Source organism: Artemia franciscana, chromosome 1, assembly GCF_032884065.1.
Source record: "Artemia franciscana chromosome 1, ASM3288406v1, whole genome shotgun sequence".
In the NCBI taxonomy this organism is placed as follows: Eukaryota; Metazoa; Arthropoda; class Branchiopoda; order Anostraca; family Artemiidae; genus Artemia; species Artemia franciscana.
In genome coordinates, this window is record NC_088863.1 from 69,553,095 (window position 1) to 69,759,111 (window position 206,017).

Consider the following 206,017-nt stretch of genomic DNA (forward strand, 5'->3'; position numbering starts at 1 on the left):
GAGTTGAGAGAAAGAGACAAACTTTAGCGCAAAGAGTAGGGCATTGAAGAGGGAACAACCCTTTCATATACGGGGTAATTTCTGTCCGTTTTAAGTTTTAATGTCGCTCCTTACTTTCAGGTAAAAAACTTGTTTTTTTTTTATTATACCAAAGAGTGACTCTTTCAAAGAGAGACTAGAATGTTAATCTAATATTGAGCTTGAATGAAAGGTTTCCATCAAGAACAATACCAAAAAATCTGACGTACCGATCATTGGGTCTACTGAGAGAGCCCCTTGAAAACTGGATATCAGTAACTTGACCTGGCAATATTTAGGGAGAGACAATTAGCATCATACCAAAGAGCGACTCTTTCAAAATGGTCAACTAATTTGGGAAGCATCTTAGACTCAGTTCCTGCTGCAGTACCAATGGTACTGTAATCAACGAAAGCAACGAGAGTTTCCTCATTCTGCGAAACAAGGAATTGCTTTTAACATTGAAAGTCTCAGGATGACATTGGCGACAACAGACTGTAGGTTTCTGTTTCTTAACCGTAACTATAAGGTCATTAACATAAATAAAAAACAGAAACGGTCCAAGGACAGAGCCTTGAGGAACACCAAAATCAACATCAGACGAAAAGTGGGAAGGAAACCTACGGAGATAGTTCTACCTGACAAATAGAAATCAAACCAAGCATAAGCCTGTACTCTTACACCTTTGTAAGATAGCTTATAGAGCAGAAATTTTAGAAATGTTTTCTTAAACAAATATAAACTAGATCCCTTGCAACCCTTCTCAGCACCCGGACTAACGTGGGTAGCTTTTCTCAAACACTCTAAAGGTAAAATTCCATTATTTTCTGACAAAAATATGTATACCTTTAGTGAAAAATGAATAAGAAGAAGTGTATCTCAGTGTATGAATAGATATGTTAAAGTGAATAATAAATATATGAAAAACTTTAATCAAATACAGTCTTCAAATTTATTAATGTATTTAGACGCTAATGATTTATATTGTTGGGCAATTCCACAAAATTTACCTGTATTGACTTTACTTTTATTAATATACCCCTCCATCTAAAAGAAAACAACACTTCAGAGTAATTCCAACAACCAATATATTACGTTCAGTCAGAAATGAATTAGGGTAAGGTAGGAGCCATTTACGAAGTTGATTTAGAATAACCAAGAGAGTTAAAAAATTTACATAAAGATACATCACTAGCTCCTGAATGTTTTAAATATAAATTAAGTACGGTTTTAAATAGTAAAATAAATTATGTTGAGAATTATAAGAATTTAGAATTCTATTTAATACATTCATTAGCATTTGAAAAAGTACATAGAATACTAGCATTTACTGAGTCACACTATTTAAAAGTATACATCAATCATAACACTAAATTACGACAAAAGGGAAAAAAAAATTCGAGAAAGACATTTTAAACTCTTGACTAATGCTTGCTTAGGAAAACTATGGAAAATGTTAGAGAAACAACTAGTATTGAAATAATCACTAATGACGAAAAAAGACAAAACATTTTTAAAAAACGTTACTTAAGATCGGAAATAATCTCTAGTGAGAATATCTTGGTAGCCAGAATAGCCAACTCAAAAATACATCTAGATAAACCTATTTATACTGGATTTGCTATATTAGATTTGTCTAAGCTACTGATGTATAAGTTTCATTATGAATACATGAAACCAAAATACAGTGAAACAATTGACTTGCAGATAGCTTTATTTTTGATATTTGAACAGAGGGTTTCTATAAAGACATTAAAGCTGACATCCAAGAAAAATTTGATACTTCAGATTATAAGAAAGATAATCCTTATAACTTCCCTGCAGTCAATATAAAAGTGATAGGTATGATGAAAACAAAATAACATTACAAAATTATAAAGATGTAAAAATTACTCAGGAAATTGGACAGCTTATCAGAAACTCAGTATATTTCAAGAGCAAACAAACATAGAATGTTCTTAGATAAAAGAAAATAAAAAGGCTCTAGACCTTAACGACACTAAAAGAAAGGTTTTGAAAAATAAAGTAAACGCGGTACCCTGGGTATTTAATCCCTTGAAGCTACAAGCTATAATCCATTACGTTCAGCTATATTCTATAAGCTTGAAAGCTAAAAGCTTCAAAGCTATACTTCAAATTTATAAGCTTAAAAGCTATAAGCTTCATAGTTAAATTTTACTCATCAAAAATTTTTAACATTTAAATAGATGGACAAGAACTTACTAAAGTATATGAATGTGGAAATAATAAAGTTCGTTTTAAAAATAAACATCTGCTAGCACCTCAATGGCTGTTTCGACTATTGATTTGTGGTAACTCCGGATATGGTAAAACCAATTTATTCTTGAACTTGACTTATGATTGCCAATACTTTCAAAAAATTTATCTGCATGCTAAAGAACTTGAAGAAGATAAATATAAAGATTTGATGATTCACAAGAATGTTTTGGAAGAAAAAACTGACACGGATCTTATTTTTGTGAGCAATGATAAAGTGATATCATTGATGATAATGACCTAGACCCCAAGGATCAGAAATTGGCTATCTTTGACGATTTTGTAGCAGAAAAAATATAGAAACAATTGAAGATTTATGTGTGAGAGGTAGAAAACGAAAAACATCAATAATCTATATTTCTCAGAGCTATTTTGATACACCTATAATTATACTATTAAACTGTAACTATTTTGCATTTTTCAAGATTTGTAATCCTAGAGAAATGGATAGAATCCGACAAAACCATCCATCTGAATTGACAAAAGCAAAAATTTTCAACTACTTTAATGAGACAATCGCAGATTTTTAATAATGGATTTGAAAACACATGACAAATCTCTGAAGTAAAAAAAACTTGGATATTCGCTTAATAAAATTTGCGTGCACTAAACGAACAAATTTGGAAGCTTAGGAATTAAATATCGGAAGTATACAAGTAACAAAAGCAGATTACTTGATGATGATGGCAATCTTGATTTACGACTGAAATGATTAAATAATCTAAGTGATTAAAAATCAGAGAAAGGTACTATGAATTTATAAAATTATTTTAAACGATTTCAAGCAATGAGTTGTTAACCAACAAATTCCTACAGATAAATATCTAAGAGAGAATAATAATAGATTAACTAAAATTTATCAATCACTAGACAATATATTGACTAGAGTTGATAACAAAGGATTATTAGTAAAAAAACACATTAAAAGTAACAAAAGAAGATTTTGAAGTAGAAAATAGAATTAGAAATGTTGTAAACCAATAAAATGGGGCTGCTGCAGCTAATTTTTCAATATTATTGGTATACACAAAGGGCTTCATGCAGTTATCCGAACATTTAGACAATTTTGACAATTTTATAATAAACTAGCTGTTGGGGTGGCGCTTCGCGCCACCCCAACACCTAGTTGGTGGGGGCGGTTCGCGCCCTCCCCCAAGCCCTCCCGCGCGCGTAAGTCGTTACGCGCCATATTAGTTACGCGCCATTGTAGTTGTGTCCCTATGTCCCACCTGTGAATATAGATATATATATCTATATATATATATATATATATATATATATATATATATATATATATATATATATATATATATATATATATATATATATATATATATATATATATATATATATATGTTTTTAACTAAGTAAAACTTGCGAATATACAACATTCTTTGCTGTCCCATTGTCTGTGCATATAAATAGACTGCCAGGTTTACCGATTCTTGAACATGCAACATATAATGGTCAATGGGAAAACAATCCGTATTCAGATCTATACCTCATGATTCTAATGATTGCCCTTGAGCTTTGTTGATGGTGATTGCTAATCGACCATTCCCTGAGTCGCCATCGTCATTTATATATCCCCCTGTGCACCCCGGCGTCCCCTTTGTAGTTATGTCCCTGTGTCCCGGTCGTCATTTATATTCCCTGTGTCCCGGTCGTCATTTGTGTCCCGGTGCCCCAGTCTCTGATTTCTCTTTGAGTGTCCCGGGCGTCATTTATATTCCTTGTGCCCCGAGTCCCGGTCGTCATTTATATCCCCCTGTGCCCCCCGGCGTCCCCGTTGTAGTTGTGTCATTTATATTCCCTGTGTCCCGGTCGTCATCCCGGTATACATTCGTTTTTGAATTGGTATATGATGAAATAAATTTGTAATTTTTTCCCTTTTTTTCCTTTTAGTTTTTTTTTATTGGTTTTGACCTTTTTTTAGGTTTTTTAGTTTTTTTCTTTTTTTCTTTTTAGTTGTTTTTGAAGTTTTATCTTTTTAGTTTTTTTATTTTTATTTATATTTTTTTAGTTTTCTTTTTCTCCTTTATTTTTCAGTTTTTTTCCTTTTTTTAGTTTTTTTTTTCTTTTTAGTTCTTTTAGTTTTTACCTTTTTTAGTTTTTTTTTAGTTTTTTAGATGAAAATTTTTTTAGTTTTATTCCTTTTTTTCTTTTCAGTTTTTTATTGGTTTTTACCTTTTTTTTTAGCTTTTTTAGTTTTTTTCGTTTTTTCTTTTTACTTTTTTTTTAGTTTTTATCTTTTTTATTTTTTTTAATTTTTATTCTTAATTTTTTTTTATTAGTTTTTAGTTTTTTGTAGTTTTTGCCTTTTTTAGTTTTTTCAGTTTTTTTTTTAGTTTTTAGATTTTTACCTTTTTTAGCCTAACCAGGATTTGAACCTGGGACCTTCATTCTCCGTTCTGACACCCTCTCTCACCGAGTGACTACTCCAGCATGTTCATTTTGAAATGGTATATTATTAACCAAATTAATGTGTTTTACAATATACTAAGCATCGTCATAACAAAAATGACGACAACTAATTTCATGACGTCAGTCAACACAGAAATTAAGTTCTGAAATTAAGTCATGAAATTAGTTGCCGTCATTTTTGCTTTGACGGTGATGTCATTCAAGTTATATAAGACATATGTTCACGTAGAAATCTATTAATGTTTAAGTTTACAATGACTGATGAAGATGCTCAAAGAGTCTATGCCAAAAAACTTGCTGCTGATAGAGAAAGTCAGAAAAGAAAGCGTGCCGAGGAACTATCAGCAGCAAGTTTTTTGGCATAGACTCTTTGAGCATCTTCATCAGTCATTGTAAACTTAAATATTAATAGATTTCTACGTGAACATATGTCTTATATAACTTGAATGACGTCACCATCAAAGCAAAAATGACGACAACTAATTTCATGACGTCAGCCGACACAGAAACATGACGTCACCTGACAACTAATTTCATGACGTCAGCCGAAACAGAAACATGACGTCACCTGATCCACAGATCCACAGACAGACAACTTATTTTTATATATATAGAAGATATACTTGAAAAAGATCCCAATGAAGCATTTCAAAAGAGAATGAAAGGAAGCTTGAATTAAAAATCAAGCCTATGAAGTTATTTTGAGAATCTATGAGAATCTATTATAAATATCCCAAAAAATTGTTAATTACGAAAGATTTACCTTGAAATTTTTTCAACAAATAATTTTTCTAATAAATGGAAGAGTATACAATTTATCAGAATTTCAAAAACAAAAAACTATAGCCTGTTTTCATTCAAAACCTAATATAAAATTCGAGTAACACATAGAAAAGGGGGATGAAAGAGAAACTGTTAAACTATTACTTCATAAGAGACAGGTAACTAAGATAGAAAAATATAAAATGAAAATAAAGGATATGTTACAGATCTATGCTTCAAGCAACTACTTCAAAATAGTCCAAAATTATCGTTCTATCTCTTCTTGATCGATTAGAAATCTATATAACAGCTGACTTTATTGAATACACAATTCATTTATCTGCCCTTCAAAAAGTAAATATAAGCAAATGTTTTAAGAAAAAAGAAAATTGCTGAATTCAAATAGAATATATTATTCTTTATTCTTTATTATGTTGGTAAAGAACCTGTGAAATTATCGTTTAAAAGAAAAAATTGAACAAATTGAGCAAGGAACAATAAACAATAAAGATATCTATATAATTATATCGTATCATTAACAAGTTCAAAATGGTGGCTTACATCCATTTTTAATACCTTTAGTAGCTGCAATAGGCAAAGCTGCTCTTCCAATTAGTGCAGCTACATTTGGTATATATGCTGGAAAGAAACTCGTTTATAAAATTACGGATTTTCCAAACGCTAAAGGTGAATGTTTAGCATTATTTTTAGGGGAAATCGCCAGAGTTTTGAGGTTTAAAATTACCAGGTACACACAAAGCTATTAAATCTGGATCGGAAGTGGTTGTTGAAACTCCTAAAAAACGTGGTAGACCAAGAAAATTTGCTGAAGCTGAGATTTCTCAATTCAAAGAATGGTCACTTATAAAAAAATGGGGAACGTCAAAAAGAATAAAAAATCGCATGAAACCGCCAAAAAATATTGATATATGGAATGAATTAGGTCTTATTCCTGGTTTTCGAGGTGTTTTGTCTCGAGATAACATCAGAAAAGAGAAAAAATAATGTAGTGCAATCAATTATGGCTGTATGGGATCACATGGACTTGGACTTGCCCAGTTCACGACAACGCATTGGACTTGTTATTTCAATGATCCTAAGTACTCATTTGTTGAATTTTATGATTCTTTTGGAATTCAACCTAGAAGGGAAATAGTCAACTATTTAAAGAAATCAAAAAAAGCAAAATGCCTATAATTCTGCCAAAGTCCAAAATATTAACGATATGAACTGTGGTCATTTGTGTGTTGATTTTATAAAAAGAAAATTTAAAGAAATGCATCCACGGAATTTTGTTTAAGGTTTATTTTCCAACATAAATGGAGGAAGAATTGGAAGATAGATGATTTATTTATCGTAAAAGTTTTAAATATTTGTAACTGTTAGTAATACTTTCTTAGTATCAAAATTTATATTTAGTGCATCAGGTTTATCTGCTTTTGCTTTGTTACTCCTTGCTTCCTTAAGTCTTGTGATAGCTCTTGTTAAAATACTTGAAAAATATCTAAGAATTGCAGAAAGAAAGGTTGAGAATAAAATTTCTTATTCTTTCTATTTAGAATTGCTTGCTATGCATAAATCAGGCGAATCGGTCAATGAGGAAACAATTAAACGAGAAAACGAATTACGGAAAACATTGCAGTTCTTCCTCGTAAAAAGGTAAAATTAATAAGTAAAGTGAAAGTAAAATTAAAGTAAAAGTAAAATTAATAAGTAAAATTACAGGGTTATAAATATATCGTGAAATATGTAGATTTTAACAACTGAATAAAATCCTTCTTACTGTCCACCCACTCATCATAATATATATTTACTCAGTAAAAATTCATTCTAAATAAAGCTAATACCCCCTTTGTATTTAAATTAGACTGAAGTAATTTTGTCTCCAGAGCCAAGTAGAAATTTTTCACGGGAACCTACACACAGCCATGTCACAGGTCTTATCTCATACTTCTGAGATAGGACTCGTAACTTTTGATGGGTTCGTTTAAACTTAATAAATTATAGATATTCAGAATCTTCATTAAAAGAACGTTCGTTTGATATTTATATTTAAGAAAATTACATCATCCCGACCAAATAAAACATGATGTGAAAATAAACAACAGCTAGTTTCTTTTCAGAGTACGAACAAAGATGGCACATATAGTATGCTTCTCTGAAACAAAAGGCCTGTAAAGTTCAAGGCATAAATAAAACCCTCTTTTCTTTAAAATCCCCCAACTTTAAAGTACAAACCATCCTTTATCAAAAACTGTACACGTGATACGTTACTCATATGCCATCTAACTAAATAACACGTCATTGCCTATAGTTTCTTTTTAAGCAGCTGAACATTCTTTTCAAATGAACAATTGTTAAACCAGCTTCTGAAATAGAGCTCCATTAAGCGAATCAAACACGATTGCGTAGAGATTTCTGACGCGTATTTGGGTTCCTTCCCAGAATTCTTTCACCGAATGAAAGATTCTTGGAAAGAAAGCCAAGGTCATCTAATAAAATGATCTCATAGCAAATGGAGAACCTTTTAAGCGAAATGAGAATGGAAATAAAACAATCGAACTATTAGGAAAAACGATCTAGACCTTTAAATAGAATACATGATTACAGGAATGAAATGTGTTCTAACGAAATATGACAATAAATCCGTTACCATTATTAATTTTGATGGTGAAATGGTTGATTTATTTGCTCCTAAACGCTTTGATTCTAAGGCAGCAGATCTTGAAATTTTTTTTTAAAATTAGATAAAGATATAATTTTAAGGTTTATTGAAAGAAAAGATAAAGATAAAATAAATTATTTAGATATTGATATCGAACTATACATAAGATAATTATTTTTTATTAGTAGTAGGGGAAAAATGGAATATAATTAAACCGTTATTTTACAAATGAATCAAATTCTTATTTCACAAGACCTGTTACGATATTAAAGCTCAGGATGGGAAACTATAAAACGTCTAAAATTTCCTTTAAAATGGTGTGAATCCAATTGAAAAGGGAGTAAATTGATGGGGGGATCTAGAACCCGTATTCACGAGTATAAAAATAAGAACAAATTTAATTTCGAAGTACCTGTTTTCTTGTTGAATGTAGGAATGAAAAATAGTATAAATGCTAGAAATTTTTGTTTAAACTAGTGCAAATTACATTGAAAAGGAGGTAAATTTAATTGATTTGATAAGTGGTCCAGAATGGGCAATCACTATACTACTAACAATTTTATTACAACAATGTTAGATACAATATTACACAATATTAATATCATTCAACAACTTTGAAAATTTTGAATAAATAAATTATTAGATTGTCTCTTAATAGTGTAGTGGTTCCTTTCTCTTAGTTCATGACCAGTAGAATAATCATTGAATCATTTTGAGTCATACACAATTTTTTACTGTGATGTCACCTACAGGTAGAAAACGCGTTTTGACACTGGTATTATTGGGTTCATTGACTCAGAACCCAATTTGGGTTCATATCTGCTCAGTGTATACGCTCAGTGGTGCTAATAATGTTCATATGCGCTTCGCTATTCATCGATTCGTCTATATACTCCTTGGTGATATTATCTGCCAATACCCTCTTTATTTTTCTTTCAATTTCATGGTCTATTACCACATTATTTTTACATAGCTTGTAGTTTTGGCTTGTAGACAAGATATTGTTTATCATATTACTAGAGGAATAAATCTTCTTCTGTCGTTTTTTGACCTTCTGTTGAGTGCTAATACCCGGAAAGTGACGATGGGTATACCAACAGGTAAAGTATTACCCTTACAATAAGAAATAAACTCGGAACTTTCCCCTCTTCATTAGCTAGTAGTTTCTGTCTTGTATTCTTTTTGAGAGGCATCATCTCTGGATATCTCCGTCTCGCATATCCAACATCAGAAATGTTGAATTTTTTCAATACTCCAAAGAAAGCTAATCTTTCACTGTCATGACACTGCACACATGCATTCCTAATAGTGTTACCACTAGTGCTTGTTTTATAGTTCAAATACTTTTAAAGCATGATGTTAGCATTTATCCTTTCAATGTACAAAAAATAATGATTAAAAACATAAAATAAAATAGGTAGTGTTGATGACCAGCCATAGAGTACCACGGGAGACAGCCGCATAATAAAATCCAAACGAAAACGTGATACTTTCAATGAGTTTTACGTTTAAAAGTCTAGATGGCGATATGTTTTCAATACTTCAAGTGCTGCCTTTTCGAGTTTAATTTTAGATACTAGCATAACTGAATTTTAAGCTATGTTACTTTGAGTTAACTACTTTCTAGTTAGGTTCTTTTAGGTTCACTTAGCGTACCGGCACGCCAAGTGAACCTAAACGACCTAATTTGAAAGCTGTTTTAGCGTGGTGGCAAAAAAAGATTTTCAAACATTTGGCAAAATTGTCATAATACCACTTGCGATTTTTCAAGCACCAAGCTAGATTTGAATAATATCAGACAAGTTTTGATTGTATTAGAAAATATTTTTTCAATATGAGGTAAGATTCTGATAATACCACGCAAGATTTGGTGATAATTGCCAAGGTTTTGCTAACAATAGGTATGGTTTTAAAATCACCATACTAGATTTCGATAATATCAGACAAGTTTTGATAATACAAGGAAATAAATTTTTAATATAAGGTAAGATTTTAATAAAAACACACGCAATTTTAGATTTTTGCTAGATTTTTGTAATGCCAAAGAGGATTCCATATTATACGACAAGATTTTCATAATACCACCCAAGATTTTGGTAATACTTGGCATGATTTTTCTAATACCAAAGAGGATTCTCGTAATAATTAATGAGATTTTGATAACACTACGGAAGACTATGGTAATATTTGGAAAAGATACTGACAATGCCACATACGATTTCGATAGTACCATGCTAGATTTGAATAATATCAGACAAGAATTTGATAATACCACGCAGGATTGTGGGAGTACTTGGCAAGAGCTTGACAATTACACAAAAATTGTGTTATTACCATGCAAAATCTTGATACTAACAAAGAGGATTTTCATATTATCTGACAAGATTTTTATAATACCATAAAAGGTTTTGGTATACATGGCAAATTTGGTAATACTTGTCAAAATTTTTATGATGCCAGACATAATTTACAGCACCATGCTTGATTCTTATAATATCAAACAACTTTTGGAAAAATTCCAGAATTTTTTTTTGTTAATATACCGTATGGTTTTGATATTTCTACGCAAAATTTTAGTAAAAACTCTCAAGGTTTTGATAATACCATATAAGATTTTATAATACCAAACAGGAATTTCATAATATCTGACAAGACTTTTATAATATTAGACAAGATTTGGCAAGATTTTGATAATGCCACACAAGATTTAGTAATGCTTGGCAAAATTTTGATATTAACACACACGATTATGATAGTATCATGCTAACTTTGGATGGTATCAGACAAGTTTTGATAGCACTACAAAATTCTTTTTAATATTAGGTAAGATTTTGATAATGTAATGCAAGATACTTGCAAGATACTCGCGATAATACTTGGCAAAGTTTTGATAATACCACTCAAGATTATGATAGCACCTTGCTACATTTGGATAGTATCAGGCAAGTTTTGATAGCACTAGAAAATGTTTTGTTAATATTAGGCAAGATTTTGTTAAGGCAAAGCCTATTTCGTCTTAGATGTGGCCCTGCAAAGAGAAAATCAATGCCATTCATGTAGAAAATGGCTCTTTCCCCCAGCTACGACACATGTGGAGTGCATGAAGATATACGTCACATCATCTTTAACTGTGGAAAGTATGAAAAAGAGAGAGAAGTACTATGAATTTGCTGTGAAAAGGCATTTAATGCATTCACAGTGCGTTCTATTCTTGGACACCACACGACTCCTCCATGGGCTAGATGACTATGCACAAACCTTTTAAGCAGGTTTGTTAAGACTACTGGTTTGGTTCATTCCCTATAAGTTTTTTTTCCACGTACATAATAGTGACTTTAGAATTATCCTATTTGTCATTTTAAATACATTCGATCTGCATTTGGTTTTATGAGAATGGTTATAATATGTAAAATGGTATTACTTATTATAATTGGGTTGCATATGTATTTTAATTGCTGTTTGACGATGCATAGTTGCAGTATTTGGACTCCTATTTTTCAACGCAGGCAGTTGCTGCAGGCAAATAACCCCCCTCTCTTAGCAAATAAAGTGATACTATTCTGGTTCAGTGAATACTGACTGAAGTGAAACCCAACCAAGCTAGTGATTATAGAAGGCACAAAACAACTGAATGATACAAACGCATATGACCTATTGGTCGAACGCCTCCAACCCTGAACCCCAAAAAGCAACAATGCAACGCAAAATGTTGTTATTACCTTGCAAGATTTAGGTAGTACCAAAGAAAATCATTGAAATATCTGATGAGATTTTAATAATACTGCACAGGATTGTGGTAATATTCGTCCCGATTTTGATAATATCATGCTGGAAAATATCAGAAAAGTTTTGTTAGTAGTAGAAAATATTTTGTTAACTTGAGGCAAGATTCTGATAGTACCATATAAAATTGTTATTACCTTGCAAGAGTTTGATGATACCAAATAGGATTCCCATAATATCTGACAAGATTTTGGTAATACCTCACAAAATTTGGCAATATTTGACAAACTTTTGATAATACCGGACAGAATTTTAATATCACTAGTTTTGATTCTGATAATACTAGACAAGTGTTGATAGTTCCAGAAAATATTTCGTTAATATTATTGAAGATTTTGATGTTTCCACGTGTGATTTTGTTAATAACTCGCATGATTTTGATAATCTATATATATAAATAAGTTGTCTGTGTGTCTGTGTGTCTAATGACGTCATGTTTGTGTATCGACTGGCGTCATGTTTGTCGACTGACGAAATTACAGACCGGGACATCGGGACACAAATGACGACCGGGACACCGGTACATCTATCTATCTATATATATAAAAATAAGTTGTCTGTGTGTCTGTGTGTCGAGTGACGTCATTTTTGTGTGTCGACTGACGTCATATTTGTCGACTGACGAAATTACAGACCGGGACATGGGACACAAATAACGACCGGGACACCGAGACATAGGGAATATAAATGACGACCGGGACACTCAAAGAGAAAGCGACCGGGACACAAGGAATGTTCGATTAGCAATCACCATCAACAAAGCACCGGGACACAAATGACGACCGGGACACCGGGACACAGGGAATATAAATGACAACCGCGACACTCGAAGATAAATTACAGACTGGGACACCGGGACACAAATGACGACCGGGACACAGGGAAACAACAACAACGGGGACGCCGGGGGCACAGGGGGATATATAAATGACGACGGGGACACATGGAATGTTCGATTTGCAATCACCATCAACAAAGCTCAAGGGCAATCATTAGAATAATGAGGTATAGATATGAATACAGATTGTTTTTCCCATGGACGATTATATGTTGCATGTTCAAGAGTCGGTAAACCTGACAATCAATTTATATGCACAGACAATGGGACAGCCAAGAATGGTATATATTCGCAAGTTTTACGTAGTTAAAAATATATATATATACATATATATATATATATATATATATATATATATATATATATATATATATATATATATAAAATTTATATATATATATATATATATATATAAAATATATATATATATATATATATATATATATATATATATATATATATATATATATATATATATATATATATATATATATATATATATATATATATATATATATATATATATATATATATATATATATATATATATACATCCATCTATCTATATTCACAGGTGGGACACAGGGACATAACTACAATGACGCGTAAATAATATGGCGCGTAACGACTTACGCGCGTGGGGGAGATTGGGGGCGCGAAGCGCAACCCCAACAGCTAATCTATCTATATATGTATAAATAAGTTGTATGTGTGTTATGTCTGTCGAGTGACGTCATTTTTGTGTGTCAACTGACGTCATGTTTGTCGACTGACGAAATTACAGACCGGGACATCGGGACACAAATGACAACCGGGAAACCGGGACATCGGGACACAAATGACAACCGGGAAACCGGGACATAGGGAATGTAAATGACAACCGGGGCACTCAAAGAGAAAGCGACCGGGACAAAAGGAATGTTCGATTAGCAATCACCATCAACAAAGCACCGGGACACAAATGACGACCGGACGCAGGGAATATAAATAACGACCGGGACACTCAAAGAGAAATTACAGACCGGGACACCGGAACACAAATGACGACCGGGACACAAATGACGACTGGGACACCGGGAATATAAGTGACGACCGCGACATTCAAAGAGAAATTACAGACTGGGACACCGGGACACAAATGACGACCGGAACACAGGGAATAAAAATGACGACCGGGACACAGGGACACAACTACAACGAGGACGCTGGGGGGCACAGGGGGATATGTAAATGACGACGGAGACACAGGGAATGTTCGATTAGCAATCACCAGCAACAAAGCTCAAGGGCAATCATTAGAATAATGAGGTATAGATCCGAATGCAGATTGTTTTTCCCATGGACAATTATATGTTGCATGTTCAAGAGTCGGTAAACCTGACAATCTATTTATATACACAGACAATGGGACAGCCAAGAATGTTGTATATTCGCAAGTTTTGCGTAGTTAAAAACATATACATATCTATCTATATTCACAGGTGGGAAACAGGGACACAACTACAATGGCGTGTAACTAATTTGGCGCGTAACGACTTACGCGCGCGGGGGGGCTTGGGGGGCGCGAAGCGCCCCCTCCAACTAGGTGTTGAGGTGGCACGAAGCGCCATCTCAACAGCTATTACCATATAAGATTTTGATGATACCAGAGAGGATTCTCATAAAACATGACAATATTTTGAAAATATTAGATAAGATTTGGAAATACCTGGCAAGACTTTGAAAATGCAATGCAAGATGTTTGATAATATCAGAGAAGATTTTGATAATAACACACAAGATTTTGGTAGTACTACGATTTTGGTAGACCACAATAGTACTACGACATGGTAGACCACATACGATTTTGATAATACCAGAGAGGATTCTGATAATATCTGACAAGATTTTGATAATACTAGACAAGATTCGGTAATACCAGACAATATTTTTGATAATGGAATGCAAGATGTTTGATAATATCAGACATTATTTTCATAATACCATACACGATTTTGGTAATACTTGGCAACATTTTGACAATATCATATAAGATTTTGATAGCATCATATTAGAATCGGATAATATATGACAAGTTTTGATAGTACTAGAAAATATTTTGTTAATATGAGGTAAGGTTTTGATAATACCACACAACATCTTATTATAACCTTGCAAGATTCGGGTAATACCAAAGTGGGCTCTTGTAATATCTGACAAGATTTTGATAAAACCGCGCAAGATTTTGGTAATATCACGCAAGATTTGGAAATACTTGGCTAAAATTTGTTATTACTATCACAACCTATTATCATATATCACCCTTCAAAAATAAAATCACTGGACAAAACCAGCTGCTAATAGTATAAGAATTTCCAGTCCAAAAAAATTCTAAGTCAAAGAAGAAAAAACTTGTGTCGCTACAAAGATTTTTTTCAAATTGAAAAATTCATGACTCACATACCTTTATCATCTTCATTTAGTACTTTGAAAATATGACAACTCAATTTTTTGGTTTAAGTATATTTTACGTCATTTTGAGAAATGGAAAAAGTTTAAAAATTGTAAAAAAATCAAAAAATTTAAAGTTAAAAAAAGTTCTAAGAAATAAAGTAAAAAAGGGGGTGCAAAAAGTTGGGGGAGAAGACATTGGTAGCGTTGAATGCTGGGTCATGGGTGACCAAGGTTGTCGTATCATTGCTTAATATATATATGACTTTATTAATTTCTACTTTATGCATACCCCAATCCTAGTCGATATTTTCAAAATACAAAAAAATTATTCATATAATTGTCATGGCTTGAACATTAAGTATTATAATAACTGGACGTTGAAACGTGTCCCGACAGGAACATGTAGGTCATTCACCCAAAAGTGTCGGATACCTACATTCAGGGAAGGTCCATTACCATATTTGGTTTCTAAGTAAACCTGTTATGCAAATTTTGCGCTAATTTGCTTATACTAAGGATGTATTCATGGGGTCTGAGCCCCAATACACTACTCATTAAAAATTCCCTGCCGCCGGAACACCAAAGATCAAAGGCACTTTTTCCCCTAGCTCTGATGTAATTTCAGTCCCCATACCTTTTTGTTCTTCCTTTCAATTATTCTGAGAAGAATTGGCAAATTGTGATTTTCTTTATATGTCTTGAGGATTAGAGGTGAGATGGGTAGCAAAGATTGAATTGGGAGGCTGGCTCTCTTTTGAACCCTCTAAACCAAGTTTCATTTTCAAACAGAACGAGTTCCCTTTGCTTCAACAACCCACATCTCCCCACAGGTACATCAATCTCTACTACAAGAACCTTTTAGCATTGCTTCTGCTTAAAATAACTATAATTCGTATTGCTATGAAAGTGCTTCGAAATCTTACTTTGCTTTGTTGGTTAAATTTAAGCGGTAAGGATTTATTGATTAAAAATATAATAATTTTCGGACCAGTATTATGTTTTTGAATGCCAGCAAAATATACATAAAGATTATCAAGGAAAATGGCGATGCAGAACGATTCCATGGGTGGCACAACTGAACTACGTGTGGCAGAGCTTGTCAAGAGCTGCAAACTGTAACAAGTGCTACAATATTGTCGAGGTGGTGCACCAGTGGAGCTATACGACGTATTGTTAGACCATGTCACTTGTGGCAGCACATATGGTGCTCTTAGATGGTCACAGGTACTAGTGCAAATTGGGGTTTCTCTCGGCTGTAGTATTATGCAACCTAAACTACTATGTTCATTTTCCTTCGAACAAAAGATATATTTCCAATTTTAGAAATCTTTAAACTTTAATTTTAACATCTTTAAACATGGGCACCGAATTAGAAAACCGATTTCCCAACTTCAGACCCAATGCGAACTGACCCGAGTGAGAAAGATCTAACTTTAGTTTTGTAATTAGTATTTGTAAAATTATTAAAAGAATTTGTCAAATTCAAAAGGAGCTTTTTGTATCCTATCTACTATTCCTATCTGCAAAATCTTCCGAATCAGTTTTAAACTCTGCTTTCTACAGAGTTAAAAACCACAAAAAGACAAAAGATAGCAAGAAATGTAGTTGTTTATCCCTGTAACACGGTCAAATCTGCCTTGTACCTTGTTCAACAAGCCCACCTATTTAAGAGCTTCAATTTTTCTGAGGTTTCTGAGCTTGTTTGTTAAAAGACTGAAATTCTCGATAAGGTAGCTCAAAAAAATGATTTGTTTCCCTTATTTTATAATTCTTAGCTTAAGTTTTCTTGTATTTAATATTTATTTTTGTATTTACTAAATTTTACTTCATTAATTAATTTATGTATTTTCTTCATGTTTTTTTTTTGTAGGATGGCTTCCCCTTTGAGCATATTTAAAAAAACAGCATCTAAAGAGTTGAGGGTTCAAACTTCTTCAAAGCAGTATAGCCTACAAGTTTTGAAGATAGAATATTGAGATTCTTTCATGCTTCTAACATGAAAAAAAAATCTTTAATAATTTTGCTGGAATTATTAATTTATGTATTATCCTCATGTTTTATTTCTAGGACGGATTCCCCTTTGAGCATACTTAAAAAAAAACATCTAAAAAGTCGAGGGTTCAAACATCTTCAAACAGTATACAAGTTTTGAAGGTGAAATATTGAGATTCTTTGATGGTTCTAACATGACAAAAATTTTGGCTTCAATTATTTTTGCTTCAATTATTAATTTATGTATTATCCTCGTATTTTATTTCTAGGACGGCTTCCCCTTTGAGCATACTTTAAAAAACAAGATCTGAAAAGTTGAGGGTTCAAACTTCTTCAAAGCAGTATACAAGTTTCGAAGCTTAAATATTGACATTATTTGATGCTTCTAACATGAAAAAAAATGAATTGTAATTTAGAAAATAGCTGTTTTGAACCCTTGTTTACTCTTGTGCACTGATAGATCAGTTTTTTCTTTCTTAGCTCAAACCCTGTTCCAGAGACACAAATATTCATGTCTTCCTTTTCCGAACTTTTCATTCAATCAATTTTACTTTTCTAAGAAATTAAACTTGTATTCGATATCTCCATTTCAAAAAGAAGTTTCAAGCCTCACATTAGCCTCTTCAAGGCCCAGAAATTAAAGATTTCAGAACCCTTATGCCCAATTCTTTCTAGGTTGTCTTTTTTGCCACATCTCGTGTAGGAACTTCGCATGAGTATGATCAGAATACCCCCTCAAAGAAGAGGAAGATACTATAAAATTCATTTAGGGATAGTCTATTGAGTATCTCTCCTCTGCTTGTCCTTCGACCTATATAAAACCTAGTTAATCCACTTTAATAAGGATATGATTACATTTTATGCATTTAATTGCCATCACATGTATTAATTGGAAATTTTTCCACCTGGAATTCACATTCTGGTTAAATTTTCCTGTGAAGTGCTCAATTAGCAGTTTAAAGGAAGAAAAAGAAACTTACTACTTTTGTTAACTGCTTTTTTCCAAATTTTATTGAGTTCTAAACTGATTGCTAAGATTGTATTGCTATTTCAGTTAAGCACTTTTCTATTTGCTTAAGGGAAAAAGGTCACAAGGAACCACGTAAAGTGAGGTTCGTGCTAAAGAGGCTAGAACATGTCCATGTCTAATTCACTTCCTTTGTTGACAGATATGATATTTTAACTTAATTGGTGATGACCAGTGGTACTTTTTTAAGTCGTGAAGTACTTTCTGAAGAGTATTGCTCTATGCTATTGTAGAGTCGTCTGCTTTGTTTTTTTAAAGTTGAAGTGGTAAAATACAACCTAGCTCATCATCTTAAGAGCTTCAAATAATGGTCGTTCAGATTTTTTTTTTAAGTCACCCACAGAAATCAAAATAATTTTCCAAAGGACAGGACTGCTACTTTAACATTGAATCCATGATAAATTTATAATATGATATGAATTCATTCATTGAATTCATACATTCATAACAAATTCATATACTTATAATATATTGAATTCATACATTTCAGACATTTATATTATAAATTTATACATGCATTCATACATTTTTGCATTTCATGCAATTCATACATTCATACATGAAGTCATACATTTATAATATGAATTCATACAGGTTTTTTTTTTGCGGGGGGATCAGAAGCAACACTCTAGCGTCTCTAGTGTCAGAACTCATACATTTATAATATGAATTCATACAGTTTTTTTTTGCGGGGGGGATCAGAAACAACACTCTAGCGTCACTTGTAATAAGAGTCAAAAGGCTTTAACGAATTTTATTAATTTATTTCAACATTGGTTCTTTTTCAGAGCCATTTCAAAGAAACTGGTGGTCGCCAAAACTTCCCACGGGGTCTATTCGATTGGAATTGAAATTTCTATCGCTTTTTTAAGAGTCAAAAATTATCGGAGTGTTAAATACCCCCGTTTCATGCCCTTTTAGCTGCACTCCTATAAAAGACATCTTATCGGAGTTTTAAAACAGCCATTTTGTCTAAAACTAGTCTAAAGGGCAGATAACTATGTTTTTGTGGATGATTTGAACCCACTTCTCCTGAGGTTAGGGGTGTAAACTATGAAAGTTGTCCACTGTTTACATTTGAGGAGTGTTATTGGGAAAGAAAACCGTATTTGATAATGCAAAATTAAAAAAATGATGAGGGACGTGTTGAACTGAATAAAAAAACAAAGCGAATCCAGGCTATGAAAGGAGCGTATCAACAATATCTTAGGAATGGACTTAGGCATTAACTTGAAAATTTTATGACCACTCCTTACCACTCCATTACCGTGACTGAAACTGCGATTACTTGCAACTACGACTACTTGTGACCGCAACTAACTGCAACTGTGACTAATATGCATTAGCAGTTTGACAATTACTGTTAGAGCATTTAGAGCAATACAATTACTACTCTTACTACAGCTAGTACTAGTACTACTACTACAACTACTACTACTACCTACTGCTGCTACTACTACTACTACTACTTCTAACAACTGCTACTAATAATGCTGCTACTACTAATACTGCTACTACTACTAATGCAACTGTTACGGCAACTACTACCATAACTGCAATTTAATTAAGTTGAAAGAGTTTAAGTTAATCCATATTTTCAAAAGGGCTTATCTGGAAAATCTCAGGAATGGCTAATGTAATTAAATTAAAACTAAAGAAAATGCTAGTGGAGATGTTGAACTAATTCTAAAGACTCAATACACATCCTGGACCTCATCAGGCCGCATCTGAAATATTATGGGAACTGCTAAGGGTAGGATATTAAGATAAAATTCCCAGAGAACTTTAAGGAGGATAATGTACTAAATAAAAAGACGCCACGGTCGGCCAGGTTTCAAAAACGGCGTATCTAAAAGTAGCATAATTGATCCCAGATCGGCTAAATTTATTCAATTAAATAGTTTCTGGGATAAGGGGGATAAAAACTTAAGACGAGCAGAGATAAAGTCCTACTATAATTTATATTTTAAACGACCAAAATTTATTATGAAAAAAAATAAATGGATCCCAAAATGAACAGAGATTAAAACGAATAATCTCATCAGAAATAAAAATAACCAATACTGTTATAGAATAATAATCAAATCCTGAACAAGCAAACAAAATTCAAAATCAATGCTCAGGTCAAGCTTAAAACTAGCAAAAACTACTCCAAATAGTAGTCTAGCTACTATTCTCTCCCCTAACCATAAGGCTTCTAAAGTCAAATGCGCTGTTTGTGCTTTACTGAAAACAAAATTTTACTTAATTTTTTTATATTATTATTGTAACACGGAAAATGAAAATAAAATACTGAATCAATGGGATTTCCAAAATTGAAACTGTTATAAATGAAGCATTCAGTTTTTTTTCAATAGTTCTTTCAGTCATCTCAATAATTATAGTGATTTTATTTTTCATTTTTCTACAATGCTCGAAAAATTTGTCAAGACTACCAAAATTATTATATTCTTAATTAAAATACAAATGAACCAATGAACTCTCGAAGTTTTATAGTTATGTGGCAAGGTCAAACACTAGTTTGAATTAGCTTCTGTGAGTTTTAAACTGTTCTTGGTAATGAAAAGTTATTAAGGAGCGACGTGGCTCAATAGTAGGCTAACCGAAAAACTAAAAAAATTGAATTTTGTTATCAATAGATATATGAAAAGAATTGGCTTATCATATTCATTCCATATTAGTGTTACCCATCAAAAGTCAAGAGCCAGAGAAAATTTACCTGATTTTCAAAAAGGGGGAGAAAAAACCCCTAAGAATCAAATAATCTTACTAAAAATCACATCATCCGATTTGGCGTATCAGAGAAATATTTCAAGCTCCTATTTGCAAAAATGAGGAATTTTGTATTTTTTCTCAAAAGAAGATCAAGAATGCGTAATTTGTTTGTTTGTTAGTTTTTCTTCCTAGGGGTGAACCAATGAACCAATAGCCCTAAATTATCGAGAAAGGGCTCAATCAAACGGGGATTAAATGTTCTAGTGTGGTTTTTGATTCACCAAAGAGATTGGAGAGTAGCCAGTCCCCATCTCACGCCACTTTTCGTTCAGAATCGTCCGATTAAAATTTTGAAATATCCATTTTGTTCAGCATAGCGGAAAAGTAAAAAGAAGTGGTTTTGGAGATAACATAATCCTCCGGAGCCCCTGGTGTAGGTCTTTAAATTATAAATGTGCCCGTTGTTTACGAGTAGTATTTGTTTAGAAAGTATACTGATATTGTTTTTTTAGGGGGGGGATTTTTTGCTTGGGGTGAATTCCACGAGCAAAATTTTTTTCGTTGGTAGGGATATTTCTGGGGATGAGCGTTCCAGGGGAAATTTTACGCTCAGGGGATTTGAAAGAATCCCTATACGAATATTTTTAATTGTCGTTTTTCTCTTTGCCAATTCAATTTTGCACGTGGAGGTGTTTCGGGGTAAATTTTCAGTGGGTTTGGATTTCTGGGAAAAATTTCTGGGGAAGGGGATATTTCTGGAATGATTGGGAAGACGATTAAAAATTAAAGTCCTTTTCAAATGAGAGTATGCTAAAGAGATTTTTTCAGTCTGAATAGCTCAAAAGAAATCTAAGGAAGGGCAGGGGAATTTTTAGTGAATATGAAAATAATCAAGGGAACTTTAAACGAGGAGTATTTTACATTGGAGGAACTTTGTACAGAGGAGTATCTCATGAGGGTAGGGAATTTTCATGGAGGGGAAAATTTAAGGAAGGATTATCCTTTAAAAAGCAATCAGAAATTACATGAGAAATGTAATTTCTTGTTTATTCACAAGATATTGAGGAGATGTGAATTACACTGAATAGACATCTACAATTATTTTAGCTTCCTTCAGTTTTTTGAAATCTGCATATAGGGCAATATTTTATATTTAACTGAATTTTGGATCTACAACTCCTTAAAGGCACCAAGCATAATATTCTTCATAGATTTTTTTTACATGACAAAATTGCATTTTTTAAAAGGTAAACGTTAAGAGAGATACAAGACAAAATATACATTGAGTGTCCTATTTTAAAGAAAATTCATATTGACTTCTATCGTTTCTTTGCCTAAGTTAATAAAATGAATGTAAATTAATTCTTAAAAATGAACTTAAAACGGACAAAAATTACTACTTTATAGTTTATACAACATATTTATAGCACTTGGTATCTACCAAGTGACGTACAGCGACCGTAAATTCTGTCGGTCGATCGGTCTGTTTGTCGGTCTGTCTGTCTGTCCCGGTTTTGCTAGTCTAGGCACTTCCAGGTAAGCTAGGACGATGCAACTTGGCAGGCGTATCAGAAACCAGACCAAATTAAATTGTAAATTGTTGGTTCCCAAATTCTATCATCTGGCGGGGGGGGGGGGGGGGGTAAATCAGAAAAATAAAAAAATGAGATATTTTCAACTTACGAACGGGTGATCAGATCTTAATGAAATTTGACATCTAGAAGGAACTTATACCTCAGACCTCTTATTTCAAATCACGACCATATCTTTTGACATGGGGGGGGGGGCTGGAAGCGGAAACCAAATATCTTAGAAAATGCTTAGAGTGGAGAGATTGGGATGAAACTTGGTGGGTAGAATAAGCAAATGTCATAGATACGTAATTGACGTAACTGGACTGGATCCGCTCTCTTTGGGGGAGTTAGGGAGTTGGGTTCAGTGCTTTGGTGAGTTTGGTGCTTCTGGACGTGCTAGGACGATCAAAATTGGTAGGCGTGTCAGGGAGCTGCAAAAATTGACTTGATAAGGCCGTTTTCCTCGATTCAACCATCTGGGGGCTGAAGAGAGAGGAAAAAATAGAAAAATTGAGATATTTTTAACTTACGAGTGGGTGATCGGATCTAAATGAATTTCGATATTTAGAAGGACCTCGTGACTCTGAGGTCTTATTTTAAATCCCGACTGGCATTAAGCCCCTGATTTTCCTTTCAAATAAATCTATTGATTCTTAGAATTTTTCTAGAGCTCATACCATATGAGCTTTTGGTCCTTGGCTCTTCGACCTTGTCAGAAGTGCCAAATAGAGCTCTTAGCTCTTGTTTTGGAAAGACATTACAAATCGACTGACTGCTGTTATTCCCCTAATTTTGTAGAATTCTGAGAAAATAACACTTTACTGAAAGTTAAGCTTGTTTGAGTTTATTAAAGAACTAAAATTTTACTGCAAAATTTGTTGTTTTAATCGCCGGTGAAAGGGTACTGAGGGATTTATGATTTATCCCTTTAATTTCTGCCTATTACTTAAGGATTTCTCTATTCCTAGTCCTGTTTTGTTGTGTCGGTTTTGTGTTGTGTATTTTCATGGAAAAGTTTTTTCTTGTTTTAATTTCAACTTCACTAACTTACTTCAATAAAAAAGCTTTATTCTTACAAAAGTAGGACAGACAAACATGTTTGGTCTTAGCTTAAGTTTGGCTTGAAGCTTTAAGAGATAGTTTCCTAAGATGAACAAACCTCAAATTTTTGGTGGTAGAAGGATGAGTGAAAGGGGTCCAAAGTTCTTAAAAACATATGATTTTGTTTTATTCGTTACAATTTATCTCCCTGACACCTTGAGCCCACAGGTCACTAAATGCACAAAAAAAACTGTACATTTGGAGCATGGGTTACCAAAACATCAGGTTATATCATAGACCCTAGAACTTTTCTTCAACTTAAAACTTGAATACCAATTCCATGGCCCAAGGAAATGGCCCAAGGCTTAAAACTTGAATACCCAATTCCAGGGCCCAAGGAAACCCCAAAACGCAAAAAAGTAGAAAAAACGTTGGTTTAGCTCCAAATAGGGTCTCAAAAATGGTCAAAACTTTTTTTCCACAAATGACTAAAAACGTGAACTGTTAGTCCCTGGGCCTAGGAATCTCCATTATACAAAATGAACTTTAGGTTGAGGAAACTATCTCTTTGGAAACAAGCCCAAAATCCTTGGTTTTTCAATTGCCTTGAAGCTAATAATCTTGAGTTCGAAGACCAAGGAAACATTAAAAAGGGCCAAACAACTTCTTGTCAAAACAACTTGAAACAAAATTTATTAGTCTCTTTATCAAAAGGGGTCTAATATGAAGGCTTATTCCCAGGGACCATGAAATCCCAGGGAACTAAGAGGGGCCTAAAAATTATAATTTATTGTTACCCTCTGTACACAACAAAAAGAACTAAAGAGGAGTGTAAGAAAATGAAAAGAAAAACAAAAGTGTACAGACAAAAAAAAAAAAAAAAAAAAAAACGCGCACAATTCTTGACAACTTTAACTTTCAAACACTTTTCAGCATCCAGTTCCAGTTCTAAGATTTGGTGTAAGGGTATATGACTACTTATTTAGTCCATTCCCCTCGTTGACTCCACAAAAATATCTTCAGGTAAAAATAAAATATCCTCCAATCACTTAACAATGGGTTCTCCTTATAAAATTACTTAAATCTAATGATGTGTTGTGGTAAGTGCGGGTACTTGACCTGCCTGTCCCCAGCAGTTTAAGGCTTATAATCCGGCCGGTACCTATACGGCTTTTGCCACTCACTTCCGCTCTCTTCTACATATCTCATAAACTTTAATGAATCACTCCTTTTTCTATAGATTTATGAATAAAAATTTAGGGAGCACTCTAAAGATTATTTTTTTTAGTGTAAGTAAAATGTCTTCTTTTGCTCTAGTATATGGGCCAAACACTGTAAGACTTCACAACTAGTGACGCTAGGCACTTGATAGAAGGCAGGTCAGTTGATTATCGATAATTCTGTTGCAGCGGTCAGCAAATCTACGTGACAGTTTGTCCATTTTTTGACAAATCTCAGAAACACCGTACCGTCGTGAAATATAACTATTACGAGTCCAAATGGGGATACTAAGAAAATACTCGCAGAACCTAAAGAACAGCGATCAGATTTGCTTTTCATCAGATGTAGAGAAAAATTTGGGGCTGAGGACTGTGTAGGAGGGGTTGTCATCCTCAAAGACATAATATCCGGACCTTTCAACTACATTGAACAAAATGTCTATTTCAAAATTTTGATTGTTTGGGGAAAAGGTGGGCGTTGAAGGGAGGTGGGTGTTGCCATCTAATCACTTTTAAGTATTAAAAAGGGCATCAGCCCTTTCAATTCCCAATCAAATGAGCCCTTTTTGAAGTTCCTACGACAACAAAAGATTATATCAAAATTTATATCAAATGCATTTCGGGAGAAATACAAAGTGAAGGGAGGTCATCTGCCCTCCCATCACTTTAGATTTAAATATGGCACTAGGACTTTTGACTACCGATCCAATGAGCCCCCTCCGAAGTTCCTACGACCACCCTTTCTATATAAACCTACTATGCCCCCGGGCATTAACTTATAACCCTTGCCCTGAGGGTTGTGGGGGGGGGGATCATCCTAAAAGAAATAATTTACAGACCTCTCAGTTACGTTGAACAAAATGGCCATCTCAAAATTTTGATTGGATATGTTTGGGAAATGATGGGTATGGGCAGATGGTTAGTTGCCCTCCAATCCCTTTCTGCTATTGAAAGTTTTTACGACAACTTCTTCGATACGAAGTGCCCTGGTCTAAAAAAAAAACAAAACAAAAAATAAATAAATAACACATTGCGTCCACATCGCTCTGTTCTTTTTTCTAAGAGTGAGAGAGAATTTATTTAAAAAAACACAAAAAAATACAATAAAAGAAAAATTCACCAAAAAGCCTTACAGCTTGTGCGGCCATTCTCGAGACCACAAAACAAATTAATTATCAATTGATTCCCCTAAAAAGCAAAAAAAAAAAAACAACACAAAAACAAGCAAAAAATGCCACCACTTGAGACCCTGTCCTACACTAACGTAATATAACAACACTTTTATACACCCTTACCCTAATTTATCTATATTTAAAGAAAGAAAAAAACCATAAATTATAAATACCAAAACAATGGTCCCTAAGCAACCCACGAAAAGTCGGCCTATCAGTCTCTTGAACTATGTCATAAGGAAGGGACTACCGTAAAGAAGGAAGAACATGGTGAATCGAAAATACAGACCTTGTAGACCTGTTAATCGGTTTTCTAATCGCTGACGAATTCCTTGTCTTATATTCAGGCTCATCTCTCTCAAACACACCAACCAAACATTTAGGTCAATTTCTATGCAATATATCAAACTTAAACAGAGCCTTATAAAAATTAAAAAGACCTGAAACTGGTAAACTATTAAGTTTCTAATAACTATCTCTGACTGATAAACGATTATCACAATTAACAAGAGTCTGAATCGCCGAATTTTGGAGAGCATGTAATTACTTCAAATGTGTTTGAAAAATAGCTGACCACACCGAACAACATTAATCAAATAAGGGTGGACAATAGAAAAATACATCAATGTAAGTATAATAAATGGGAAAAAATATTTCAACTTCTTCAGAATCCCTACATTCTGAGCAATTTTAGATGATATACACTGTATGTGCTATTGTATGTACATTGTATGTACTATTGTATGTACATTGTATGTACTTAGACAGCGCTATTGCGATGTCATTGACTTCCACAAGCGGTCATGATTTCACTTTCATAGTAGTCAGTATTTGTCTCCCACAAATATTAATCTTGCAGCTTTTCAATAGTCATGCACAAAGCCGGGTAAAGAGCGTTTGGAGCGATTGGGCCCAATCAAACCCCGCCTTTGAAAGGGTCCCTTGTTACTACCTTAATAAACCAAAAAAAAAAAAAAAATCAAATTTATAGCAAACTAGCTGTTGGGGTGGCGCTTCGCGCCACCCCAACACCTAGTTGGTGGGGCGCTTTGCGCCCCCCCAAGCCCCCCTGAGCGCGTAAGTCGTTACGCGCCATATTAGTTACGCGCCATTGTAGTTGTGTCCCTGTGTCCCACCTGTGAATATATATATATATATATATATATATATATATATATATATATATATATATATATATATATATATATATATATGTGTGTGTTTTTAACTGCGTAAAACATGCGAATATACAACATTCTTCGCTGTCCCATTGTCTCTGCATATAAATAGATTGTCAGGTTTACTGACTCTTGAACATGCAACATATAATTGTCCATGGGAAAAACAATCCGTATTCAAATCTATACCTCATTATTCTAATGATGTGTCCCTGTGTCCCGGTCGTCATTTATATTCCCTGTGTCCCGGTCGTCATTTGTGTGCCGGTGTCCCAGTTTGTAATTTCTCTTTAAGTGTCCCGGTCGTCATTTATATTCCCTGTGTCCCGGTCGTCATTTGTGTCCCGGTGTCCCGGACTGTAATTTCTATTCGAACAATCCCTGTGTCCCGGTCGTCATTTATATATCCCACCTCTGCCCCCGGCGTCCCCGTTGTAGTTGTGTCCCTGTGTCCCGGTCGTCATTTATATTCCCTGTGTCCCGGTCGTGATTTGTGTCTGGGTGTCCCAGTCTGTAATTACTCTTTGAGGTTCCCGGTCGTCATTTATATTCCCTGTGTCCCGGTCGTCATCTGTGTCCCGGTATGTAATCTCATCAGTTGACAAACATGACGTTAGTCGACAAACAACTTCATGACGCATACAGCTCAATCCTTATAATGACGTCAGTCGACAAACATGACGTCAGTCGACACACAAACATGACGTCACTCGACACACACACACACACAGACAACTTATTTTTATATATATAGATTGTTTTGGACGATAAAGGATAAATAATGAGTCATTCAAATAATCAAAAATATATTTATTTTAAGTTTACATTGCTGGATGACATTTATAAATGTATTTATTGCTATACAACATATATTTTATAATATAGGAAACTAATACCCATAAAAGTTCATGTCAAATTTATTGAGTTTAATTGTGATAACCTTATTTGTGAGAGAACTTGCACTACGTACTTGAACGACTTTACGTTTCCAGACTAATATGCATGTATGTTTTGTTTAAATATTTAGTATATCGAAAAGTCTTTGCTAAATAAAGATCCAATCTGGCCCAGTACTTGTTCGACCCCGTCCTGGTCAGGTAGGTTACAGGCGGTAAGTTGAAAAGCTTCACTAGCTTTTTCACCAGACGAATAGCACTTTTACCACATTTTCGCCATAAACGAAATACGGATAGAGCGCTTGAAACAGCATTTAGTATCTTTAGGATTTTATGTCTTAATTTTTGACACTCTATATTGATCCGGGAATATTTTCATTAATCGTAATAAGAAACTTTCCAGCCTAAAGGAGTTCCAAGTGGACTAACTTCTGTTTGACGCTGAAATTTATCAAAGGCTTTCGAACAGTCGTTGAAATTGAGAAGTGTCTTTTAACGAACTCGTTTCCGATGTTTCCGAGATACCATAGCAGCAGCTATTAGGGATGCTACTAATAATTAAAGATCAAAGCATGCTTCATTAGTCCCATATTCAAAGAAAACAAAAATCCTTCTTAAACATTATGCTAGGGGCAATACATAACAGCCAAATAAACGTGATTAACTAATATTAAAGTGAATGAATATCCCCCTCGATTTCATTAAAGCCTACTATTCTTGATACAATATTTTGTGCTATTGAGCAATCGAAGGTCATTGATTCGAATAAAACTTAACCAAACAATTATTTTTTTTATATAAATACTCAATAGAAAGCTGTAAGCTACAAAGAAAGAGTAAGAGGTGATACTTTTTAAATATATTCTAAAATATTTTGTTCGGATCTATTTGTTTTTACTTCGACTCCCATAACAGAAGTAAATATAAAAACCCGTTTATTAATAAAATCACACTGTTTGGATCAACAGTTTATTATTGCTTGGAGAATTCTACCACTATTGTACCCTTTAAATTTTAACCACGGGCAAAGATTTCCAAAGCAACATAAAATCAAATTATATGTGACTTCGTCCAGTGTTTCCACTTCAAAAGATATGATGCTGGTCATGTGATTTTTAGCGATTTGGCCGTTTCTAGATCTGTGCCAAGATTACACATCTAATGATGGTGTTCAAGTATTATATCGACCACACTGTTTTTCTTGATCTGATGTAAAACCAGGTTCTCTGTGCACTCAGAGATAATTAGCTTAGCCTGAGTGAGATAAACTACTATGCAGGTATATTTTCATTAAATATTTTATATATAGAGTTATTTAGGTTAGGCATTTATTATACAACTTTCTGGGTGACCTGCTTTCTCTTATGTAGTTTCCTTAATTTCGTTTCTAAACTATTATATTTTCATTATATTTTGGTATGTTTCTTTATGATTCATTGGCCGTTCAACCGGTCGTTCTGGACGACCTGCTTTCTATAATTCTCTTTTATAGTTTCCATAGTTTTGTTTCTAAAGTATTATATCTTCATAGTATTTTGGTATATTTCAATAATGATTAAACCTAACTTCGCCTCTTGAGTCGGGTCGATATAACACATAAGTACCCTAGCGATTATACAATATATACTAGAAATCTATTATTTTTTTTTCTATTTTTAAACAGCTAAAAGTTATCATAACTTTTAGATTTGATTAGTCATAGCCTTAGCGTCCACCTTTCCAACGATTTTTCTGAAAAGACAGGAGCGAAGGTGACTTCCACCAGCCTTCCAATTTACCTGTATTGTGCCTAAGTATTTTTTTTTTTATTAATATTGGTGAACGATTCCTGATTTATGACATGTTTGATGAACAACAGCATGAAAAACAAACAGAACTGAAGATTGTCTGTCCTCTGAATTACGCTTGATTGATAGTGATATTTTTCAGATTTTTTTTTTAATTTGTAGTCTGAATTTCATACACAAATAACATGTCTTAACTTGTACATAAAACGTACATTGAGTATATACCAATCAATCAACTAAAGTCAATTCGAAAATGAAATTACTGCAGATTGACATGAGGACTACCGTCAGAGTTATAAAAACTTAAATATGTGTGGTTTAAATAAACAAGGGTTTAGAACTTTTTAGGAGTTTGAAAAAAAAGTAAAGAGCGAAGCTATCTCTTGAACAGAGCAAAAAAATTTTAATTACAAGAATTTATAATGTACAATGAACTAAAAGTTAAAAGAAACATATGATAGACTTAATAAATGAATTAAAATAATGAAAAATAAAATAAATATACAAAAAATAAAATTTAACTCAAACTCAAAACGAATTGAAATTACAGATATGTGATCTGGGAAGTCGTCCCTCCTGTATCCCAATTATAGCGAGTGTCATTCGCACTTTATTGAAACCAATATATATTTTTAATAATTTCTCTTTTATCCTTATAATGTTGAGGAACAAATAGATTAACTAAATCTCTCGAAAGCGATGCGGATATACTTTGCAATATAAATCTAATTCCATCAGGTGGATATATACTAAACTTCCATTAATACTTTCTTCTTTCTAAGTTATTCATTTTCAAAATTTAATTTAGGCACCATTGTTCTATATATTTACAGTAAATAGACCAAAAAAGAAGAATTTAAACATACAATATATTTTGAAGGTTCTAGTTTTTATAGGACAGAATCTATTATTCTTAGGGAAGGGTGGCTATAATTTGTATGGGAGGGGGTACAAAAAACTTGACAATTAGCATCAAAAGTGCTTTATATACTTTTTTAAGGGATTTTCATTTATTAATTTTTATTTATTTATTTTATTCAGCACAGAAGAAAGCCATATTGAAATAGCCATACTTTTTACGAGTAGAACTGAACATTTGGACGAGGAGAGGGGGACTGAAACCTGGAAACACTCATTACTCTTGAAGCTTTGCATCGGATGTTTTGCTCGAGGGGTGGGTTACAAAAAAAAACTTTACAAACATTTCGAATTTTGTTTATTCGCATTTTTTATTTGGTTATTTTGCATGATTACTTGTTTATTTTACATTGTTTATTTGCGTTTATTATGAAGCCCGGTAAACCCTTCACTCTGGATATGTGGCAAAACACCCATTTTGTTCTATTTTGCTTTAGCTTTAAGATCATTTACAATATAAATATTTGTTTTAGTAAAATGTGAATAACACTCGTGCTATAGTTGGGGTTCAATGGGGACAACATACAATTCATATACATTTCAGTTCATTTTGAGTTTAAGCTGATTATCAGTTTTATTTTTGGTAAATTATTAAATTCATTATTGGCTCCGTGTTTTATGAAGTCTAATGTCTATTTCTATTGGCTTTAAATATGTGTTTTATAATATATGTTTTTTAAACTATAACTGGGGTACAAGGGGGCAGTTCATATATCAAGTAGCTTTTATTTGTTTTGAATTTAAGTTAAAAATCAGTTTTATTTTGGTACATTATAAGTTCATTATTGGTTTCATATTGTATTAAGTCTAATATCTGTTTCTTTTAAGTTTTAGTTCATTGTTCATTCTAATTTCTGGTAGTTTTTTTTTGCTCTGCTCAATACACAGCTTTGCTCTTAAATTTTGTAAAAAAAAAATTACATTCAATTTTTGTTCATTTTTATTTCATTTCTGTAAAAATAAAAAAGAAAAAAGAAGGATCGGAAAATGTCTTGAAGATAACGATTGAGTAATTTTCTGATTTTATTCGAAGGTCCTGATGGATTGAGCAATTAATATTGACCTTTCACTAAGGGCCCAAATAGAAAAAAAATCTTAATAAATGGAAAAAGCAAATTTTAACTTTTTTTTAATTGCCTTGTAGCCAAAGGGTAAACGAATATAATCTCTTAGTATTTTTTAAAGTTTATATTTTGGGACGCTTTTGTCATTATATTGCCACAGTCGTCAAATAGACTACAAATTAAAATCTAAATTAATTCTTCATCAGTCCAAGTAGTACTATATTATCTTTAAATTGTCACTATAAGAAAATTACTGGGTGGCAAAGAATTACAAACTTCATCCTCCTTAAAGAAAAAGAAACAAAAATGCACTTTACAGCTTATATATAAGACTTGAAGAATAATCGAAATCGTAATTAAGATAGAACCAACCTGTTATTAGGTATTTCTAAGCCATTCTAATTCCAGTATATGAAACAAGACAACATAGTTAATTAGAATAAAATAAATCAGAACTTAACGCTGTTTAAATTAGAATTGGAATTTAAATTGGCCAGTAATTTTCATAACGAAAGAATGCAGCTATAAAGTATTCAAAAATACTAATAAGAAACTAGTAGTCCATAATTTATCCCATTTTTTCCTCATTGAAGTCCTCCATATCTCTCTACCAAAATTGCATAGCAAACGAGAAAATACTGTATGATATAGTATAAGTACATTGTACAGCTAAATGTGAATGAGAAAGAATAGTATTTTTTTTCCAAGTATTTTAAATTCTTTACTTTAGTGAAAACAGTCCTTATTTCGAGCTTAATAGTCCTATTTCTCGTAATATCAGAAACGGATCAAATGAACATCATAACCAAGATTATAACTGCTTATAGATTATGAGGAAAGGGCGAGTGAAAGATTATATGGGATTATAAGGGCTTTGGGGGACACTGAATTCCCAAAGGATATAGTTACTTGACTTTTCAACAATGCTAAAAAAAATGGCTATCTCAAATTCTTGATTGGGGGCCTTGTTGGCCTTCAATCACTTTGACTCTTAAAAAAATCTCTATAACTTTCAATTTCCAATCGATTTGAATTTGTAAAGATAGGCTCACGCTTCCTTTTGAGAAATTCAAATACCATTTTCTGATATAGTTCAACTTCTCCCCCAAACAATCCCTTAAGTTTTTACGTATAGTCTTAGTAATAATCGCTACAGAAGCGGTAGTTGTAGCGGTAGTATTAATAGTAGTAGTAGTGTCGTTCAAATATTGCCTTTTGGACAATTGAACTTCCCCTTTAAGCATTACTTGAAAGTTACATCTTACTGCTTTAATCCATACCGGAGATATACCATTTCGATAATCTTCTGCATGTACATACTTTCTTTCCATTTAGTTCAAACTTCCCCTCCATATTCTCAAGATTTTCAGGCTAAATGTTGAGAAATGTTAAAAAAAATGTTGTATCTGTCTGTTAATAAATTGAGAGGGAATAGCCAATTTGGACTTCTATATCACTAAATGTGCCTTCATTACTGTCTTTAGGTGGGAAAAGTCCAGATTGGCTATTCCCTCTCAATTTATTAACAGACCGGTACAACACTTTTCTATTATGCCATCTGGCAACATCTTCAGATATTCATCAATTTTCTTCATGACCTCCACTTCACACCTCCTTCATATTTTTGTACTTTCTCCACTTTCTTTATTTCCTTTTATTTTCATCTGATCTATTCCTCAAATAATTCTTGTATAAGCCCCTCTCCTCTGCATTTTCATAAATATTCCTAGCTGAGTTTTTAACTTTCTTCCCGAAGACACCATCAGCAACTTTACTAACAAATTTTCCTAAATTTATTCCATACATCTTCTATGTTGTCAAATTCTAGACTCTGCAGTTTAGTGTTCAACTGTTCTGAAAAATTTCTTTCAAATTCTCATCCTAATTTTCATGACCTCCACTTCACACCTCCTTCATTTTTTTTGTACTTTCTCCACTTTCTTTATTTCCTTTTATTTTCATCTGATCTATTCCTCAAATAATTCTTGTATAAGCCCCTCTCCTCTGCATTTTCATAAATATTCCTAGCTGAGTTTTTAACTTTCCTCCCGAAGACACCATCAGCAACTTTATTAACAAATTTTCCTAAATTTATTCCATACATCTTCTATGTTGTCAAACTCTAGACTCTGCAGTTTAGTGTTCAACTGTTCTGAAAAATTTCTTTCAAATTCTCATCCTAGAGTCCAAAAACTCATAGCTTCCAGGAAGGTACTTATCCTTCCTAAATTTCGGCTTTTTTCGGCTAAATTTCAGCTAAATTGTATTAGCCTAGACACTACTCAATGGTGATCTTCACTTTTAACATTAATAACAGCGCTTCTAAATACCTTGGTTAAGGGCGCATTCGGGATTTTGGTTTGGGGGTATGTAAAAAATAAAGTAAAATCACGTTAAAACTTTGTGTTGTATTATGTTTTACGCTCTTGGAGTTGGACAAATTTTTCGGTGGGGGGGGATTCTAACCCAGAAAACCCTCTCTTTTTGGATACTCCATTGACCCTAGTATCTTATACTGATCTTCCAGTGTTCGGTTTACAATAACATAATCAAAAAGTGTAGCAGTCTTACCATCATGTTAATACCATGTTCACTTATTGGCCATTTTATAACTGAGTACTATATTGTAACTAGATTGGTATACTTAAATAATTGCAGCAGTCTGTAACCATTACTGTTTTCTTTTCCTAAATCAAAATTAACTAGGCTAGGGTACCATCTATCCGTATTTCCACCGATTTAGGTATTAGAATCCCCTAATAAGATTACCATGTTTCTACCTGGAATCCAGTCTAATTGTTCATGTGACTGAAAATAAAATTGATCTGAGTCTATATAACCTCCATCAGTCGGTGCTACAGGAAAGAACTGAAGGTCTTGAAAGAAGATATATTACCAGTCGATCAAATGATCGACGGGCTAAACGGAATTATTCATGAAAATAACGCCTAAAGTGTCCCCTGAGAGCGAGCGATAGGAATTTTTTGAATGTTTAGCAAGGAAAAAAGAATTGATGCAAATAGTAGAAAAAGGGAAGGCCCTCAAAGAGAGCCCCCTAAAATTAACAGTAGTTCTCCAGAAGAAAGCTATCCGGCGAGATTATAAACAGTTATTGAAACAGAAAAAAAGAGAACCGGAAATAAGGAATATAAAACAATTATCGGAGAGTTTTAAAATGAATGACATGAAAGTATTTTGGAGAAAAATTCAAGACCCCGAGAAAAGAAAACCTACCCAACCAAAATACCCCGAAACCAGAAACGTGGCCACCATATTTTGAAATAGAAAACGATACAGCACTTCTTCGAGTGCTAAATTCTATCCCGACGGAGGGAACTTGTTTCCCGCTCCAAGAGAATGACTACAGTTTCCTGGAGGAAACAAGAGCTAAGAGCTCATATGGCACTTGTGACGAGGCGAGAAGAGCTAAGAGCCAAGAGATCATATGGTATGAGCTCTAACAAAATTTTATGAATCAATAGATTGATTTAAAAAGGAAAATAAGAGGCTTAATGCCGGTCAGAATTTAAAATAAGAACTCTGAGTCACGATGCCTTCTAAATATCAAAATTCATTAAGATCCGATCACCCACTCGTAAGTTATAAATACCTAATTTTTTTCTAATTTGTTCTCTCCGTTTAGCCCCCCAGATGGTCGAATCTAGGAAACGACTTTATCAAGTCAAATTGTGCAGCTCCCTGACACGCCTACCAATTTTCATCGTCCTAGCACGTCCAGAAGCACCAAACTCTCCCTTTAGCCCCCCAGATGGTTGAATCTGGGAAAACGACTTTATCAAGTCAAATTGTGCAGCTCCCTGACACGCCTACCAATTTTTATCGTCCTAGCACGTCCAAAAGCACCAAACTCGCCAAATCACTGAACCCCTCCCCCCAAATCGCCCAACGAGAGCGAATCCAGTACGATTCTGTCAATCACGTATCAATGACATTTGTTTATTCTATCCACCAAGCTTCAACCCGATTCCTCCACTCCAAGTGATTTTCCAAGATTTCTCCCTCCAGCCCCCAACCCCCAATGTCAAAAGATCTGGTCGGGATTTGAAATAAGACCTCTGAGACATGAATTCCTTCTAAAAATCAAATTTCACTAAGATCCGATCGTGTATTCGTAAGATAAAAGTACCCCAATTTTCACGTTTTTTAAGAATTCCGGTTTCCCCCTCCAACTCCCCCTAATGTCACAGGATCTGGTCGGAATTTAAAATTAGAACTTTAAAGCACAAGATCCTTCTAAATATCAAATTTCATTAAGATCTGGTCACCTTTTCGCAAGTTACAAATACCTCAATTTTCAAAATTACCCCCCCCCCCCAATTCCAACAAAGAGAGCAGATCCGGTCCTTTAAGTATTTTATAAGATTTCTGGTCCCCCCAACTGCCCCCCCCCCAATTACGCTTGATCCGGTTGAGATTTAAAATAAGAGATCTGAGTTACGAGGTCCTTCTAAATATGAAGTTTCATGAAGATCCGATCACTCCTTCGTAAGTTAAAAATACATAATTTTTTCTTATTTTTCAGAATTACCCCCCCCCCCCCGAACAGAGCGGATCCGTTCCAATTATGTAAATCACGTATGTAAGACTTCTGCTTATTTTTCCCACCAAGTTTCATCCCGATCCCTCCACTCTAAGTGTTTTCCAAGTTTTAGGTTTAAAATAAGAGCTCTGAGACACGATATCCTTCTAAATATCAAATTTCATTGAGATCCGATCACCCGTTCGTAAGTTAAAAATACCTCATTTTTTCTAATTTTTCAGAAATAACCCCCCCCCCCCCCCCAACTACCCGAAAGAGAGCAGATCCGTTCCGTTTATGTCAATCATGTATCTAGGACTTGTGTTTATTTTTCCCACCAAGTTTCATCCCGATCCCTCCACTCTAAGTGTTTTCCAAGTTTTAGGTTTCCCCCTCCCAACTCCCCCCCAATGTCACCAGATCCGGTCTGGATTTAAAATAAGAGCTCTAAGACACGATATTCTTCTAGACATCAAATTTCATTGAGATCCGATTACCCGTTCGTAAGTTAAAAATACCTCATTTTTTCTAATTTTTCAGAATTACCCCCTCCCCCCAACTATTCCAAAGAGAGCAGATCCTTCCCGATTATGTCAGTCATGTATCTGGGACTTGTGCTTATTTTTCCCATCAAGTTTCATCCCAATACCTCCACTCTAAGTGTTTTCCAAGATTTTAGGTTTCCCCCCTCGAACTCCCCCCAATGTCATCAGATCCGGTCGGGATTTAAAATAAGAGCTCTGAGACAGAATATTATTCCAAACATCAAATTTCATTAAGATCCCATCACCCGCTCATAAGTTGAAAATACTTAATTTTTTCTTTTTTTCCGAATTAACCGGCCCCCTACTCCCCCCCCCAAGATCGTCAAATCGGGAAAACGATTATTTCTAATTTAATCTGGTCCAGTCCCTGATACGCTTGCCAAATTTCATCGTCCTAGCTTACCTGGAAGTGCCTAAAGTAGCAAAACCGGGACCGACAGACAGACAGACCGACAGAATTTGCGATTGCTATATGTCACTTGGTTAATACCAAGTGCCATAAAAACGGAGGAGGAAATAAAAAACATTTTGAAGAATCTGAAAAGGGGCACAGCACCGTGGCTCGATGGAATCCCTATTATGGTTTATAAGAAGTTCGCAATGTCATTCGTTCCCATAATGGTCCTCATCTTCAATGGAATTTTTAGCACATGTAAATGCCCCGAAGCATGGAAGACGTCAGTAATTTTGCCGCTTTTCAAAAAGAGAAATGCGGAGGAACACTCCAACTATAGACCCATATCCCTAATTCCAACGATGAGTAAAATATTTGAGAAAATTATTGATGTGAGACTGTCAAAATGGCTTGAAGTGTACAAAAAAATTAAAGAAGAGCAAGGAGGCTTCTGGGCCGGATACAATACAGCGGACAGAATTTTTGTACTGCATGCCCTTTCTGAAAAATATGGAAGAGGAAAAAATAAATTTTACGTGGCTTTCGTAGACCTCCAAAAAGCTTTCGATAGCGTGGATAGGGAATTACTGATAATGGAATTAATTAAAATTGGACTACCAGGTCATTTTGCACAGCTGATAGCTAATATGTATGAAAGTACAAAAGCAGTCGTTAGAGTGTTTGGAAAAGGAGTTTCAAGGATATTTAAACAGGCAAGAGGTGTGAAACAAGGAACTGCCCTGTCACCTCGGCTATTCGGAATATTCGCAAACGATATTGTAGAATTCTTGGAGAAAAGATGGGCCCCAACCGTTAAGCTCGGCAACAGAACGATTTCGGCTCTGCTGTTCGCCGACGACATGGCAGTAGTAGCGAAAACAGCTCATGAACTACAAAATTTAATTTCACCTGATGGCAGAATGCCTTGAATCGAAAAAACTACGTCTAAACCTCGGGAAGACGGAGATAATGATCTTCAATAAAGGAAGAAGAAGGAATTTAGTTGAGAACGAGAAATTTCTATTCAAAGGACAAGGAATTCAGGTAGTTTAAGCAAATATTTGATTCGAAAATTAAACCGGCAATCCATTACGAAGCTGAGCTATGGGGCCTGGAGGCCGCGGAAGAGCTAGAATCAGTCCAGTTTAGATACTACAAAAGACTTTTCGGGCTGCACCAGACAACACAGAACCAGCAAATCAAAGGAGACATCGGCATCTTCTCACTGAAACTGCACCGGCTTTATCAAGTATTTAAGTTTTGGCTGATATTAACCCAACTTCCTGAGGACCGATTGGCTAAACAAGCTTATAATGGTTTGCTTCGAATTAATAGGAAAACTACTTGGACTCAACAAATAAAGAAATCTCTTGAAAAATTATGCTTCTCTTATTTGCGGATGGAAGGAAACGGACCCGGAAACACACAATCCCTTCGAGAAATTATGCAGAGATTGAAAGACCAAGAGATACAAGAGTGGGGTTGTTTAGTACGTTCGTCGGAAACACTGAATGAATATAGTAAAGTAAAAGAAATTGTTGGGGAAGAATATTATTTTAAGTTAAATTTACCTTTTAAACATTTAAAATCATGGATCCAGTTCAGGGGAAATTGCCTTCCAGTAAATAGGGAACAGAATAAAAAAAAATAGGGGTACAAATGGTAAATGTGGATATTGCGGAAATGAGGATGATAATTTAACCCATTTTCTCATGGAGTGCCAGGAGCTTGAAAGTTTTAAGGATGAAATTTGGGGGGACCATCGGTTGGTGCTACTTTCCGATATCCTGAGGTCTTCGAAGCCTGGAACCATATGCAAAATGGCACTATTTTTGAAAAGGCGGGAGAGGCTCAGTCGAGCCCAAGTGAATGAAAATAAGTATTGTTTTATATTGAGTGTGTGTTCTGTGCAGTGTTGTATTATTAAATCATGTTGTGTATGGCCGTGGGGCTCAAATAAACTTTTTCTTTTCTTTCTTTCTATAGTCAAATTTTGACAAATTCTCGCTCCAGTCTTCAGAGATTATGTACATAACTTATCAACAAAATTCTGTAGGAACAATTGCTATCCGGCTGTTATTACTTCACTGCTAAGAATTTTTTTTTTTTGGAGGCAACATATGACACGAGGAAGAAACTGCGAGATACGCGGTTTCCGCTTGACATCCTTCTATGGTAAGCTCTGATAAGTTGTTTTCATCATGTCTGTATCTTAGCACGGTAGACTTGCCATCCAATATCCACAGGCGTTTTAAGCACTCGCTGATCAACTACTCGGTTTAGCACGGGGGTCAATGATGTATCCCTTGAAGCTTGGCGTGAGCAGGCCCATCCTAAAATCCATAGATCTATTGAGAGACATCCAGCACAAAATGACTGGCCTCATCCTCCTCCCACTATTGTGTTTCCCAGATGAAGGGCTTTATCCTCTGTGCTTTAGTTTAGATTAGCCTTTTTTTATCCTCACCATACTGTTTTTTGTCTCACAGGTATGAAGTTCAAGTTAAAACTTTCATGAAAGATTCTTTTCTTATGGAGGATGAGGGGTAAAATAACTTGTGGTTGTGGGTTTGGGGGAAGGAGGCGAAGTTCTTTTCTGGTCCTCATTACAGAATATATGCCATGATTTCTTTCTTTTTTACGTTTGTCGTCCAACAGGCATAAAAAGTATGTGCCAGTTATAGGTGAGTTTTTCGGGAAAGAAATGCAATGCTAATATAAAAAAAAAAAAATTAAATGTTTATCTAGATTGATGTTTATCTTGATTGATCTAGACACAGTAAAATTGAATAAATTCCAACATTTAATACAATTCGACTTTTCAGTTGAATATAGACGAATGGCTATCAAAATTATTATGTCTAATTTCCAATATATTTTTCTGTTAAGTCCCCATAAAGTGTTTTACCGGATGTCGAGGATTTCCTTTGGTAAAAGCCACCCACGAGTTACTTTCCTCTAGAAAGTTCCATCCTTAACTCCAATGAGGCCTAATGGTCGATTTTTGCTGCTTAAACCACCAGCCACCATGACAAGGGGCTAGAATAAACCATAAACCATAAAGATACAGAATGTGTAAAATTTAGCCAATGTACTAAGCACATAGAAGCCCCTCCCCATTTTCTAACTATAACAGTCAAAAAAGTAATTCTTTAAAAATCATAAACTATTTTTTATACGAAACTTTTATTAAAGCTACAATAAACTTAAACAAATTCAGACTAAAGAAAAAACAAAACGAAAAGCATTTCCAGCAGGAAATTAGGAAGTTCAATGAAAACAGTCCAAAATGGCTATGCATTAAGTTATATGCAGGAGCCTGTAAACACATAAAATAATATTAGTGAGGGAGGGGTTTTAAACATTGATTTATACGAATCTATAGAAAAAAAGAAGGTGATTAAAGTCAATAAAATTGCTAAATTCAATATTTCGAATTTTTCAGCATTTGAATAGTCATAAATTAAAATATATAATTAAAATTACTGAGATTATGAGGTATTTACATAGTGTTTAGGATAAAAAAGAATATATGACATGAGAACTTTGGGGAGAGCAGTTCAGTCACTTAGTCATCCCTCTGAACACACACCTATATCCTTATACATCTGTATATATATATATATATATATATATATATATATATATATATATATATATATATATATATATATATATATATATATATATATATATATATATATATATATATATATATATATATATATATATATACATATATATATATATATATATATAATGAAATTTAAACAGGAGGTAAAACCCATAATGCGCATGTTTTATCAGCACTTGTACTTAAAAATGAGAAATCTGAAGGATGCCATCTAGCAGAGATTATTTTATCTGCATGCTGAGCTGCAGATACACTGGGCAACTGTCTGGTTAGGTCACCTAAAATAAAGAAAAAACAAGAGTTTAAAAGAAATCAAGGATTTTAGCTATCTATTTACACCAGTGATTTTTCCATCCAGAATTTTTTTTTTTTTGGGGGGGGGGAATACGAGAAAATTTAATGACGCATGAAAAATTTATTTATATTCGTTTTTGTTATGTTTTACGAGTCAGAAAAACATTTCAGAGGGAGGGGGGTAAAACCCCCCTAACACCCCCCTTCCCTGTATAAGGTCTTGACTTACACCACACAAAAACAAGAGCTAAGAGCTCATATGGCACTTGTGACGAGGTCGGAAGAGCCGAGAGCTCATATGGTACGAGGTCGGAAGAGCCAAGAGCTCATTTGGACGAGGTCGGAAGAGCCAAGAGCTCATTTGACACTTGTGAGAAGGTCAGAACCTAAAGTTAAACTTTATAGCACAAGATCCTTCTAAATATCAAATTTCATTAAGATCTGGTCACCCTTTCGTAAGTTACAAATACCTCAATTTTCAAAATTACCTCCCCCCTCCCAATTCCACCAAAGAGAGCAGATCCGGTCCAGTTATGTCAGTCACGTATCTTAGACAGGTTTCTATTCTTCCCATCCAGTTTCATCCTGATCTCACCGCTTTAAGTATTTTCTAAGATTTCCGGTCCCCCCAACTGCCCCTCCCCCAGTTACGTTTGATCCGGTTGAGATTTAAAATAAGATATCAGAGTTACGAGGTCCTTCTAAATATGAAGTTTCATGAAGATCCGATCACTCCTTCGTAAGTTAAAAATACATTATTTTTCTTATTTTTCAGAATTACCCCCCCCCCCCCCCCCGCAATTGAGCGGATCCGTTCCAATTATGTAAATTACGTATGCAAGACTTTTGCTTATTTTTCCAACCAAGTTTCATCCCAATCCTTCCAATCTAAGGGTTTCCCATCATTTTAGGTCTCCCCACCCCAAACTTCCCCCAATGTCACCAGATCCGGTCAGGATTTAAAATAAGAGCTTTGAGCCACGATATCCTTCTAAAAATCAAATTTCATGAAGATCCAATCACCCATTCGTAAGTTAAAAATACCTCATTTTTTCTAATTTTTCAGAATTAACCCCCCCCCCCCAACTACCCAAAAGAGAGCGGATCCGTTCCGTTTATGTCAATCATCTATCTAGGACTTGTGTTTACTTTTCCCACCATGTTTCATCCCGATCCCTCCACTCTAAGTGTTTTCCAAGTTTAGGTTTCCCCCTCCCAACTCCCCGCCCCCATCACCAGATCCGGTCGGGGTTTAAAATAAGAGCTCTAAGACACGATATCCTTCTAAACATCAAATTTCATTGAGATCCGATCACCCGTTCGTAAGTTGAAAATACCTCATTTTTCTAATTTTTAAGACTTACTCCCCCCCTCCCAACTACCCCAAAGAGAGCAAATAAGTTCCGATTATGTCAATCATGTATCTGGGACTTGCGCTTATTTTTCCCATCAAGTTTCATCCCGATCCCTCTACTCTAAGTGTTTTCCAAGATTTTAGGTTTCCCCACTCCAACTCCCCCCAATGTCATCAGACCCAGTCGGGATTTAAAATAAGAGCTCTGAGACACAATATCATTCCAAACATCAAATTTCATTAAGATCCAATCACCCGCTCATAAGTTAAAAATACTTCATTTTTTCTATTTTTCCGAATTAACCGGCCCCTTCTCCCCCCCCCCCCAGATGGTCAAATCGGGAAAACGACTATTTCTAATTTAATCTGGTCCGGTCCCTGATACGCTTGCCAAATTTCATCGTCCTAGCTTACCTGGAAGTGCCTAAAGTAGCAAAACCGGGACTTTAGGTTTTCCCCCTCCAACTCCCCCCAATGTCATCAGATCCGGTCGGGATTAAAATTAAGAGTTCTAAGACACAATATCATTCCAAACATCAAATTTCATTAAGATCCAAATACCCGCTGATAAGTTAAAAATACTTCATTTTTTCTATTTTTTGCGAATTAACCGGGCCCCCACTCCCCCCCAGATGGTCAAATCGGGAAAACGACTATTTCTAATTTAATCTGGTCCGGTCCCTGATACGCTTGCCAAATTTCATCGTCCTAGCTTACCTGGAAGTGCCTAAAGTAGCAAAACCGGGACCGACAGACAGACCGACAGACAGACCGACAGACAGACCGACAGACAGACCGACAGACAGACCGACAGAATTGGCGACTGCTATATGTCACTTGGTTAATACCAAGTGCCATAAAAACTTAAAGGTTAAAAAAAGAGTGTTCTGTGATGTTAAGTAACAAGATTTCCTTAGAGGGACAGAAACGGTTTTACGACGCTAAAACTACATAACCCACACTCTTATTTAACAACCTCCATTTTTCAGGAATTTCTATGAGCAAGAAATGGGAATATCCTCGCGATTTGGAAAAAAATACCCAGTTATTTTTAATTATCTCGGAAAGCAAAAGGTAAGCATAGAAATAAAAGTTGGTTAATCAACCCAGCATATGTAGTTTAGTAACAGGGAATTGTTTTCAAAAGGCGCAACAGCAATATATCAGGAATTGCTTTCGGTATTAACAACTGTTTATTACAAAATTTGTTTAATCTGACTCTCAGCTTTAGCATATAAACAGATACACAGAAAAGAATCGTAATAATAAAAAAAACTAATAAATAAATGCATAATCTAATAAATAATCTGCAAGGTTAACAAAAATATCAAAAAACTTAGTTTAAAGGAGCTATAGGGTTTAAGGGATTAGATAAAACAGTCAAAATGAAGTTTGAAAATAATAAGAGAATCAAAAAATCTCGTTTGAAGCTCATTACAATTATGAAATATTTATATATAACAATAATTGTATATATGTGCATTTATTTATTTATCTGTATTTTTTCCTCCAAACGGCACTATATTTTTTCAAAAAATTGGCGTTGTGCATGAACATCGTGTTCCCAAAATATCCCGCGAAGCTTTTAAAATTACCAAAGTCGATATGCAATGGAAGTGAGAAATGTAATATTTTTAGAGTGATAAAAATTCTCGTTGTGAAACTGCAAACAAATTAAGATTAAAAAGGAAACGTAAGAGTTTTCTGTTGTCATGAAAATGTATGTAACGTAATAAAATGTATTGCAACGTAAATGTATTGTCTCATAACGTAAAATTGTAACGTAAGAAAACGTAAAGAGTGTAATGTAACGTAAGAAAATTTATTTCTGGACACGCACTTCTATATATATATATATATATTTATACTAAAGAAGAACAGGAATATATTTTAGAATGATAAACATCCTCTTCATGAAGCTGAAAAAATTACTGGTTGATACTATTAACAGTAAACTCTAGAGCAAAGGAAACATTCTTTATTACGAAAAAAAGAAAGAAAATCTCGTTATAAATTGGATAGGTATGGGTAGTTTGACAAGTATTTTATACTTTGACTCGATGGGGGGGGATCAAGTTGATACTTTTAAGCGTTTTGGCAATTTTTTAGACCAATAAGCTTTCCGTTTAGAGTCCCCTTCCTCATTCCTTGCTCTTTGCACTAAATGTCACTTATTTTTTAACCATTTGATTTAAGAACGATTGCTGAAATACGAGGGTCATTGAATTAGAATGAGGCGAAGAATGAGGAAGGCCTACACACGCAATAATTTCTGTTCTTTTAAAGTTTCAATGTTGCTCCTTGTTTTCAGCTAGAAAAACGTGTTGTTGTTTTTGACATGTTTTTTTACGGGTTGTTGTTTTTTACGTGTTGTTGTTTCTTACATGTTGTTGTTTTTTACGTGTTTTTTACATGTTATTGTTTTTTTCATATTTTTTACATATTGTCGTTTTTTACTTGTTTTTTATATGTTGTTGCATTTTACGTGTTTTTTACATGTTGTTGTTTTTACGTGTTTTTACATGTTGTTGCTTTTTTCGTGTTTTTTATATGTTGTTTTTTCGTGTTTTTTACATGTTGTTTTTTTGCGTTTTTTACATGTTGTTGTTTTTTACGTGTTGTTTTGTCGTGTTTTTTCATGTTGTTGTCTTTTTTGTGTTTTTTACATGTTGTTTTTTCGTGTTTTTTACATGTGGTTGTTTTTTACGTGTTTTTTACATGTTGTTGCTTTTTATGTGTTTTTTATATGTTATTGTTTTTTGCGTGTTTTTTACATGTTGTTGTTTTTTTCATGTTTTTTACATGTTGTTGTTTTTACGTGTTTTTTACATGTTGTTGCATTTTACGTTATTTTACATGTTGTTGTTTTTACGTGTTTTTTACATGTTGTTGCTTTTTTCGTGTTTTTTACATGTTGTTTTTTCGTGTTTTTTACATGTTGTTGTTTTTTACGTGTTTTTACATGTTGTTGCTTTTTACGTGTTGTTATTTTTTACGTGTTGTTATTTTCCCACGGAATAGTCATATTCGTAAAACCTGGCTCATTTAGATTATCTGGATGCGGAACACGGTTCCATTAGCAGCTTTGAATTTTAGATTCCTCCTATTTTTGTTTATAAAACAGGTATATTGTCTCAGAATAAATATTATAAAGGGTTCGCTGAGAGCACCAGAAACCCACATCCCGAACCACCCTTGCAGTAATTATTCTTTGCTCAAAACGAAGAATATGTATACATAGAGCTTCCTATTGTTCCTTAAGTTATTCCTTAAGTCAATCGAGCAATTGTTTGACATACAGAAGTAGAAAATCATTTATAAAAATTATTGTCCGGCTAATGAATACTAATCATTAAAATTGGGAATAAGCACAATTTTTAAAACAAGACAACATAAGAGAAAGGTCGAAAAGAAGAAAAAAAGAGAATATTTACTTCCAGTGAAAAAAAAAATAATTGAAATGAAGTTTATTAAATGTAATCTAAATAGTTTATATGAAAGTTATTAATTGAATAGATGGATACTCGACAAAAAGCAGAAACATTTCACTTGCTGAAGTTGCAAAAATATCAAAAAGAAAACATCTTTTGCCACCTTTCTTCTAAAATTTTCAAAAAAAAAAACAACACAAAAAAACAACAAAGACATCAAAGAAATACTAGGACATCAAAACTTTTGATACAAAAAAGTATTGATACAAAATAATATTTTTAACGCAAAAAAGGATCAATGGCATCAAAAAAAAAAAAAAAAAAAAATTCTGCCACCTGTCTTTCAAAAAAAATTTTCCACCTGTACATGAAAAAATTCCTATACAGAAGGCCTCGAAGAAATGTGACATCAAATTACCAAGGATATCAAACGCAAACACTTTTTGCCGCCGGTCTTCATCTTAGGCCCATCCATATCTGAAAACCAGGTATTTCTCGAATTTTTTCGTTTGGTCCTTAGAAAATATTGAAGGTCAGCTTTGGTGCGTAAAACTTCACAAAATACCTTTTTTTAAAACAAAAAAAGTACCAAGGACACCAAAAGAAAACATTTGTTTTGCCACCTGTCCAGCATTTTTTGCCATTACCAAATCAAATTACCAAAGACATCAAAAGCAAATATTTTTTGCCGCCTGTCTTCATCTTAGATTGATATCTACGATGATATCCATACCGTATATCTATACCTGAGAACCAAGTGTTTCTGTGATTTTTCTTTTGGTGGCTAAAAAATGATAAAGGTCAGTTTTCATGCGCAAAAAGTTACGCCAGTGTTTCCAAACCGAACCGTGAAAAAAAAAATTGCAGAAACTAATTCAGTAAATTTAACACTTTCACACTTCAAATAATTATTTATAATTTTTATTTTTCGCACTTTAAAATTTGAAGATATTGCAGGAACCTACAAATAAATTATTTAAAGACATGTCTTGAGTTTTACATTACGCAATGTGTCGTACTTATCCTCAAAGGGGTAGTCAAATTCCTTATTATTTATCTAGCGCTAGCCAAACAGGTTCAATATGTGTTTGCTACAATTGAATATGTCATATCTGAATTTTTCTGTTTCTTGGTTCCTGAAGTGAAACAATGGCTTTAATGCTGAACCATATGTGATATGGTGCAGCATGGTGATATGGTTATAATTTTCGTTTTTCGTACTTTAAAATTTAAAGATATTGCAGGAACCTACAAATAAATTATTTAAAGATATGTCTTGAGTTTGAAGATATTGCAGAAAGCAACGAATAAATTATTTAAAGACATGTCTTGAGCTTTACATTACGCAATAGGTACACGTGACAATGTGCTTGACTGTACAAGTACAGCACATCAAATTTTATACTTTCTTTATCAGATTATACTTTCTTTCTCTGTAAATATCTCGATCCAAACTAGCATCACAGTTATGTAATAGATGATGTACCGTTGATTTTTGGGAAATCTTGGCTAAGCTAGCAGGAGTTCATACTTGACTGTCAAGATAAACCCCATATTCAAGTCAGCCCCGATCTCCCCTACTAATAATACTACTCCTACGGTTGATACTAATACAGTTGCTAGAGGTATAAAGCTGAAACTGTCAGGGTATGTTTAGATGGATGTTGAACTGTATCAAAACATACTATTTGTTTGCAGGCCATCAAAAACACGCATGAAAAATACGCATATTAGGAACGGTTTGCAGACTTCAGTTAAGATGTTCAGATCAGATTTAGAGAGAAAGAAAGTATAATAAATATATGGATGGGCTAATATTGCAAAATAGGATATTTGGTCTTTTGGAATAAATATCTAGAAGGGCTAAACATTACAAAATAGGATAATTGGTCTTTTCAAAATGACATTCTTATAGGTAAGTCAACAACTAATAATTTGAAGTTTTGAATAATTTAAATAATAAACAAATTAATGCATAGCTTAGAGTTTAGCATTTCCATGATACGTACGCTTCTTTACAATTCCTTTTTTAACAAGATGTTAGGTGTAAACTATATTTTACTCATCCAATCACTGAATTTTACCCAATTTGCTACCAGTTAATGATTGTGTTTTCCTTCTGCAACAGCAATCGGGAAAGTTACGCTTTCTAGAGCCCCATGAGGATATTTCTTTTCGCTCATTTTTTGCTGATTTTTTCACACCCGTTTTTTGTTTTAAACTTAGCAACCCCCAAATGTAAAAACCGTATACCTGAATTGAAGACCCTTGTCACTAAAAATTGAGTTTCTGGTTTTTTATAACCTTTTAAGACGTACATCGTTGTTTCCACTTAGTAAATTTAAAGAATTAGATTTTATTTACAATGTTCTTGGTACTTTAAAATGTAATTTGAATAATAAACTTATGAGGCAGAAAAAAAAAATAGTTATGATAAATTATATTATATTGCTGAGGTCTTGCATTATTTTAGTGAATTTTAAAACTTGTTGTAATGTAACAGAATGATAGACAGATTTTTTGGGATACTTGCCTTGCAAATCTGTTAGTACCAGCTTCCCGTCATATCCAGCAGTGAGGAGATAGTAGGCCGACGGAGAAAAACGGACACTCCGTACATCAGAAGCGTGAGGTTTAAACATCTGAACATGCCTTGCACCACGTATGTCGTAAAAAACACAAGCCCCGTCCTCGTGACCGGTTACTAGAAGCCGCCCTGACGGATCAACACAAGTTGAAGCTACTGCAGAGCCCTACAATTATTTTTCGTATTATTCTTATTAAGATTAATAAAAATAATAATTATTAATAATAACAACTATTATAATACAAATAAAATAATAATTATAGAATAAGAAATAATTAATAATAAATAAAATATGATTAATTAATTAATAATAATAATGTTAATTATTATTCCTATTTTTCTTATTATTAGCATTTTCTTTAAATTTAATTCACAGAGAAAAAAAATAGCACTAAACTACAGGGGGCGGTGCATAATATACTAGTAAAGTGAAATTGTACAGATCTGGAACTGTCTTTCAAATCGGAAAAAATATCAGATCGCACTTAATTTATGTTCTAAAAAAATACACTAACATTAAAACGAAATCCGATCATTCCAAAAATAACCTAGAAATGGCTAAGGTAAGGCATCCCACCTATGGAATGCCTATGTATTTACATCAATCCCCCCCTGACACTTTACCTCACCCAAAATCTCTTGATTTGTTTGAATCAAAGTTGTCACCCCCTTAAAACGTAACCTCCCTCCTCAAGAAGCTTCCTGTCATCAAAACTATCCTACACTTGGATTATGCAGATGAACTGAGTTTCACAAAAATATGTTATCGCATAAAACGTGACTATACAATTTTCTTGGCCTATAATGAGGGAAAGGTTGAGATGGCTAGGACACATTTTGTAGCTGAAGGATGACAGATTGCTAAAGATAGTTCCTTTCATTCATCCAGGTGGGACTAAACGAAAAGCATATTGTCTATAAATAAAATGGTAAGAGTGCGTAGTTTAGGATTAAAAATTGAGATACTTTGGAAAGAGTTAATAGCGAAGCTTTGGAAAGGTTGGGGCAGAGAAGGAGCGTGCGCAGCTCCATTGGCTTCAAGCACGTTGGTGTTGTTAGCAATAGTATTAGCAGTTACATAGGGTACAACTTTTGCTACCTTTTGCGCACGTACGTGGTGTGAAGTACGAGGGGACCGAGTTTCGCTCGGTAAAGCGAATTTTAGGCATAAAAAATTAGACATAAGAATTAGACACTAGGATATTAAATTAATCAACAATTTGATAATTAAAAGCTAACGAGAAGTCAGTTTAAATAAGAAAAATAAGAATCGTTTATCAATGGTTAATTAAAGCGTTGCCTAGTCAATGGAACTGCAGTAATTAATCTTTTGATTCTTTAGCCATAGAACCTCGAAGTAAAAGAGAGAAAAAGCTTTAATTAAAAGAAAAAAAACACATCAGAGGCAAAGCTATAGCCTTGCTTATAGTAAAGGCCATGCGGCTCCAATGTTTTATTATTCATTTATTTTTTATCCCTCAGAGGCACTTCATTTGGAAGGAGTTGACGCGTAAAATTCAGATGGGGCTCATTTGATTACAAATCGGAAGGTCTAGTGCCCTTTTCAAGAATCAAAAGTAATTGGGAACAACTAGCCCCCCCCCCCCATGCCCTTGTTTTCCAAAATACATCTGATATAAATTCTGAGACAGCCACGCGCGTGTATATTTAAATATAAAAACAGCATTATGAAAAAAGAATAATTTAACAATCGATATAATATTTACTTGATTATATCTATGTCGAATATGCATATTACAATTGTCTCCAGTGAGAATACCTAGGGCATTATTTTATGAACTTCTAAGGGGACGAAGGTGAGTCGAAAACATGCTTGACCACACAACACAACCACAGAGAAGGCAGTGATGAACAAAAGAAAAAAAAAACAATCTCATAATATCCTTTGGAAAAAAGTGCCCCAGTTTCCTCATCCTCCCAACATTCCTTGCAACCTTGCTACTAACACATGAAATGTGCTCTTTGAAGTAAAGGCACTCATCAATAAACACCCCAAGATACTTAATCGAAACTTCCCCAGGCAGAACATTTTCAACAAACTGTTTTTTGTCAATCCAAGGATAGTAATTGGTACTTATTTCGTGCAGCACAAAATGAGATTTGGTGTGGTTCAGCTGAAGTCTGTTAACCCTCATCCATTTTTTTAAGTATAATATGACAGTCTAAGGATTCTGCATAAGCATCATAGATATCATCAGCAAAATAAGACAAAATAGAGTTTGATGCTCGAGTATCACTACATTTTATATAGAGAAACAGTCCTTTGATAGCAATTCGCGGGTCGTCAATATATCTAAAAACAGTATGGGCCCCAAAACAGATCCCTGAGGGACACAGAATTCAACACTTTTAACTTGCGATTTAATTTCACCAGCACTGACAAACTGCTTTCGATCTTGAAGAAAAGAATCCAATAAACGAAAAAACACACCATGAAAACCACAATTCCTTAGTTTCATCATAGGGATTCCATGGTTCACTACATCGAAGGCTTTCACAATGCCCCCCCCAAAAAAAAATGCAATTTTTTCCACCCTTGATCCAGAGCATCGTTCATAGATCGTGAGAAAAAGAAGAGCTTGATCTGTCGACAAACTGATTTTTACTAAAATAGGCTACTTTTTATTCTCAAGAAAAACTATCTTTTACCACTAATCAATTTTTCAAAAAGTCTAGATAAAACTAGCAGCAATGAAATAAGCCTAAAATCATTCAGCAAATTTCTTCTCCGCCCTTAAAAAGCAGAACCACTCTAGCAATCTTCATAAAATCAAGAAAAACACTAAATTTTAGGCGAATATTAAATAAAACCAAAACCTGATCATACATTTTTTGAGAAAACATACTTAAGCACAAGCAATGAAAGGAAGCTAGTGCCTTAAACATTATTTCTGATGTTTCAGAATGTGGTCCGCAATTCACTAGCAGTCACTGGTTTCAGATATGCAGATGCATCGCTTTCCTTGGAAAAACTGGTGGTATGCTCTACCATAAGAATATTCTATCTACGATTGAAGCATCAGTATTGAAATTTTCAGGTAAAATTGAACTCTTTGAAGGATTCAAAACAGACTGAATTACTCTCCACACTTGCCTGGGATTACCTGCGCTTTTTTTTAACTCATCTCTATAATAATCTCGCTATTCCCAATAGGTTATTGAGTTCACAATTAATTTTTTTGTATCTCACCTTCGCCTCAGGAGAGACTACAGAATATTTATAAGCAGTCTTCGATTTGACATTACTTTTATCAGTCCTCAAGTAACCCAGGGTTTTCAAGGGGTAGCATGAAAAGCCAGCTCTTGAATAACTGTACAAGTTTCTTTTTGTATTTTAGTTATTTCTGAATATCGCAATAAAAATTTTCATTGACTTGCAAATCCCTATTTTCTAAAAAAATCAAATTGAGCGTTTTTTTTTTATTTTCTTCTGTATATTTTTACAGCCTCAGCATCCATTTTCAATGCAGAAAATTTTGCTGATATATTATAGCTGTAAGAACACCAAATTCTCTAATAGCAACAAGAATAAGAAAATAATCAGAAGCACCATTCAAAATAACATCAACAAAATCATACTTCGTGTCAACAAATGTATTATCTAAAGTGATTCCGAGCGCAAAGTCACTTGACTACATTTACCAGATAGTGGCCGACGTTTACCCCCCCCCCCCCACTGAAAATAGCCCCCCTTAAAAAATAGAAACCCCCCGTAAAACAAACCCCCCCCCCCCCCAAAAAAAAAACAACAACAAACAAAAAAAAAACAAAACAAAACAAAAAAAAAACGGAACCCCCTGGATATGTTACATTCCAAATCTGAGAATTTATTTAAGTTTTTTTTTTACTTCCGCAGGGGGAAGGATTTTCGGTACTTATGCATTATGTGCCACTAATTCAATTTTACGCTACATAAAACTCGAGAACAAACCGTTTTTCTTTTTTTTAAAGTTAGGTTTTACGTTACTTTAGAAATAAATTTAGGCTATGAATTTGCACATCAGGGGTGGGGTATAAAGTATAGCGGGTCTGGCTGCAAGATGTGTTAGGTACAATTATTCTGCATATTAGATAGATAAGTGCATTTTAAAGCTAAATATACGACCATGAATACAGTAAAATCAATTTATTCATCAGTTTTTATTCTTTTTTTGCGAGAAAGTCAATACTGAATCTTTAGAATTTCAATAATGCAAAGAAATGTTCTTTAAAATTTTTGATTTTTATGAAATCTTGGGTAAAAAAGAACTCAAACTAAACCGGGAAACCGTGGTCTGGGAGGAGTAGCTAAACAGCCTGTTGGCTGTTTAGGTCTAGAATATACAGATAGAATCTCCAGCTTACTGACAAAGGCTATTACTTTAAGTCCTAGTGACGGCCCCTTTTTCAAGTACTGTTTTCTAGAAGTGAACATTACAATTTATGCATGCATGTATACAGGAATTTTTTGAGAAGACTTGGGGAATGGGTGTATCCATAAAAAAAAGTCTGTAAAAATACAACGAACTTATATGAAAATTAGGTTTTAAAACTTTAAATTGTGTGTGTCATATTATTATTTGATGTAAGGGCTCTGATGGAACTTAAATGCTAAGTTTAGGGTATCAAGTTGTATCCACATTGAAGCAGTAGTCTATATAAAACATTTTTGTTTGTAACATATATAAGAAAAAGAAAAAGGAAAGAAAATTGCACAATTTTCCTGAAACAATCTGTGAGTTGTAAGCAGGTCCAAGTAGTACTACTAGTAGTGTTTTTCATGCATCCCTTTCCAGTTTAGAATATAAAGTTTTCGATTAGATTGAACTCATATAATCAAGGCACTGGTCTGCTTAATTTTAAATCAAATGTTCCCACAGGAGAAATATTATCACATCTCGTGTGATAATTGCCTGACCTACAAACATAATTCACAAGAATACAAGTACTTCCAGAGGAGGGGCTGAACCTTTTCCCCCTCCCACAAAAGTCCATTCTAATGTGTCCAAAGGGACTAAAAAAAGCAAAAACAATGCTAATTGCTCTGTGTTTTTGAGCCCATATCAATATGTTTAAACAAAATTCTTTATCTGTTAGATCATTGAAAATATTAGCAAAGTATTTGAAGAAAGTCACATATCTAAGTAAGACTATTCTTTTCTGAATAAAATCAGGAAATATTGTCTGGTATTAATATCAGTGTTTTGCGTGGCAATAATATATCAATTCTTTAAACCTATAAACTTACCACATTTTAAATTCTAATTAACCTTGCCATTAAATTATAATTGGCATTAGCAATACCCATAAGTTCTTTATTGGCGATTAATGCATACATTTTACAAACCTATAAGTAAATTGTAATTAAATTCTATAAGTTCAATAAACTTATTCATAAAATAAGTAGCAACGAATTGAATTTTTTTTTTACCTTTTTTACTGGTATTTCGAATGCTTATTCGACAGGTTTCTCAAAACAAATTCAGAAGAACTGGCAACAACCCCTGCGATCCATTATGGCAATCAATATGGCTATCATTATGGCTATTACTCATGGTTATCAGTATTCAAATTTACCGTACAGATTAACTAAAAGAAAGTTTGTCACCTTGAGATATTGTGAGTCCTTTGTACCTGATTTTACTCGGTATTTGATGTTAATTTCCTGTGTTTTAGAGCTTATTTTTATTTTAGACAACATTCACTTTACTGTACGACGCACCTTTCATAAAGTATTTCATATTCATTTATTTGTATAACTGGTGTAATATACATACTACCTTGAAAGACCGAAATCAGGTGAATGTCGACATTCACAGGTGAAAGTTCGAAATAATGGTATTTAACTAATATTTCGGACAGCGTTCGAAATCCCAGTTATCTATTTCAAATGCACAAATTTATTACCATCAACTGACAATACACTTCTGAATTTTACCTTTTGAATTTTCCGGTTTTCCAACATCACTGATAATTCCTGGTTAGAGCTGAAGCACGAGTAAGGCAATTTTAGGGGGACAGAAGGGCACTTGCCCCGAGCACATAAGTTTCAAGGATGCAAAATTTCAAATAAATAATGTAAAGCTTTTATAATCTTTTTTTTAATTATGAATTTTCATTTTTATTAAAATAATGCACACGGTTTAGTTAATAAGTGAAAGGAATTGATCAATTGTTGATGAATAAAATGAGAATAAATAAAAATTAATTAATGAATAATAATCTAATTAATATGATAATAGTTAAAAAATAAATCATCAATTAATTAATGAAGTAAAATAAATAGAAAATTATTAAATAATAATAGTAATTAAAGATAATAATAATTTAAAAATAAAATGTTAATTAATTAAAATATTGACAAAAATTGTGTTAATAAATGACAATTTTGTTAAAATTTGACCGGCAAATTTTTTGGAGAGGGGGGGGGGCTAATCAAGATTTTACTCAAGGCGCAAGAGAGGCCAAAATACTGATCAAAGCTCTTTGCAACGAAGAGAGGGTAGCGAGGTTGATTATCTGAAGTTAAATTAAGAAGCGTATCTCATTTTAGCAAGCTGAAATCTGATCATCTGTCATAGGTTCTCATCAAAAATCAACATATTATTAAAATCATTGATTCTTGGATCGAATAGAATGTAATTATACTCCCATTTGTAATATTGCGTCAACATATTGTTTGACAGCCCTTGTGGTTCCAAATAGATTCTACGACGGTATGGAAAGAGCGTTGAATAGTACATCAAATAGTAAATTTATCTTTCAGCTATCAATGTCTTCAAACATTTGACAAATTTATTCACTATCTTTGCTACAGCCACGGTTGTTCATGTTGATAATGAATGATATGTACCTTTTATATTGAGTTTAACGTCAAAGTTTTTAACGTCAAAAAAAAAGTTTATCTTGAGTTTAACGTCAAAGTTGGGGAGTAAAACACTCCCATTAAAGCTAATTTATTCTTAACTATTGTCTGCCTCGTTCTAAGAATTTGTATCTTTTGCTAAATCCATTTAAAAGATGAGAAAATACCGTGAAAAGATTCTATCGTTTGTAATTTCAAACAATTAGTTGAGACGATTTATTGCAATTCAAAAGCAATACATTTTGCAATTGAAAATTGAGTAGCATCTACTGGAGGCGTAAAAATGAGTGGATATAATTTGCTGCATGCAATGTCGTGATTTCTTTTTTCTCCCACAAAAGGGCTTTTACTTAAAAGGACAATTAAAAGTTAAGTCACAAGTATATTTACCTTATTAATAGAGAGGTCACTCGTTATTGGGGTAACTACAGAGACACATCCGCCTATCCGTAGATCCCAAAATCGGACAGTTTTGTCTTGCGATCCACTTGCGAACATTGCGCCTCCCCATGTATACAGTGAGAGAATAGGGGCTGAAAAATATGTATTATGTCAAAATAGTTGCTAATTTGGATTTAATAATATATACAATTTGTTAATTAGAACAGTAGACAGCCAAAGGACTTGTTTTAAGCATGTTCATCCTCATAACAAACCGTGGTCAGAAACACCGAAATCTAAACTGAATATGGTTGGTAGAAATTAACTGAAGTGAATACATTGCGTAACAGTTTTTTCAAACGGAAGAAATGAGCGTCGTGAAAGCTCGAAGTGAACAGAAATATATCCATATATGAAATTAAACGACCACTCGCTGTTTACACTAAATTTTTAGTATTTGAAGAAACTTCTCATTCCAATTAAACAAGCTTTGTGTTTGAACAGTCGTTTTAGCGCGATTGGGACAAAAATTGCAAACTTTGGCGTAAGTAGTTGAGAAGAGGGGAATAAATCTTGTATACAAATGATTCCTAATGAAACAAAACAGTTTTAATGTATTTCTTTCTTTTCATTTGAAACCTTATTTTTGTTGTTGTTCTTTTATGATTAAATTTTTATTCGGTTTGAATCAACTGCCCAGGGTTACCTTCAACTTGAGGAGCGGTTCAAACCCTTAACCCAAGACTCTTTAAACCGAAAATTTTGTTTAATTCTTTACCAGCAATGCTAAAAGAAAATGAAAACTTCTTATGCTCATTTTTTGTTTTCAAAATATTCAAATAGTTCGTAATGAAGAACTGTAAGTAAGGAGCGACCCGGCTCAATAATAACCGAAGCCCTAAGAAACGGAATTTTGATATCAACAGATACATCAAAAGAATCCAATTTTTTATGCTGATTTTGAATATATAAGTTTCATCAGATTAAGTCTTGTCCATCAAAAGTTACGAGCCTGAGAAAATTTGTCTTATTTTCGAAAAAAAGGAGAAACATCCCTGGGAGCAACAGAATCCTAATGAAAATGAAACCATCACATTCAGCGCATCAGAAAACCTTACTCACGAGGTTTCAAGCTCCTATCTGCAAAGATCACGGATGCATCTTTATTTTTTTGTTGTTTTTTCCAGGGGTGATCGTAATGACCCAGCGGTCCTAGTATGTCGCGAGAGGAATCATTTAAAAGGAAATTAATAGTCCTAGTGCACTTTTTAAGTGACCAAAAAATTGGAGCCAACTAGGCTCCCTCCCACGCTCAATTTTTTTCCAAAGTCACCGGATCAAAATTTCAAGATAGCCGTTCTGTTCAGCATAGTCGAAAAGTGTAATACCTATGTTTTTGAGCACGACGTAACCACCCAGAGTCCAGGGGAAAGTACTTTAATTTTTGGACTTTGCCCATTGTTTACACGTAGTAGTGGTTATTGGAAAGCATACAGACATTTTCAGAGGGGATTTCTTCTGGTGGTGGGGGGGTTTATGGGAAGGGGTTACGCTGGACGATCTTTCCATGTAGGAATTTTTCATGGGGGAAGACAATTTCCATGAAGGGGGCACTGTATTTCCCAGCAGTATTCAAAACAAATCAGAACATAAATAAAAAATAAGGTTTTTTTCAACTGGAAGTAGGGAACAACATTAAAACTTAAAACTAAAATAAATTGTTACTTATATGAGAGGGTTCACCTCCTCGTTAATGTCTCACTCTTTACGCTAAAGTATTTTCGGTAATTTGAAAAGAGCTATTTATTCTAATTAAATGGCCTTTGTAATTCAGGGATCATTCTTTAAGAATTGGAACAAAATTCGAACTTAAGCGTAAAGAGCGAGGTAATGACAAGGGGGCGAGCCCCCTCATATACGTCAGAATTTCTGTTCGTTTTAAGCTTTGATGTTACTCCTTACCTTCAGTTGAAAAACTTGTTTATTTATTTTTTTTGCGTCAAAATTGCAGCCTTTTTGAGAGAATTTCATTCCGATTTATAAAATTATGCAGATATTCATGTGTAATAAAATTTAAGTACTAACTTTAAAATTAATACACTTTGCACATTAAGAATCACTGATTGAATGATTGATGCTGGTGCTGCATGGCTCTTTGATCCACGACTCTCTTAAGTGTGGAGGAGGGCTACGAATCCCTCCTTAAACCCAAGTTTTTCAATCAAGTTTGATGATTAATCATCATCCCTAAAAAATGTACAAAAATAAAATATTCTCGACGAGGAGTCCTGAAATTAAAAAAATAAATAATTATAGGTACATAAGTTTCACAAAATTTTATATGAATCGTTTGAACAAATCTTTTATACAAGGCCACTAGATGTTTTCCGGCACTGATGGTTCTTCACCTCTCCACTTTTGTGCCGATAGGCAAGTGATTATTTTTTAGTTACGCAAAAAAAGACTTTCTGCTATAAAATCTTTCACTCACCGAAAAATATTTTTGACCCAGCCCAAAAGTATTCACGAGAATTTAGAGGGACTAGAAATTAATTTTTATCCCTCCCCTTCTCCACCAAATTCTACATTTGTTTTTCGACTTTATTATAAAAAAAACAACATAAAAACCAAAAGTTTTCGTAATTTCACCAATACATTTCGAAGATGTACATTCGCATCAATTTTCTTCTACTTTGTGTGAAATCTTACTCCTAATACAAGCCCCTTACTCCACCTAGAAAAAAACCCCTTGTTTCCTTAACTGTTCAAATTAGTCAAATAGCAAATACCAGCTTATAATGTCTCAATATATTTTCAATTCGAGAAATGAAAACGATAGAAAATTCATATGCTACACTTACAAGTATGTCCCCCAAAGGCCTGGAATGCCTTCCCAGTTGTGCAATCAGTGATATAGACCTTGCAATCGCCAGCACCTCCACTTATTAACAAACTTGACTTGTTGATACTATCTTCAATAAAACAGACATCACGAATTGTGCCATCGTGCACAGTTATATCCACTTCGTCACCTGTAATTTAGTCAATTCCTGAAAAATCTTAATAAGACATCAATCACAAATTCATAGTAATAACGTATATATATATATATATATATATATATATATATATATATATATATATATATATATATATATATATATATATATATATATATATATATATATATATATTCGTAAGCTACCAAGCATTAATTACTTTAAATTTCTTATTTTCTTTGAAGTTGCACTTATATGTAGCTAAGAAAGAGTATTTTTCACTTTCAGCAAATACAAATTAAAAAAAAAAAAATATATCAACCAACGTTACAAAACCTTGATATTTTAGAGGATTAATTAAAAAAAAACTTTTTCCACAAAATACGTTTTTCAAAGGAAAGTAAAGAACTCTATAAAACCAAAAATGAGCAAAAATAAAATCAAATAATCTACCAAGCGTAAAACTACGACAAGTCAGCATTGATAAATAAATGAAACCCGAAATGAACATAAATTACAATAAATAACCGAGTCAAACTCAAAAACAAGCAGAAATTAACATTAGTAGGGCTAAAAACCCCATTGGCTTCCGAAGGCCAGAACATAATTTGCACTTTTCTGAAAAAAAAAACAAATGAATGTGCATTTTCAGTTTAATATACATACGCTGATATTTACTAATCAAAATCTTAATGATACTTGATTTACTGAAGTTATAAAAATAAAAAATGGTGGTTTTTTTTCATCCACCATCAACTGGTCCCGAAACATTGCTGATGCGTCCTCTTGACAACCCATGTGAGTTATAGTGTGTTTCGATTTATTTCAATACAGTTACGATATTGCCAAAAATTGTCAAACTTCTGATTACCAGTCTAATGAGTCGCCTCCAAAGCATATACGACCACCCGTTCTATAAGAGCCTTATATGCCTCCAGGGCATATCTTACAACCCTTGCCTTGAGAGCTGTAGGAGGAGGGGGTCTTCCTTAAATACATAATTTCCGGACCTTTTAACTACTACGAAAACAAAATTGTTATATCCAAATTTTGACTGGACGTGTTAAGGGAAATGATGAGCGCGGAGGGGAAGCTGGTTGCTATCAAATCACTTTGACTCTTAATAAGGGTACTGCAACTTCCAATTTCAAATCAAACGAATCCAGTCTGAAGTTTAAAGACCACCCATTCCATAAAAAACTTTATATGCCCTCATGGTATAAATTACAACCCTTAACACGCGCGAGGGGAAGTTGTGTCAATCCTAGAGGCACTATTATATGTTCTTTTGACTGTTTTGAACAAAAATCGCTATCTCATAATTTCAATCAGATGTGTTTAGTGAAAAGAGGGGTTGTCAGAGAGGGAGGGGGGGACTAAATGCCCTCCATAACTTTCGACACTTCAAAGAAACTAGAGGTTCCAATTTTCAACAAAATGAGCTTCTTCTAAAGTTAAAGAATAATCCCTTCTATAAAAACCTTAAATGCCCCGTAGTATTACTTACAACCCTCGCCCCTAGGCTCAGGTGGTTTGTATCAACCCCAAAAGGCTTCTTATATAATCTTTGAACTATACTTAATAAAATTACTGTCTCAAAATTTTTTATTCGACGTATTTCGGGAAAAAAGGACTTGTTAGGGGGGGGGGGAAGCTGCCATCAGATCACTTTGAATCTCAAAAAGAGTGCTAGAAATTCATATTACAAATCCAATGATTCCTCTCTGAAGCAAATATGAACACCCCTATTCTATATGAACCTTATACACCCCCAGTGCATAAGTTACAACCCTTGCCCTGAGAGCTTTGGGGGCGAGATTGTCTTCCTCAGACATTATTTCTGGAGCCTTCAACAATAACGAACTAACTTGCTATCTCCAATTAAGCGGACGTCTGTGAGAAAATGATGAGTTTGGATGGGGACTGGTTGCTCTCAAATCACTTTTGACTTCTTCTAAATTTAAAGAACAATGAGCTTGTTCTACAGTTAAAGAACAATCCCCTCCATAAAAACCTTAAATGCCCCATGGTATAACTTACAACCCTCGCCCCCAGGCTCTGGTGGTTTGCATCAACCCCAAAAGGCTCGTTTTATAATCTTTGAGCTACACTGAATAAAATGACTGAATATCTCAAGATTTTTTATTCGATGTATTTCGGGAAAAATGACGTGTCGAGGGGGGGGGGGTAGCTGCCATCAGATCACTTTGAATCTTAAAAAGGGTACTAGAAATTCATATTACAAACTCAATGAGTCCCCTCTGAAGCATATACGACCATCCCTATTCTATGAGAACCTTATACTCCCCCAGGGCATAACTTACAAGCATTACCCTGAGATCCGTGGGGGCAGGGTTGTCTTCCTCAAAGACATAATTTCCCGACCCTTCACCAACAACGAACTAACTTGCTATCTCCAAACTTTAAGCGGACGTCTTTGAGGAAACGATGAGTGTGGGTGGGGACTGGTTGCTCTCAAATCACTTCTGACTCTTAAAAAGGGAACCATAACTTCCAATTTCAAATCTTACAAGCCCCATCTGATGTTTATACGACCATCAATTCCATAAAAATCTTACATTCCTCCAGGGCGTGACTTCAACCTTTTCCCGAGGGCACTGGGGGGTCGTGTCAACCCTAGAGGTATTGTTATATGTTCTTTGGACCATTTTGAGCAAAATCACACAATTTTAATCAGATTCGTTTGGTGATGGCGGTTAGTGGTGGGAAGGAGGGGTTTGCTGCCTTCCATCACTTTTGACTCTTAAAAGGGAACTAAAACTTCCCATTTTCAGCCAAATGAGCCTCTTCTAAAGTTTATACAACCATCACTTCCATAAAAACCTTAAATGCCCCCGGGGCATTGCTTACAACCCTTGCCCCCAGGCTCTGGCCCAACCCCCAGAGCTGGGGGTTTGTTTCAACCCCTAAAGCCTTGTTATATGATATTTACAGTATTTTGAACAAAATTTCTCAAAATTTCTATTAGATGCATTTTGGGACAATACTACGTGTGTTTGTGTGTGGGGAGAGGTAGCTGCCCTCCGATTACTTTGACTCTTAAAAATGGCAATAGAGCTTCTGATTACCGATTCAATGATCCCCCTCCAAAGTCTATATGACCACACTTTCTATAAAAAAAAACTTATATGCCCCCAGGGCATAACTTAAAACCCTTGCCCTGAGGGCTGAGGGGGATTTGTAATCCTCAAAGACTCAATTTCTGGAACTTTCAACTACGTTGAACAAAATGGCTATATCATAATTTTTATTAGAAGTGCTTTAGGTAATGATGGGCGTGGTAGGGGGAGGCATTTGCCCCCCGATCGCTTTCGATCAATAACAAAGGCAGTAGTCTTAATTTCGAATCAAATGACATAATTTCCAGACTTCTCAACTACGTTGAACAAAATGGATATATGAAAATTTTGATCAGAAGTGTTGGGAGAAATGAAGGGCGTGGGGGTAAGGGGTACTAGCCCTCTCGATTTCCAATTGAATATGCCTTTATAGAATTTTCTACGACAACACTTTCTATAAAAATCTTATATGCCCCCAAGGGATAACTTACAACCTTCACCCTGCGGGTTGTGGGGGGGGTCATCCTCAAAGACACAATTTCCAGAACTTTAAATTAAGTTGAACATAATGGCTATCTCAAAATTTTGATTGCGTGTGTTTGGGGTAAGGGTGGGCGTGGGAGGGGGTTAGTTGTCCTTCAATCACTTTCGACTATTTCCAATCAAATGAGCTCTTTTTGAAGTTTCTACGACAACTCTTTTGATACGAAGTGCCCTGGTCTAAGACAAAACAATATATAATATTTTGTGCCAACATCGTTCTTTACTTAGGCAGCGCTATTGCACTGCCTATGATTAAAGGGGACTATTCCCATTATTACATTATTCCCATTATTACACTATTCCGCATTATATTCCCATTATTACCATTCCAAACAAACATTGGTAAATTGTTCAAAAATAATTCAAAGAAACAATCTTCGAAGCACGCTTGATGCCCAGAACTGGAGACAATCCCTCAAGGAAGGTTCTGACAAGACTACGAACAGTCTGACAAGCCAACAAACCATAAAATACCAGATTTTATCGGAACTGACGTGAAGTAAAAATAAACCCTGGTTCAACATCAGCTGTAGGAGGATTATTTAAGCAAAGCAGAAAGAAAACGCTTGTTGTGTTGCGAGAGCAACACTTTGGTTTTGCCCCTTTTTTGTTTTTTGTTTTCCTATGCCGCCGATCTCAGCTTGTTCCTGGAAACTGGTAAGGGTCTAACCTGTGCGGGTTTTTACAGAAAGTGTGGACCTCAGGCCGGATTGATGAATATGAAATTACATTTTGGAAAGCTCCACAGAACTCTTGCCTGGGGCGGAAAAGTAGGGTTTTTGCTTGTCCACGAGCCAGAGCCTACGGTGTACGAAGTGAAGTGGAGTTATATAGCCTATTTCAGAGAGGAGTATCTGAAGTTGTGCAGCCAATCTTTTGTTTCATCAAACCATGTTTCTGCTTTCGAGTGGAAAGCTCCGTTCTAGCAGGCAAGCTGGCAGGCACCACTTTCGAATTGAAGATGGACTAAAATCTATAAGTGTTAAATATATGCGGCAATTACCCGGCCCCACAGCCAATACAACATCCTTGCTTTCTGAGAAAAACTCATTATGCAGAAGCATCTCAGTCACTGCTGGAAAAGTATAAGCAGGCAATGACACATCCCTGCTTTGTGAGAAAAACTTCAGTGTGCAGAAGCATCACTCACTTCTGGCAAAATATAAGCAGGTAATGATACATCCCTACTTTCTGAGAGAAACCCCAGCGTGCAGAAGCATCAGTCACTGCTGGAAAAATATAAGCAGGTAATGATACATCCCTGCTTTCTGAGAAAAACTTCAGTGTGCAGAAGCATCAGTCACTGCTGTAAAAGTATAAGCAGGCAATGACAAATCCTTGCTTTCTGAGAAAAACATCAGCATGCAGAAGCATCAATCACTGCTGGAAAAGTATAAGCAGACAATGACACATCCTTGCTTTCTGAGAAAAAATTCAGTATGCAGAAGCATCTCAGTCACTGCTGGAAAAGTATAAGCAGGCAATGACACATCCCTGCTTTCTGAGAAAAACTTCAGTGTGCAGAATCATCAGTCACTGCTGGAAAAATATAAGCAGGCAATGATACATCCCTGCTTTCTGAGAAAAACTTCAGTGTGCAGAATCATCAGTCACTGCTGGAAAAATATAAGCAGGCAATGATACATCCCTGCTTTCTGAGAAAAACTTCAGTGTGCAGAAGCATCAGTAACTGCTGGAGAGTATAAGCAGGCAATGACACATCCTTGCTTTCTGAGGAAAAATTTAGTATGCAGAAGCATCTCAGTCACTGCTGGAAAAGTATAAGCAGACAATGGCACATCCTTGCTTTCTAATAAAAAATTCAGTAAGCGGGAGCATCAGTCACTGCTGGAAAAATATAAGCAGGCAATGATACATCCTTGCTTTCTGAGAAAAACTACAGTGTGTAGAAGCATCAGTCACTGCTGGAAAAGTATAAGCAGGTAAAGACACATCCTTGCTTTCTGAGAAAAACTTCGCTATTCACAAGCATCAGTCACTGCTGGAAAAATATAAGCAGGCAATGATACATCCTTGCTTTCTGAGAAAAACTTCAGTATGCAGAAGCATCAGTCACTGCTGGAAAAGTATAAGCAGGCAATGACACATCCTTGCTTTCTGAGAAAAAATTCAGTATGCAGAAGCATCAGTCACTGCTGGAAAAATATAAGCAGGCAATGATACGTCCCTGCTTTCTGAGAGAAACTTCAGCGTGCAGAAGCATCAGTAACTGCTGGAAAAGTAAAAGCAGGCAATGACACATCCTTGCTTTCTGAGAAAAACTTCAGTATGTAGAAGCATCAGTTACTGCTGGAAAAGCATAAGCAGGCAATGACACATCCTTGCTTTCTGAGAAAAAATTCAGTATGCAGAAGCATCTCAGTCACTGCTGGAAAAGCATAAGCAGGCAATGACACATCCTTGCTTTCTGAGAAAAAATTCAATATGCAGAAGCATCTCAGTCACTGCTGGAAAAGCATAAGCAGGCAATGACACATCCTTGCTTTCTGAGAAAAAATTCAGTAAGCGGAAGCATCAGTCACTGCTGGAAAAATATAAGCAGGCAATGTTACATCCTTGCTTTCTGAGAAAAACTACAGTGTGTAGAAGCATCAGTCACTGCTGGAAAAGTATAAGCAGGCAATGACACATCCTTGCTTTCTGAGAAAAACTTCAGTATGCAGAAGCATCAGTCACTGCTGGAAAAATATAAGCAGGCAATGATACATCCTTCTTTTCTGAGAGAAACTTCAGTGTGCAGAAGCATCAGTCACTGCTGGAAAAATATAAGCAGGCGATGATACATACTTGCTTTCCGAGAAAAAATTCAGTGTGCAGAAGCATCAGTCACTGCTGGAAAAAAATAAGCAGAATATAATGATGATATTCCATGGGGTTGATAATGTCAAACCTGGATTAGGTTGAAATTGGGTATGATGTTTCGTTGATGTTTCAAGAACACGCTGGATTAGGTTAATTTTAACTTCAACGATAAGTCACAGATTCAAGATACAGAAGAATCTATACAGAGAAGAAAAAAATTCAAAAAGAAGAAAGCGAAAAATGGTTAGTGTGAGTGTAATTTTTATCAAGACATTTAATCCAAGACTGAAGAATAAGACGAAAATAGATATTTAATCAAAGAAACTTAAGAGAATGTGTCTGAAGGAATGTTACTGGACAGCAAAGCAGAATGAGCTGCAATTGTATGTCAGCTGGGAGGTTTTTTTTTTTATTTAAAAAAAACGATAAGAATTTATCGTGCTCATTTGGTGAGATTTGGTTCGCTCATTTGGTGAGAACTTAAAAATATTTCCTTTTGAAAAAATGCCATTTTTTCCTTGAAGAAAACAAATAATAATCGCAAAAATAAATCGGAGCTTAATTACCGAATCAATAATAAAATCAATCTAATAACTAAATCAAGATAACTTGCAAATTATCATAATGAAAGTGACGACAAAAACAGCTAACATGACTTGAATCAAGGCAAGTTAATATCCTTTCGAGCTAAACATATTTTTAGAATACATATTCCACTTCTCGCCTTTCTTTACAATTTTACGATAACAATTATTACATTAAATTTTGCTATATTTTGATATTTTCTTTTTTCGAACGTACATTTTGGAATTTTATACAATACAGGGTTTTATGCTTCCTTTGCATAAAATCGTAAAATAAAAGTAAAATATAAGAAATAAATTGGAGCTACGTGGGCACCGGGTAACAAAAGCTTCAATACCTATAAAATTTTTATTTTCAACGTCAAACCTCATCAGCTTCAGTGTTTTATCATTTGATCCAGTAGCTATCAAATCCCCATTTGGATTCCATCCAAGACAGTATATTGACCCTTTATGGTGGCCGGTCTTTTTACAAACAAGCCCTGGAGAGCTAACAGCATCATTTTTCCTAGAACAATAATCAATATTAGAAACAAAAATTTTCTAGAAAGGTAATCTCTTCTAAAAACTAACAATTGTCCTAGAAAAAAAGACCTATAAAATATATACATATACCTTGACCAATACCTGTACATTGTCCTATACCTATGACCTATAACAGACGTAAATCTTGAAAAGATATACTAAAGAAACAATTATGAAGTATCAATACAAAACGTAAAATAAAAGCTCCCCTGTCTTTTAATCCATTAAATATCGATATTGTTTGCAGATTAGGAATAGTCTGAAAACTTCCAGAATGTTTAAATCCATCTTGAATGCTACATTAGTAATCTTAATAGCACTCAGTCTTCTGGTTCAAGTAATGAGGAATGCAGTCCACCCTAATCGTAAATGCTGTAAGCCAACTCTTGAGATCATTGTGCTGAGCTTGTTTATTATTATATTTTTGTCAGTATTCAAAGCCACCACTTCGTGACTCCAAGAATTAGAGTTTTTTGACCTCTAATAGGGAGATTTAAGATTAAATCGCAAAGGTAGGATGTCCAAATTTTCCCTTGAAGAACTGATCCGGCTCTTGTTCACAGTTCAGCTGCTAACTTTACCAAAAAAATTCTTAGTATTAATTGCTCAGTATTAAACACTTACATAATTTCAAAATAGGTAGTCAGGGCTGATATATGGCTGGAATATGCCACCAAAATGCATGCATGTGTCAATGTCTCAAGCAGAGACTTGTTCGGTAAAGTTTTGCAAGCACACCCTAAAATCGGCACCTACCCGTGTACACGTTGTACTAACAGACAAAGGATTGGGTAGGTATAATCATCATATTCTTCACTTGTGTTATTGTGCGATGCTTTTAATGAATATAAGTTAGCATTATCCACTTTACAACTTTCCACTCTTCAAGAGCGTCGTCTCAGTTTGATCCTTGAATTTGGCCAATATCTTCTCAGAAGTGATAAACACAGATCGATACTAACACCAGTTTTAGTGAAACATTGAAGTACTAGGTCGAAGAACATTGACAGACTAGCAGCATCTCCTTCACTTGGCGCAAATCGTTTTTCCAACTCATTCAGCCCTTTCTTTGTATCAAAGTATAACAATTGCTGATTTAATCCTATTCCTCTTCGGATTTTTTCGTCGATTGATTTAATCCTTTTTTGTAAGCACAACCCATTTAGTTTTATGACTATGAGAGATTGTGCAAATAAACCGATTTGTTGTTGTTGTTGTTGTTGTTAGTGTTTCACCAGGCAACATGACAACGAGAGTCCAAGCTAAGCAGACTATGTTGCTGTTACGCCACCTAACGTTAGATAATCTCAATTTTGATTGATTTTTTAATTCAAGTCTCCTTGAATTTTCTCTTCTTCAATTCTCCTTAGTGACAGCTCCTCAATTATTCTTTTTTTGCCAAGACAATAACGCATCAGCCATTTTCTTACAAAACAGTCATGATATACTGGAAGACTTGTTCAAGTGCATTTCAAAGTTTTTGTGTTCTGAGAGCCAATTCGATAGATGCAGAATATCATTGCCTAACGTTGAACTTAGAATTAAAACCAGTGATTCCCAGTCTGGTAAAAACCTTTTTTTCCAACTTAGTCAACTAGTCGATTAAGTCTTATATCTTTTTCTGAATATTTTCCTCTGGTTTGTGCAGCCTATATTTAGCCCGTTTATCTAGATTGAAACAATTCCAATTTCAGTTTCGTCAGCTTCACTATTCACTATTACTCATAGATGGAAAAGCCCTCTTTCTATGTGTCATCATGTCTTCCCTCAAGGTTTGTAGATCATCTGGTATTTCAAAATATACTTTGCACCATATGTTACTATATCAGTCCTGCCGCTTTTAGTTATTTAATAAAGAGCATCATTTTCTCACTGTACTCCATGTGAAAATAAAACGTTCCAGAAACTCTACTTAGAACAATTCTTACTGAAAAATTTTCATGGTTTCATCAACATACTGTCAATGAGACATAAGAGAAAAAAATTAAACACAGACAAAAGCCAAAGAGCATTAAAAAAAAACAGAAAAGGAAAGAGATAAATAAAAAGTTAATGCATAAAATAGGAAAGAGTAGTATTATATTCAAACTTAACAAAACGAATTATTGCGTGACACCCTAAGGGTCTGGGTTACTTGAAAAAGCAGCTCGAATTTCCCATCTGTACCTCCTGTTTTCAGTCATGTCCTTTTTAAGACGGGGAGGTTGCCTAGGGTGTTTTCAGTATTAAATCCTCTAACAGCGATAATTTTTCACTATATAAGAATAAATTGTATTTTACACAAAAACACAAAGATCAAGTATTGAACTGCTAATACCAAAACCGATGCTTCTATCCAACAAATTAATCCTTCCGTTCCAATCAAATGGCAAGATACGAATATTTTTTCAAACAGCGCAAGACCAGCCTTCCAAGACCCGCCTTATTGTGATAAGTTGTGAACAATCATTGTCGTCTCTTGCCTTATCGCCTTGCAATTAAACAAAAACACCTGTGGATGAGGTTTGGCCATAATCAGGCTATCTAGCCTGATTTACTAGACAACACTATCCAAGAAAGCTAATAAAAAGTCAATTTATTTTTGACTGTAGTATTTTTACCACATTAGACAGTAAAGACATACTTCAAAAGGTTTTTCAGTGGCTGATCAATGATCTGTGTAGCGCAGGTGCACTCCCGTTCCAAACAAACAATCAGCGACACCTAGACTCGAACCCCGGTCCTCAACGATAAAGGATTTAAAGTCTAGCACGCTAACCACTTGGCTAGAAGACAGAAGAGCGAATAGGTGAAGGGGTTAAGGAGACGAACAAAGTAAGCTATCCAGTTTTGTTGAATTATAAATACATTTTTAAAACTAGAAGCGAAGCTATTATAAAATCAAATAGCCACTGTGTTTTGTGGCAATAACTGAAATGATAAAAATTTTTATCACTGACCAATGATCTGTGTAGCGCAGGTGCCGATATCCTAATTCTCTGCCTAAGACCAGGAGTACAATGCGTGGTTGGGGGCAAATCATCCGATGCTTCTCGTGTTTTCCCCCCAGATTTCCCCAGATGCCCGTTTAGAGCTGGGTCTACTCTGGCTGAGCTTACAGAGTCATACCGCTGACTCCCGTTCCAAACAAACAATCAGCGACACCTAGACTCGAACCCCGGTCCTCAACGATAAAGGATTTAAAGTCTAGCACGCTAACCACTTGGCTAGAAGACAGAAGAGCGAATAGGTGAAGGGGTTAAGGAGACGAACAAAGTAAGCTATCCAGTTTTGTTGAATTATAAATACATTTTTAAAACTAGAAGCGAAGCTATTATAAAATCAAATAGCCACTGTGTTTTGTGGCAATAACTGAAATGATGAAAACACCGTTAAAATAGCAATAAAGTAATAAAATAGATACATCTTATTTAACAGCAAAGTCATCCAAACAGAGAGTTCAAAATCCAAACAGAGTTCAGACAACAACAAAAATTACTATCTGCGATATAAAGTATTGAAAAAAAGATTGGTTTTAATATTAGTGTTACATAAAAGGAAAAACAAAAGTGTACCATTTGCGCTACCTTTCACAAGAAAGTGCACTAAACATCTCTCTATACTATAATGTTTCAGCGCTTCACTTACTGCCACGGAAAAAAATTAAAAAAGCAAACATCAGTGCAGCCCATGTGAAACGGTGATTTTCCTTTTTGCTCAAGACAGGGGACTGTAATTGCCCTAAATTTGCTAGTTAAAATAGCTAGCGAGGTATATGACGAGGATACCATGCATATCCTTGTTACTACCTAAATTAATTTTCTTCTAGGCCTCACAGGCTACTGCAAAGTAACAAAGGGATGTCTAATGGTACGACTAAAAGTTACCGCCTCTTATAAATCGTCTAGTGCCATATGCGACAAAAAGTTCCCGTCATTTGTGTCAACAAGGAGCAAGAGAAGCGGAACCTTCATGGTTAAAACCCCTCTTATAAACAACCACTGTACTCCCTCCCTCTTTTAGTTAGAGAAAACTTAAGCATTTGATTTAAAAGAAGATTTCAGATTCTTTATCTACGTGAAAAACTAAGCAAAGAGAAAACAGTTTTTAATTTCGACAAAGCAGTGAACAAAAATTAAAATCTAGAAGCAAATCTGCACTTTAACTAAAAATATAAAAATATTCAGAACATTTCGGCCCCACGTAGGGAGCCTTTCTCAACGGAAAAAAAACAAACGACAAAAAAGAAGAATTTTTGTTTTTAAACATAACACAAAAAAAACAATAAATGAATAAGAAACTCACATTATAAATAAAACTCCCAGCACTGATGGTAATAACTTAAGACAAAACCAAAGGAAATGTTAGGCTATAATGAAACCTTTGTCTTAAGGGAGTTTTGTTTATAATGTGAGTAGTTCCTTATTTATTTATTGTTTTTTTTCGTGTGTTTAGTTGTCGTGGCTTTTTTTTGTGTGTTACGTTTAAAAAAAATATTGTTTTTCTTCTTTTTTTGTCGTTTAGAATTTTTTTCCGTTGAGAAAGGCTCCCGGAAGTGGGGCCTAAATATTCAGAATATTTTTATTTTTTATTTATAAGTGTAGATTTGTTTTTATATTTAATTTTTTGTTCACTGCTTTGTCAAAATTAAAAATCCGTTTTCTCTTTGCTAAATTTTTCGTAAATGGCAAAGCAGCATGGTCTAAAAAATTGCTTATTATCTAAGTTAGAAAGCAGCACTTATTTCTGTTCGATAGTCTAAAGAATGTAAAAAGTAAAACCTATAATTAATTCCTTATTTTAACAAAACATCATGATGACTTCTTTAATTTCAAGGCCTAAGTGAAACACAGATCTAAGGTTTATAATGTATACTTAAATAAAAAGCAGTAATTACTTTTTTAAAAAGTATTTTTTTAAACAAGCAAAGAGAAAAGTGAAAACATAAAACAAGCAAAATCACTGCTTTGCTAATCATGCAAGCTTTGTTTACAAAACTAGCTCAAAAAATTAACTGGTAATATTTTTGAATGCCTGTAGAATTCTAAAACCCAGCAATTCACTGAGATTGCTTGAGGTTTGCTTCCAAAAGAAAAGCTTTATCTTTTTTATATTGATTGTGGAAAAGTCCAAACAGCATTGAGTGACAATACTTTTTTTGGGTGGCAATATGCAAGCTGTTAAGAGTGGGAAATCTGATTCCTATTTACTGTTACTTGCCTCAAGATAAAAAAAAAAACATTCGATCGCTCACTTTTTTTACTAAGTCTATTGCTAACCTCAAGAGTCTAATTCTTTATTCCTTTAGGCTAAGACAACTAATATTCAAAACACGTTTTGAAAAAAAACTGTCTAGTGAGAAAAATTGCTAATTCAAAGGCATTACAGGAATGGTGACTAATATATGTTTTCGCTTTAACGCAGAAGCTTATTGCGAAAACGAAATGTTGGGATTTTGAAAAAAAAGAGCTTAAAACCATCGAAAATAACAGCGGGTCATCATTAATAGTACACCATAGGAATCACCATTGTCATTTTTATGGTAATGAATTTCAACAACTTTAATCGTATTGTTATTATTATACCTGCTTAGCATAGAAATACATACGCTTCTATTGAATAGACCTTAAAAATAGTTATACCTCAAATCGAATATTTTTGGATAGTCAAAGACTATCCACAGTCAAAAACTCTAAAAGTCCTGGAATTTGAACCGACGCAATAGAATGTCCTGGATTGCTTAAATTAATCGAGTCGAACCCATTTAATACAAGAGAACACATGTAAATATTTACGCTTCAATTGAATAGACCTGGACTCTTAAAGTCCAGGAATTTGAACCGACGCTTAAAATAATCTGGATTGATTAAGTTAATTGAATCGAACCCATTTAATACAAGAGAACACATAGAAATAGATACAGTTCAATAGAAGAGACCTTAATGATAGTTATGCCTCAACTCGGATATTTTTTGATAGTCGAAAACTATCCATAGTCAAAAACTCCTAAAGCCCAGGAATTTGAGCCGACGAAATAGAATGTTCTGGATTGCTAAAATTAATCGAATCGAACCCATTTAACACAATAGAATACCTAGAATTAGATACGCTTCAATTGAATATACCTAAAAGATAGTTATACCTCAACTCGGACATTTTTGGACAGTCAAAAACTCTTAAAGTCCGGGAATTTGAACCGACGCTTAAGATGTTCTGGATTGATTAAGTTAATCGAATCGAACCCATTCAATACAAGAGAACATATAGAAATAGATACACTTCAACTGAATAGACCTTTCCTGAATGATAGTTATACCTCAACTCGGATACTTTTGGATAGTCAAAAACTATCCATAGTCAAAAACTCTTAAAGTCCGGGAATTTGAACCGACGCAATAGAATGTTCTGGATTGCTTAAGCTAATCGAATCGAACCCATTTAATACAAGAGAACACATACAAATATTTACGCTTCAATTGAATAGACCTTAAAGATAGTTATGCCTCAACTCGGACATTTTTGGACAGTCAAAAACTCTCAAAGTCCCGGAATTTGAACCGACGCATAAGATAATCTGGATGGAATAAGTTAATCGAATGGAACCCATTTAATACAAGAGAACACATAAAAATAGATACACTTCAATAGAATAGACCTTAATGATAGTTATGCCTCAACTCGGATATTTTTGGATAGTCGAAAACTATCCATAGTCAAAAACTCTTAAAGTCCGGGAATTTGAACCAACGAAATAGAATGTTCTGGATTGCTGAAATTAATCGAATCGAACCCATTTAATACAAGAGAACACATGGAAATAGGTACGCTTGAATTGAATAGACCTTAAAGATAGTTATGCCTCAACTCGGATATTTTTGGACAGTCAAAAACTCTTAAAGTCCGGGAATTTGAACCGACACATAAGATGTTCTGGATTGATTAAGTTAATCAAATCCCATTTAATACAAAAGAACACATAGAAATAGGTACGCTTCAATTGAATAGACCTTATAGATAGTTATGCCTCAACTCGAATATTTTTGGGCAGTCAAAAACTCTTAAAGTCCGGGAATTTGAACCGACACATAAGATGTTCTGGATTGATTAAGTTGATCAGATCCCATTTAATACAAGAGAACACATAAAAATAGGTACGCTTCAACTGAATAGACCTTAAAGATAGTTACGCCTCAACTCGGATATTTTTGGACAGTCAAAACCTCTTAAAGTCCGGGAATTTGAACCGACGCATAAGATGTTCTGGATTGATTAAGTTAGTCTAATCGAACCCATTTAATACAAAAGAACACACAGAAATAGGTACGCTTCAATTGAATAGACCTTAAAGATAGTTACACCTCAACCCGGATATTTTTGGACAGTCAAAAACACTTAAAGTCCGGGAATTTGAACCGACACATAAGATGTTCTGGATTGATTAAGTTTGAACCGACGTATAGGAATGTTCTGGATTGATTAAGTTAATCGAATCGAATCCATTTAATACAAGAGAACACATAAAAATAGATACATTTTTATTGAATAGACCTTAAAGATAGTTATAGCTCAACTCGGATATTTTTGGATATTCAAAAACTCTTAAAGTCCGGGAATTTGAACCGACGCAATAGAATGTTCTGGATTGATGAAGTTAATCGAATCGAACCCATTTAATACAAGAGAACACATAGAAATAGATACGCTTCAACTGAATAGACCTTAAAGATATTATGCCTCAACTCGGATATTTTTGAACAGTCAAAAACTCTTAAAGTCCGGGAATTTGAACTGACACCATAGAATTTTCTGGATTGATGAAAGTAATCGGATCGAACCTATTTAATCGAAGAAGAAGCATAAAAATAGATACGTTTCTATTGAACAGACATTAAAGATAGTTATACCTCAACTCGGATATTTTTGGATAGTTAAAAACTCTTGAAGTCCAGGAATTTGAACCGACACCATAGAATTTTCCGGATTGATGAAATTAACCGAATCAAACCCATTTAATCCAGAAAGAAGCATAAAAATAGATACGCTTCTACTGAATAAACCTTAAAAATGCCTCAACTCGGATATTTTTGAACAGTCAAAAACTCTTAAAGTCCAGGAATTTGAACCGACACCATAGAATTTTCCGGATTGATGAAATTAACCGAATCGAACCCGTTTAATCCAGAAAGAAGCATAAAAATAGATACGCTTCTACTGAATAAACCTTAAAAATGCCTCAACTCGGATATTTTTGAACAGTCAAAAACTCTAAAAGTCCAGGAATTTGAACCGACTCCATAGAATTTTCCGGATTGATGAAATTAACCGAATCAAACCCATTTAATCCACAAAGAAGCATAAAAATAGATACGCTTCTACTGAATAAACCTTAAAAATGCCTCAACTCGGATATTTTTGAACAGTCAAAAACTCTTAAAGTCCGGGAATTTGAACTGACACCATAGGATTTTCCCCATTGATGAAAGCAATCGGATCGAACCTACGGTTCTATTAAATAAACTTAAAGATAGTTTTACCTCAACTCAGACATTTTTGGATAGTCAAAAACTCTTAAAGTCCGGGAATTTGAACCGATTCCATGGAATTTTCCGGATTAATCAAATTAATCGAATCGAACCCATTTAATCGAGGAAGAAGCATAAAAATAGATACGCTTCTATTGAATAAACTTAAAGATAGTTTTACCTCAACTCGGATATTTTTGGATAGTCAAAAACTCTTAAAGTCCGGGAATTTGATCCGACACCATAGAATTTTCCAGATGGGTGAAATTCTGCACATCTTATTGCCTGACTGTCCTCGATTATATTTGCAGGAGCAAAACAGGAACGCGCATCGTTAGAAGCCTGTAGGTGGTCAATTATTGAAGAGTCCAATGGCTATAATTAAAATAAATATATGTACTTGTGCATCCGATACATTATATTCGCCATACCTTTAGAATATTTAATTGAAGAAACTAAAATAATGTTGCCACCATGTTCTTACAGTTAAAAAAGACAGAGTATACTCACATGTTTGTAGATGAAAATACCAAGCAAGAAAAAAGAAATATATACATACAAAGGTAGATGTTGAGCTGAAAAAAGAAAAAGGCCATAAGTTAAGTTCAGAGCTGAACAGATTCTATTTTAAAAAATAAAAATAAATAAATGCACTGAGTACTGGATAAAAGGGGAGCTAGGCTACTTAATTGAACTATCAAAAAAAGTATTTCTTGCGATACTAATAAATTTACAATAGTAAATTATTATTTACTATTCGTATTTCATAAATACATATGTCTTAAAATCAGCTAAAATAAACTGAATGATGGTATTTCTCAAGAATTTCAAAATCCAGTACTTTGCTGAAAGGATAAAACTGACCCCAAAACAAGCAAGTTCCACTAGGACGCAGGGAAATCAAAGCCCAAATGTAAGGCTAATTTATAAGGATTTCTCTCTTTTACCGGCTATGACTTAGACAGTTTATTTTATGCACTTACAGTTTTCTATGACTCAACCAATTTCACCTTACAGTAAAGAGCTGACTTTTGACAATCTTGCGATATTTTGAACTATCACAAATCCCTTAATTTGAGCCTGTTATATATATATATATATATATATATATATATATATATATATATATATATATATATATATATATATATATATATATATATATATATATATATATATATATATATATATATATATATATATATATATATATATATTCACTATCAATTCTTCAAGAAAAATTTTTTCTCGTTTTATTTTTCTTAAATGTACATATCAACGCTTACAATAATATATTTTCCAGTTTTGGCGATGACACAAAATAATCCAACATGATTCCTTCTTAAATTACAGTTTTAAGTATAGTTTAACCTCCTACCTCCCTTAGAGTACTATACGTGCATTTTCTTCACATTGACGTAGAGTCCAAGGGATATATTGTCACCAGTATATTTGAGAAATTTAAAATAAAAGATTTTCTCAAGCGTGGGGATTCCGAACAATGGAGAATTTGCTACATGTTTTCCAGAGAAATTACCTAGGAATTGTTTTGGGTATGCGACTGACAATGCCGTATCTCAAACAGTAGGCTGTTCAAAAAATGTGTTCAATCCTGCTTTCTAGGGCTATAATGCGAGAAAATTTGAGATAGCAAGGATACACTCATCAGAAGAAGGATGACAGATTGCCAAACACCGTCCTTGTCGGTCAATCGTTTGGGGCCAAACAAAAATTAGGTCATCCCCGAATGAGGTGCAAGGATGTCGTAAGGAAATAATTGAGGGAAATGGATACTTCTTGGGTGTGTGCAAAGAGGAGGCTTTGAATGGAGAGGGAGCGCGCGTAACTGTAAGGGCCTCAGACGGCTTGGTGCTGCAGTGAGTCGTTAGTAGTAGTAGGTAAAATATCTTTTCTTTAAACAGCCTCTTTCAGAATGCGGTTACTTTTAACTTTCTAATGGGTTGAAGTGGGAACTCTACGAGAGGGAGAAATTCAAAACTTCACTTAAGGGTTCTCAACCACTGAGATTGCAATGGTACCCATCTTACGCTTCCCCACTTTTCCCCTCATGAAATGGTACCAAAAGTGTCATTTTTAGTTTCAAGCTGTATTTTACAATAGTTCTTAACTATTACAAAACAATAGTTTTCAATTTGACCTTTTTTCTAGTTAAAAAAAGAGCATTTTTGTAGATATGAGCTTGAGACCTTTACAGTATAGTTCTCAGATATGCTGAATCTGATGATGTGATCTTCATTAAGATCAAATCAATGTTCAAGGATGTTTCTTCCCTTTTTCAAAAATCAGTACTTCCAGTTTTTCAGGCTCGTATGGTAACAATAAAATCAATGAATTTTTTATATTTGGAGCATAAAAATCCAATTCTTTTGAAATATCAACTGTTATCGAAACTCAACTTTCTTACAGTTCGCTACCATGAACTGTTTGATCGTGTGACCTTAAAGAAAATCCGAATAAACAAACGATTCCACTCTAAAGTTCAAGTTCTTTATTATTCTTTAACTATACATATTTAAAACTATTCACATAATATCCCCGGCAGGGAGACTGGCTCGAAAGCCGGACGACAATACAAACTGTATAAACAAACAAACCCAGAAGAAACGGATGTCATCACACTTCTCACTCAATCTCACACCAAAAAATAAATGCCGAAAAAACATTTAGAGTCCTTTCATTCATTGATTCATTATTAAAATTATTGCCAATATTTATCCGATAGCTTAAGGGCCGGGAGCTACTCACAAATTAATATTTACTAATTAGCAGAGCTTTGATTTAGTGTTTAAAGTATAGCGATAGACTCTGATCAAAAAAAGATTCATATGTATTCTAATAATTTGTAATAAGATTTTTAGGCGAAAATCTAGACCGTTCGGAGACAATGAAAGGCACAGGAAGCTTACTTAAAGGACAACGAGGATTATATGGTCGGACTGAGGGAGGGTCTGGAAAAAATTATTTAAAACAATCTGGTTGCAGATCCTTTAGATAACGGACACGGATAAGTATACATTGAAAAACTAAAATTTATCTAACGGGAATGATATTAAAATAACTGTAAATACTCTTAGTTGGAGATTTACCAGGAAGAGAAACTGGGAAATAAAATAACATCTTAAGGATTCTCATTGCTTTATTTTGTAACTTCACATTAGGAGAAATATGTGACTGAAACCTACTCAATTAAATAATCGAATAATAATTAATATACGAATGAACAAGAGAAAAATAGATTGATTTTAAAGCATATAAAGGAAGGAAAAATTTAAGACGATGCATTACACCTACGTTCATTCCCAACTTAAGCCTTAGGCTAGTGATATGAGTTTTCCAGCTTAAATTCTGATCAACAATGACTCCAAGATACCGAGTTGTTTGTACTCGATTTATTTTTATTACTTGACCTCCAAATGTGACTTCAACCTCTTGTAACGCTGGTACTGCAGTAGAAGTTCTTTAAAAAAAAAAACATAAGAGTCTTTGAAGTGTTAACAACCAATTTGTTACAATGGAACCAGTGAAGCATCTTTCTCAGTGATAATTCGAGATTAAATTTTACAGATTGATGATCTATGTCGCAGGTAGAGTTGGCTGTATCATCAGCAAACAGCAAACTGAGAACCGGAAAAGCAAGAAGAGGGGGGAGGGCATAAGCATCCTCACGATAGATTCTGCCCACTTTGAGTTTTAATGTCATTTGTCATTTGCGTCCATTTTGCGTCTATTTTTCAAATTATATTCCTTTCTAAAATATATTCAGGGTTATCTTACTAAATATGAGGGAGGCTTTATTTCCTCTTAACCCTTCTCTCACTTGTCCTTGTTCTTTAAACTAACATTTAATTTTTGTATAATAATACTTTGACATCCATGGCTAATTTAGGTTTGTTTGTTTTCAGAGTAAAATAAAATATTTTAGTAATGAAAAAATGTTGTCCTGGCTGAAGGACCAATAAAACTTGATCAACTCCATCCCTGGCGATGACTGTAAGTCCTGTGCTGTTCCCTTCTATTTTTTGTTATTGTCACGGACGGCCTAGGGTGAATAGTTTCTCTACTGAAGAGTGTCTAAGAGTTAACAAGAGCTAAGAGCTCATATGGCACTTGTGACGAGGCCGGACGAGCCAAGAGCCAAGAACTCATATGGTACGAGCTCCAGCAAAATTCTAAGAATCAATAGATTGATTTAAAAGGAAAATCGGAGGCTTAATGTCGGTCGGGATTTAAAATAAGAGCTCCGAGTCACGAGGTCCTTCTAAATATCAAAATTCATTAAGATCCGATCACCCACTCGAAAGTTACAAATACCTAATTTTTTCTACTTTTTCCTCTCTCTTCTGCCCCCAAGATGGTCTAATCGGGGAAAACGACTTTCTCAAGTCAATTTGTGCAGCTCCCGGACACGCCTACCAATTTCCATCATTCTAGCACGTCCAGAAGCACCAAACTCGCCAAATCACTGAACCCCATCCCCTAACTCCCCCAAAGAGAGTGGATCCAGTACGGTTACATCAATCACGTATCTTTACATCAATCACGTATACGACATTTGCTTATTCTACCCAACAAGTTTCATCCTGGTTTCTCTACTCTAAGCGTTTTCCAAGATTTCCGGTTTCCCCCTCCAACTCCCCCCAATGTCAACAGATCTGGTCGGGATTTGAAACAAGAGCTCTGAAACATGAGTTCCTTCTAAATATAAAATTTCATTAAGATCTGGTCACCTGTTATCTTAAGTGAAAAATTCCTCAATTTTTAAAATTTTTCCAAATCAACACCACCCAGCTCCTCGACAGTGAACAGATCCGTTCCAATTATGTCAATCACGTATCTATAACTTGTGCTTATTCTTCCCATCAAGTTTCATCCCGATCTCTCCAAACTAAGCGTTTTCCAAGATTTCTGTTTCCCCCTCCAACCCCCTGTGTCCTTGGAACCGATTCGAATGGAAAATGGAGCATCTGAGACATAAGAACTTTCTATATATCAAGTTTTATCAAGATCCGATCACCCATTCGTAAGATAAAGATACCTCAATTTTCACGTTTTCCAAGAATACCGGTTTCCCCCTCCAACTCCCCCCAATGTCACCAGATCTGGTCGGGATTAAAAATGAGAGCTCTAAAGCACAAGATCCTTCTAAATATCAAATTTCATTAAGATATGATCACCCGTTCGTAAGTTAAAAATACCTTATTTTTTCTAATTTTTCAGAATTACTCCCTCCCCAATCCCAGCTCAACCAAAGAGGGCGGATCCAGTTCGGTTATGTCAGTCACGTATCTTGGACATGTTTTTATTCCTCCCACCAAGTTTCATCCTAATCTCTCCGCTTTTAGTGTTTTCCAAGATCCCGCCCCCCCCCCCCCCCCATGACACTGGATCCGGTTGGGATTTTAAATGAGAGATCTGAGTTACGAGGTCCTTCTAAATTTGAAATTTCATTAAGATACGATCGCTCCTTCGTAAGTCAAAAATACCTCATTTTTTCTAATTTTTCAGAATTACCCCCCCAATTTCCCCAAATAGAGCGGATCCATTCTGGTTATGTCAATCACGTATCTAGGACGTCTGCTTATTTTTTACACCAAGTTTCATCCCGATCCCTCCACTCTAAGCGTTTTCCAAGATTTTAGGTCCCCCCCAACTCCCCCACATGTCACCGGATCCAGAGCAGATCCATTCCGATTATGTCAGTCACGTATCTTGGACTTGTTTTTATTCTTCCCACCAAGTTTCATCCTGATCTCTCCGCTTTAAGTGTTTTCCAAGATTTCCGGTTCCCTCCAACTCCCCCCCCCCTCAATGATCCTGGATCTGGTCGGGATTCAAAGTTAGATATCTAAGTTACGAGGTCTTTCTAAACATGAAATTTCATTAAGATCCGATCACTCTTTCGTAAGTTAAAAATACCTCATTTTCCTAGTTTTCAGAATTAACCCTCCCTCCCTCCAACTCTCCCAAACAGAGCAGATCCGTTCCAGTTATGTCAATCACGTATCTAAGACTTCTGCTTATTTTTCCCACCAGGTTTTATCCCGATCCCTCCACTTCGAGCTCTGAGACACGATATCCTTCCGAACATCAAATTTCATTAGGATCCCATTACCCGTTCTTAAGTTAAAAATGCTTCTTTTTTTCTATTTTTCCAAATTAACCGCCCCCCCCCCACATCCCCCCAGATGGTCAAATCGGGAAGACGACTATTTCTGATTTAATCTGGTCCAGTCCCTGATATGTCTGCCAAATTTCATCGTCCTAGCTTACCTGGAATGCCTAAAGTAGCAAAACCGAGACCGACAGACCGATAGTCAGACCGACAGAATTTGCGATCGCTATATGTCACTTGGTTAATATCAAGCGCCATAAAAATTTTCAGGAATACAAGTTTTACTTATAAAACCCATAATAACAAGAGCTAAGAGCTCATATGGCACTTGTGACGAGGCAAGAAGAGCTAAGAGCCAAGAGATCATATGGTATGAGCTCTACCAAAATTCTATGAATCAATAGATTGATTTAAAAGGAAAATAAGAGGCTTAATGTCGGTCAGGATCGATCTAAAGATCGGTATGTTGGTTTTTTGGGCATTCTTGTTGATGAAAACTTGTCTTTCAAGCGTCACATTGATTTGATTAAAATGAAGATATGCAGGAGTCTCGGTATTTTAAGGAAACTCAAACATGTTTTCCCTGGATCAATTTTGGAAATCCTTTTTCACTCCTTGATCCAATCTTACGTTTCCTACTGTCCAATAGTATGGATGTCAACCTTTCCTTCAGTGTTAAAACCACTTTCTAAGGTTTATAATAAAGCTAGAAACCTCATTAAGGAAACTAACCGTTCAAGAGTTATCCCATTACTTGATCTCGAGTCACTGTATATTCTTTCGTGTGCATGTTTTACTTTTTCTCAGCTTCATGGTGACCTGCCCCGTCTCCTAAGTGTTCAGCCATCTTTCACCTCTGATCAGAATAATTATAATCTTCGCAATACCGAAAATCATATTCAAGTTCCTTTTACTCCTTGTGTAAGGTCAGACTTTAATCCTTTGATTGCGAGTTATATTGTATGGAATAAGTTGCCCGAATCAGCTCGAAGGTGCCACTCATTCGGTTTGTTCAAAAAATTATTAAAAATTCATTGGCTTCTTAGAAATTATTTTATCTCTTTTTATATGTGTATATGCGTGTATGTAGGAATATATATTTCCTTATTATTTCATTGGATTCTATTTTATCTACAGATCTACATAATTAATTTAGTCTATTCAATCTATTAGTCTATTTAGTTTTGTTTTCTATAGTTTTTCATTTTATTTATATTTTCCTCTCTTCTCCTTTTTGCTCTTCTCTGTAAATAAGTGATAATTTTTTCTTCTCTGAGTAAGTGGCTCGTTCATTTTCCCCTTTTTTACAGGCCAAAGAGCCTTTGGGGACATAGTAAAATGTAATATTGTATGCGTGTTTCGTGATGAATAAATCTTATCTTATCTTATGTCCTTCTAAATATCAAAATTCATTAAGATCCAATCACCCACTCGTATGTTATAAATCACTAAATTTTTCTAATTGTTCCTCTCCCTTTAGCCCCCCAGATGGTCGAATCTGGGAGAACGACTTTATCAAGTCAAATTGTAGAGCTCCCTGACACGCCTACCAATTTTCATCGTCCTAGCACGCCCAGAAGCACCAAACTCGCCTGATCACTGAACCCTCCCCCCAACTCCCCCAAAGAGAGCAAATCCAGTACGATTCTGTCAATTACGTATCAAGGACATTTGTTTATTCTATCCACCAAGCTTCATCCCGATTCCTCCACTCAAAGTGTTTTCCAAGATTTCCCCCTCCAACTCCTCCCAATGTCAAAAGATCTGGTCGGGATTTGAAATAAGAGCTCTGAGACATGAATTCCTTCTAAATATCAAATTTCGTTAAGATCCGATCACCTATTCATAAAATAAAAATATCCCAATTTTCACGTTTTCCATGAATTCCGGTTTCCCTCTCCAACTACCCCCAATGTCACAGGATTTGGTCGGAATTTAAAATTAGAGCTTTAAAGCGCAAGACCCTTCTAAATGTCAAATTTCATTAAGATCCGGTCACCCTTTCGTATGTTACAAATACCTCAATTTTCAAAATCCCCCCCCCCAACTCCACCAAAAAGAGAGCAGATGCGGTCCAATTATGTCAGTCATGTGTCTTAGACAGGTTTTTATTCTTCCCATCCAGTTTCATCCTGATCTCACCGCTTTAAGTATTTTATAAGATTTCCGGTTCCCCTCAACTGCCCCCCCCCCAAATTACTCTGGATCTGGTTGAGATTTAAAATAAGAGATCTGAGTCACGAGGTCCTTCTAAATATGGAGTTTCATGAAGATCCGATCACTCCTTCGTATGTTAAAAGAACGCCATTTCTTCTAATTTTTTAAAATTAAATTCCCCCCCCCCCCCCAATAGAGCGGATCCGTTACAATTATGTAAATCCCGTATCTAATACTTCTGCTGATTTTTCCAACCAAGTTTCATCCCGATCCCTCCAATCTAAGCGTTTTCCATGATTTTAGGTTCCCCCACCACAAACTCCCCCCAATGTCACCAGATCCAGTCGGGACTTAAAATAAGAGCTTTGAGACACGATATCCTTCTAAATATCAAATTTCATTGAGATCCGATCACCCGTTCGTAAGTTAAAAATACCTCATTTTTCCTAGTTTTTCAGAATTAGGCCTACCCCCCCCCCCCAACTACCCCAAAGAGAGCGGATCCGTACCAGTTATGTCAATCATATATCTAGGACTTGTGCTTATTTTTCTCACCAAGTTTCATCCAGATCCTTCCACTCTAAGTGTTTTCCAAGTTTTAGGTTTCCCCCTCCATCTCCCCCCATGTCACCAGATCCGGTCGGGATTTAAATTAAGAGCTCTGAGACACGATATCCATCTAAATATCAAATTTCATTGAGATCCTATCACCCGTTCGTAAGTTAAAAATACCTCATTTTTTCTAATTTTTCAGAATTAACCCCCCCCCCCCCAACTACCCCTAAGAGAGCGGATCCGTTCCGGTTATGTCAATCATGTATCTAGGACTTGTGCTTATTTTTCCAACCAAGTTTCATCCCGATCCCTCAACTTTAAGTGTTTTCCAAATTTTAGGTTTCCCCCTCCCGACTCCCCCTCCCCAATGACACCAGATCTGTTCGGGATTTAAAATAAGAGCTCTGAGACACGATATCCTTCTAAATATCAAATTTCATTGAGATTCGATCACCCGTTCGTAAGTTAAAAATACCTAATTTTTTCTAATTTCTCAGAATTAACCCCCCCCCCCTCAACTACCCCAAAAAGAGCGGATCCGTTTCGGTTATGCCAATCATGTATCTAGAACTTGTGCTTATTTTCCCACCAAGTTTCACCCCGATTCCTCCACTCAAGTGTTTTCCAAGTTTTAGGTTTCCCCCTCCCAACTCGCCCCCCAATGTCATCAGATCTGTTCGGGATTTAAAATAAGAGCTCTGAGACACGATATCTTTCTAAATATCAGATTTCATTGAGATCCGATCACCTGTTCGTAAGTTAAAAATACCTCATTTTCTCTAATGTTTCAGAATTAACCCTCCCCCCAACTACCCCAAAGAGAGCGGATCCGTTCTGGTTATGTCAATCATGTATCTAGGACTTGTTTTTATTTTTCCCACCAAGTTTCATCGCGATCCCTCCACTCTAAGTGTTTTCCAAGATTTTAGGTTTCCCCCTCCCAATGTCACCAGATCCGGTCGGGATTTAAAATAAGAGCTCTAAGACACGATATCCTTCAAAACATCAAATTTCATTAAGATTTGATCAACCGTTCGTAAGTTAAAAATACTTCAATTTTTCTAATTTTTTTTCGAATTAACGGGCCCTACACTCCCCCCCCCCCCCAGATGCTCAAATTGGGAAAACGACTATTTCTAATTTAATCTGGTCCAGTCCATGATACATCTGCCAAATTTCATCGTCCTAGCTTACCTGGAAGTGCCTAGAGTAGCAAAACCAGGACCGACAGACCGACAGAATTTGCGATTGCTATATGTCACTTGGTTAATACCAAGTGCCATAAAAATGCAAACATTATGTACGACTCCGCTAAATTATTTCCAGAGCATTGTTCTTATTATCTAGAATTCATTTGGCACGTTACTCCGGATATGTTAATGGTTTTCCAATCCGAAGTGCATCAAAAAACGCCATGATGGTTGTAACGCATGTTCAACCCATATGCACTTAACTCAAGTTTAATTTTGTTAAAATAAAACTAATGTTTCCAGTTAAAAGTAACATTTCCACAATAAGAGAGGAACTGTAGTATCCCCAACACTGATATTTAATCCAAATTAATCCACATATATTCCTTCAAACGAACAAAAGTCAGGAATTAAATCTCCCACCTCCCCAGATTTGCTTGAATCCAACTCCCGCAGAAAATTAAGAAATCTAGATTTAAGAACCTCAATTGTCTTTATCCGTGTGGTATAATGATCCCTAAAACTGGTAGTTTTTAAAGAGCTTTCTAGCAGTTATTGATCAATTATCTATCTCAAAATTCTTACTCAATGACAGTTTAGCCCTCCTTGAGCCGAAACAGTTGTTTACACCAAGTGGTGTGCACTCTATCCCTATTGAAAAACAGATTACACACACCAATAATAGAAATAATGAAATCTTACGGGTGGTTTTGGAGCTCTCCGCTTAGTCATTCGAAATTTTAACTGGGTCTTATTAGCTAGAATTGGCGATTCTGTGCTCGTTTGCCACTCATAGTCATTGATGTATTTGGTGGTTGTGACTGTTTTTCTCCAGCTATCTTTCAAATCACAATTTTTGGTAGGTAACGAAGAACAACTCAAAGAATTTTCAAGAGAAGATATCGACCCAGCGTTAACGCGAGGTAAATTATAAATACCTTCTTCGATATATATATCAGGCGTTGATTTTGATAATGTACACTTGATTGTACTTTTTGTGTCAGCATGTACAGAATTACCATATATATGTATTTTCATTTGAGGCAAAATATTTACATACACGTCTTTACTATAACAGTAGTTAAGTGAGAACTAACCACACAATTTATGTAATACTGTTAAGGTTGTTTATTAATAATTACGTTTAATATCCTTTAAACACCATATGGCGACAGTACAAAATTTACCTATTCAATTTACCTCAACATCTACCGATCTTACGTTGGCTAATTGATTTTCCCAACTCATGACTCCGTTGTTTCTTTGTAATCAATTAAGAAAAAAATATATTCTGGTCATTTTGATTGTGAATTATTTTAAGAATTTATTTTTTCTGATCTTAAGTGTTGTATAGCTCTTTACTTTTCACTGAAAAACTTATTTTTTGGAAAGTATTTATGGCGCTTGGTATTTACTAAGTGAGATATAGCGATCGCAATTTGTGTCGGTCTGTTCTGATTTTGCTAGTTTGAGCACTTACAGATAAGCTAAGACGATGAAATTTGGCAGGCATATTAGGGACCATACCAAATTAAATTGTAAATAGTCGTTTCCCTGATTCGATCATCTGGTGTGTGTGTGGGGGGGGGGAGAGAAATAGTTCGAAAAAATTAGATAAAATGAGGATTTTTAACTTACGAATGGGTGATTGGATCTTAATGAGATTTGATATTTAGAATGATATCATTTCTCAGAGCTCTTGTCTTAAATCCCGACCACATCCAGCGATATTGGGGGGAGTTGGAGGGGGAAACCTGAAATCTTAGAAAACGCTTAGAGTGGAGGTATCAGGATGAAACTTGGTGAGAAAAATAAGCACAAGTCCTAGATACGTGATTGACATAACAGGAATAGATCCGTTCTCTTTGGAGGAGTTGGGTGGGGGTGATTCAGAAAAATTATAAAAAAATGAAGTATTTTTAACTTACGAGGGAGTGATTAGACATTAATGAAATTTGATTTTTAGAATGACCTCGTAACTCAGGCTTCTCATTTTATATCCTGACCAGATCCAGTGTCATTGGGGGGAGTTGGGGGGAGGACTGGTAATCTAAGAAAACACTTAGAGTGGAGAGATCGGGATAAAACTTGGTGGGAAGAATAAGCCGAAGTCTTAGATACGTGATTGATGTAACCAGACTAGATCCGCTCTCTTTTGAGGAGTTGGGGGGACCTAATTCGGTAATTCGGAAAAATTATAAAAAATGAGGTATTTTTAACTTACGAAAAATGATTGGGTCCTAATCAAATTTGATTTTTGGAAGGACCTGGTGTCTCAGAGCTCTTATTTCAAATCCCGACCGTATCCGATGATATTGGGGGGAGTCAGATAGGGAAACAATAAATCTTGGAAAACACTTACAGTGGAGAGATCGGCATGAACTTGGTGGGAAGAATACGCACAAGTCGTAGATACGTGATTGACATACCCAGACCGAATCTGCTCCCTTTGGGGGAGTTGGGGGAGGGGGGTATTAATTTGGAAAACTTGAGATATTTTTAACTTACGAGCGGGTAACCGGATCTTAATGAAATTTGATATTTAGAAAAAACCATGTCTTGGAGCTCTTATTTTAAATCCCGACCAGATATGGTTACACTGGGGGGAATTGGAAGGGGAAACAAGAAATTTCGAAAAACGCTTAGAGTGGAGAGATCGGGATGAAACTTGGTGTGTAGAATAAATAAATGTCGTAGATACGTAATTGAGGTAACCGGACTGGATCTGATCTCTTTCGGTGAGTTAGGTGGGTCCAGCGTTTTGGCGATTTCGGTGCTTCTGGACGTGCTAGGACGATAAGAATTGGAAGGCGGGTCAGGCACCTGCACAAATTGACTTGATAATGTCGTTTTTCCTTGTACGACCATCTGGGGGCTGAAAGAAGAGGAAGAATTATAAAAAATGATGTATTTTTAACATACGAATGGGTGATCGGATCTTAATAAATTTTGATATTTAGAAGGACCTTGTGCCTCAGAGCTCTTTTTTTACATTCTGACTGGTATTAGGCCCCTGATTTTCCTTTTAATCCAATCTTTTGATTCTTAGAATTTTGCTAGAGCTCATGTCATATGAGCTCTTGGCTCTTCCGACCTCGTCATAAGTGCTGTATGAGCCCTTAGCTCTTGTTTTTAAATTAATTCAAAGAAAAGTAGAAGTAAACGAAGACCTAAAAGCCCAGACATAAATTTAAACACTAATTCAAACTTTTAAGTAACAGAAGCTACTACAACTGAGTGGATTTACTTCTGCTATTACTACTACATGCTCCTCCTCCATAACGATTTATTCAAAGCCTCCTTCTTTACAGCGTCCCATAAACTTTCCATTCCCTTTAAAACTTTCCTTATGACATCCTCCAACTCCAAACGGGGGCGACCTGATTTTCGTTGGGCCCTAAACGGCTAGCCGAAAAGGACAATCTTTGGTAATCTGTCCGCATCCACAGAACATTCATCCGCAGAACGTACCCTAGCCACGTCAATCTTTATCTCCTATAGTCCTAGAAAACGGAACTTTTCATACAGACAGCCGCCTGTTTGAGACACGTTCAGTCTATCGGGTACCCAAAATAGTCTGTAGGCAATTTCTCTGGAAAACATTTAGCAAATCTGCCTCCGTTTTTCTGAGCGCCCATGCTCTAGAACCATGCTTGGCCACTTACATCACAGTAGCTTCCAATGTACTAATTGCAACACGGTTGCAAATTTTTGAAACAATAGAAAGATAAGTATCTTTCTATTGTAACAGTGAAGAAACACCCTGAGCCTTGGATATTTTAATTTTTAATCTTCTCTGCAACCACTGTTTTTACTAATAATGCTACCTAGGCAAGTAAAGCTGTCTAGTTGATCAATCATCTCGTTATCCAACATCACCTTTTCATCTCCAGTTATTCCTACCCTTAGCGACTTAGTTTTCTTAACATTCATTTTTAAACCTATTCTTGGACTTTGAACTCGCAAAACTTATTAACTTACTATCTCTGTTGACTAGTTCATTCATTGATTGTAATTACTGCTCCCTATGACTAATAAGGGCCACAGCGTCTTTACCTTTATTCACCCTGGCGACAAGGATCTCTTCTGGTTAAGTATTCATGCCTTTTAAGTTTAAGCCAATCAGATTAGAAACAATCTGGGTAGGAAGTAGAATTTCGTTGCGAAATTTTAGCAAAACATAGATAAAAACAAACTACAATTATTTGGTTTTATTAAAGTTTACCTGACTCTAAGTATACTGTAAGTTTCAAACCTATTAGAAATTAGCTGGACTATTTTCGAATGTCACCAATCTACACAAATAAAGCAGCTTCAATTTTTGTTTCTAAATTTGTTTCTCAGTACAACCCGCTACTTTACTGTGAATAAAGTCCCAAAGGGCTTCATACAGCATATGCTTCGAGGTGAAGAGGAGAATAAACATCCCAAAGAACCCTGTCTCTGACCTCTCTGTTTAGTCAAAGCCAGAGATAATTGGTCCCCACTGACAGTCCTCGAAAGGGTTAAATCGACCCTTCAAGTCACACCAAAAATATTGCTGATAGATAGTTTGATCACCTGGGCATTCCCATTAATAAAAGTTGGTATTTCACCGCGGATAAATTCTATGTCTCACACGGGCATATTCTTAAAAACCTTTGAGCATGATCTGACACAAAAAGGATTTTTGAACTCTCCATCTATCTGGTCCTTTCTATGAATCAAAATTCAAGATCCAATTGGACTCCACCAACAGTCCCTGAAAGTTAATATGACTACTCCAGTCGGTTCCCAAAATATTGTTACGCCATTTCCATAGCCGGGATATAAACAATATCCTCTTATTTAGCCCGTCACTTGAACGTGAATAGATTCCAAGTTCCACAAGGATTTACAGAGCAAAAAATTTTCCAGTGGCTCAACAACGAATATTTTACCCTCTTAACCCCTCTCATTAAATAAACTATATCTTCTTTATATAGAGTCCCATTCCGTTGCCCTTTAAAATGCCTTTTTCCCTTTTATATATTTCTTCTCCCTCACCCTTTAAATGTGTTGATTTTTTAGAGCTTAGATTTTCCTTGAAAAAAAAATATACATTAGCTCATACCTATAATACTTTTTGAACCAGTTGCCATACCAGTGGATCGAACCTTTTTTTTAAACTGATTTTACTCGCTGGATGCTAAGAAATTGATTTTCAGAGGATCATTAATCAATTGCTTCTTCTGGATGTTCTGATAGGTCTTCACCTTTTGGTTCATGTTATGGAGTTAGAAATCAGTTCATGTTAAGTAATCGCTGAATTATGTTTAAGTTTGGGTGGCATGATTCCACAGGTTTATAATCTCAGTGATTTGGTTTTCTATAAGCTGCAACTGGTTATTTCTTACCCCAAGATAGGCTGGGGGAATGTTGTTGAAAGCTGAAGACAACAGCTTCATCGAAGGTTTTTCCCAAGGAGACGAGGAATGACATAGCGGTAGTTTTCTTTTGACGACATGTAGCTGTCAATCATACGCTGCAGACATTAAAAAATATTAGAGCACATGAATTTTAGTTGAATTCTTAACACATGTTGAAGTATATACCCCAAGATAGGTTTGGGGAATGTTGTTGAAAGCTGAATATAACACATTCGTCGAAGATATTTCCCAAGGAGATGAAGAATGTCATAGCGATGGTTTTCTTTTGACGAAATGTAGCTGTCAATCATACATTGCTGACGTTTTAACCTATTAGAGCACATGAGTTTTAGGTGAATTCTTAACACATGTTGAAGTATATACCCCAAGATAGGTTTGGGGAATGTTGTTGAAAGCTGAAGATAACACATTCGTCGAAGATATTTCCCAAGGAGATGAAGAATGTCATAGCGATGGTTTTCTTTTGACGAAATGTAGCTGTCAATCATACATTGCTGACGTTTTAACCTATTAGAGCACATGAATTTTAGGTGAATTCTTAACACATGTTGAAGTATATACCCCAAGATAGGTTTGGGGAATGTTGTTGAAAGCTGAAGATAACACATTCGTCGAAGATATTTCCCAAGGAGATGAAGAATGTCATAGCGATGGTTTTCTTTTGACGAAATGTAGCTGTCAATCATACATTGCTGACGTTTTAACCTATTAGAGCACATGAGTTTTAGGTGAATTCTTAACACATGTTGAAGTATATACCCCAAGATAGGTTTGGGGAATGTTGTTGAAAGCTGAAGATAACACATTCGTCGAAGATATTTCCCAAGGAGATGAAGAATGTCATAGCGATGGTTTTCTTTTGACGAAATGTAGCTGTCAATCATACATTGCTGACGTTTTAACCTATTAGAGCACATGAGTTTTAGGCGCTCTTAACACATGTTGAAGTATACTACACAACATTAGTTGTCCTTCCACGGGCACATGGTACAAATATATATATACGCATATATATTCGTATACATTTATACTGTGTACGGGAAGTTTAGAAAGTTCATAGATTTAGTGTAGTACCTAGCATTAAGAACTAATTTATATGATGATTCAGGGAGGATTTGTCACGTGATTCTTTGGAATGTGAGGTAGCCTTTCTAATGTGGGATTATATAGTAGCGAATTGGCGATAATTTGTTATTGCAGAAGAACTAATATCTGGGACGTAAATATCAGATTTTGTGTAGAAGGGTAGTTGCCCACTGTGATAAGAGAACATAAATATGAGTCAAGATATTGATATAAACACCAATACGCTTGAGCTTGACCTAGAATAAAAATTACGAAAAAAGACGGTATGGTCCAAAGGAAAACAGAAAAGATATGCTTAATATCTTCTCTTACAGTACACGTTTTGTAGGAGAATTGGATGATATCATGAATATACTTCACCTTGATGCGACTTCCATGAAAGTGGAGGTAGGCATAGGAAGCAGCAAGGATATGAGAAAGACGAGTAAGGTAAAACCCACCCATCTAACGTCAGAAATCCCCTCGACCTTAGTGACGAGAGGAGTAGGCGTAGCAACCCGAACTTGAAATGGGGAGGCGAAGCCAAAACATAACTACCAACTAAAACCTCAAATTTGGACCCAATACTAATGATTTTCAAGAATAATCACAAAACATCTCTTTAATTTAAGCACAGAACATCCTCTTAAATTAGCGGCGATGGGAACACGATAAAAAGAGAAAAAAAAATCAAAGCGTGTCCAAAAACTTTAAGAAAATTGTCCTTTTTGGGGAAGAATTGACCGGACTGCAACAACAACCCAGGCGTTTTAAATAGACAGTTTTCAGAACCCTAAGTTCCTGATTCTGAAACAACTAATTGGGCTTTCGGACTAAAAGGTGAAATGTATACAGAATGGACAAAAAAAGTTGACAGCTGAAATACGACACCAAACGTTATATAAAATTGTATTTATACTTGCTATTCGTGGAAACCAATTTCATAGCGTCAAAAAATGCCAGTTAGAAATATTCAATGGAAAACAAACCTGAACCAGTTAGTAAAAAACAAATACCACGGGCTATAACTCGAAAAGCCACTCATTTAAAAATCTATCAAACTTTTGTTGTTGCAATCAATGTTTCTTTTTAAATTAACATTAATAATTGAGCCTCGGTCATAATTAAAAGGTGAAATGTATACAGAATGGACAAAAAAAAGTTGACAGCCGAAATACGACACCAAACGTTATATAAAATTGTATTTATACTTGCTATTCGTGGAAACCAATTTCATAGCGTCAAAAAATGCCAGTTAGAAATATTCAATGGAAAACAAACCTGAACTAGTTAGTAAAAAACAAATACCACGGGCTATAACTCGAAAAGCCACTCATTTAAAAATCTATCAAACTTTCGTTGTTGCAATCAATGTTTCTATTTAAATTAACATTAATAATTGAGCCTCGGTCATAATTTAGCAAGTTTTCAAAATACTATTCGTTTTTAAGGATACTAATTACAAAATAAATATATAAAAAACTTATGATTGAAATTCATGAGTTTAGTCATTTTAATTCAGAATTAAAAATACTATCCAGAAACGATTTCCAGTAATTACCACTTTGCAGGACTTTAAGTCCTGACAGAATTTCTGGTAGAACCCCAGATGGAAGTATCATATGAAAATCTAATCCGGCTTTGCAGTCTAGTCCGCAAATAGCATCCTTTAATTGAGACAATAGATACCCGCTAATGCTATCCGTTATGGTTATCGAAAGTGAGATTGTTGCCATAGCAACCTTCAATTTCTCAAATAGTGAATTTAACGTAAAAAAAAACTCAAAATAATACAATGACTGTAACAATCAAAGTAACTGAATTTCATTATTCTCTCATGCAAAAAAAATAGTACAGTACAGGAAAAAAAATCGCAAGTAGGCAACGATGATACGGCAAAATTTTTACCACACGGAATTTTAAGTTAAACACTTTGGTTTTGTTTCTTCGCTATCGATCAGTAATCACATGATCAAAGGCTATTCCTCAGCGTGGAAAAAACACAACAAAATAGTATCGAAAGAAGGGACTAAATTGACTTTGCAGTCAGTTGAACTTTATCCTTTTCAATCGTAGACCTCGTGACGGATGAAAACTTGGAACAATATGTTATATGATCTAGTTGGTATTATAAAGCTATCCCTAACTTTTCAGAATCGGAATACCATAGAAGACATTCTATTAATTATTACGAAACTTATCTAATTGTTTTACATTCTCGTTTGTGCTTGTTTATTCACTATCAGTTAAATGATGATGTTGTCAGACTATCGAAGTTTTCAAAACGGTATGTTCAAACAAGAACGCAATCAGTTATCACATGACCAAAGGCTATTCCTCAGCGTTGAAAAAACAACAACTACAAAATAATATCGAAAGAAGGGACTAAATTGACTTTGCTGTCAGTTGAACTTTTCAGTCCTGGACATCGTGACGGATGAAAACTTGGAACAATATCTTATATAATCTAGTTGGCATTATAAAGCTATCCGTAACTTTTCAGGATTAAAATACCATAGGTGACACTAATTATTACAAAACTAACTCATTGTTTAACGTTATCGTTTCTACCCGTTGCGAAAACACTTAATTCTGTCAGATTTAAAGAGATCGAATACAATGTGCACCAATTTGCACAAATTCCTAGCCCAAAGTGAACAGATTCCTACTTACAAGTTCCTCTCCCGAAACAAATAAATGGGTACACCAACAAGCAAAAGTTGCAAACCCCTCATCGCTGAATATGATTGTAGCCCAACAGCCGATTATTACTTACAATACAAGTCCCCAACATATCTTTCCACTGGAACCAAATTGGTTTAACTATCAAATACACCGGGAACAAATAATAGGTACACCAACTAGTAAAAGTGGCAAACCTCTCATTACCGAACATGATTATGAGCTAACAGCCGTTACTCGCCCAAAGTGAACCGATTCTTACTTATAAGTCTCTCTCCCGTGATAGGCATCAACAGCAGATTATTACTTACAAAGTCCCCTACATGTCTTACCACTGGAACCAAATTGGTTTTACCATCAAATACACTGGAAACAAATAATAGATACACCAACTAGCAAAATTTGCTAACCCCTCATTACCGAAGGTGATTATTACCTAACAGCTGACTGTTGCTTACAAGTCTTACAATAAAATGCTTACAATATGTCTCGCAATTTGTATCGGCCTAGATTTCGTTTCAGTGTGTACTTTACTGCTGAAGTTGTCAACCCCTTGAAACTTTCAAACTGATATACTTCATGAAGGAATTTTTGTACCAAAAAATGGATGTCATATACTTTGATCAGCTCATCAAGAGCTATCGAATGCCGTCAAAAAAATTCTTTCTGTCTTAGTTCAAAAGTTGACTTTTTTTTGCCGTAGGCCAACTTTCTAACGTCACCACTTAGAAAGGAGCAAAGGATAAGTTCCAATTTCTATAACAATGAGAGAAATTTCAAAGTTTATTAGACACATCTGATACCATTTCTCTACCGCAATCCCAAGTCCGAATAAGAGCTAAGAGCTCATATGGCACTTGTGACGACGCAAGAAGAGCTAAGAGCCAAGAGCTCATATGGTATGAGCTCTAACAAAATTCTAAGAATCAATAGAATGATTTAAAAGGAAAATCATAGGCTTAATGCCGGTCAGGATTTAAAATGAGAGCTCTGAGTCACGATGTCCTTCTAAATATCAAAATTCATTCAGATCCGATCACCCACTCGTAAGTTATAAATACCTAATTTTTCCCAATTTTTCCTCTCCCTTTAGCCTCCCAGATGGTCGAATCTGGGAAAACGACTTTATCAAGTAAATTTGTGAAGCTCCCTGACACGCCTACCAATTCTCATCGTCCTAGCACGTCCAGAAGCACCAAACTCGCCAAATCATTGAACCCCCCCCCCCCAACTCCCCCAAAGAGAGCGAATCCACATACGGTTACGTAAATCATGTATCAAGGACATTTGCTTATTCTATCCACCAAGCTTCATCCCGGTTCCTCCACTCCAAGTGTTTTCCAATATTTCCGCCTCCAACTCCCCCCAATGTCAAAAGATCTGGTAGGGATTTGAAATAAGAGCTCTGAGACATAATTCCTTCTAAATATCAAATTTCATTAAGATCCGATCACCTATTCGTGAGATAAAAATACGCCAATTTTCACGTTTTCCCAGAATTACGGTTTCCCCCTCCAACTCCCTCCAATGTCACAGGATCTGGTTGGAATTTAAAATTAGAGCTTTAAAGCACAAGATTCTTCTAAATGTCAAATTTCATTAAGATCTGGTCACCTTTTCGTAAGTTACAGATACTTAAATTTTCAAAATACCCCCCCCCCCCCCCAACTGCACCAAAGAGAGCAGATCCGGTCCGGTTATGTCAGTCACGTATCTTAGACAGGTTTTTATTCTTCCCGTCCAGTTCAATCCTGATCTCTCCGCTTCAAGTATTTTCTAAGATTCCCGCCCCCCGCAACTCCCCCCCACAATGACGTTGGATTTGGTTGAGATTTAAAATAAGAGATCGGAGTTACGAGGTCCTTTTAAATATGAAGTTTCATGAAGATCTTTTCTAATTTTTCAGAATTAACCTGCCCCCCCCCCCCCCCCAATAGAGCAGATCCGTTCCAATTATGTAAATCATGTATCTAAGACTTCTGCTGATTTTTCCAACCAAGTTTCATCCCGATCCCTCCAATCTAAGCGTTTTCCATGAGTTTAGGTTCCCCCAACCCAAACTCCCCCCAATGTCACCAGATACGGTCGCGATTTAAAATAAGATCTTTGAGACACGATATCCTTCTAAATATCAAATTTCATTGAGATACGATCACCCGTTCGTAAGTTAAAAAACCTCATTTTTTCTAATTTTTCAGAATTAACCCCCCCCCCCCCCCCCAAAGAGCGGATCTGTTCCGGTTATGTCAATCATGTATCTAGGAATTGTGCTTAATTTTCCCACCAAGTTTCATCCCGATCCCTCCACTCTAAGTGTTTTCCAAGATTTTAGGTATCCCCCTACCACCCCTCCCCCCGATGTCACCAGATCCGGTCGGGATTTAAAACAAGAGCTCTGAGACACGATATCCTTCTAAATATCAAATTTCATCGAGATCCGATCACCCGTTCGTAATTTAAAAATTCCTCATTTTTCCTAATTTTTCAGGATTAACCCCCCCCTAACTACCCCAAAGAGAGCGGATCCGTTCCGGTTACGTTAATCATGTATCTAGGACTTGTGCTTATTTTTCCCACCAAGTTTCACCCCGATCCCTCCACTCTAAGTGTTTTCCAAGATTTTAGGTTTCCCCCTCCCAACTTACCCCGCCAAATGTCACCAGATCCAGTCGGGATTTAAAAGAAAAGCTCCGAGACACGATACCCTTCCACATATCAAATTTCATTAAGATCTGATCAACCGTTCGTAAGTTAAAAATACTTCAATTTTTATATTTTTTCCGAATTAACGGCCCCCCCCCCAGATGATCAAATCGGGAAAAAGACTATTTCTAATTTAACATGGTCCGGTCCCTGATACGCCTGTCAAATTTCATCGTCCTAGCTTACCTGGAAATGCCTAAAGTAGCAAAACCGGGACCGACAGACAGACCGACAGACCGACAGAATTTGCGATTGCTATATGTCACTTGGTTAATACCAAGTGCCATAAAAACCGAATGATAAACTCAGCTGAAATCACGAACAGAAATGGGTAGGAACAATAGATGGCAGCACTTTCGGACCCGTGGGAAAATGCCACATTGTTGCTTCTGTAAATTTTTCTATTTATCACTCAAAGAAGATATATTGGCTGTGATGCCGGGTAACTGCCACATATATTTAACACTTATAGATTTTAGTCTATCTTCAATTTGAAAGTGGTGCCTGCCTGCTTGCCTGCTAGAACGAAGCTTTCCATTCGAAAGCAGAAACATGGTTTGATGAAACGAAAGCTTGGCTGCACAACTTCAGATACTCCTCTATGACATAGGCTATATAACTCCACTTCACTTCGCACACCATAGGCTCTGGCTCGTAGACATAACCAAAGTGTTGCTCTCGCAACACAATTAAAAAGGCAGGTTCCGTTTCGTATCACACTTTTGGGTCCCATCAGCCTTAATGCATGAAGATTTAGAGCGAGGTTGGGAGGAAGTGATGATCAAGTCTCTATGCTGGTCCTACAACTGGGTAGAATATCCGTAATTCCAATTAGTGCAGCTAAATTTTCTTCTATTTCAGGAAAATTTGAAAAAAAAATTCGGCAAAAATTGTCAAAATGCCCAGTAAGATGAAAAAATATATTTTTGACAGGGACAATAAACCCCTAAAATACATGATTCTACACACAGCATAATAACAGTCAGAGGAAACAAAAAATATATTTTGAGCACTCAAATATCACTCTTATTATGGTTTTGTGAAATTACTGGGTCATTAGAAGCTAGTGTTCACATCTACGTGCTTTTTTTTTATAAACTCGCCTTAACAACTCCATCAAGAAGTGCCCTACAGTATCAAAAATTACAAGGATACCGCTCTTATCTTCATGTACAAAAAAAAACATTGACAGAGGTTTACACTCCCCCTCATATACACTGGATATTCCAGCCTGCTTAGACAATCAAAACAAGTGTTTTGATGAAAAAATGTCTCATGAAAAGAAATATCGTTTATGTGGTTTCATTTCATCAAAGTAAGCACGAAATTTTGGTTATGATGGTACCCTTAGAAATTGAAAAAGTATGTTTTCATTAAAAAAAATTAAATCACACCGCCACCATCCCCCTAGAAACTAGAAAATGAAACATTTATTTAATGACCTATTTTACCGGATACCCATGTTAGCTCCTTTATTTAACTACAAACGATAAAAAAAATAATTTTAAACTGGCATAAAGAGCCAAGCTGAAAATCTAACAAGAATTATGCTTCACAACAAGAAGCATAGCCCCCCCCCCTGTGTCTCCAACTCTGCAAGATAAATCTACAGAATTAGCTAAAAATAAACTGACTCAAGATATTTCTCTAAGCTTGTAGAATTATGCACTAACAATTTACTGAAAAATTCCAACCAGGCCCGCTTGAGTTTTACAGGGAATTATAATTGTCATGGCCACATCCAGGATTTTTATTCGGGGAATATATTTTTATGGGAAGGTATTTTACAAAAAAACTTTAATAAACACATCAAAAATTTGTTTATATACATTTTTTCTACGTCGCTACAAGTCGGACAAACATTTCAGGGGGACGGGGTTCAAACGAAGCAGCGACTCTACCGTTTTAATTTTCTAATTCTTTCTTTACTTCTGTAAAAAAAAAAAAAAAAAAAAAAAAAAAAAAAAAAAAAAAAAAAAATCAATTTTATGATAGATATATGATAAAAATCAATAATCCTTCCTGTGTGTTTTGGAAGTAAGTTGCAATCTCTCTGTTACTAGAAATTTTGAAGTGTTGGCTTATTCAACTAAGGTGTATCCACGTGATGTAGCATTTCGAAAACAAATTTACGCACAAACAATCTCCCATGATCTTAACTACCGGAGAGGCACGCAGATTCAACAGGAGCAGATGTTAAGCCAAATTTGAATAGAAGAAGATGAATATGCCCTCCCAGCTGATCTGTTGCAGTTATTTCCTAGAAAGATCTCCTTAAAAAATCTTAGAAATTTATCTTGGGTCCTCTTGTGCTAAGAGCACAGAGAAACAGAAATTGTAGCTCTTATATAAGAAATCTAACTTGAGCTACACTTCCACTTGCATCTATAAGATTTGCAAATTACTATTTCTTATTAATTTGAAATTGGTCTTTCGTTAAAAACTTCAAGTCGATTGTTGCCTTCCTAGTCCAATTGATAATAAAAGGAAACTGAAATACCCTAATTAACTTTTAAACAAACTATGGATATTTTATTTTGATACTCACATTTAATTTCATAGATGAAACGTAAGATGATTCCAACGGTCTAGTATCTTCTTCAAGAAAATCGTTTTTAAATTCTAAATTTGTAAAAGTGGTGTCTATGGCATATGTTGAGGCCTCTTCAGAGGCCCAGTTATAGCTTTTCCAGAAATTTGAGGTAAGGCTACAATAATCCTGACTCCCTGACTCGATAAAACTTCTTTCAGATGTCAAATGATGTTTTTCGTGTTGATTTGATTCCTGATTTTTCCTGAGAAACAACTTTCTGTAATCAAGCGTTTCCACTATTTCAAATTGTATCTCTTTTTCGGGCGATGTAGAATCAACACCTCTTGTGCTGATCTTTGCATCAACTTTTTCAGAACACTTTTCTTCGGGACGACGACGATTAGCGCCAAAATGAAGCTTAGTCTTGTTTACTTGATGTGAATCTTTTGGAAGTTTCAATAAATCCCCTTCTAAACTACTGTGAATATACTCGACTCGTGAATTGATGAATTTTGACTCAAACAATGATTTCTTCTGATTTTCTGATATTTTTATTAATAAAGGGTGGCGTTTGTTAAACAATAAACTACGGTTCATCTTCATGGCCGATTAACCATCCACTTAGACACTAAAGCACATAAGAACCATCTAAGGCCGTTAAATTAATTATTGAGGAGCAAAAAAAAGAAAAGATAATATCAAAATGGGAAGAAAATCAAGCTATTTGACACTGATACTATTTTTGACTGATTACAATTAGCTAAACTCGAAACTCTTTCGTACTATATTTATACCCGTACTTTACGTCATAAGCGCATTGAGAGAGAAAGGAAAATACAGCTAGAGGATAGAGCAATAGTGTGCCATTATTTCTCGCAAGAGAATATTAATGATTGGCATTCGTCCAGTATTGAATAAGCAGTCACGGTGGCTTTTGCCGGAGCCAAATAAGTATATGATACATAGATTTCGTCTATGCTTTAGCCCCGTGATTCCCAATGTGGGGCTCACGCCAGAGCGGTGGGGCATAAGAATATTTTAGTGGGTCATAGGCAGGCCTGGCACCCTTCAGCTGACTATACTTAAGAGAAGTGGTTCTCAATTGATTTTGGGCCATGCACCACCTAGGCATTTCGAAACTCCTAATGCCCCCTCGTAATATTCAAATCTTGTTATTAAAATTTTTATTTGAATTCACCCAAAGGAAGCTTAAAAGACTATTAGCTCCGTATCTTTTTTGGGGTTGTCCCCAACGCATTTTCTATTCTAATGAAAAATACTGTCTGAATACAACACCTTTCATACAATGTGTAACATCATCGCAACACAACCATGCATCTTGTTTGATCATTAAATGGATTTGAATGTGATGTCGTTCACAAGAAAAATACTTTTTCACAATTAAGGCTCTAAAATATAGTCGGCCAAAGGGTGCCCTTGACCCACCAAAATATTAACATGCCCTACTAGTGGGGCATCAGCATTTTATAAATATCAGATGTGACATGGCCCAGGATCGATTTGGAACCACCAAAATTTACCCTACGAGAGGATAGCCACCGATCGTTTCTGCAAAATAACACTCAAAGAATGGTGGCTGGATAATGACCACGATCAAGAAAAAGAGCAAAAGTTTGAACACCAATGCATTCTAGTTAACACAATGAGCACCCATGGGGGGAGGGAGGATTGTGTGCCCATCCCCTGGAAAACGTGGTTACAAAGTAATCCCCATGAAACCAAAGGGAGGGGAGCAGATTACGAAAGAATCATGGAGACACAACATCAAACTTAAAGAATAGCATGTTTGTGCCCATGATTGGCTACCAATCGATACTTTTTGACCCTTAAAAGGAGCAATTTCTAATTAGGAGAAGGGAGTAAGTTCTAATTAGTGGCTAAATTAACCCGTCTCGCCTTTCTGTAATTATTTTCCCTAAATGATGAGGTCGGAAAAAAATCGTTCATGGTAATGAAAAGTAAGTAGAGAGGAGCCCTTATCAGTAGTGAGTGTATGAAAAATTAAGTTCGATAATGTTACGTTAAACAATCAACTTTTTATTCTAAATATGTAAAATTATTGAGATTGAAGTTTAACTTCAAGAGTTATTAGTACATAAGAAAGCTTACATAGTTTTATAAAAAGTAGGAAAATACCATAAAAGGGGGGCAAAGTGAAAATATCGAGAGACGGCTCATGTGAATCGAAATGGCAATGTCTAGTGTCCTTTCTAAGTAACAAAATATATCGTGCCTTAGCGAATACCAAATTCTGATATTTCGTACAGAAAAACTTCAATTTGGCCAAAATACTTGAGAATACAAATTCGGATATAACCAATCAAATGTTAATGATCTAGAGCCTTAAGCTGGTCGTGTGTATCTTCCATTTTAGAAGACTGGAAAAATTACGTATGAGCCACTGAGCACGACTGTTGCATTTGCAGTGGATTTAGACGAGCTCCATAGGGGATACAATCCAAAATCAGCACTCAAACTCAATCCAAAATCTACAATCCAAAATCAGCACTCAAACTTCGGTGTCAAATTGACACCGAAAACAATAATTAATGGTAGTACAGACTGAAGCTAGTAGAGGATTAAAAAAACAAAAAAAAACTTGGATTAAATTTTATATCTCACATTTTGTCTAAAATTTCCCAAAGAGGTTCGGTACTTTAGGCCACGAGGGACAAGAATTTATTTACGACGAAGGATAATAATTTAAGTTAGAAATTAGAGCAACTTAAATATTTATAGAATTACTAGGGGAAGAGAGGGAAGACTTCAGGGGAAAGCTAGATGTAAAGTGGGCCATAAATTGTGATTTAGGGTAGGAGCAACAGTAAATTTATAGACACACTCAGTACTCAAACTATCAAATTAGCATGCGTGCAATATGTTAAGAGTGGCTAGGGGACACAGTTGAAGCCTTAGGGTAGTTTGATAGGGGCAAGCGTACTTTAAATTTTGGATTATTAGGATGGGGAGAGTGAAATTTTTTTTCCAACTCATTTAATCTAAAAGTTTTCGGACTATAAGCCCCTATGTAACTTATAATTATTCAAGGTTAAGTAGCAATGTAAATCAAAACACTATGTGTTGCAAGATACACAAAACAGTGTATCTACAATATCTTGAAAAAGGGTTCGGATTTACAATTGAAACTTTCAGCAAGTGTTGGGAAAGAAGAAAAGTCAGTCTAAAATTTTTGGGAACGCTGTGAAATTTTAAGTCTAGATATTGTGTCTCTATTTAAAATATTTGGCACTATGATTTCCTGTTTGACTAGAATGTGTTCCTGGCAAAGTACGAATGTCCATTGAAACAAACATGTGTTACCAGGTTATCAAAAAAGCTTATTTATATAATCTGAGGAGAAGCTGAGAGGCTCGATTTGGAAATAGCAGGCTGTACTGGAGGGATAAGTGAACCTAAAATTTTGAATTGTGGAAGGACAAATGTAAATCCAAACAAACCATACATCCAGTTTACAAAAAGGCACATCTGTAACATCACAGGGACAACCCGGGGGGTCAGCCTAAAACTTTTAGTATGTGTAGGAGGAGCGAGAGGCAAATAGTACCACCCACAAGTTTCTTTCACTATTAGCCACACAAGTACTTTGAATCTAGTCTTGGTAAAATAGTGACATAAATCAAAAGACAATGTTCACCCAGGCTATCAAAATAGCCTATATGTAATATCTCGAGAAAGACTGTTGTGAACAAGCTAAAACTTCCAGGGGGCGCTATAAGAGGGCGAGGGGCATTCGAATAATATAATAGGCAAGGTAATAGGAATAAGAATACTAAAACATTATTGCCTCCTAAATACTGGCTTGTCCATCTAAGGACCGACAATATTTTTTTTTAAAGTTCGAAATTCACACATGTAAACAATTGGGCTAAGGAAGCCCTTGGGTAGAGAAAAAAAAACAGAAAAAAAAAACTCTTCTACAATCAGCTAAACCCCATCTGTTCAGCCTAGTTACTTGACTTCGGAATTTGTTTTTGATCAGTCAAGACAAAAGAATTTGGAGGAACAAAAACAAGGTCTTAAATTTGGTTTTTCCAATGGGCTTGAAAATGACGTTCACAAGCTTTTGGCCAGATGGACCTCGCAGTAAACTAATTTGAAACTAATTTTGAGTGTATCTGTTCGTTAGGCTCGAATACACGCCAATATCTTTCTCATTTCTGATAAATTTGCAGGTAGTAACGTGTATAGCGACCACACCAAAGAAATGAAGTTAGATTAATGTTAATGGATCTTAATCTTAATTCTAAACTCAATAATACCAATGTATGGTGAAGCAACAAAATCATGGAAACTAAAACAGAAAGTTATGGAAAGCAGGCCACCCAGAACACATTATATTAAATATCTAACCTAACCGACTCTATATATAAAATATTTATTTAAAATTTAGCCTACCTGCAAAGTAGTTTATCTCACTGAGACTAAGTTAAATCATTTCTGAATGCAGACAGAGAAAATGGTTTCACTCAGATCAAGAACTTGCGTGTGGTCGCTATAACACGTACTTACCAATTTATATCTTACACAGTATGCAGATATTGGCAGGTATAGCCCCAATTGAAACAAAATGATTTGAAAGTTGGTTATATCCCTGTGGACCTTGAAAATGGGCCAACAATTTTGTTTTCTATGATTGACTTCGAGTTGGACTTAAAGGGCATGCAGAAAGGAGATGCAGACTGGGCATATAGATGACCATAATGAAGACAAAGACAATGCAAGAATTATTGATCTGCACACCCAAAATAGACTGAAATTTCTTTTGTCTCTGGTCCGCATGCAATCTGCTGGGACAAACAAACCAAAGAGAGAAAAAAAGATGGTGGCCAAATATTGCTTTTCTCCTATTAGCCTGAAACTTTCAGAGTTAGTGGCCTTGATGAATAGGACCAAAAAGAGAGCGACTTTGGGAAGAGAAATGTTGCTATGTTGATTCTTAAGTAAAAGAAAAAAGGATTTTTAGGCTGATCTACTTTAAAATTTCAGGTCTCGCAGACACTTCAAATAAAATTCCAGGACAAAAAAAAAAATATGGAAACGAATTTGGTTGTATTGGTTCGCAGCGTCTTTCTTTTTGTCACAAAATAAAATAGGAATTATTTAATATATGACCTTGACCTATGTTTATTTAAACAAAGAAACAGCTACAACAGAATATAAAGTAAAGAGCCCTTTGAATTAAATTGTGGATTAAGATACTTGTTTATTCTAGTGTGTCAACAGGATGGAATTCAAGATGGCTTCGACCCGGTAAGAGACTAAAAAAGACAGATTTTTAATTCATAACAATAGTAATCCCCCTTTCCATCACTCAAAATTGAATAGCTAAAAACTTTTATTAAAAATCTATTGAGCAAGCAACTGAAGATCGAAAATTTTGACTGAATATTCAAATTCTGCCCAAAAATTAAAATTACAATCCAATTTTTCAATTCTGAGTAAGAAAAACTTAAAAAAGGTTCCCGCAATAAAACTATGTCAAATAGAAACGAGCAGAAATTAAATTAAAAAAAAAAGATTTTCAAGAAAAGAAGTTTTCTCCAGAAAATCCAGGGTCATATTAAAACCTAAGACGAGCATAAAGTTTTGAAAAATTGTTAGATTGAAATAAAAAATTAAAATAAGTCTTAATTTTTTTTTACCAAAAATTACTATCAATGAATAAATGAACCCCAAAACGAACCTAAATTAAAACAGATAATCCACATCAAGCACAAAAACACAAAATACTCATTTAGATGAATTAGTAAACGACCAGAAATGATCACTGGAGCAGAAAAAAAGGAAATGAACAGGAGCAGGGATGACGCCCCCTAAAATTTTCGCAGAGGAGATGTATTAAGGAGGCCAAAAATGGATTAAACAATTTTTCTTGAATGACTTGAGCATCGAATCCGTGATCTCAAAATCCATGACCTCTTTTGAGCAATAAAAGAGAAATTGATATTAAGGAAAAAAACACAATTAAATTCAGCTTATCAGAGAATGCTAAGGCCGAGGTTGCAAGCCCAACAAACAAAATCTAAAATTTCCTATCCCTCCTAAGATGGATGGTCACGTTTCCTTCTTCTTCTTCTTTTTCCAGATGCGATACGTCGAAGCAGTGCCTCTGAAATACTGAGTGCCCAGCCGAACCAAAATTAAAAATACAGGCACCCTTTTAAGTAACAAAAAGATCGCACTAAGGCATATCGTACTTTTTGGTATCTGGTGAAAATTTTGGCCTGAAGATGGCTGAAATGTTACCAACTAAAAACTCTTGAACGTCAATATTAATTTTAAATCAGTTTTAGAAAATTCAAAAAGCAGCCCTTCAGTTTCAGAATCCAGCAAATGCCACACATTCTGACATTCACTAGACTAGGATCCAAGTTCTGCATTTCCTAAACCCCATTTAGATTCAGGATGTGAAAGGAGGGTCCCTAAGGAGGAGGAGCGGTTATAGCTGTGTTGACCCCAGGCGGCTTGACACTGCGATGAGTTGTTATTAGTAGAATTAGCTTATGTAAAATTTGGCTAAAACACGCGAAACATTTTTCAAACAGTTCGTGGTAACGAACTGTAGTAAGCAGCGACCTGGCTCAATAGTAAACGAAACTCTAAAAAACGGAATTTCGATGCTAAAAGATATATCAAGAGAATCGGATTTTTATGCTGATTTTAAATATATAAGTTTCATCAAATTTAGTCTTTGTCATCAAAAGTTATGAGCCTGAGAAAATTTGCCTTATTTTGGAAAATAGGGGGAAACACCCCCTAATAGTCATAGGATCTTAACGAAAATCACAACATCGCATTCAGCGTATCAGAGAATCCTGTAAAAAAAATTTCAAGGTCCAATCTACAAAAATGTGGGATTTCGTATTTTTTGCCAGAAGAAAAATCACGGGTGCATGTTTATTTGTTTGTTTGTTGTTTTTTTTTTTACCCCAGGGGTCATCATATCGACCAAGTGGTCCTAGAGCGTTGATAAAGGGCTCATTCTAACGGAAATGAAAAGTTCTAGTGCCCTTTTTAAGTGACCAAAAAAATTGGAGGGCACCTAGCCCCCCTCCCACGCTCATTTTTTCCCAAAGTCAAAGGATCAAAATTTTGAGATAGCCATTTTGTTCCGCATAGTCGAAAACCATAATTGCTATGTCTTCGGGGTGACTTACCCCCCCCCCCCCCCCCTCACACACACAGACCCTGGGGGAGGGGCTGCAAGTTACAAACTTTGATCAATGTTTACATAGAGTAATGGTTATTGGGAAGTGTACCGACGTTTTCAGGGGGATTTTTTTGGTTTAGGTGTGGGGTTTCGGGGGAGGGGGCTATATGGGAGGATCTTTCCTTGGAAGAATATTTCATGGGGGAAGAGAAATTCAATGAAAAGGGCGCAGGATTTTCTAGCATTATTATTAAAAAAAAAAAACAATGAAAATATAAACATGAAAAAGTTTTTTCAATTGAAAGTAAGGAGAAGCATTAAAACTTAAACCGAACAGAGAATATTACGCATATGAGGGGTTCTAAAAATACTTTAGCATAAAGAGCGAGGTATTTAGGAGGAGATAAATACTTCGCTCTTTATGCTAAATTATTTTTAGTAATTTCAACTATTTATTCTACGGCCTTTCTGATTCAGGGGTCATTCTTAAAGAATTGGGAGAAAACTTAAGATTTAGTGTGAAGAGCGAGGTATTAACGAGGGGACAAACCCCCTCATATATATAATCAAAAATATAAGAATATAAAAGTTTGTTACGTAAGTTAATTCTTAAGTTACGTATATTTTTTACTAATAAAAACGTTCGTTAAAAATTAAAAGTTCTAGTTGCCTTTGTAAGTAACCGAAAAATTGGAGGGCAACTAGGCCTCCTTCCCCATTCCTTATTTCTCAAAATCATCTGATCAAAACTAAGAGAAAGCCATTTAGCCAAAAAAAAGAATTAATATGCAAATTTCATTTTGATAATTATGCACGGAGAGCCAAAATCAGACATGCATTAATTCAAAAACTTTCAGAAATTAAATAAAAAAAAGTTTTTTGAAATGAAAGTAAGGAGCGACATTAAAACTTAAAACGAACAGAAATTACTCCGTATATTAAAGGGGCTTTTCCTCCTCGGCACCCCACTCTTGCGCTAAAGTTTGATTCTTTCTCGCAACTCTACTTTTTAAAACAATAGAAATCTTTAGCGTAAAAAGCGGGGCGTCGAGGAGGAAAAGCCCCTTTCATATACGGAGTAATTTCTGTTCCTTTTAAGTTTTAAGGTCGCTCCTTACTTTCATTTCAAAAAACTTGTTTTTTTTATTTAATTCTTAAGTTAGAACGAGCATTGTTCGAGGATTGCAACGTTTTGAGTCAAAACCAATCTAGGCGTGGTGGAAGTGTGTTCGATAATTGACATAAAAACAGTTCCTTGCTGCAAAACACCCGCAGGTATAACTCAGCATTTTTACCCACCCGAATCATCCCCACAAAACTTACTCTTTTTTCCTAAGCTGATAAGTGCAAATAATAGACACCTTTTTTTTATGTATAAAAATGAATCAGAAATCATTATTAGTTTAGCAGCAACTAAATAAACTTAACCATAACAATCATTAGTGCGAAGAACAAAGATTCTTCCCATAGAACTTGCCCCATAAATAGGGAAAATTTCTGTGTTACTTCAAAAGTAATTTACTTAAATTACGAACGGAACTAATTTCCACATGATTTGTCAAGGCAGGTGTTTAAGATTATCAACAACAAGTAAATCGACAAAAAGAAATTTCCTTACATTTAAATATTTTTTTTTCTTTTTGAATAGACCCCGCCATATAATAAATATTATATAATATACATATATTAAATATTTTACGGAAAATGATGAAAGAATCACACAGCACATTACCAAAAGCAGAATTTTGTAAACATTGGTGGGGGGGGGATTTCCACTTACAAAACACCACAAATGGGGATATCTATACCCGCGAAATTTACTACTGTTGTATTATTTGAGCATATTGTTAAATCTTACGGGCCTTGCTACCGAAACTTGTCTTCTGTTTGAGGCAGTACTTGAATCAAGGTATAATTTCGTGTCCATAGCTATAAGCTCTGTTTACAAAATTGTTTCAGCAAGAAATGTCATCATAGTAAAAAAATGATCAAGTGCACAAAGAAGAAAATGTCTGAGAAAAGAATAATTTTGAAGGGAGAGGAAAGGTAATTCTCAAAAAATAGGATCAATAAAATCCTCAGTTTACACGCCTTAGTTTTCTCCACAATATTATGTATTCTTTCACAAGGATCTTTTTTGTTTTATTGGTAAAATTGACAATTTGAGGGTGATTTTTCCCTAGTTTCTATGGCTAAGGCTGTTAGCCCTCATCAACGATACGGCAAGGGCGAAGGGTAAAAGGCCCTTAGAAGGGGAAGGGTAAATACATTTATATAAATGTATGGTAAATATAGCACAAAATTCAATATCTTGATTAACCTAGTTGTCTCTTCTGAATCTTTAGTAAGATGAACGAAAAAACCACCATTTTAATGCTTTAAAATACGTCTATGAGTAGTTATTATACCTTAAATTTTTTAAAGGTCTTTAAAGGTTTTAAAGGTTGACAGATTCATGTGAAATTAGTAAGCCCCTCCAAAAAAAGAGTATAATTGATATTCCCCTTTTCCATTTATGTATTGTAAAATCAATTCTTGACTCAATCGTAAGCAGAGTAAAAGGTCAAGACCTTTCGTTGAAATTCAATGTCCCTTTCCCCTGAATAAGCCTAGATTCCCCAACACGACAAAATATTAAGATTATCCACCTCCAGTTTATCAATTTTGGAACCTTTTGTGTTTTCTTTTCCGAGAAATAAATACACATTTTATTTTTGAAGATTGAAGGTTTTTTATGGGCTGACTGCGAATTCAGGAACATGATCAGAATTCAAATAATGCCTTTCACAAGCTGCTGTGAAATTCTAGCTATTATGAAAATCTACCTCTACTATGGAAATATTCCATCTAACCATATTCCAAATTTAAATTTTTGAAACATCTGTGCGTGTAACATTGAAGGAAATTACGAAGAGTTCAAGACGCTGGTTTTTTCCTAATTTCGTAATCGGAATATGACAATCACAAATTTGGAGAAGTCCCGAACAGTCCAGCCGATAAGATATGTATACCAGAATAATGGTGTTCTTTCAGAATTTAAACTTTGGACAGGGACTCAAATTTTCCTCTCTAGTGCATAAAAATGAAGGATAAACTATTCAAAATGTATTTTAAAATAAAATCAGGCTTTATTGAACTGGACTCAGTGACAAAAGTACGTAGCGTAGCTATTATTCGACACCAAGGGTGTTAAGTAAATATATCAACATAACTCTCGCTTTTCCCACATTTTGAAAACCTTATATCTAGGAAGATATAAAAGTGGGGAGGGAGGGATGCATTTCAGTTTTAACCAGCTTATCCCGAAACCTTGATGTTTCTTAACTTTTCCAATTATTTCTTACATTTTCTGGATATATCATTAAAGAGGTTGCCTTCCCATCACCTTGAAATAAGTTATAACCAAAGTGCCTGCTGCTGTCACCTACAATTCCAGTGAATTACATTTTATACACAAAATTTTCACTGAGCGGTGAAATACCGTTATACCATTTTAATTTCATTCTGCTTAAGGGTGTCCGCTTACAAACCAAGTCCCTCTCTGTACGAAGTCTACGAACAGGTGCTAACATATCACCAAGTCTTGCCATTGTTTTAAATATATTTATTTACAGTATCATCATTCTCCGAGAGAGTACATCGCAGCTAATGCCAATTAAAAGAAAAACAATACGGTGCTCACAATAATAATAATAATAGGTAAGAGATACCTCGGTGTCTCCGTCAATATAAAGATTCGCACTGTCCTTATCCTTACAAGTCTTCCTCTCTTTCATCCTGCAGCGACTATCAAGGGAGGTTCCCCGATTGATGTTCGTGTCCATACAACTATCTTGGCCAGAGGAAAAAGCGGGTTCAAGATATGAATGTCTGATGTTATTATATTTCCCTTCGTAATAAGAATGCCGACGTTTGACGAAGGATGAATCACAGCCCCTAAGGCTAAAATAATTTACCGCGTTATTCTTAGCTGGCAAAGAAGTACGACGTGATTCGCTTCCCTAGAAAAAGATAATACAAAAGAATTAGAAAACGTGATAATAAGAAACCCAGTATATTAAAGTTTTTATGGCTTTGGCTCCGAAACTGAACTGATATAATTTTTAAAAAGCAAACCAGCGTGCAACGGTGTCCAGATCCAGAAAACCAACAAACACAAGAAATACAGGATTTCCAGGAATTAAACCTGGACTTGCGTTATTAACTTTGTTTTGAGTTGGTTTGAGTCGAGAGTCAAGCTCTGAGACATGAATTCCTTCTAAATATCAAATTTCATTAAGATCCGATCACCTATTCGTAAGATAAAAATACCCCAATTTTCACTTTTTCCAAGAATTCCAGTTTCCCCATCCAACTCCCCCCAATGTCAGAGGATCTGGCCAGAATTTAAAATTAGAGCTTTAAAGCACAAGATCCTTCTAAATATCAAATTTCATTAAGATCTGGTCACCCTTTCGTAAGTTACAAATACCTTATTTTTCCAAATTATACCACGCTAATGCATAATCTCTGAGCTACTCCAGACCCTGTGGCAGCTTGGATCGAACCATGGGCACCGTATTGCCAAACAGAGCAATGCACTATGCCAACAAAGGTTGTAAAATAATAGCCAGAGTAAAAATACAGATAAAGTATAATCAGTGTCATCAGTGGGGGAGGGTCCATTGCCTTCCCCCGAAGATTCTAAATTTTTTATGTGCATTAACTCCCCCCCCCCCATATCTTGAAAAACACATTTTTGTATCTTCATTAAAAAGGTCGAAGACCTACGCGTCGCTTACGGAAAAATATGTATTAGTGTCCAGATCAGAAAACCAAGTCTTGCCATTTTGTCTTTTGTTAGTTTGAATTTTTTTCTTGCTGTTTATCGTTTTTGTTTTTGCCGTACTTTGTTTTACGGATAATAAAGTTCATTCATTGATTCATTCTGCAGTTTGACCAGCCGTATGGAATGCGTCTGAATCAGCGGGCTTTCATCGTGAATTTTTTTTTTAACTTAAATTAACCAGCCAAACAACACCCTTAATATACAACCCGAAATAAATACGGGTGTATTTATGGCTACGGCAATGTGTGTGACTGTTACTACTTCTGACTGCGAGTACTAGCGACTACGACTACTGGTGACTATTACTACGACTAAGGCTGCGATAGCGATTGATATTTCTAGCGAATAAATTTTCGTACATTATGGGAATCGTGAAGGAACTTCACGATCGAAAATGAACCAGATAAAAATTTGAAGACATAGTTTCCCTTGTATCTTGAAAGTTTTGACTAGAGTTTTCAGTAGTATCCAGCGAAGAAAAGTGATTTTCAAGAAGACTACCACAGTCGTTTTCCATGTGTATATTTTCCGCAAGAATTTGCTTAGACAGAACAAGTTCTGAGAACTGGGCGTATTTGAGCTCGGAATAGAATGATTACCCGTAGATATGTAATAGTTGACCCGAATCAGATGCACTTCAGAAACTAGATAACAGTTTTTTACTATTTTAATAAGCAGAGTTGAGAAAGAGTCAAACTTTAGCGTAAAGAGCGGGGCGTTGAGGAGGAAAATCCCCTTACATATACGGAGTAATTTCTGTTCGTTTTAAGTTTTAATGCCACTCTTTACTTTCAGTTAAAAAAAAAAAGTTTTTTTATTTGATAAAACAATAGGCCGGGTGTGTACCTTATAGGCTAAGGCTTTAACAAAAGAAAGACGGTGCGTTTCGGCCATACATGTGCGGCATAAAGAAACCCCCGAACGGGGCGGGAAGATGCCAAAAGAAAGGATTTAAAAGAAATTGGAACTTCATGGAAGGGGGCAAATAGTATTGTTTCCAATAAGTAGATACGGATGAGATTGCACAGATGTGTTGGCTGAGTGATACAGTGAACTTTTAAAACTTAAATACTTTCATTCTTTACACCTTTTTTATAGTGGCTTATAAAGAATATATTTTTGTTTTACTAGCAATACCCGTAGGATAGCGACAACTGACTTAAAACAAAAGTGACCGGTTAAAATTCGAGCACCCTCCCCTCAGCTAATTTGAGAGACCGCAGTCCATGAATTGAACGCAGATTGTTAAAAAGATAAAAGGGCCCGAAAGTCCTTTCTTTTATTACGTGTGTTTGTTTTTTTGTTTTTTTTTTACAACATTGGACAAAAGCAAACTTACTTCTGATTTCTGTACATGTCATACGTTGTACTAACGAACACTTGAATTATTTGGAAAACATTTTGAATACTAAATTACACTTTGACCTTAACAGAAGGATAGTTTGAGCATATCTAGAACCTTGCGGCTTGAAATCGACGGATCGGTTCGAGGAAATAAGTAGATGTGCAACATCGAAAAATAACTGTATGACAAAGAGTATTTTCTAGGTATGTATGTCTAAGCATTTTTCACGTCACTCCTACAAGTTGAAAGAAGGGAGTTTTGAAAGTACCTTTTTTTATGTTTTCACGGGAGAAAAAATCCAACTGCTCAAAATTAAAAAAAAAATACTTGCAAACTAATTTATGTTCGTTTTATATAATTAAAAAAGTATTTTTTAATAACTTCGAAGTTGTTGACAAGAAAAGGGAGTTTTGTATCTTATCACCTTCAGAAACAAGGACACAAAGTGAGACGGGTGAGTGGATGCAATGAAACAAGCAATTGATTAGCATCATAATAAATGTTGCCATTAAATATAATAAGGTGTGCCAAGATAGCCCTAACTAGCTCTATTTTAGATAATGTTTGGTTCTCCAAAATGAGTTTCTCGATTCTGTGGATGAAGAAAGCAGGATTCAGCAACAGGTCTTCTTTTTTTCTTAATTTCTTCATGTCTTTCTTTCCCCATGTAACACCCAATATTAAAGAGCATGTATTTAGTAGACCATATACGGTCAAGCGGCTTGATCAAGCGATTGCGTCAATCGACTGATATGTGTTTCATTTATGTTTCAATCAAGTTTTCAATCTTGATCGAAAATCAATTTCAATTCAGTTTTCGATTCAGATCGGGAAGTGTCAGCTATGAAATATCTCTGTAATGCATTCTAACGCAGAGCTGACCTGTCTTGCCATGGCTTTAGTTGTACTTAACGTAAAAAAGGAAACGTTGTTAGTTCGAGCAGTTGAAGAAAGTGATATATCACTTCACTCAAAATCATTTCCTTAAAGTTCTGCACTATACTGAACCATATCAATACAGGAACTTCAGAACAATGAACGAAGATGGTTAATATTTTTTTTTTTTTTTTTTATTAAGGTTTGTTAACCATAACATACAGAAGAAAGGAACAAATATACACAAAGCGAATGCTGAAACCCCGAGACTTTCCATCACATTACTTACCGAAATTCGGCTATGGATTTGGAAGACCAGAAGCGGGTATGAAAACTATCAGTAGAAAATAAACTCGTGTTCAGATTTTTGAATTTCCGTGTTTTGAGGGAAGCCAGTGTCCTCCATGGTTGTTGGCGTGTGACTGACACAATGCTTGATCAAAATGGACAGGTCAATTGGTTGATTCAAGCAGAATAGAAACTCCTCGACAGTTAAACCTGCTTGAGTGGTCAGTTGAAAGAAGCTTTTGAACAAAATAATTGACCGTCAAGGACCTTCTTTAGGAGCATACATTTTTTGTCCACTATCTATATATATATAAAAATAAGTTGTTTGTTTGTGTGTCTGTCGACTGACGTCATTATAAGGATTGAGCTGTATGTCGTCATGAAGTTGTTTTGTCGACTGACGTCATGTTTGTCAACTGATGAAATTACAGACCGGGACAAAAATGACGACCGGGACACCAGGACACAGGGAATATAAATGACGACCGGGACACTCAAAGAGAAATTACAGACTGGGACACCGGGACACAAATCACGACCGGAACACAGGGAATATAAATGACGACCGGGATAAAGGGACACAACTACAACGGGGACGCCGGGGGCACAGGGGGGATATATAAATGACGACCGGGACACAGGGAATGTTCGAAGAGAAATTACAGACCGAGACACCGGGACTCAAATGACGACCGGGACACCGGGACACAGGGAATATAAATGACGTACGGGACACTCAAAGAGAAATTACAGACTGGGACACCGGGACACAAATGACGACCGGGACACAGGGAATATAAATGACGACCGGGACACAGGGACACAACTACAACGGGGACGCCCGGGGCACAGGGGGATATATAAATGACGACGGAGACACAGGGAATGTTCGATTAGCAATCACCATCAACAAAGCTCAAGGGCAATCATTAGAATAATGAGGTATAGATCTGAATACGGATTGTTTTCCCATGGACAATAATATGTTGCATGTTCAAGAGTCAGTAAACCTGACAATCTATTTATATGCACAGACAATGGGACAGCGAAGAATGTTGTATATTCGCAAGTTTTACGTAGTTAAAAACATATACATATCTATCTATATTCACAGGTGGGACACAGGGACACGACTACAATGGCGCGTAATAAATATGGCGCGTAACGACTTACGCGCGACGGGGGGGCTTGGGAGGGGCGCAAAGCGCCCCCACCAACTAGGTGTTGGGGTGGCGCGAAGCGCCACCCCAACAGCTAGTATTAAATAATGTTGTCTCACAGTTTTGTGTGCAAATAGCGTCAATTCTAGTTTAGTGCTTTCACATGTCATCATCAGATGTCATTCAGTTTAACGATATTTTACGAATTTCGTGTAGTAACGTTAATTAACATTTTACTTGTTAGAACAAAAAATTTTCACAATGATTACATTTCTCTTAAATATTATTAAATTATTACTAATAGCTTTTGCTGTTACATTTCTTCTCAGTGTAAATTCAATAAGACAAAAAGGACATCCCAATATTGTATTTTTGAATAAATACAGTCTGGAATACAGAAAGGGAAATCGTCCATTAGCCTACAACTCAGAACCGATTTGCATCATATATGTAACGGTAAATAAATATACCATATCTTGGGATAAGAAGGGAGTATATTATCTTACTCAACCCCCACTCCCCCTCCCAGAAAACTATTTGGTATTAACGATACTGGTCTTAAAAAATACCAAACGGTATATCATCCCTGTGATTTCAAAAACAAAAATTTGCAAATTTGTCAAATTATAAAATTATGAAAAACAGAGACTAAGCAGTTACAACCCCAATATTACTGAAGAAAGCTAGACGAAATCAATCAGCGAATAATCTTTTGGTAATGCTCCAAACCAAAATGCAGGATGTGGTCCTGGTGGCAAACATATAGTAACTCTTTATAAGTGTTTTTTTTATAATGTTGAAAGACTACTCACGCTGGAATTGTTATTAAAATGGTGGAGAAGACAGTCTTGCTTGGGCATATCAATCGTTCCCCCCAAAAACAGTCGCTTTTCTATTCTCCCGTGCTGAGCCAGGTCAGATTTTAAATCACTAAAGAGATGATCGATTTTCCTTAGCGCCAACGCTTCATCCATTTTCGAAATCCCAATAACTAAAAATAAAAAATTAAAGAAGAGTGAGAAAAATTTTCACGATCGAAAATGACCAGATAAAAATTTGAAGACATAGTTTCCCTTGTAACTTGAAAGTTTTGACTAGAGTTTTCAATAGTATCCAGCGAAGAAAAGTGATTTTCAAGAATTTGCTTAGACATTGCCAAATTGAACAAGTTCTGAGAACTGGGCTATTTGGGCTCGGAATAGAATGATTACCCGTATATATACAATAGTTGACCCGAATCTTACCGTATCGCAGCGGTCGGTAACTTTTCGTAATTCACTTTATCGGAATCTCAGTTTTTTCAATGCAATTGTATGAATTGTTGTGCATTGTGATTGTTTTATCGTTTCTTTTTCATTGTACTCCACAGTGTAATATTCTTAAGTTTTTATTGGTAATAAAAGTAGTTATTCTTATTATATATTTATCAGCCAAAACCTCAAACAAGCGATAGCAGAATATTCATTGTGCTAAGAAATTTTCCGGCAAAGCGTCAATTCATACCAACTTAAAACGACTACTACCACTATTACTTCTACTACTAACAGCTCACTGCAGCACCAAGCCACCTGGGGCCAACACAGCCATGAACACTCCTCCTTTATCCCAACGTATACAAAGCCTCCCTTTAAGTATAAAAAAAAATTCTTCAATATCTCAAGAACGGCTGAGGACAATAAGTTGAATCTTTCAGGGTATGCCGAGGATGATACTCAAAAGTGATATGAGGGCAACAAATCCCTCCCCCATACTTTTTTAGCTGCCCTCCCCCAAATGCATACAATAAAAATTTTGAAATTTTTATCTTGTTCAAAATAATACAAAAATCAAACTATGCCTTCAGGGATGACATAACCCACCAAAGCCCCGAGAGCAAGGCCTGTAAACTATGCATGTTGCCCACTGTTTATATACAAGGTTCGTCAATGAGAAAAGAGGAAATTTTGTTCGAACCCTTTTGTTCAAAATATTCAAAAGGTCTAACAATTACGTCTCTGCTGCCCCCCTAATGCCATGCCCAACAGAGCCCCCGCGACCAGAAATATAAATTTTTGTAATTTTACCATATTTTACATATAGGATTTCTATTGAGAAAAAGGAGGTATTTAATGTATGGAGAAGGTATTCCATTGGAAGAAGGAGGTATCGCGTGTTTGTCTGAAAAGGCTAAGAGGATTGAGACGAAATTCCGGAGAATGTTTAGTGGTATACTGAACTAAATAAAAAGACACTACATGCATCCAAATAACTAAAAAGGAGTATCCATAATATCTTAGGGACGGGTAGCATCACCTTGAAACTTTCAGGGCAACTTCTACTTCTACTGTGACTACAACTACGACTACTGTGGCTGCTACTGCGCGCAACTGACTGCGACTAAAATTAATTGCAGCGGGGACTACTTGCAATTGTAACTGATTGCGACTTCGAATACGACTACTCGCAACTGCCACTACTCACGACAGTGACTGCAGCTACTTGCAACTACGACTACTTTTACTTGCAACTATTTTCTGGAAATGTTGAGAGGGTTTTGAACAGAATCGAAGCACATAATGTGGATGCTGGTTGGCATAAGGGCGCATCAATACCTTATTAATTAATTAATTAATTTATTAATTAAGGGTTGGCATAAGGGTTGCGCAAACTATATTTTCCTAAACATAGTAAGGGCGCAGTTTTCATGCTTCTCAATTTTTCAATGAAAACAACAAAACAGGTATTTTTAATACCAAAAATCAAAAAAAGACATTTTTCGCGATCGAGACGGACAAAAAATCTAGGCAGACAACCCCCCTCCCACTCGCACCACTGTTTCAAATATTATTTTTCAAACGGCTGGTACACGTTCAAATAGATTACAGTAAAAACTAACTCCAACCCTTTTTGATACACAGACTGTCAGGCTAATTAAGGAAGTAATCTTTCCAATTAAATAAAAATTTACTTTAACTACTTTACGGAAAGTTTAATCGAGATAACTAACAAAGCAAAAGCAAAGACAATAAACATGTCATATACTCACTCACAGACAGCAATAGGTAATTTACTGTGGGGGCTTAGGATATCGTTTATTCTTCTTTCTACCTATTCTTGTTCACTACACTAATAGATAATGTTAAAATCTATCCAAACTACCAGAAGTTAAATTTTTGCTTTTCTGACTCAACTAGTAATCTTTGGGAAGCATGAAAAATGTCTTCAGGGCAATGAAGAAAATTAACATGTAGCCTACGCTTATAAGGATTGATGATGTGCAATGCAATGACGTAAATGCATGTCAACAGTAGAATAAAAAAAAGGTAAACATTGAGTAATCGTACAAAATAAACAAGTGGGATGAAAAATCTCATTGGCTAATGTACATGAGTAATTCAGGGGCGGGCATTTAAGCTCGATCTATTTATCTAATTTTTTTTACGGCATGGCAAAGAGAGAAAGAGGAATTACCGTTGGGTCCGTGTTAAAAAAAAGTTGTGCTTGATTGCCATGGTTTGTCCTTGCGATTTCTTTTTCTGCATTTTATTTAGCCAGTCAATCATTCCTAAGCTTTTAAACGAAAAATATTGTCAAATAAAACTACTTGCTAACCCGTTCCGTGGGTTTTATTAAATAAAAAAGACAAGTTTTTCAACTGAAAGTAAGGAGCGACATTAAAACTGAAAACGAACAGAAATTACTTCGTATATGAAAGGGGTTGCTTCCTCATCAACGCCCGTCTCTTTACGCTAAAATTTGACTCTTTCTTTTTAAAACAGTAAAAAACTTTAGGGTAAAGAGTGGGGCGTTGATGAGGAAGCAGCCCTTTTCATATATGAAGTAATTTCTGTTCGTTTTAAGTTTTAATGTCGCTCCTTATTTTCAGTTTAAAACTTGTTTTTTTTATATTTAATTTCTGAACGTTTTTGAGTCAATGCATATTTTGACTCTGGCTCTCGGCAGAGGAATAATTAAAACGAAATTTGCATATTTATTTTTTTGGCTAAATGGCTTTCTCACAATTTTGATTGAATGATTTTGAGAAAAAAAGGGCGGGAGAGGGAGCCTAGTTGCCCTCCGATTTTTTGGTTACTTAAAAAGGCAACTAGAACTTTTAATTTTTTACGAATCTTTTTATTAGCAAAAGATATACGTAACTTATAAATTAGCTTACGTAAAGAACTTTTGTATTCTCATGTTTTTATTACATATATGAGGGGGTTCACCCCCTCGTCAGTACCTCGCTCTTTACACTAAAGCTTAAATTTTGTCCCAATTTATTAAGAATGGCCCCTGAACACAAAAGCCTTAGAATAAATAGTTGAAATTATTAAAAATAATTTAGCGTAAAGAGAAAGGTATTAGGAGGAGGTGAGCCCCTCATATGAGTAATAATTTCTGTTCATTTTAATTTTTAATGCTCCACCTTACTTCCAGCTGAAAAAAATTCATATTATTTTTTCATTGTTTTTTTCTTAATAATGCTAGTAAATCCTGCGCTCCCTTCACGGAAATATTCTTCCCCCATGACAAATTCCTCGATGGAAAGTTCCCCCAGCATATCCCGAACTTGTCTACTAACTAAACATGATATATCCTTTCCAGTATCAAAACGAGAGCCAGTCATTGATAAATTGAAATAAAAAACATCGAAAATACCATTAATATAAAGTTCACAGTAAACATAAGGCAGTATATTTCTAATACATGGGACAGATATATAGCCCAATTTGAGATTTTACCAACTTATTTTTTACATTTGATTTTTGAGACATTTCAACTTTCAAAAAGCGGAAAAGCTAAACAGTCATAAAGGTTTTAAAAAAAATGTAGACTTACCTGACGAACATATATTTCTTTGGATATGGTATCACCACTTGGAATCATTTTGGAACTGTTCACTTAAGCGCTGAAGTAACACGGTAGCAGCTTCCACGGCTTCAGCAACTCCAAAAATTAATAGCTTAAACACTGATTTGACATGGTGGCAACCGTTGAGAAAAAGCAGTATATTAACAAGGACTTTACATATCTCTCTGGATATGTGAATATATAGTATCACTTTTAACGTTGAAAAATAAGTTCAGAATCCTTGCTTAAACATTGAAGTAGCATGGTGACAACTTTTGGAGCTTGTGTTAATTCAGCATTGATTAACGCGAAGCTTTTCTCATTTCATTTTAAGTAATTATTTTTCATAATGGTGTTGAAATGAAAACCAATTGTGAACACTTGAGGTTTTTGTACCCAATTCACAAAAGGTGTCGGTACCTAGATTACCTTCGTTTGATAGCCAAAAACAAGCCAACTATGACAGTACTAAAACGTTATGAAAAAAAAAATAGTAAAAGCAGGTATATTCTTTACTGAATTTAGTTTAAAAAATTTCAGTGTCACACACTTTCTGCAAGTTTATCCGACAATCTCTTGAACACAACCAACATTCAGTCCTAGGGGTTTTGTCCCCATCTGCCAGGTTTAACAGGAAAGGAACACCCAGCATAATAAAAAATTAGAAAAGATTACAGCGTTTCTACTTCCTGTTTATCAAAATCTCTCAAAATTTTCTTCCGTGTGTATCTCAGATACAATTACATGACGTGGAAAATAGTGTGGTTTTTTGCATGAGGGTGATCATAGGTTTTATCTATACAGATGGGTTAATATTTTCAAATTGAAAAACGTTCGTGAAATAATTTAGGATGACCGACTAGAACTGATATTTATGACCTCACCTAGTTTGCTATGACAGAAAATAGTGTTTTACAAAAATGAACCTTTCTGAAAGGCACTGCACTGCTTATATTGCTGACTGCATTGCTATATCTGTCTCCTATCCCGAATAGAGATTCTCTACACCGCACAACTTTCTACACTGCTAAAAAGTGCCCTTACTTTTTCATCCACAAGCCAAGCAACTACTGTCACAAGACTTAAACCTCAAATACACGGCCAAGTTTACAAGCTATATATATAAAAAAAAACACGAGTACCCTACTAGTCAACTACTCACAAAATTTCCAATTTGTCCTGAGGCCAATTAGCTGCCGTGTGAAAACCACGTAATGTCGTTTGGAGTTACCCCGATGCCCTTGAATCAACTGTAATACTTTGTTTTTGTTTTTTTGTAAGCAATGTTTGATATTGTAAAAGTAAGGTAGACAATAAGGTATTGAACTTCACAATCCCTACCGGCGGGACTGATTTCAGCTTCATGACCCTTCAGCCAGGAAGTGAAATGGGGGGGGGGCAGTAGTCATGTGCTTTTGAATACCCTTCCTGTTTAGCTTGCCCATGTTTCTCCAGGTACCAATTTAGAGCTGGGTTGACTCTGGCCGACCTTAAAGAGTCACGTCACTCATCTGTTTCAAAACCAAATAACCAAAGACACCAGGACTTGAACCTCCGTCCTCGTGGACAAAGAAGTCAAGTTTAGCGTGCTAACCACTCGGCTAGGACCGCTATCTTTGACATGTCATCTTAAAAATTAGCTGATAAAGGTTTTTTTTATTTTATTCTTTAAAACTAAGAATAAAATGTAAAGAAAAACTAAGCAAATTTTTTAAATTATAAATTTAAACTATAAAATATAGGTAAAGAGTATGAACTTAAAATGTAAAACAAATAAATAGAAGACAATCGTAACGTTATGAACTTGAAACTGAGCAACAATCACATTTTTATTGGTAGTCTATTTGCTAGCACCTAATTTCATTGACAATATAATAATGCTTCCGACATCATCGTCAAATATCTTAAGGATAAATAATAATAACAACTAGACCACAAGCTGATGTTATCAATCGTGGCTAGTTACAAGCTAGCTGTCTCAAGACCCGGTGATTTTCCCGCAGTTCAATTTTTTTCAGAGCGTGTTCAACAAGCAGCCAATTGAGCGAGTGATTCGATTACACCAGACTAGCTTACCGACTGCATGTAGAAAAGATAGCTTGTCGCTTGTAAGCTCGCCCTGTATACTTGAGCCTTTAGACTTAGTCACAGGTAGTCTTAGGCTCCATGTATTTCAATTCAAATGGTCTCGTGGTTGGACTTGCATGAACGAAAATTGCTTGCCCATTCTCAGAGATAGTTACAGGTGTAAAAACGCAGAAGCCCAAAGTGAACTATCACCAATGAAGAAAACCAAACAGGAGAATAAAAGTTTATGTTAGTCATTATTGACTATTAATCAACTTCTTCAAATTAAAAATCGCCGAAGTAGGGTTTCAAAATATACAACCTTGCCCTTCATTTCTTGTCTGGACACAGATACTATTTTACTAACTAGAAGTTTAATTAGTGACAGTTCACAGGGTCTTACGTGCAGTCATGGTAGTGCTTGGTTACAGGTTTTCCCGCTCATAATGAGTCTCTTTCGAAAAACTTGTGTGAACGGGAGTTCACTTAGTCCTTGTCACAGTAGTGGCAGCTCTAAGTAGTGGCAGACCAGCCTATGATTTATCCACATGTTATTGTTGAAACTTACAAGGACTTTTGATGAATGTTTTGTTTCATTTGTTAATGAATTAGCTATTCACAAGAAAGCTAGCAATGAGCCATTAGTGAAGCTGCCTCTTCTAAGGTAGAATTCGCTTTTACAATTTTAGCTTTTTTCTATGTGAAAAGTTCACATGGCAGAGGTGATTACCATCCGTATTTTCACTGCAACGGACAAGGAGTCACTGGTTGCTCATGACGGTTGCAATTGTTAATGTTGATGATTTTCAACTCACAAAATAATGTCTTGGCCACAAAATTTCCAAAGGGAAGATTTACTGAGATGAGGGAAACGAACATATCCAGCCTAACCCTTTTGGCTTAAAACGTGTCATCAATATTCTTTAGCCGACGCGTTTTTATAATTCAAATTTTCTAAGATGTCAACCACGGCTTGATGTTTCCGATTCCCATCGCCCTTTACTTTATTCCATCGGGACATGCTAAATTGTTGAGATGAGCTGATAGAATCATAAAACCAGGTCTCTGGCAAATTTTTCGCACCAACACCTTGACTTACTGAACTTACCACTCCTGCCACATTCTATGTGGTTGCAGACACCATAGCAACTTTGTTCCTCCATGTGGACCTATATGCTGCTAAGAGGGTGGGCAAGTTGAAAAATTAGATCTTGAACTTGAGCCTGATAAATTCAAAACAAGATCTTCAAAATAGAATTATGCTTTCATTTGGGTGTTTGCTACATACAAATTATTACGAATGCTTTACATGATTCGATAGCCAAGTATACTTCTTTATGTGGATTATTCAGATTCCCTTTTTTTTAATAATATTCATTGCACTTGGAATGCTTCTATACAAGATATGCTCACAAAGTTACCGGCTGGTAACTTTGTCAGTTACTCTGTCTAGTTCTTCTACTTCTTCTCTCATCCAATAAAATCAATCCATGAAATGCTTCTATATAAGATAGGGTCAAAAAGTTACCGGTAAAGACTCTGACTACTTCTTGTACTTCTTCTCTCACCCAATAAAATCAATCCATGAAATTATTCTATATAAGATAGGCTCACAAAGTTACCGGTGTTATTGTTATTCTGACTTGTTATTCTGCTTCTTCTCTCATTCAATAAAATCAATCCATGAAATGATTTTATATAAGATAGACTCACAAAGTTACCGGTTTTATTGTTATTCTACTTCTTCTCTCATCCAATAAAATCAATCCATGAAATGATTTTATATAAGATAGGCTCACAAAGTTGCCGCTATTATTATTATTCTACATGTTATTCTGACTTGTTCCTCTACTTCTTCTCTCATCCAATAAAATCAATCCATGAAATGCTTCCATATAAGATAGGCTCAAAAAGTTACAGGTAAAGACTCTGACTACTTCTTCTACTTCTTCTCTCACCCAATAAAATCAATCCCTAAAATTATTCTATATAACATAGGCTCACAAAGTTACCGGTGTTATTGTTATTCAACTTGTTATTCTGACTTGTTATTCTACTTCTTCTCTCATCCAATAAAATCAATCCGTGAAATGATTCTATGTAAGATAGGCTCACAAAGTTACCGGTAAAGGCTCTGACTAGTTTTTCTACTTCTTCTCTCATCCAATAAAATTAATCCATGAAATGATTCTATACATGATAGGCTCAAAAAGTTACTGGCAAATGCTTTGTCTAGTTCTTCTACTTTTTCCCTCATTAATTAAAACCAAGCCATACATGGCCAGGAAGTCACAATTAAAGTCGTTCAACAGCCCGAGTGAATTAAAAACAAACTCATGTACTGTTTCCATCAGATAGAAAGGCTAAAGACCTAACCATGACCATGAGTTGGCTGTGCAAAAATCACAATGGTTGAATCCAGCTTTGAGGCTTTCAACCTTGGTGAAAGTCAGCTTCTTTGTCCTTCTTGGTGCATGAAGTTAGAGGTGTCAACATGCTTATAAAACCTTCAGAGTTCTTTTCCGCCTCGCATTCATGCTGAGATGAGAGTAGACCGTCCTACAGAGATTTTCTCTGCTAACTGGGATTTTCAAATGCATGTTAGGCATATAGATGATATGTACAGCATACTTAACAGCAACTGTCCAGGAAAAATGTATCTTAAACAATAATGAAACTGAGTCTACATTGGCCATATCGAGCTCATTGTATTCGAGCAAAAACCACAAGATCAATCAGTGGTACCGAAATATTCAGTGAACACTGCTTAACCATGTTATAACTTTCGCTCATTCATCTTCATATTTGATTGTATCGATTAGACCTAATTACGAGCAAAAAATTATACATCTACCTGTTTGACGTTGTTAATATATGTGGTTTCATCAATAATCGCAAAGAGAGCAGTCGCTTTTATTTTTGTAGCGAGAATGTCTTTATAGCACCGTACTTGGCCATGTCACGTGACATTAAATGCTTTTTTCTTCATAAGTTTTAAACTGTCTAAACTGTCAAAACAGTTTTGTGCAGAAAAGCTTCGACCGCTGACACTAAATCTTCAACTAAAACCAAAGAGAGCTTGTTTTCCGCTATAATCCTAGTATATATCCTTTTGTGACTCCAAGCTGGTGACTGCTCGTTATCATTAAATTAAGTTTACTGCTAGATCTGTAGGCCTTCTCCCAGTCCACAAAGTTTTTTAAATGATTAAAGTTTTCGAAGTCCTGGAACTTTTTCATACATTACCTGTTTAGTTAGCTCTAACTTTCCAGACACAAACTTTTTCTTGCAGGCAATGCAGAAAGCTTTTTCTGTGTATGATTTTATAGGTTTCTATTCACCACAGAAAAGAGCGTATTTTTCTTAATTTGCGTTGTAAAATTTCGCAAAATTAAAGGGATTCTTTTTTTCTTTTCTTTCTGCGCATTCTTTTTGTCTTGGCTAGTTCTCCTTCCTTTCTTACCCGTTTACCATCATCTGACTCTTCAGTATCACTACAATTAGACTGAGACCTTAGTATCCTTCTAGTCGGGTATTCCTGCTTTGACCAAAAATTACCTCCTTTTCATCTAGTTGGATATTCTTGTTCTAGCCTGGACTATTTGATTCTAACTAGGTGGATTGTTTATTAAAGATATGAATTATTAAATTTTCTGCTGGGCAAAATAATATTCTGCAAATATATAATATTCTGAAAAATAAGAACCAGTTTTATCTATCTAGTTGAACATCTAGTCTTGATACAAACTGAAGTTAAATACTGTTTTTACATTCCACAGAATGCAAATTCCTTTTGAGTAAGCATTAGGTACCTTCCTGACTAGGTTTTCCAAGTTTGGCGGGATATTTGCCAGGAAAACCATTGTGCTCTATAATGTCTCTAGACATACCATGTCTGACGTACCATGTGCTCTATAATGTCTGTCTGTAGGTATGTCTTTAGACATACCGATTATCCCTGGAAATCCCCTTTTCCCTATCAGAAAAAGTCACACAAAATACCTATGAATCCTAAAAAAAGAGACAAATCCCTCAAGCGGAAACACTGATTACCGTCTTGGATGAAGCACCTACAAAGTGCATGCAAGCACTGCCGATATTACAATGCCAGTTGTGCAAGCAGTACCTGCCAGTACACTGCCAGTTCTTAAATTTTTCTAATACTGCCAGTTGTAGAATTTAAAAGCAAATCTTGTAACGAAGTGAAACATTTGGCGTTTTTTTTCACTTAACACAAAAATCAGACATGCAAAAAAAACAACTTATCACTCGAATCTCCATTCAAATTCAAAATTCAATAATCAGAACCTTCAAAACTACGTCTCGGTCCCTTTCCCCTTCTCCAAATTGCTTGAATGTAGCCCTGGGCTATAAGTAAAAGTTTTCTGACGTTATATTTTTCAAACTGGGAATATTCGGCATTAGAAACCAACCTGTTGATAACAAGTTAGCCAAAAAGTAATGCAAAGCAACAAAATCCAAACAATTGCTTAGATAGCCTAGGCCTATATCCAGATATTTCTGGTGTGAATTAGCATATTACCAGAAATTTGACGATCCATTTATGCTGAAATTTGATTCATTAAAACACTGAAGTAACATGGTGGCAACCAATGAAAGAAAAATAGCTGAATTAACAAGAAACATTCAAACATTCTATTATGACTTTTTGAGAATAATGATGCTGAGAGTTTTTCCTTTGGACGTTGATGCATTTTCTTTCATTCCTGTTCTCGAACAGTGCAGAAAAAATGTTTACTGAATGTTCTTACTGTTCGATTATTATTGTTATTATTATTATTATATTTTCTAACATTCTAACATTCTATTTCTAACATTATTATTATTATTATATTTTCTAACATTCTAACATTCTATTTCTAACATTCAAACATTCTATTATGACTTTTTGAGAATAATGATGCTGAAAGAGTTTTTCCTTTGGACGTTGATGCATTTTCTTTCATTCCTGTTCTCGAACAGTGCAGAAAAAATGTTTACTGAATGTTCTTACTGTTCGATTATTATTGTTATTATTATTATTATATTTTCTAACATTCTAACATTCTATTTCTAACATTATTATTATTATTATATTTTCTAACATTCTAACATTCTATTTCTAACATTCAAACATTCTATTATGACTTTTTGAGAATAATGATGCTGAAAGAGTTTTTCCTTTGGACGTTGATGAATTTCTTTCATTCCTGTTCTCGAACAGTGCAGAAAAAATGTTTACTGAATGTTCTTACTGTTCGATTATTATTGTTATTATTATTATCATATTTTCTAACATTCTAACATTCTATTTCTAACATTATTATTATTATTATATTTTCTAACATTCTAACATTCTATTTCTAACATTCAAACATTCTATTATGACTTTTTGAGAATAATGATGCTGAAAGAGTTTTTCCTTTGGACGTTGATGCATTTTCTTTCATTCCTGTTCTCGAACAGTGCAGAAAAAATGTTTACTGAATGTTCTTACTGTTCGATTATTATTGTTATTATTATTATTATATTTTCTAACATTCTAACATTCTATTTCTAACATTATTATTATTATTATATTTTCTAACATTCTAACATTCTATTTTTAACTGCATTTTCTTTCATTCCTGTTCTCGAACAGTGCAGAAAAAATGTTTACTGAATGTTCTTATTGTTCGATTATTATTGTTATTATTATTATTATATTTTCTAACATTCTAACATTCTATTTCTAACATTATTATTATTATTATATTTTCTAACATTCTAACATTCTATTTTTAACTGCATTTTCTTTCATTCCTGTTCTCGAACAGTGCAGAAAAAATGTTTACTGAATGTTCTTATTGTTCGATTATTATTGTTATTATTATTATTATATTTTCTAACATTCTAACATTCTATTTCTAACATTATTATTATTATTATATTTTCTAACATTCTAACATTCTATTTTTAACATTCGAACATTCTATAATGACTTTTTGAGAATAATGATGCTGAAAGAGTTTTTCCTTTGGACGTTGATGCATTTTCTTTCATTCCTGTTCTCGAACAGTGCAGAAAAAATGTTTACTGAATTTTCTTATTGTTCGATTATTAATGTTATTATTACTATTATATTTTCTGTTATTATTATTGTGTTAGAATTTCAACACACATCTTTAGACTAGGCGTTAACCTCCAGCGCTCCCACAGCGAATCAGCGAGGAAAGGTCTTGGCTCTATCGTCGATGTCACGACGATAGCTATGTGTTGCTTTTGAAAAATGTGTGCGCAACTGGTGTCTATATAGGCTGTGGTATTTCGCTAGCAACAGTCGGCATTTTTTTTAAGCGAATAAATATCTTGTTTGCATAGCTTCTGCTCGTATTTCTTTCTTTACTGAAGGAATTTCGTTGTTATTATTGTTACAACTATATGACAACACATTACATTGCAACAGCTATGTTACAACTATTATTGTTATTATTATTACTATATTTATTGTTATTATTATGTTAGCATTATTAGGTTATTATTGTTATTTTTTTTCGCATCGTTATACAAATGAACATTAATCAGAGAAAAATGAGCCATAAATTACATTTAGAGCATACATTTTGGGAGACGACATTACAGACACTAATTAGTAAGACGAGACAATGATTAAAACGATTTTGTTGGTTTGCTACTAAACACCTATGTCAAGACGTTAAGCATGAAAATCGGGATGCTTGACCCGTTAAAATAGGTTAAAACTTCATCGTATTTCATTAGTAATAGTCAGCATTTCTGTTAAAGTGAACAAATACGTTGTTTGCATAGCTTTTGCTTGTATGTCTTTCATTACTGAAGGAATCACATTGAAGTAGGCACAAAATAATTACAGAACTAAATTCATCAGCAATAAATGAAACCAAATCTTTCAGCAATCCCATTTAAAACGCAAAAACTATAAATCTTAAGAGCTCCGAATGTGTTCTTGCTGTCCCTTGCCTCAGCCCATGTTAATTCATCTGATGAGAGATAAATATATAATAGGCACAAAGAAAGGTCACAGCAGCCAACTGATAAAAACCTATCAAATACGAAACAAATTCTAAATAGCTTTCAAACTTAACTTAAGATAACCTTCAAACAGGCAAAACTTTTTTCTTTTTCAAACTAGTCTCTCTTTTAAAATGTATACTCACTGAGCATTTTCTAATTTTCTCTTAGCTTAAAATGAAGCAGCACGAGGTTTGCAAAATTTGATGTTACTACCTAGTATGCCTGTAGGGGCATTGAATTCTGAAAACTAAAAACCAAAAAACCTAAAAACCACTAAAAGCCAAACCTTTCTGAATTTTGACTATGCTTTGAACAGAATAAAAAAATATTAAATTTATGACACTGGTCCAAAATAAGCATGTTGGCATCTCACACAGGCAAATGGTAACACTGATGAGCACTGATTGATAGTATATATTTCGTTTGTAAAATCTTCATTTATTAATTGCGAGATTTGTCCACCCTTGTCTGGAAAGCGCTTTCAATCATGCAAAACAAAAAACAATGAAAGATTTAATGAAGGTATTTTGCTCTTGTAAAAGAAATCTGCTACTCAATGGTGCTAGCCGTATTGCCCCCAGAAAGTCTTCCCCCGAAAAATTCCCTCTTGATTCAAAGCTGAGCAGTAAAATGGAAACTATGACAAATAAAAGAATGAAGAAAAGAAGGTATTTTTGAGTATTCAACCTATGTTCCAAAAAGGGCAAAATATATTGTATACAATATCCTGTTGCATCTATTTTTATATTTTTATTTCTTTTAATTTCTTTTCGTATTTTCGGGAGGTTGAGTTATCATAGTAGGGTAAGATAAAGGTTATAGAAAAGAAATTAGAAATTCTGGATTTAGCGGAAATTGTAGAATTGTTGCCCTATGAGGTAAGGCCACAGAGGTAACAGGCTGGATCTAAGAAGAACAAGTAATTGATTCCCAATGACTTGGTCTGCTACCGACATTTATAGCATAAAATACCAGTTCATACTTTGCTATCGAAAACGCATCAGCTAGAAGTAAATCAGAGGGTTTTCCAAACTGAAGTACCTTTAAGGAGCTTTTTTTTTCAATTTCATTTCAATAGTGCTAACATTAAGGTTATTGACTCCAATCCGACTTAGAGTAAACCTCCAAATCAAAATCAAGAAATTTTGCACAAATATACCTATGATAAAAGTGCACAGAGATAACAGGCTAACCAAGTCAAAACCAAGTCAAGTCAAGATAACAGTAAAAACCAAGAGATTTTTAAGATGAAGAGAACTCCTTATTTCAAATTAGCGAGCAAATTAATTTCTGTAACATTTGTCCAGCCTGTTATGATAACTCAACCATGATAACGCCTCCAAAAACACATAGAGAAAAATTGAAAGGAAAAAAAAATAAAACAAGAGCTAAGAGCTCATATGGCACTTGTGACGAGGCCGGACGAGCCAAGAGCTTATATGGTATGACCTCTAGCAAAATTCTAAGAATCAATAGATTGAATTAAAAGGAAAATCAGAGGCTTAATGCCGGTTGGGATTTAAAATAAGAGCTCTTAGTCACGAGGTCCTTCTAAATATCAAAATTCATTAAGATCCGATCACCCACTCGTAAGTTATAGATACCTCATTTTTCTACTTTTTTTTCTCCCTTCAGCCCCCCAGATGGTCTAATCGGGGAAAACGACTTTTATCAAGTCAATTCGTGCAGCTCCCGGATACGCCTACCAATTTCCATCGTCCTAGCACGTTTAGAAGCACCAAACTCCCCAAAGTACTGAACCCCAACTCCCTAAATCCCCCAAAGAGTGGATACAGTACGGTTAAGTCAATTACGTATCTACATTTGCTTATTCTACCCACCAAGTTTCATCCAGATTTCTCTACTCTAAGCGTTTTCCAAGATTTCCGGTTTTCCCCTCCAACTCCCCCCAATGTCAATAGATCTGTTCGGAATTTGAAATAAGAGCTCTGAGACATGAGTTCCTTCTAAATATCAAATTTCATTAAGATTTGGTCACCCATTCTTACGTTAAAAATTCCTCAATTTTTTGATTTTTCCAAATCAACACTCCAGCTCCTCCAAAGTGAACAGATCCGTTCCAATTATGCCAATCACGTATCTATAACTTTTTCTTATTCTTCCCATCAAGTTTCATCCCGATCTGTCCACTCTAAGCGTTTTCCAAGATTTCTGTTTCCCCCCTCCAATCCCCTATGTCCCTGGATCTGATTTGAATTGAAAATGGAGCTTCTGAGACATAAGTTCCTTGTATATATCAAGTTTCATTAAGATACAATCACCCATTCGTAAGAGAAAGATTCCTCAATTTTCACGTTTTCCGAGAATTCCGGTTTCCCCCTCTAACTCCCCCAAATGTCATTGGATCTGGTCGGGATTTAAAATAAGAGCTCTAAAGCACACGATCCTTCTAAATATCAAATTTCATTAAGGTCTGATCACCCGCTCGTAAGTTACAAATACCTCATTTTTCCGAATTACTCCCCCCCTCCCCCAACTCCACCAAAGAGGGTGAATGTCAGTCATGTCAGTCACGTATCTTGGACATGCTTTCATTCCTCCCACCAGGATTCATCCTAATCTCTCCACTTTAAGTGTTTTCCAGAATTTCCGGTCCCCCCCCCCATGACACTGGATCCGGTAGGAATTCAAAATGAGATATCTGAGTAACGAAGTCCTTCTAAGTATGGAATTTTATTAAGATACAATCACTCCTTCGTAAGTTAAAAATACCTCATTTTTTCTAATTTTTTCAGCCCCCAAGATGGTCTAATCGGGGAAAACGACTTTATCAAGTCAATTCGTGCAGCTCCCAGATACACCAACCAATTTTCATCGTCCTAGCACGTCCAGAAGCACCAAACTCGCCAAATCACTGAACCCCATCCCCTAACTCCCCCAAAGAGAGTGGATCCAGTATGGTTTCGTCAATCACGTATCTACAACATTTGCTTATTCTACCCACGAAGTTTCATCCTGATTTCTCTACTCTGAGCGTTTTTTTAAGATTTCCGGTTTCCCCCTTCAACTCCCCCATATGTCACCAGATCCAGAGCGGATCCGTTCCGGTTATGTCAGTCACGTATCTTGGACTTGTTTCTATTCTTCCCACCAAGTTTCATCCTGATCTCTCCGCTTTAAGTGTTTTCCAAGATTTCCGGTTCCAAACAACTACCCCCCTGAATGACTCTGGATCCCATCACTCCTTAGTAAGTGAAAAATACCTCATTTTTTTAGAATTAACCCTCCCCCCCCAAATTCCCCCAAAACAGAGCAGATCTGTTTCGGTTATGTCAATCACGTATCTAGGACTTCTGCTTATTTTTTCCACCAAGTTTCATCCCGATCCCTCCACTATAAGCGTTTTCCAAGATTTTAAGTTCCCCCCTCCAACTCCCCCCAATGTCACCTGATCCGGTCGGGATTTAAAATAAGAGCTCTGAGACACGATATCCTTCCAAACATCAAATTTCATTAAGATCCCATCACCCGTTCGTAAGTTAAAAATACTCCATTTTTTTCAAATTAACCCCCCCCCCACTCCCCCCCAGATGTTCAAATCGGGAAAATGACTATTTCTAATTAAATATGGTCTGGTCCCTGATACGCCCACCAAATTTCATCGTCCTAGCTTACCTAGAAGTGCCTAAAGTAGCAAAACCGGGACTGACAGACAGACCGACAGAATTTGCGATCACTATGTTTCACTTGGTTTATACCAAGTGCCATAAAAAATTCTATAGGATATTCTACATGACACATTCTACCTACACCGTATAGATAGAATATTCCAGAATCTGTTCTTTTCTTCATTATTTTTTATTGTCTTACTTCCCTTTTTGATGCTAAATTTTACATGTAAAATAAACTTTGCTGGGTAATTTACCGGGGGGGGGGGGTATCCGGAGGTGAATTTCCCGGGGAAAATTTTCCACGAGGGGAATATAGCGCAGGCTGAAATTTTTCGGGGGCGTTGATTTTCCAGAGAAATGTTCCGGGGGAAGGGGATTTTCAACGCAGGAATGTACATGACACCCTATTTAATATCACATTTGTCCATCTTATAATTCTGGACAAAACCAAAAATTTGATGTTTTAAAATTTTATTAAAAAATTTGCATTTTCTGCGATTCTCAATGTGTTTCTCAATTATGTTTACCAGTATAAAACGATAACATTCTTAGCGATGTATATGTTTTTATTCGATAACATTCTTAATATTTTTCGCGCTGATAAAATATAAGATCCCTCAAAACAAACAACTGACAGGTCTATCGTGAAAATTACTCACATTTCATGGAGATTAATTATGTATTTAAATAGTTAAATTTTTTTCCACTCATGTAAGTCTCGTATATTCTTTAGTTTACATTTTCAGAAATTCTAGGAAGAAAGAGAAATGTATTAGTTATATAATATCGCAGTGACTAACTTCGAGATTAGTTAATATTTACTTTTTTAATATTATTCTCGAACCATAAAAAACATTCTTACGTGGAATTAATGTCAAACAGAAAAATATTTGGCATGAAGCGGCTGAATATCAAGATTGAAAATTATTTTGGTTAATTTTAAGGGACAGATGGACCTACATTGTTTCTCAGATAGATCAAAAGAATCTCGGATAAATTCTAGAAATTTCGGCGAAAGAGAAATCATTGACGCCAAAGTTCATCATTTTCATGGACAAACAAAAATTCTGGCAACCACGCAAGTGAACCTTTTCACCCTTGAAATTATCCATCGGTGATATCATATTGCTTTCACAGCAGCGATGCCTAGACAAAAGAAATAAACTTGACAAACCTTAGTGATATTTGGCATAACAAACGTCATTGGCAATACGGATGATGTTTCGACAGAACCTTCGCTGAAAAAGAAATAAAAGAAAAATAAATCATAAAACATATAAGAAACATGCTTGAAAATTGTCATGAGAAATAATATATTAAGGCAAGTAGGGAGGGGAAATTGTTCCCCAAGATTTTTTTTTGCCCACACTACAATCTGAAAAATATGTTTTTTGTCGTTTGATTTTAAAAATACTTTTTGTATTTTCATTAAAAAAGATATATGTATAAAAGACAATAAAATTGCCCCCTCATTTGTAAAAAAAAACTAAAAATGAAAAAAAAAATGCTGTAAAACATGAGTAACGTCGGTAAAAACTGCAGGACAGCTAATATATTAAGAATGAAACTAAAAATGAAAACCGTCAACACAGTAAAACATTGTATAAAAGTATTGTTTTGTAAGGAAGTAATGTATTGTCACGATACACAGATGAATCGTCATTGTTATGGCAAAAGAAAAAGTTTTACCTTGACAGCTAATATATTAAGACAAGTCTCGTGTAGTAAGATTTACTAATTCCATGAAATAAGAAAAAGGAAGAGTCGTGTAGAATGTTTTTTTTTTTACCAAGAGAATTTATTTATTTCCGTGTTTTTGCTACTTTTGGGACAGTGTAAGTCACAGCAAGTAAACATTTTTCAAAAAGAAGGAAAAACTAAAAGATCTTCTGCAGAAAAATGTCTGGTTTATTTTCAGTATTAAAAAGAAAGATATAAACTGTATAAGTATTTGTTATGAAATAAAAGAGGAGGGCTTGCTGCCCCCAATCCTTCTCCTTCGGCTGTTCTTGGTTAAAATAGAAATAATTCTGAACAGAGAAGGTTCAGAAGGCTTTAATTTCAAAGACTAAAAGAGGGCGTATCCAGGAGGGTTAGGGTGTCTGAACTCTGCACCCCCCCCCCCGAAAATTTTTGGCTGACGCGTAAAACCGTAACAGAAATGTTTTCTTTGTGACTCTATGCCCCCTCCCCCGAACAAAAATCCTGGCTAAGGCTTTGGAATAATCTAAATATTTATTTTTCAAAAATATAATTTGGAAGGCTTTTGAAGAAACGGCTTGCCAATTAAAGGAAATTTTATTTCCAACTAAAGTGCTGCCTCCTTAAGAAAAAATAAAAAAATTTTGAATGCCTATTTTCTATATCAAAGAAATATAAGCTGCTATTTGTTTGCATAGCTTACAACCAATTCATATACAAATTAGTCAATATTAAACATAAGTACAGACACACTACAGAGAAATACTAGTTGCATTTAAATGTCGACATGACAAATTACTATATTCAGAAAAAAATATCAAAAGCTAAATAAAACTCTATGCTGCAAAAACTCAGAATTTGTGTCGATTATTTTATCATACGAAAATAAGCATATTACATTATTTTATAGTTTCACGGTTTTAACCTATACACGGCTATTATTGAAAAAAGAAAAGAAAAATATTAATGAAAGGGAGGAAGAAAATACTCACAGAAGCAAATCTTTATTCCTTTCTTTGAAGTACTCAACTATAAGCTTCTGTTCTGGAGTTTCATTCACGCTAGTTAGAACTGGAGTGATGCTTGGCTTCTCTGAAGATAAAGGCAAACTAAAAAAAAGTTGGTATTAAGATCTTTTATTTTCAAAATTAATTATATAAACAAAATCTGTTTATAAATAATCGAAATTACAAATATGCTAGTTATATACATAATAGTTATGATAAAGTTAAAAACAATTTAGTTGTAAATAAATAGAAAATGATATAAATAAGTAATTAAATAAAAATATAAAGTAAACAAGTTTTTATGAATAAATAAAGATGAACGTAGAGGGTCCCTTAGTTACTGTCATCAGAAAATCAAAAGAGAAGAGTTTACTAGGTAAAAGAAAAGCAAGTATGATGTAGGGTTGTCACATATCAACCAAGTTTTATGCAGATTTGATATGCCAAATCGTTCCCAAGAATTTGCAGATATGAATCTTTGATAACATGGAAAATAATAATGTTTTTTTTCATCATTTACCTTACTTCTTAGCTGTGCAGATATTATAAGTCAGATAGGAGCTTATAAAGGAAAACAAACTTGTATCCCCTTTCCCCTTCTCCGACACAAAAATACGTTGTACCCTTTCCCCATCAATACCTACAACGTTTCACTTCATTCCTTGTGTTGTTCTCGAGACACTGCAGATATGCTGTTTCGATAACGTGGATACATATCGCATTTCAATTTACCCCTGCCACCTCTCTTTAGTCAATATTTGAGTTTCACATGCCCCCCTCCCCCTGTTTCCCTGAAAGTTTTCAAAATTAGTCCTTAAAGGCATTTCCAAGAAATTACAGGTAATTTGAAAGTTAGGGTAAACATATCTCACTTTAAGTTACATGTCTCTTCTCTGGAGCATACCCTTGGGAGACTATGTGAATCTTGTTGTGGCGACCCATCCCCTCCGAAACAACTCCTAGCTAATCAGAAAACCAAGGCCAAGTATGGCCTATTAAAGCCTTGTGACAGATGGGTAGTAATTTGTACTGATTTTAGAGGTCACTGCCCTGGTGTTGAGGCAGTGTTATCGGCTCCGAGGGTATTGTTACAGAAAAGATTGCACTGAATAGTTAGTATCATTGCTATCCAAAGATATGGCAATCATTAAACGCATTCAGTTACTTTGATATGAGTGCTTGACTAGAAATGGGCGCTTGTTTCTGCAGCGTGGCCTAACGGCAATAGCGTTGCCTTACGGTAACTTGTGAAGCAAATTTTTTAAGCGAAAATGTAGTTGTAAAGTTACCCTTTAGTTTCTACTTTTGAAGCATCGGGTGACTCACATAATGGAGATAAGTGACAAGCAGATGCGTTTTCTCTATAAAGCTGATCAACCATACTACCAGGTTTTTTCCCAATTTCTGTCAGCTGGAAACTCGACAAACTACTCCTTGTCATTGCCTGCATCCCTCTTGTTCTTCCTGAAAAACATACAGATTGATGAACTGTAAGCAAACTTATAAGGACTGCAACATACACATTAATAAACTAAAAGCATTGGTAAATTAAATACATTTGGATTATATGCCAACTTTAAAATCATTTGACTAGTTGGTAAAGACAGACAGATTCCTATAGTTGCCAAGTAAAACCAGCTAGGTTTACACCTCATAAAGCTTGAGAGTTTAGATGTAGTCCCAAAGTCCCGCAGCTGCCGTGCAAAAAGTGAGGTAGCATGGTAACTATGCTAATTGGCAGTTTTTATGGCCTAGTGAAATTTGTAGGCAAATTTTTTCAGAAAATGCCAGTGCTTCCACTATCCCTGAATTTGTCAGCAACTTTTCGAATTTTGTCGAGTTCTGCATCTGGCTGCTTTGGAACTTTTTGCATAGTTAAGAGGTAGTCCAAAACACTAACTATTTTTAGAGACAAATTATTTAACTGGAAAAATAGAAATGATACTCCGTATATTTAACATACCAGTACTAAAAGCATTCTATCACCAAAAATATAAACTTTAGCAGTCTATACCCAACTTCACACAGCTCTACATAATTTTTTTTGTTATTGTTTTTTTTAATTCAGTAGAACTTATTTCTTATCATTTATTGCAGAGATTCGTTCCATATCTAAAATGATTTATATTATCAACTGATGGCTTTTTTAAAACAAATCAAAAAACTTATAACCCATGAGAAAAGAAAAAGTCTTGATGACGAGGATAGAATAAATGCTTATTTCTTGATTTTTGGTAATCATTTCTTATTGGCATCGGTGGGTTGTTTTCTTCTTTTAGGAGACCTATAATTATTTATTTTTCTATTTATTCTTTTACATATATGTAAAAAAAAATTATTCGTATTATCAATAAATGTTCCGTTTTCTTCTGTTTCTTTTATTTCAAGCAATAGTCTTATAGATTTTATTCAGAAATTCATCCCTACGAATTGTTCCTTCTGTTGGGACATATTAATCTTGATGCATGTTGTTTTTTCACAAATCCTAAAATAAAAATGTGACCATTAAATTTATGTGAAATAAATGGCAATTAATTAAGCAGCAACAACAACAACAAATTGGTTTTATTTGCAAAATCTCTCGTAGTCATAAAACTAAATGGCGCTTGTGCTTACAAAAAAGGATTAAATCAAACGACGAAAAATCCGAAGAGAAATAGGATTAAATCAATAATTTTTATACTTTGATACAAAGAAATGGATGAATGAGTTGGAAAAACGATTTGTGCGTGAAGGAGGTGCTGCTAATCTGTTAATGTTCTTCGACCTAGTACTTCGATGTTCCACTAAAACTGGTGGTAGTATTGATCTGTGTTTATCACTTCTGAGAAGATATTGGCCAAATTCAAGGATCAAACTGAGACGACACTCTTGAAGAGAGGGAATTTGTAAGGTTGATAATGCTAACTTATATTCAGTAAAAGCATCGCACAATATTACTTTGACTGCTCTTTTTTGTATTGACTAAAGCTGGTCACTTAGGTAAATAGTGTTATTGACTTGTGGGCCCCAACCGGGCCATGCATACTCTAAAATTGGTCGGATGTAAGTGAAATATGCTATCCTTAGTTGTGACACTGAGAAACCAAATCGACGCATTAGTATAAGTGTCCGCATCGCACTATTTGCCTTTTTGATAATTGTATCGACATGAAGGCTGAAAGAGCAGTCGATGCTAAACTTGACACCAAGCATTACTGCCGAAGATTCACTAGGATAAGGAGGAGGAGGGTACACAAAGTCTCGTCAGGGGATTAAAGCGAAGGATTTTAGTCTTTCCTTCGTTGATTTGGAGGCTGTTCGCAGTACATTCATCTTTAAATTTGTTGAATATTTCGTTACAGAATTGGGGAACAGCTTCAGACTTCTCAACAATGTACTTCAGTAAGATTGACAAGTCGTCTACATACTTAAATCTTTCTTCATAGCCGGAAATGATGAAATTTATCACTGCCCAAAATAGTGGACTAGCGAGCTTTATACCTTGTGGGGCTCCGCATGTAGGCTCGACCCATTCGGAGTCGGTATCTCCTGGGAAAAGACTGTAAACGCACTGATAGCGGGCTTGTAAAAAAATTTATCACTAAAAGGAGAATATGTTTTGCGCACCCATGGTGCGTAGATTTGAGATATCAACGGAATGGCGAATAAGATCAAAAGCCTTTCGGTAGTCTACGAGGAGAAGGTCGACAATAGCACTTCTTCGGTCGAGCCAGTCGACAATGAGATGGTACATCCGTACTAAATAAACAGTTGTGCTGCTGCCTCTTAAGCATCCATACTGAACGGGTCTAGATGTGCAGAGACCTGTGACATAAGTTTGCGGTAAATAAACGTTTATGCCACTTTAGAAAGGCTCTGAGTTCTTGATATAGGTCGGAGTTGATCACAAGATTTTTGACATCCTACTTTTGGAATAACGCGGACATATGCTCTTTTCCAAGCAATAGGGAATACTTGCTGACGGAAACATTGGTTGATTGTAGAAGAGAGTGGCTTAGCAAGAAAAATGGCGAATCCGCGTAACAGCTTTACTGGAAGCTCACCTGGGTAGGACGCACAGTTCGCTTTCAGTCTTACGAGTTCCTTATAGACAGTGAATTCAGAGACTTCACCTGCGTCATGAATCTCTCCACCAGCATTGATAGTATCAATTTCTGATTTGGTGATTGATGGAAATGTGGTACAAATGTTAGCAAAAAAAGAATTGACTTCATTAGCTGAGGGCAAGGTACCGTCCTCTTTGAGCAGCCTTAGATCTCTGAGTGTTGTCTTACCGGTAAGTCTTTTAACTGAGGAATGCCATTTGTGGGGGTCTATTGTGAGTAAGGGAGTAATTTTATCCATCACATACTGCCTCTTGGCGCGCTTGTTTAGTTTAACAATATGATTACGCAACTTGGCTAAAGCGGCAGTATCACCAGCGATATGAAGGCGACAGCGGGGTTTTATTAAATTCTTTAGATCATTAGTTATCCACGGTTTATCAGTGTCACTCACAGTAATGACTTTTACGGGGAAACAAGTCTGAAACTGCTCCTGAAGCAGAGTATTCAGCTTATTGACTTTGATATTAATATCCTGTTCAGAGCCAATGTCCTCAAACTGATATTTACCGATCCAGCGACCAAATGTAGACATCGAGTCCTCAGTAAGTGGTTGCACTGTATATTTGACTTGTTTTGGCTTCGGAATTGCCGAACTAGCTTCCCAGAAGATGATAGTGATCAAAATTCAGAAGGGGTCCTAGGGATCTCGGTGCATAATAAAAGTCTGTCAAGTTTGTAAAAATCAAGTCAAGAGTGCTGCCACTTTGATGGGTAGGTATTGTAACGGCTTGTCGCAAATCTAAAATATTTGAAACCCATTGCCTATTAGTTTGATTAAAGTCTCCGGCAATAACAAAGCCAGGAGAGACATGTTTGCGGCGCATTTTGTCTACAAAAAACTCAATGTGTTCAATCAAATCTTTCCTGTGTTTAGCGCTTTCAGGATAATAGACCGAAGCAACAATTAAACATGAAAATGTTTTTGATAAACGTACAGGTTTGCATTCGGTCCATAATATTTCGTGGTCGGAGTCAATAGGCTCACTTAACAGCTTTGAGGGTAGGTTATTACGAAGATAAAGTCCAATGCCTCCTCCTCGACGATTCAAGCCAAGATCGTGACGTGTATTAAAGTAGCTTGCGTAACCTTTGATGCACGCCGATTCGTCAGAAGTGTCCCAACATTCGCTTTTTATTATTATTATTGAGGCGTTGTTCTGCCTGGCAATAACTTCAAGTGCATCAGTTTTGTTGTTCAAAGATCTAGCGTTACACACAAGTATATTTGGCAACTTACATTTAGCTAAAGGACGTTCGGACTTAAAAACGGCGTGCTGTCCTGGATGGGGCACACGGGGGTTTCGTCAAATCTCTTAAGACTCGGTATTTTAGGTGTTCTGGATATTTTGATTTTCACCAGGTTTCACTCAAACCCTTGTTTTGGCGAAGGACAATAGACACGGCTTGTCACTAGTACCGAAATAGCGCACCCCGTACGCCTTCTCCTTTCATTTTTTCCCTGACCGGCATCCACGTTTCTTTTCTGTCGGATTGCTTCCACTGGTGGACGATGCGCCGCCTGTGAAATGAATATAAGCAGACCCAAGAAATGAATATAAAGATTTAAATGGATACAAATTTGATAGGCAGATATTTTATAAGTAATTAATATACAAATAGAAGAAAAGAGCAACTATTTAATTATAAATTGCATTTAAGAGATCAATTCTCATTAAAAGTTAATGCACTTGATAATAGGGGACAATTGTCAACACTGGCATAATCCAACCCAAAAATCTACTTTTACTCTGACCAAAAGACCGGATTGAAAATTAATAACTAGATTTTTTCTATTGGACGTACTAAATATCTTTTAGAAGTGCTTTAAGAGAGCTCTATTTACAAAGTAAAAAGAAGAGTAAAGGTAAAGGATGCAGCACTAAACCCTTAAGGTCCGAACCGGCGATACTGATTTCTGTCTCAAGGCCCCTCAGGCAGGAAGTGCAATAGGGGGATGAGGGCCAGCCGTCCTGCACTTTTATACACCCTTCCTGTTTACCTTCCCCAGATTTCTACAGGTACCCATTTAAAGCTGGGTTGACTCTGGCTGAGCTTACAGAGTCACGCCACTGACCCCTGTCCCAAACTAAATAATTGGATACACTAATACCCTCGCCCTCTCAAACAAAGGATTCTAAATCCAGCGCACCAATCCACTCGGGTAGGACGGCTAAGTGATCTAAGATCTCACTTTTCTTGAATATGAGGCATGTGATTTTTCCAACCTTTATATTACTTCACATAAGAAAGGGAGGGAATAAAAGGGAATTATTACTTCAATAAAATTATTACTTTGCTATAATACTTTTTAACATTTCAACATATATTTGCATTAGTAGTAAAATGCAATTATCATTTTATTACAATAAAATATTACTTTAATAAAATTATATTACTCCATATAACAAAAGAAGGGGAAAAAAAGTAGGGAAAGCCTTCATATTTTTCATATTAGTATGTAATCTATAATATATTATGTAATCTTTATATTATTCATGTAATCTAAACGTTTTGGTTAATTGCATAGAATCGGAAGAGAATTTTCTTCAAGCCAAGAACCAAACAAGACCACCTTTTCAGTTATACCTAATTATTAGTTTTAATAATTGATTAATTGGCTTTGATGAGTAATTAAAACCTGTCTGTAAACAATATTTAATTTATACAAGTCAGAAAGAGAAATATTAACTACTTTTAAATGGTTAAGATTACAAGCTGTTGTCTTTACTTCCAACTCAGTCTTACCTTTGCTGAAAGTCTGAAAGGTTTTAATCTCAACCCCCTCCCCCCCCCCCAAAAAAAAAGTAACGAAGATAAATTTTACCCAACAAACAACCGTCAGAAGTTGGATTCAAAGAACGCGACATGATATCTGCTGCTCTTAACCTTCCATGTGGCATTACATTGTAAGGGAAAAGCTTAGGCTTGATGGGAGTAACAAGCATGTGTTCAGTCCAGTAGACTTCAAGGAGTGGCTTAGACAATTTCTCCACATTTATGTTGAGTGTAGCTTGTTCAAAAGGATTACAAAAAGCATCATGGGGCAAATGTTGAAGCCAGTAAATCACACTTAAATCAAAATCACTAAGCACGTTTTCGCACTGAAGAAGCTTGTTGAATTGTATGCTGACATTCACCGATCGAGCCTTCTTCTGGCAATAATCTAAACAAGCCTCATAAAGTAACCCCTTAATAAGAAGATTTACGAGCCTGTCGTTTTTTGAAACTCTACTACTCTCTTTTGAGGTATTACTTAGGAATTTTTCAACTAATGGTAACAATGCTTGAAAGGCAGACATTCTTCCAGTCATAGGGTTCCAATTATAAAAATCTGCATGGTCACTCAGATGAGGCATCGTTAAAAGGTAACATAAATGCGTATACTCTTCATTTGTAGGTGATAAAGGCTTAAGCTGGCTAAGTAGCTTCTTAATTTCGTCTACAGCTTCTTCTATGTTTGACAATTCATCTGCCTCACTCTTAATACACAACATCTCTATGTATTTCTGCTTAAGCACAACATACCTGAAAGACGAGAATATATCAGACCCTTTCCCTAGTTAAATCTTACGCGTCTTGGAGAGCCCAATTATGCTACAATAAATGTGCAACACAGTCATGTCCATCATCATGGCCGTATCCAGGGTGGATATTAGTCTGAATAAATGAATATAAAGGAATTTTTGATCTGTTTTTTTTTAAGTTTTTGTACCTCCCCCCTGATTTAATTCCTCTTTCATAAATTAATTTAAAAAAAAAATTCCACAAAACAAGTTTTTCAAAGAAAAGTAAAGGGCTCCATTAAGCCAAGAATGAACGAAAATAAAATCAAATAATCTTCCAAGTGTAAAACTACCACAAATAACTAACAATAAATAAATGAAACTCAAAACGAACAGATATTACAATAAATAGCCAAGTCAAACTCAAAACGAGAAAAATTAACATGAGTAGGGCTGATAACTCCCAACCCTCCTAAAGACCAAAACACAATTTGCGCTTTGCTGAAAAAAAAACAACAACAAAAAACAAATGAGCGTGGATCGGCAGTTTAATTGACATATACTGACATTTATTCCTTAAGAGTATTGATAATTTTTTTTATGAAAGTAAGAGAAGTGAAACATTTCAAACGTATTTTGTTCAAGTAAAGCGCAAATTGTATACCTAGTAGCAATAGTTGTAGCAGCAATTATAGCAGTATGGGCATAGCACCTTTGGTTTCTTCAACATCCCCTTCAACACACACTGAAAGTTTCAGCTTCATACATGCCGCCAACCGTTTCTGAAGTATTTCTGATGCCTCCGCTTGACAGCCTGTGTGGGCATAGTGTGTCTCGATTTAGTTCCATACAGTATCTATATATCCCAAATTTTTTGCCTTAATATCCTTAGTTTTAATAGCAGTAGTAGTAGTAGTAGCTGTAGAATTAATTGTAATAGCCTAATATTTAGTGGCAGTAGCAGTAATAGAGGTAGTAATAATAGTAAAAGCAATAGTAGCATGAGTTGAGGCAGAAACATTAGGATGCAAACATATTTTTCCATTTGGTTAGTTCAACGTCCCTCACAACAAGCCCTGTTAGTTTCAACTTCACACACGTAACTGTTCCTAAGATATTGCTGTTACATCCTTTTGACAGCCTGCATACAGAGAGCGTGTTCTGATTTTATTCATCTTCCCCCTCAAAATTTCTTGAAAATTGCATCTTCGTGCCCTTCACCTCATGAGATACGCTATTTTTACAATGTGGAAGCATATAGCGTCTTTTGGTTTAGTTCAAATTTCCCCTTAATACTGTTAATTGAGTAATGTGGTAGTTGTAGTGGTGGTAGTTGTAGTAGCATTGATAGCGTGCAAATATTGCCTTTTTGATCATTTCCTTAATTTTCCAAATAAATATACTCAGTTATTCCTTTGCTGTACCCTTTTGACAATCCGTGTACACAAAACGAGTTTTGACTTAGTTCAACACTCCACTCAACATTCTCTGAAAGGCTCACCTGAATACCCTGTGTCTTCTTGGAAAGTAAAGTTCGAACATGTATAACTTTCTCAATAACATATACTATGAATAAACAATGAACGAATTGCCTAACTTATAACCCTGTCCTGATGACTGTGGGGAGTTTGACATCCCCAATACCGGACTTTTCAAAAATGCTGAACGAAATAGTTCTCTTAAAATTTTGATCGGACATGTTTGGGGGAATGATGAGATTGCAGAGGAGGGGGCTTATGTCCCTCCATTCACTTTTGACTCTTAATAGTTGACCCTTAATTACATTTAAAGTGTTTAACTTTTTTAAATGTAATAAATACAATAATTATCAACGCTTTAAGGAATAAATATCAGTATATGTATACTAAAGTGATAATCCACAGCCTCTTATTTCAGTAAAGTGCAAATTGTGTCCCGGTCTTAAGAAGATATGGGGGTTGTCAAAGACATAATTTCCAGACCTTTCAACTACGATTAACAAAATAGCTGTATCAATATTGATTTGTTGTGTTTTGGGAATTGATGGGCGTGAAGAGGGCGGGGAGCTTGTTGACCTCCAATCACTTTTGACCAATAAAAGGGCACTAGTCCTATCAATTTCCAATTGAATGAGGCTTTTTCAAAGTTTCTACGACAACAAATGACCAACTCAAAATTTATCTCAGATGCATTTCGGAAAAATACGAGGTTTGGGGAGATATCAATCCTTCGATCACTCTCAATCTTAAAAAGGACACTAGAGCTTATGATTACCAATCCGATGAGCCCCCTTCGAAGTTTAAAAGATCATCCTTTCTATATAAACCTTATGTGCCTCAAGGGCATAACTTACAACTTTTGGCCTGAGGACTATTGAAGGGGGGAGGGGGTATTGTCTTTATAGATAGTATTTCTGGACCTTTCAATTACGTTGAACATAATGGCTATCTCAAATTTTGATTGAAAGTGTTTGGGGAAATGTTGGGCGTCAAAGGGGAGTTAGTTGTCCTCCAATCACTTGCGACTATTAAAATGGGCACTAGTCCTTTCAATTTTCAATCGAATAAGCTCTTTTCGAAGTTTCTATGACAAAAGATGGCCATTTCAAATTTACTATCAGATGCGTGTCGGGAGAATAAGAGGTATGTGTGTGTGGGGGGGGGGATATCCATCCTCCAATCGCTCTGAATCTTAAAAGAGCACTAGACCTCATAATTACCAATCAAATGAGCCCCTCCAAAGTTTAAACGTCACCCTTTCTATATATACCTTATACGCCCCCAGGGCATAAATTACAACCCATGCCCTGAGAACTCTGGGAGGGTTGTCGTCTCCATAGACATAATTTCTAGTCCCGAAGTTTCTAGGAAAACAAATGGTCGTCTCAACATTTCTATCAGATGCATTTCGGGAGAACACGAGGTGGAGAGGGGGGTGGTATCCACCCTCTCATTACTCTGAATCTCAAAAAGGGCACTAAAACTTCTGATTAGGAATCCAATGAGCCCCCTCTGAAGCTTATACGATTATCTTTTTTATATAAACCTTATATGCCCCTTGGGCATATCTTACAACCCTTGCTCTGAAGGCTGTAGGGGGTCGTCATCCTCAAATACATTAATTTCAAGCCTTTCGACTACGTTGAACAAAATGGCTATCTCAAAATTTCGATTGGATGTGCTTGGGGAAATAGTGGGCGTAAGAGGGGGGTTAGTTGACCTTCAATCACTTTCGATTATTGGAAAGGGCAATAGCCCTTTCAATTTCCAATCGAATCAGCCCTTTTCAAAGTTTCTACAACTCCGTCGATACGAAGTGCCCTGGTCTAAAAAAAAAATATATCTATATATATAAAAATAAGTTGTCTGTCTGTGGATGTGTGGATGGATGTGTGGATGGATGTGTCAGGTGACGTCACCTGAAAAAACTGGATCAGGTGACGTCAAAACTGAAAAAACTAAAAAAGGCAAAAACTACAAAAAAAACTAAAAACTAATAAAAAAAATAAAAAAGCTAAAAAACTAAAAAAACTAAAAAAAGGCAAAAACTACAAAAAAAAACTAAAAAACTAAAAAAAAAAACTGAAAAAACTTAAAAAAGGCAAAAACTACAAAAAAAAACTAAAAACTAATAAAAAAAGTAAAAAAGCTAAAAAACTAAAAAAACTAAAAAAACTAAAAAAAGGTAAAAAACTAAAAAAAATAAAAAATAAAAAAAAACTAAAAAAAAGGAAAAAACTGAAAAATAAGCTAAAATAAAGGTAAAAACCAATAAAAAACTAAAAAGAAAAAAAGGAAAAAACTAAAAAAAATTTTCATCTAAAAAACTAAAAAAAACTAAAAAAGGTAAAAACTAAAAGAACTAAAAAAGAAAAAAATAAATGACGAAACTCAAAGAGAAAGCGACCAGGACAAAAGGAATGTTCGATTAGCAATCAACAAAGCACCGGGAAGCACCGGGACACAGGGAGTATGAATGACGACCAGGACATAAGTAAAAAAAAAAATTAACAAAACTAAAAAGAAGTTAAAAACTACAAAAAAACTAAAAAGAAAAAAAAACTAAAAACTAATAAAAAAACTAAAAATCTAAAAATCTAAATAAACTAAAAAAGAAAAAAAAAGGAAAAAAATAAGGGAGAAAAACAAAACTAAAAAAGGAATGTATATACAGACCGGTACACCGGGATACAAATGACGACCGGGACACAGGGAATATAAATGACGACCGGGACACAGGGACACAACTACAACGGGGACACCGGGGGAAACAGGGGGATATAAATGACGACCGGGACAAAAAAACTAAAAAGAAAAAAAAACTAAAAACTAATAAAAAAACTAAAAAATCTAAAAATCTAAATAAGCTAAAAAAGAAAAAAAAAGGAAAAAAATAAAGGAGAAAAACAAAACTAAAAAACGAATGTATATACAGACCGGGACACCGGGATACAAATGACGACCGGGACACAGGGAATATAAATGACGACCGGGACACAGGGACACAACTACAACGGGGACACCGGGGGAAACAGGGGGATGTAAATGACGACCGGGACACCGGGACAGGGAATGGTCGATTAGCAATCACCATCAACAAAGCTCAAGGGCAATCATTAGAATCATGAGGTATAGATCTGAATACAGATTGTTTTCCCATGGACCATTATATGTTGCATGTTCAAGAGTCGGTAAACCTGACAATCTATTTATATGCAAAGACAATGGGACAGCAAAGAATGTTGTATATTCGCAAGTTTTACGTAGTTAAAACCATATATATATATATATATATATATATATATATATATATATATATACTAGCTGTTGGGGTGGCGCTTCGCGCCACCCCAACACCTAGTTGGTGGGGGCGCTTCGCGCCCCCCCCAAGCCCCCCCGCGCGCGTAAGTCGTTACGCGCCATAATAGTTACGCGCCATTGTAGTTGTGTCCCTATGTCCCACCTGTGAATATAGATATATATATATATATATATGGTTTTAACTACGTAAAACTTGCGAATATACAACATTCTTTGCTGTCCCATTGTCTTTGCATATAAATAGATTGTCAGGTTATCCCCCTGTTTCCCCCGGTGTCCCCGTTGTAGTTGTGTCCCTGTGTCCCGGTCGTCATTTATATTCCCTGTGTCCCGGGTCCCGGTCATCATTTGTATCCCGGTGTCCCGGTCTGTATATACATTCGTTTTTTAGTTTTGTTTTTCTCCTTTATTTTTTTCCTTTTTTTTTCTTTTTTAGCTTATTTAGATTTTTAGATTTTTTAGTTTTTTTTATTAGTTTTTAGTTTTTATTTCTTTTTAGTTTTTTTGTCCCGGTCGTCATTTATATCCCCCTGTTTCCCCCGGTGTCCCCGTTGTAGTTGTGTCCCTGTGTCCCGGTCGTTATTTATATTCCCTGTGTCCCGGTCGTCATTTGTATCCCGGTGTACCGGTCTGTATATACATTCGTTTTTTAGTTTTGTTTTTCTCCTTTATTTTTTTCCTTTTTTTTTCTTTTTTAGTTTATTTAGATTTTTAGATTTTTTAGTTTTTTTATTAGTTTTTAGTTTTTTTTTCTTTTTAGTTTTTTTGTAGTTTTTACCTTCTTTTTAGTTTTGTTAATTTTTCTTTTTACTTGTGTCCTGGTCGTCATTTATACTCCCTGTGTCCCGGTGCTTTGTTGATTGCTAATCGAACATTCCTTTTGTCCTGGTCGCTTTCTCTTTGAGTGTCGTCATTTATTTTTTTCTTTTTTAGTTCTTTTAGTTTTTACCTTTTTTAGTTTTTTTTTAGTTTTTAGTTTTTTTAGTTTTTTACCTTTTTTTAGTTTTTTTAGTTTTTTAGCTTTTTTATTTTTTTTATTAGTTTTTAGTTTTTTTGTAGTTTTTGCCTTTTTTTTTAGTTTTTTGTCCTGGTCGCTTTCTCTTTGAGTGTCGTCATTTATTAGTTTTTTCCTTTTTTTTTTAGTTTTTTATTGGTTTTTACCTTTATTTTAGCTTATTTTTCAGTTTTTTCCTTTTTTTTTAGTTTTTTTTTATTTTTTATTTTTTTTAGTTTTTTACCTTTTTTTAGTTTTTTTAGTTTTTTTAGTTTTTTAGCTTTTTTACTTTTTTTATTAGTTTTTAGTTTTTTTTTGTAGTTTTTGCCTTTTTTTAGTTTTTTCAGTTTTTTTTTTAGTTTTTTATTGGTTTTTACCTTTATAGTTTTTTTAGTTTTTTAGCTTTTTTATTTTTTTTATTAGTTTTTAGTTTTTTTTGTAGTTTTTGCCTTTTTTTAGTTTTTTCAGTTTTGACGTCACCTAATCCAGTTTTTTCAGGTGACGTCACCTGACACATCCATCCACACATCCATCCACACATCCACAGACAGACAACTTATTTTTATATATATAGATATATATATATATATATATATCTATATTCACAGGTGGGACATAGGGACACAACTACAATGGCGCGTAACTATTATGGCGCGTAACGACTTACGCGCGCGGGGGGGCTTGGGGGGGGCGCGAAGCGCCCCCACCAACTAGGTGTTGGGGTGGCGCGAAGCGCCACCCCAACAGCTAGTATATAATAATAATACATTGTGCCCACATCACTCTTTACTTAGGCAGCGCTGTTGCGCTGCAATAGGAATCACATAGCCGAATTTAAACTGGTAGAAAATTCCATACGGAGGCACAACATAAAACTGTATTAAAATCTGTCTGTGTAGCAGAACCGTGCAAAAGTTTTTTATAATAATTTTACAGAAAAATTTTGCGTGGATGGGAAGGTGGATTATTATTCTACTACACGGAAATTGTGAATAAATTTTGGTCTTCTATGGAATTGAAGCCATCCTTATCCTGTTACAACTACTACTACTAACAACTCATTGCAGCACCAAGCCGCTTGAGGCCAACACAGCTTCGTTTAGTCCTCCTTCATCCTAATCTATTCAAAACCTACCTTTTTACAACCTCCCAGGAAGTTCCTATTTCCCTTAGCTTCTTCTTTACGACATCATCCCACCGCAACCGCGGACGACCTACTTTCCGTTTAGCCCTAGATGGTTATACTCTTGAATATAGACGCATATTGATACCATATTCTATTAAAAGAAACTTTTCGTATTATATTTTGTTGTGACTGATTGTTTGTTTAAATATATGTATTTCAAGGCCTTTTTTTCTGCTGCTAATAGAAACGGTAACTTTTTCTGCTGCCAGGAGGAAAGGTATATTTTTTTCTCAGTTATAATGATAAATTGTTTCACCCAAGTAGATTTTTTTACTCCTGTTTTCCTGTTTCCGGTTACTATGCATCTATGTTGGCTCTTCACTAGATAACAAAGACAAAGTTCCAAGATAAATACCAACACGTCAATTAAAACTTTAAAAAGCTTCTAGGACGTCTATAAATCATCTAGATTTGAATATATATCTGCTTTTTATCCATTTCTTTCAACATCCTAGAAACATTGCAAAATTTGGTAAATCGAATAGCCACCAGCAAGCACAGATAAACGTTTCTGACTGAATTGAGGGATCTTCCAGATTCAAACTCCCAAAAGAAATAGCTTCACATATCAAAGAAATGGAAATTTCACAAATGTTAAAGCATATACAAGCATATAGTTCGTGAAAATACTTTAGCACACAATACAGCTTACTCCAATGTCCATTCATCCAGAAATTTCAACCCCCTTATTTCCGGAAGTCCTGCCGCATGTCTAATTATATTTTATTCAAAGAAGCAGAAGCTAAAAATTAAAACCATTAGGTGTAGAGCATATTTATAGAACTAACACATAAAAGCTTTTCTATTAATATAAATATTTACACAGATGGGTAGGTATAAGGTGAAGAAGCACCACAGCTACATGAATCCCCTCTCTGAGTCTTGACTTAGCAGCTCACCTCTCCAGAGGCGGTTTTAGAAAAAGAACATAGGGGGTACTTGCCCTGGGAGCAGATATTTTAGGGGCACAAAATTTCAAACAAATAATATAATGGTTATAATAATTTTGTATAATTTTAACATTATTAATGAAGTAGAGGGCGCAGTTAATAAAGGAAAATAATTAATAAATAATTAATTCATTAATAGAATAGAAAAGAATTAAAAATAACAATTATATTAAATAGTAATGGTAGCCTCCCTGTACAAATGGTAGCATCCCAGATCCACCATACTTAGGCTGCTTGGCAGGTATCCCACATCCACATCCTTCTGGGGCCTTACTGATTTTCATTCTTCTACGGGGTTTATAGATTTCGTCAGTTAATAACGGTTGATTGTCATGGAGGACTGTAGACTGTAGTTGCAACAAACCAGTAGCAGAAGACATATAGGAATTAGCTGACACTGTCTTGGCATTCAGGATGTTCAAGGAGTATCTCTTCCTTCTCTCCCAAACATCTGCCTAATCCTAAATTAGGATACCAGCCTCTGATTTAACTGTATCAATAGTGGAGTAACGGTGATCACAACATCACCAACAGCAGGGGAATGGCCATTGTTTAATAATGGGCAGATGAGAGCTTTCTGTCACAGTCAACGTAATGGTGAAGATCGGTGGTTTTCCTTGTGACAAATTGTCTAAGGCTTGTGACTTTTGATGATTAGCATTAAACTTAAAAAAATCTTGCATATTTGGAATCAGCACAAAATACCAATTCTTTTCATGTATCTATCGTTATTAGAATTCTGTTTTTTAAAGTTTCGGTTACTAATAGACAGGTTTGCACCTTACTTACACTTTGTAACTACAAGCTGTTTGATTTATTTGTCAGATAAAGACAACGAACTGGATGTTAAATTCATTTTGGAACAACTTGTAGATGTTCAAAGATGTATAAGGTTAATATGTGTACATGGAGTTTTACATATGAAAATAAAAATACCACACAATAATCCTACTTACTGAATAAGATACTTCCCAAAAGAGGTTGAAATATTTTTCAGGATGGAATAAAAAATGTAATAGCAGTAGAAAAAAGGAACAATTTATATTTCAATTAATTACCATTAATTACAGTAATGTATACAAAAAAATCTGAGTTTTTTAAAGAACACCAAATTATGCTGTTAAAATAATTTCAAAAGACAAGAATCAAGCAAAAGACGATATACACGATTCAATTTCTGATTCAAACATTTTACTAACTATGATAATTGCTGCCGTTTTAATTTCGGTTCAAATTAAATAAAAAAAAACAAGTTTTTAAATGAAAGTCAGGAGCGACATTAAAATTTAAAACGAACAGAAATTACTCCGTATATGAAAGGGGCTTTTCTTCCTCAACGGCCCGCTCTGTACGCTAAAGTTTGACTCTTTCTCTTAGCTCTACTTTTTAAAAAAGGATAATGTCTTTTTTTTAATGTCTTTTTATTTAAAATGTTTTTTTTATTTAATTTCTGGACGTTTTTTAATTCATGCATGTTTTCATCTTGGCTCTCCGCACATAAACAATTAAGACGAAATTTTGCATATTGGTTTTCTTTTTGGCTAAATGGCTTTTTCATAATTCTAATCGGAAGATTTTGAGAAAAAAGGAGAGAGGGAGGAAGCCTAGCTGCCCTCTAATTTTTTGATTACTTAAAAAGGCAACTAGAACTTTTAATTGTTTTACGAACATTGTCATTGGTAAAAAATATACGTAATTTACGAATTAACTTACGTAACGAACTTCTATGTTCGTATATTTTTATTGCGTATATGAGGGAGTTCACCCCTCGTCGATACCTCGCTCTTTACACTAAAGCTTAAATTCTGTCCCAATTCCTTGAGAATGACCCTTGAATCACAAAGGCCGTAGAATAAATAGTTGAAATTACTAAAAATACTTTCGCGTAAAGAGCGAGGTATTACGAGGAGGTGAACCCCTCATATGCGCAATAATTTCTCCTCGTTTTAAGTTTTAATGCTGCTCCTCACTTTCAGTAGAAAAAACTTCTCATATTTATTTTTTCCTTGTTTTTTTTTTAAATAATGCAAAAAAATCCTGCGCCCCCTTCATTGAAAGTCTCTTCCCCCATGATAAGTTTTTCCATGGAAAGATCCTCACACGTAACCCCCCCCCCCCCCCACCTCAACTCTCCCTCCCAAACCAAAAAAAAAAAATCCCCCTGAAAACGTCCGTACACTTCCCAGTAACCATTACTATATATAAACACAGGTCAAAGTTTGTAACTTGCAACCCCTCCCAGGGAGACTGCAGGGTAGTAATTCGTCCCCAAAGACATAGTTATTAGGTTTTTTGACTATGGTGAATAAAATGGCTATCTAAGAATTTTGATGCGGTGACTTTTGGGGAAAATGAGCGTGGGAGGGGGCCTAGGTGCCCCACAATTTTTTGGTCACTTAAAAAGGGCACTAGAACTTTTAATCTCCGTTAGAATGAGCCCTCCCGCGACATTCTAGGACGACTGGGTCGATACGATCACCCCTGGAAACAAACAAACAAACAAAAAAACAAATAAACACGCATCCGTGATTTATCTTCTGGCAAAAACTGCGAAATTCCACATTTTTGTAGATAGGAGCTTGAAACTTCTACAATAAGATTCTCTGATACGCTGAATCTGATGGTGAGATTTTCGTTAAGATTGTATGACTTTTTAGGGGGGTGTTTTCCCCTATTTTCTAAAATGAGGCAAATTTTCTCAGGCTCGTAACTTTCGATAGGTCAGACTAATCTTGATGAAAGTTATATATTTGAAATCAGCATTAAAATGCAATTTTTTTTATGTAGCTATTGGTATCAAAATTCCATTTTTTAGAGTTTTGGTTACTAGTGAGCAGGATTGCTCCTTACTACAGTTTGTTACCACGAAAGATGCCGTTCTTGTTGTGTCTAGAAATATAACCAAGACTAATGAAAAAAACTTTTTCACAATTTATAGTTTATGAACATTCTTCTACCAAACTGGTTGGCTGTCTTGGAAATTCTGCTCAATAGTATTTTGTTCAAGCCCAAACTTTTATTTTCCAATAAACAAAATGAAAGAAACACCAATTCAGAGACCTGCCCAAAAACGGGCACCAACATTTTGACTATTCATCTGAATTATTCATCTCCCAATAATTTACAGAATGCTTCAGGAGGAGTGAGCGTTGTTGTGTTGGCCTCAGACAACTTGGTACTGCAGTAACTTGTTAGTAGCAGTAGTAGTACTAGCAGCAGTAAGTGCTATACCAGAAACAGCATGATTATAGAAAAAGTAACAAAACGGTATTGTTGTTACTTATGCTGAAGCTCACTTGCACAAAGTAGTTGGTTTTAAAAATAAATTACCTAAATTTCGCTGAATTGAAACTCTCAATAGCTTCCAGGGGATCAATAAAATCAAGGACGTCATCCCACTGTCCATCAAGGATAAGCTGGCGAAAGAATAACAAATCATCAGAATAGCAGCCATTTATTACGCCAGTCTCTCTCTCTATGCTTTGCTGGGAGATGTGAAGATGCCGGCTCTCTAAGAATTCAAGAATCAAAGTGACAACATCTTTCTCTGCTATATATATGCTTGGCATCATACTTGGTATTAAAATAACCTCAACCAACCTAAAATAAAATGATTCTATGTCATAATACATTATCTACAAGCACTATTAGACACCATATTAAATACATTACCTACTACAACTATTACATTATATCAGGCCAAACAGGTTGAGGTAATGTGTCAATAAATGGTGTTATTACATTTTGATGTGGTATCTGTGAGTTTCTTTTCTTAGTGTCCAAAATAAAACAATTTACTTAATATACTTTACATTATAAAATTTAAGTAATAAAAGTGGGACTTCTAGAATCAGAAGAAAATAAGGGTTCTATTAAACTGAGAATGAAGCTGAAACTTTAAAGGGATAAATATTCTCAGGATAATGGATCTTTTCAAAAAAAAAATTGTCACTGTTGGTAAGGCAATCTACTAACAATTTGAAGTGGCCAAATGAATAATTTTAAGACAAGAAAATAAGGATTCTATTAGCCTGAGAATGAAGCTGAAACATTAAAGGGGTATATATACCAAAACAGGATCATGTGTCTTTCCAACAAAATATTCCTGTATTTAAGTCAATCCACTAATAATTTGAAGGACAGAATAATTTTAACAATAAACATGCCAACGCATGAGCTTATTTTATAATAAGATCTTAGGGTTATGGTTACTTATATTTTTAGATAATTTTACCAATTCTTTCACTGTTTTTTAATACCCAGTTTATTGCCAGTAAATAATAGTGTATGTCTTTATCAACAGCAATCAAGAAAGATACACTTTTTAGAGCTCACAGATGATATATTTCTTTTTTTTTTACCTTTTTTGCTGATTTTTCAGATGCATTTATTAATCTCGAAATTGGTTTTGGCAAACTATTAAAACTACATAGGCTATAAATATGTAGCTCTTTTTCACTAAAAATCAAAATCCTGTATTTTTCCTAATATTTTAATATGTATAAGGTTCCATTTCCTTAATTTAAAGGATCAGATTTCAGTTTTGATGCCTTTAGTACTTTAAGGTGATGTTCATAATGTCTGCTTCACAAATATACTGTTTTATGACATCTTTACTAAAAAAGATGTAATACTGCTTGCAACTCATTTCAATGACAAATCTTCATCACATCATCCACATCTATCCTCTGGTAACCATGAGCTAATAGAATTCATCCCTGCATCAAGAAGGAAAGAGAAATACACCATCTCAAAGAATCTTCATAACTGCAGGAAAATCTGCATAAAAAGCAGTTTTTCAGTTGTAGACCTGTCAAAGAATACATATGATATTCTTTGACAATCTTTAGCTATTTGTACCTATGTTAACATAAGGGTACCAAAAAAATATAATAGTTCTTAAACAAAAAAAAAACAATTCAGACAGCTGGGAAAAGAATACTTGGTGTGTCTTGTGTGCTCCTCATGATGCAGGTCTTGATTGGGTTGCAGTAATCAATGAAACTAAAGCCACCAAGAGCTTTAACAACTACTCAGCAGTGTTATAAAATGAGTAATTTTAAGCCCATGTTCTATGGAACAAAGACAAAATTGGCCTTAAGACTTTGCAAAAAACCTAATGAAGTGATATTTTTATAAGGTGCTAGGCAGGCTAGTCAATTGTCATGACCCAATACTGCTTACAACTCTTTTGAATGACAACTCATCACATCATCGGCAACTATCCTCTGGCACCCATTAACTAACAGTATGAGTAACAGTATCTATATTCATACCTGTTTAGAGGAGGAAAGAGAACAAAAAGGAAGGAGATAGTCTCAAAGGGTCATCATACCAGGAGAGAAACTCAGTTTAAAAAGCCTTTATTAGTTGTAGATCCTTGAAAAATAAAACATATGAGATTCTTGAATTTTTTTTAGCTATTTGTACCTAATTTAACCACCAAAGAAACATTATGGGATTTTAGTCAAATAGAACTCAGTTTAATTAACCCTACCATGTAACAAGTTTTAAATAACAAAAGTTAATAATTTATATACAAGAAAAAATAGATATTTTAGACAGCTGGCAAAAGAATGCCTGGTTTGTCTTGTGTGCTCCTCAGGATACAGGTCAAGGTTGGGCTGCAATATTCAATGAAGCTACAGTCACTGAGAGCCTTAACAACTACACAACAGAGTTGGAAAATGAGATAGTCGAAGCCCACACTATTTAGTCTGAAGACAAAACTGAAATTAAGAATGTACAGAGACCTAAGAGAGTGACAGATTTATAAGGTACTAAGCAGGCTAGTCAACTGTCATCACTCAAGATTGGTTAACTTGGAAAACTTTATGTGCTGTTAGTGCTACAAGTTTTGCAATTTCTCATCTTTCTGCTTGTTAATTTCAAAGAATGTATGTTCCCCGGTGTCCCTTCTGGCATAAGTGCTGTTTATAAAAGTGGAATGAAAACTGCTGAAAACTTGAACGATTTTCTAAAACACTTTCAAAGGCACTCACAATGCAGTTGTGCCTCACAGATGTTTGAACATGAAAAAACAGGTCATTCACATTAGTCTGAAATCTGCTAAATTTAATGGGCTAATAATCCTTAAATTCCCACTGCACACAGTTTACAAGATTCAGTCCTTAGATATGTCTAATTTTGAAGCACTACAAGCTCACTATAATAGAGCTGCTGACATGGGGGTACCTAACTATTCTGGAAAGTTCACCTAAATTGAAAAAATTTGAGAGATGCTTGGAAGTAGTTTTCTACTGGTTTACACACCACAAAACATAAATTTTGGCTACAGGCGTTTCTAGAGTCTATCCTTTCAGCCCTGATATTTTTATCAATGACCAATTTTTGAGCTCCAGTCCAGTAGGCTACCTTTAAATTTCATATTTTATGCTTCTTTTCAACATGATAGTCATTGCTCTGACAGTGCATCTCCACATCCATTGATGGACCTATACATAACCTAAATAATACTGTTATTTATTCCAACAAATTTGTTTACAAAATAAAATTTTGCTATTAAAACTAATGAAAATAATAATTACCATAAGTTAAGAGTATAAGCCTACAATTGATTCAGAGGAAAAGAAAACATGTTAAGTGAACAATTTCCACTTCATAATATAAAGAATGATTTTAAACCCATTGATAAAGCTAAAAAAAATCTAGTCTGCTCAAATAAAAGGAGTTGTAATTCAAAACAAAAACAGGAGAAAAAGAAAGGGTAAAATTCTAGTTTAATTACTTTTGGCTGTCTTGGAAAGGGGTTAGGTTAGGAAAATGAAACTTTCAGGGATGGGTGTAAAAGCTAAAGTATGTCACGGGAAGGTATTTTGAAGCATCTACCTCTGCTCCCTCTCCCTCTAGTGGGTCCTGACCTTTAAAAATATGTGAGTCATAAAAGTAAAACCTTGCAAAATAGATCTTCTGTTTGAGTGGAGTACAACAAAATTGTTTTCAGCTTTACAACTTTGCTCAATCCCAATTTATAAGGTTTTAAAGATATGCAAATACATTTCCTAAATTTTGAAAAAAAAAATTGATATGGCACAGAATTCTACTCAAATAACAGGAATTGCATTTTCAGAACTAACAGCAGAGAAAACACAACTGGTAACTGAAAATTAAGGCAAAATGTTGTTTTGTCAAATTTTCAATAGGTATACCCCTGTCATATAGGCAAATTTCAGGACCCTCTACAGGTAGAATTGGTGGAGGTGGGTACTTTAAAATAATTTTCAAGGATATACTTTAGACTGTAGACCCATCCCCAAAAGTTTTGTTTTTCCAACCTAACCTCTTTCCACAATGGGTTTTAACAACTTAGAAATCATAAGAGGGTTGAGAGGTTAGCTTGTCTTTAGCCTATCTTCCTGGAGTTTGTTTTTGACCATGGCTTCATTACTGAAAGCTTTAATTTCCTAACTTAACTAATTCCCAAGATAACATGAAGCAGTTTGTCTAGAATTTTATTTCACAAGTTTAGCAAAAAAGGATAGGCTAACTAAATCTAATAGCCAAGGTATTGCAAAACTGATGGGCCTAATATTAAGCAAGTAAGACAACACTAGACCCTTAAGGTCCAAACTGGCAGTGCTGATATCCATTTCATGGCCCTTCAGCCAGGAAGTGCAATGGGGGGTTGGGGGCCAACCATCCTGTGTTTTCATACAGCCTTCCTGCTTCTTCCCCAGATTTCTCCAGGTAACCGTTTAGAGCTGGGTTGACTCTGGCTGAGTTTACAGAGTCACAACACTGAACCCCATCCTAAACTAAATAACTGGTCACAACTGGGATTGAACCCATGCCCCTTGGACACAGAATTCCCATACCAGCACGCCAACCACTCAGCTGGGCCAAATATTAGGTCTATCTAAAATATTAAATTCTAGTTAATTGATTTCCTGCTATCTCAAAAAGGGTTTAGGTTAGGAAAATGAAACTTTCAGGGATGAATCTACAAACTAAAGTATGTCCTGGGAATGTATTTTAAAGCAACTACCTCCACTCCTTCTCCCTCTAGAGGGCCCTGACTTTTGATGACCTTTACTAATATGTGTGTTATAAAAGTGAAACCTTGCAAAATAGATCTTCTGCTTAATTGAAGTACAATAAAATTGTTTGGTAAAATTCTAGTTAATTGACCTTTTGCTATCTCAGAAAGGGTTTAGGTTAGGAGAAATGAAACTTTCAGGGATGGGTCTACAGGCTAAAGTATGTCCTGGGAAGGTATTTTGAAGCAACTACCTCCACTCCTTCTCCCTCCAGAGGACCCTGACCTTTGATGACTTTTAGAAATATGTGTGATATAAAAGTGAAACCTTACAAAATAGATCTTCTGCTTAATTGAAGCACAAGAAAATTGTTTTCAGCTTCATAACTTTGCTTATTTCCATTTTATTAGGTTTTAAAGATATGCAAATACATCTTCTAAATTATCAAAAAAAAAACATTGATATGGGTCAGAATTCTACTCAAATAACAGGAATTGCATTTTCAGAACTAAAGGCAGAGAAAAACCAACCAGTAACTGAAAATTAAGGTAAAATGTTGTTTTGACAAAATTTCCATAGGTATAGCATGTAGGCAAATTTCAGGGCCCTCTAGAGGGAGAAGGAATGGAGGTAGGTACTTCAAAATACCTTCCTGGGACATGCTTTAGTCTGTAGATTCATCCCTAAACGTTTCATTTTCCTAACCTAAACACTTTCTAGGATAAAAAGAAGTCAATTAACTAGAATTTTACTAATTGATTTCAGCTTCATAACTTTGCTTGATTCCATTTTATAAGGTTTTAAAGATATGCAAATACATTTCCTAAATTCAGAAAAAGAAACATTGATATGGCTCAAAATTCTACTCAAATAACATGAATTGTATTTTCAGAGCTAAAGACAGAGAAAAAGCAGCTAGTAACTAAAAATTAAGGTAAAATATTGTTTTGCCGAAGTTTATATATGTATACATAGGTATAAAATTTCAACCTGTCATGTAGGCAAATTTCAGGGCCCTTTAGAGTGAGAAGGATTGGACGTGGGTACTTTAAAATACCTTCCCATGACATACTTTAGCCTTTAGACCCATCCCTGAAAGTTTCATTCTCTTAGCCTAAACCCTTCCCAAGATAGCAAGAAGTCTATTAACTAGAATTTTACCGGCAAATTTATTGAAGGATTGAAAAAGAAAGCTTTCTTAACTGAGGAGAAAAACTACAAAAAATTCGGTTCAAGGTACCAATATATCTAACTAATTTCGTCTGACAATGAGTTGGGATTTCAAATGGAAACGCTTCGAAACCAGTGTTTTTTATTCCTTCCTGTTTCCATCGAGAATTTTCATAATAATACAAATGAAGGACCGAAAGTAAATGAAACGCAGGGATATCCCGTATGGGGATATCACGAAAAAATTTGATAAATAATTAATGAATATTAAACTGACAAAAGGATTAAATACCGTTAATTTCAAAATTTAAATCAGTTTTTTTCTTGTAGAAAAATTACTTGATTGGACGTAGCTCTATTAGCCTCAGGTGCGATCATTAGTTGTACTTGTTAGATAAATTACTATCCACCCCATTGTCATTCTTTTACGTAATCTAAATTGTACATCAACTAGTAACTTATCATCCTCCGAAAGAGCATCGTTCTTTACTCAGTATATTGAAACAGTTTTTCAATATAATGCAAACACCGACTTACAATTATTTAAATTTGCCTGATCACAACTTATCAAATCGCTGTGAATTGTAATGCCTTTATTTTGCTCATAATAAAGGGGGATGTACTTTTGCATTACTTAATTTAGGTCTGAATCACATGGTGCAGAAGGGGTAATCATAAAAACCTTTGGATAAGACTCATTCATTTAAAAACTGAAAATTTTTGCACCCTACCTAAGTTTAAAAACCATTGATGGCCAGCCAGCTATTAACCTGTGCTGTTTCTTAGCCAAGCCAGTGGCAGCTGCTAATAATATTGGATATAAATCTTAATGCGCCAATTAACTTTCAAAAATTCAAATAAATATGACTCACCCGATGAAATTGTGTTTTCAGTCCTTATGGACAGGACTGTAACTTCTCCATATTGTCAACTAATTAAAAATTGGGTTTATAGAAGAAAAACGGGTTGAAGCTTTAATGTATGTGCACCTCTGAGCACAGAGGTGCAAAAAGTTTTTCAAGAGGAGTTTAGGAGGGTCTGAAAAACAGCAAAAATATCCTATGTCAAATCAATGTGAAATTTTTTCTGCGGCACTTGGGTGTAGAGTAAAGCGACCTGCAAGAAAGTATAGTGGGCTGCTCCACACCCTCCTAACTGAAAAAAAGGGACAATCTGATATCTATTTGACCAGTTTAAACATTACAAGTATATCCTTACTAATTTGACTGGAATACAAAAAAAAAAACGAAAAAAAATATAGATTACCCTAATTGGCCTTCTTTCAACAATGGTCAAAAATAGGCCAGCAACCTTTTTTTCTAAGCAGCTTGACTTCGTTAAAGAATTGCCTGACAATTTTGCATGGCTCTAATGCACTTTGTTTGTGTATTAGAGACAACAGTTGAAAGAGTTGATATAATGTTTAATCTGACGTTACAGCAGATAGAGTATGTGACAAATTGAGCTTCTATTTACAAGCTCTTCAAAAAAGGATTTGACCAAACAAACTGAGTTGGATTTTGTACAGACGGAAAAAATACTGTGGTGACCATTATTACAGTCTATCAGCAATCATTGTAGCTAATGGATCGACAAAGTTTAAATGTCATATTTGTCAAGGATTTGACCAAACAAACTGAGTTGGATTTTGTACAGACGGAAAAAATACTGTGGTGACCATTATTACAGTCTATCAGCAATCATTGTAGCTAATGGATCGACAAAGTTTAAATGTCATATTTGTTTTTTATATGCTCAGTATGCTTGCCAAAAACTGCATAAAGGCCTTAAGGATCTTTTTCGAACTACAGCTGGTCGCTTTAGACACAGTGACAAACGAACTCATATGTGCAAGTAAGTATATAGAAAAAAAAAGAAAAGAAAGTTTGGTGCTTTTACCAAAACCTGATTGCTTTCTTCCCAACATGCTGCAAGAAGCCTGTTGGAGCAATCAAACATGTTGGCACTTTAAATGAAAGAGTTAGTTGTTGAAACTCCTCTCAAAGTATTAACAAGGTAACACCAATGCCGAGATCTCCCTATCAATGGATATTGATGGAATTTGTGAGGACACTTTCGAAATGAATTTAATGCAGTTGTTCAAATTTAGCATCCTTTTTTAGGTTAGATAAAGAATTTCAATAAGCATTGAAGATTCCCTGCATGAACTTTCTCACATTAGAAACCAAAAGAAGATAAGGATGTTGACAAGATAAATGAAGGTAATTGCTTTAACTGTGGGCCAAGTGTATTTTGTCCTTAGTATCTTGGTTTGAATGATGAAAATCACTTTTCTAATAGTCCTTGGTATCTTGGTTTTAACGTTGAAAGTCACTTTTCTAATTTCAAGTATGATCTCCAGTTGGCTAAAAATAGCGAAAGAGTGAAGTATGTGGCTAGTAATTTTTACAAAGAAGTTGTGTTACAAATTGGAAATAGATTCCTTTTCTATGGTGAAAATTGTAAATTTGTTGATCTACTGAATGTAGATCACACAGTTTCCGGTTAAATTAAAACTTTTTAGCCTCTTTTTACATCATTTATACTTCCATCAAAGAACAAAGCAATCATTTAGACAAAAAGAGAAAGAGATAGATAGAGAGAGAGAGAGAGAGAGAGAGAGAGAGAGAGAGAGAGAGAGAGAGAGAGAGAGAGAGAGAGAGAGAGAGAAACAGAGAGAGAGAGACAGAGAGGTGAAAGCTGGGTTTAAATCCCCCTCCAGTCAAAATCAATGAGAAACATAAATCTCAAGATAGATAAAACTAACAAAACTACGGCTAGTAGAAGCAAAAGACAAATTAAAACGACGTAGATATTTCCCATACATAAAACAAGGTTTCTTCAACGCTAGAAAACAAAGGCAAATTCTAAACTTACCTAAATTAAATAGAATCTAAAACTAATAAGTAAAAAAGAATACATTCATATATAATTGTTACTAATGTCATTGAGCACCCCAGAAGCTAAATAGTGTTGGTTTTATCTGAATTGACTGAATATAATAACACGAATCTGAAATTAGTTATTCAGTTACAATATAACGCTCTTGATTACTTCTACTGCTGCAGTTCTCCGAAGTCTTGTATTTACTCTAGTCCCCTGGGGATTTCTTAAGATTTTATTGCCTTCATTAGCTATTGGTTCACTTTTAAGAAGAATGTTATAAATCGCATCAAAATTTAAATTACCTGTTTTTATCTGTATTGAAAGATAAGCAAGAATATATTTTTTATTTCAGTGCTTCCCTGTCGCACTGTGTCAAGCCTTTATCGTTAGAAATAGCCTTGGCATCGTCCAATTATACGTAATTATCAAGGTGGTAGAAGCCGTAAATCATCAAAGCCAAAACAAAATCTTCAGAAGGGCTATTAAATTTTTAAAGCTTTATATATTGATTTCTGATGCTCTATAAATAATTTAGAGACATGTTAGCAGTTTTGGCTGATGTAAAAACTACAAAGAGAACAAGGAGTATTATGCACACCCGTACCCAAATTGCCCTGAGTCCCGTCATCTCCAGAATTTAAAAACCTGCTTAATGGTGTGATTGACTAAAAGCTTATATCAATGCTGTATTTACATTAAATTTGCTAAATCTTTTGTTGAAACACAATTTCTTGAAAAAGAGTGTAAAAGGTCTGAAAAACAGCAAAAAAAATACTGTATTAAATACGTGTGAAATTTGTTGCCGTCAGTACTTGGGTGTAGAGTAAAGGGATGTTCAAGAAAGCATAGTGGGATGCTCCACACTCTACCACCCGAAAAAATGGGAAGAATCTGATATTCATCAGATCAGCTTAAACATTACGAATATATCCTTACTAATTTTACCGGAATGCCAACGGAAAAACTGAAGAAAAAAAATATATAGATTGCCCTAATTGGCCTTCTTTTAACAATGGTCAAAAATGGGCTAGCAATCTTTTTTTCTAAGTAGATTGACTTCATGAAAAAATTGCTTGACTCATTAAAAGATTACTGCTTTTTTATGATCCTAGATAAAACCAAAAATGTGAGTGCTGATAAACAATTAGCAAGTTACTTCAATTTTTCTAATTCGATAATCCTGCGATGTATTCCAAAAAATATTATCAACTACTGAAATTCCAACTTCTATTTTCACTGAAACCCCACGATAACGAGTGAAAATTTAGATAAATGCTGCTATGTGTAGGTTTTCTGTATATTGTGAAAAGCAAATGGCTGACTCTCTTAATTAACAAAGTATCAAGAAAGATTACCCTGTTATTGTTTTCAAGCTCCCTGCAAATTTATTTTTTATTAAAGATATATAAATTTTCCAGAAAAAAATTTAAGGACTCAAGTTCCATTGACCTTAGTCCTGTTTATTTTCTTCATCTTGAGATTTCTCTTTTGTTTTTCTCATGGCTTACCAACTCAGTTTTAGATCTTTGATTGTGACTACTTCTGACTGTTTCTACTTGCGTCTGCGATTACATCCTTCAGCGATTGTGACTCCTTGCAACTGCAACTTTTCGTAACTGGAATCGAGATTACAACTACTTGCAACCATGACTGTCACTGCTTGCGATTATGACTACTTTAGAAGCAGATGCTTACATCTGAAGCTACTTGAGACTGCGACAGCTTGTGACTGCAACTAATTTTGACTTCGATGGGAAATACTGGTGAGTTTGCCCTCAACCACCTGCAATTGTGACTACCATTACTGCTACTCCAATTGTAATCGTGACTGAGACTGCTACTACTAGTATTACTTAATATGCCAAATTTTAGGAATGGCTAAGTTTAATAAGTTGACAAATTTAGGGAATGCTGGAGAGACGAGTGTTCAACTAAGCAAAAAAGACACGGTGGGCATCCTGGATGCCAAAGGGGCAAATCAATAATAAATCAGCAGCTTCTTTTGGTATTTAGCTAAAACTTCACGAAATTTTGAGGGGGTATTGAACTAAATCAAAAGACACTATATGTGTCAAGGAGTTAAAAATGGTGTGGGCCATTGTCACATGAATAGGAAGGCTATTAAATAAAAATATTCAGACATTGTCCAGGGGGTACTAAAATATATCAAAAGACTCGATATGAATCCAGGTGCTCTAAAAGTTTTTCTGGAATACATAAGAAATTGGAATGTATAAGAAATTATTAAAATATATCAAAAGACTCGATGCGAATCTAGGTGCTCTAAAAGTTTTTCTGGAATATATAAGAAATTTCCAAGGGCATTAAATTGAAACTTTCAGAAATTTTTTGCGAGGTGTTGGACTTCATCATAAGACCCTAGGTGCATCCAGTTTTTCAAAAGGGTGCCACTATATTGATCTCAGGAATGGCTACGAGTATCAAGTTGAAACTTTTAGTGAATACTAGGGCAGATATTAGACTAAATTAAAAGAAAATATATCCAGGATGTAAGAACAACTTATATTCCATATCTAAAGAATATTTAAGAGCATGAAACTGTGATTTTAAGAAAAATGTTAAGGGGATGTTGAGCAAAAGGATATTGCACGAATGGTGGTTTTCAAAAGAGCGTAGCACCAATATTTCAGGGACAGCTAAGATTACGAAGTTGAACTTCCAGGAAATAGTTGTTTGTCATTTACAACTAAATCTAAGGACACCATTAGCATCCAGGTTGTCAAAACTGCATGTTTGCATTATCTAAAGAATATTTAAGGGTGTTAAGCACGAAACTTCAGAGAATTTTGAGGGGATAGTTGAATTTAGTAAAAAAACACTACGTGCATGTTTGTTGTTAAAGGGGTGGACATGCAGTACATCAGTAACGGCTAATGGTCATTAGTTAACACTTTCAGGGAAAGTTGCGGGGATTTCGCACAAAATTAACATTGTGTAAATGGAGTGTGCAATATTTTGGAAACGGGTTAAGTCAAAACTTCCATACTATGTTAAGAGGGATGTTGAAATAAACTAAATGCTTTATGTGCAAACAGAAGCAGAAAAGAGTTTATCTGCAATACTTGAGAAACTCCAAAGGTGTTCAGTTGAAAGATCCAGAAAATTTTAAGTAAGATGTTATGGTAAATCAAAAGACAATAGGTGTATCCAGATTGTCAAAATGGAATGTCACAAGTATCTCAGGAACATTTAACGGTAAAAGTAAAAACTTTTGGATAATTTTAAGGGGAATGTTGAGCTTAGTAAAAAAAATACTATGTGGACCACAGTTGTCGAAAGAGTGTATAGGCAATATCGTAGGAATGACTGCTGGCATTTACTTGAAACTTTCAGAGAAACTTGAGTGGTAATTGAACTAAATCAAAAGATACTATATTCAACAAAATTTTTAAAATGGTTTGCAGTATCCGTAGACAAGTAAGGCTGTTAAGTAAAAGTTTTCAGCGAATGTTAATGGAAATAAATAAAATACATTATTTAAAAACAGGTTGTCAAAGGGTCGTGTCTGCAATGCTTCAAAACGGCTGGGATGTCAAGCTTGACTTTTCAGGAAATGATGAGAGGGATGTTGAACTCAATCAAAACACACATTGTTCACCAAGGTCTGAATAAGATATTTTTAACACCCCACCTTGCAAATGGTCTTAACAAAGTTATAAATATAAGAATCAGTAATATAAAAGCTGAGTGATGCGTGTGCTATGCGTTCTTTCCATTTTCATTTATACGTAGTCTTTTGAGGATTTTCACAAGATGATTTTTGGATTTTTTAGAGTATTTTTGAATTTCATTCAAAAGTGTGCCAAAACTTGGTTTTCAGACCTGGCACAATTTATGCCATCTTAATACTGAATACAATCAAAGCCAACGCTCAGATGGCATTATCAGATGGAATCCCTTTTTTATTCCTCAGCCAAAAACCTGAAAAACTGAAAGAATATTCATTGTACTAGCCAGTTAAAAAATATTGGGCAAAACAGACAAACATAAACTAATAATAAAAGATTGTCTTAAAGACCAATTTTCTAAGAAAAGTAAAATGACATATTAAACTTAAGACACGCAGAAGAAAAGTCTTATAATCAAACAAACTTAAAAATTTACAGTCAAAGAATAATCCAAACTCCAAACAAATAGAGATTGAAATGTATAATCCATTTCAACATAAAGATAACAGATACTAATACACACGAATGGATAAATCTTAAAATGATTACAAATTAAATATAATACTTAAACCAAACAAAAATTACTTTAAACACTAGTTTGGCTATTTTCCCCCTCCCCTCCACTACCACAAAACTTCCAAATCTCATTGCATAATATTCAATTTACTGAAAACATAGTTATTTTAGGCGTTTTTTAAATACGGAACACGGAAACACGAAAAACCAAATTATCATTGTCGAATAAAATCTCGAATCCTTGAGATATCCTAAGATTAAAATAGTTTTATATTAAACATTTAGTTTATTGTTATTTTTTCTTTCCAGTCTGCCATACAATAGTCCACATTCTTTCCAATAGGAATTTCCTTTTTCATCAATCTTTTGAAAAAATAAACTGTATTGTTCAAAATACATCAAGTTTTCAATTAAACGCAGATTTCGCAGTAGGCTTTAAAATGCTTACAGTTAGGGATGGGGGCAATAGCCAAACTCCCGTTTGTAGCAAGTTTGGATCCCTCCTAACATCCTTAACATCCTTAACATCCTCTTAGCATCCTTCTTAGCATTGTGTGGAAGTTTTGACTTAATCCGTTCCCAAAATATTGCAGACTCCATTTTTACAATCTGTATACACAATATTTGTTAATTTTGTGCAAAATCCCCGTAACTTTCCCTGAAAGTGTTAATTAATGACCATTACCTGTTCCTGAGATATTGCATCTCCATCCTTTTGACAACAAATATGCACATAGTGTTTTTTGACTAAATTCAACGATCCCTCAAAAATTCTTTGAAATTTTGTGCTTCACACCCTTAAATATTCTTGAGATACTGCACACATGTAGTTTTGACAACCTGGATGCTTATGGTGTCCTTAGATTTAGTTGTAAATGACAAACAACTATTTCCTGGAAGTTCAATTTCGTAATCTTAGCTGTCCCTGAAATATTGGTGCTACGCTCTTTTGAAAACCACCATGCGTGCAATATCCTTTTGCTCAATATCCCCTTAACATTTTTCTTAAAATCACAGCTTCATGCTCTTAAATATTCTTTAGATATGGAATATAAGTTGTTCTCACATCCTGGATATATTTTTTTCTGATTTAGTCTAATATCTGCCCTAGTATTCATTAAACGTATGAACTTGAACCTCGGCACGCTTTATTTTGTTACTTTCTCTTTTAGCCACAACCCTGTCTTTACGTTGCTCTTGTTTGGCATTATTTCTTTGAGCCGCAAGTCTGTTTGATTCCTCGGCACGATTTGATTCCTCGGCTGTTTCTTCTGCCATTGTAGGATTTATACTAAATATTCTCTTTGAATCGCAAGCCTTACATACGTATAATGACGTCATATACAAAGCCTTACATACTTATAATGACGTCAACTTATAATGACGTCATATGCAAACAAACAAAATACAAACATGACGTCATAATTCTCAATTTTATAATGATGTCAGTCGACAAACAACTTATTTTTTGGTATTATCTCTTTGAGCCGCAAGCCAGTTTGAATCCTCGGCACGATTTGATTCCTCGGCTGTTTCTTCTGCCATTGTAGGATTTATGCTAAATATTCTTTTTGAACTGCAAGCCTTATATACGTATAATAACGTCATATACAAAGCCTTATATGCTTATAATGACGTCAACTTATAATGACGTCATATACAAACATACAAAATACATACATGACTTCATAATGCTCAATCCTTATAATGAAGTCAGTCAACAAACATGACGTCAGTCGACAAACAACTTATTTACATATATATAGATAGATATGCCAATGACGTATATGTGGCCATAAGAGATGCTCCAAGGTCCATTTGTTGCAATTTATGTCACCCAGATGAGTTGCAGCATCCTAATTTAATATATATCAAACAAAATGTTGATTTATTTGAATTTCCTGATGATAGTAAACTTACTTGTGCCAAGTGGGATCAAAATAATTTGGTAATAAGGCTTCAAATACTGATAGACATAGCTTATGAGCGGTATTAAGCAAATTGTCTCGCTCTAAATATTTCTAAGTCAAAAGTTTTGCTGTTTTTCCAGAACTGGCATGCAAGTTCATGGTTTGAATATTATTCCAAGTATTAAAAGGATATTTCTAAATCACAAAATGGGTTTTTTAGGTTTAAAGGACTCCTTTTATGCGAAAATCTTTCATTTAAGAACCATATTAGCCTTATCCGATTAAAAGTGTCAAGAAACTTAAGCATAATACGTGAGCTAAGTATATGTTTCCTGGATGTATTTTAAAACTTCTTTATAATTCTCCCATGCACCCGTACATGAATTACTGTTCTATTGTTTGGATTAGTACTTTCCAATCCCTATTAAAGTGACTTTCTCTTCTTCTTGAAAAGGCCCGTCAGTTAGTTTTAAATACGAATAGTACGTGAAAACAAATCTCTCCTTAGGCTCCGTCCACAGTATTTCCTATCTTGAGCTAATGTTGTTTATAAATATCTTCATGGTCAACTTCGAGTTACAACCCCGAGTTTACGTAAATCTTAATCAAACTCGCTGCTCTGAATTTTTAAATATTATTATATCTCCAGCCATGGGGTAAGATTTTAGCTCTGTATACGTATATAGTAGGGTTTGGAACTCCCAACCGAAGAATATCAGTGATTGCCACTCAATCAGGGTCTTCAAAAGATGAATGAAAAGTCAGCTAGGATAATTTTTCTTCTTATTCTTCTTTTTTACAAGTAATAACAGTAATATATATTAGTTGGTCAGTTCAATTGAGTGTGAATAATAAAAAAAGGGGTTTGATGTAATTATTTGCATTTTTCTGTTTTTCTTTTTGTTTATTGTTTTTTTCCTCTCCGTGTTTATTTCCCTTGCATTGCATTACGAATCTCAATAAATATGATTGAAATGTTTTTCCCTACGTCCACAGGCCATGGATCCTTCTTTGGGGGCTTTAAAAGAGATACATGTATTTATTATTTGATATTGACAAAGTTCAAGTCGAAATTAAAGTTAATTTAAGTACGAAATATAACAATGCTGTCAGAGATGATTCTCCTTTACTTCCATAAACTAATGTTCTTTTTAAACTATAACAGCAAGGAAGAACCAGTGTTAATAATGGAATGAAATGAGTTCTTCTGACTAAGTATTCCTTTAAGATATGCTCTAACCAGTTAGAAATGCAAGGACTTTCTCCATGGAAGGTGCTAGAGCATAAACAGATGTAATAGCAGGATGAAAAGAAACATATATTCCTGGATAGGAGGAACCTGCCAATGAAAAAATTTATTTCAGAGAAGAAATTGAGTCAAGGGAGGGGGCAGTCCCATTTTAAGACAATTAAGAATAAGTCGTCAAAATCATAGGTATGGAAGAAGTGAGGATGTTCTATGAGTAAGAAAGAATCTAATGCTAAGGAAAACAAACGCATTGATTATTAATATATAGTTTGAGGCCATCAGCAGTCTAAAATATAAAAGATAGGGGATTCTAATCGCAATAGAGTCTCTAAAAGATCATTTAATTCATAGGTACGACACATGGTATTACAAACAAATTTGTTTTCATTTCAAAACATTTGTGAACAATTACCTTAATCAAACAGTTCGGGGCAACGAACCGTAGTAAGGAGTGACCCGGCTCAATTGTAGCTAAAACTCTAAAAAAAACGGAATTTCGATACCAAAAGCTACATCAAAAGAATCGCATTTTAATACTGATTTTAAATATATAAGTTTTATCAAGTTTAGTTTTACCCATCAAAAGTTCCGTGCCTGAGAAAATTTTCCCTTATTTTAGAAAATGGGGGAAAACATCCGCTAAAAGTCATATAATCTAAACGAAAATCACATCATCAGATTCAGCTTGTCAGAGAACCCTATTGTAGAAGTTTCAAGCTCCTATCTAGAAAAAGTGGAATTTTGTATTTTATTAATATATATATTATATATTATTATTTTGTATATTATATATATATATATATATATATATATATATATATATATATATATATATAAATATATATATATATATATATATATATATATATATATATATATATATATATATATATATATATATATATATATTATATATTATATATATATATATATATATATATATATATATATATATATATATATATATATATATATATATGCATGGGACTCAGCATGCAGTTTTTGCATAGAGATGAGAGATTAAGTATGTTATGACTGTTATAATTTTTTTTTTTAATAAACCCGAATGAACTGAACTGAACTGATATATATACACCATCCCAACACCTAGTTGGTGGGGGTGCTTCGCAACCAACCCCCCCAAGCCCCGCCCACGCACGTAAGTCTTTACGCGCCATATTAATTACGCGCTATTGTAGTTGTGTCCCAGTGTCCCACCTGTGAATACTGGTAGATATATATATGTTTTTTTAACTACGTAAAACTTGCGAATATACAACATTCTTCTCTGTCCCATTGTCTGTGCATATACATAGATTGTCAGGTTTACCGACTCTTGAACATGCAACATATAATTGTCGATGGGAAAAACAATCTGTATTCAGGTCTATACCTCATAATTCTAATGATTGCCCTTGAGCTTTTTGATGGTGATTGCTAATCGAACATTCCCTGTGTCCCCGTCGTCATTTATATATACCCCTGTACCCCCGGCGTCCCCGTTGTTCTTGTTTCCTATGTCCCGGTTGTCATTTGTGTCCTGGTGTCCCAGTCTGTAATTTCTCTTTGAGTGTGTCGGTCGTCGTTTATATTCCCTGTGTCCCGGTCGTCATTTTTGTCCCGGTCGTCATTTGTGTTCCGGTGTCCCGGTCTGTAATTTCTCTTTGAGTGTTCTGGTCGTCATTTATATTCCCTGTGTCCCGGTCGTTTTATATATATAGAAGAAGTCCGGGTGTCCCGGTCGTCATTTGTGTCCCGATGAACCGGTCTTTAATTTCGTCAGTCGACAAACATGACGTCAGTTGGTACACAAACATGAAGTCACTCGACAGACACACAGACAACTTATTTATATATATATAGCATGAAATTCCCTGTGACCCGGTCGTCATTTGTGTCCCGGTGCTTTACTGATGGTGATTGCTAATCAAACATTCCTTGTGTCCCGGTCGCTTTCTCTTTGAGTGTCCCGGTCGTCATTTATATTCCCTATGTCCCGGTGTCCCGGTCGTCATTTGTGTCACGAAGTCCCGGTCTGTAATTTCGTCAGTCGACAAACATGACGTCAGTCGACACAGAAACATGACGTCACTCGAAAGACACACATAAAACTTATTTATATATATATATATATATATATATATATATATATATATATATATATATATATATATATATATATCTATATATATAAAAATAAGTTGTCTGTGGATGGATGGATGGATGGATGTGTGGATGGATGTGTCAGGTGACGTCACCTGAAAAAACTGGATTAGGTGACGTCAAAACTGAAAAAACTAAAAAAAGGCAAAAACTACAAAAAAAACTAAAAACTAATAAAAAAAATAAAAAAGCTAAAAAACTAAAAAAACTATAAAGGTAAAAACCAATAAAAAACTAAAAAAAAAACTGAAAAAACTAAAAAAAGGCAAAAACTACAAAAAAAAACTAAAAACTAATAAAAAAAGTAAAAAAGCTAAAAAACTAAAAAAACTAAAAAAACTAAAAAAAGGTAAAAAACTAAAAAAAATAAAAAATAAAAAAAAACTAAAAAAAAGGAAAAAACTGAAAAATAAGCTAAAATAAAGGTAAAAACCAATAAAAAACTAAAAAAAAAAAGGAAAAAACTAATAAATGACGACACTCAAAGAGAAAGCGACCAGGACAAAAAACTAAAAAAAAAGGCAAAAACTACAAAAAAACTAAAAACTAATAAAAAAAATAAAAAAGCTAAAAAACTAAAAAAACTAAAAAAAGGTAAAAAACTAAAAAAACTAAAAACTAAAAAAAAACTAAAAAAGGTAAAAACTAAAAGAACTAAAAAAGAAAAAAATAAATGACGACACTCAAAGAGAAAGCGACCAGGACAAAAGGAATGTTCGATTAGCAATCAACAAAGCACCGGGACACAGGGAGTATAAATGACGACCAGGACACAAGTAAAAAAAAAATTAACAAAACTAAAAAGAAGGTAAAAACTACAAAAAAACTAAAAAGAAAAAAAAACTAAAAACTAATAAAAAAACTAAAAAATCTAAAAATCTAAATAAACTAAAAAAGAAAAAAAAAGGAAAAAAATAAAGGAGAAAAACAAAACTAAAAAACGAATGTATATACAGACCGGTACACCGGGATACAAATGACGACCGGGACACAGGGAATATAAATAACGACCGGGACACAGGGACACAACTACAACGGGGACACCGGGGGAAACAGGGGGATATAAATGACGACCGGGACAAAAAAACTAAAAGAAATAAAAACTAAAAACTAATAAAAAAAACTAAAAAATCTAAAAATCTAAATAAGCTAAAAAAGAAAAAAAAAGGAAAAAAATAAAGGAGAAAAACAAAACTAAAAAACGAATGTATATACAGACCGGGACACCGGGATACAAATGATGACCGGGACCCGGGACACAGGGAATATAAATGACGACCGGGACACAGGGACACAACTACAACGGGGACACCGGGGGAAACAGGGGGATAACCTGACAATCTATTTATATGCAAAGACAATGGGACAGCAAAGAATGTTGTATATTCGCAAGTTTTACGTAGTTAAAACCATATATATATATATATATCTATATTCACAGGTGGGACATAGGGACACAACTACAATGGCGCGTAACTATTATGGCGCGTAACGACTTACGCGCGCGGGGGGGCTTGGGGGGGGCGCGAAGCGCCCCCACCAACTAGGTGTTGGGGTGGCGCGAAGCGCCACCCCAACAGCTAGTATATATATATATATATATATAGATAGATAGATAGATAGATGTCCCGGTGTCCCGGTCTTAATTTGTGTCCCGATGTCACGGTCTGTAATTTAGTCAGTCGACGAAACATGACGTCAGTCGACACACAAAAATGACGTCACTCGACAGACCCAAAGGCAACTTATATATATATATATATATATATATATATATATATATATATATATATATATATATATATATATATATATGTCCAATTGTCGCTGCATATAAATAGATTGTCAGGTTTACTGACCCTCGAACATGCAACGTAAAATTGTCCATGGGAAAAACAATCAGTATTAAGATCTATACCACATTTTTCTAATGATTGACCTTGAGCTTTGTTGATGGTGATTGCAAATGCTAATCGAATTGGGAATTGCAATCTTTTAAATTGAAAAGGCAGATCCGTTGGAATCATGGGAATGCGAGGAATAAGAACAGCCTCACCCTCAAAAGGCCCTGTCAAGATTGTGGCCTCTATTACGTTTTCCATTGTTGTTTTTTTTACGGCGGGTCGTGTGCCATTGCAAAGCTTTGGTAGGTTAATATTTCTTAACAGTATTATTGGTACGCCTATTTTTAGTTGTAGCATGTGTGGTGGCTACCCTGAAAGATCCACGGAATTTAAAAATTCAGATGGATAATTAACCGCCTCATTTGGTTCAAAAACTGTGTCGACTGACTTGTAAAGGACTGCCTGGTCTCGAATCTTGGTTAAAACAATATTGTTGATTTCTTGGACTTCTATATTTTTGGGTGGATGAATCGCTCTTTTACTTAGCCATTTATTATTTTTATAAATTTTATAAACAATATTGTTATAAAAATTGTTATAACAACAATATCATATAACCCCTTATCGACATTTTCATCAGGTATTTCAGCGGAAATCACATCATCAATTTCGTTAGAAGTAATTTTATAATATAGCCAGATTAGTATATGTGTGTGTGGCAATCCTCGTTTTTGCCATTCCACTGAGTACATTCAGCATCGCACTGACCCAGGTTGCTCTTGTGATTCCTCGGAGCGCTTTCTTTTGCTGACTTCTCTTTGAGACACAAGCCAATTTCACGCTGTTGTTGTGATTCCTCGGCACACTTTCTTTTCTTACTTTCTCTATCAGCCGCAAGCCTGTTTTCTTGCTGTTCTTGTGATTCCTCGGCAAGCCTTCTTTTTTCCCTTTCTCTTTTAGCAGCAAGTCTGGTTTCGCGTTGCTCTTGTAGTTCCTCGGCACGCTTTCTGTTCTTACTTTCTCTATTAGCCGCAAGCCTGTTTTCTTGCTGTTCTTGTGATTCCTCTGCACGCTATCTTTTCTTACTTTCTCTATCAGCAGCAAGTTTTTTGGCATACACTCTTTTAGCAGCTTCCTCGGCTGTTGCCATTGTAGATTCGTCAGTCATTTTACAATTAAGCATTTTTCCGTGAACGAATGTCTTAAATACCTTTAATGACGTTATCGTCATAACAAACATGACGACAACTAACTTCATGACGAACTGACATGATGACATGACGTCACTCGACAGACACACAGACAATTTATTTTTATACTAGCTGTTAGCTTTTATACAAGCCCCCCCCCCCCCCGCACACGTAAGTCGATATATTTTTTAACTACGTAAAACTTGCGAATATACAACATTCTTCGCTGTACCATTGTCTGTGCATATAAATAGATTGTCAGCAGCTTCCTCGGCTGTTGCCATTGTAGATTCGTCAGTCATTTTACAATTAAAATTTTTTCCATGAACGAATGTCTTAAATACCTTTAATGACGTTATCGTCATAACAAACATGACGACAACTAACTTCATGACGATATGACATGATGACATGACGTCACTCGACAGACACACAGACAATTTATTTGTATACTAGCTGTTAGCTTTTATACAAGCCCCCCCCCCCCGCACATGTAAGTTGATATATTTTTTTTAACTACGTAAAACTTGCGAATATACAACATTCTTTACTGTATCATTGTCTGTGCATATAAATAGATTGTCAGGTAAAAATAGATTGTCAGGTTAGGGTGTCACGAAGCGCCACCCCAACAGCTAGTCTTCTATATATATATATAAATAAGTTGTCTGTGTGTCTGTGTGTCGAGTGACGTCATGTTTGTGTGTCGACTGACGTCACGTGTGTCGACTGACGAAATTACAGACCGGGACATTGGGACACAAATGACGACCGGGACACCGGGACATCTATATGTAAAAATAAGTTGTTTTTCTGTGGGTCTGTCGACTGACGTCATGTTTGTGTGTTGACTTACGTCATGTGTGTCGACTGAGGAAATTACAGACCTGGAGATCGGGACACAAATGACGACCGAAACACCGGGACATAGGGAATATAAATGACGACCGGGACACTCAAAGAGAAAGCGACCGGGACACAAGGAATGTTCGATTAGCAATCACCATCAACAAAGCACCGAGACACAAATGACGACCGGGACACAGGGAATATAAATAGAAATTACAGACCGCGACACCGGAACACAAATGACGACCGGGACAAAAATTACGACCGGGACACCGGGACACAGGGAATGTAAATGACGATCGCGACACTCAAAGAGAAATTACAGACTGGGACACCGAGACACAAATGATGAGTGGGACACAGGGAAACAGCAATAACGGGGGCGCCGGGGGGCACAGGGAGATATATAAATGACGATGGGGACTCAGGGAATGTTCGATTAGCAATCACCATCAACAAAGCTCAAGGGCAATCATTAGAATAATGAGGTATAGATCTGAATACAGATTGTTTTTCCCATGGACAATTATATGTTGCATGTTCAAGAGTCGGTAAACCTGACAATCTATTTCTAAGCACAGGCAATGGGACAGCCAAGAATGTTGTATATTCGCAAGGTTTACGTAGTTAAATATATATATATATATATATATATATATATATATATATATATATATATATATATATATATATATATATATATATATATATATATATATATTCACAGGTGGGACACAGGGACACAACTACAATGGCGCGTAACGATTTAAAAGCGCAGGGGGGCTTGGGGGGGGGCGCGAAGCACCCCCACCAACTAGGTGTTGGGGTGGCGCGAAGCTCCCCGCCAACAGCTAGTATATATATATATATTATATATATATATATATATATATATATATATATATATATATATATATATATATATATATATATATATATATATATATATATAGATATAAATAAGTTTTTTGTGGGTTATGTCTGTCTGTCTGTCTGTCCGCATATGAAGTCTGAATTATTTCATCATATACCAATTCAAAAACGAAAGTATACAAGCTGATGTAGCTGAGTTGGTAACACGGTATGTTCCAGGTTCTAGGTTCGAGAGGTTCCAGGTTCAAACCTTACAAAAACTACAAAAAAAAACAAAAAAAAATATAAAAAAGCTAAAAAAAGTAAAAAAAGGTAAAAAACTAAAACCTAAAAACGAAAAAAAACTAAAAACTAATAAAAATACCTAAAAAAAAAGGTAAAAAACTACAAAACAAACCAAAAAACTAAAAAAAAGGGTAAAAACTACAAAAAAAACTAAAAAAAAAAAAAGAAAAAAAACTAAGAAATCAAAAAAGGGTAAAAAACCAAAAAAAAGGCACAGGGGGATATATAAATGACGACGGGAACACAGAGAAGGTCCGAGGTTCTAGGTCCGAGAGGTTCCAGGTTCGAATGTTGGCTTTAGCATTAATACAAAAGAAGAAAAAAAACTAAAAAAGAAAAAAAAACTAAAAAAAAGGAAAAAAATGACAATTAAAGGAGAAAAAGAAAACTAAAAAAATAAAAATAAAAAAAATAAAAAAGGGAAAAACTACAAAAAAAACTAAAAAGAAAAAAGAAAAAAAAGACGACCGGGACACTCAAAGAGAAATTACAGACTGGGACACCGGGATACAAATGACGACTGGGACGTGTGTGTCGACTGATGTCATGTTTGTGTGTCGACTGACATCATATTTCTGTGTTGACTGACGTCATGTTTGTCGACTATAAATGACGACTGGGACACAGGGACACAACTACAACGGGGACGCCGGTGGGGGCACAGGGGCATATATAAATGACGATGGAGACACAGGGAATGTTTGATTAGCAATCACCATCAACAAAACTCAAGTGCAATCATTAGAATAATGAGGTATAGATCTGAATACGGATTGTTGTTCCCATGGACAATTATATGCTGCATGTTCAAGAGTCGGTAAACCTGTAGTTGGACACAGGGACAAAACTACAATAGCACGTAACTAATATGGCGCGTAACAACATACGCTCGCGGGGGGGCTTATATATATATATATATATATATATATATATATACTAGCTGTTGGGGTGGCGCTTCGCGCCACCCCAACACCTAGTTGGTGGGGGCGCTTCGCGCCCCCCCCAAGCCCCCCCGCGCGCGTAAGTCGTTACGCGCCATAATAGTTACGCGCCATTGTAGTTGTGTCCCTATGTCCCACCTGTGAATATAGATAGATATATATATATGGTTTTAACTACGTAAAACTTGCGAATATACAACATTCTTTGCTGTCCCATTGTCTTTGCATATAAATAGATTGTCAGGTTTACCGACTCTTGAACATGCAACATATAATGGTCCATGGGAAAACAATCTGTATTCAGATCTATACCTCATGATTCTAATGATTGCCCTTGAGCTTTGTTGATGGTGATTGCTAATCGACCATTCCCTGTCCCGGTGTCCCGGTCGTCATTTACATCCCCCTGTTTCCCCCGGTGTCCCCGTTGTAGTTGTGTCCCTGTGTCCCGGTCGTCATTTATATTCCCTGTGTCCCGGGTCCCGGTCGTCATTTGTATCCCGGTGTCCCGGTCTGTATATACATTCGTTTTTTAGTTTTGTTTTTCTCCTTTATTTTTTTCCTTTTTTTTTCTTTTTTAGCTTATTTAGATTTTTAGATTTTTTAGTTTTTTTATTAGTTTTTAGTTTTTTTTTCTTTTTAGTTTTTTTGTCCCGGTCGTCATTTATATCCCCCTGTTTCCCCCGGTGTCCCCGTTGTAGTTGTGTCCCTGTGTCCCGGTCGTCATTTATATTCCCTGTGTCCCGGTCGTCATTTGTATCCCGGTGTACCGGAGTTGTGTCCCTGTGTCCCGGTCGTCATTTATATTCCCTGTGTCCCGGGTCCCAGTCGTCATTTGTATCCCGGTGTCCCGGTCTGTATATACATTCGTTTTTTAGTTTTGTTTTTCTCCTTTATTTTTTTCCTTTTTTTTTCTTTTTTAGCTTATTTAGATTTTTAGATTTTTTAGTTTTTTTATTAGTTTTTAGTTTTTTTTTCTTTTTAGTTTTTTTGTCCCGGTCGTCATTTATATCCCCCTGTTTCCCCCGGGTCGTCATTTATACTCCCTGTGTCCCGGTGCTTTGTTGATTGCTAATCGAACATTCCTTTTGTCCTGGTCGCTTTCTCTTTGAGTGTCGTCATTTATTTTTTTCTTTTTTAGTTCTTTTAGTTTTTACCTTTTTTAGTTTTTTTTAGTTTTTAGTTTTTTTAGTTTTTTACCTTTTTTTAGTTTTTTTAGTTTTTTTTAGTTTTTTAGCTTTTTTATTTTTTTTATTAGTTTTTAGTTTTTTTGTAGTTTTTGCCTTTTTTTTAGTTTTTTTAGTTTTTTAGCTTTTTTATTAGTTTTTAGTTTTTTTTGTAGTTTTTGCCTTTTTTTAGTTTTTTTAGTTTTTTAGCTTTTTTATTTTTTTTATTAGTTTTTAGTTTTTTTTGTAGTTTTTGCCTTTTTTTCTCTTTGAGTGTCGTCATTTATTAGTTTTTTCCTTTTTTTTTTAGTTTTTTATTGGTTTTTACCTTTATTTTAGCTTATTTTTCAGTTTTTTCCTTTTTTTTAGTTTTTTTTATTTTTTATTTTTTTTAGTTTTTTACCTTTTTTTAGTTTTTTTAGTTTTTTAGCTTTTTTACTTTTTTTATTAGTTTTTATTTTTTTTTGTAGTTTTTGCCTTTTTTTAGTTTTTTCAGTTTTTTTTTTAGTTTTTTATTGGTTTTTACCTTTTTAGTTTTTTTAGTTTTTTAGCTTTTTTATTTTTTTTATTAGTTTTTAGTTTTTTTTGTAGTTTTTGCCTTTTTTTAGTTTTTTCAGTTTTGACGTCACCTGATCCAGTTTTTTCAGGTGACGTCACCTGACACATCCATCCATCCATCCATCCACAGACAACTTATTTTTATATATATAGATATATATATATATATATATATATATATATATCTATATATATAAAATTAAGTTGTCTGTCTGTCAGGTGACGTCATGTTTCTGTTTCGACTGACGTCATGAAGTTAGTTGTCGTCATTTTTGCTATGACGGTGACGTCATTAATGGTATTTAAGACATGCGTTCACGGAAAAATGTTTAATTGTAAAATGACTGAAGAAACTACAATGGCAACAGCCGAGGAAGCTGCTCAAAGAGTCTATGCTAAAAAACTTGCTGCTGATAGAGAAAGTAAGAAAAGAAAGCGTGCCGAGGAATCACAAGAACAGCAAGAAAACAGGCTTGCAGCTGATAGAGAAAGTAAGAAAAGAAAGCGTGCCGAGGAATCACAAGAACAGCAAGAAAACAGGCTTGCGGCTAAAGAACGCAAAACCGCGCAGTTAGATGAAAATCCACCTGGAAAGCGAGAGTCAAAACATATCAAAACTGAAAATGATAGCGATGATGATTGGGTTTGGGATTTTGACTTGGATAAGTTCATCAATGCCTACCAGATTTAAGTTAAAAAACAAAGGTTCGGCGATATGTACTTCATAGTGACGCTGAAAAATAAAGAAGAAAAAAAACTGAAAAAATGTAAGAAACTAAAAAAAACTAAAAAGAAAAAACACTCAAAGATAAATTACAGACCGGGACACAAATGACGACCGACACAGAGGGAATATAAATGAAGACCAGGAACCTCAAAGAAAAATTACAGACTGGGACACCCGGACACAAATCACGACCGGGAATATAAATGACGACCGGGACGCAGTGACACAACTACAACGGGGACGCCGGGGGCACAGGCGGGACATATAATTGACGACTGAGACACAGGGACTGTTTGAATAGAAATTACAGACCGGGACACCGGGACACAAATGACGACCGGGACACTGGGACACAGGGAATATAAATGACGACCGGGACACTCAAAGAGAAAATACAAACTGGGACACCAGGACACAAATGACGACCGGGACACAGGGAATATAAATGCTATTTATATGCACAGACAATGGGACAGCGAAGAATGTTGTATATTCGCATGTTTTACGTAGTTAAAAATATATATTTATATCTATCTCTATTCACAGGTGGGACAAAGGGACACAGCTACAATGGCGCGTAACTAGTATTGCGCGTAACGACTTAACGCGCGCGGGGGAGGGGCTATTTTAGAAACTTTGGGAAGGAACATTCCATTAAATTTGTTGCTAAGCCCCTTTCACTGTGGCGCAATAATAATTATTTGAGAGCAAACAATCCTTCTATAGAGCTTCTGAAAAACCTTCCGACAAGTGGCATGAATTTGCCTCTTTTCCATTCTTTGTCCTATTATTTTCTAATTAATTTTTAATTCTCTTCGTCTAATCCAAAATTTAAATTTTGTTTATTCGTTTAGTGTTTTTTTTTGGAATATTTCAAGGTTCTTGTGCAGTCCTTCGTCAACTTGAGTAGAAATTAATTGTAACAAATGAACTCCAAAATAACGAATAAGACGAAAATTGAAAATGAAACAATTTTTTGTTGTTGAGTTTTTCGTTTCTGAAGTATTTCCGTGCAGATTTCAATTTTTTTTTAAATTAAATAACTAAATTTCGGACAGTTAGCCTCCAATAGTTTTTAAGATACTGCATTGAAAGACTTTTAGTATAAACAAATAATTATATTAAAACGCGGCAAACAAATTCTAGCAACTTTACACTTTAAATTTGTTTTGTTTTTTCCATATTATTTTTTGTTCTTCGTTTTTTTCGTATAACATTGACCTAATGAGCCTGCAAGCAAAATGCAAACTAATTCTGTTTTTTCCACAAAAATCTTTGGTGGGGGAATACAAATCTTTTTAAAAGACAGAAACCATCTCCTGGTTTTCTCCCAAGATGTAAAAGACTCTTCGAAGATGAACAGGCTTCAATTAGGCCATAAAAAAACATGTTTCCCCCCTTGAAAAGCTGAAATCAAGAATGATTGTATTTTAGCTGCGAATGCCAAATCTCCATAAAAGCCTCAGAGGGAATATAATTTATTACATATCGGATTTCAATTTAGCTTTATGGAGAAAGGATTCTGTATCCAAGTTTACCAACAATCAAACCCTTTGAATCCGAAATTTTTCAAATAGAATAAAGTCCTATATGGATGTTATGCACTATGATATCTGTTGAGAATTAAGAACAAAAACAAAAAACACCAAAATATCAGTGAGGGGACGATGAATTGTGGTCAGGAACCAGTATGATTTTTAAAAAGGATCGTGTTTGAGTGGAGAATAAAGTAAGATTTCCCGATCGTTCTATTTGTGTTTTTTTTTTTTTTGTAAGAAAAACTGACACTTTTTACAATCAGTAAACATCAAAAGGTAAATAGTCAACTTCAAAATTAACCTAAATAAGGTAGAATAAAATGACTTATACATGTCAAGGGTTCAAATATACATAACTGTATTTGATTGCAAATCTACTAAATACCCTGGTCAACGTTCATATTGATAGGGTATTATTAACAGTGCATGCATTAATGATTTGGCCCTTATCTAGATATGCATAAGTACACACCATTACCAAATCTATATACACAAAAATGTAATAATTTACGCTGTAAAATTTAAAAATTTAATACACGTTAATACCGTTATAAATGAAAAAAAAGAAAAAAAACTAAAAAAAAGGTAAAAAACCAAAAAAAAAAACTAAAAACAAAGAAACAAAAAAACTGAAAAAGCTAAAAAAGAAAAAAGTATAAAGAAGAAAAAACTAAAAAAAAACTGAAAAAGAAAACAAAAAAACTAAAAAAAACTAAATTAATTAAACCAAATTAATGAGAAACTAAAAAAAGAATAAACAAAAAGAAAAAAGTAAGATAGAAAAACCAAAAAACGAAAGACCAAGAAAGGAGAAAAACTTAAAAATAAAGAAAAAAAAGAAAACTAAAAAAGAGAAAAAAAAAACTAAAAGGTGAAAAATTGAAAAAACTAAAAACTAAAAATGGATAAAAACTAAAAAAACTAAAAAAGAGGAAAAAAACTAAAAAAGAATACAAATTAAAAAAAAGAAGAAACTAAAAAAAAATAAAAAATAAAAACTAAAATAACAGAAAAACTGAATTAAAATCAAAAATCGAAAAAAAGAAAAAAAGAAAAAATAAAAACTATAAAAACTAAAAAATCAAACAACTAAAAAAAGAAAAAAACTAAGAAGAAAATTAAAAAAGAAAAAACTACAAAAGAAAAAGAAAAAATTAAAAACTAAAAAAAGAAAAAAAATTTCTAAAGAAAAAAAATAAGAAAAGAAAAACTAAAAAAAGAAAGAAACTGAAAAAAGGAAAAAAAGTAAACACTAAGCACAATGGTAATCATTTAAAAAACTAAAAAAAAGAAGTTTTAGTTCTTTTTAATTTTCTCTACCACTATATTAATCAAGTATTCAATGATACTTTTTTTTAAATAATAAGCATTCAAAAAAACTGAGGCTCTTCCAATTTTATTAAATTGTTTAAATGTAAAAAATCGGTAATTGCACAAATGTTTCAATATATTTTGACAATGGATTAAAGTAATTCTAAAACCTTAAAACAGAAACCGAAAAGTTTGAGGTTTCTTAGAAATTTTTGACCTTTAGAATGCTAAGTTTCCAAAGAAAATTTGTCCAAGCGTCATTTGTTGTCAAACAGAATTTATCCTAGAATGTTGCCAAAAATTGAACACCTGGACGAAATACTGGAGCAGCGCCAAATCCGGCTTGCAGTTCAAACAGAAAGGGCCAGATTAGGAATTTGCAATTTAGAACAACGAAGGCATGTCGAGGAGCCACGAGAGCAACACGAAACCAGACTGGCAGTTGAAAGAGTCAGTGAAAAAAAGGCGTGTCGAGGAACTACCAGAGCAACGTGAAACCAGACTTGATGCTGAAACAGAAAGTAAAAAAAGATGGCGTGTCGAGGAATCACAAGAACAACGTGAAAACAGGCTTACGGATCAAAGAGATAATGCCAAAAGAAAGTGTGCCGAGGAATCATAAGACCAACGCAAAAACAGGCTTGTGGCACAAAGAGATAATCCCAAAAGAAAGCGTGCCGAGGAATCACAAGAGCAACGTGAAAATTATCGCCTGGCATTCAGGTACAGCCCCAGTTGATGATTATAGCTTGAGTAGATGTGCTCAAATCGGGACTATGTCTAAAATTTGTCCCTATTGCAAGGCCTTGAAAAATAATGGTGAAACAATGGGAATATGTTGTGCCTCAGGAAAGGTTAAACTTCCTCAACTGGCTGCACCAAAAGAGCCATTGAAGACTTTTTGACGTTACAGATTGGGACAACGGGACACAAGGAATATAAATGACGACCTGGACAGTCCAAGAGAAATTACAGACCGGGACACCGGGACACAAATAACGACCGTGACACAGGGAATATATATAGCGACCTGGACACTCAAAGAGAAATTACAGACCAAGACACCGGGACACAAATGACGACCAGGACACAGGGAATATAAATGACGACCGGGACACAGGGACACAACTACAACGGTGACGCCGGAAGGGCAAAGAGGGGATATATAAGTGACAAAGGGGACACAGGGAATATTGGATTAGCAATCACCATCAACAAAGCTCAAGGGCAATCATTAGAAAAAAACGGCATAGATCTGAATACGGATTGTTTTCCCATGGACAATTATATGTTGCATGTTCAAGAGTCGTTAAACCTGACAATCTATTTATATCCACAGGCAATGGGACAGCCAAGAATGTTGTATATTCGCAAGGTTTACGTAGTTAAATATATATATATATATATATATATATATATATATATATATATATATATATATATATATATATATATATCTATATATATAAAAATAAGTTGTCTGTCTGTGGATGTGTGGATGGATGTGTGGATGGATGTGTCAGGTGACGTCACCTGAAAAAACTGGATTAGGTGACGTCAAAACTGAAAAAACTAAAAAAAGGCAAAAACTACAAAAAAAACTAAAAACTAATAAAAAAAATAAAAAAGCTAAAAAACTAAAAAAACTATAAAGGTAAAAACCAATAAAAAACTAAAAAAAAAACTGAAAAAACTAAAAAAAGGCAAAAACTACAAAAAAAAACTAAAAACTAATAAAAAAAGTAAAAAAGCTAAAAAACTAAAAAAACTAAAAAAACTAAAAAAAGGTAAAAAACTAAAAAAAATAAAAAATAAAAAAAAACTAAAAAAAAGGAAAAAACTGAAAAATAAGCTAAAATAAAGGTAAAAACCAATAAAAAACTAAAAAAAAAAAGGAAAAAACTAATAAATGACGACACTCAAAGAGAAAGCGACCAGGACAAAAAACTAAAAAAAAAGGCAAAAACTACAAAAAAACTAAAAACTAATAAAAAAAATAAAAAAGCTAAAAAACTAAAAAAACTAAAAAAAGGTAAAAAACTAAAAAAACTAAAAACTAAAAAAAAACTAAAAAAGGTAAAAACTAAAAGAACTAAAAAAGAAAAAAATAAATGACGACACTCAAAGAGAAAGCGACCAGGACAAAAGGAATGTTCGATTAGCAATCAACAAAGCACCGGGACACAGGGAGTATAAATGACGACCAGGACACAAGTAAAAAAAAAAATTAACAAAACTAAAAAGAAGGTAAAAACTACAAAAAAACTAAAAAGAAAAAAAAACTAAAAACTAATAAAAAAACTAAAAAATCTAAAAATCTAAATAAACTAAAAAAGAAAAAAAAAGGAAAAAAATAAAGGAGAAAAACAAAACTAAAAAACGAATGTATATACAGACCGGTACACCGGGATACAAATGACGACCGGGACACAGGGAATATAAATAACGACCGGGACACAGGGACACAACTACAACGGGGACACCGGGGGAAACAGGGGGGATATAAATGACGACCGGGACAAAAAAACTAAAAAGAAATAAAAACTAAAAACTAATAAAAAAAACTAAAAAATCTAAAAATCTAAATAAGCTAAAAAAGAAAAAAAAAGGAAAAAAATAAAGGAGAAAAACAAAACTAAAAAACGAATGTATATACAGACCGGGACACCGGGATACAAATGATGACCGGGACCCGGGACACAGGGAATATAAATGACGACCGGGACACAGGGACACAACTACAACGGGGACACCGGGGGAAACAGGGGGATAACCTGACAATCTATTTATATGCAAAGACAATGGGACAGCAAAGAATGTTGTATATTCGCAAGTTTTACGTAGTTAAAACCATATATATATATATATATCTATATTCACAGGTGGGACATAGGGACACAACTACAATGGCGCGTAACTATTATGGCGCGTAACGACTTACGCGCGCGGGGGGGCTTGGGGGGGGCGCGAAGCGCCCCCACCAACTAGGTGTTGGGGTGGCGCGAAGCGCCACCCCAACAGCTAGTATATATATATATTCACAGGTGGGACATAGGGACACAACTACAATGGCGCGTAACTAATATGGCGCGTAACGACTTACGCGCGCGGGGGGGCTTGGGGGGGGCGCGAAGCGCCCCCACCAACTAGGTGTTGGGGTGGCGCGAAGCGCCACCCCAACAGCTAGTATATATATATATATATATATATATACATATAAATATATATATATATATATATATATATATATATATATATATATATATATATTCACAGGTGGGACATAGGGACACAACTACAATGGCGCGTAACAAATATGGCGCGTAACAAATTACGCGTGAGGGCGGGGGGCTTGGAGAGGGGGTGAAGCGCCCTCACTAACTAGGTGTTGGTGTGGCGCGAAGCGCCACACCAACAGCTAGTAGTATATAAATATTTGTCATTTTGCTTGCCTGTAACCTAGCGATTTGCAGAGCCCGAAATATGAGGTATTGAGGAAAACAAGTTGGTATGAACTTGAGATAAAAAATTGAGCTATTGAAAACTATTTTTTATTTGTGTAGATGACTCAGTTTCAAGGACTGTGTCTTATTCCGATCTTTCTAAGTGGTAGCCTTCTCTTCAAGATAAAGAGCTGAACAGTCGACAAACCTCCATGTTTCATATAGTTTTATGTATACTTTTAAAATAGATTAAACCATTTTTAAAACTGAGACACCTGGCATTTCAAGACCGAAGGAACGGGGCAAAAAAGAAAAAAAAAAACTCTGGATAATATTAAAAGTCAATATCGTTATTACAGACAATGCTGCATATTGCCTTGGAACTAATATACAGCTAAATATCTTTCAATACGAATCTGTCTTATTTTAAAAGTCAACATTCGTAGTATACACTTGTTGTCGTAAGTAGTCTATATCTAAATAGGATCTTGATCCTATGATTGATCAAGGATCTTGATACTGTTTGCTAGAAGGAATGGAACATTTGGCACCATAACATCGCTTTTTAGCGGGTTAAAGAGTACTATCTTAGACTTGTTCTGATTAATCTCAAGATTTAGCTCCGCGCACTCTTTAGTGAAGTCACTGAAAAAATTCGAACTGCATTGTGGCGTCACAACTCTGTTTTTTCACTAAATATTTCAGGATAAATGACAGATCGACCACGAACTTGAAGCGGTCGTCATAGTCAGCTATGAGGAAGTTAGTTACAGAAAAGAATACAATAGCTGCAAGCTTAGTGCCTTCAGAGGCTCTATAGGTGGATATGGACCATTCGGGATTACTATCACCTTCATAGAGAGCAAACATAAGCTGCTTCCTCTGAATGAGAAAGTCCAACACAAGCGTAAGAGTCTTTTTCTTATGGAGAAATCTGGGGAAGGTAAACAGGAAGGGTGTGCGAAAGCACAGGATAGTTGGCCCCCAACCCACCATTGCCCTTCCTGGCTGAAGGGCCAAGAAATAGAGATCAGCACCACCGGTAGGGACTGTAAAGTCTAATGCGGTATCCTTTACTTTTTTTACTTTCGGAAGTCTATGGCACCAAGGTCGACAAAACTGTGACCCTTTTCGACCCACGTGAGGAGACTATCGTACATCCGCACTAGGTACACTGAGGTATTACAGTTTTTCAGTCCGCCATATTGTCTCTGGTTGATAGATTCCTTGATTTTATCAAGTAAGGCCCTCATGATAAAGGTCTCGGCCACTTTTGCCAGGCATAGTGTTAGAAAAATAGGTCTAAGTTCGTCACAGCTCTTAGGGTTAGTAACCTTCGGAATTACTCTAACGTAAACTTTCTTCCAAACAGCTGGAAAAATCCCTATACGAAAGCAAAGGTTTATCATCACTGAGAGTGGTTTCGCAATGAAAGGGGCATATTCTCGAATCAGTTTGGGTGGAAGTTCGTCTGAATAAGCTGAACAGTTAATTTCACCTTCATCAGGGTCTTATAGGTTGTCATCTCATCAGAGACAAAATCACCTTCATCTGCGCAGGAGTCAGGTATTTCAGGCTTCTGAGATTGTGTGGGAGGAGGAATTTTTTGTAACAGTCTATCTTTTGACATTAATTAACACTTGAAAAAATCTTCTTTACGTACCTAGCATTTTAAAGCTCAACAATTTCTAATAAACCTCAAAATTTTGGGTTTCTATTTTAAAGTTTTCGAATTACTTTAATCCATTGTCAAAATATATTGAAATATTTGTGCAATTACCAGTTTTTAACATTTTAAACAATTTAATAAAATTGGAATAGACTAAATTTTTTTGAATACTTATTATTCAAAAATAGTATTATTAAATACTTGATTAAGAAAGAGTGGTAAAGAAAATGAAAAAGAACGGAAACCTCTTTTTTGTTTTTTTTTAAATGATTGCCATTGTGCTTAGTTTTTTCTGTTTTTCCTTTTTATTTTTTCTTTTTTTCAGTTTTTTCGTTTTTTCGTTTTTCTTTTTTTTATTTTTCTTTTTTTTCTTTTTTAGTTTTTTAATTTTTTGTTTTGTTTTTTTTTAGTTTTTTTTTTTTCTTGATTATTCTTTAGTTTTTGTATTTTTTATTTTTTATTCTTCTTTTTATTTAATTTTTTTTGTTTCTTAGTTTTATTTTGTTTTTTCTTTTTAGTTTTTTCTTTTTTTAGTTTTTTGATCTTTTAGTCTTTTTTAGTTTTTCTTTTTTCTTTGTTTTCTTAGATTTTTGATGTTTTTCAGTTTTTCTGTTATTTTAGTTTTTCTTTTTATTGTTTTCAGTTTTTTCTTTTTTAATTTGTATTCTTTTTTAGTTTTTTCCTCTTTTTTTAGTTTTTTATTTTTCTAGTGTTTTTAGTTTTGATCTTTTTTCTTTTTAGTTTTTAATTTTTAAAGTTTTTTATTTTTTCCCTCTTTTTTAGTCTTCTTTTTCTTCTTTATTTTTAAGTTTTTCTCCTTTTTAGGTTTTATTTTTTTATTTTTTATTTTTTGGTTTTCTTTTTTCTTTTTTTTACTTTTTAAGCTTTTTCAGTTTTTTGTTTTTTTCTTTCGTTTTTTTTAGTTTTTACATTTTTTATTTTTTTTTGTTTTTTGTTTTTTTGTTTTTTGTTTTTTTTTTGTTTTATCTTTTTTAATTTTTTTTTTTTTAGTTTTTTAGCTTTATTAGTTTTTTTAGCTTTTTCTTTTTAGTTTTTTACCTTTTTTTAATTTTTTACTTTTTTCTTTAAGTTTTCTCTTTATTTAGTTTTTTCTTTTTCTTTTTTTTTCTTTTAGTTTCTTAGCTTCTTTTATTTTTATACATGTTTTCTCTTTTTTTTTAGTTTTTTATTTTTTTAGCTTTTAAACTTTTTAGTTTTTTTAAGTTTTTTTTCTTATTAGTTTCTTACCATTTTTTGTTATATTTTTTCTTTTTAGGTTTTTTCCTTTTTTATTTTTCTTTTTTATTTTTTTTTTATTTCTAGTTTTTTTAGTTTTCTACTTTTTTTCTTCTTTTTATTTTTCACAAGTCATATGCAAACCCTCAAACGAAAAATACATACAGCTTATTGTGATATATAGATAGTGTTTCGAACATACAGCTTATTTTCATATATATAGAGATAAATATATAGATACATATGTTATAGTATTATATGTACAGTCTTAAATTATCCTTGTTAAATAACAACAAAAATATTAAATACCTTGCGATGGTGTACTGGACGATTCCGCAGCTTCAAAGTGAAGGTTCGTAGGTTCGATCCTACGCGTCGCAAGGATCTGAAATGGTTGAATTTTTTATATGGAATAGATAAATTTGATAAAATGGAATAGACTAAATTTTTTTGAATACTTATTATTCAAAAATAGTATTATTAAATACTTGATTAAAAGAGTGGTAAAGAAAATGAAAAAGAACGGAAACCTCTTTTTTGTTTTGTTTTTAAATGATCGCCATTGTGCTTAGTTTTTTCTGCTTAGTTTTTTTCAGTTTTTTCTTTTTTTCGTTTTTCTTTTTTTATTTTTATTTTTTTCTTTTTTAATTTTTGCATTTTTGTTTTGTTTTTTTTAGTTTTTTATTTTTTCTTTATTATTCTTTAGTTTTTGTATTTTTTATTTTTTATTCTTCTTTTTATTTATTTTTTTTTGTTTCTTAGTTTTTTTTGTTTTCTTTTTATTTTTTTATTTTTTTAGTTTTTTGATCTTTTAGTCCTTTTTAGTTTTTCTTTTTTCTTTTTTTTCTTAGATTTTTGATGTTTTTCAGTTTTTCTGTTATTTTAGTTTTTCTTTTTATTGTTTTCAGTTTTTTCTTTTTTAATTTGTATTCATTTTTAGTTTTTTCCTCTTTTTTTAGTTTTTTATTCTTCTAGTTTTTTTAGTTTTGATCCTTTTTTTCTTTTTAGTTTTTATTTTTAAAGTTTTTTATTTTTTCCTCTTTTTTAGTCTTCTTTTTCTTCTTTATTTTTAAGTTTTTCTCCTTTTTAGGTTTTATTTTTTTATTTTTTATTTTTTGGTTTTCTTTTTTCTTTTTTTCTTTTTAAGCTTTTTCAGTTTTTTGTTTTTTTCTTTAGTTTTTTTTTAGTTTTTACATTTTTTATTTTTTTTTGTTTTTGTTTTTTTTTTTTTTTTTTTTTTTTTTATCTTTTTTAATTTTTTTTATTTTTTTAGTTTTTTAGCTTTATTAGTTTTTTTAGCTTTTTCTTTTTAGTTTTTTACCTTTTTTTAATTTTTTTACTTTTTTCTTTAGGTTTTCTCTTTATTTAGTTTTTTCTTTTTAATTTTATTTTCTTTTAGTTTCTTAGCTTTTTTTATTTTTATACATGTTTTCTCTTTTTTTAGGTTTTTTATTTTTTTAGCTTTTAAACAGGGTCCCTTCTACCATTCTCAGGCGAGAATCATAAATTTTTACAATTGTACTTAATCAGTGATTGAAATTCTGAATTGAATGCACGTTGCGAAATTTCTCCCAACGTTGAAAGGACAATCGTTTCCCAATTGCAACATCTTTTCCACGAAAATAATATTTTAGTGCGTCTGTTCAAAACAATCATCGTTTTGATGCCTACTGATACGCATAAAATTGTTACTTTCGCTGACAAAACTCCTCCTGGCCAACATGTGCGTAGATACAATGCTCCGACTATCCACGAAGTGGCAATCATTATGGTAGAATATCAGTTTTTTTCAGTGCAATGCATTATTATTCCTATAGACTAATGATTCGGCAGGATGAAGAGAATTATATTTTAAAATGCCGTCAATTGTTTCACCAATATGTCGTTGATATGTATGCAAAAATTGAATCAGAATGTTTGCTATATATCCGCCTGAATCAGACCAAGCTCCGCTCTTAACAATACATTCATTTGCGAGATGCAGTTGTAAATGACGGTAATACCACAAACGTTGGAAGATTAACGATTTTACCTTCGTCATATGCTAGCAGTCCCCGTCATATGCATGAATATGCTCAAGATGCTATTGCGTATTTTCGTCTCTATGGTCTTCCAGATTTATTTATTAGATTTACATGTAATTAATCTTGGGACGAGATACAGTAGCTTTTACTTCAAGGACAATCGGCGATTCATAGACATGACATTATGGCCCATGTCTTCCGGAAAAACTTGAAATCACTGATAAACTACATAGTAAAACATGAAGTGTTTGGGTCAGTGCGATGCTGGATGTACTCAGTGGAATGGCAAAAACGAGGTTTGCCACACGCACATATACTAGTCTGGCTACATAATAAAATTACCTCTTCAGGATTTTGGAATGCCTTCACCTAATCGTACCGCTGCTGTTTCGACATGTGTAGAATAGGATCGTGAACAAAGTTACAGTACGAGTGATCTATTGTCGTATCTACAAAATAACAGTTCCAAGTTAACGTCCTAACAAAAAGACATTTATGATACGATAATTCATTGTTTTGATAACAACGTTGGAGAAATTTTCTTTTTGGATTCGTCGGGAGGTACTGGTAAAACGTCTGTGATAAAACTGACTCTGGCATCGATTCGATCAGAAAATGATATAGCGTTGGCAATTGCGTCGTCTGGAATAGCCGCAACGTTGCTGCCTGGTGGAGGAACTGCTCATTCCACTTTGAAATTGCCTCTGAATTTGCATTCTACAGAAACTCCCACGTGCAATATTTCCAAATAATCTGGGATGGGTAAAGTATTAGAGCAATGCAAACTTATTATTTGGGACGAGTGCAAAATGGCGCACAAAAAATCGCTCGAGGCTCTGGATCAATATTTGAAAGATTTGCGAGGGAATTCGAAACCCTTAGGCAGCACATTAATATTGCTTGCGTGATATTTCAGGCAAACATTATCTATAATACCTAGATCCACCCCTGCAGACGAAATGAATGCTTGCCTGAAAAATTCTAATTTATGGGCACACGTAAAAACATTAAAATTAACAAAGAAATATGCGTGTCCGATTGCAAAACAATGACTCTGGTCAAACATTTTCAGATCAATTACTGGCAATTGGAAACGGAAAGCTCCCAGTAGACTCAAGTTCAGGACGTATACAATTACCTGCTGAATTCTGTAATTTAGTGATGTCAAAGCTTTGCAATGACACGCGACTTGCCGTAAAAAAAAAAAATGGAAAACGTAATAGAGGACACAATCTTGACAGGGTGAGGGTGAGGCTGTTCTTATTCCTCGCATTCCCATGATTCCAACGGATCTGCCTTTTCAATTTAAAAGATTGCAATTCCAATCACCATCAACAAAGCTTAAGGTCAATCATTAGAAGAATGTGGTATTGATCTTAATACTGATTGTTTTTCCCATGGACAATTGTACGTTGCATGTTCGAGGGTCGGTAAACCTGAAAATCTATTTATATGCAGCGACAATTGGACAGCGAAGAATGTTGTATATTCACAAGTTTTATGCAGTTAATTTGCATTGTATCTATCTATCTATATAAAAACGAGTGGTGTGTATGCATGTTTGTTTGTTTGTAAGAGGAGCGTTTGCATATGTCGTCGTTATTAGTACATAAGGCTTTGTATATGCACAGACAATGGGAAAGCCAAGAATGTTGTATATTCGCAAGTTTTACTTACTTCAAAACAAATATATAAATCTATCTATATTCATAGGTGGTACACAGGGACACAACTACAATGGCACGTAACTAATATGGCGCGTAATGACTTACGCGCCATATATATATGTTTATATATATTTTGGAACCATTTGGTTCCAAAACTGTGTCGACTGACTTGTAAAGGACTGCCTGGTCTCGAATCATGGTCAAAGCAATATTGTTGATTTCATGGACGTCTATATTTTTAGGTGCAAGAATCGCTCTTTCACTTAGCCATTTATCATTTTTATAATTGTTTAGAATATTCGGAAATACTTTTTCAATCAATTCATTTTTGGACGTCACTAAATTACAGAAATCAGCAGGTAGTTGTATACGTCCTTAAATTGGATCTACTGGGAGGTTTCCGTTTCCAATTGCCAGCAATTGATCTGAAAATGTTTAACCAGAGTCATCGTTTTGCAATCGAACACGCATACTTGTAGTTAATTTTAATCTTTTTACGTATGCCCATAAATTAGAATTTTTCAGGCAAGCATTCATTTCGTGCGATTTTTATGTGCCATTGTGCACTCATCCCAAATAATAAGTTTGCATTGCTGCATCACTTTACCCATCCCAGATGATTTGGAAATATTGCACGTGCGAGTTTCTGTAGAATGCAAATTCAGAGGCAATTTCAAAGCGGAATGAGCAGTTCTTCCACCAGGCAGCAATGTTGCGGCTATTCCGGACGATGCAATTGCCAACGCTATACATTTTTTGATCGAATTGATGCCAGAATCAGTTTTATCACAAACGTTTTACCAGTACCTCCCGACACATCCAAAAACAAAATTTCTCCAACGTTGTTATTGACACAATACATTATCGTATCATAAATGTCTTTTTTTTCCGACGTTAACTTGGAAATGTTATTTTGTACATACGACAATAGATCACTCGTACTGTAACTTTGTTCACGATTCAATTCTACACATGTCGAAACAGCAGCGATACGGTTAGGTGAAGGCATTCCCAAATCCTGAAGAGGTTTATTTGCCATACGTACGCACAAATCTTCTATAATAACTAAAGTGTAGTTATAAATTTCTGATGTAAAATCAAAAGTCATATCTGACGTTTCGAACAGTTTTCGATGGAGTATATCTTCGGACATTTTTGACTTATATTTTCCCCATAACTCTGTAGGAGCTGATGGAAAGCAAGTTGTTAAAATGATGCCAAACAATGCACGAATTTGACTTGGAGTTGACGTTTCGCACGCGTCATTGATGCAGTTATCCCATTGTTGGTCATTCTCCAATAAATTCAGAGCTTGGCATGCACTACGGTAAGTGTCATGTATAGTACCGTTTACAGTTCTCAAAGGACGTCGGACCGAGTACATTCACCAAAAGCAGGCGTAGGAAGAAGCATTCATGTTGATTTGGGTGAACGGTGTAGAGTCTTCTTATCGTGGTATCTTTGAAGATGGTAGGTTGGACGTCGACTGATTTACCCTGTTTTCGACGTTCCAATACTTTATTTTTAGTATTCCACAAGTAATACGAAGGCACTTCAGTATACAGCAGTTTTTTTGCAAAAGAATCATTTTTTTGCATAGCGAAAAGAAAGCAGTTACTTTGTATCCGGTGGATTCAGGGCTCTTTGTTGGCTCTTTGGATTCCGAAAAATAAACACGTTGACCATTCTGTAAATGTACCGCTAAGTGAACAACAGCTGGACTACGTTCATGTATCGGAAATGAAAGAAATCGCCAAACAGCTTCATTACTGCTTATGTATCTTCCAGCCTGATATTGTTCGATTTCGTCGATATCTTTGATTTCAGACTGCAAGCCAAAAACTGCCATGTCACTGCCTTTGTTGACGTATTTACATATGTATTTGATTGCCTTTACGGAGTTACGGTATTCAACGTTTATGTGTGCATTAAATGTTTTTGATAATAATGGGGAATATGGAACGACCCACTGGTTATCTACTTCGATGGTGGTACCATTACGCTTCTTTATTATTGCTGTTTTACCACCATCTTCAGTAGATCTTCTTCTATATGGTGGGTAACCATCATTGCCAGTAATTGTGTAGGATACTAAAAGTCGAGGATATTGCTTCGTGCACCTTTGGCCATGCATGGTGAATTTTCCTTCAGTCCACCGCAAGGTCCATGTATCATATTTTTTTACAACAATATCATATAACCCCTTATCGACATTTTCATCAGGTATCTCATTGAGAATCACCTCATCAATTTCGCTAGAAGTAATTTTATTATATAGCTAGGTTAGTATATGTGCCTGTGGCAAACCTCGTTTTTGCCATTCCACTGAGTATATCCAGCATCGCACTGACCCAAACACTTCAAGTTTTACTATGTAATTTATCAGTGATTTCAACTTTTGCCAGAAGGCACGGGCCGCAATGTCAAGTCTATGAACCGCCGATTGTCCTTGAAGTAAAAGTTGCTGTATCTCGTCCCAAGATTGATTACGTGTAAATGTAATAAATAAATCTGGACGACCACAGAGACGAACATACGCAATAGCATCTTGAGCATATTCATGCATATGAGGGGGACTGCCAGCATATGACGAAGGTAAAATCGTTAATCTTCCAACGTTTGTGGCATTACCGTCATTTACAACTGCATCTCGTAAATGAATGTATTGTTCAGAGCGGAGCTTGGTCTGATTCAGACGGATAAATAGCAAACGCTCAGATTCAATTTTTGCGTACATATCAACGAGATATTGGTGATATAATTGACGGCATTTTAAAAAATAATTGTCTTCATCCTGCCGAATCATTAGTCTATAGGAATAATAATGCATTGCACTGCATTTCTTATTCATTTCTTTGTTAGAGGCTGGATTCATCAATTTTATATTAGAGTGATAGCCGTCGGCTCCATCCCAAAAAATGATAGGATATTGTAGGGCATCCTAGCATCGATGAGTTTCAGCAATTCTTACCAACATTTTTTAGGGACAAATTTTAGACATAGTTCCGATTTGAACACATCTACTATAATCATCGACTGGGCTGTACCTGAATGCCTGTTGATAATTTTCAGGTTGCTCTTGCGATTCCTCGGCAAGCTTTCTTTTCTTACTTTCTCTATCAGCCGCAAGCCTGTTTTCTTGCTGTTCTTGTGATTCCTCGACACGCCTTCTTTTTTTACTTTCTCTTTCAGCTGCAGGTCGGGTTTCGCGTTGCTCTGGTAGTTCTTCGACACGCCTTCCTTGACGTAAATTGCACATTCCTAATCTGGCCCTTTCTCTTTGAACCGCAAGCTTGGTTTTGCTTTTTGGTAACATTCTATCTTCTTCAATGTTATTCAATTTGTCAATGTTCATTCTAACATTGAGAGTTAGAAAAAGTTTTACGTGCCAAGCATGCTAAAACCCAACAATTAATAATAACCTTAAAATTATAAGTATCTGTTTTAATGTTTTCGAATTACTTTAATCTATTGTCAAAATATATTGAAATATTTATGCAATTCCCAGTTTTTTACTTTTTTAGTTTCAGTTTGCTTTTTCTCCTTTATTTTTCAGACGTTATATGCAAACCCTCAACACAAAAATACATACAACTTATTTTTATATATAGATATAAGATATAATCTGACGTAACAGACATAGTGTAACAGAAATAACAGACAGACAACTTATTTTTATATATATAGATAAGTTGTATGTATTTTTGTGTTGAGGGTTTGCATATGACGTCTGAAAAATAAAGAAGAAAAAGCAAACTTAAACTAAAAATGTAGAAACTGAGAATTGCATAAATATTTCAATATATTTTGACAATAGATCAAAGTAATTCGAAAACCTTAAAACAGATACTTATTAATTTGAGGTTTTATTATAAATTGTTGAGTGTTAGCATGCTTGGCACGTAAAAACTTTTCTAATTGTCAATGTTAGAATGAACACTGACAAATTGAAAAACATTGAAAAAGATAGAATGTTACCAAAAAGCAAAACCATGTTTGCGGTTCAAAGAGAAAGGGCCATATTAGGAATGTGCAATTTACGTCAATGAAGGCGTGTCGAGGAACTACCAGAGCAACGCGAAACCAGACCTGCTGCTGAGAGAGAAAATAAAAAAAGAAGGCGTGTTGAGGAATCACAAGAACAACGTGAAAACAGGCTTGCGGCTTCAAGAGATAATACCGGATTAGGAATGTGCAATTTACGTCAACGAAGGCGTGTCGAGGAACTACCAGAGCAACGCGACACCAGACCTGCAGCTGAAAGAGAAAGTAAAAAAAGAAGGCGTGTCGAGGAATCACAAGAACAGCAAGAAAACAGGCTTGCGGCTGATAGAGAAAGTAAGAAAAGAAAGCTTGCCGAGGAATCGCAAGAGCAACCTGAAAATTATCAACAGGAATTCAGGTACAGCCCAGTCGATGATTATAGTAGATGTGTTCAAATCGGGACTATTTTTAAAATTTGTCCCTATTGCAAGGCCTTGAAATTCAATGGTGAAACAATGGGAATGTGTTGCGCCTCAGGAAAAGTTAAACTTCCTCTATTGGCTGCACCACCAGAGACATTGAAGACTTTGCTTACTGGAACTACGTCAGAATTGAAGCATGTTTTATCACAGATCAGAAAATATAACTCATGTTTCCAAATGACGTCGTTTGGTTCCCAAATCGAAAATCCAGATCAATTTATGCCTACTTTCAAAGTAAAAGGGCAAATTTATCATAGAGCAGGGTCTCTTCTACCATTCTCAGGCGAGAATCATAAATTTTTACAATTGTACTTCATCAGTGATAGAAATTCTGAATTGAATACACGTTGCGAAATATCTCCCAACGTTGAAAGGACAATCGTTTTCCAATTGCAACATCTTTTCCACGAAAATAAAAATTTAGTGCGTCTGTTCAAAACAGCCATCGATTTGATGCCTAGTGATACGCATAAAATTGTTATTTCCGCTGACAAAACGCCTCATGGCCAACATGTGCGTGGATACAATGCTCCAACTATCGACGAAGTGGCAATCGTTATGGTCGGTGATCAGTTTTTACCTCGAGATATTATTCTACATAAGCGAAACGCTCGGTTGGTAAGAATTGCTGAAACTCATCGATGCTAGGATGCCCTACAATATCCTATCATTTTTTGGGATGGAGCCGACGGCTATCACTCTAATATAAAATTGATGAATCCAGCCTCTAACAAAGAAATGAATAAGAAATGCAGTGCAATGCATTATTATTCCTATAGACTAATGATTCGGCAGGATGAAGACAATTATTTTTTAAAATGCCGTCAATTATATCACCAATATCTCGTTGATATGTACGCAAAAATTGAATCTGAACGTTTGCTATTTAACCGTCTGAATCAGACCAAGCTCCGCTCTGAACAATACATTCATTTGCGAGATGCAGTTGTAAATGACGGTAATACCACAAACGTTGGAAGATTAACGATTTTACCTTCGTCATATGCTGGCAGTCCCCCTCATATGCATGAATATGCTCAAGATACTATTGCGTATGTTCGTCTCTATGGTCGTCCAGATTTATTTATTACATTTACATGTAATCAATCTTGGGACGAGATACAGCAGCTTTTACTTCAAGGACAATCGGCGGTTCATAGACTTGACATTGCGGCCCGTCTCTTCTGGCAAAAGTTGAAATCACTGATAAACTACATAGTAAAACTTGAAGTGTTTGGGTCAGTGCGATGCTGGATATACTCAGTGGAATGGCAAAAACGAGGTTTGCCACACGCACATATACTAATCTAGCTATATAATAAAACTACTTCTAGCGAAATTGATGAGGTGATTTTCAATGAGATACCTGATGAAAATGTCGATAAGGGGTTATATGATATTGTTGTAAAAAAATATGATACATGGACCTTGCGGTGTACTGAAGGAAAATTCACCATGCATGGCCAAAGGTGCACGAAGCAATATCCTCGACTTTTAGTATCCAACACAATTACTGGCAATGATGGTTACCCACAATATAGAATAAGATCTACTGAAGATGGTGGTAAAACAGCAATAATAAAGAAGCGTTACGGTACCACCATCGAAGTAGATAACCAGTGGGTCGTTCCATATTCCCCATTATTATCAAAAACATTTAATGCAAACATAAACGTTGAACACCGTAACTCCGTAAAGGCAATCAATTACATATGTAAATACGTCAACAAAGGCAGTGACATGGCAGTTTTTGGCTTGCAGTCTGAAATCAAAGATATCGACGAAATCGAACAATATCAGGCTGGAAGATACATAAGCAGTAATGAAGGTGTTTGGCGATTTCTTTCATTTCCGATACATGAACGCAGTCCAGCTGTTGTTCACTTAGCGGTACATTTACAGAATGGTCAACGTGTTTATTTTTCGGAATCCAAAGAGCCAACAAAGAGCACTGAATCCACCGGATACAAAGTAACTGCTTTCTTTTCGCTATGCAAAAAAATTATTCTTTTGCAAAAAAACTGTTGTATACTGAAGTGCCTTCGTATTACTTGTGGAATACTAAAAATAAAGTATTTGAACGTCGAAAACAGGGTAAATCAGTCGACGTCCAACCTACCATCTTCAAAGATACCACGATAAGAAGACTCTACACCGTTCACCCAAATCAACATGAATGCTTCTTCCTACGCCTGCTTTTGGTGAATGTACTCAGTCCGACGTCCTTTGAGAACTGTAAACGGTACTATACATGACACTTACCGTAGTGCATGCCAAGCTCTGAATTTATTGGAGAATGACTAATACTGGGATAACTGCATCAATGACGCGTGCGAAACGTCAACTCCAAGTCAAATTCGTGCATTGTTTGGCATCATTTTAACAACTTGCTTTCCACAGCTCCTACAGAGTTATGGGGAAAATATAAGTCAAAAATCTCCGAAGATATACTCCATCGAAAACTGTTCGAGACGTCAGATATGACTTTTGATTTTACATCAGAAATTTATAACTACACTTTAGTTATTATAGAAGATTTGTGCGTACGTATGGCAAACAAACCTCTTCAGGATTTGGGAATGCCTTCACCTAACCGTATCGCTGCTGTTTCGACATGTGTAGAATTGGATCGTGAACAAAGTTACAGTACGAGTGATCTATTGTCGTATGTACAAAATAACATTTCCAAGTTAACGTCGGAAAAAAAAGACATTTATGATACGATAATACATTGTGTCAATAACAACGTTGGAGAAATTTTGTTTTTGGATGTGTCGGGAGGTACTGGTAAAACGTTTGTGATAAAACTGATTCTGGCATCAATTCGATCAAAAAATGTATAGCGTTGGCAATTGCATCGTCCGGAATAGCCGCAACATTGCTGCCTGGTGGAAGAACTGCTCATTCCGCTTTGAAATTGCCTCTGAATTTGCATTCTACAGAAACTCCCACGTGCAATATTTCCAAATCATCTGGGATGGGTAAAGTGATGCAGCAATGCAAACTTATTATTTGGGATGAGTGCACAATGGCACACAAAAAATCGCACGAAATGAATGCTTGCCTGAAAAATTCTAATTTATGGGCACACGTAAAAACATTAAAATTAACTACAAATATGCGTGTTCGATTGCAAAACGATGACTTTGGTCAAACATTTTCAGATCAATTGCTGGCAATTGGAAACGGAAAGCTCCCAGTAGATTCAATTTAAGGACGTATACAACTACCTGCTGATTTCTGTAATTTAGTGACGTCCAAAAATGAATTGATTGAAAAAGTATTTCCGAATATTCTAAACAATTATAAAAATGATAAATGGCTAAGTGAAAGAGCGATTCTTGCACCTAAAAATATAGACGTCCATGAAATCAACAATATTGCTTTGACCATGATTCGAGACCAGGCAGTCCTTTACAAGTCAGTCGACACAGTTTTGGAACCAAATGAAGCGGTTAATTATACATCTGAATTTTTAAATTCCGTGGATCTTTCAGGGTTTCCACCACACGTGCTACAACTAAAACTAAACATACCAATAATACTTTTAAGAAAGATCAACCCACCAAAGCTTTGCAATGGCACGCGACTTGCCGTAAAAAAAACAATGGAAGACCTAATAGAGGCCACAATCTTGACAGGGCCTTTTGAGGACCTTCTGAGGCTCTTCTTATTTCTCGCATTCCCATGATTCCAACGGATCTGTCTTTTCAATTTGAAAGATTTCAATTCCCAATTCGATTAGCATTTGCAATCACCATTAACGAAGCTCGAGGTCACCAACACCCCCACCAACTAGGTGTTGGGGTGGCGCGAAGCGCCACCCCAACAGCTAGTATATATATACATATATATATGGCGCGTAAGTCATTACGCGCCATATTAGTTACGCGCCATTGTAGTTGTGTCCCTGTGTACCACCTATGAATATAGATAGATTTATATATGTGTTTTGAAGTACGTAAAACTTGCGAATATACAACATTCTTGGCTTTCCCATTGTCTGTGCATATACAAAGCCTTATGTACTAATAACGACGACATATGCAAACGCTCCTTTTACAAACAAACAAACATGCATACACACCACTCGTTTTTATATAGATAGATAGATACTATACAAATTAACTGCATAAAACTTGCGAATATACAACATTCTTCGCTGTCCAATTGTCGCTGCATATAAATAGATTTTCAGGTTTACCGACCCTCGAACATGCAACGTACAATTGTCCATGGGAAAAACAATCAGTATTAAGATCAATACCACATTCTTCTAATGATTGACCTTAAGCTTTGTTGATGGTGATTGGAATTGCAATCTTTTAAATTGAAAAGGCAGATCCGTTGGAATTATGGGAATGCGAGGAATAAGAACAGCCTCACCCTCACCCTGTCAAGATTGTGGCCTCTATTACGTTTTCCATTGTTTTTTTTTACGGCAAGTCGCGTGCCATTGCAAAGCTTTGGTGGGTTGATATTTCTTAACAGTATTGTTGGTACGCCTATTTTTAGTTGTAGCACGTGTGGTGGAAACCCTGAAACATCCACGGAATTTAAAAATTCAGATGGATAATTAACCACCTCATTTGGTTCCAAAACTGTGTCGACTGACTTGTAAAGGACTGCCTGGTCTCGAATCTTGGTCAAAACGATATTGTTGATTTCGTGGACGTCTATATTTTTGGGTGCAAGAATCGCTCTTTCACTTAGCCATTTATTATTTTATAATTGTTTAGAATATTCGGAAATACTTTTTCAATCAATTCATTTTTGGACATCACTAAATTACAGAATTCAGCAGGTAATTGTATACGTCCTGAAATTGAGTCTACTGGGAGCTTTCCGTTTCCAATTGCCAGTAATTGATCTGAAAACATTTGACCAGAGTCATGGTTTTGCAATCGGACACGTATATTTTTTAGTTAATTTTAATGTTTTTACGTGTGCCCATAAATTAGAATTTTTCAGGCAAGCATTCATTTCGTCTGCAGGGGTTGATCTAGGTATTATAGATAATGTTTGCCTGAAATATCACGCAAGCAATATTAATGTGCTGCCTAAGGGTTTCGAATTCCCTCGCAAATCTTTCAAATATTGATCCAGAGCCTCGAGCGATTTTTTGTGTGCCATTTTGCACTCGTCCCAAATAATAAGTTTGCATTGCTCCAATACTTTACCCATCCCAGATGATTTGGAAATATTGCACGTGGGAGTTTATTTAGAATGCAAATTCAGAGGCAATTTCAAAGCGGAATGAGCAGTTCCTCCACCAGGCAGCAACGTTGTGGCTATTCCAGACGACGCAATTGCCAACGCTATATCATTTTTTGATCGAATCGATGCCAGAGTCAGTTTTATCACAGACGTTTTACCAGTACCTCCCAACGAATCCAAAAAGAAAATTTCTCCAGCGTTGTTATCAAAACAATGAATTATCGTATCATAAATGTCTTTTTGTTAGGACGTTAACTTGGAAATGTTATTTTGTAGATACGACAATAGACACTCGTACTGTAACTTTGTTCACGATCCTATTCTATACATGTCGAAACAGCAGCGGTACGATTAGGTGAAGGCATTCCAAAATCCTGAAGAGGTAATTTTATTATGTAGCCAGATTAGTATATGTGCGTGTGGCAAACCTCGTTTTTGCCATTCCACTGAGTACATCCAGCATCGCACTTACCCAAACACTTCATGTTTTACTATGTAGTTTATCAGTGATTTCAAGTTTTTCCGGAAGACACGGGCCATAATGTCATGTCTATGAATCGCCCATTGTCCTTGAAGTAAAAGCTACTGTATCTCGTCCCAAGATTAATTACATGTAAATCTAATAAATAAATCTGGAAGACCATAGAGACGAAAATACGCAACTGCATCTCGCAAATGAATGTATTGTTAAGAGCGGAGCTTGGTCTGATTCAGGCGGATATATAGCAAACATTCTGATTCAATTTTTGCATACATATCAACGACATATTGGTGAAACAATTGACGGCATTTGAAAATATAATTCTCTTCATCCTGCCGAATCATTAGTCTATAGGAATAATAATGCATTGCACTGAAAAAAACTGATATTCTACCATAACGATTGCCACTTCGTGGATAGTCGGAGCATTGTATCTACGCACATGTTGGCCAGGAGGGGTTTTGTCAGAGAAAATAACAATTTTATGCGTTTCAATAGGCATCAAATCGATGATTGTTTTGAAAAGACGCACTAAAATATTATTTTCGTGGAAAAGATGTTGCAATTGGAAAACGATTGTCCTTTCAACGTTGGGAGAAATTTCGCAACGTGCATTCGATTCAGAATTTCTATCACTGATTAAGTACAATTGTAAAAATTTATGATTCTTGCCTGAGAATGGTAGAAGGGACCCTGGTTTATGATAAATTCGCCCTTTTACTTTGAAAGTAGGCATAAATTGATCTGGATTTTTGATTTGGGCACCAAACGACGTCATTTGGAAACATGAGTTATATTTTCTGATCTGCGATAAAAAACGCTTAGATTCTGACGTAGTTCCAGTAAGCAAAGTTTTCAATGGCTCTGGTGGTGCAGCCAATAGAGGAAGTTTAACTTTTCCTGAGGCACAACACATTCCCATTGTTTCACCATTGAATTTCAAGGCCTTGCAATAGGGACAAATTTTAGACATAGTCCCGATTTGAACACATCTACTATAATCATCGACTGGGCTGTACCTGAATGCCAGTTGATAATTTTTAGGTTGCTCTTGTGATTCCTCGTCACGCTTTCTTTTCTTACTTTCTCTATCAGCTGCAAGCCTGTTTTCTTGCTCTTCTTGTGATTCCTCGGCACGCCTTCTTTTTTTACTTTCTCTTTCAGAAGCAAGTCTGGTTTTGCGTTGCTCTGGTAGTTCCTCGACACGCCTTCGTTGACGTAAATTGCACATTCCTAATCTGGCATTATCTCTTGAAGTCGCAAGCCTGTTTTCACGTTGCTCTTGTGATTCCTCGACACGCCTTCTTTTTTTACTTTCTCTTTCAGCGGCAAGTCTGGTTTCGCGTTGCTCTGGTAATTCCTCGACACGCCTTCGTTGAAGTAAATTGTACGTTCCTAATCTGGCCCTTTCTCTTTGAACCGCAAGCCTGGATTTGCTTTTTGGTAACATTCTATCTTTTTCTATGTTTTTCAATTTGTCAGTGTTCATTCTAACATTGACAGTTAGAAATAGTTTTACGTGCCAAGCATGCTAAAACTGAACAATTTATAATAAACCTCAAAATTATAAGCATCTGTTTTAAGGTTTTCGAATTACTTTAATCTATTGTCAAAATACATTGAAATATTTATGCAATTCTCAGTTTCTACATTTTTAGTTTCAGATTGCTTTTTCTTCTTTATTTTTCAGACGTCATATGCAAACCCTCAACACAAAAATACATACAAGTTATTTTTATATATAGATAAGATATAATCTGGCGTAACAGACATAGTGTAACAGACATAACAGACAGACAACTTATTTTTATATAAATAGACTAGCTGTTGGGGTGGCGCTTCGTGCCACCCCAGCACTTAGTTGATTTGGGCACTTCACGCCTCCCCAAAGCCCCCCGCGCGCGTAAGTCGTTACGCACCATATTAGTTACGCACCATTGTAGTTGTGTCCCTGTGTCCCACCTGTGAATATAGATAGATGTGTCCCCGTCGTCATTTATATATCCCCTTGTGCCCCCCGGCGTCCCCGTCGTAGTTGTATATTCCCTGTGTCCCGGTCGTCATTTGTGTCCCGGTGTCCCGGTCTGTAGTGTCATCTTATAATAACGTCATATACAAAGCCCTATATACTTATAATGACGTCATATGCAAACTCACAAACAA

At 34.9% G+C, this 206,017-nt stretch overlaps 2 protein-coding genes across 3 annotated transcripts; both read right to left on the reverse strand.

Annotated features, from left to right (window-relative positions):
* Nucleotides 1-40,966: 40,966 nt before the first annotated feature.
* Nucleotides 40,967-191,215, reverse strand: LOC136033342 (WD repeat-containing protein 47-like). 2 transcript variants are annotated; one of them, XM_065714141.1, is made up of 13 exons: nt 190,309-191,215; nt 164,351-164,625; nt 154,120-154,389; nt 142,182-142,882; nt 136,538-136,712; nt 135,234-135,350; nt 133,715-133,778; nt 75,046-75,239; nt 66,177-66,346; nt 58,671-58,841; nt 55,819-55,961; nt 48,510-48,729; nt 40,967-41,175 (listed from the first exon to the last, which is right to left on the reverse strand). In XM_065714141.1, exons 3-13 carry the CDS (start codon nt 154,359-154,361, stop codon nt 41,030-41,032), a joined length of 2,343 nt encoding a protein of 780 aa, XP_065570213.1. In that variant the 5' UTR covers nt 154,362-154,389; nt 164,351-164,625; nt 190,309-191,215; the 3' UTR covers nt 40,967-41,029. The 2 variants fall into 2 exon arrangements, with proteins under 2 accessions (XP_065570213.1, XP_065570208.1); XM_065714136.1 differs by lacking the exons at nt 164,351-164,625; nt 190,309-191,215 and adding an exon at nt 160,027-160,114.
* Nucleotides 104,469-118,173, reverse strand: LOC136033352 (uncharacterized). The gene is made up of 4 exons (XM_065714147.1): nt 118,005-118,173; nt 115,792-115,970; nt 110,193-110,483; nt 104,469-104,590 (listed from the first exon to the last, which is right to left on the reverse strand). Exons 2-4 carry the CDS (start codon nt 115,951-115,953, stop codon nt 104,564-104,566), a joined length of 480 nt encoding a protein of 159 aa, XP_065570219.1. The 5' UTR covers nt 115,954-115,970; nt 118,005-118,173; the 3' UTR covers nt 104,469-104,563.
* Nucleotides 191,216-206,017: the final 14,802 nt, after the last annotated feature.

Bases quoted from the DNA above. Each gene is read 5' to 3' on its own strand.
- LOC136033352 (XM_065714147.1), bottom strand. From the start codon at position 115,953: ATGGATGAAGCGTTGGCGCTAAGGAAAATCGATCATCTCTTTAGTGAT. The intron at 110,484-115,791 runs GTGAGTAGTCTT...ATCTTTTTCTAG, and splicing joins ATTTTAATAACAATTCCAGC to GGAAGCGAATCACGTCGTAC. The intron at 104,591-110,192 runs GTATCTCTTACC...TGTCTTTTTTAG, and splicing joins ATATTGACGGAGACACCGAG to TCTCTTACCGGGTCGAAGCC.
- LOC136033342 (XM_065714141.1), bottom strand. From the start codon at position 154,361: ATGATGCCAAGCATATATATAGCAGAGAAAGATGTTGTCACTTTGATT. The intron at 142,883-154,119 runs GTAATTTATTTT...CTCGTCTTTCAG, and splicing joins TTCAATTCAGCGAAATTTAG to GTATGTTGTGCTTAAGCAGA. The intron at 75,240-133,714 runs GTTTGTCAAGTT...TTTTAATTATAG, and splicing joins TTATGCCAAATATCACTAAG to CCATTGGACTCTTCAATAAT.